Genomic DNA, 288,358 nt, shown 5'->3' with positions numbered 1-288,358 from the left:
AGCCCTTCCCTCGTATGGGTAATCATTGTTTGGTCCACGAGTATCACAAAATACGCTAAAAACTACACTAACACTAACTTAAATTAATGATCAAATGTGTTTAAAAGATTAAAGGCACCTTCCAGCGAATACCAGAAAGATGGAACGTTGAAATAATAGTAGCAATTAGAAGAAAAAAAAAAGTAGGAACTAAAAGAGCTACTGCAACAGGCAGCCTCCCTTGACGGCGCCATGGCAACCAATTGCCACTCTTACCGAATTAATCAAATAAAGATCTCAATGTCAGGGTTGTTCAACAATAAAGAACTGTGGTTGATAAAAAACACGGCCTAATATTGGGGCTAATAGGTTGAGAAGGACTAGGGTTAAATGATCAAGGCTTTATTGTCGCTGCACAGAGCATTCCTGAGTTGGTTTGCAAAGAACTCGCGAACAGTCTTCAGGGCCAGAGTTATATCCCCCATTGTGTTGCACTCCCAACATGCACTTCAGCCAATCATAATGCTCTGAACTTCTCCTGTATTCCTGTTCTCCGTTAACATTTATCTTCCCGCCCACGATGCCCATAATACATTCTATACAGTAATTCAGGCATTACGTACAAAAGGGTTACATATTAAACAGTATAGTTACATTTACATTTAGGGCATTTCTATCCACAGCGACTTGCAATAAGTACATTTGTCATAAGAAGTGAAACAATATATCGCTGTCAGTACAGAAAAGATGTTCATAGAGCCAAGTGCAAGTACTAACAATCGCTAGGCTAACCCATTCCCCGTGTACAGCAATGCTAACGTAGAACATACAATGGTGGCTGGAAGGGGCTGGGTAGTCAAGGTGAACTCTGAAAAGGTGAGTTTTGAGTCTTATGCGAAAGCTGGTGAGCGACTGCGATCCTGACATCAGCAGGGAGCTCGTTCCACCACTGAGGTCCCAAAACCGAGAAAAGTTGTGACTTTGTTGATCGACCTTTGCTTGCTCTTAGCGATGGCGGTACCAGACGTCGAGCTGAGGTAGTTTAGCGGAGGGATCGAGTTGGGGTGTGTGACTTTACCGATGCTTTGGGCAGGGGCAGTTCCATCGACTGCCTTGTATGCCAGTATCATCATCTTGAATCTGATGCGAGCTATTACAGGGAGCCAGTGGAGGTCCCGGAAGAGGGTCACATGGGAGAACTTCGGTAGGTTGTACATAAGGCGCGCTGCCGCATTCTGGATGCGCTGCAAAGGTTTAATGGCAGAGGCAGGAAGTCCAGCCAGGAGCGAGTTGCAGTAGTCGAGGCGGGAGATGACCGGCAATTGGACTAGAAGCTGAGCTGCTTCCCTTGTGAGGAAAGACCGGATCCTGCGGATGTTGTAAAGTGCAAATCTGCAGGATCGGGCCACTGCAGTGATGTTTGTGGTGCAGCATAACTGATTTTCCAGTACCACACCAAGGTTTCTGGCAGTTGGAGAAGGAGATACAGTGATGTTCTCAACAGTGACCAGTAAGTCCATGTGTAGGCAATCTTTCCCTGGCATTAGGAGGAGCTCAGTTTTGTTTTGGTTACGCCTCAGATGATGGGCAGTTGTCCAAGTGCTGACGTCTGCAGACATTCAGATATGCGTGTTCCTATCAGGGCTTTGTCAGATGAGGGGGAAGAGAGTGAGCATAGCATTGATAGGAAAAGCTGTGTGATGTAATTACAGAGCCCAGGGATCTGGTATAGAGGGATAACAGATGAGGCCCAAGTATCGAGCCTTGAGGGACACCAGTTTCAAGCATGCAAGGTTTGGACAAGGAGCCATTCCATGTTACCTGATAAGTGTGATTCGTCAGGTAGGATGTGAACCAGGAAAGGGCAGATTCAGCAGTGCCAAGTTCAGCGAGAGTGGCAAGGAGGATCTGGTGGTAACCGTGTCAAATGCTGCGGACAGGTCGAGGAGAATGAGAACCGATGAGAGGGACGAGGCTCTGACAGCATGGAGGGACTCAGTCACCGCGAGGAGAGCCGTCTCAGTGGAGTATGCCTTCTTGAAGCCTGACTGCTAAGGGTCAAGGAGGTTGTTAGATGAGAGATAGGAGGACAGTTGGTTAGCGATGGCACATTCCAGTGAGGAATGAAAGAAGAGATACCGGTCTGTAGTTCTGGATGTCGGTGGTATCAAGGGCCAGTTTTTTGAGGAGAGGCTTTATTCGGGCAGTCTTGAAAGACGCTGGAAGTGAGGGAGGAGTTGAAAAGTGCAGTGAGAAGTGCAGGATGTCGCTTGAGACAGCCTGGAGGAGAGACGAAGGGATAGTGTCATGGGGGCAGGTGGCGGCATGGTTAGATGTTATTATTCTGTTGACCTCGTCTGAGGTGAGAGGGATAAATTGGGTAAAGACAGAGGTGGGGATGGGAGAAGGGAGGCTGGAGGCAGGGATAAAAGAGGAGCTAATGTCCTTTACCTTCTGGGTAAAGTAGGTAACGAAGTCATCAGCAGTGAGGCAGGAAGGATGTGGAGGGGAGGGTTGAGGAGGGAAGAGAACAAGGAAAACAGTTTCCTGGGGTTTGAGGTGGAGTTGATTTTGATGCGGTAGAAGGCAGATTTGGCTGTTGACACAGTCGAGGTGAAATCAGAGTGAAGGAAAAGAAAGTGAGATAGATCATTAGGACAGGCTGATCTCTTCCATTTCCTCTCAGCTGCCCGCAACTCTGCTCTATAAGTCTGCAGATATTCAGACAGCCAAGGAGGGGGGGGGGGGTGAGGATCACGCAGGTCTGGAGTGAAAGGGACAGAGGGAGTCCAAAGAGGAGGAGAGGGAGGATAGCAGAGTGTCGGAGGATACCTCTGTGGATAGTTGAGAGAGTCGTTCGACAGAAGGTAGTGAAGACAGAACAGTTGAGGCAAACGTAGAGAGAGAGAGATATTTGAGGTTACGGCGGGTGGTGACAATGTGGGGACGAGAGAGGAGGGGGAGAGGACTTCAAGGGGAGAGAAAAAGCAGCAAACTGATGGTCAGACACGGGGAGTGGGGTAACAGAGAGAGCAGAGGTGCCGCAGGACCTTGTGTCAAGTTGATTCTTCCCCCTGTGTGTGGGGGGAGAAGGGGAGAGTTTTGGCGAAAAAGTTGGTTAATTCAGGTGAGTGCAACTTCTCTGGCAGGATGTTGAAGTCTCCAAGGATAACGAGTGGTGTGCCATTTTCAGAAAAGCAGGTGAGAAGGGCATCCATCTCGCCGTTGAAGTCATGAAGGGGACCTGGAGGACGGTAGATCACCACAATGGAAAGCTTGGTTGGAAGGGTGACAGTGACAGCGTGGAGTTCAAAAGCAGATCTGGCCAAGTGTTCTAGTGGAAGGACCCGGTAGGACCACATCGGCGAGATGAGGAGTCCGGTCCCTCCTCCTCGCCCTGATGATCTTGAGGTGTGTGAGAACGAGTAGACGGTGGGGAGGGCAGCAGGAGTAGCAGAGATCTCTGGAGTGATCCAAGTCTCTGTCAGGTCCAGGAAGTGGAGGGTCATGAGGGATGCAAAAATGTAGTCTGCCTTCTTGACCGCTGATTGGCAGTTCCAGAGTCCTCCCATCACTTCAAGATCAGTGTAGGAAAGGGTCGGTGGATGGCACTGATTGGATCGGTTGCTGCGCCGAGCAGAGGATCTATGTTGGCATCGTCTATGAATGGAAGTCCTGACGATGATTGAAGTACGACACATAGCTACAATAGGGTGGCTTCCCTGGTCTTCCTCGAGGGACTCCCACAGAGAGACTCCCTTAGTCTTCGTTTCCCGGGTCTTCGTTTGCAGGGTCCTGACGCTAGTAATAGCTATTCTTTAAATGCACAAGGTAGCTCAGGGAGCCGTAGCTCCGCCCACCAATCAAGCCTATTGTTGGCACCTTGTGACTGAAACTAGTCTCAACGACCTATTACTAAAGAGACAACGACGGCAGCCAAAACTAACACAGCGGAAATAGGGTTAAAGTTAGGACAACCAATTGTAATGCTAAACACCAGGGTTCTTAGTTTCAAGACTCACCTACAGGCAGATATGGGACAACCTTCTCAAAGACAAATATAAATGTAACATGAAGTTACATATTATACATTACAGTTATATGAAGTGAGGTCTTTGATAAAAGGCCATCCATTCATCGCCTTGTTTAATAACTTCATTTTAAATCACCATGACTTACCACATGTGTTTAAGAGATGACCCCTGTGAAAGCAATATTAATTTGTAATAGTTAACAATACCACTTTATTTGTCTGTGGCATAAGCCATAATCATAAAGCTGGTAGTCATTTATTTTAAACGGGGTATGGATTATTAACTTAAACGTATAAGTTGAAGCCTACAGAAGAACATTCTAAAACATAAGGAGAGGGAACCACAGTGGTGGGCCAGATGTCTCTGTAATGGCGGGTTTCCACCAGAGGCTGCGGGTTGGTTCAGTTCAAAGGTTTTTGAACTGAACCGAAGGTGCGGCGCGGATTGCGTCTCCACTGCCAAAAGTGGGCGTGACCCGGATTGAGCTGTATTAAGCCGTACCTGTCACGCAGTTCTCCGTTGGGGTACTGAGACTCCTGGAAGGGTGCCAGCAAGTTCAAGCTACACACGCCGTCCCTTGATTGGTTGACAGAATCGCACTTCCGTGCGACCGGGGATAATAACAAACAAACACATTATACGCAAGGTATTTCTGGACAACGGCGAAAGCTTCGTTTATTGAAGAAAATGTTGCGCAAAAGTTGACAGTCTTTCTTGGACGTCCTACATTGTTGCTCTTTGTCCTTTGGGCACATTCTTCTTTTTCCTTGGATTTATTAGCAGGCTACACTGTGTTGGGCTACTATGAGGTCCCGATGCTAACATAGCTGCCGCTTCTATCGCCATCCGGCTTAAACCACCCCCCTACAATAAGGGTACTGTCGGCCGTGGAAAGGGGAGCCGTAACTGAGCTGCGCCGAAACGCACCTTCACTACTCCACCAAGCCGCACCAAACCAACCCGCACCCACTGGTGGAAATATGCCATTAGGGGCCATTTATACGTAAATGAGGCGTTGGGGGTTCATTGGAACGCAGGCATTTGTTTGACAAAGGAAGGCCAGGTAATATCAATACAGTGTTTGACATTTGGCTTCATTTTAACAATATTTACCTTATATTCTTGTATAATTTATACTCAAAATGAACCGTACTTATAATTTTAATCTAAGTGAACTGAGAAATAGACTGCTGTCATTGACTACAGAGGGATGTCTGATGATTGTTCGCTGGTCAACCCAGGACCCTCTGAGGTGTTGGGTTAGAGTTAGGTTTAGCCCTAGCCCTAACCAGAACAAAGGGACAGGGCCCAGAGCATGCCCCTCTCCCCCTGCTGACGCTTTTCTCTTTCTACCAATATTCAAACAATTTGGATTAGAAGCCTCCAATATTTTCTGCCATAGAACCCACCAGGAAGAGAGAGCATACATAGAGACCTCCTAGTCTTATTGTTTCCCTGTGGCTGACCAGCGCGAGTGGTCTTGCACTGGACTATCCGAATCTCTGCAGTTTTGTAGAGCAGAGTTGCGAGCAAGTGAGAGGAAATGGAAGAGCTCAGACTGTTCGGATGATCTCTCTTTCCACCTTCACCTCCACTATGTCAACAAAAATAATCTGCCTTCTATCGGACCAAAATCAACTCTGCCTCCAACTCCAGGAAGGTTTTTCCATGTTCTATTCCCTCCTCGCCCCTCCCTCCCCTTCCTTCCTTCCTCACTGCTGATGACTTTGTTACCTACTTTACCCAGAAGGTGATGGACATCAGCTCCTCTTTTACTCCTGTAACCATCCTCCCCCCCATCCCCACCTCTGTTTTTACACACTTAATTCCTCTCTATTCTGAAGTTGTCAACAGAAAGTTAAGTCTAACCAAGCCACAACCTGCCCCCTTGACCCGCACCCCTCCTCCAGGCCGTCTTGAGCGCCATCCTGCCATTTCTCATCCCTCTTATCAACTCCTCACTCACTTCAGGCCTTGTTCAAGAGTCCTTCAAGAATGCTGGAATCAAACAGCTGCTTAAGAAACCGACCCTTGATACCAATGCCATCAGGAACTACAGACCGATATCTGGACCATGCCATCTCTAACCAACTATGCTCCTATCTCACACAAAACAATCTTCACGTGGTGCACCAGAGAACACTGTCCACCACTGTGAACCACCAGATCCTCCTCGCCACTCTCGCCAAACTCGGCATTGCTGACTCAGTGCTATCCTGGTTCACATCCTACCTCGCGAATTGCACCATCAGGTCACATAGAATGGCACCTTGTCCAAACCCTGCACGCTCAAGTGTCCCTCAAGGCTCTGTACTGGGGCCCCTTCTGTTCTTCCGTTATACTAGATTATTGGGCTCTGTAATCACATCACACGATTTTTCCTATCACTTCTACACTGACGACCCTCAGTTATTCCTCTCTTTCCCCTCCTCTGACAGCACCCTGATTGCAACACAGATCTCAGAATGTCTGGCAGACATCAGCACTTGGACAACTGCCCATCACCTGAAGCTTACCCTCGACAAGACTCCTCCTTGTGTCAGCCAAAGACTGCCCTCACTTGGACTTATTGGTCACTGTAGAGGACATTGCGGTATTTCCATCAACCTGAAAAACCTTGGTGTGGTACTGGATAATAATTTATGCTGCACCGAAAACATTGCATTGGCCCGAAGGGTTACGGCTCGTTCTCACTGTCTTGGGACCTATACTCTACAGCCTCTATATCAATGATTTACCAGATGTATGCCCCGATATATAGACGATGTATGCCCCGACATATAGACGAGTAGTACTACAGATGCAGATGACACAGTTGTATATGCATCTGGTAAAACATGTATTTTTGTGACTGAGAAAATCAGTTGAACTTTAAAAGTCATATTAAGAAAATTTGTAAAACCATTAAGGCAAACTTGGGCTGTTTTATGATTATAAGCTTCATAGAAAACATCTTGTGATGCACCTGGACACATTTTCAGTTTTGTATCCCGGGTCCAACAGGTGTTTCTGGTTTTGCAACAGACACCATTGGCCAGGCGACACAGCCGGGATTGATCAAGTCCCGGATTGTCTCCAGATAGCACTACCTCACCCACGACTCCCCTCTCCTGATCCACATCCACCTTGAGGCAACAGCTGCTCTGTGACCATTGTTGTGGCCCTTCGTTTGCTTGCTCCTGTAATGCCCAGCATGTAGTAGACTCTACAGAGGGCTCACACCTCACTCGCCACCCGTTGGAGCGGCACTGCTCCACCAGCTCGGCGTACTTCGATCTCTTCCGCTCGCTGGCTTTCTAGATGCGCTCTTCCCAAGGGACGGTGAGTTCCAAGAGGATGACCTGCTTTGAGGCTTCGGAGAGCAGCACCATGTCCGGCCTCAGTGTTGTGACAGCAACTTTTCCTGGGAACTTAAGTTGCTTCCCCAGGTCAACCTTCAGCCCCCAGTCTTGTGCTGTTTTTGAGCAGGCCGCTGGAAGTTGCTGTTGGCTTCTGACCAGCTCTGATGAAAGCGATGGTTTTCTTGGCTGGGCGGATACGCTTGCAGTGGTTGATTCCGCTGCAGATGGTGTCGGCAATGACCTTGAGGACTTGGTCATGACGCCAACAGTAGCGCCCATCCCCCAGGGCTTTCGAGCAGAAGCTGAGAATATGCTCCAGGGTCCCTCTCCTCTGGCACAGAGGGCATGCTGGTGACTCGACCATCCCCCAGATGTGCAAGTTGGACGGGCTCGGTAGAACGTCATACACAGCCTAGATCAAGAACTTGATGCGATGGGTCTCCGCTTTCCAAAGCTCGGCCCAAGACACCTTTCTCTCCACCGCTTGCTCCCATCTTGTCCAGGCTCCCTGCTGCCGCATTCCAACTATCCGGCTGGCTCGCACCTCCTCGACTGACGCTCGCACCTCCTCCTGGATCATAGCCCTCCTGTCCTTCCCCTCCGCCTTGTCGAAAGTGCTACTACCAAGGCCAGCCCTCCCTCAGCCCTGCCTCCCTCCCTCAGAAGAAACTGTTTGACTTTTAACTGAGCTTTTATTTTTATGAATTCTATGATTCTCTCCCATATAGCTTGTGGCTTAACCACATTGTCCCAGGCTCACCAGTCATCAATTAAGGAATAACGAGAATAAGGTATCATCGCCAAATTCTAAGCAAATATAAGATACGTTTTGCAATCTTTATTTCCTTACGCTAAGTTAAATAGGTTTACATATGCCTAAATAACGCTGCTCCCCAACTGCTCTGCAAGACAATAACAAGACTACAAAGTGGTACAAGTTCCACCACCCAAGCAGCATCAAAAGGCAATTGTAGTATCCCTTCCGCAGAACATCTTTTGCTCAAACTGCCTTTTCATTAAAAGGGACAGAGTAATGGAACTTTTCACATTCAAAAGAAACACAAAATTGTGGCTAATTCAGCAACAATCTTGCTCTCATTTTTAGTTTTGTACACTGTGGTCTCTCTGTGTGTCTTATTTGGTCTTCCATTTATCTCACTTCCATTTTCCTTTTCCTATTTTTAATAACGTTAATCTGTATTATTAATTTCAACCAAAAGCCCTACTAGGGACAAGTGGCGTGAATTAGCTTTGGCTAAAAACACTATGATGCATCCATCAGATGACTGTTTCACACTTATCTATGTTTTTGTATCCGTCCCTATTCAAATAAAACCTAACATAATTGCAGAACATAGGCGCTTCATAAAGCAATAACAAAGGACGCAGTTGGATGATGTTGTTAGGTAACCTGGGATCATGGGAGTTGTTGTCCTCGTCACCATTGACGGGGAAAATCAATCTGACTCTAATCACGCAGAAATCATGTTCACGGACGAGTTCATGTATCACAGTTTTATTCACCTAACGCAGGGATCGGCAACCTGTTGAATGTCTGTGCCTGATGATTTTGTCTGCACATTCAAACACACACAGACAGACGGACAGACAGACAGACAGACAGACAGACAGACAGACAGACAGACAGACAGACAGACACGCAGATACACAGACACACAGACACACAGACAAACAGAAACACACACAGACATACACACACACAAAGACCACAAAGACAAACACCACACACAAACACACACACACATACACACACAAGTTGATGCAAGAGACGACATACACTGGAAGTTCGACAGAAAACAATTTCACAGCAAAGCACACACAGCTCAGTCCTTTTGCTAACTAAAACATAATTAGTTCGTCCAAAAGAGGCGACTAGTACACAGCCTACTATTTTAGCTACTGCCATTATCAACTTTGATGTACTAAAACAACAAAGATAGCTCGCTAGCTAGCAGTATCCGCTCCTGCTTGTCTGCTGGTCAAATGAAGGGGTGAGGGCGATGAAGTGGTGAGGGTGTTGAAGGGGTGAGGTTGATGAAGGGGTGAGGGGGATGAAGGGGGAAGGGAGATGAAGGGGTGAGGGTGATGAAGGAGTGAGGGGGGTGAAGGGTTGAAGGTGGTGAAGGGGTGAGGGTGATGAAGGGGTGAGGATGGTGAAGGGGTGAGGTGCCCATCGGAGGACTGTAGAGGTAGGTTTTCAGCTCCTCTGGTTCCAGGTGCAGACCGTTCCCCAGAGAGGGCGCTCCATACGCTCTGTTTCCTGCCTTTCTTTTCAGCCGTTGTCATTGAGAGAAGGCCAGCTCCCCAACACTTGGTTTTTTATTTCCAGTCAGTTCTAGAAAGATGATCAGAAGTAAATGCTTAATCCCTAGTCATGAGCGTGGGGGGGTAAGTGATGGAGCTGAGGGTGAGTCAGGGAGACCAGGGGTGAGTCACGCTGCCAGGCTGCTGTGACCTCTGAGACAATTCACTGGAAATGTCACTGATGGATGAATATAGATTCAAAAAGAAACAATCCCAGTTTAGTGGTTTTCTGTTCTTCCTAAGGGGGTTAAAGCATTTCAATATTCAGTCATAGATTTGTAAAGACTGAAAGCATGAGTCTGCTTGAGGAGGGATATGGAGCTGTGTGTTAATGTATCGGCTGAGATACTACATAAACACATTGCCCATGCTGGAGAACAGTACTGGAAATACCCAGCAAAGGTTTATTACTCTTACAAAAAAGATTACATTTTCTGTTGATCCACAGACATCGGAAAATGCTTTGGGCATTTAAAGGTGCCATGACATGCTTTTTTATGGATGCTTTAATATAGGTATTAGTGGGCCACTTAGACAGTATTCAAAGACGTTCCCGAAATTCTGCCGTTGGTGCAGAGTTACAGCATCTCCGAGGCAGTCGCACGTTGAGCTTCCCCCAAATGCGACGTTTTGGTGTCTGTAGCTATAATGCAAATGAGGAGGAGCGCGGCGAGTCAAGGAGGAGGGTGGGGGTGTGGCCCTGAGCAGCTTGCATGTGGATGTATCGCAATGGCGAGGCGCACACAGCCCTTAGCCGTGTTCTGTAAATATTCTAGAACACACGGGAGTCCTGGAGCTCTATATCTACATAATAATATCATATACATATATATCTATATCATATAATATATATTATCACGGCCAAAAGCTGTGTGAGCCGATATTATGAATCTTAAACGACCGCGGGGTTCTCCGACGTTCCTGGTTCTTCCACGCCCAGTTCAATCTGAAGTAGACTGAACCGAGACATGGAGGAGAAAAGGATTGTTGCCAGGCAGCGCTTATGGCGCGTTTCCACTGCAGTGTGCGGTACGGTTCGGTTCGCAAAGGTGCGGTACGGATTGCGTTTCCACCGCCAAAAGTGGGCGTGACCCGGACTGAGCCGTACTCGTTTTGCCCTCGTCTTCAGAACTCCTCCGTTGGGGTACTGAGACGCCTGAAAGGGTGCCGGAAAATTCGAGCCAGACACCCCCTCCGTTGATTGTCGACAGAATCGTCACTTCCGGGCGACGTGGGGATAAAAACAAACAAACAGTAGCCTTGAGGTATTATTCTTTGCAATGAACATGTCGCGTAAAACGCTTGCTTGGGCGAACAAGGAGGTGGAGACCAAGAGAGCATTCTTGGGGAGGAAGACGTTGTTTACGATGTTTACGTAGCTGCCGCGGCGAACGACATCCGGCCTCCCATAAAGGGTACTGTCGGTGGTGGAAACGCGACCTCGAAACTGAGCTGGGCTATACCGCCCCCTCCCTACCGGACTGAGGCGAACCGAACCGTACCGCACCCTGCAGTGGGAACGCGGCATTAGGCACCTCCGCTTCCTGCAGAGCCGACGTGGTGGTCCCTCGACAGCGGGAAACGGGGCTTAAGCCGGAGTCATTCGTGGGCAACAATCCCTTTCTCCTTCATGTCATGGTTCATGCTCTTGAGGGACTCAAAGCCAAAGTTCCTTTCCCCCAATTCATTCTCAACCATGGCTGAGATAACCCCCACTACGAGTCTCGTTTTAAAAATACCAGAGACCAGAGTCCCACGTGTTATGCGCCATAACACCAAAAGCAGAATGGTTAACCAAATAAAAAGAAAGTGTACAACACTTGCGTTACAGTCCTGGAGCTCTATATCTAAATAATATCATATAATACATAGATATCTATATCATATATAATGCATATTATCACGGCCAAAATTTGCGTGCGCCTCCAAGTCTTGTCTCATTGGCGGGCCAAATTCTCTGGGCGGGCCAGGCAGAGTAAGGGGAGGAGCTTAGATGCTATGTGACGACATATGAAACCACATTCCAAATCAGCGCGCTTGAGCATCCGTTTTTTCAAAGTCGAGCAGAACACCTGGTGCTCGTTTTACACCAAACGCAAGTTTTAGCCACTGGGGGACCATAGGCAGGCTAGGGGAACTCATATTTATGTTAGAAAACCTCATAAAGTGAGATTTGGCACCTGTAACAGATCCACGTGTCCATGGGGCCTTTGTCAAGTAGCCTGTTAATATGGTATAGGAGTATTGTGGTCGGATAGTGAATAAAATTACTCAAGGTTAGTAAATTACTTTCCTAACTAAAAGATGGACAACTAAAAGATGGACGACGAAAAGATGGGTTACCAAAAGATGAAGACTAAAAATGGGTTACCAAAGGATGGGTTACCAAAATATGGGTTACCAAAAGATGAAGACTAAAAGACTGGTTACCAAAAGATGGGTTACCAAAAGATGGGTTGCCAAAAGATGGGTTGCCAAAAGATGAAGACTAACAGATGGGTTGCCAAAAGATGGACAGCTAAGAGATGGAAGGCTTAAAGATGGACGACTAAAAGCATCTCCGTTGCTTTGCTCCCTGCTTCCTAAGCATGCTGTTTTTTACGCAGGCTTTACAAACGTTGACAACCCGGTGAAAAATTATACGTTATTACCAATGTTGGAATTGCAATAAAAAAAGGAATATAGGCGACCAGTCAAAGAAGGGGAAATTAAATAGTTTTCACGTTGACAATGCTCCTGCTCACACTTCTGTCCCCTCATATTTATGGACATAGATCCCAAATAGTATGATTGGATGAAAGTCCTTGTCTGTCATGTTACAAATAGTGCGTAATTTTAAATATTCCTGGAGCAGGGAATTGCTGGATGGCATTATCTCCTTTCCTAAAAGAACGGTCCAGTGTAACCTATGCTAAAGGAGATAAGTAAGGAAGCATTGAAGCAACTTTCCTCAGCATTAAGAGAATTCGTGAAGCTCTTATCATTGCTGCCAATTAGATACTTCTGGGTCACTCAGTAAGGATCCTTCCTAGCAGAAAGGATTATCCCACAGCAGACATCGACACTTTCTGGGTTTGCTGATTTCTAACTCTTGGTGAACCTGAAAAATGTGAATTCATGACGGGCTTCAAAAGGCATAATCTATCGCGCTCTGACAATGTGAGCCATTCGGGAATAAGCCAAGCCAACACTATTATTTACTTTTATTGGGCCTAGCCGGTTCAATTGCACATTGACTTTGACAGACTATTGAAGCCAGTGTTTGCCGGACAGGTTATTTTAACAGGTGATATTATAAGTACATGTTTTGTAATAGTAACCTGCATTAATCTATTTGATTTGGACAATAAGGGAAGCTGTAGTTTACTATACAGTCGCTACTATTTCAATCATCGATCAATTCACATTACAAAACATACGTACTTTTTTATTGGACTATATATATATTATAAGGTCATATGGACTATATTTTTTTTTTTTCAATATATTGAAACAAAATAAGTTTTTATTTTAAAAATTATGTTTTTCAAATAAATAATATCTTGGACCTCCTCCAGATAGAAATGTGGCATTAAGGAAATAAATGTGCTGTGAGAGAACAATGTGGTCACCTCGAGTATTAGGATACAGACTCACTGGACTGGAGAGTATGGAAAAAAACGAGGGTCAAATCAGTTTGGAAAAAAGAGTGTTGTTTAATTTATTTCAAACAAAAGTCCAAAAGTCCTAGTACTGGCCTCGCATCAAGGCAGCACCTACCTTCAGCTACCCCAACACAGAATGAGCCACCCTTTAAATAAGGCAAATCAAGGCCAGTCAGGCTATACTATTTACATGGGGAACATTTCCTGGCCAAGGCTAGATGAACTAACCTACTGCCCCCTACTGCGACTTAAGTACAAATACAACAATCCTTTTGCTGGAATTGGAGGGACAGTGAGAAGGGGCTTTCTCACACGTGCCATGATGAATTAAAATTTGTTTAAATTAAACTGAAATAAATAAGTTATTTTGAAAAACTGATTATAATAAAAAACATCTCTAATTCAATATATAGATTTATTTATATAATGATATTTATTTATATATTTAATGCCTCATTGTTCTATTTCATAGATATTTATTTATTTAATATTGACTCAACGGCATTCCATATACCTGTGGTTTGCAATATGAAATCTGCAGAACATTTCACGATCCACAAACACAAATTGTTACCAAAGTTAAGGGTCAAGAGGTCAAGCCAATGCTAGGGTAATGCTAGAACCAACCAATGGGCTCTTCACTGAGCTGCCTCTCCATCTTTTAATTTAAGGGAATAATTAATTATGTGTAATTGTGTTTTTCAGGCTAAGTGAAGCCAAGTAACAAAAAGGATATCCTGGCAATGTTGCTTCGTACAATCGGCCCCAGGCTTCATTTTAGGCTCAGAGAAAGAGGCAACTCATTCTCTGCTTTTCCTGATTTCTTACTTAACATATCTGGTTAACCTGGAAATTCTGTGAAATAGTGCCCTGAATGTTACACAGAAATGTTTTGTTGTTTAAAAGGGAAAGTTATGTCCTTCACTATAAAACAACTCATGATTCATGATACGTTTCTTGGTAGTCCTTAATGTGTCCAGTTTTCTGGGTACTTTTAGGTGAGGTCTTCCCTACATGTTATCCAGAAAGGGGCTGAATGAGAGACAAAAGGATTTGCTTACAGATGATGGCTTACAGATGCCGGCATAGAATGAAATTCACAAATGGCACATAGTTTCCATGTCTGGCTTGAGCTAGGCCCATCCTGAAGAGAGTGACAGTATACATCAATGTACAAGCTGCACTATGATCCCTCATGGAAGGACTAGATGTAGATGAATTGTGACTTGTTTTGTCACGGACAAGATCCATAGCAAGAAACATGAATTATTAATTAAACCAATGCTGCAGGAGAGGGGGTGGGGGTAGGACAGATGTCCAGATTGCAAGCAGAGTGAGAATTCCGGCTCATGCCAAAAGCTCCATTAATACTCAATACTCCCATGAAATTCAGCCGTGGTGCACTTGAACACTTTTAGAGCTGTGGATGTTTTTTCTTGTGTCCCTCCAAAGCTGTCTCGCTTTCTTTACGAAATCAAATTTACATTACTGGCATGTTGATGTTGGTTTGGAAGCGAATGCACTAAAGGGAAAGTTGGGGTTGCAATCAATTTCTGAGCTAGAATGGGGTCAGGGGCCGAAACTGTTAGAGAAACACTGGGCTCAGTATCCATCCTGTATCCTCCCATGCATGTCCGGCCACCCATTCTCCAGGACCGTAGACGGATGACAGCCTGACATTAAGAGGCTTTTCTTTTCTTGGACTGGGGGAGTTTGTGTGTGTGTGTGTGTGTGTGTGTGTGTGGTGGTCATTTTTCTCTCCTTAAACATGGCGTTCTATGGCACGTCCAGCGGTCACACACTCACAGAGCCTTCCTTTCCAGCTCTCCTCCTCCACAGATAACTTAATATTATGATGGCAACTGGCGGCTCCATCACTCAGGTCCGTAACGGTGCGCCCAGGCAGGAGGAGCACACCAACACCTAACACATCTGGGCAACAAGTGAGGGAAATAAGAAAGAAAAAAAAACAGCCCAGCTGTAATCCCTTTGCTGCAGAGATGAAGGGTGCAGGATGAGATAACAGAAGTTAAATCACCTTTGGTTCGTCAGTGTTTGCTCACCTTGCTCCCCCACCTTGCCCCCCCCAACATTCTCAGACAGAAATCACTTGACCTTTATCTGTCCCGTCTGCTAGGTCAAAAAACAATATCTTTTTGACAAGGAAAGCAAGATAGATATGAGGTTTTTTTTTTTGCATAGGTGTTACCGTCATTACATTTATTTTGAAACAGGTTATAAATAAAGCTATGTTGACCATACATTTGTTATGTGGTGTAATTAAGGAAATATTTTCTTCCCTATTCTTTTTTCTGTATTAGAATTGTTCATGAGGAACACATTAATTTAGGTTGAAGTCCTAAACTATCGCCCTCTAGAGGCGGCCATCCACTAGAGGGTGGTGTTACGGGAGCTGTTTGTTCCGGTAGTTTGATTAAATAACAGGATCAGAATAGTCACTAAATAATATTTACCAATATGCTTTATTATAATGGTTTAAAAGAAATACATGAATAAAATAAATAATACAAAAGCAAAGTCCTTTGCTTAAGTAATCATTTTATAGGATGAAGCCATCCAACTAATGAAATAATCCTAAATAAAATAAACATTAAACCCTCTAGCCCAACCCTTGTCCTTTGTTGACTTTGTAGTCAAGTCAATTACAGTTCCGGAACAACACCAAAATAAGCTGAATATGGTCCTTTAGCTTTTTAAACAGAGGCTTTGTGTCCAACTGCTTTGTGGAATGTGTCTCTCCCATCTCCCCGTCCCGGACCCGGGCCCGAGACAGTCTTCAAGTAACATCTCCGTAGCAACTGGGATTCACTCTATCTTCTTCCTTCCTTCTCTGAGGGCTCTTCTCTTGAGCTGCAGGGTCTTCAGTTCAGTCATGGTGGAGAATGTCCGGTACACCCACACGATCTATAAAGACACAAATACAGATATTAACATACATCAACAATTTGGGACATCATTAGTGGTGAGATAAGAATCAAAATACTTACCACAATAATGATGGTGTTAAACAAGAGGGGGATTGAATACACCAGGGATATGAACATGCCCGTGGAGTCGAAGTACTGGAAGTTTGAAAATGACCTGGGAAGAATAAATGATCTGTCAATAATTATGGCATTACATTTTCTTTAAAAAAAAAGGCTGCCTTACTTATATAAGGAGGATTATGATTGTTTGATATAAATTTCTCTTTGACATCTCCAAAATGTATAATGAAGCATTAGTAATGTGTCTGGACTGCTGTTCTGAAATCAAATAGATGAGTTGGAGCTCCGCGTTTGTAATAGCTTACCTCCAGTAATTGGCTGCTAACTCGTTCAGATATTCAGCGCTATAAACCATTGCAACTATGAAGAGAGACAAGACAAAATTTAGGCATAGTCGTTAAAGGTTTGTAATAACACTTTTTTCATCCTAATGGTAAAATCCCATTTTAAGGGATTAGGAATAATCTTGGCTCATGTAACATTACAAATCTTGTGTCGACATGTTTAACTGTAAAACTATACAACTATTTGGGAACAACCTACTCAGGTCAACTGGGTGTTCGCCAACCAACTATTTTAGTATCAGAAGCAATATTCAACAGGAAAGACTTTATTCTGGGCTACTCAAATTATATATCCTGATTTAAAAAAAACATATACACATAATACAAATACACACAGTATTAAGATATGAACTATGATTGAATAATCATAAAGAATGCCGACTTCCTCATCCCTTGCCCCAGTGGCGCAAAAAGTGGGTATGCACTATATGCGGCGCATAGGGGCACCAGAGGGGGCGCCAAAGCGATGGAAGTAAAATTATTTGAGTCGGCATTTTCTGTATTTAACAGCGTTTGTGTCCATGATATGATGATCATTAACAGAGGAACGTCAATGATAAGGCGCCCCCCCGCTCCTTCGCCTCCCTCCCCCCCTCCTCCTCTCCACACGGCGCTCCAGTGGCCGCCCCCTCGACTACGCCCTGGAGGCGAGCGCCAGTGTCTTCATTTGAACCGTATTGTCATCTGATGACACGTACTTCAATATGAAGTACGAGAGGCAGAGAAGAAAGCCATCGGGGTCACAACATAGAAAAATAAAGATTGGGAAGGTCGTTTTTATGGCAGTGTATAAAGAGGAGGCTTGTAAATATACAGGTAAATCTACTACTATTAAAACAACAGGTTACTGTTGTCTTTTAACAGTGTAGGCCTACTGATCAGAATGGAGCCTACAATATAACGGATCATAACAAGAAAAATAAAGGAACTTGTTTGTGGCTATTTTGTTTTACTTCAATCTCTATGTAAGTCTTTGTTTTATGTCAATAGACCCAGTAAAAATGGAGTTATAAAGTTGATACTTGATAACTCCGTTAATAATCCAAAAGTGAATAAATTAATAATCAAAACAAAATAATAATATTATTATCGTATCTGAATCGAGACTGAATCGTTCTACACAGTATTACGATGCATCGAAGAATCGATTATCAACAGCTCTAACAGAGTCTAATGTTTTGCATGTAAGCTTTTTGGTGAAACTAGAGTGGTGGGGTATAATAACTGGCAGTGTCTTTCAAAGATACTGAAGCACCATGAAACAAGTGGTTACCACATAAACGCTTATCTGATGTGGAAAGAATTGGCACCCCGCTTATGCCTAGGTAAAACTATTGATAGCGAATTGCAGAAAGCCTGTGTTGACTCGAGTGATCGACTACATACTCTTCCTTGCAGAAAGAAACCTGCCACTGAGGGGGACTGTGAAGATGTGAATGGCATCTTCACTGTGTTAACATGTTTTAAAAGATTCACGTGTTCCTGTCTGGCTGTTAGCCCTGTAATAGTCTGCAGCTGTGGCTCATAGATTAATTGAGCCACACCCATTCTGGTGCTCCTTAAAGGAGCATTTCACCGGTGGAGGCATGAATATGTATTGCAATTGGGTCCTATATGTAGTCGAATAATAAAATAAAATTCTACTTTGGTGAAGTCTTGACCGAGAAAAGGCAGAAAGTGACTTTTTGGCGCTTGTGGATTGAAGACAACAACTCCCACCATGCACAGCTTCGCTGGCGGCCACTCCCGCTGATCATCTCCGCCTATCGGACACCTCCTTGTTCCATCTACTAATGGAACAAATCAGCGTGGAGCTTGAACCGACGTCACTAGAGTAGTGACGCTTGCACAGAAGCATACGGCCGACATCTTCCTTTATTCTGGGTGGAAATAGTAACATAGTTACGCAATTAATTGCGTTTATGTAAAAAATTTTAGCGAGAAATGTGCATTTTAATTTCATAATGTTCGCTCGTTGAATGTGAAGGATGTTTGGTTTGATAGTTATGACGAAGAGGGAACGCTCCATTCACTTGCATGGACAGCGTCTCTGGTTGCTAAGCAACCTCAACGTCTTGGCCGACTATCTGCTGATCAACACTACGAATGCTGGAAACACACCAGACACACCATGTGAAGTTATTTAACCCGATTATTGTTATTTATATCCGACATTATTTAATCTAACCCGATCTAAACTCTATCATGCACCCAAACACGGCGGCATTTGGGTTTCCTACCTCGGACTCCTAAATCCAGCGCAGCCACAGGCGCGTTGGCGCGTTGAACCATTTTTGTGACACAAAATAATCAAGCTTCAAGTTAAGCACGTTACACGTGTTTGGTGTGGCCGTAGCCCGTGTCCACCAAAAGCGTCTTTTTATGCGGTTTCACCCAAAAAATCGGCTTCGTGTAGACGGGGCCAAGAAGGCGAACACACGTCACCAAGACGGGGAGACAGCGCCAGGCGACTTACGCCACTATCTGCCAATGGATCGTGGATGCCTGGGCTGATATAACAGTCTCAACTGTGGTCTAAGCTTTCACGAAGGCAGGAATAATCACTGAACTGCCAGTCAACAGCAGCGACACTGACTCGGATAATGACGAGAGGGATCCGGGCATGTTGGATGCCGTACTCGCCCAACTGTTTAATTCGGACACACAAGAATTCGAGGGATTCGTAGACGGGGAATGAACTGAAAAAGTGAGCTTATTGTTGAGAGATATTGATATTGATGAGATATTGTTAATATGCACATTAACGTTTGAACATCGTTACCATGGGAGTGACCGGAGTTGTCAGAACGTTTAATAAAGTTTGACTTTATCTGACTGTTTTGTTGACATTCCCTTTAGCACAGCTCGGTCTGGTCGATGCATAACGCAACCCCAGTCAAACGTTTGACTGCAGTATCTTCTATTCTATGCGCCTTATAATCCGGTGCGCCCTATACATGAAAACAGTTCTAAAATAGGCCATTCATTGAAGGTGCGCTTGATAATCCGGTGTGCCGTATAGTGCGGAAAATACGGCAGCCCTCGTCTATTTCTTTCGAAATGGTGAACTTTTGCATGGAGCCATCTTCTATGTCAGATCGAGTAATCTCCGCTAATGTAGGCCTACTTCAGTTTTATCAACAGCCTCTGTTATCTTAGCTTCAGACGCTGTGGATGTTAGTTTCTGCTGGTGAAGTCCCAACCACTGGCACTGCTCTAATAGGTCTGTAGCGTCAGTGGGTCCCACCCCCTAGAGGGGGGTGGGACTAGTGGTTGTAGTCGTACGAGAATCATCCCCTCTTACACTTCCTATTTTCTTGTACGCAAAAATCGTCATATTGCGTCATAAAAAACAGGAAGTGTTGGAGATCGATACGGATCTCTCCAGTCTCTCCAGAAAATAAGGAAATGATGCTAGACCATTCAAAAATATGCGGGGGGTTCTAAAAATACAAAGCTTATGTGAAATGGGTGAAGTTGCCCTTTAAGAGGGCCAGAGTTCTAGACTGGAGGGCGGCTTGAGTTGTGCAAGTGACTGGACTGTTGTGGTATTGTTTTTAAGTAAAAATATGTTTTTACCAACAACATTGTGCGTCGAGGAAACTCTTTTTCACAGGGACAAAATGCACAGATAGGAAATCCTAGAAATGGAAATGTTCTGGGTATCCTTGATCTCTTATAGCACGGTATGATGTTACACTGGCAGAGCATCTTAGAAAGGCTGCCTCTAAAAAAAACACCGGATATCTGTCCTGGTGCACTCAAAATGAGTTTTTTGATTCAATATCAGAGTGTGTTTTAGGTCAAATTTGTGCCCAGATCAAAGAGGGGGGAGGGGGGAGGGTGGGCGCCTGCTATGTGTCTGCATACCCCCCAGAAAGTAGGCAGTTGCGCCCCTGCCTTGCCCACTCACCCATAAGCAGGAACTGACAGATCTGCACTCGGTAGAACCGACACGTTAACAGAGTCGATCCGAGACAGATCGTATGGAAGGTCAGCAGCCCGATCAGCCATGGCTCCGACCACTGGACCTATACAACAAATGCCAATGATGAAAGAGAAAACCAGACATATGTTGGCATAAAACCAATGTGTCAATACAGCGTTGACAGCTCATTTAACTAGAGAACTACAAGGAAGCACTAATGGCAGTGATATTCTGAACAAACCCACCCTTAAAACAAGACTTACCGACATAAGGAATGTCCATATCGACGTTATCCTCACATTACTGAAACCATCTATAGGAATTGAGCTGGCATTGTGTACTTTCTGGTGTGTCATTTTTATGAAGTAACAATTGCTTGTGTTTTATGCCTGGGGTAAACAAGAGTGCGGAAATAAAAACTATACGGGCGCACAGGATGACGTCACCCGAAACCTCCCCTGTTGGTCTGCAGCCTCACTGCATCGGGGAGAAGCCCATACTGGACCGGGGTGGATGGACTAGTTACATGGGACCACTTCTAAACAACTTTGTATATAAATACCTATTTCATAAAACACATTCACATTTTAAAACCATTATATTAACACAGATTAATACATTTTATTGTAACAATAGTATATTCAAGAGGTACGACATCAAAACAGTGTACAACAACAAACTTAATCCAAACGTTCAATTCAATCGCAAGAGGACACTCCGGTTCTCACTGATAACTCATTCTGTCAACTGTCATTACCTTTCCAAAATGTAAAAACAAAGAACAAAAAACATTCCATGCAGCCACTGACCGTTGTTAAATCAATTATAAACAAGTGTTATTTGATGTTAGTTATAAGCTGCCCATTTTATGATAGGGGCGGGTCTTTCACATTACAACTAACCTTTATTAATATAGTCATATACACTTATATACACAATTATCCATCCCTGTTACATTACATGACAAATACAAATGAAATAATATTAAGATGTAAAAACTCATTCAGTAACAATGGTCCACACAGCATTGACATCATGGTGAGAGCGTTCCTATGACGGTGTTTCTCATCCTCTGCCCGGTTGAAACTCTGGTATAAAGCAGGTAGCAGCCGCTGTGAGGGGGGTGGTGTAGGCCAGGGCAAAGTTGTGAAGACCCAGCATGAGACACTTCCAGCTGCCCCGCCACGCCCTACCAGCCCTCTGTGATGCACACACCGTTACACAATCAGTGCAACACAAAACAAATCACCTTCAAATCAATCATTTACTTTTGTTTGGTAGACAATCTTACTTTTCCTTAACCAGTGTGTAAGTTAAGAAGGATTGGGAGGGCGGTTCCCTGGAGGGCAAGTTCCCTCTGAGCACTGTCTGTACAGCACAAAGCCTCATCAAGTCTGCACACCCTTCATTGTGAAAGTGGTGGGGGCTTAGAGCGGGGGACTGGGTTTCACTTTTATTTCCTCACATAAACAAGAACCTGGTCAACACAATAGCCGCTCCGGATGTTTACTGGAAGGCTTTTTTCCATGGAGAGGAAGTCTCCTCTGAAAGCATGGAAATAAACCGTTCCAAACATAACCTGTGCTCTTGATTTTTTTTTTTTTCAATCAGGGATCTTATGTTGTTTGAAAGTGGTCATTTGTTAACGACAATATATCAACATTTGATTATGTCCTCACTGTTTCTGCTCCTCGTGTTTGTCAACTGCTACTCAAACATTTCAGTGAACTGGCGGGCATCAAATGTGCTCTGTTGCCACATTGAGCAAATTATTCAACTTTTTTAACCAAATTCCCAGCATTTTCTCACCAACACCATGTTGTTCTAATGCAATGGAACTTAATCATTGGTATTAATTGGTGTTGCCGATTCAATTTGGGCTTATGAACAGATGAAACAATTTAAGTTAAAGGTGGTGATCTGAAATTTGCTGTAAAAAACACGGCCACTACGAAATTTCACTAAGGAGAAAATGATTGAATAACAAACTAAATGAATAAGTAAATTGTAAATGCATTGTGAATCTTTTCATTTTTGATTATAGTAATTGATTTTCAATGGTATTTCAATCCGATTTGATTTAATTTGCAATACACTTATTTAATGGAAGCCTAAAATAAGATGTCCCAATAAGCCACAATCACAGCAGTAGACAAGATGTGATACATTGACACTGCTACTCGATAGTTGACAATGCAATACTTCATTTCAGAAAAACAACTCATATCCGCACATTGGTGCAATCGGTCCCCCTTTGATCCAACTACATTTCTCACCTTCTTTACTTTCTTGTATTTCTCTTTTTTCTTTAGCTTCCTCGCTTCTTTAGCTTCTTGCTCTGCTTCTTTATCCACCAAAGGCTGGTACCTCTCTGGGAGGAAGGCCAAGTGAACGTCTCTGAGGCCCCTGTCAGGCTGCCTGGAGGTCTCCTTCTGCAGGCTGTCGGGGGGTGCGTGGCTCCCCTGGAGGTTTGCTCCATCTACCTGTCGCTCGTAGCTGGCTGCCCTCACACCCAATGACTCTACATTCCTGTGAAACAACCGTGTGGCAAAAGACGTCGGCTTCATCTAGAACCTGGTGACTTGGGAGAGGGGAATGGATGGATGGAGCTGAGATGTGCCAAAGGGTTCGGTATTGAGGTACTTTATCAGGCAAACTTATGGGCCCCTGAATGGGTGTGTCGAGAAATTCAGGGCACATTTCAGACCTCAAAGGCGCAGCCCTCTTTCATACAAACTTGGACAAATGCCAGCATGAAAGATAACCTATTGGTCATTGTGTATTCATGGACATTTATTATCATCTCTGGTAGGATGTTAAAATCAGAACAAAAACAATGCAGAACAATAAGAGTGAGGGGCCATATTTTGCAATTGTAAATTTAACTTTCCTGCTAACTTTTAACATGCAAAACAGAATACACAACTTTCAAATCTAAAGCAACTTGTAACGACAAACTGAGGAACATTTAACAGTGCTCAACATCAAAGTGATCGCCCCCATGGGCCTCTTCCTCAGGCTGGGTCTTCCCGGCTGGACGCCTGGTCCTGGGAGCCTCGCTCCGGGTCCTTCATCCGCAGGATACGGATGAATTTACTCTCAGGAAGCGAGCTGAAAACAACAAAGAACACAAATAAAGAAGAGCCGGTATGGACCATTGATCACATGACCGGAAGGGAACTTCACCCAGCACTCTTTGAAGGGGTGGAAGTTAATAATTGCAAATTTAGTAAGTAACACTTGTAAGTAGCCTTTGAGTACGCTGGAATACAACCATCAAAAACTAATTGATAATATATGTAATAATATATAATAATAATACTTGACATCATCCACAATGATGGTTTAAGCACTAATTATGGCAAGAAGAAGAGAAACAATATATCGCTGTCAGTACAGTAAGGATGTTCATAGAACCAAGTGCCAAGCACTAACTAACGTGAGGTAAACCCATTCCCTGTATACAACAAAGATAGCTAGGATAAGGCACCATTACCAATTTTTTTTTTTAAAGTGCAATAACGTACAACATACGTAAATAAGTGCGTACATTAAGTACCAGGACGTGTGACACACAATAAGTGCATAAGAGGGGTGTCGGGAGGCTATGCAGAGTCTAGGTGAACCCTGGTAAAGCGGAGGCCTTGGTCACCTCATGCTCTGTGGGGTGAGGAAGACGAACTGCCTGTAGCGCTGGCTGTCCGCTATCTTCAGCATCATGTCCATGGAAATCCTGCGGTTCACCATATCCTACAAACAAGTTAACACAGGTTTATAAAGAAATTAATATTTTGCTGCCTGTACTTTCCCATGATCATTCTCCAATATTAAATCAAATATTTTGCTGGCCGACGTGTCCTAAAAATAAGTTTTTCTTTATCAGTACCATACAACTTCATTGAGATTTAGAGAGAAACATGCTGAATATTAACATCAACAATGAGTGCGTACATACACCACAGTGTATTGTATTTCTATAGAACTTTCTTCAGGGCTCAAAGCAGCCTGCTCTAAGGTCGGTCGCTTTAGCCCGCTGTCAGAGATGAACCGCGGGACGGTAACCTTTGACCCTTACCATGTAGACATCAAACTCATCCAGGCAGCGGAATGGGGCCTCGGTGATGGCCCAGAGGGAGAGCACGAAGCACACGGTGGAGAAGGAGCGCTCCCCGCCGGACAGCGACCGCATGTCACTCAGCTCCGCCTTGTCTCCCTCCCCCGGCTGCACCTGGACACGTTGAAGGGAGGGAGGGAGGGAGGGAGGGAGAGAACAAGGGGATGGTATTAAAGATACTATCCTCTAGGTTCCATCGCTTCGTTTACCAGTAATGTTTTAAAGGAATGGAGAGAAAAAAGCTAGCTTTCTCACGGAGATGAAGAGGGTCTCGTCGTTGTGATTAAAGGTCATGCTGCCTGTGTAGCCTCTCTGGAACAGCAGACTGTCAAAGTAGTATTTACAGCGAGCAGACAGCATACTGGAGGAGGGTTGGAGGGAGAGCAAGAGATTTAGGCAGAGCGCAGGGTGCATAATTTCTTCAGGTGTTTGTGTAAGGTTGCAAGCCAAGCAAAGTGTTATCTTCATCTGATTATCATGCTGCCTTGTTTTACAGTTGTAGGACTCGGCATCGGACCAATGCCGACCGGTCCGGCCCAATATCACATAATATCACATTCAAGAACAAGAGATGAGTCTATAGGCGCTACGGGTCTGCTGGACTTGGGCCCGCTACCAATAGACAATATACTCTCACTAAAGTGTGAGTGTGAAATCTCCAAATGAAACATGAATCCAATGCAAAATTACAATACAAAATTGATTAGACACAAACAGGTGGATATCTAGTGAACCCATTGTACAATTTGGACATTTGAAACCTATATTGAAAGATATGGGGTACATGATTGAATGACACCAAGCCAACCAATCGCAATTGCACCATACAGCCACCAGATAGCGATGAAAGACATGTATTCTGATTGAAGGCAATAGACCTTTCGCCTCCGGTACCCTCTCTTGGCTACTAAAAATGGATTTGATAAAACCTTTCAAATTGGGGGGTAGGGGCTAAAACCAGTAACGGTCATTTGGGGTTGAAGAGGTTGACGACCTTCGCCTGGCCAACGACATGAACGATGACCCTCGTCGATTTACAAGACGGTCCTCAGCCCCTCTCCCCCAAAAGACAGGATTCACCAGCAACAGGAGAAGACCACATCTCTGGGTGAGTGGGGGAGCTGACCTCCTCAGGGAGTTGTAGGCCTTCAGGCGGTCTGTGATGATCTGGTTGAGGGTCCTGATGAAGCTCTTAAGGCACTTCATCTGCTGGGCCGTGTCCTTATACTTCTCATAGGCCTCCTTGTACTGCCTAATGCCAGGGGAAAAGAAACACACGGTTGGTTACCGTAAACAAGTTTTTTTTACCCAAATGTGAAAAACTGATAATAATGCCATAGCTGTCTAACGAGGCAAACAGAAATAATCAAATAATAACTTAAAGACAAAGACAAAGTCAAATCCATTGCCAATGGTTACTCTGAAAGTCATAAATGTAAGGTTCTCTACCAATGATGACAAAAAATGTAAATACATTATTTAGTTATCTTTGGTAATTAATTCATATTCCAAACTATAGGACAGCCTTTTCTGATAACAAAGGCATAAGAGGTTGAGTACATGGCTGTGAGGTTGGCTGTACACATAGTTAGGCAAAAGACAAACAATTTCCCCCCGGGGATCAATAAAGTATTTCTGATTCTGATTCTGATTAGTAAGGTGAGGATCACTTCTGTCAATCCATTCCAGTGTAAGGATTAGTGTCAGAGCCACGTACTTAACAATCTCTTCCCGGTTGCCCTGCTGGGCTTGCTGGGTAGTGATTTTAGTCTTGACAAGGTTGATCTCGTTGTCCAGATTCCTGGCAGTCCGGCGTACCTCAAGGCGCTCTGGACAGATCTCTGTTGCCTTGGTAACTGACGCCTGACCAACCATGTGACACGTAACGTTAAGACTTTGAGACAATAAAACAAGATGCCACATACTAGGTCTAGTAACACCTTCGTATTAACTTGCATCAACATTTATAACGCTTGTCATCGTACCGCCAGCTCATACTCCTGGCCCTCCAGGCTGGCCTGGAGGGCCAGGATGTTGTCCAAGTGGGTCTTGCGCTTCTCCTCATAGTGCTTACTGTGGTGCTTGCATTTCATCACCTCCTGGTCGCTATTAGTCAGGTCCTCCTACAGGGCCACAACAGAGAGGAGTTCAATAGAAGATCAGATAATACACTTGGGCACAATAGAGACTATTGAATTTCATTGGATAGATTCAAGGTCTTATTGAGATTTAGGCTCTAAAAATTGATGTCAAGTTTAAAACATTTGCTGCCATCAGATAAAATAATATGCAAGAGTTTACTGGCTTAATTCAATAAAGGTTCATAAAAATAAAATGTAATGTCTTCTGGCTTCATGACAGGTACTTTCTACCATGTTACCTTCATGGAGTCGGCCTCCTCCGCCATGGCACTGATCTGATCCTTGAGCTTCCTGTCCTGCTGCTCCGCCTCCTCAAAGTTGGCCTTGAGCTGGGCCATTTGGGCCCGCGCCTCCTCACACTGGGCCTGCTGGGAGGCGATCTTACCGACGACCTCCTCCAGATCCTCCTCCTGGGAGAGGGAGAAGAAGAGAGAGAACAACATGATGCAATGATCTTCATATCTCTGAAGATCAACAGCCCTAATGATACCCCCTATGGTTGACCCCTCCTAGATTGGTTCAGAGAGTTCTCCATGTAGGACACCTCACCAGGGGCTGGAGGTCCTCTGACTGCAGCTCCTCCATATTCTGAAGCTCGGTCAGCTCCAGCTGCAGCTTCCTTTCCTTCCCCTGAAACACCACAGAAGAAGAAGATGGAGAAGGAGGACTCGTTTCAAACTGAATGAGTTATTTATGAAGTCATTAATGGTGGCAGAAAGCAGTGCTGCATGATTAACCGAATCGCAATCGCGATATCAGCCTTTGCGATTGCGTTCGCAAAAGGCTGCGATTTAATTATTTCATGTATTTTCTTACTTATTATATTTAGTTGTACTATTGGAGAAACCTAACAGTTTGCACAGCAGAAATGCTGTGAAAAGATTTATTTTTTGAATTTATTTAATTCTGTAAAATATTGTTACTTTGAAAACAGTATTTTTTATGCTAGTTTAAGTTTGTATGCTTTGAGTTAGGGCTGGGCGATATGGACCAAAAGTCATATCTCGATATCTTCAAGCAGAATATCGATATAAGATAAATATCGATATTTGTCGAGGGGGGGGGGGGGGGGGGGGGGGGGGGGGGGGGGTGGGGGGGGGGGGGGGGGGGGGGGGGGGGGGGGGTGGGGGGGGGGGGGGGGGGGGGAGGGGGGGGGGGGGGGGGGGGGGGGGGGGGAGGGTGGGAGGGGGGGGGGGGGGGGGGGGGGGGGGGGGGGGGGGGGGGGGGGGGGGGGGGTGGGGGGGGGTTGGGGGGGGGGGGGGGGGGGGGGGGGGGGGGGGGGGGCTCGGCGCGCAGATTGATATTACTATTTCTACCGTTCCGAACTTGAAGTACAGTTTGATGGTTGAATAAACCGTGGACTAGACACTGCCTCCGCCTCGTATTGAGAACATTATAATATATAACATCACGGCCAAAAGCTCTGTGCGCCTCCGAAATATTATGAACCGTAAACGACTGCGGGGGGGGCGTTGCACATGTATTTTATGTATTCTTTAATATAGGTATTAGTGGGCAAACTACCACAGTATTCAAAGACGTTCCCGAAATTCTGCCGTGGTGCAGAGTTACAGCCAACTCCGAGCCAGTCGCACATTGAGCTTCCCCCCAAATGCGCTGTTTTGGTGTCTGTAGCTATAATGCAAATGAGGAGGAGCGAGTCGGGTCAAGGAGGAGGGTGGGGATGTGGCCCTGAGCAGCTTGCAGCCACGGTACCATGCGCTCTGTTTACAGTGGATGTATCGCAATGGCGAGGCGCACATAGCCTTTAGCCGTGTTCTGTAAATATTCTAGAACACACGGGAGGCATGTCGCAGTTCATGTACTTCAGCGAGTCAAAGCCAAAGTTCCTTTCCCCCAATTCCTTCTCAAACCATGGCTCAGATAACCCCCGACAGTCTCGTTGAGGACATACAAGACACGTCAAAGAACCGACAAGAAAACACTTGTCACACACACACATGTGGCGCTCGCACGGTCGTGTCTCATTGGCGGGCCAACGTCTCTGGGCGGGCCAGGCAGAGTAAGGGGAGGAGCTTAGATGCTTTGTGACAGACCTAAAGACATTCCAAATCAGCGCGCTTGAGCCTCCGTTTTTGCAAAGGCGAGCAGAGCAGCTAGTGCTCGTTTTACACCAAACGCAGGACCATAGGCAGGCTAGGGGAACTCATATTTATGTTAGAAAACCTCATAAAGTGAGATTTTCATGTCATGGGACCTTTAATGTTTTATGTTTGGGTCTCGCGGAGTGAGAAACCTTGAAGTTACCGTTATTACTATACCTACCTACCGTTTCGATTTACAATTACTATTCCTACCGTTCAGAATTGATTACAGTTTGATGGTTGAATAAACCGTGGACTAGACACTGCCTCCGCCTCGTATTTGAGAACATTATAATATAGAGCTGTCAGTTAAACGCGTTATTAACGGCGTTAACGCAAACCAATTTTAACAGCGTTAAATTCTTTATCGCGCGATTAACGCAATTATTGTATTAAAAAAAAAAAAAAAAAATGTCGTTTTTTTTTCAAAACAAAGAAGCAGTAGCCTGACTGCTATGTTCAAATTACATTTGTTCAAAGCAGTCGTTTAATTGCACTATAGGCTCTTTTTTTGTATCGTCCTGTTTTGATCAGTATATGCCAATGTTATCAATAAAAAATCATTTGCACAAGGCAAGCCGATGCACTTCACCATGTTGATAAGAGAATTAAAATGAGAAGAATTATGGAACAAAAAAATCAAGGGATATTTAGCATAGAAAAAGTATTTGCGATTAATCGCGAGTTAACTATGACATTAATGCGATTAATCACGATTAAATATTTTAATCGCTTGACAGCTCTATATCACGGCCAAAAGCTGTGTGCACCTCCGGAATATTATGCACAGAATTGCAACCCGTTGGTTGCGACAGTTTTTAAGCACTCTCTACAAATTACGTAATTTTGTAATTCGTCAGACACCTTATATCCAAACCATTTCCATACTATGGAGCCGTTAGATAGAGGTAGATTTGTGTCTTTATTATGCAATCAAAAATAATAGGTTTGAGAGCAAAACTTTCCACACTGCAATCAAAAAATAGATTTGAGAGCAAAACTATCGACACTGCAATCAAAAAATGTTTTATTGCAAGATAAATTAATGTGATAAAAAAAATATCAATGGGAATCCAAAAGTTTTGTTTGCAAACCCAAAAGTTTTGTTTGCAAATCCAAAAGTTTTGTTTGCGAATCCAAAAGTTTTGTTTGCGAATCAAAAAGCTTTGTTTGCGAATCCTAAAGTTTTGCTTGCGAATCCAAAAGCTTTGCTTGCTGTTGAGCTGAATCTCGTGGGCGGGACCTACGCCGAAAGATGTAAGACACGTCTCTATTGGCCAGTCTCGATCGGAGTGACAGCTTGGCAACATCCGAAAAGCCGCTGCCCCCGACCGCCTCCAGAAGCAGATTGTCGTGCCTGACGGACAGGGTGTTCGTTTGTGCCTCTCAATCCGCGGCGGGCGGTCAACAACATCGCCCTGCTCTCCTCTGGCCATGGTCTCCTTGTCGGCTGACAGGGAGGCCTACGGGATTTTTCAGGGCGCGCAAGCGCGCGCACGGGACAAGCCCATAAGACGAAGCCTAGACGGCGTAGCCTACATGAAATAGAACTCCCTCTCTCTTTACTAACTGTGGATGTTGCCAAGCTGTCACTCGGATCGAGACTGGCCAATAGAGGACGTGTCTTACATCTTTCGGCGTAGGTCCCGCCCACGAGATTCAGCTCAACAGCAAGCAAAGCTTTTGGATTCGCAAGCAAAACTTTAGGATTCGCAAACAAAGCTTTTTGATTCGCAAACAAAACTTTTGGATTCGCAAACAAAACTTTTGGGTTTGCAAACAAAACTTTTGGATTCCCATTAATATTTTTTTTATCACATTAATTTATCTTGCAATAAAACATTTTTTGATTACAGTGTCGATAGTTTTGCTCTCAAATCTATTTTTTGATTGCAGTGTGGAAAGTTTTGCTGTCAAACCTATTATTTTTGATTGCATAATAAAGACACAAATCTACCTCCATAAGACTGTTTTTGAGCCGGAGGCAGAGCGCGAGAGGACATAAGCAGAGTTACGAAATAGCAGGCGGCAGGCGCGGTTCGAAACTGGTGTTATTTGGAACAAAATGTACTGTAATTTCAATGCAAATTAAATTATATCGATATTGACGATATGGTCTCGTTTCATATTGCGTTTGAAAAAATATCGATATATTTTAAATATCGAAATATCGTCCCAGCCCTACTTTGAGTTGAAAAATAAACATTTTAAAATTATCAGTAATCTGTGTGCATTTTCCTTTATAACCAAGCAAGTTTCCTCATGACACCATTTGTTTAATATATCGCAAATCACAATTTTGTCCACAATAATCGCAATATGACCTTTTCACCAAATCGTGCAGCACTAGCAGAGACTGGTTCGTTTTACCTGGGTTTTCTTCTGCTCCACGTGGGCTTTCTTCAGCAGGTCCTCGTTCTTCCCGATGTCCTCCTCCACCTTCTGCTTCCTCTGCTGGTAGCACCCCACCTGCGCCGTCTGGTTCTCCATCTCCCGCTGCAGGTGTCTAGAGCGGGAGGTACAGGACATGAAGGAGGACATGAAGGAAAGACATGAGTGTGCATTGAACGCAGCCTTCTAAAATGCAAGGTTAGCATTTAGCAGTTAAAACAAAGCATAGAATACAACAATAAATATTGTCAGCGAGTTGAAATCTCTTTCATACACTGGCAAAAGCATTGCAGCATAATCTGACAAAAAAAAGGCTGCGGGGGGTTAGGTTGTGGAGTAGAGATCCCACCTGATCTCCTCCTCCACATCCCCGAAGAGGAAGTTGGGTCTAGATTGTTCAGCCGACCACGACCGGTTTTCAAAGATCTGGTCTCCCTCCACGGAGAAGGCTTGAGTGCAGTTCCTCGGGGGTTTGGCCATCACTGCACGAGCCTCAGCGGCATTCTAGTAGAACAAAAAACAACACGCTGGAAAGGTTAGCGTGACGAAAATAGTAATTAACAGGTCTGTGATTGTGATGGACAGAGCACAACAGGAGGTTACCTGATCAACAATATCCTCTCGATTCCCCTCTGGTCAATAAGGCAGTTTGCCACAACAGGATCCTCGACCTCTAGAGACTGTAGTACTGATGGATAGGTAGGGTGGTCTACACCCCTGGAGGAAAAAAAAAAAACAAGACCAATGACATGTTTGTCAATATCTAGGGTTGAGCACCGAAACTCGGTTCCATTAGGGAACCGGTTCCGACGTAAATGGTTGCAACGAGATCGAATAAGAACGCACATTTCGGTGCCTCATAACGGTGCCTGACGTTTTTTTAACGCCCCCTGCCCCGCCCCAATGGTGTTGCGGCGTCAACTTGCGTTAGTGCAGGGCGCTATACCGGTTCACACTGAATAACGGTGTGTATTATTGTTAGGATATGCAGGGTTTTTTTCTAAACAAGGGAACAGGGGCGCTGCGCCCCGATACTCCCGGCGTGCGCCATCCTACCAAAATGCCGACTGAACCTGTCAGACTTGGATCTGTACTTACATGCTGCTGTACAACATACACTATTTCTCAAAACGATCTTTTATCCGCGAAAATATCCCAACACCACCACCTGACAATGTGTCTGATCCTCAAATAACTTATAATTACTCCAAAAATATTCCGATCCGAATTGGAGTTTCCCAAGGACCGAGTCGACATGCTAACGTTAAAGTTATTAGCAGCAAGCTAGCTACTATGTATTTGAATGGGTTTTTGTTCTAGGCGCTAAGATGCTAAGCAAGTATACAAGACCATTCCAGTTCCTCTCTGCACAAAGCGGTTTCAATGAACGACAGAAATAAACAAATGCTGAGTGTTGATCAAGAGTTTTGCGAGAGCAAACGAACAGTCGAACAGGGTTCCCTGTTACCAGGGAAACCCGTAGCAGGGAACTAAATGGCAGCTGCACGGCCGAATTCGCCCAATAAAAGTGTAGTAACCCAGAGAACCAGCTACAACATAGTTTTCATCCAAACGAGCCGTCTTTAGCGAACGGTGAATTTGCGTTGGCTTCTACGAGCAGTCGGCTTTCAGCCGCGAGCTTAGGGACCGTCTGCAAAGTGCAAAAACTGAATTGCATTGGCTTCTACGAGCAGTCGGCTTTCAGCCGCGAGCTTAGGGACCGTCTGCAAAGTGCAAAACTGAAACGACAACAATAGTAACATTTCTATAGCGTCGCCATTATTGGACTCTAGAGCCCCAAACTTGTTCCATCGAGGCATGGCACAGGAGGTCTACCATGACTAACGCTACCCTGAACCACCTCCTCAGGATCAGTATTGAGGGGCCTGCAATTGCTCAATTTGATTTTGACAAGGCAGTGAGCCGTTGGGGCAGTCTCAGGAATAGACGGCTGCTGTTGTGATTTGTCCTACTTAATAAAAGTTTAGCCAATATTTTTTGTAATTTGTCGTGTTTATTTACAGGGTAAAGTTGTACAAGTCTACCAAAAGTTGATAGTATTTTAGTTTTTCAGGATGACCACAAGAGCTAGAATTTCTCTCTAAGATAGCCTCAGAATGTACCATTTAATCATTATTTTTTCAAAGGCTTCGCGCCGTGGAAGGGGGAGACCCCCCTTCCACACCATCCCCCGCCTCGGTCGCGTTGCTCCCTCGGCTTTGTGCAGGGGTCTGCTCCCTGCTACTTTTTTTTTCTAGAAAAACCCCTGATATGATTATATCCATACCGGTGTATTTGATTAAACAATGTTCGGAATGCAGCACTGCGCAACACTGTTTCAGACGAGACCCTTTTCAATGTTGCGCTAAGCACGCATGGTACGACTACGACTTTCTTTATAGGTCCATGACTGCGAGGCGTGGTATTTCAGGCCAACTGGTAAAAGAGTGTGTCACGGCTTTCAAACATATAAACCATAAAGCCTATGGGCGCCTTGAGACTCGGGACGGACTTGTCAACGCGCTGTGGCATCGCTTACTTGATGTTTTGATTGAAGATCGGCAGGTTGTAGTGGGTGAACGTGTGCGTGTGTTGCGAGCGAATTTAATTTGAAAGTAACAAACAAACAAACAAACTCAAAGCCGATGCATACATCCAAAACTTTCTGTTCAAAAACCAAATAAACAAATCAAAAACAGAGTCGTTATTCGCTTCAAATACTTTTTCTTTTCAAAACTTCGGAATTAATACAGTGCGGTACCGAGCGGTTGAAAACAAAGTTGGCGTATCCTGTGGCTGCCTTGCGCACATGAGTTATATTACTTAATACGACTTTGGCAGTAATGTTGCGCCATGATGCGTGCCTGCCTGCTTTCAGTGAGTAATTAAAATTATTTGTCATTTCAAAAAGATATTTATCAGTCACAGCACTCACTGTGACTGATAAATCACAGTGTAAGTCGAGTAATTGAATGCCAACCGTAAATCTTGCATATCAAGTAGGCTAGCAAACACCGTTTGCCATTCAACTCAGTGTCCGCTTGACTTTCTGCTTAAAGGCCATGGTGCAGGTTTTATTTTTTTCGGATTTGCGCCGTTTGCTTGTTGGTAATAAACATTTTTAATGGTTACCTATTGTACTTAATGTTGTTGGGTATCACAAAACGGAATTTAATACGAAAAAGTGGGTCATATTGGAGTGGTTTGCAATAGCTTCTCATTTCTCCCGGAAGGCGTTGCATGACGTCACGGTAGGGAGACGACAGACGTAGACCTTCGAGACCCATTGAGAGTACGAGAGAGATAAGAGATAGATAAGTAAGAGATAAACTCATAGATACATATATAGATAGACATATAGATAGAGATAGACAGCATAGATAGATATATAGGCCGATATAGATATAGACCGAGAGATAGGGAGACAGACAGACAGATAGCATAGCGAGTTAGGTAGGTAGGTGTAGCTTTAGAATGGTGTACAACTGTGTTTGTGCTGGGTGTAATAACTCCAGCAAAACAGGACACAGGGTCCATGCCTTCCGAAGGACAAGGCAACCCTCAGACAGTGGGTACAGTTTGTCCGCGTTAGACGGGCAGATTTTTCTATTCCCTCGGTCACAAAGAACTCCAAGGTCTGCAGCGCTCATTTCACGGCGGAGGATTACGACCAAGGGGATGTCAGTATGGTATCTCTCGGGTTAAAGAGGCTGGCACAGCTTATTCCGAACACCGTGCCTTCTGTGCACACGCATCTCTCTGACTGCCCTGCACCGAGACCGAGAGGCACCAAGATCAGTGCCGCCAGCCGCAAGCGAGAGCTGGCTATGGTAAGCCTCATGCTAATGTTTACAAGCTGTGCGTTAGCTAGTCCTGTGTATACTACATACCATATTCCCTTTGACACCGCCTCCACTACAGTCATGACTCATGATCAGTCTGACATTAGAAAAGAACATTTCGTGATTCATGAATATGAACCAAAACAAAATTAAAAAAGTAAATGTCCAAAAGCTTGTCATATCTAACTAGAAAGCGCCATGGCTAGTGTTTGGATCACTGGCGCTCATCAAGCGGCTTTCACAACAGTGTGTTTGTGTTTGATTTAGTTGATGGATTTAATTGCCCTTTTCCTAATGGAAAGTGACTATTACGGTCCTCTTTCATATGCATTTAGACGTGACCGTGTCGCTGACGCTAATTTATTTACGCAAGATGTTGACAGATGCCTCACCGTGTGAGACCACGGACAGTGTCAATGCTGCTACGGTAGAGGACCCCTTGCCCTACTCCACTTGTGACACTGGGACACAGTGTATTTGAAGCCCCTTGGAAGGTCTCACGGTAAATCTTGTTATTTTTTTTTAGTGGTTGATATATGCTGTCTAAAACATACGTTGCCAAATGATATGCATGCAGGACATTTCCAAACACATTGCTAAAATTAAGACATAACCTAGATCAAAACATAACCGCTTAGATTTGCCATGATTGTCATATGTTTGGGTATGTTTATTGACTGCCACAGCTGTGCAAGTGAACCTGAAGCCCAAGATGGTCAGCATGGGGACACAAACTTTCACCCCCCTCACTAGTCCTGACCCAACGGATGGAGAAGATGATCTCTCTGTCATCAGTGATGCATCATGGGTACCAGGAGACCAGATGTCTGAGGAGGATGAGGAGGTGTTGTGTTAGGAGCCATCTCAAACTTGTGACCCCCACCAAAAGTGAGATAATTTTAAAGCCAACATAGACCCAACTTTGAAGTAGTTTGACTGACACCCCCCCCCCCCCCCCCCCCCCCCCCCTCTTTTTTTTTGTTGTAGTGGCATTGACAAATTCATTGTTTGCCAAGAGGAAGCTCATGGCCCTGTTTTGCCATCTGTCCGGCCTGTTGTGAGAAGTCGGATAGTAGAATCGTGCAGCAGGAAGGAACATTTGTTAAAATAGAGCAGGTAGGGTTTTGTTTACACTGCAGGCCATATCTGATTAGAAAATCTGAATATCTTATTAAAATCGAATAGCCCTGACTGTCTGCCCACATTGCTCATTGCAAGTGATCAGTGCATCCTCCAATCCACATTAGTTGCTATAAACAGTCTAATATCTTGTGGATTTATAATGGCTAGCTTGGTTGGTGCTGACGTGGCTTCTTTTTCAAATTTGTCTTTTCAGTTAATTTACAATGTATGTACCAGGCTTGCTTTAGTCTGTGGGTTTATGATGCCATCATATTTGAGTGTTATACACTACTGGTCATGTTTTTTTTTTTCTAAATATCTAGGTCTGTGCAACCAGCGTTTTCTGGCAAAACCAGCGATCCTAAACAGGAATATGCCAACCTGTAACCTCCTTTTAAGCGGGGCCATCCATTTCTCTGGATGTTTGGCCACCCAGACATTACTGATGATGACCCTGTTTGGCCTTCAGTGCATCAGCGCAAGCACTTTCTTTCGCCATCAGCGCCGTTACACAATCCCCGTCATCATTCAGGCCTGGCAGAACGAGCAGGCCAAGAATTTTAGTGACCTCAAGGCAATGGATGGAGGCCTAGTAGTTGCTGGTGACTGCAGGTAAAGCAGAATTTGTTGATTCTATGCTAGCTGCCACTAAGGGGTATGAACTTTAATAATCTCATGTCATTGTTCATTTTGTATCCTAATACTGTTCTCCACACTTTGTTTGTGCGAGAACTCGTACACATTTTTATTTTTATTTGTTATCATGTAGGGCGGCTTTAGTTTACATTTGCAGATGTCATGGTGGATTGTCTTTACAGACACTGGTTATTTAAAACTTGAAACATAATTTTAATTTCTAATTATCCCCAGGTCAGATTCTCCAGGGCACTGTGCAAAGTACGGCTCCTACACGTTGATAGAGGACAGAGTAAACAAGGTGGTTGATGTTCAGCTTTTTCAGGTAAGCCTGATGTTAGACAGAAAGAAATGAACTCTCTGCAATTTGTTAAATGGACTGCATCTTAATATAGCACTTTTCCCACGTGTACAACCATGCATAGGGCTTTATTATGCATCACACCACCTTCACCTCCACCACCATTCTACACTTACACTTATATTATGTTGCAGAGCTCAGAGGTCCCCAACAGCTCTTGGTGTGAGATAGAGGGGCTTGAGCCCCTCTATCTCACACCGGCTTGCTGAGGCGGCACGACCTGCATTTGTCAACCCTCATCACAGACAGACATCGCCAGGTATTTACAAAAAAAAAAGAATGTAGATTTATGAATTTCACTGAGGCTGGACGTTTGTGCTTTGCTGATGCACTGAGGGCCAGACAGTACAAGCATCCACAAAAGTTCGCTCTTTACTCCTTAGGTTGCCAAATGGGTGAGAGAAGAGCTGTGCCCTGAAGGGACACAGGATTATTTTGATGCCTGGCACATTGGGAAAAGTATGTATCCATTGTTGGAACATTTAAGCAGTTTTTGTTATTGCATTTCGATTAATAACATTTGTTCTAAACCAGGTCTGGGGAAGGCCTTGGATACAGCCTCAAAAGACAGACAGTGTGAACAACTACAGTTGTGGAGGCCAGCCATAGTGAACCACCTGTACTGGACTGCAGCCTCAACCCCTGATGGCAATCCAGCTGTGATGGAGGCCAAATGGAGAAGCTTGGTGAATCACATTCAGGACATCCACGACCATGACACCCCTGCCTTCTCCAGTTGCACTCATGCCCCTCTGGAGGGGATCAACGAGATAAAGAGTGGCTGGAACCAGGTACAGTACACAGTATGTGTCATTATGCATGCTCTACAGGGTTTCCATTTAAATCATTATTTCATACTCTGGGGATCTCATAACATTCTGTTTACTTAAAATATGTTTGCTATAATTCATATGCAGGACAATTTCATGTGTGTTTCCACTGGAGAAAAAAATCAGTCTATTTGTATGTCTGCTGTGTGTGTGCCTACCTATCTTGGCCTCTTGCAGGCTCAATGGCAGCAGTAAAACTGGAGGGTATCATCACAAGGACATCCTTACTGAAGGATGTTCGACAGCTGTCCCGCAGCACCAGACTTACTCCCTTGAAGCCTTCCACTCCCTGATCCTGCACTTCGCGCCCAAGCACACTGGGTTTTCATACCCATGGCATGTATAGCAGGTCAGTGCTGTCCAATGGAATAACAATGCCGTTATTTTATCATACATACACCAGGTTTCGAAAGTGTTCTCAAATGTGTTATTCTGTAGGCTTCTCTTAGCGGCGCTGCATTATAACTGTAATGCGAACAGAGAGACCGCACGAAGAAGCGATGGTTTGGAGAGGTATAGCGTGCGATATCCACGTTTCAGAAAAGGTGCCTGGGTAGTTGTTCCCATCAAAGCGAAGGCCTCTACGGTAGGCAGTGTCATGCAGTTCTATCATATTTTGACATTTGCGCACAAGACATTCTGTGACATCGATCTTTATACAGTATTTTATCATTATGTCTGCAGGTTATGCAACGTCATTAATCGAGGCCCTTCGGGGAGAGCTACATAGATTCACAAGGCTCTTCAAGAGGTTAGCGCCAATTTGTCAGCCTGTGCACCCGCCCCCGTATCCCTTCCAACAAATTCCCAAGGAGGAGGCCGTCAGCCTCTATCTAGCCCAGCAGTCACGCTACAAAAATTGAATTAGAATTTTTTTTTTCCCAGACAGGTCCAATCATTTAGTTGCGAGTATGTATATATGTATATAGTAAGTATGTTATTTTTATTTGGTGGTGGTTTTCTGTATGCCGCATGTTTTGTTTTCTCTTTGTGTGCCGTTTATTGCTTGGGTTTTTTGATTGTTCCAGGAAGTTTATTATAACTTTACATTTTAACCCCTTGCGCTGACCCTAACATCTCTGTCGACTAACATTATCTCTTGGTTTATTTTATGGCTGTAACCCATTCATTCCTTATCAGCATCACCATGGTTACCGCCTCACTGCATGTCGCATGTTTTTGTTTTTATTGCTTGGGTTTTTTACTTAGTTGTGTGCACAAATCATTCCTTTACAGCTCCATTTGCCCCATATTTCATAAAAAAATGTAAGAATCCGAAAGGGACCTCTGTGTGCGCTTTTCTCTTGGATCACTATGCGTCTGCTCTATGTGATATCATTGCATGTATGTGTCCGTGAGTGAGTGAGAGAATGTTGCTGTGTGAGTGCTGACCCTCAGGTAAGACCAGAACTATTGCAAGATTATTTTATGTTGGTTTCTTTGTGCCTAACCCTTTTTTTCTTGAGATTTGGGTAACCCTTCCTTTTACAGTCCCCTAATTACTAGGTATTTACCCGGTACATACATGGTAAATTATAGTGTATTACTGGGTAATTACCACTGGTAATAAGAAGGTAAATACAGAGGTAGTTACCCGGTAAATACATGGTAAATCATAGTGTATTACTGGGTAATTACCACTGGTAATAAGAAGGTAAATACAGAGGAATTATCCGGTAAATTATAGTGTATTACTGTGTAATTACCACTGGTAATAAGAGGGTAAATACAGAGGAATTACAGCTGATGTACCAAGTAAAACCTTCACTATTACCCATCGACTCAACTAAGTAGCGTGTAGTTGTAACTGTTTTAGGTTGGTAATAACTCCGATATTGTGTACTTCCTACGAAATTAGGCAACCAATTCTTAGAAACACCTATTATCCAAGGTTTATGATGGCAACAGCCCAAATTTAATGATGTACAATCTAGAAATTAGCATAGTACTTTACAATAAAATACTTTTTCTTAGTTATTATTCAAAGCTACACCCATCTAGAAAGGGTTTATTCGATTTACCACTATGGAATTACTTACCTGGTAACAACCTCTGCAGGAATCTGTTTTCCTCTAGTGTCATGGTACATCTTCTTAAATACTGGGTACGAAGCCGTTTGTTTCCATGGTATTACCAGGTTCTTACCATATAATTTATAACAGATACATTCCATTATCCATGCAGTCAACACAAACTTGTACCATGTACGTTCTGCGACGTTACCAAGTAAAACACGACAATTTACCCAGTAATTAAGCTGAAACTGTACTGTAAAAGGAAGCCTCGTTTGTTTCCATGGTATTACCATGTTCTTACCATATAATTTGTAATACATTATTCCCTTTTCCATCTAGTCAACACAAACTTTTACCATGTACGTTCTGCGACGTTACCAAGTAAAACACGACAATTTACCCAGTAATTAAGCTGAAACTGTACTGTAAAAGGAAGCCTCGTTTGTTTCCATGGTATTACCATGTTCTTACCATATAATTTGTAATACATTATTCCCTTTTCCATCTAGTCAACACAAACTTTTACCATGTACGTTCTGCGACGTTACCAAGTAAAACACGACAATTTACCCAGTAATTAAGCTGAAACTGTACTGTAAAAGGAAGCCTCGTTTGTTTCCATGGTATTACCAGGTTCTTACCATATAATGTGTAACACATTATTCCCTTTTCCATGCAGTCAACACAAACTTGTACCATGTACGTTCTGCGACGTTACCAAGTAAAACACGTCAATTTACCCAGTAATTAAGCTGAAACTGTACTGTAAAAGGAAGCCTCGTTTGTTTCCATGGTATTACCAGGTTCTTACCATATAATTTGTAATACATTATTCCCTTTTCTATGCAGTCAACACAAACTTGTACCATGTACGTTCTGCGACGTTACCAAGTAAAACACGACAATTTACCCAGTAATTAAGCTGAAACTGTACTGTAAAAGGAAGCCTCGTTTATTTCCTTGGTATTACCAGGTTCTTACCATATAATTTGTAATACATTATTCCCTTTTACATGCAGTCAACAGACTTGTACCATGTACGTTCTGCGACGTTACCAAGTAAAACACGACAATTTACCCAGTAAGTAAGCTGAAACTGTACTGTAAAAGGAAGCCTAGTTTGTTTCCATGGTATTACCAGGCTCTTACCATATAAGTTGTAACTGGTTATTCCCTTTTCCATGAAATCAACACAAACCATATATGTTCTGCAACATCGTTCACCAGTAGTTAAGCACTTTAATTGTTGTAATAAAACCCCAAACCACTGTTCATGAAAGGCATATTAAAATTAAACAAAATCAAAGGCTTATCTTTCAAACAATGCATATCTCACAAACAGGCACTGAACACTGAAGAAATCGGACAAAAGAAAGAGCCGTCCACATTAACTCAATTTAAAGGCCCACTATGCAACTTTTTTTAGCCAAAATTACATTAAGTATGCAGGTTGAGAGTTATGCTGATGGTTCTGCATCCATTTCTGGGTCGATCGGTGGGGTGTGTCATTTACCCATGTCGCCTCTCCAGTGAAAAAACGCAATATGCAACTTGATCTGTTCGGACCGACACAATCCGGATGTGACGCAGCGGAAGTATCCTCGAAAATGTAGTCAGATTGTAGTTTCGAAAGTGCTTTACGGCACAGACACACACCCAAACATGGCACCGGCTAGATATAAACAGCCAGGTTGCGAGGCAATTGTTGCATTCATCATGATCAATCGACTAATGGTACGGGCCACACCAACCGCGTGACTCGCGTTGGATAACGCGAGTAACGCGCCTAACCTGACGCTTGATCATTGTGTGTCACAAAAATGGTTCAACGCGCCTGGGCTGCGCTAGAGTACGAGGTAGGAAACCCAAACGCCGCCGTGTTGGGTGCATGATAGAGTTTAGATCGGGTTAGATTAAATAATCTCGGATATAAATAACGGATCTCATCTCATCTCATCGTCATCCGTTTATCCGGGGTCGGGTCGCGGGGGGAGCAGCTCAAGCAGGGGGCTCCAGACTTCCCTTTCCCGGGCCACATTGACCAGCTCTGACGGGGGGATCCCGGGGCGTTCCCCAGGCCAGAGTTGAGATACTAATCTCTCCACCTAGTCCTGGGTCTTCCCCGAGGTCTCCTCCCCAATGGACGTGCCTGAAACACCTCCAAAGGGAGGCGCCCAGTGGGCATCCTTGCCAGATGCCCGAACCACCTCAGCTGAACTCCTTTCTAAGTAAAGGAAGCAGCGGCTCTAATCCGAGTTCCTCACGGATGACTGAGCTTCTCACCCTATCCCGCGACGCCAGGCCACCCTTCTGAGAAAACATCTCGGCCGCCTTTTACCCGCGATCTCGTCCTTTCGGTCATCACCCAACCCTCATGACCATAGGTGAGGATAGGAACGAAGATCGACCGGTAGATCGAGAGCTTTGCCCTTTGCGGCTCAGCTCTCTTTTCGTAACAACGGTGCGGTAAAGCGAACGCCAATACCGCCCCCGCTGCTCGATCTCCGGCCAATCTCACGCTCCATAGTACCCTCACTCTCGAACAGGACCCCGAGGTACTTGAACTCCTTCACTTGGGCTAAGGACTCATAAATAACGATAATCGGGTTAAATAACTTCACATGGTGTGTCTGGGTGTTTTTCAGCATTCGTTAGTGTGATCAGGAGAGAAATAGTCCGCCAAGACGTTGAGGTTGCTTAGCAACCAGAGACTCTGTCCATGCAAGTGAACGGAGCGTTCACCTCTTCGTCTTAACTATCAAACCGAACATCCTTCACATTCACCGACGCGAACATTATGAAAGTAAAATGCACATTTCTCGCTAAAAATGTTTCCATATAACGCATTTAATGGCGTAACTATGTTACTATTTCCACCCAGAATAAAGAAAGATGTCGGGCCGTATGCTTCTGTGCAAGGGTCACTACAGTAACGAATTGCTTTACGGCACAGGACCCCCAAACACGGAACCGGCTCGATATAAACACAAGTAACTAAGGGATTGTTATATTCATATTGATCAGCCGACTAAAAAGAGACAGAGAAACCCAATGTCGGAGGAATAGAAGAAGAGAAAAGGGAGACTGACCGACAGAGAGGCCAGACACGAGTAAACGTTGGGCAAGCTTTTCAGGAATAGCGTTGAACTGAAAGAAAAAGAAGACTGCAAATCAGACGCCGACTCGGCCGTGTTGCTTTTGAAATTGAAAGTACCCTTCGGGTGAACTTTGTCTTCGTGGTATTCTTGATTCTGATAGTCTCTGTACAAATGTGTTTCCTCAACCATTTAGCTGTGAGCCCTGCAAAAATTGTTTTCTCGACCGTTTTGTTGTGAGCCCTGTATGTTTCTAGCTTGCTTGCAGCCATATAAACACCTTTGTTTCCATGGGTGTTTTGCTGTTCGTCTGTCCCCCAGATACAGACTGAATCCCCGAATCCAGGTTCTTGTTTATTTCGATTATTATGTTGGCCAAACCTCTTACACTGATTGTTCTGTTCAACCTAAGATAAAACAATTATAACTAGGGTATAAATTCTCCCGGTGAACTATAAAAAAGGATGGATTTATGTTTATTGCAATGCAAATACACCCTTTTAAAAATGTATAACCTTGCCTACACTTTATGAACATCTACTTCGGACATGGCTCCACGCATTCGCCGGCTTCTTTGAAAACAAATGCACATGGCTCGCGTAGAGAAGTGCATGGGGAAGGGACGTCAACGAGTTGTTACGGACAGTGTTGTGAAATATCTACTACGAAGCTGTAGGGGGGCGCTGTGTAGAGTAATGTGCGTGCCAAACCAAGAAAACATCGAAGATATTCCGAAGTTGCATAGTGGGCCTTTAAATGTTACTGATGGTGTTTTCATAAAACACATGACATTGTTATGGCAAGTGACCACAAGGAAGACTGCTTCAACCTCTTCAATTTGAATAAGCGGTGCATGCCATGCAGCAATCTGCCTATGGGAGCATCTTTGTGGTAATTCGCAAACCAATGAGTCCACTCGATGAATGAGAGATGACTCTTTAGTGTCTTCTCTGTGAGGTATCCCTGCAGGTCTCCACATCTGGATTTGAAGGCTGACCAAGACCTGACCAGGTACCTCCAAATCTCCCCTTCCATACTGCAATAAAGAATCAGAAGACAAGAAAATAAACATTAGGACTGTCAATTAATGAACATTTCTAGAACATGTAGAACTCAAAGATTATTTTGTTTATTAGTTAAAAAAGGATGCTGGTCCTCTGGCCATTGTGTTTGGTCATATTGAAAAGAGAAAAAGCATAGCCATGAATACAGTTAATAGGACGGGAGGGGACAGGCTGTTAGCTCCGGTTAGCACTTTAGCATCGAGCTAGCGGAGCTTCTGTCATTCAAATAACTCGGGACATGTTGTTTAAAACCTATAACACCAAATTTATCAAAATATCCGGATTTAATCGGGCTCTCTCCATAAGTACAGTTAATAGGACGGGAAGAGACTTGTTAGCCCCGGTTTAGCGCGATGCTAAGAGCAGGCTCTACCGGAGCATGCCACCTCAACAGGTGCAAGTTAGCCTCCGGTTTGATATTCGCCAGATATTCGGTTTACCACCCAATCGGATTCATCAACATAAGTGCAATACATTACGGGCTTAGTATTTTGAGGACGGTGCATCGCGAAAATCACAAACACATGTTGTCGCCATCGATGTCTGTGCAACAACGTCATTTACGTTCTGGCTGCTACCTGTTTTAGGGAACGTCAACAAGTTACACATACCGACTGGTGGCAGAGACGTTACCATGGAATTGTTTCTGGAAATAAATCATATAAAATAATATAAAAATCACTAAAAAATACATTTTGTCACCTGATTGTAGTAGTAGTTGCCAATGGTGGTCTGCTACTTACTGCAGGTAACTTTGCTAATATATTGCATTATTGTTAAACGGAATGCAATTAATAATTTCAAATATAGTTTAGTCGATTTTTTTTCGAATATTAAACTATTAACTGCATTATGATTAACTATATTGCAATATATTTGTGTGATTAATTTCCTGAAACAATTCCATGGTAACGTCTCTGCCACCTATCGGTGAGTGTAATTTGTTGACGGTCCCTAAAACAGGTAGCAGCCAGAACGTAAATGACGTTGTTGCACAGACATTGATGGCGGCCAACATGTGTAGTGATTTTTTCGCGATACGGTGTCCTAAACCGTCCTCAACATACTAAGCCCCGTAATGTATTGCACTTATGTTTGATGAATCCGATTGGGTGGTAAACCGAATATCAAACCGGAGGCTAACTTGCACCTGTTGAGGTGGCATGATCCTGTAGAGCTGCTCTTTAGCATCGCGCTAACCGGGGCTAACAGGAGCCTGTCTCTTCCCGTCCTATTAACTGTACTTATGGGAGAGAGCCCGATTAAATCCGGATATTTTAATAAATTCGATGTTATAGTTTTTAAACAAACATGTCCGAGTTATTTGAATGACAGAAGCTCCGCTAGCTCGGATGCTAAATGGCTAACCGGAGCTAACAGCCTGTCCCCTCCCGTCCTCTTAACTGTATTTATGGCTATGCCTTTTCTCTTTTCAATATGACCAAACACAATGGCCAGAGGACCAGCATCCTTTCTTAACTGATAAACAAATAATCTTTGAGTTCTACATGTTCTAGAAATGTTCATTAATTGACAGTCCTAATGTTTATTTTCTTGTCTTCTGATTCTTTATTACAGTATGGAAGGGAGATTTGGAGGTACTGGTCAGGTCTTGGTCAGCCTTCAAATCCCAGATGTGGAGACTGCCAGGGATTACCTCACAGAGAAGACACTAAAGAGTCATCTCTCATTCATCGAGTGGACTCATTGGTTTGCGAATTACCACCAAGATGCTCCATAGGCAGATTGCTGCATGGCATTCACCACTTATTCAAATTGTAGAGGTTGAAGCAGTCTTCCTTGTGGTCACTTGCCATAACATGTCATGTGTTTTATGAAAACACCATCAGTAACATTTAAATTGAGTTGATGCAGACGGCTTTTTTTTTTGTCTGATTTCTTCAGTGTTCAGTGCTTGTTTGTGAGATATGCATTGTTTGAAAGATAAGCCTTTGATTTTGTTTAATTTTAATATGCCTTTCATCAACAGTGGATTGGGGTTTTATAACAACAATTAAAGTGCTTAACTACTGGTGAACGATGTTGCAGAACATATATGGTTTGTGTTGATTGCATGGAGAAGGGAATAACCAGTTACAACTTGTATGGTAAGAGCCTGGTAATACCATGGAAACAAACAAGGCTTCCTTTTACAGTACAGTTTCAGCTTAATTACTGGGTAAATTGTCGTGTTTTACTTGGTAACGTCGCAGAACGTACATGGTACAAATTTGTGTTGACTGCATGGAAAAGGGAATAATATATTACAAATTATATGGTAAGAACCTGGTAATACCATGGAAACAAACAAGGCTTCCTTTTACAGTACAGTTTCAGCTTAATTACTGGGTAAATTGTCGTGTTTTACTTGGTAACGTCGCAGAACGTACATGGTACAAGTTTGTGTTGACTAGATGGAAAAGGGAATAATGTATTACAAATTATATGGTAAGAACATGGTAATACCATGGAAACAAACAAGGCTTCCTTTTACAGTACAGTTTCAGCTTAATTACTGGGTAAATTGTCGTGTTTTTACTTGGTAACGTCGCAGAAGTACATGGTACAAGTTTGTGTTGACTGCATGGAAAAGGGAATAATGTATTACAAATTATATGGTAAGAACCTGGTAATACCATGGAAACAAACGAGGCTTTCTTTTACAGTACAGTTTCAGCTTAATTACTGGGTAAATTGTCGTGTTTTACTTGGTAATGTCGCAGAACGTACATGGTACAAGTTTGTGTTGATTGCATGGAAAAGGGAATAATGTATTACAAATTATATGGTAAGAAACCTGGTAACTACCATGGAAACAAACAAGGCTTCCTTTTACAGTACAGTTTCAGCTTAATTACTGGGTAAATTGTCGTGTTTTACTTGGTAACGTCGCAGAACGTACATGGTACAAGTTTGTGTGTGACTGCATGGATAATGGAATGTATCTATTATGAATATATGGTAAGAACCTGGTAATACCATGGAAACAAACGGCTTCGTACCCAGTATTTAAGAAGATGTACCATGACACTAGAGGAAAACAGATTCCTGCAGAGGTTGTTACCAGGTAAGTAATTCCATAGTGTGGTAAATCGAATAAACCCTTTCCTTAAATGGGTGTAGCTATGAATAATAACCAAGAAAAAGTATTTTATTTTAAAGTACTATGCTAATTTCTAGATAGTACATCATTAAATTTGGGCTGTTACCAACATAAACCTTGGATAATGGGTGTTTCTAAGAATTGGTTTGCCTAATTTTCCTAGGAAGTTACACAATATCGGAAGTTATTACCAACCTAAAACAGTTACAACTACACGCTACTTAGTTGAGTTGATGGGTAATAGTGAAGGTTTTACTTGGTACATCAGCTGTAATTCCTCTGTATTTACCCTCTTATTACCAGTGGTAATTACACAGTAATACACTATAATTTACCGGATAATTCCTCTGTATTTACCTTCTTATTACCAGTGGTAATTACCCAGTAATACACTATGATTTACCATGTATTTACCGGGTAACTACCTCTGTATTTACCTTCTTATTATCAGTGGTAATTACCCAGTAATACACTATAATTTACCATGTATGTACCGGGTAAATACCTAGTAATTAGCGGACTGTAAAAGGAAGGGTTACCGAGATGTGTTTACTTTATCAGGCCTTTCAACCTGTCCCTTTTTTCAGTAATCGATCCCCATTACTTGGGATGACCTAATAAACTGCTTTTATATGAATTCACATGTTCTGTGTATTTTATAACATTTTAAGGGCGGTTGAGCGATCACAACACAACAAGCATGAGTTAATTCTTGAACTGAAAAATAATTGTATTCATGTTGTACGTGCCAATATGGTTTTTATTCTTCATCCAAACGAGGCCATTGAAAGCCATGATAGGTCTGGTCACCACTCTGAAATTGTTGCCTGATGGCTGAAACCAGACAGGAGGGTAGCGGCTTCCTTATATGCAGGCCAAGAACTCCATAAGCCCAGCGTATAGCCTGCCTGTATGCAGTGTACCGGTATTGCCTGGGGAATTAGGTTGGAAAAAAAAAAATGTTCATGCATGTTTATTGTCTATGCAACATATCTCTAGTCGCCTATTACTGTTTAAGTTGGTTCATAGGACTATATAAAAAGAATGCTAAAGTAAACAAACAATTAACATACTCGTGCGTGCTGGCTTGAAGGGGACCATGATCCTGCTTGAAATGTGTGTACGCTATCTTCAGCACAAACGGATTCAGGCAGCATGCATCAAATCCTGGATGCTGAGTGAGGCATGTCACATCTGCTGGTCTTGGGCTGAGCTTCTCGACCAGCGACCAAAACGCACTCACTTCCCTACAGCACAAGCTCTCCACCACAGATTCCATGGGACGGCACCGCCCACACAAACACCTGCCAAACACAGCGACACAGACATGCTTACTACTCTCCCTCTCTCGGTAAGCGGTACCCTGACGGTGTCAATGACAATCAATCACGAGGAGTAGAATTGAAAATAATCACGCTGAATTCATGACCAGCCTACGTGACCGGCGGCTACCGGGTACGTTTGCAACAACACTTTCACCGGAGGAGTAGGTAAAAGCTTAGAAATAAAGACTAGGCAAAATATGTATCGGTAGTTACTGGAGCTATTAGGCAACCATCAAAACGTGGGATAACTAATCGTAGGGTTTATCTGGGGGGGGGGCTAGCTCAAGCGCTCGTTGCTGCATTGCTAAATGATAGCAACTCACCAGGACACCTCACCAACTCTCCACCCATTCTCCTCTGACCATGAATTTAATTGGCTTTGACGGCCATCAATCCTCGGCAATTCCTCATTCGCCCCCTCATGTCTAACAGGCTCGAAATTATACGGCTGTGGGCCATCATAAATGTAATTTGTGGTTCTTGCCACCTCTTCCTCATCCCAGTTAGACGCCATAGTTCTAGTACTAGGCTGAGGCTACCTTCCACCACGACTCCCTACCGTGACGTCACCACCGAACGACGTTAGAAAACACCCGTTACTACAAAAAACAACAAAAACTGGACTTTAACACCATTTTGGAGACATTTGATGAATTCTATATATATTTTGAGTACTTTATGTATCCATTAATCGAAACTTCCGGTTAACCTGCACCATGGGCTTTAATGAGATGCTCATAATAAGTCGTGCATGTATGCAAGTGTGTGCCGTTCTGTTTTTTTAAGTACCAGTTTGAGAACCGTTTTAGCACCGGAACCGTTTGAAAAGTACAGAGTAGGCACCGGTATCGGATAAAACCCAAACGATACCCAAACCAATATCTACCTATATAAAATTAGGGCAGGCGATTTATTTGACTACTTTCCCACTCTGTGTGAAATTTCAGGACCGAAAAAACGGCATTGATAAAAGCATGAGACTCTGCAGAGTTGTCTTGCCGTGGCGAGCACGCAAACCCGCCGTTTCAGCTGGCATCCAACACTGTTTAAAAAATACTGTATGGGGGGGGGGGTGGGGGGGGAGCCGCTCTGTTTGTAATGTAAAGGTATTTTTGTGACGATGAAGACAGCTGAAGGCAGCTCCCGAGAGAGGGTTATGCTTCTCTGACACCCACAGTAATGCCACACTATGTATGATGTGCCAATATGTGGACCTCTGGGGCCGGATTCACAAAGCATTCTTAGGAAGAATAAAGTTCTTAAGTAGCACTTTTTTTCTTAGCTATGTTCTTAAGACAAAATTTAAGAAGATTTGATATTCTTGAATAATTTTCTTCTTTTTTTCTTAATTTTTCTCAACTTTCTTAACTTTTTTCCTAAGTTCCTACGTTTTTTCCTAAGAAAGTATTTAAGAACAAATGAGATTCTTGAAGACATAGTTCTTGAATTTCTTCTCAAATTTCTTCACAACTTTAAGATAACACTTCACCAGTCTTAATCCAGCTGCAGTGAAAAGGTAAGTCTTTCTTTAAACATATCTATGACATTTATATGAATTCATTAATATATTGCTTAACCCAAGACTATATGTTGAACAATGTTGTGAATTTAAGCTTGTCATACTAGTTTTATTATATCAAAAAAGCCTATTTTGACAATATTGAATGAAATGGGCCCAAACTCTGTCAGTTACTATTGATAAAACCAGACAGTGTTAAGTAATAGTTATCAAGGACGTTTGATTATACTTCAATTTTCTCTTAAGTATATCAAGGAGGCAGTTGTATTTATTTAGATTATTAGATCATTTTAGTAGGCCAAGTCACTGAAAACATATTCCTCTTTTATTTTAGATGGAAGTTCTTTGGGTGGCAGTTAGGGAGGAAAATCCACCAAGGCCATTTAGAGACAGAATGGATCCGCTTATACTCCCTGATCACATGTTGATTCGACAATATAGGCTCCCTAGGCCTGCAATTATTTATTTAGCAGAGATGCTATCAAATGACCTTAAAAGGTAAACAAGGCGATCGTCACCCCTTCCAGTTGTAACCCAAATGATGGCTGCCCTGAGATTTTTTGCCTCTGGGTCTTTTCAAATGGTGGTGGGGGGCACCTGGGTGTGGAGCCAATCATCCGTTAGTCGAGTGGTCAGAGATGTTACAAATGCACTCTGTAGAAGAGCACGGCAGTTCATCAAGTTTCCAGCAACAGACGCAGAATGCATTCGAACCAAACAGCAATTTTTTGAAATAGCATGGTTTCCAAACGTATTGGGAGCAGTTGACGCGACACATATTGCAATCAAAGTATGATAATGTACAAATATCCTATTCTTGTTATTTTGGATCCATTATGCTTTGTTATATGTTGTTTAGAAAAATATTGACTTGAATATATATATGTGTGTGTGTGTTACGTGGGATTAATGTGCTAACTAACTTATATTCATTTCATAGGCACCAAGTGATGAGGGAGGATGGCTTTGTCAATAGAAAGAACTTCCACTCCATTAACACTCAGGTGATCTGTGATGCAACACTAATGGTTACTGACCTTGTGGCCAAGGTGGCCAGGTAGTACCCACGACTCCTTCATATTGATGAATTCGGGAACAGGCATAAATTTAATGAAGGAGAAATGCCAGATGGATGGTTGTTAGGTGAGTAACTAGTGATGAATTTTAATTTAGACTACACAAAATCATTCACTGTATAATACTTCAATAATTGACCTAACTACTTTCCTAACCAATAAAAGGTGATAGTGGCTACGCTCTATGACCATGGCTGATGACTCCAATCCTCCAATCAGCAACCGAGCCTGAACAGCGCTACAGCCGTGCACAACACAAAACAAGAAGTGTTGTGGAGAGGTACATTGGGGTTGTCAAATCCAGATTTCGATGCATTGACTGCTCTGGTGGAGTGCTCCAATACACCCCTGAAAAGGGGTGTAAAATCATCACCTGTGCCTTCATCCTGCACAACATCTGCATGATGTACCGGCTGCCTCTTCTGGATGTTCCAGACAACCATGAACCAGGGGGAGATGGCCCCGTCCCCGCCCCATGTAATACCGGCATTCAAGTGAGACATACATTACTGAATAGCGTTTAAGAAGATTCTTAGGAACTTCTTATATTTTTTCTTAAGAATCTTAAGTTTTATCTTAAGAACACTTTTGTGAATCCGGGCCCTGATGACTAGGGATGGGGACCGAAACCGGTTCTATCAAGGACCCACTCCACTTTTTACAAAAACCCGAAAATCATTAACGTTTGGGCTTATCGATTCCACTATCGCGTCCCGTCCCTCTTTTTTTTTTGGGCCCGTAGGTCCAACGTAATGTTGTGTCCCTTGAGTCGCTTCACAGCATTCAAATAAATTAATCCAATCACTGCAGCGTGTCCAAGTCTGGCAGTTAACTTTGCTCACGAGGATCGCTGAGCGGGGCGAAAATCCTTTCTTGTAAATGGGGGAACACAACCTCAATGGCCAAGCACATTAGCATTTTGCATCAAATAAAGGTCAAATGCTGTACCTTTGACTGTCGCCTCCTCATCCTGCCGCACCACAGACCGGCCGTCTTCATCATCCACTCAAAGTACTAGCGGTAATTGCACACTGACTTTGTCTCTAGTAGGGATCGACCAATTATCGGCGCCGATATTCGGCTATTTTTCATCAGACGGCCGATAAGAGATCAATTTAAAACGGGGTTATTTTGGCTCTGATGCAGCCGCGCCTCTCTGTCTGCCGTCACTACGCTGTCTCCAGCATTGTCCAATCCACAGCACCATCTGATTGGTTACACGCTCTGGTTACACGCAGAGCCACGACGGACAAAAAAAAGCTCAAACAAAGTGTTTTGGCTATTATTTTTACTTAAAAAGTGAAAACTGCAATGGTATAGACACCAAAACTGAAATAGTAAATATTAGTGCTGTCAAGCGATTAAAATATTTAATCACAATTAATGTCATAGTTAACTCACGATTAATCGCGAGTAATCGCTTTTTTTTTTTCTATGCTAAATATCCCTTGATTTCTTTGCCCCATTAATTTTTCTCATTTTAATGTTCTCATCAACATGGAGAAGTGCATCGGCTTGCCTTGTGCAAATGTTTTTTTATTGATAACAACATTGGCATATACTCAGTGATGTTGCTAGGTACGCGTCCTGCGTCCCTGACGCATTAAAATCTGAAAGGACGCACTAAACTCACTATCCATGCGTCCCGGGGACGCATCTCATTTTCCCCATGAAAAACGATACATTGTGAACATTAAACAACTCGTGTTTAATCACAGTAACTGGCCAAAGAAACCTTCTTGTGAGCAGATCGGACAAGCGCTGTTTCAACCCTCTGCGCATCTACTTGGCGCAGACGTGATCCCCTGTACAAAGTATCGCGACATGCTAATTTAGCCGCTACCAAAACAACTAGCTCGTCACCGCTGATTTCATTTCAACAATTAAAAATACGAACTTCATAGTAAATAAACCCACGTTTCCTTCTGATTGAATATATGTACATTTATGACAAAATCGTGAGGACTAGGCTTGTGACACACACACACACACACACACACACAAATGTGGCGCTCGCGCGGTAATAGCTCATTGGCGCCACCTAGTGATCATTATGTGCAAATGCACAGCCTCTTATTAAAATGACTTGGGGGTCATTTCACCCCTCTTGCGGCGCTAGGAGTAAGTAAAAATGGCCCGGCGTTTCTAGTGTTAAACATGAACGGTTGAGTTCTCCAGCTCTAACCATATCATACCACGATCAAGGAGTTTAACACTATTAATTTAATTTAAGAAATAGAATAATAATAAAAAAGAAACACATTTTTTAAACTGGGGAGTCGACTCGGGACCCATTGAATTTCTCAGGGACCCACCCAACTCGCCACCTGTGGGTCCCGGGGACTCACTACATTGAAAACCTATCAACATCACTGTATACTGATCAAACGGTGTATGACATGAATATATCACTCCACTGAATGATGCCGAAAATTGATCCAGCATGTTGGGGGGAAGGGGTGGTGTAACTAAAACTTGCCCGCCGGCACGTTTTGGCGATTAGGTGGTTAAAAGCATTTAAATGAAGTTAAGTGTTGGAGTTTGTATTATTCAAAATTTTGACGCCAATATTTTCCCTTTTTCTGTAAATTAATATCGGCTCCAAATATCGGTTATCGGCCCCCTTGACTACTAATAATCGGTATCGGTATCGGCCCTGAAAAAAACATATCGGTCTATCTCTAGTCTCTAGTCCCGTCAGTAAAAAATAATCGTGTTGTTAATCGTCAGCATTCACTCGCGTGATGATGCATTCAGGTTGGCTCAGTAAAACGACTATTAGGTTATCATAGTGCACTAAAATGCAACAAAAAAACAGGAAATCAATTTTTTTATGAGAAACATGATTAATAGTGTATTACCAGTAGCGTACCGTGGGGTTTAAGTCAGGGCCTTCAGTAACGAACTCCACCAACGGCCAACACCCAAACACTCAGACATGCACACAAATTTCACATTAGTTGCCGATACAGCCAACACAGCCACAATATGCGCTATTGAATAATAGGGTTGCCGCGGTATACTGTATTACCGGTGTTACTGGTGTTGAGGCCAACACCGAGTTTTTTCTTTTTTTTCTTTCAGTAATAAAAAACAAATTCAGTAAAAATTAATAATATAATTATAATTAAGAAAATTAATGTGTGTAGAATAGGTCACAGTTCTACTCTGTGCGGGAGAATTGGCGCGCCGAGAATTGGCGCGCATCCTTACAAGACCGGTAACCATAGGAACGCCGGTAAACAAACCCCGCGAAGCCCAATCCCTACGTGAGCTCCCCGCGCTACGGCCATCCGGAGGCGCGCAGAGCTTTTGGCCTTGATATTATGATATATAAAACGTTATAAGACGCCGAGAATTGGCGCGCTGCCAGCCGCTGTCACCGAGTGTGAGAGGAGAGTTGACGGAGAAGATGGCAGTTGACCTAGTTTCAAAGTTAATACCGTTTATACCGGTAATACCGGTGTTGACACGAGCGTATTACACGGTGTGAAAATGTCCACACCGCGGCAACCCTACTGCATAACAGGGATTAAAATTAACGACGTCCCGTCGTCCCGGGGACGTAATTAATTGTCATCGGGAGGATTTTTATTCTCTCTTGGGTCGACCTCGGGATAGTCTCGCAAAGCCAGACCAAACTACAGCAAGTAGAATGGTCTGGAGCCACGCTACCTCGAGCCGTCTATCCGTTGGGAAACTGGGCGGGCCTGTTTTTATTTCTTTAAACCAATCACAATCGTCTAGGGCGGGGCTAAGCCCGGGAAGCAGCAGCGGTGTCCATGCAAAATAGTGCCGGGGGGAAATTATTTTGACGGAACTTCTTGACGTTCAGAGGCTGTCAGAAATGGCTCAATCCCAAACACCACAAAAAACTATTGTATGTCGCCTATGTGGAGATAATTTTATAGATAAAAAGAACAAACGTCGTTCATTTGATTCTTTGTCACGATGATTTCAAGCCACCATACACTTTGGCCCTTGAGGAGCTCACGGGACCTATAAAAACGACCAACGTTTTAACATTTATATGTGGTTCTTGTAGAACACTACTAAAGAAATACCGTAGGAGCTATTGTGAAGTGGAACGGATCGGTTCATTGGTTAAATCCATGTCAACCGCTCATGCCGCTGTCAGAGTGAAACGATGCGCCAAATCCACACCAACCCGCGATGGTCGTGACAACAAACGCATCGTCCCCGGGGAGAATCCTGCCAGACGGAGTCTGGGCTTTTCCAAGGTAATGTCAAACTAGCCTTTGTTGTGGTCCTGCCATTGTAATGAAATGAGATACTCAGTAATTACATTACATTTAAATTAAACAAGATTGGATGTCTAGTTCCACAAACAATTTCGACAACTTGTCTGTAGGCCTATAGCCATTTACCACCAACTGCCATTCATGTGTCTCTTTGGAAAACAATTTTATACTGTCCAGAGATGTGTTAATGTTACTCTATTTAACCTGCATGTACACGTAGATATGAGTCCAAATACTATTATGTTTTTATAATAAGGTTTAGCTTATAGCTTCAAATCAGTTTTTATTTATTTGTCATAAATAAATAAACAATCATTTTTATTTTCTCCCCAAGTCCTACAAACCTCAATGTTTGGGGTATTCCTCGTCCTGACGTACCTCACCTCAAATGGCGTGCCTTTTGGAACTATAAGGGAGAATCTCAACTTTTTTGTATCATACCTTTTAAAAAACACATACTACTTAATCAAAATCACCATGTACTAACCCCATCTCAAGCTTCTTCGTGGCATACATATTTTTTCACTTGCCTTAGACTATTTTCCCCTTATGTGTTCAAATTTAACAACTTTGTAGCGTTTTTTTTGTGTTAATACATCTCACCTCTTGCCTTTCACTAAATCATGTAATTAGTCCTTAATTAAAGCCGTAACTAGGTAACTTGACTATCTTATCATTAATAAAGTTTCTATATGTTATGCTTCTATGTCCTTCAGTATTTTGTCACTTACCATCTTTGCTTTTTCATTTCCATAACAGCATCACCCCCTAAATTTTTACACTTTGATTTCATTCATCCTCTTTTATAATAAGTTAAACAAATACAGATAATAACTGTCACCAACATAATTATGCCTATAATGAAGTTCTCTTTTTCCCCCAGTCCCAACATGTAACTCAGCCAGCTACTGAAGGAGCAGAGAGAAGGAAAGTTGAAACTGTGGTGCCAGTGGTTTGGTCTGCACACTCAGTTCAGGTTAGCATTTCACAACATATGTACACATAAATCTTGTAGAGAAATAAGCTAGTGGTAAATTTACTCTTAAATTTCGACCAGATAATCTTGATATCAAATGTCATGGAAATAGGAAATGTGGTATTGGAAGCAAGGCTTAGTTAAAACATGTTACAGTTACATGTTGTTCTTCTCCATTTTAGGCTGCTGTCTCTAGTCTGGAGGATAGGCCTCAGCCACAGCTTCAAACACTGCCACTGCCACCAGATGTGGCAGTGGCAGTGAATAAAATGTGTGTGTCACATACATGACAGATATGTCCCTTACGTACCTACTGATGTCAATGGAAATGTTATGAAACCAGCTGTAAAAATAATCATTACTGGAGATCAGCTAACTAAACAAAATGCTGATGCTGCCCTCCGATCAGTGGAGAATGCAACTCCACCTCAGGTGCCACTGCCACCTCCACCTCAGATGCCACTGCCACCACTTCAGCCACAACTACATCCTGTAGTTGGTCATGGTGCATCAACTACTGGAAGCAAAAGAGTGCCTAAAATAGCAAAGGTTTGTTGTGAAACGCATCCCAGAAACACTTCGTTAAACTGAACATCACATTTAAATATGTAATGCTCAGTAATTAAGGAATCATAAAGAAAATTATTATGAAATGATATAGAAGGTGGTTACAGTTGTTAAGACCACTCATTGACACATGTATTCCTTTGTTTTTAAAAGGTCATCATAACAACGGCACACAGCAGGAGAAGTCGGATTGTAAAGGATCCTTGGAGCTTGTTCTGGAACATATTGTTCAAGGACGTCTCAACAGACTTCCACATGCCTTTATGTCTGTCCCGGGCATGTCTGATGCAGTGGTGCGAGAAGTGCTTAATGTTGTGAAAAAGGAGTGCAAGAAGCTAACAAGCCTGAAATTCAAGTCAGTTCTCCGAAAGAATAGGGCGGCCCTTTTCAGAATAGCAACGATCTAAAGGACTTTAAAATGATGGATGATGTTGTTGAAGAGTGGAGGAGGAACGCACCAACCTTTCTTAAGTTTTTAGAGTCTGCAAGTTCAGTCTCCACGGAGGTCACTGATTCAGGAACACGGCCTCTGTCTCACAGCAAGACAAATAAATTAAAATTACCAATGGCTGGGTCGATGCTCCTACAAGCACGCTGCCAGTCAATGACGGCACATATGTATCGGAATGCTCTGGTTATGTGTCGTGGAGGGGCCAAAAGACGTTGTTTTCAACGGTTAAATCGATTGGGTATCTGTATATCTGATGGAAGGGCTCTTGCAAAGCTGAAAGAAATTGCACAAGCATGGGACAGCAAGTTCCTCAAATGGAAAGATGATGTATGCAAACAGTATACATCATCAAGCCCTGCCTCTGGAGGAGCAGATGGAGAACTCGGATGAATGCCAGGCAACACTGAAAGCAGCATGACACCTCCAGAGCATGATCCATCCATTTGGATAGAATCTGATGTCAAGACACCATGCGAGCTGTTGTGTTCAGAGGAAGAAGAAGAGGTATTCACACAAAACTACAAATAGCTAAAAATCTATAAATAGATCACATAAAAGAGTGACGTGATGGCTCTAAAGTAGCCGATTCATCCTGCTATGCTTATACAGAGTGGATTTTGATATTTACATACGGTTCACTCTGTTTCTTTGTTGTGCCAGCCCAGTGAGGAAAATAATGCAGCAGGTACCTCCACACCTCTTCTGCTCAGTGGAAAAGATCTACCTCAGACCGCCGTGCATCCTCATGTTACAAATCAGGTTGGTAAAGTCTGTGAGTGTTGAGTGTGCATGTCAAACCTTTTTATTTTTTGTCAAAATTTGTAGTAGTTTTTTTTACTGTCACATCCCATCAACTCTTCTGTAAATTCAGATAAGTGTCAAATTTTGTTCTTTGTTTACAGATCAATTCGATTCAATTTCCACTCCAGATTACAATTGATAACTTGGATCGCAGTGTGACCCCTCATACAATAACAATGATCAACCAAAAAAAAATGTACCATTGGATGATAATGGTTGGTAATGAGGAGAGAGTCAGTGCAACTCATCTGCCACAAGAAAACAGAAGGTCTGTGCTAGAAGTCCCACTAACAGACATACTACCCAATCAGAATGACAAAGAGCATCTCAGGAAAGAATTTGCTGAACTGATAGGAAGAGTGTTGGTATCCCACCTTCAATGCCTCAGCCCATTCAGAGACCTCCTTCAGTGGCACATACCACATGCATTCTCGTCTGAAATGACCAAAAAAACAGATCTAACACCCCTTGGACTCTTTGATGCGGATGAAAAAAAACATAGCAGATATGATAAAAGTCCTTGGTTACATACATGACAGATATGTCCCTTACGTACCTACTGATGTCAATGGAAATGTTATGAAACCAGCTGTAAAAATCATCATTACTGGAGATCAGCTAACTGAACAAAAGGCTGATGCTGCCCTCCGATCAGTGGCGAATGCAAACACACTACACGGTAGACTAAACGGCATTGTCACTGCGATCGCAGATTTTCATTGCAGTATGAATTTCACAGATCTTATTCTCAAAGAATATTATAAGACCACATCTAATGCAGACATGGGTACACTGCACCAACTACGGAACATTATTAACAGAAGAGATGTTTCAGCAACTGCTCTAGGGGATAAGTACAGAGCAAGCAACACATTCATCAGAGATGTGACCAATGCTTCCATCATAGCTGCTGCTATGCACTACTTTTCAATGGAGAATACAAAAGACACACCGAAGACTCACCCTCCACCTGCAACCTTCCAGTCTGACTTGGAGAAGGGTAACTGGACTCCATTAAAGAAGGTGACGGACAAAGGACTGTCCGCCTCTGGAAATACAAAATGCTACACTTCAAACAAGCAGGTAGGAACAAATACAGCCTAGAGGCACTCAAACTGCAGCTCGACGTCCATGCCCTTCTGAGTCCAAGTGTAGCACATCGGCTCACATGGAACAGGACCATAAATGTTTGTGGTGGGGCTGGTAACAACATTGCCTTAGATCTGAACTGTGAACATTTTGTGCGGCTCACAAAAGATCTGATGGCCAAACAAGGGGCAAATATGCAGTTCAACATAGCCAAAGAAATAAGTCGGACCATTGGTGAGCTAACAGAGTTGATGACCAACTTTGATCAGGACTGTGAAATCAAGCCAGAGTCAGGACTGCATGCAGAACCGAACAAAGAGGCTGACATCTCGGAAATGGTGGCAGTTCTTCAAAACAACAAGTGTTCAGATTTACACCAGGAAGAACATACACCACATTCAAAAATACCACCCCCAATCCGTTGCAACAGCTTAACGTTGCTGGGGTGCTGCAATGGATAAATGAGCACAAAAAGAAATTACATTTGAAACAGGTAAATGGCTGCTTTTAATGAGACAAATTAAACAGTACACATAAAACACATCTTAAAAGCTTTGTGCACCCTGTCACCAAAAGCTCATTTTTCCCGACCTGATTAAGGTCTAAACCCCACACCTAAGGACTGCACCTATTGTTAACCTTGTTATTTGTTATTTATTTAATTAATCTTTCGATTACTTCAGGGACCCTGCACATTTATATTTATACTATATTTATATATATTTATATTATACCTCATATTTCATCATACTTATTTATTTATTTACTTAACACACAGGTCACCTACAAACGGACAGTTACATGTATATAGTACGTTTGTTTTATCTTATCTTTATTTTATCTTATTCAAATAGTTTTGTACTATAATTTTATTTTAAATTTGTATATGTATTGTATATATATGCTATATCTTATCTTACATATCTTCTTTACTGTAGGCTGTTGTCTGTAGTTTTCATCCACTACATAGCATTGACAAGCCTTATTAAAACAATGTCATGTTTCCAAATTCATCTTCGACATTTATGCTTTCTTCATCCTCATAGCATTCCTCTATATCACAAAAAACCTCTGACACTATGTTCAGTATTGCCTGGGCCTCATCAACCTTAAAAACTTGTACATTGCAAAAAATGTCAACCAATGTGAAAAGTCTACCACTTGAATCAATCACTTCCTTGATAACAATTTCTCCTGTGTTCTTTTCTGTTTGTTGTGTGGAATAAACTGAGAGTGTCCCACAAACTCCTTGATGTGTCATGTCATGTGTTATACTCAGTAAGCGTTCACGAAGAATGGTTCTCTGTTCATCTGTGACAGTACTATCTTTATGGACCAAACCTTCCCCTGCATGTTTCTCCAGTGGACTTGCATGTACATCACAGGTGTCTTGACAATCACAAGATAATGCACAAAAGCTACAACATGCATGTTTGAGTGCAAGAGGCTTTGTATTCTCACCATCGAACAGCTGCAGAAGTTTAACTCTCATACACTGTTTTGCCTCCGATACATACATGAGCATTTCATCGGATAGGCATCGTAGTTGTCTGCCGTGGTTTAAAATAATTGAAGGTGCCTGAGAACCATCTCGCCCTGCTCTTCCAAAGGCTTGCATGTAGGCCTCAATGTTTCTTGGGGGCCCATTGTGAACTACATTGTTGACAGCCTTGAAATCAACACCCATTCCAAGTGCTGAAGTGGCGATTACAACTCTGAGAAGTGACATTGGGTCTTTGAGCGAGTTCATAATATGTAGTTTGACATCCTCTGGTGTTGCAGAATGATACATATCGACCAGTCTATTTGCAGACACATCTTTGGCACCTACTGGGTAATATTCACGCTTGCCCAATGTAAGTTTGAAAACATCAGAGTAAAGCATTGAGCACTCTGCTATACTCTTACAGTATAATACCACCTTTTCTGTCCTTGGGCCTTTACTTTCCAGCTCCCCACAAAGCCATGCAAAGGTGATAGCTGGATCTGAGGAGACCTTTTTGGTTGCAAGCCGGATGTTGTCACGGCTTGGGCTTTTAACAAGCTCTATACATTGTTGCATACCAAGATTGTTCCTCAACTTCTGTCTCATTGCTTTGGAGGCTGTGGCAGTCATTGCCAGGAGTGGAACTGAAGTGGGTAGAAGAGACCTTAGTTCTCCAACTTTCCCGCACCACTCTCTGAAGGGAGCCTCATTCCCCTGTCTTTCTCCCCTTTAAGTAAAAAACATACAAGACAGCGTGAAATCATAACATTGTTCTATTTCATGTAGGCTACGCCATCTAGGCTTCACCTTATGGGCTTGTCCCGTGCGCGCTGAAAATTCAAACTATGCACCTATCAGCGTGGGCACCGCCCACATTTCCCACGGTATCGTGTCTATATAACGCGGTCAGTGTTGGGCAAGTTACTTCCAAAATGTAATATATTTCATATTACTAGTTACTTGCATTTGAAAGTAATACGTTTCTTTACAATATTACCTTCTGTGTAGAGTAATAAGTAATAAGTTACTTATTACTTTCACCAAAACAAACATTCAGGACAAGGCGGATGGGGGGGCAAACATTAAAGTCTAATGAGGTCTATATTGCATCTGCATGTAGTGTACCATGAATAGCTGAATTACAATAATGTTATGATATAGAATAATTAAACAACCAAAACCTTTACACGACAAGACACAAACTATTTTTCTATGCCTCATTTATTAGCTCCTGAGTTACAAAGTGCAGCCACACAAACATTTAACAAAAAGTTGCATTTCCATGAAATCAAACATGTTAATAGTTTATACTATTTCAATAATAAAATAAAAGTGCACTTCTAGAATGACGTCTAACAGCCACCAGACAGGGCATGTTTTGTAAGTATTTTAGAACCTGAGCATATATCCTGCGCTTAAATAGCAGTAATAAAAAAGAGCTTGAGAACAGCATAAATAATGAAACACATTCAACATTTCAGTCCCACAGAGACTTTACAAGGAACTTATGCTTAGAGCCTATTAATGTTTTGGTTAGGACCAAACAACAAAGTCTTAATAGACAAAATATACAGCCAAACAAGGGCTGGAGTTTGTGTGGCTCGGATTGTAACCAAGCCCCCATGAACACTGCATACTTCCGCAATCCACCAGTGCTCAGCGGCCAAGCCTGGTATTGCAGCTGTTTAAGCGGGCTGTGGACGGGTCCCTCAAATCATGGGACCCAGAAGTAGATATCTACGTTCACTCCAATACAAGTGGGGAACAGGAATGTGTCTCCGCAAAAAATGTCTGGATATCAATCAAAGGCTCATAATTACGTTAAATGCCATGTCCTCAAAACGCCACCTCAAGCGTTTTATTAGCCGTTATCTCGCTGGGGAAGAGGGGTGTGCAGCTGAAAGGAGTCGTAGTGAAACAAATGGCATCTGAGAGGGCCTAGTTCAGTGCTCCGTTAACGTGTCCGATTTTTGGACTGGTTCATCTGCTGCTCAATAACTCGCACGGTCCTCTGCTTGCGATCATTGTGATTCATCATGTATTGATCCATTTATTCAAAAGATCCAAAGACAAAGAACAGGTGCATTACGGTATCATTTTATATTGTTGTTGGACCGGACTGGGAGGATGGGCACGCATGCGTTCTATATTTCTGCATCCGGTATGTCACGGACAAGGCCACGTGTCTTGGCCCCATAGCGCGGAAGCAAATCGCTCCTGTATGTTACCCATGATGTTACCCTGCGCCACTGAGCAGTTTGTATATGAATGAATGGGCGGACACTTTCCAGTCCGTGGTCCATCCTTTATTATGTCCATGATTGTAACGCGTTACCGGACTCAGTAACTGTAATAATATTACCGAAATATAGTTAGTAACGCTTTATATTGCTCCGTTACTGCCTAAATGTAATATATTACGGTAAAGCGTTACTTTTGTAACGCGTTACGCCCAACACTGAACGCGGTGTATACCGTCGCTCATCCTCCCTTTTCTTTCAGCACTTGTGCTTATCAGCGAGAAATTGAGAAATACTATTAAGAAGATGAGAACTTCAACACGGATCTCCCAAGCCGGTGGCAGCGGCTCGGGCGAGGCCGCGGACAAACGGCCCTTTTCAGGGCCACCTGAGAGCGCTCCTGGAGCTAGGTCCTTTTCAGGACCCCTATGCGCCTCCTGTCCCGCCTCCCTGGCACCGGGTGACGGGCACTTGGCGTGCTTTCGGTGCCTTGGCGCCGACCACGCCGCGGCTGCTATGGCGGCCCCCGTCTCCTGTGTCGCCTGCCGGGAGCTGCCTGAAGAGGGGATCCTCTCCAGGCATCTCTTCTTTTCCCCTGCGGTGGAACTGGCTGACGCCATCGACCTGTTCGGACCTGACGTCGACGATGGCATCATCGACGCCTCCCTGGACGACGTCTTCGGCGACTCGGCGTCCGGTTTTTCCCGCTCTCGGGTTACAACCGCCACCGTCATACAACACGAGGGTCCGCGCCGGATGACCGATCTCTTTCGGGAGATCATGGGTGAGGCGGCGGCCATCAAAGGGATTCCCATGCCGGCCCCGCCTCTTGCCCCCGTATCTGACGATATGCAGGGCGAGTGCTTTCGCACCCCATCTTTTTCCCGGCGGGTTACCCAGTGCCCCTTGTTCCCGCCTTTGCAGCACTTGTTTATTGCTGCAGGTGAGGACCCTTCGACCCTGAAGGCTCCGGTAAGATCCTACACGGATTTCACCAACGTGGAGGGGTGGGGCGATACTGTGGAGCCTCCCCTGGCAGCGCTTCTCTCTCCGGGCGCCGGATGGCTCCCTAACGAAAAGCCGCTGCCCCCCGACCGCCTCCAGAAGCAGATTGTCGGCCTAACGGACAGGGTGTTCGTTTGTGCCTCTCAATCCGCGGCGGCGGTCAACAACATCGCCCTGCTCTCCTCGGCCATGGTCTCCTTGTCGGCTGACAGGGAGGCCTACGGCCCGGAGGAAGCCGCGAGATGGCTGGCGGTTTCCCGCTTTTCCAGCGCCATCCTCCAGCTATGCCAGCCGATAGCCGTTTCGGCCGGCCGGCATATGGCGTGGGCTACCATGATTCAAAGGGTCATATGGCTCTCCCACACTGCGGTGCCGGAACGAGAGCGGGCCAGCCTCGTCCAGGGTCCACTAGCGCCGGATGGCCTATTTGGTCCCAGGTTCTCCGAGGTGCTCGCGCACCAGCAGTCAGTCCGTAAGAATCGTTCCCGGTTCGGGGCGATTCTCACGGGCTCCTCCCGCCAGCAGACTGGGAGGAAGCGGGGTCTAGCTCCGACTCCAGCCCCGGTGCAGCCGCAGCCGCCGCGCACGGGGAGAGCAGCAGCGCCACGGACCGGGAAGTTCCGGACGCTTGCTCCTACTTTTTCTTTCCCTATTAAAGAAAAAAGTAAAGACCGTTCGGCCGAACGGCAGTACATGGTACCTAAAGAGCGATATTCCTCAGGCCACCTGCGTCCTACGCTTGTGGTGCGCTCCTCCATGTTGCCTCTTTCCCCCCCCCTCAGCCCGGTGGCTGTAGGGTGGCGGTCGGAGGGCATGTTCACATGGCCTCTGGTTCACCTGCTTCTAAGAAGCGGCGTCCCTTGGAGCCTCGTGGACGGATCAGAGACTCGTTGCACGAGCCCGTGGATACGGCCGCTTGTACCGGTCTCCTGGTTCCCCACATCATAGGTGAGGAGACTGGTCCGCACGCTGTGGCTACAGCCTGCGGACAGCGCACGCGTGCTGCGGCCGGACGGCTCGCTCCCTGTTCAGCTGGCACGAGCGCGACGTCTAGACAGCTCGTTGTTTTTAGTTCTGTTACATCTCCTACGCTCGCTGAGCCTCCTCCCTTTCATGGGAAGCCCCCCTTGGTTCACACGCAGTGTGGAGGCGGTAGGGGCAGAGGAATACGGGTTATTCCTGGACAGTCTTCCTCAGCTGTCGGCTCGCCCTCTCTCCGACCGCTATGCGTGTTGGCAAGAGCGGTGCGTTCTGCCATCATGGTTGGACACCACGTTGAGATGGGGCCATCCCATACAGTTCAAGCGTCGTCCCCCACCCTTTATGGGGTTGGTGGAGACCACGCTACGGGACCCGGCTGCGAGCACGGCTCTAGCAGCAGAGGTGGCACGTCTCTTGGTAAAGGGGGCCATCACTGTCGTTCCCCCCTACGAGTCTCACCTAGGGTTTTATTCCCGCTACTTCCTGGTTTCCAAGAAGTCAGGGGAAAAGAGACCTATTCTGGATCTTCGCGTGTTCAACAGATTCGTTGCCACGAGGAAGTTCAGAATGCTCACTGTCGGAGCGTTGTTCCGGTGTGTGAGAGAGGGCGATTGGTTCACATCCCTGGACCTCAAGGATGCTTTCTTCCACGTCCCTGTTCGGCAGGCGCACAGGAAGTTTCTCCGCTTTGCCTTTATGGGGATGGCGTACGAGTACCAGTGTCTGCCGTTCGGCTATTCCCTGGCTCCGCGCACCTTCTCGAAGTGTGTGGAGACGTTGGAACCGCTCAGGCGTCAGGGAAAGAGGATTCTCTTCTACCTAGACGACCTGCTTATTCTGAGCAACTCAGAAGAGACCGCGAGAAGGGACACCATGTTGGTGATAAACCATCTCTCCTTCCTGGGTTTTGCCATCAACTGGGAGAAGAGCTCACCGCTCCCCAGCCGGCAGACAGTCTACTTGGGGCTTTGCCTAGACTCAGCCACCATGACTGCGATGCTTTCGCCTCCTCGGCGAGACGCCATCCTGTCGGCGCTCTCCCATTTTCACGTTCGGAGAAACGTGACCGCACTGTCCACCATGCGCCTGTTAGGGCTGATGGCATCTGCCCACCCCGTGGTCCCCCTGGGTCTGCTTTTTATGCGCAGACTCCAGCGGTGGTTTGCTCGCCAACGGTTGGACCCCAGGCGACACAAGCTCAGGGTGCTCCTCGTTCCCCGTTCAGTGTCGCCAGACCTGGAATATTGGAAAGGACCCTCCGCCCTTCTCAGGGGTGTTCCCCTGGGCAGGGTGGCGTCCTACGTAGTGGTCTTCACGGACGCCTCGTTGACGGGTTGGGGAGGAACGTGCCTCTCTCACTCGGTCGGAGACGAGTGGCGCATGCCCCCTACAGCACACATAAATGTGTTGGAGCTCGACGCTGTGAGGCAAGTGCTGTTGCATTTCTTTCACCAGGTGCGCGGCCGCCACGTTCTGATCAGGACAGACAGCGTGTCGGCGGCGGCGTACATCAACAGACAGGGGGGAGTGCGCTCCCCTGCTCTCCACCGAAAGGCGGTTGAGCTCTGGCTTTGGGCTCATCAGTATCTCCTCAGTCTGAGAGCCCTGCATATCTCGGGCGCCCAGAACTTTGGGGTGGACCTCATGTCTCGAGGCGGTCCCCGCCGAGACGAGTGGCGGTTACATCCCGACATTGTCAGACTGATCTGGCAGAGGTTCGGGACAGCGCAGGTGGACCTCTTCGCGTCCAGGGAGGACACACACTGCAGGTGGTGGTTCTCCCTCAGCCCTCGGGATCTTCCCCCGTTGGGGGTAGATGCGTTGGCTCACACACCTTGGCCGCGGGCTCTCTTGTATGCGTTTCCCCCGCTCCAGCTGATCCTTCCTCTTCTGGAACGGGTCAGACAGGAGAGACTGTCCCTGATATTAGTGGCCCCGGAGAACCGTTCAGCTCTGTGGTTTCCAGAGCTGCCCGCGCTCTCGCAGTCGGCGCTCTTGGCCAGTACCGTTCAGGCCGGATGCGCTTTCACAGGCCCACGGGACGGTGCACCACCGCCCGATGTCTCGGGACGGCAGTTGGTTTGGCTCCTGAGAGGTTGATCCTGCAGGGCAAAGGTTTGCCTGAGACGGTTATCAACACTATCCAGAGTGCTCGTGCGCCTTCTACTTCTTCCCTCTATGCGGCGAAGTGGTGCGCCTTCTCTAATTGGTGTGAGATTAACCACGCTGTCCCATCTCAATGCGAGGTGGGAAGCGTGCTTTCGTTTCTGCAAAACTTATTGGAAAAAGGTTTGGCCTTCTCCACTATCAAGGTCTATGCGGCAGCCGTTTCGGCTGGCCATGCAGGCTGTGATGGTGGACCGATCTTCAGCCATCCACTGGTCAAGAGATTCTTGCGTGGGGCTAGACGGGTTAGGCCTGTTTCACGCGTGCTTACACCACGCTGGGATCTCCCCACCGTGTTGCGCGGATTGTCCAGGGATCCTTTCGAGCCTCTTTCTCAGGCCCCTTTGGATGCCCTGTCATTTAAGACGGCGCTCTTGTTGGCCTTGGTTTCTGCCAAGCGGGCCGGTGAGTTAACTGCGCTGTCTGTCAGCCCGAGCTGCTTGTTGCTAAACGAGGACAGCTCCTTCGCGTTGCTCAGACCTAATCCTGCGTTCCTCCCGAAGAACATTAATAGTTATTTTCGGTCGAGGGATATTGTGCTTAAGAATTTTTCACCCCCCGCCTCATTCTAGTGAGGCGGAGGCGGAGTTGCATCTCCTGTGCCCGGTTCGGGCGTTGGCTATGTACGTAAATCGCTCGGCCGCGTTCTGCTCCACACAACAGTTGTTTGTGTGTTATAGCGACGCTAGCAGGGGCCGCGCTCTCTCTAAGCAGCGGTTTTCTCGCTGGGTATGTGAGGGTGTTTGCTTAGCCTACTCTCGGCAGGGCTTGGCGCCACCGTTGGGCGTTAAAGCTCACTCCACACGGAGCGTGGCCGCTTCAACGGCTCTACTCAAGGGTGTTTCGGTGGAAGACATCTGCGCGGCTGCGTCATGGTCTTCCCCCGGCCCCTTTGTCCGTTTTTACATGTTAGACATGTCCAGGGGCTCACTCGGCAACTCTGTGCTGGAGTCCGGGACCCCTTTTACGGCTTAAAAATATAGACATGTTCTTTAAAGCGGCGTGGTTGGATTTCCTCTCGCCGGCTGGCGAGTTGGACTTGATTACCAGTCTTACTCTTCCACCTTTTTTCAAATGAAAAACAGGCTAGGGGGTTTTCTATTGGCTCGCCAATTGTCTGGTGGTTTTGTTTACCAGTGTGGCACTCCCGCCGTTTTCTTCAAATAAGAAACGGCCGAGAGAGTCTCATTATTGGAGAGCCGGATTCCGTAGCTCCGCCCCCGGTGGTAGCGGACCTAATGGAAACCGTGTTGCTCTGGTTTTTCTTTTCCTTTTCATGGGTTCCATGAAGCACGGATTAGAGCCGGAGTCTTTACAGACTCACTTTTTTCTCCCTTGATCATTGCCTTGCTTGATCTAGGAGGAATTAGTTTTTTATCAAGCTGTTGTGTTTTACACTTCCTTGGCTTTTTGAGTCTTAATGTGCTCTGGTGACTTAGGTCGTTTTGACTGGGGTCCAGCAGGAGTACATTGATCGGGCTCCGCACGCAGCTTCACCTTAGCCCATACGGCGAAGCCTAGACGGCGTAGCCTACATGAAATAGAACGATAGTTATGTTATTATAACTCTAGTTTTATGATTGTAGGCGTAGCCGTCTAGTTTCCCACCTGCTGTACCCTCCAAATGCTGAAAGAAAAGCGTGGAGGATGAGCGACGGTATACACTGCGTTATATAGACACGATACCGTGGGAAATGTGGGCGGTGCCCACGCTGATAGGTGCATAGTTTGAATTTTCAGCGCGCGCACGGGACAAGCCCATAAGGCGAAGCCTAGACGGCTACGCCTACAATCATAGAACTAAAGTTATAATAACATAACTATCGTTTTGTTTAATCATTGATCAGCTGTGTTTGTTCCTCTTCTTTTGAAAACCCACACGTCAATTCTAGTAGCCAAAACATCGAATATGAATCCGTTAACTTAAATGGATATTGTAGCGACCCTGGGACAGTAAATAGTTTGTGTGTTATGTGTTGCATTATATTTCGTTGTCCGTTATGCCAGTTGTTCTATGTGCATGTATTGTAATGTTCTTCTTGTCAATCAGTGTGGGGGCGAATCATTAGGTCAGCTGGGGGAGGGCCTTGGAAGAACAGGAGGGTCGGTTTTCTGCCGTTGGTTACGATGTTACGGGTTTCAGTGACCTGGTTTTTGGTTCATTAAAACTACCTTCAACTACTAATGACTCGACATCATTATGTCACCGGCGAGGTCATTACAATATGTTTAATCATTATTTGATTTTACCAGTGGATGGTGATGTGCACTTCGTCCACGGCAATCCCCACCAATCGCTCTCGGAAAACGTCCTTCTGTAAAATGGCTCTCCATTTGTCATCTCCAAAGAGTGTTTCAGCTGATCCATACACGATTGAGTAGTGGCCGGCGGCTATTTTCTCGTCAGTTTCTGGATCTTTACCACACACAGCAGCAGCTATACCCTTGGACTGCAGGGTTCACACCTGATCTTCCATAATTGCGACCAATGGGCAAACTACCAACACAATACTGTGTTTACAAGTCTCCGAGGTCGGATTGAACATTACCCCTGCCATAGCCTGGGGAAAACAGGCTAGAACATCCTTCTTCCTCAGCAAATGCTGTAAGCAAATATTTTGCAGTTCTTTACAATTTTCCACGGAAAGAGCCAAACATGCCAACTTTACAGCGCCGTCAAGGTCCTCTCGACTCGCCTTACTGCATACTGCATAGTTTCCGAGTTTTGAGGGGGAGCACAATACGGTAACGCCAGCAACCGGAAGGGGAGGAGTCGCGGCCAAACCAGCCGCTAGGCAATAGACGCTGTCCACTTCCGTTCAGCCAGACTAACCTCGGGACGAAGAGAATTTTGCGGGCACTGACTTCATTTTTCAGAGTTTAACACTTTCTGCGATGTTCGCGATCGGTGGAAAGATAGGCTATTTAATGGAAAGGCCTTCGTTCAATTGGCTGGCGCGCTCGTGTTTGTGTTGTTCAGTGAGACAGCGGGGGTAAAATCCCCCGTTCGACAGGCTTTCTTGGTTCAATGGAGAAGGCGGGGCTGCGCACGGAGTCAAAAAAAAAAGTGGGCCGGCCCACCGGGAGACTTCCCGATCTCCAGCCTATACTGCAGAGCGAATTTAAATCGCCGGCAGAACGGCCTGGGGGTCTAACACCGTCATTTATCTAAATTTCATATATATATATATATATATATATATATATATAGCATTTCACATTAATCGCAATTATTACATGGGTCTTCTCAATGCCATGGAACGCTCCGTTCACTTGCATAGGACCTTCACAACTTACGGCGGTGAATAATATTTGATAATTCACCGTTACTAAGTATAATCATGAGTATAATTGACCGCTGTCAAGGAAAACAACAGATTTTTCGCCTCTAATGAAGTCTTTGGTTTCACGCAAGTACCGGTATCTTTTCAACCCCAGCGTCTTCGGTTGCTAAGCAACGTCAACGTCTTTGGCGGACTATTTCTCTGCTGATCAACACTACGAATGCAGGTGGTATCAAATAAATTGTAAAAAGACACACAATGTGAAGTTATTGTTTCGTTTTGGCAAGTAGCCGTGTAATAAGCGGGATATGTAGAGAACATCGCCGGTCTCGATCGAAGATAAGCCCCTTCAGGGCGAAGGCAGTCTCGCGCTGCTCGAGCGGCAAGCAGTGCGAGGTTTCTGGGACGGTGGTGAAAAAAAGTTCATTTTAACCCCTGCTGCATAACATCCACAACAAGACAGTTGATGATTCAGCAACAACAACAGCGCACACGCACACCATTTTGCATTACCGCAGAGCTAGAGTAAGGCAGCATCACCATCAGATCTTTCCTTATGGCACACAGATCTTTCCTTATGGCACAATAACTGTGAACAAGTGTTCAGTTATTGTTATTTTCACCGGATGCTTTCGCAACTTCAACGGATTCAATAAAATAGCCTATAGCAACAATATTACAAGTGCAACGCCAGTTTATTAACAAAAATGAAACATACAAATGGGCCTCTATGCCACATACAGGTCCTTCTCCAAAAATTAGCATATTGTGATAAAGTTCATTCTTTTCAATAATGTAATGATAAAAATTAAACTTTATATTTTAGATTCATTGCACACCAACTGAAATATTTCAGGTCTTTTATTGTTTTAATACTGATGATTTTGGCATACAGCTCATGAAAACCCAAAATTCCTATCTCAAAAAATTAGCATATCATGAAAAGGTTCTCTAAACGAGCTATTAACCTAATCATCTGAATCAACGAATTAACACTAAACACCTGCAAAAGATTCCTGAGGCTTTTAAAAACTCCCAGCCTGGTTCATTACTCAAAACCGCAATCATGGGTAAGATTGCCGACCTGACTGCTGTCCAGAAGGCCATCATTGACACCCTCAAGCAAGAGGGTAAGACACAGAAAGAAATTTCTGAACGAATAGGCTGTTCCCAGAGTGCCGTATCAAGGCACCTCAGTGGGAAGTCTGTGGGAAGGAAAAAGTGTGGCAGAAAACGCTGCACGACGAGAAGAGGTGACCGGACCCTGAGGAAGATTGTGGAGAAGGGCCGATTCCAGACCTTGGGGGACCTGCGGAAGCAGCGGACTGAGTCTCGAGTAGAAACATCCAGAGCCACCGTGCAGAGGCGTGTGCAGGAAATGGGCTACAGGTGCCGCATTCCCCAGGTCAAGCTACTTTTGAACCAGAAACAGCGGCAGAAGCGCCTGACCTGGGCTACAGAGAAGCAGCACTGGACTGTTGCTCAGTGGTCCAACGTACTTTTTTCGGATGAAGCAAATTTTGCATGTCATTCGGAAATCAAGGTGCCAGAGTCTGGAGGAAGACTGGGGAGAAGGAAAGGCCAAAATGCCTGAAGTCCAGTGTCAAGTACCCACAGTCAGTGATGGTCTGGGGTGCCATGTCAGCTGCTGGTGTTGGTCCACTGTGTTTTATCAAGGGCAGGGTCAATGCAGCTAGCTACCAGGAGATTTTGGAGCACTTCATGCTTCCATCTGCTGAAAAGCTTTATGGAGATGAAGATTTCATTTTTCAGCACGACCTGGCACCTGCTCACAGTGCCAAAACCACTGGTAAATGGTTTACTGACCATGGTATTACTGTTGGCCTGCCAACTCTCCTGACCTAAACCCCATAGAGAACCTGTGGGATATTGTGAAGAGAAAGTTGAGAGACGCAAGACCCAACACTCAGGGGTCTTGCGGTCTAGCTTAAGGCCGCTATCGAAGCATCCTGGGCCTCCATAAGACCTCAGCAGTGCCACAGGCTGATTGCCTCCATGCCACGCCGCATTGAAGCAGTCATTTCTGCAAAAGGATTCCCGACCAAGTATTGAGTGCATAACTGAACGTAATTATTTGAAGGTTGACTTTTTTTGTATTAAAAACACTTTTCTTTTATTGGTCGGATGAAATATGCCAATTTTTTTAGATAGGGATTTTTGGTTTTTCTTGACTTTTTTGCCAAAATCATCAATATTAAAACAATTAAGGGCTTGAACTACTTCAGTTGTGTGTAATGAATCTAAAATAGATGAAAGTCTAATGTTTATCAGTACATTACAGAAAATAATGAACTTTATCACAATATGCTAATTTTTTGAGAAGGACCTGTATTTTACAACGGCTATTCCAGCCAGAATTTATGCCCACAGGGGTAGCAGTGAACAGATTTATTTAATATGCTTATTAAACGGCATCCACACTCAACATTACCATTAAGCCTACTGCCCAAATTCCAGCAATGTATTCGCGTTTCCAACCATTACAAAAAATGTGGAATTAAGATGCGTTCAGACACAAATAAATGTTATTTTGAAAAAAAGAATATCTATTATTTAGATTTTGACCAGGGGCCAGCAGAGAAGGCCCTGCTGGCCCACCACTGTGTATTACTCATGTTTCTGTATTACTAATACAGTTGTATAGCGCGCTAATCATTTTAGAATATATAATTGAAACTACTGAATCCAATATTTATTAAGAACTACATATTTCATTTAAAACACAATTATTTATTTCCTAAATATTTTCCTCATCAATAAAATGTGTAGTATTTCCACCAAATAATAGAAAAGTATCAATAGTGGTATCGATAAAGACTCGGATCGTTGGAGTATCGAAAATGGTGTCGGTATCAATAAATATTAACGATCCCCATCGCTACTGGCGACATTTTTTCTCCTGTTTTCACAAAATGAAGGTCTTATTTCTGTTGCAGTGTTAAAATGTCATAGATTACTTTGTTGACGAATATATATTAACAAGTTTATGGGGAACACAACTTACAGTGTTTCCCACGGACCAGGTAGCAATGTGTGGCGGGGGGGACCTCCCGATCTCCAGCCTTTGCTGCAGAGCGAATTAAAATTGCCGGCAGAACGGCCTGGGGGTCTAACACCGTCATATATATATATAAACTATAACCGCATTTAACATTAAACGCAATTACACAGGTGTCCTAAATGCCATGGAACGCTCCGTTCACTTGCATGGGCCCTTCACAACTTCCGGCGGTGAATTATATTTGATAATTCACCGTTGCCAAGTATAACCATGAGTATAATTGCCCGCCGTCAAGGAAAACAAAAGGATTTTTTGCCTCTAATGACGTCTTAAGTATCACTGCGCAAGTACCGGTAACTTTTTAACCCCAGCGTCTTCGGTTGCTAAGCGACGTCAACGTCTATGGAGGACCATTTCTCTGCTGATCAACACTACGAATGCTGGTAACAAATAAATTGTAAAAAGACACAGCATGTGAAGTTATCTTTTCATTTTGGCAAGCAGCCGTGTAATAAGCGGGATGATATAATAATAATAATAATAATAATACTACATTTAATTTAGAGGCGCCTTTCAAGACACCCAAGGTCACCTTACAGAGCATATAGTCATCATTCAAAAATATGTAAAACAGACTAGGAATAAAAGGAAAACAGAGGTTAAACATGAAGAATAATAATAATTAATAACACTCAAAGACGCCTAAAGTGAAGGGGGGACCTCACTAACCACCACCAATATGTAGCACCCACTTGGGTGATGCACGGCAGCCAATCGGTGCCAGAACGCTCACTACACACCAGCTTGAGGTGGAGAGTTAGGGATGAGGTGGAGAGTGAGGGAAAAGAACATTTAAACACTATCGACCATATTTAAACACTATCGATCACATTTAAACAATATCGACCACATGTAAACACTATCGACCATATTTAAACACTATGGACCACACGTAAACCCTATCGCCCACATTTAAACTCTATCGCCCACATTTAAACACTATGGACCACATTTAAACACTATGGACCACATGTAAACCCTATCGACCACATGTAAACCCTATCGACCATATATAAACACTATCGACCACATTTAAACATGTAAACCCTATTGACCACATTTAAACCCTATCGACCACAATTAAACACTATCGACCACATTTAACCATGTAAACCCTATCGACCACATTTAAACACTATCGACCACATTTAAACACTATCGACCACAAGTAAACACTAGCGACCATATTTATACACTATCGACCACATTTAAACATGTAAACCCTATCAACCACATTTCATATGTATACATAGACCCTGCATTGGCCTTCCGGATTGCTAGGTTGTTGTTTACAGGCCAGTCCTCGCCTCTCCAATATGGCGAAATAATATGACATAATCGCAGCAACCGAAGCACTCGAAGCAGTCACGGCAGCATCTGTATATATATTCCCATGAGCATGCCTACAGACCCATCATTAACTAAATGAGCAGCACCTGCTTTTGCTACCATTCCCCTTCTATTACACCTCTTTGATAAGTAAGGGATAAGGAACAGCGCGCCGGTCATTATTGCAAAATACACCCAGACAGACAAAGCATCCATAACGTCTTTTCTTCATTGCAAATGACTGCTTAACAGAAATAATTGACCAATCGAAATCGAGTATTCAACTAAGCTGTGTAATAAGGCCAATATGCATTCCAAGGTACATTTTAAAGCACGGATGGAGAATGGCATAACCCCAGCAAAGAGGCATTTGTGCCACAATGGCACTTGGGTGGCACAATGGCGCTTTTTCCCCGAGCAGCCATATTGGTTCTATCTGAATGTGCAAACTGGGAACTCCCTGTTGAAGGTGTGCTGGCTGCGATGTTTAAGTATCGTGTCTAACAGCAGGGTTTTTTTTTCTTCTCCAGGCCCTATACAACGCCATCAAGAATCAGAAGCTACAATGGACACTGAGTATTCTCCCTAGTGTCTACTGTCCCTACCTGTTCTCTTACCAACTCCTCCAATCCCACACATATAGGACATATAGGATATAGGATATAGGACATTGCCGGTCATTGTCGAAAATAAGCCCCTTCAGGGCGAAGCAAGACACGTCCTGTTCGCCCTCTCGGGGCTTAATTTCCCGATAATGACCGGCGTTCTATACATTATCCCTTACGCGCTGCTTCGGGTTTGCCTTTGAAGGCGGCGAGCGAATCCGCTGTCAGTGCGTGCATGATACGCAGGTTTATCCAATAAGTGGTAATGTACCCGCGAACCATTGGTATGTATGTGCGCTTGTCTCGGTGTGCATTTGTGAACGAGAATGACAGGGAGAAAGAGTGCTATGCGGAGATGAATGAACGGAACGATATTTATATTTCAAAAATCGCTTAAAAGAAAAAAAAAAGCTGAATCAATTTGTGGCGCTCGGTGTTGATTCTGTGGCACTGCGTGACACATTGGTCTATGTATGGGAAACACTGAATTATTCCAGCACCTTCAAACGAGTCATGCAGTGGAATGGCCGGCGTGTTGATCAGCAAGAAATGATGCCAGCCAAGCCACAAAGCGCCTACAATAGAGCAGGTAACCATAGCCGCAGCATTTCCAATGTCTGCACAGCTCCTCATCATCAAAGTGGGCTCTATAGTGACATCAAATGTCACGTCCATGACATTTACACTTAGGGGATTTTGCTTTTATCCAAAGCGACTTATTCATTCACACATTCAAACACCGACGGCGAAGTCAACCACGCAGGGCGTCAGACATCTCGTCAGGAGCAATTAGGGTGAGGCGTCTTGCTCAGGGGCACCTCGACACTCGAGGTGCCCAACCCACTCAACCTCCTGAGCTACTGCTGCCCTTCAACAAGCTCTCACCTCCTGCTGGTGTCATGGACACGATCCAGGAAACGGCTGGTGATGATGCCGGGCCGCTGGCCGGAGGGGAAGACCCGAGCCATCAAGCCCTGCAGCACGTTCTCGTCCTTGTGGTTGTCGCAGGCGAAGGCCTGCAGCTGACCCTTCAGGCAGACCTCCACCGCCAGGGCCATCTGGGGGTCCTTCAGGCTAATGCAGTATCCTGCATACAGAGCCACAAGACAATCCTTTTCAACCTCTACACTGCAGACTTCACATAAAACTTCTCACACTGCTCCAGAAATTCTCTGACAACTCTGCAGTCGTCGGTCTTATCAGGGACGTGGACGACACTGAGTACAGGGGATTAAACCGGGAATTTGTGGACTGGTACCAATGGAACCACCACCAGATCAACGCAGGGAAAACTAAGGAGCTGGTGGTGGACTTTCCGCAGGCGTAAACATCCCCCACCCACACCGGGGAACATCCAGGGGTTCGACATTGAGTCTGTGGACTCATACAGGGCCTATACAGTAACAATAAAATGGACTGTAGCGAGATGATCAACGCCCGCTGCAAAAAAAGGGACAGAGCAGACTCTTTCTGCTGAAGAAACTCAGGACCTTTTATGACTCTGTGGTGGCGTCAGCCATCTTTTTTGGTGTGGTGTGCTGGAACAGCAGCATCACTGCTGCTGACAGGAAGAGACTGAACAAACTCATTAAGAGAGCCAGCTCCGTCCTGGGGTGCTCGCTCGACACAGTGGAGGTGGTTGGTGACTGAAGGGTGATAGCAAAACTATCATCCATGTTGGAGAATGCAAGGTTAGCATTTGGCAGTTAAAACAAAGCGTACAGTACAGAATAACCCCGATATTAACTGAACAATAAACATTGACACACACACACACACACACACACACACACACACACACACACACACACACACACACACGTTTGACGTGCTAGTTTGTATGAGGTCCTTTTTGGCAGTGCAGAGACTTCATTGAGACATCATTACCAAGTCCAAAAAGGGCCAATTACAGAAACCGCCACTGCATCGTCCAATAACCACCTTCATGCTTGAAGGTTTCAAAGTGAAGCTGCATGCGAGACGGCCACTGAGCGAGTGATCCTTTACAAAGGTAACGGGGGACATCTGGGGCCAAACTAACAACACATGATGAACACACTCCCCCAGTCAATATGAACCTCTTACCCAGGGGGCCCCGGGGCCTCTCTTTTAGCTGGCCGGCCCGGTGGGCATCCTGGATGGCTTTGAGCAGCCCGGGCATGTGCTCGCCAAAGCGCCTCAGCCGGTTGGAGCTGCTGGCTTTCAGCGTCAGCAGGTTCCTGCTGTTGGCGTCGATGGACTTCTGGAGGCCGCTCTGCTCGTTCCTTTAGATGCAGAGAAAAAAACATTAGCTTGGAGCATCAATGATTCCTCTTCCTGATTCACTGCCGTGTATCTCCTTCAAACCCCCAGTTGATATATACCTTTATTGTATTGAAATGGCATCAGACTAAAACTGTGTCAAAATGAAGATCACAATTCAGACAGCTAGAAAGGGTAACCACTATCTTCAATAACAACACCCATGAACTGCTGAGCGTCTGGTGGGCTACCTGAGCTTTCCGAGCTCCTCCTTGGCCCGGTGGGTGGCCTGCTGGTACTGTTCGATCTGCTGGCCCAGGGTGGAGTCCTGATGGCTGAGATCCTGCAGCTCCGCCTGCAGCTCCTGCATGCGTCGGTCCTTCAGCTGGCTCTCTGCTCCGGTGGCCTGACTGATGCTGAACCAAACCACAAAGACATCAGGGGTTATGAATTTCACCGATGAGGAACTGCCAAAAAAAACGTTTGAGTTTCACGCAACATCGGGAAAAGAAAACCTACCTGAGCTTGAGCTCCTTGATCCGTGAGCACAGCTGGCCCCTGTCCGACTCCAGGATCTTCAAGCTTTTCTTGCATAGATGAAAGGTCACCTTACACACACACACACACACACATACACACACACACACGTTGAAAACTCGGGCGGCTAAACTGTTGATGGCTGATTCCTGGTTCCACGTTCACGCAACACAATGACCACATAGACGCTTCAACGCAGTCCTGAACCTCTTATGGTTCTGCGTTGGGTTTTAGTAATCAGACCAATCATAGCCCTTGCTGCTGCGTCGCCTCGACGGAAGGTTACAATCTTTGGGAGGCGGACATCAGGCCCTTGTGGTGGATGTAAGGAGGGTCCGCAAGGACGTAAAGGGGTCCGTAACCGCCTTGTGTTGCATGAACGTGGGACCATAATCAGCCCATAATCTGCAGCTGGATGCTACTGTGTTTGACAGATAAACATGCGTCACAAATTTGGAAAAGTCTGACTAAGTCAGAAAAACACGGATCCCAGTTTGGTGAGCCCAGCCTTAGCAGGTGTGGTTCAGTACTGACCTCTCCAGCCTTGAGCAGGCTGTCCTGTCTCTGGGCCACCGCCTTCAGCTGAGTGGACTGGGGCTGCAGCTCCTGGACGCGCTCTGTTAGGCCGTTCAGCTGGTCGTGAATCTGCTTGTATTTCCGCTCCCCCTCAGTGACCTTGTTCTGTGCGCGCGCGCGCACACACACACACACACACACACACACACACACACACACACACACACACACACACACACACACACACACACACACACACACACACACACACACACACACACACACACACACACACACACACACACACGTCGGGCTAAACATGGCAGAATCTTCCCAGCAGAAACAGTACGAGATATTCAAAGGCAATAGGGTTAATAAATAAATAGCTTTTATTTATTGAATAGTGCCATGAGAGCTATTGTCGAACCTTCCATTCTTCAACTTTGTCATCGAATTTCTGTGTGGAGAGCTGGTCTGACTTCAGCTTCTGCCGCACGGGCAGCAGCTCTGCCTCCATCTCAGCCACCTGCCACACAACAGCACCTGCACTTTACACACGCTAGTGGCCCTCTTTCTACTGCAAGGTATCCATCTACTGACCAGCAGGATGACAGAGCATCACATGGGACCAGAGAGGAGACAGGGTGGTCTTACCAGGCACCAGGCCATCTGCTTCTGCAGCTCCTCAAGCTTGGCCTGCATGTCGTCCAGCGAAGACAAGCTCTTGTAGTTGTCCTCCTTCTCCAGGTATGTCTTCTTCAGATCCCGCAGACACTGTAATGCAGTTATACACAACTGAGCACCGGGTGGATGTGCCTGGACTGGCCGTCCTGGCTTCATGGGTTACACAGAGTCCAACGGGACAAAGGTACCTCCTACGCGGCCATGAAGAAATGGATCCGGTTGTTTGTTCTGATTAAATGGTTAGGTGCTCACCTCCCCATTCTGCGACACTTTTTCCTCAGTATACTGCTTGGCTGTTTTAATGGATATAAAGTCTAATTTCATCTGCTCCAGCTGAGTTGCCTTCATGAAAAACTGAAATGGTGGAAAAGGAAAATTGTACAAGCAATTAAATCCTATATTCGTAATAAAAATATTAAGTCTGAAACACTTACATGGTCAACGCCGAGCAATGATATGCGTGACCTAATTTATATGAAATATGTCACTCTACCTTGTACTTGTCCCCCTCGCTTTTAGAGTGTAGGAAGTGTTTGCTCATCTCTTGAGTGAGGATGGACACAGGGTTATTGACCTAAAAAATCAATTGCCAAAAACAAACGAGTCAATCTGGATTCAGAAATTAACGTGCCTTGAGATAAAAAGTATGAAAACAGTATTGTACCTGAATATTAAAATTGTCCAGAATTGACATGAGGTCTTCTTTTTTGGTCGACACTATTTGGCCTATATGAGGGGAGAATTTAAAATATTAAATATTTTGGTGCAAAACTGCCACGATCAGGAAGTTACACACACTGATTGGTTTTGACTTCTTAGTATTACTACACTAAAACAGTGATGATCAGAATCTGGTATTAGCTGTGGAAATTGTAGTGCATGCTTTATACAGATGTGTATGGCAAATATAAACATACATCTCTAAGCCTATATTTTTTATAGTTGAGTCGTTACCCGATTTGCTCTTCAGTTTGAAGGTCCTCATTCCATCTCGTGTGAGTTTCAGGTCTATGATGACGGCTTGCCCGTAATCCTCCAGCTTGTAGGCGTCTCGGCCTGTGTTCCGCAGAGTGACCGACACCTCGGCAGAACTGGGAGAACAATGAACATTAAGCTGGGTACACACTACAGGATCATTTGCCCCATTTTCTTCCGACTGTTCAGCAAAGCCCTGATTTTTTAATGGTTCTCAATTTATTTATTTATTTTCAAATACTAAAACCTATACGAAAAGAAAAAATCAGTTGTCCTTATTTTTTGGAACAACAACATTTCTCGAGACAAATAAGGTATATCTTATCTTATATTATGTGGAGACATTGTCATCATTGAACAGCGTTTGTCATGCGAGACAGAAAAAGGTTTGGATTAGCCTAGGTTACGCTATTTTTACGTTTCATTGAGGAGTTTACATTAAAGCATCTTTCCCGAGGCATCAAAGTGGGGAATTGGCAATGAAAAAAAATCCCAAGATTCCCATTATTTGGAGAGCTGCGGCACTTTCTTTACCTCTCTCCTTCCTTAACAAAACCCTTGAGAGAAGCGCCTCTGTTGGTGGCCTGGGCAGTCCCGCCAAGGGCTACGATCAACGCCGTGAGGACAGCACTCTTCCCACCTGACGCACAAGAACACATCCGTTTAGTTGAAGATAACGTAAATCCTTCGCTACGAGTCATACACATATTGTAAACAGTGGTTGCACTCACTTCCATTGTTGCCAACGACAAAGTTGACATTGGAGCCGAAGGTGAATGGGCCCAAGAGAGTGTGACACATGAAGTTCTTGAGGGTGATGCTCTCCACGATGCCTGCTTCTCCCTCCTCAGCCGTGCTCTGGAGTTGAGCACAGAAAGCACATTTACCTTTAAAATGTCTTACAGGACAGATACAGATGATCGCAAATGAAACAAAGGATCACGACCAAGACGTTCTATTACCATCTTTTTTATTTGGTGGCCCCTAACAATTTGCTCTCACCCCATTCTGCCACAGTCATCATGGCGTTTGGTCACGTAGCATTCATGAGTGCAAAATTATTTGAAAGGATGAACTCACTAGAAATAATTTGTAAAATGTTTTGATTGGTCTTTTTCTTTTGCACTTTTATCAAAAAAAGTTTTGGCCGGTAATTAGGTTAAGAGATTTGTTCTTAAAGGGGTGATTCGTCATCCAGACTAGTGTGTTTTGTTTGTATGCTCTAATCTCGATCAGCATTAGTGCAACAGTGCAATTTCATTGAAACTTGAACAGTGTACAAATCACCTTTATAGATACGCGTCTTATCTGGAACATTATTATGGATTCTGGTTCCAATGAGAGCACTCAAATAACGTCATTACACCACCATATTAGACACAGAACAAGTCTTAGTCAGAACAAGTCACACGCTCCCGTGGCTCCGGCTCGTCCTGTGTGCATCCACTTTACATTATTGCATTGTTGGGGAGAACCCTTTTATATAATTTTTGTTTTGTTTTTGCAAGCTCTGATAATCCCACAAAATTATCCTACATCGACATAATAAATGGTCTTGAGCCCTTTAAACAGATATTAACTGATAAAATGATTCAATTAATGCCTTCTCCTTGTGGAAAAGCCAACAATCCTTCCTCCCGTGCACAGAAAGGAGGGGCTCTTCACAGAGACAGGTCTGTTGTCAATGTGTTGGTGAGCAAGAGAAACTATTTCATGCCGCAGCTGAACAATGAAATAAGAATTTAACCATTTAAGACTTTTTTTTTATGCATTGAAAAAACTAAATCGCAGATGGCTTTGTTTTCTGGAACGGAAACAAATAAATAATAATGACCAGCCCAAGTGTGAACTAAACGTGGTGAAATACAGAATTGGCTCGATAGCTGGCATGAGCTGCTTGTCAAAGTAGCACATAGTGGTAAACGAGATTGATATTGAAATATCCTATCCTACCCTACAGGTTTCTCATTTTTCCCAGGAAGTTAGGGGGTAATGAGTTAATGGTGTGCTCGAGATGCATCGTACACCAACCGCACGAGTTGCTCGTGACATAATTTCCTGGCTTGTAGCACTTAGGGGTGTGCCAAAATATCGATACTGCGACATATCGCGATATTTCGTCTTGCGGGACGTTATCGATGTGCTGACGCCAAATATCGATATTTAAAAGGTCCCATGACATGAAAATCTCACTTTATGAGGTTTTCTAACATAAATATGAGTTCCCCTAGCCTGCCTATGGTCCCCCAATTGCTAAAACTTGTGTTTGGTGTAAAACGAGCACTAGCTGTTCTGCTCGCCTTCGAAAAAAACGGAGGCTCAAGTGCGCTGATTTGGAATGTCTGTATTCTTGACGTCATCAGGAATCTCAGCTCCTCCCCTTACTCTGCCTGGCCCGCCCAGAGACGTTGGCCCGCCAATGAGACTCGACCATGCGAGCGCCACATGTGTGTGTGTTTGTGTGAATACACACACTGTAACGCAAGTGTTTCTTGTCGGTTCTTTGACGTGTCTTGTATTTCCACAACGAGACTGTTGTGGGGGTTATGTTATCTCAGCCATGGTTGGGAAGGAATTGGGAGAAAGGAACTTTGGCTTTGACTGGCTGAAGTACATGAACTGCGTCATGCCGCCGGTTGCCGCGAGGCACCATCGCCCGGCAGCAGGCAGCCGGCAGCAGGCAGCGCGCGGTTCAGTCGACTTCAGGTTGATGTGAAAGTGGAAGAACCAGAGACGTCGCAGAACCCGACAAAGTAGTTTGTGATTCATTATATCGTCTGGAGGCGCACACCGCTTTTGGCCGTGATAATATGTATTAAATGATATAGATTTCTATGTATTATATGATATTTAGATATAGAGCTCCAGGACTGTATCGCAAGTGTTGTACACTTCCTTGTTGTTATTTCGATAACCGTTCTGTCGGACTCTCGTCTCAGGTATTTCTACAACGAGACTCGTATTGGGGGTAATCTCAGCCAAGGTTGAGAATGAATTGGGGGGAAGGAACTTTGGCTTTGACTCCCTCAAGAACATGAACCACGACATGGAGGAGAAAGGGATTGTTGGCGGCGAATGTCTTCAGCTTGAGACCCGCTGAGGGACCACCGCCGGAGGCGGAGGTGCCTAAGCACTGCCCGGGAACAATCCCTTTCTCCTCCTTGTCGCGGTTCAGTCTACTTCACATTGATGAGGACGTTGAAGAACCGGGAACGTCGGAGAACCCAACGCGGTCGTTTGAGATTCATAATATCGGCTCACACATCTTTTGGCGGTTATAATATATATTATATGATATAGATATCTATGTAGGCTATATGATAATATTTTGATATAGAGCTCCAGGACTCCCGTGTGTTCTAGAATATTTACAGAACACGGCTAAAGGCTGTGTGCGCCTCGCCATTGCGATACATCCACTGTAAACAGAGCGAATGAAACTAAGCAATGAAATATTTTCTGCATTTATTTTGTTTTCTAATTTTCTGTTACTTTGCATAAAATGTTTTTGTAATAAATTCTGAATTTCTTCAGTGACACAGCTATCGTGATGTATCGTGGGTGAAATTTCTTGCAATATATCGATAATCGCAGAATCGCTGTATCGTGATATTATCGTTATCGTGGGTAAAATATCGTGATAGTATCGTATCGTGGGGTACCTAGTGATACCCAGCCCTAGTAGCACTTATAGCGATCCCTTTTGTCTTTGTGGCCATTGCTACACGATGAGTCGGTCATTAGCTAGTCATTGTGGTTTTTAGCTATATTAGCCTCTTTAGCAAACCAGTTCGAAAAAACCACAAAACTTTACAACGTATTGCTCGCACAGCAAGGCCGTGCAATGCAGAAATTGGTGACCGCATTGCGGTCACCAATTTTAAAATAAAATCAAAAAGAACGACGTTGCACAAATACAAAGAAAATACATCTAATTACGTGCAAAGCCATCATCATTTGAAGAGTTGTATGGTTTTCTTCGCTGAACTCGGTTGACTCTCAGACTCCCTAGTGGATTTGACCAAAAAGGGGAGTGCCTCGTGAAATTTCGCAAAGAAAGCTGGGAAATTTTCCACTTTTCCACTTGTGCGGGTGGTGTACGACACCGATTACGAGTTTTTATTTAATTTTTTCTGTCATAATAAAAAAAATAAAGGAAAAATTACCGTATTTTCCGCACTATAAGGCGCACCGGAGTATAAGCCGAAGCAGCTAAATTGAATGATGTGTACATATACAAGCCGCACTGGACTATAAGCCACAGGTGTTTTAATGTTTAATTACCATTAGGGTTGGCCCGAATGCCATTTTTCGAATACTCGTTGGTTTTTCCGAGCGAATATTCGAATACTCGTTCCAGAAAAAAACACCATCAAAAACACCATTAATAATCCCTATATACTCATTATATTGACCGGGTATTCCCAAGACGCTCTGCAGCAAGCCAGTCACAGTTGATTGGCGCGGCGCTGTACAGCGACCATAAACAAACAACTAAGCTAAGGTTTTAAGTATTACTTTTCCTCCAGAGATCCCGCTAATGTTGTGTTATAAAGTAAAGGGAAACAAGATATCCATTCTTCCTCCACCTCTCTCGCTTCTCTGCTTGGTGTCGCTGACGCTTATAGTTTGCCTCCCTCGCTCTGGTAACGTCACGTAGGCTACGTGAAAAAAAAAAAAAAAAAACGAAGCCCCGAATACTGATTTAAGCTTCGAATACTAATTTTCCGAACGAGTATTCGAATAATTCGGGCCAGCCCTAGACGAAGGTAGGCCAAAAAAGCAAGGTTTGTGAAAAATTTGGAAGTTTTGTCTTGTCCGATGACACCGTTACAGACTACGTTGTCTGCTTTGAGTGTGAGATGCTGTACAAATACGACGGGCATAAAACAGGTACATCGAACCTACTTCGGCATTCATGCCGTGGGTCGGCTCCACAGCCTAACAAGCCTTCCTCCAGACAAGCTCATTCAGAACAACCCTTAATGCCTGCATTCATGAAAAACAAGTTTCCCCTCACAGCAAATCTAAACTTGTGGATGACTTTGTAGCATTCTGCTGCTCGGACCTACGTCCGTTTGATGTCGTCTCTGGAAAGGGATTTACTCGTGTGGCACAAGGGCATAAAATGTCGGTGCACAGTTAGGATCAGTGGACGTAGACTCTGTCCTCCCCTTTGGCGACGGGGCCAAAAAGCGGGCCAGGAAAGAAAAGGAGAGCCTAATCGAGCTGATTAAAAAGGCCATGAAAAATGGAATAGGCATCACAACAGACATGTGGAATAGGGCTGTAACGATACGCGTATCGAAACCGAAATCGCGACACTCAAAGCCACAAACCTGTCTCGCGGTGTGAGAAGGCAAAAGCGCGATATGCCCTTTCCAACTCTCCGGTCAAATTGTCCAATTGAAATTTGCTAATAATTGTCTAAATAATAGTCTGCTGACAGCGTCCCCTCCTATGCGACGAGATGCCCTCTGTGATGACAGCTCTCCGTGGCTACGGAGGATTGCATTTCTCCACAGCCGTCGAAGTCCTCATATGCGATATGAACGACATTTATCCTGAGTGGGCCAAGCGCGAAAAAAATTGCCTCTGTGATCCTGTCTATTGTTTTGTGTGATTTGACTGGCAGTCTGTCTGCTTATAGGTCGGAATGAAGCGGCCACCGATTATTGACAGGATGGGTACTTTATTCTACCGGACTCGTTCGCTTCTTCACTAGACACACGCGCTACCGCTCGCTCTCCTCGCTCGTGCACTCGCTCGCTGACGTCACTCACACACGCATACGCACACTGCCAATCTCGCGCACACACATATGCTACTCGTAACACTATGCTTTGTTATTGCGACGTTCATGTTAGACGTTCATGTTTTCCCCCCATCTATTGAAAGTTAGGCTATTAAACATATTGCATTCTATACGGCCTGATTATGTCATTATTTAAGCTACATAGACTAATAAGCGCTAATAAGGATATTTGACTAAACCAGCCAAACAGCTGAGGGTTTTTGCCTACCAGCAAAAGGCATCCTCCAACTGCAATCTGTTTCTGTATCGTTACAACCCTGATGTGGACTGACAGCTTTCATACGAGATCGTACACAGTACTAACATGTCACTTTGTTACTGAAGATTGGAAAAATTTCAGTCGAGTGATTTCCACCTCAGAAAAACGGCCCCCAACATACAAGAACAGATTACTAAAGAACTTCTTGAAGTTGGCGTTTCCCATGACAACATGTCAAAGGTTGTCTTTGTAAGTGACCAGGGCCCTGCAACATTAAGGCCGCACTCAAGAATTGTAATTGGATACCCTAGGCAGCGCACGTACTCAACGCTGTTCTAAAGCACACATTCGAAGAAAGGGACGCAACAGATTGTATGGCCGAAGTGACTGACCAGATTATTCAGTGCAAGCATCTGGTTGCTTACCTTAAAAAGTCTGGCAGTACAATTGCCTTCCGCATGCTGCGGTTCAGGAGAGTGAAACAAGGTGGAATAGTAAGGCAGAGATGATGAACTCAATCGCGAGGCAACACAGTGAGATTCGACGACTGCTCGAAGAAAAGGGTCAAGAACACCGCTTCGACGGCATACAGGTGGAGGTCCTCAATGCAGTTGGCGAATTCTTGTGTTGCAGAATTCTCTGCAACACATCCGCAGACGTGCCGGAGAGCTCTTGAGCGAGAAGATGATCTTCTCCCCTATCCATAAAATTGCCGCTTTCCTCTCCCCACGTTTTAAGACCCTAAAGATGCTCTCGCCAGATGAGAGCTTGGCAGTCCAAGTGGAAGCAAGGAGACTGACAACAGCCCCCATTCCAATTCTGCAGGTTCAGTCTGCGCAAAGTACAAGTCAAGGTAAATTGAAGCCTTATTCTTACTTATAGCCTGTATTGTGATATGGTTTATTGTGATATGGTATCTGTGACATGCACATGCATTTATATTTTGTTCTAAAATAAGTAAACGTTCAACTACTTACCTATTTGTTGCCTGCTTACTAATTCAGTGTTGATATTGTGTATGTTTAATATTTATTAAGGATGCTCTTGTTATATGGTTACCAAATATAGGAAATCAAAACGAGTCTCGTTAAGATTGATAGAAGAACCTATTTGGATTATAGGAGTAAAGGCCAAGGGCTACATATAAAACTAGAACTGCAAGCAGTTATGCAGGGGTCCAAGAAGTGTGCATTTCGCCGGCACAACGCGACAAGAAATGTGCGTTTCGCCGGCACAACGCAAAGCATGTGTTCAAAACGCTACCCTGAACCTGTGGATACAAAGGATTTGACTGTGGTAGGAGTAGCGAGAAGTCAGTGTAGCGTTTTCGCGGCGAAATCTCGCAGAAGATATACAATTTCCTCGTTTATTGCGCCCCCTAATGGCGAAATTTTCCGAATTTTTTATCGAACGACATTAAGGTTAGCACCAACATGTGTGTAAAATTTGGACTCGATCCGATGTCTAATTTTGGATTTCTTTGGATTTTTGATATTCCACGTCTAATTTAGCTAATAAACCAATATTCAAAACGCTACCGTTTCGTCGTCGAGGGTCGGATCAAAAAAGTGTTCCATGCATTCTTTGCGTGTGCGTCTGAAGATGTCGTGTGCAAAGTTTGGTGTTGATTGGTCAAGAAATGTGGGAGGAGTAGTGAAAAAACAGTTTAGCGGTTTTCGCGATTTTGCGAAAAAAAATTATCGACGCAAATGGGCGTGGCCTATGCCAAAAGATGCAGCAGACTCCAGTGAATCTGTGTGTATAAGGTTTTGAATGTGGGAGGTTCGGTGTGGGAGTTATAGCCCCAAACGCGTTTTCCTTGGTATAGCGCCACCTAGTGGCCGGCATGTCTGGATTTGGTCGTCTGCCGTCATCTCACGTACCTGGATCTAGTCATGCAATTGGTGTGTGTGCACCATTTACGGTTTGGGCTGTGGTCCCACTTCTACGGGGGAATAATAACAAACACTACAAAAACAATAGGGATCCAACCTGTTGGCTTGGACCCCTAATAAAAAAGGGACTCCATAAACACGAACTAAATAAAACATGACTTCTGTGGCATTGAGTGTACCTGTTGAGAGTGATGATAGTTCGGTCTGACATTGTTCTCTTGCTCTGCGTCTTCCTGCTGACGACTGACTCGTTTATGAGGGGGTTCTCCTTCCGACGGAGCTCTCTTGTGAGCCATCCTAACGTGCAACTGTTGCCAGAAACAAGGAAGTAAATTATCTTTAATTAGAAACGTCTTTTAACGACCCCTGGTCGTTTCAAAATACAACAAATTGGACAAAAGAGTAGTAAAATAAGCCATCGTTTCCTAATATTGTAGAATGTAACTGTCATGGACTGTACGACTTAAGACTATCGCAATGTAGAACCAATAAGTTATCAACGTGTTCGAATACAAGTAAACCTACTTTCTGAATCAAAACGAATGTCCCCAATTCAGTTTGACCGTTTAATGCTCCTTTGGAAGTCCACCGTTTTATCCATGGCACAATTTGCACACACACAAAACCGAACTGACGGTAGACATGACACCATCGCAACAACGAATTCGCGCGCAATGTAATACAGCGAGACCTGACAACAGTTCGTAGCATAGGTACATTTGGTACCAGTAAAGATGTTCTTGGGGCCTATAACATGCCACCGGAGTGCCTACCTCACCTGAGTCAGCCTCCACTTTCAAAACACGGACTGAATAAAAGTACACCACGGAATGTGTATTTATGTGCCTGCTTTTTATGTGCTTCTTCTTCTTCTCTTTTATTTTCCGGCAGCCTGTATGCCCTTGCGGCACATTGCTGTCACCCACAGGACAAAACATACTCAGAAGACTTTATTTGCCATGACATGTAAACATGTTTGGAATTTGTTTTGGTACAGTGGAGTTTACAAGAGGACAGGACAAGACAGTGCAAAACCAACATAAATAGTGCAAAATGAGTGAGTAAATAAATAATATAATAAATATAGAGTGCCAAAGTGCAGAGAGCTCACGTGATTGGGTACAACAGACCATTAGATCACTGAGTGGGGAGACTGGTCAGTATATTTAGTAATATTCATGCAATTGTGTATTATGCCTTGTTAACTACTTAAGCGTCAAATCCCGCCGGCGAGAAAGTTGTAGTTACACCTAGCATGTTCCCCCCAACATGCTAGGTCAATTTTCAGCATCATAGGGTTGAGTGATATAGTCATGTCATACACCGTCTGAAAGCTTAGAATCTCAGGAATGTCAACCAATGTCAACCATTCGGTGGAATAAATATGTTTAATGAATATAGATCAAATATATCCTAGTGTCTTAGGTCAAAATAGCCCCCCCCACCCTCCCCCACCCTTGGTGCATTCTTACTTTATCGTCGTTGTGGATATCCTTAGCAATGAGTTGATACTTCATGTTGGGTCTTGAAATGTTCATAAGAGTCCACAGAAATCGAATATCAATATAATTTTTTGTTCTAATTACATTGTGTATATGCACAAGCCATCTTATACAAAGCAGCCGAAAAATAGGAAACCGAAACGCTGCAATGTTTTTTTGTAGAAAACTGCTTTTATGTTTATACTGGTTTTCTTTGACTTTTAGAGACACCATCAATATACAAGTTATAGCCTACTCCATGGCTGATCTATTGCACTACTAGGGCCTACTTTTATTATTCCATTGTATTAGCCTACTCAACATTACAGACAACAATCTGTTTTATTTCCAGACAAAACTGAAGACCAGGAACTGTAACCTGGGAACCTGGTATGTGTGTAATGCTGGAGGTTGTATGTATAGCCAGATGAAATAGTCTGATGACTAGTTGAATAGTGTTTTTTATCACTGAAAACTCATCAGTAGTAGTAGCCTTTGTTTGCATACCATTTTGTGGTTTTGGGAGAGTAGGGTGTCAAGTACAGACACAAATAATTGTTCTTTCTTCTTCAAGGAAGATGATGTTGTCCTGAAGGACACAATTCAGGCAGCAGCATGGTGCCAGTTACAGTCTTTCAAGGACAGCGTTTCTCTCCCAGAGGTCATTGGGATGGAAGGTTGGGAGCAGATGGCAGCATCAACACAGCGCAAATCCCATGACGGCGGGATGAGGAAGAAACGTGGAAACCATTCCAATTCTCATTCAGATTACATACTGACTATGAACTGTTCTGTGTGGAGGTGATGGACAGGAGAAAGCTGAAGGTGTTTGCCTCTTTTGAGTCAAACACCTCTCCCCCTCCCCGTGACGCCTGCGCCACACGACTCCAATGTAGTCTGATGATGCAGCATAATGGCGGCGCTTGGCAGCTATGGCGGCGGTGACGGCGATGTCGGGCGACAGAGCGTGAAGCGAGAGTGGCGTCCACCTCACTGAGGAAGGCGTCAGTGTGTTCCCCCCCCCCCCCACCCCCCCCCCCCCCCCCGTTGAGACTTTGTTTGTTCTACTCTTTATTGATTTATCTTTTATGTTAATAGTTTACAATCTATTTTTTGTAGTTGTTATTTTTTAATTGTTTTGTTGAATAAAAAGACTGTTGTTAGTGCTCCTGTGATTGGTGTAACTTAATGTGCTTCACACATGTAGCTTTTCATTATGTCTATTGAGGTAAATTTTTTGCCCTTAGATGTGGTCACTTCGTTATTCCTCACATTACATCTGTTAAGGTCATACCTTTGGGTCCCAGTCTTCATAGTTCCCCAAATCTTATTTTGGCTCTTACTGGGCCTGTAACTCTCACAGACAGACGGGTACAGGAGTTCGCACACGTTGCATTGTTTACAGGCAAGGGTGGATTACCGCAAGGGCACACCGGGCACATGCCCAGGAGCCCAAGGGCGGTGGGGGGCCCTAAGCCAGAGCTTCTGTGTGAAGTCGCTGTTAGTAACTTTGAATGTTGCATTGTCGAAGCAATCAGTAGAGAAATACAAAAATTCAAGCGAAAACAGCAATAGTAGGCCTATTAATACTGAGTAAAAAAAAAAAAAGATCACTAGGGGGCACTATTTCAGATAGTGAATTTGAGACTGGTCACGAACAAGGCACTGTGATTTAAACATGGAGCAACGGCGAACGGTTGTAACGTGAACTCTTAAGTGGAACCTAAATAGGTCCATGAGAGGAACAGCTAAGCGAAAAAAAAATAACCAAGAGAAAATGTATTTGCAAGTCGTTTAGGCTATGCTTAACTTTATAATAGTTCCATGGTACGCAGCAAGAAAGATACCCAGTCACAATACTCCCGTACCATCTGTTTGTATAATTTAATTAACAGCATGGGCTCCCGCTAGCTTAACATAGTATTACCGTTTACTCTTGCATTAACAAGAGCAGCGGAAATCTGCTGGGCCTATCTCACAAAAATCGGAAATGACGTCACACCGGGTAAACATTCTTCCGGCGTAGTCAATTTTGTATTGCCGTCAATGCAAAAATGGATCGTTTCTTCGCTACTTCCCTGGTGGGTTTTCCCAAATTGCGATTCGAAGATGTGCAGAAGATTGTGGAGACACACTCAGCAACACCACAGCCCAGCCTGACAATGGGGTACAAGTTTTTTGTGGAGGAGTTTGTACGCAATTATCAAGGTAAGTTGTCTTAAGGTGTTTTGTTGTTGTCAGTAGGCTACTCAATGGCACGACGCTGAAGTTGGCATCCGATTCGCAGCATCCGATTCAGCAGCTGGTCCACTTTAAATCGGTCCTGATTGAAAACCACTACACCTAGACTCTTCAAATCTGGACTAAATTATCACAGTGAGGCTATACATTATAATAAACATAGTTATAGATTTGTGAAACCTTTTTTCTATTTGTGAAAATGCAATACAGGCTAATTTTAATGCTTTTTAGGGGTCCAGACTGCATTAGAACGGGTCCTGATTGAAAACCACTACACCTAGACTCTTCAAATCTAGACTAAATTATCACAGTGAGGCTATACATTATGTAAAACATAGTTTCAGATTTGTGAAACCTTTACCCTATTTGTGAAAATGCAATAAAGGCACATTTTAATGCTTTTTAGGGGTCCAGACCGCATTAGAACTGATCCTGATTAAAAACCACTACACCTAGACTCTTCAAATCTGGACTCAATTATCACAGTGAGGCTATACATTATGTAAAACATAGTTTCAGATTTGTGAAACCTTTAACCTATTTGTGAAAATGCAATGCGGTCTGGACCCCTAAAAAACATTCAAATAAGCCTGTATTGCATTTTCACAAATAGGGTAAAGGTTTCACAAATCTGAAACTATGTTTTACATAATGTATAGCCTCACTGTGATAATGTAGTCCAGATTTGAAGAGTCTAGGTGTATTGGTTTTCAATCAGGACCGATTTGAAGATTCTAAGTGGTTTTCAAGCCGAATCGGATGCTGCGAATCGGATGCCAACTTCAGCGTCGTCTCAATGGCCGCCTTGCTCATTCATGTTTTGTGATGACAAGCAAACCATATACGATCCATATAAATCGTCAGAAATATTGTCTGTGTGTGAAATGTGTGTAAAATGATCATATTTGTTACGTGTAGACTAATATTATGAATATAATTAGCCCTGGTGGCTATGAAGTCTCCGTGTGTAGCGTTAGCATTTTAGCATTAGTTTAGCCATGGATAGGTTCAGCTAGTTATTTGCTGACCAGTTTTCTTCCGATCAGCGACATATTAACATTATGTATATGCTAAGTGTCAAATATAGTTGATGGAAAGGTGGTACTGAGAGGTAGATGCAACCGCTCGATGAGGAGGAATGAGGAGCCCCACATAGTACTACAGGTTTCTGCTGAGTTAGGGCCCGTTGGCCTAAGTCTGTTAGTTTTGATAGTCTGTCTGGACTAACAACTGTAGTTGCAGTTTTCCTCTTCTTCTGAAGTTGAGATCATTTTCATTGTTCTTTCTTACAAACAGTAGCGTGCTTAAGACTTGGCCCACCTAGCTTGCTGCAATGTTGTGGCTGTACAGACCTATTTATTTTTCTTCCTCTTCATTAAGGCACAAGCCGTAAATAAAGAAATTTGTTGAGTGCATTAAAAGGACAAACATCAGATGTAATGGTGGCCCAAGAGTTTTGCACGGAACTGTACATGGCTTTTCTGCGGTTGCAGGCTCCTTGCCAGTTTCCAATGGCCTTATATCAAGGTCCTACCTACTAAGTTCAGTAACTCAATTCTTATGGTGTTCACGGATCACCCTGGAGGCTGTTGGACAACAGGGTCTCTCAGAACACAGCTGTAGCTGTGCTGCGGGCAAAGGCTTCTGTAGCCATATAACCGCTCTGCTGTTCCAGACAGCGCATTATGTGCAGCTGGGCCTTGATGTGGTTCCACCTTCCATGGCCTGTACCAGTCAACCACAGATGTGGCATCGACCTCGAACACACGTGTGCTGTTGTGTCCTCTGTTCAAATCATACACTTCAGTATTTGTCTAGAGCATATGAGCATTTCCTGTATGACTACATTTTTGTTTTTCGCCTCAGGGAATCCATCCAGAGGCTGTGAGTGACCTGGTGGTGAAGAAACCCAAGTCGGTGGGGAAGACTGGAGTCAAGTCCACACTCACTGAGCGTATGCTGGTAAGACATTTGTTTTGCAATTTGCACTCTGTTAAACTTGCTCATTATGAAAAGATGCATATTAGAATACATCTGTTATCACTACAATATAAAAAAAAACAGTCACATTTTTATTTGACGTTTCGCCCTTTGATGTCCCACATCCTAGAGGGAATATCCAGCTTGGAGTTGGTACCATCTCAGCTGTGCTGACCTGGAAGATGTCAGCAATGACCTGTTCTTTAAGGCCAGTTGCTACTCTACAACAGTAGATGAAAAACTCATCAATGACTGGAATCTTCCTTGAAGGGCTTGGTGTTGGAATCGCCTCTTGTCCAATCCTCTGTGCTTTGCTCCAATAAAGAATATATTGTGTTGAGGGGCAAAACACTTGAAACACTTCTTGAGATGGAAACCGAGTGTAATATTTCATGTGTGTCTGATCAGACACACATAATCTGTTGAGGACAGTTTGTGGCCCCATGGACATTTCTTGCAGCCTTGCCTCCAGCTCAGCAATATACTCCAGGGCATGATCCAGTGCACCTACAAAAAAAGAAGACAAATCAGTCTTCATTACCATTCATTCGTATTCACCCTTTCTTTTTATTGTATTGTTATTCTGTATACTTAACAGTTTATTTATATTTATTATTATTAAATTTATTTGTACTGTTTTATGTTTTTCTTTTTTATGTATTAACTATAGGTTGAGTGTTGTACATAGAGTAAAAACCAAAGTCAAATTCCTCGTTTGTTCGCAAACCTGGCCAATAAAGCTGAATCTGAATTAATATGCAACCCCAGTTTAACAGTACGTCTGATGTTGATTGAATGTTTTAACGTTAACCATGCCATGTTTGGCAAAATTATACAATAGCCCAACAAGTGTTGAACACAAATAACAGACATAACAGCTAGTTAGCACACATCTACTTACCGGCAGGGGGGCGTGTCGCGTAGTCATGTTCCCCGGTACCTCTCCGGTCCGTTTGTGTTTTGTCCTCTTCTTCAGCTTTTAGAGCTGACACCCGTTTATACACGGGTGTTTTTTTCGGGGCTGTGGTGTAGCTGTTCCAGGCAAAACGACTAGGAACAGCTCCAGTATTCAGCGTAGCACTCCCGTCGTCATAATCAGCCGCTGAGAAATGCCGACTACAGACCAGTGTACTCCCCTTCTGAATTACGACATTAACTCCTTCATTCCGTCTGATCGGTACTGCTGTATTTGGTATTATTTGGGAAGTCGTGGAAATGTAAATACGGTTGTTTTTGTTTTGAATTGGCGCATAGAGGTACACAACAGAAGCTTTTGTTTTTTGACTGCGCCATTGTCAAATATCATGGACTACGCGACCGGAAGTCACTTTACCCGGTGAAGGCAAAATCGAACGCCGAACCAGGAAGTTGTTAGATAGGCCCGATGTGGACTGAGTGCCCGCCCCCTCCATGTGGACTGAGTGCCCGCCCCCTCCATGTGGGCGGAGTGCCAGCCCCCTCCATGTGGACTGAGTGCCCGCCCCCTCCATGTGGGCTCCGTCTGCGGGCTGCAGTCAGGGGTAGGCTACTTGGTGCATTGATTTAGGAGTCGGATGGCTGTGGGGAAGAATCTGTGCGAATGTCTAGTTTTTGAGTCTTTAGTGACCGCAACCTCCTGCCTGAATGGAGGTTGTATGTATGTATTTATATATATATATATGTATGTATATATATATATATATATATATATATATATATATATATATATATATATATATATATATATATATATATATGTGTATATATATGTGTATATATATGTGTATATATATATGTGTATATATATATATATATATTTATGTGTATATATATATATATATATATATATATATGTGTATATATATGTGTATATGTGTATATATATGTGTATATATATATATATATGTGTATATATATATGTGTATATATATATATATATATATATACAGGTGCTGGTCAAATTATTAGAATATCATGAAAAAGTTGATTTATTTCAGTAATTATATTCAGAACGTGAAACTTACATATTATATCAATTCATTACACACAGAGTGATATATTTGAAATGTTTATTTCTTTTAATTTGGATGATTAGTACTGACAATTACTGAAAATCCCAAATTCAGTATCTCAGAAAATTAGAATATTAGTTACGACTAGTACAAAAAATGATTTTTTAGAAATGTGGGCCAACTGAAAAGTATGAACATGGAAAGTTTCAGCATGTATGGCAATCAATACTTAGTTGCAGCTCCTTTTGCCTGAATTGCTGCAGCAATACGGCGTGGCATGGAGTCGACCAGTCTGTTGCACTCCTCAGGTGTTATGAGAGCCCAGGTTGCTTTAATAGTGGCCTTCAGCTCTTCAGCATTGTTGGGTCTGGCATCTCGCATCTTCCGCTTCACAATACCCCATAGGTTTTCTATGGGGTTAAGGTCAGGTGAGTTTGCAGGCCAATCAAGAAGAGGGATACCATGGTCCTTAAACCAGGTACTGGTAGATTTGGCACTGTGTGCAGGTGCCAAGTCATGTTGGAAAATGAAATCGTCACCTCCATAAAGTTGGTCCGTGGCAGGCAGCATAAAGTGTTCTAAAACTTCCTGGTAGACTGCTGCATTGACCCTGGACCTCAGGAAACACAGTGGACCAACAGCAGCAGATGACATGGCACCCCAGACCATTACTGACTGTGGAAATTTTACACTGGACTTCAGGCAACGTGGATTCTGTGCCTCTCCTGTCTTCCTCCAGACTCTGGGACCTTGATTTCCAAAGGAGATACAAAATTTACTTTCATCTGAAAACATAACTTTGGACCACTCAGCAGCAGTCCAGTCCTTTTTGTCTTGAGCCCAGGCGAGACGCTTTTGACGTTGTCTCTTATTCAAGAGTGGCTTTACACGAGGAATGCGACAGCTGAAGCCCATATCTTGCATACGTCGGTGTGTGGTGCTTCTTGAAGCACTGACTCCAGCTACAGTCCACTCTTTGTGGATCTCCCCCACATTTTTGAATCGGTTTTGTTTGACAATCCTCTCCAGGGCGCGTTTATCCCTCTTGCTTGTACACTCTTTTCTACCACATCTTTTTCTTCCCTTCGCCTCTCTATTAATGTGCTTGGACACAGAGCTCTGGGAACATCCAACCTCTTTGGCAATGACCTTTTGTGTCTTGCCCTCCTTCTTTAAAGTATCAATGGTCATCTTTTGGACAGTTGTCAAGTCAGCAGTCTTCCCCATGATTGTGTGTCATACAGAATCAAAATGAGAGACCATTTAAAGGCTTTTCCAGGTGTTTTGAGTTAGTTAGCTAATTAGAGTGTGGCACCAGGTGTCTTCAATATCTGACCTTTTCACCATATTCTAATTTTCTGAGATGTTGAATTTAGGGTTTTCATTGGTTGTCAGCTATAATCATCTTCTTTTTGGCAAAAAACACTTATAATGTATCAGTCTGTTTGGAATGAATGTATACATTCTACAGGTTTGACTTTCTGAATGGAATTAATGAAATAAATCAACTTTTTCATGATATTCTAATAATATGACCAGCACCTGTATATATGTGTATATATATATTTGTATATATATATATATATATATATATATATATATATATATATATATACGACACCACACTGGTAGGGCTATATACAGTATATTGTGGGGGTGGACGTGCGACGTCTGGCCTGCAGGGAGAGGTAGGGGACGGTTGGGAACACACCGGATCGGCTGGGGGGGTTGGACCTGGTTGCGAGCAGGTGCCCGCGATCAGGTCCAATCAGGGAATGTGTATTTATGTGCCTGCTTTGTGTTGCAGTAGGGGAGAGGTGTTACCTGTGAGAGGTGTTACCTGTGAGAGGTGTTACCTGTGAGAGAGATCCAGAGACTGTGCTCAACATCAACGGAACCAGGAAGTGCATGGATCGAGTGTTATGATTTAGTTTGGAGCATGGCTTATGTTTGCTTTACAAAATAAACGAGTTCCCAACCAAGGGACGAAGGAAACTAGTCTCCCCGCGCTCATTAACCTGCTACATATATATATATATATATATATATATATATATATATATATATATATATATATATATATTTCAAACGCAATCAGTCCATCCTATTTCCGTAGGAATAATCCAGTGGCCGTTATGAAATCCAGGACATTTTTTATAGTCCCAGGCTGATTCTCTATGGGATTTGGAAGGCTCTTTAGTGTAACCGGTGTTGTGCCCAGGCTTTCCACTGCTGCATACAGATGTTCCCTCTGTCGAGTGAGTCCAGTACATTCTATCAGGATATGTTTTACTGTTTTCTGTTTTTTACACACTCCACATAGTCCATTTTCATGTTTCCCAAGTTGTTGTAAGTCCTATGCGAGTCCGCAATGCCCCAGCCTCAGTCTAGTCATCATGACTGTATGCCTCCTTTCCTTTCCCAAAAAACACTGGCTCTTTGTGACTCTATTCTGCAAGCTGTTTGCCTCCCCTTCTTTTCCTTATCCAACTCCTCCTGCCAGACAGCCATGATGTTCTTTTTGATGATTGACCTACACTCAGATAACCCCAGCCTCACTTTTACATCCACATCTTCCCTTCGTAAAGCCCTTTTAGATGCCCCATCAGCTAGCTCATTCCCATCTATCCCCACATGAGCTGGGACCCACATGAACCCCACTGACTCTCCCGCCTGCTCAATCCTGTACATCAGGGTAAGAAGCTCCACCATGAGGTCCGACCTGGCTCCAAGCCTCCCTCAATGTCATCAGCACTGAAGCAGAGTCAGAGCATATCACAACTGGCCCTGGCCTGATCTCCTCCACGCAGCAAGCAGCTCCAAACCCAGACTTCCCAGTCCTTGGGTCTTGAGCCCCATCAGTGTATATTTGTATGCCCAGGTGAAAAAGTAGTATACTTTAGTATATTACAAGTATAATTCAATTATACAAAAGTTAGTATAAGTATACTTTTACTTTTTGTGCTTAATTTAAAGTATACTTAACATATACTTTTAAAAAGTGTACTTCGCAATAGATGTCATTAAATTCAACTTTAACGTACTTAAAAATAAGTATACTAATTCTGCAATACTTAAAGTGGTATTGCTTTGTACTTTTAAAAAGTATACTTTATTTTAAGTTTATTTAAATTGTATCTAAGTGTACTTAGAAAAAGTATACTAAATTGCAAATACTTATAGTGGTAATTTAGTGTACTTAGAAAAAGTGTACTTTATTGTAAGTGTATTGTAATTTGTACCTAAGTGTACTTCTGAAAAGTACACTCATTTTCAAGTATTTTGGAATTCACTATTAAAATACTTTTTTAAAGTGTCATTTAATTTCACTTCATTAGAAGTGTATTGAAGTATACTTCCGTAAAATTCACTTTAATTTAAGGTAATTTTAAGCTGTATTTCAGTATACTTAGCAAAAGTATACTAAGTTTCAAATACTTAAAGTGGTATTTTAGTGTACCTCTGAAAAGTACACTTTGTTTCAAGTCCTTTGTAATACACTATTAAAATGCTTTTTTAAAGTGTAATTTAATTTCACTTCATTAGAAGTGTATTTAAGTATACTTCCTTACAGTTCACTTTAATGCAAGTTAATTTTAAGCTGTATTTCAGTGTACTTAGAAAAAGTATACTAAATTGCCATTTTTGCAAAATTACTTGAAATCCTTATCATAACCCGCTTACAGCCACTGAGTTAGAAGTACTGACATGAAAATTAAACAAGTCAATCATCTTTGGAACGGGCAGGGCTCGAAAAACTCCAGCCAATCATTTGGATTGCCACCTCGTTGCATTGGACAGTAAGTACGTCAATCAACGGTCGTACTGCACTCCCCCTCCCCCGCGCCCCGCGCGCGACCCCTTCGTGCAGTACTCGTGACCCAGAGCTCGTGACCCAGAGCAAGCTCCTGTTTGTTGTTATCCTGTGGTAGCTACTGGAACTAGTTAATCCACATTTGGACCTAGCAGTAGAAGACAATTTCCATGGCAGACAAGACGCCACCATCCCCACCACCACCACCACCACCAGCAAAGAGAAGGAAAACTCTTTTTCAGAGAGTAATTGATAATAAAAACGCTGAAAGAGAAAAACTGAAATCAAGAATAATCCTAGGCGCTGCTTTCGAACGTTGGTGGCCACTGAAGGACGAGAAGGGTCTAAAAACCGATGCTTGTGTGGCGGTTGACCTAGTTTCAAAGTTTATACCGTTTATACTCGGTAATACCGGTGTTGAGACGAGTGTATTACTTGTTGTGAAAATGTCCACACCGCAGCAACCCTATTGAAAACCAGGACTTCCAATACAATTATATGAAACAAACATACATTTTCTAAAAATAGTAATGATTTATGTGACCGTTTAATGTTTATAACATCTGGTGCAACCATAGCCGCGAGAACGTATTCTCAGCAGGGGGTGCTGGAAAAAAAAAACTCAGCCTGCACTAGACTCGCAACTCGTTACATTGATAAAAAAGATAGCAGCGCAGCTCAATTACACCAGTGCGTGCGCGCACAGTTGAAAATCGATCGTTGTGTTCACTTCCTTCACACCATGGTTCACATCCAGCTGCTCACAGAACAAGTTTAGCGCACCACCGCTACCCTCACACTTTTTCATATAACCCTTTTTCAGCACTAGGTAATATGAGCATTAAATAAATGCTGCGTCTCAAAATGCCTTGGACAGCAGCGAGGATGACTCGCTTTGCCACGGGCCGAAACAGTTCGGAGCGACCACAGCCAGAGCGAACACAGCGGGGCAGAGGAGTGTCAGGAATAGTCTTTGGTGTACACATCAGTACGGCCTATTTTCACTACTGTTTAGTGGCAATGCAGTGTTTTATTCTATGCCTTTTTATTTTCGTATATTATTTCAATGAATACAATTTATTTATTCATAAAAACAAGATCTGGTCTTCAAATCTTTTTTCCAAACATAGGTCGTCTTACAATCGGGTTTGTGTTTATATTCGGACCAATACGGTACAGCGGGCGCTCACATGACGTTAAGCATTTCCTGGTGCATAATGTGACGCTTCAGAACCTAAAATCCCGTTTCTCCCCGTTGACACGACAACACATAACCGGCGTTTTCAGAAATCTCCACTTTGGCCGGAGTTTTTAGAAATGATCGTTTTCTGTGATAAGACAGGGCCTCGGACAGGGGGTGTTGCAGCACCCCCAGCACCCCTACTACCCGCGGTACTGGGTGCAATTTACAGCTGAATGTAGTGCCATGTTGTTAAACGAAAACCTACGCTAGCCTGGCTCGCTCTCGCGCATCTCTGTTCGCGCTCGTGCATGATTGCGCGTCCAGGTACTCGGAATGGGTGGAGTCAGAGTCAGCGTTGAAGGAGAGGGGGTAGGACCATTTGAGTTGTGTATTTTCAAAATCTGCTGGCGTTTCGCAAATCGCGTACCCAACCTTTAAAGAAAATCCAAGGCTAACCACAATTTGAAAATAGCAAGTTTATAACGGCCATCCAATCAGTGTGCGGCTGCAAATCGACGTCCAATGAGAATGTAGTATTTAGGTCGCCAATTGGTGGTTTACTCAAATACACTAGGCGCGGACGGTTAGGGGGGCCGATTTATGCTGAGTTACGTAAGCGTAGGCGCAAGCGCAAGAGGCCCTTGCGCACCCCTTGCGCGACTTCTCACGTCTTGCGTGCGTCGGGCGATTTTTCTAGACTTGCGTCATTTTTTACGTAAGCTTTTACGCGAGCCGCGCAGCCTGCAAGGCCATAGACGTGCAAGGCTGTGATTGGTCTGCTGGTCTGGTTACTACATCCTGTCTGGAGTATCACATTTCCTGTTTTCATACCGCCATTTTTAAAAGCCAGAAGGCAAGGACGACCCGGCAGGCTCATATACAAAAGCATTAACGTGAAGTGAAGTTGACTTTGCTGCCAACACATTATGTCGTTTTAAAATGTAGAGAGATATGCACATTTATACAACCCCAATGATCAACAACTTCATCACCCCTGTTCCTTTGTCTGTTGCCATCATTCACTGTGTATGGGGAGAACACGATCTGGCACATAAACAAACCAACGACTCCCACAGACAAAGACGTCATTCTCGAGGTCGTCTTCAACGAAAAACTTTACTCCACATATTACTCCACCTACTGTTCTGGCGGTAAATTGCTTGGCAACACGCAATGCATGCAGCCGCCTGCGCCGAAGCGTAGCAAGACGCGTCCTCCAAATTTTTGATACGCGACGCGCCGATCCATGCAATACCATGCGTTGTCGGTGGGGGCGATACTGCAAATATTGTACATTATCCCCACTATAGGTTATATTTACAGAAGAACATATGAGAGGATGCGGGAACGTGATAAGAATGACTTGACGTCACTTTTACTATTATCTGTGCCAATTTATGCGAACCCTAGGGGCAAAGTGCTATTTTGATGCGCAACATCAAACAGCTGATGCGGGATTGTGAGCCATTTTAATGATCTTCTTGTCACCCGATATTTGTTCTATTACTGGCCTTATTTGTTTTAGTGTTGCCTATTTGAATTAATTACGTAATGTTTTGTGTTCACGTTCTATGTGAAACATAAGTGTTCATGTTCTGTGTGAAACATAAGTTCAGTAGCCTCTTTGAGTGAATGAAATTTGAAAGCGTGAGTGTGTGGTGAATGAAAAATGTGTGCGTGTTTGGTGGGACTATTTTCTGTGTTTGATAAATAAACCCCTTTTCATTAATAATGTTTCCTACCATATCATTTCTGTGGACATTATGCGCTATAGCTTTGGCTATAGGCCTACACTTAAATAATTCATTTAGCCTATCTGTCAAGGCCGTAGCTCGTTGTATAAACATTTTATATGGATATGAATGAATGAGTTTGACGTAAACCAAATGAGTTAACTTGTGTAATGTGATAACTAATGAATCAAAAGTCAGGCTTCCAAGTGACCAATGTATATGCATTTATTGGCCAGTGCGCATACCCAATCGTAGCACATTGTACTGGTGGGGAAACACGCCAGCATCTGACAAAAAATAATCTGTCAGCTGCTCCCTGACAAGGGCCGGTTTTGGTGAGAGTCGGGAAGATATCGGATGACTCGCGTAAGGAGATCATTAAACTTTGGCGCCGACATCCGAAAATACTGGAAATGCCTCTCCTCGTCCAGGCTTCGCATTGGAAGCACCAGAGAAACAAATTCCCCATCCTGATCTCGTGTGGTATTTAAAGGGCGCGCCGCGCACATACGACCGCCTATCTCTGTGCTTCATCACTCTTCTTCCGTAGCCACTTTGATCGGAATGTCACCTGGAATGTCACCCGCGAAAAGACCGGTGACTCTGCTGCCACCCATGGCGTGAGTGGTGTATTGCATGTCATGCATTGCCCGCGACGTTCACGTATGCTTTGTAGACTAAGAAAGGAAGCGCGTCGCTCGAGTCAAGCCCCGTGCCCACTACCTCCGTCCGTTGCGTGATCCCCATTGACGCCCCGTGCCCACTACCTCCGTCCGTTGCGTGATCCCCATTGACTTTAATGGGGACGGACGCGCAATGCATTGTGGATCCGTCTAAGTTGAAAAATGTTCAACTTTTTCAGCAGCGACAGAACCGTCATCCAATCAGATCGCGTCTGCAAATTTAAGCATTGTGACGCGACTCGGGCTCTGACGATACTGGAAAGCGGGAAAGCGGGTCACCTTGCATCGCAACAAGCAGGAAGTAGCGGGAAGAACCCTGCGAAGCGATTTGATTGGCTGACGGACGCCTCTGCAAAGACTACTCCCCCATCAGTCAGCAACGCCTTCCCACCTCCGTTGACTGAAGGAGGTAGTGGGCACGGGGCGTGACGCCCCGTGCCCACTACATGCGTCCGTTGCGTGATCCCCATTGACTTTAATGGGGACGGACGCGCAATGCATTGTGGATCCGTCCGTTCCGTTGGAGCCTTCGGCTCCGTCAGAAAGTTGAAAAATGTTCAACTTTTTGGCAGAGACGGATCCGTCATCCAATCAGATCGCTGTACGGTTGCTGATTGACACCCCGCCCTCATGGGTAAAATCCTCAGTTTGTCGATGCTCATGCTAATGATCATGTGTTTTTCCCCGCGTGTGATTTGTTGACCATTATGTTAATTTTGATGTGCCTGTCCCCGGACGTGATTGGCTGCTGCATCGGAGGGCCGAGGATCCGGGAGGATAAAGCAGGGCGAGCTCAACATCCACGGCAGCTGGCCTTGGATATGAAGCTTGCCATATTGGGTCTTCGAATGGTTATTTGTTGGTTGATCGAGGTTCTTGTTAATTGCTACACGGGAACTTATCCCATGCTCTGGGCTAAATACACAAATAAACAACTTCCAGTTAACCAAAGACATCTGGTTTTATGTTGCCACCCCTTCCCCCAGCGGGGGACGTTACAATCGCGTATGCAAATTTAAGCACTGTGACGAGACTTGGCCTCTGACGATACTGCATGGAAAGCGGGTCATCTTGCATCGCAACAAGCAGGAAGTAGCGGGAAGAACCCGGCGAAGCGATTTGATTGGCTGACGGATGCATCTGCAAAGACTACTCCCCCATCAGTCAGCCACGCCTTCCCACATCAGTCTACGGACGCATGTAGTGGGCACGGGGCGTGACTTTAATGGGGACGGACGCGCAATGCATTGTGGATCCGTCCGTTCCGTTGGAGCCTTCGGCGCCGTCAGAAAGTTGAAATATGTTCAACTTTTTCAGCAGCGACGGATCCGTCATCGAATCAGATCGCGTATGCAAATTTAAGTGGGCACGAGGCGTAACGCCTCGTGCCCACTACCTCCTTCAGTCAACGGACGTGGGAAGGCGTGGCTGACTGATGGGGGAGTAGTCTTTGCAGAGGCATCCGTCAGCCAATCAAATCGCTTCGCCGGGTTCTTCCCGCTACTTCCTGCTTGTTTCGATGCAAGATGACCCGCTTTCCTGCTTTCCAGTATCGTCAGAGCCCGAGTCGCGTCACAGTGCTTAAATTTGCATACGCGATCTGATTGGATATCCGTCGCTGCTGAAAAAGTTGAACATATTTCAACTTTCTGACGGCGCCGAAGGCTCCAACGGAACGGACGGATCCACAATGCATTGCGCGTCCGTCCCTATTAAAGTCAATGGGGATCACGCAACGAACGGAGGTAGTGGGCACGGAGCGTTCTTAGGTGTTGTTGAATGTATGTTTGTATTAATATTTCAATTAAAGTTATGGTTTGTACAATTTAAGTGTATTTCGTCATGGAACAAAATAGCACCCATGGAGTGTACTAAAATGGTACCAGAAAGAAGTGCATGTGTAGTATAATAGTGATGTATTGTAAGTATATTTCTGTAGTATTTATAAAGTACTTAGCAGTATGACAGTATTGTACTTAAAATACCCTTAATATACGCTTCCACTTTACATTATAGTATAATAACTATACTTTAAGTACATGCCTTTGATGCTTAAATTGTGATACAAATGTACTATAAATCAATATTAAATACTTGTATTAACATAATGGCACACTTAAAAAGTACTAAATATAGTCAGAAAGTGTATTTGAATTTAATTTGAAATATGACAGAGGTATGATAATAGTGTGTTCAAAATAGACTTATATACTACTATCAATTTAACCATAATGCCTTTTTAAGTATATTTCAAACACTGGTAATATAATGCTATTGTACTGCAAGTGTGTTTCAAATGCTAGAAATCATACTTTTCACTAGTGTACTTCAGTACACTTAAAGGTTGTCAAAGGGGGTCAGATGATCCAAATTTGAATAAAAATGTTACGATGAAGAGAAACTGTTTGAAAATGTTGTTTAAGATGTTGTTAAAGATGTATTTAAATGTACTTTATTATGCACATTTTCCCTGTCATGCCGTGCATGTTAAAAATAAACTTTTTTTCTACCTCAAGTATGTTCTAAATATTTTTTATGTTTACTTAAAAGTAATTTGAAATTCAAATTAATTATAGAAAAAATATACTTTCTGTGTACTGTTGAAGTGTACTTTAAATGTGCCAACAATATACTTTAGTATACTAATGATATATCATGAGTGCTACTTTAGACATACTAAAGTACAACTTAGTGTACTTATCTGTACTATTTTGAGACAACATTAAGATGAACTATAGTATGCTTTAGTACAACTTTTTAATTTTTATTTGTTTTTTGTAAATATATTTATAATGCAATGGCAATACATTATGATTAAATTAGAAATATACTTCCAGTATATTCTAAATGTATTAATAGTAATCTTAAAAGTGGATTTAAGTATACTTTAAATCGAACTAAAGAACATCATAAATAAGTACAGTATTAGTAGAGAAAAGTGTACTTAAGTATATTTAAGTTAATCTTAATGGTGTCTCAAAATAGTACAGTCAAGTACACTAAGATGTATTTTAGTATATCTTAAGTAGCAATAATGATATATCATTAGTATACTAAGTACGTTTTTAGTACTCGAAAATAACACACTTTGAGCACAATAATTTTGTGCTTATGAAGTACACTAAGTGTGCTTAAATTTAGTATGTTAAAGTATACTTTTTTTTGCCTGTGCCCTACAAAGGCAAAGTGCAGTAACTACGTCAACATTGAAACTGAGAAAAATGCCTTCAAAGTTTTCATACTGGCCGGCCAAACCTGTTGCAGGTACAATAGTGGTGATACTTTCAATCAATACCTTTATAGGAAGGAAAATTGTATAGAAAAAGAAAAGACCAACGATATGACCTTTGACCTCAAAATTGTAGATACTGCACTCTGCCTTTGTATTACCTCGAACAACTAGAGTACTATTACAAAGGCAAAGTGCAGTATCTACAATTTAAATGTGTTCTGAAAGTAACTTTTTTGCATTACCTATGCCTTTTTATTTAATTTAATTGGCTTGTGCTTCGTTTATGAAGGTTTTTGAGAGTATTGAAATTGCTTGTAACCTTCAACAATCTATTTTGTCCTTATATCCGTGTCACATCGCAGCCCTAAAACAATTGAAGAGTTTGGTTCCAACACGCTATATCCACAATTTTAATGAATTTTCATGAATCATTTTTTTATATAAAAAGGTTTTAGGTTATATCAGTGAACCTGCAGTTGGGATAGTGTTCTGTGATGTATCTTAACTTTAACAAAACAACAAAAATACTATTTTGTTGATATCACTGGCGATGCACACTATAAATATAGATAGCGTTTTGAAATCAAACCCTTCAATTGCATTTTTTTGTCATCAACATTGCCATTATCTTCCCAAATATCCTTAACATTTTACACACAATCAATAGTATTTTGGTTTGTGGATTTTCATTTTAATTAGAAAATGAAGGGGGAGGGGGGGGGGGGGCTACTGCATGGTGGCAGCCAGTGGGAAGCTTAGATAAGTGATTCACTGGAACTCTTGGATGCATACATGTGTGTATTAAAGTAAGTATTATACAAGATTGGATATTACTGTTTTGGCAAGAAGTGGCAAAAGACTATCAACAATTCATAGAGGTCACTCAGTTACATTAGTTTGAAATATAATAACCATAAGAACTACAGATAAGGTATATATAATAAATAATTACTTGCCAATTATATCCCAAACTACATCTAACGTCAAAATGAGTGACTGCCATTTTATACAATAGAAGAAATGAACTGAAGACGTCAACTGATCTCGATGGTGGTTTTGCAACCTTTGGAGTTTCTGCTTGAACTTCATTGGCTATCCTTTAGACAATGCGATACTTTACCTAAACCATGTGATGTAGCGTGTGGAATGAGAAGTAAACAACCAATCTAAATGGACATTTCATTTTCATTCAATATCGTATTTGCGGCTGCAGGCGCTGCACGGCTCTCCTCAGGAGATCAGCTAACTCTAGAATGCTAAAGTAACAGTGACTTAAATGGAGTCGACTAACTAAATGAGTAGGCTGATTTTGTTAACTTCACATCAGTTGGATTAGCTGCCCCGAAACGAAAATAGTTTCAGAAATGAAGACAAGAAAAAAAAAAGCGACGTGATCGTAATTGGACTATGACAGCGGTTCCAGAGTGGAAAGATGCTACAGGCTTCAAGGGAGCAGGTTGGCTAAAATGGCTTAATAGATTTAGGTCAGTTGTTGATATTTTTCCATCGTCCTTACCATTGTCTGGATCCTTGCGTTTCAAAGCAAGTTCCACCATGAGTTTCTCAGTAGATTCGGATGGGGCTACTAAGGCAGACCGCAGTATCTACTGTGTCAAAGCCGGGTGAACAAAGGCAGAACGCAGTAACTTCACTTACTGCGTTTAGCCTTGGTATTAGGTTGGATTTTGTAGTTACTGCAAATTTGACTTAGGGATATCTCTGAAACGGGACACAGTTGGACCAAGATTTTTTGTCTCAAGACAAAGAAGGTGTTATAAAACCCATTTTCATTCTGAACTCAATTTTGACAAAATACGTAGTTACTGCACTTTGCCTTTGTAGGGCAACTGTCCCCATTTGTTATTTAGCCTTTCCTTTACAATGCCCCCAAATGTTGCAGTTCTCTCATGAGCTAACACACTTATATCTATCTCTGGCACTGGTAGAATCCATGGTGGTATAGTTGGCCAGTGCACTACAGGGGCCACCCCCTCCTCCCCTAACTCCATCCTTCCCATTTCCTCATTGACTTTAATTTACAGATATACTGCATTGCCAGCTTAGACCTTCTGATTCCCAATGGGGTCTCCCCCATTTCCACAAGTAAGGCTGCAATTGGGGTGGAATGGAAGGCCCCACAGACGACTCTCAGTGCCTTTGCCTGCACTACATCTAATCTCTTGAGAATTGTTTTTGCTGCCGTCCCGTAACACAAATACCCATAATCTATCCTCGATCTGACCATTGCCCTGTAAATCATCATCTGTGTATCCTGGCCAGCACCCCACAAACTTCCTGATAGGGACCGCATGACATTTATAACTTTTCCACACTTGCTCACAATACTGTCTACCTGCTTTTTATAAGTCAGTCTTTCATCACACACTACTCCTAATGATTTAAACTATGTTACCCACTCTACTGCTTGCCCATACATTTGCAAACCTTGACACTCAGTTTTCCTATGGCCAAATACAACATATTTAGTTTTTTCTGTTGAAATTTTAAATCCCCACATGCTTCCCCATTCCATTATTTTATTTAATGCCTCCTGGATTTTCTCTGTTATGTGTGTGATGTTCCTGCCTCTTTTCCACACTGTTCCGTCGTCGGTCAACAATGAGAGGCCCACTATGCAACTTCGGGCATGTCTTCGCTGTTTTCTTGGTTTTGGCACGCACATTTCTCTACACAGCGCACCTTACAGCTTCGTAGTAGATATTTTACAACACTGTCGTAACAACTCGTTGACGACCCTTCCCCATGCATTCTACGCGAGCCATGTCACGTGCATTTGTTTTCAAAGAAGCCGGCGAATGCGTGGAGCCATGTCCGAAGTAGATGTTCAAAAAGTGTAGGCAAGGTTATACATTTTTAAAATTGTGTATTTGTATTGCAATAAACATAAATCCATAATTTTTTATAGTTGACGGGGAGAATTTATATCCTAGATTATAATTGTTTCTTCTTAGGTATCTTAGGTTGAACAGGGCCCCGTTTCCCGATATCGATGGATCTTCGCTCGTAAGATGGTTCGAAAGATGGATCTTTCGAACCATCGATAATTTCTTTGGAGCGTTTCCCGAAACTCCTCTTAACGTGAACGCGCATTCGCTGCAATTACGACGATAGTAGGATTGTACCTGTCCACTGACATGGTGCTGAAACGGGCTATGACGCAGGGGGAGACGCAGGAATGTCGGAGGAAAATGGGGTTAAAAAGGGTTAAAATATCTCCCCATCAAGGCCAACCGCAGAGTAGCCTACGAAAATAATAGATTGCAATAATATGAATGCTAAAGATATTAAAACACAATTGATTAAGCCTAGGCCGACATTTATATCAGTCCTAATCCTGAGCGCACGATCGGGAGGTGGAAGTTGCGCTTTAGATGCCTTCACAAGTCCAGCGGAGGGCTCCAGTTTTCGCCGGCCAAGTCATGCGCTGTGATATGTGTGACAGCTATGTTGCACAAAATTGCAGCTAAGGCTGGGGTAGATTTGGTTGAACCGGAGGACATTGAGGACGATGACGACGAGGAAGATCGGTGTGAGGACGGCCTCCCTCATAACTACGCGGCTGGTTTTCATGCACGTCGAAGAGTGATTGAGACTTTTCTTTAACCCCCTCCACCCTCGCACATGTCACTAAACATTCCCGTCAACGTGACCAATCCCCACCATATCCCAGCCTTTTGCCTGCTCCTTTGCATTTTTTTTAATATTATTATAATTAATATTTTTATTTTTATAATTGTTTTATTTTTTATTTGTTTTACATTATTTTATGCTACGTTTTATGAGTAGCCTGTGTCAGTCTGCACAAATCCCCCCCACTTTCTCTCACACATTTTAAGTGCCCTGCCTGCTCAAACATTTCCTGGACTGTCTCTCTTAAACTAAGAACATAATGGCCCACATTAGGCTCAGACGCACGTGATACACCATTACCAATGTGTTATAATAAAACGCATCCAATACTAGGAATGTCCGCTGGTTACGCCACTGAGGCTATGGTAGGCTAACGAGGCTCTTAGCGTCCTACGAGTACCCTGGAGCACTCGTTAGCTACTCGTGACTCGTGAGCGTTTTCAAGACGTTCGTTACCAAAGATGCTTTCGGGAAACGGTGCGAAAACTGTACGTATGCTCGTACGACCCACTCTGTGCTCCACTTAGGCTAAAGATGCTTTCGGGAAACGGGGCCCAGAACAATCAGTGTAAGAGTGTTGGCCAACATAATAATCTAAATAAACAAGAACCTGGATTCGGGGATTCAGTCTGTATCTGGGGGACGAGACAGACGAACAGCAAAACACCCATGGAAACAAAGGTGTTTATATGGTTGCAACTGTTGCATATTCTCGAAGAAAGTTGTCCAATCCCGGGTTGCTTTAACTCACTTCATTTATTATAAAGTCGTCGGCATGTTTCGGTATGGTAACTGAAGCTATACGGAGGGAATTGTTTCTAACGCGAGTGAGAGGAAAATACCGTGATCTACTTCAAGCCCCCCGGGCTAAGGCCCGGGTGGCTTGCTGCGCCGTCTACCTATTGAACTCTGGGCTGTTCACTCGACGTCCTCCGTACAGGACGTCAAGTGGGTGTGGCCTATGAAGTGGGCGTTGCCTAGTGGGCGTGGCCGGGGTGACGTTATGGCTTCGGCTTCTTCACTTAATTAAAGGTGAAGAGGGAGCAGCCTTCAATAACATCATGCTCCCCTTGTGGCTATGTGAGAGTAACGCAGCTTATATGTTTGGTCCTGCATCATTGGGTCTATGTGTGGGTGGCTTAGATTCTTAAAATACGTAACAGTCCCTCCTTGGTCATCTTAGATGACCATACAATAATATTTTAAATCATAAACACCATTTACCACACCGAAAACATAGTCAAAGTAGGATCAATCATCAACACCATCAACCGTCGCGGAAAGACCTCTTGAAGAGAGGGGAAAAACCACTACGCGTCCCCATAATACTGAGACGGCATTCACGTTGTGGGTCTTATTGGAAATACAGGTCATTATTTAACAATACAACAATGAACACAAATCTTCTTAACATACAATCACATGGCCAAACAGCACACAAACAAAACTATCCATAGAAATCCTGAGCTAATACTTTTTGGTCATGTGCTACAAGGTCATACAATTTTCATCATGTACAAAAGTAAAGTAAAAATTGGTAGTCATAATACAATTTTAAAAAATTCAAGATTATTGATAGCCTAGCATGGATTCGGGTGGTTCAGGTGATCTTCGTGCATTGGTTCGCTGTTACATGTGGGTGGTTTGGGCATGGATTCTGTCGCCGTCGGGCCTGTAGTTCATGAACCCAAGACTCGTCCCTCCTTGTCAAGGGCTCAACTCAGAGAGGTTACTCCTACATCATGGGAGCCTCCAAACAGGTTCTCCGTCGTCGTCGTGTCAGCAACAGGTGGCCTGTAAACAACCGTCTCAAAGATCAACAGTACCATTATCAATGCAGCGATTCAGAAATAACGGGTTGCACTCGCAACCAAGCAATACTACCAAATAATAAACATAGTCTGGTATGGTTGTTTTAAAATGTGTTATTCAAGTAAATCCGGGATATTGATTATCTTAAATACAGTCGATTCTACTAGAATAGTATAGGTGTTGACTATTCTACATATTGCAGCTGGATAGGGTCGGGCCCCTCAGGTAATGTAAGCCTGAATGGCACTTGGCACTTCTGTAGCGCCCACTGCTGTGGTGATCAGCAGATGCAGTAGCCCTCGTGCGCAGGGAATACAACGGCAGCCGGTGACAATTAACACGGTCTCTGCATTTATTCCCGCGACGGGCACTTACTGGATTCTGCCTTTCCACCTCCCAGACATATTCTCCATCCATCCTGTGAAAGGGTCATTAATGCCGGAGTTCTCTGCCAATTCTAACCTGAGGGATTGTAATCATACCAGTGCCCTGGCCACCAACCCATCCGGTGCGATTCAAATCCTGCTGTTATTTGATCTCCTCATGTGACTGTTAGTCCTTGCTCGGCGGTGGTAGTTTGTAGGCTCCGGGTGTGTCTGCATCTGGTTCTGGAACTTTTTGCTTCTATTGCAGAAATACAAACTCATGTACAGCAGTTAGTTGTTCAAAAACATATTTCCATGAATTCTAATTTTAATTGTTTTACAGTATCTACTTTGGTTTAATTTCACACTACATCCCTCCTTGCGCATTGCTTCAGCCATGTGCATTGAATGACAACCAAAGATAACAACACCGTAGTTCAACCAAGTTGCTATAACCAAAAAGATGTAAAAGGGAATTAACAATGTTAAAATTTGCATGTTCAATATCACTTCTGTGTTAACCGTATTTCATAATAACAGTTACCTTCATCATACTACCCGATTGTCCTACACTAACTATGCATATTGGATGACCTAATCTTCATTTATTCTACCTATTGCTCGCATTTGATGTTGTCCACACTTTGATTCACTCCTATGTACATCGCATACCACATCAAACGTGAATACGCCTTATTCTCTGCACAATATCCTATTGCGCCACTTTCTGCATACCACATCAAACGTGAATATGTCTTAGTAAAGTGAAGTAAAGTAAAACTCAGTTTTATCTTTACTTATTTTATAGCTACACATGTCCCGGACACGTTCATTACTATTTCCAAAACAGTTTTTTTAGCTACGCAGGTCCCAGACCTAACTATACCATTACATGAACAGTATTTATTATTATAATTATCTAGTTTTTTGTTGGTCAACATCAAATCGATACATTAATTCAACCTTCTGACTTACTGACCCACCCGATTTCTCCCCGTGTGAGCCCGCGAATGACAACTCTCCCGGGGCCTCCCCATGAGCCCCACCGCCACCACTCCCCGTGTGAGCCCGCGATTGTACTCTCCCGGAGCCTCCCATTGAGCTCCACCGTTACCACCTCAGAACTCTGCAGGAACGATTAGTCGATTAACGCGTGGCTCGGAGGCTCGGAGTGCAACAATCCTACGTCTTGACACCTGGTGCAGTCGACGTGTGGCTCGGGGGCTCCCAGGAAGTGTCACAATCCTACGTCTGACACCTGGTGAATCTTGAGCTAGGTCAATCAAAACCGTCTAAACTAGGTAGAATAAAGAGTCATCCAAACTTACAACAATTATGCACATCTTGGTATTAAATATATGGTGATATTCTATAAACAAAACAAAAACTGAACCTAAAAGAAAAATTCAGAAGTTATCGGTTGAAACAAATGTTATTGTAATTGAACTACAGCAGTTGAGCTAACTCCCGCCTTGTGCACCGGTTAAAACAATGTGCATCATTTATTAATTAAACATATTATTTTAGCAGTTGAACCCTGTGTCTATTTGAACCATCCTGGTTCTCTAATATCATTGTGCATGACAAAATCCGTGTCTATTGCACTCCTGTTTTGATACACAAAACGCATGAAAACAGACAGAAGGGCCCAGCAACCTTGAAAAACATAATGTCTGAGTGTTAGGCATTCGTTACTGCATATACTGCTATTTCCTGAAGAGAGAGAGAGAGAATATTAAGATCAATGCACACAAACACAGGTTGCAAAGGCTAAATTTACATCCTGGTTCCAACACATGGCTAGGTGTGAGGGTGGGAGGCCTCTCTATTGTTAGTTAAATCGAAGCCCCCGTCCCACCGTTCCCGATCTTCTTTAAGCCATATGAATAAGGAAGGGTAGGGGAAGAGAATGTTTGCAGGGACAAAGGGTGGGGAGGGGGGGATCCGACGACTGGACCTGTGGACAGGGGGATGGGGGGTCTGACTACTGGACCTGTGAAGACTGGGACAAAGGGAGTGGGGGGGTTTCACGATAGGATCTTCTAGAGGGAAGGGGGGGGGGGGGGGGGGGGTGGAGGGGAGAGAGGGGGGGGGGGGGGGAGAAGAGAGAGAGAGGGGGGAAGGAGAGAGGGAGAGGGTGGGGGGGGAAGAGGAGGGAGAGAGAGGGGGGGGGGGGGGCTCCCCGCTGCTCTTGGTCTCTGCAAGACCCAAGATGGCGGACGTCTGGACAAAGGAAACCCACGTCACGAAGACGCGCTGTCTCTTTAACACCCCGTGGTTACACTCTACGGCTGCGTTGTATACTAATCAAAATTGCACATTAGATTTGAAATGAACCGGGAGGAATCAATCCAATTTGAACTCCTTGGCCAAGCCTCCGTTTTAATATGCAACTAAGCTAGATTAACGTTAAAAACCTGACCTTTCCTCACCCCACCGTAAAGAGTTTGGAAGTTTGTGGCCGGTAATAAATAAACCTTATAGTGGCCCGGCTTAACTTCGGCGCTTTCACTATTTACCTTAGATGGTCTCGGCCTAACTTCGAGACATTCATCAATTACCTTATGATTACCTTATCTCGGCTTAACTTCGAGACATTCATCATATAAATCAAAAAAACACAGGTACTACGTCTCCCACGTGGTACAGACAGACACAGAGACAGAGACAGACAGACATAACACACCGGGGGTCCCTTTGTGCAGGCTACCATTGCCTTATCAAACAGCCAGGAGCGCCCAGGTAAACAAAGGGATGGGGGGATGGGGGGGGGGGGTCTTCACAGTTCCTTGCAACCGTTGATCTACACGTGTTGTTATGCTAGGCCTCTGCAGCAGCACAATCGGACGGTGGCTAAAACAAGCTTACACCTGAGTGTTCTTATAACCAATCCTATTTCAGATTTAATCTTTAAAACAATGATTTATACTTACCTCAGACGTGTGTGGCCTGTTGAAGTTGTTTTAGCGTCGCGCCCCCCGGGATTTTCGGGACTTTCTTCCAAACGTCAGGGTCACCAAATTGTTGCATATTCTCGAAGAAAGTTGTCCAATCCCGGGTTGCTTTAACTCACTTCATTTATTATAAAGTCGTCGGCATGTTTCGGTATGGTAACTGAAGCTATACGGAGGGAATTGTTTCTAACGCGAGTGAGAGGAAAATACCGTGATCTACTTCAAGCCCCCCGGGCTAAGGCCCGGGTGGCTTGCTGCGCCGTCTACCTATTGAACTCTGGGCTGTTCACTCGACGTCCTCCGTACAGGACGTCAAGTGGGTGTGGCCTATGAAGTGGGCGTTGCCTAGTGGGCGTGGCCGGGGTGACGTTATGGCTTCGGCTTCTTCACTTAATTAAAGGTGAAGAGGGAGCAGCCTTCAATAACATCATGCTCCCCTTGTGGCTATGTGAGAGTAACGCAGCTTATATGTTTGGTCCTGCATCATTGGGTCTATGTGTGGGTGGCTTAGATTCTTAAAATACGTAACACAACCAAGCAAGCTAGAAACATACAGGGCACACAACAAAACGGTCGAGAAAACACATTTGTACAGAGACTATCAACATCAAGAATACCACGAAGACAAAGTTCACCCAAGGGTACTTTCAATTATAAAAGCAACACGGCCAAGTCGGCGTCTGATTTGCAGTCTTCTTTTTCTTTCAATTCACGCTATTCCTGAAAAGCTTGCCCAACGTTTACTCGTGTCTGGGCCCCGTTTCCCGATATCGATGGATCTTCGCTCGTAAGATGGTTCGAACGATGGATTTTTCGAACCATCGATAATTTCTTTTGAGCGTTTCCCGAAACTCCTCTTAACGTGAACGCGCATTCGCTGCACTTACGACGATAGTAGGATTGTACCTGTCCACTGACATGGTGCTGAAACGGGCTATGACGCAGGGGGAGACGCAGGAATGTCGGAGGAAAATGGGGTTAAAAAGGGTTAAAATATCTCCCCATCAAGGCCAACCGCAGAGTAGCCTACGAAAAGAATAGATTGCAATAATATGAATGCTAAAGATATTAAAACACAATTGATTAAGCCTAGGCCGACATATATATCAGTCCTAATCCTGAGCGCACGATCGGGAGGTGGAAGTTGCGCTTTAGATGCCTTCACAAGTCCAGCGGAGGGTTCCAGTTTTCGCCGGCCAAGTCATGCGCTGTGATATGTGTGACAGCTATGTTGCACACAATTGCAGCTAAGGCTGGGGTAGCTTTGGATGAACCGGAGGACATTGAGGACGATGACGACGAGGAAGATCGGTGTGAGGACGGCCTCCCTCATAACTACGCGGCTGGTTTTCATGCGGGATTGGGGGGTGACCAAGGGCTGGTGGTCAGTCTCAATCACATCCGGCTTGCCGTAGATGTGGTCATAGAACTTGTAGCAGGCGAAGACCACTGCCAGAAGTTATTTTTCGATTGGCGCATCTCGTCTCCGTCTGGGTCAGTGTGCGAGACGCGTATGCCACGGGATTCTCCTCTTGGAGTCAAACGGTCCCTAAACCATATTGTAATGCATCGCAGGTGAGTGTCACCGGTTGCCTCACATCATAGTAATGGAGTACAGGCAGGGCCGTGTCTAACGAATGGGCTGACCGGGCTGTAGCCCCAGGCCTCGCCGCTAGGGGGGCCTCCGGTCGCTGAAGGTCAAATGACAAAAATCCTTTAAAAAAAAAAAAAAAAAACGAGCGAAAATGCCGGGCCAAAGGAAACACGAGAGCGGAGCAAAAAAACGAAAATTAGATGAAATAAAAAAGGAAAGAGCGAAAGAATTATTACAGAAAACACCCAAATTAACCAACATGTGGAGGAGTAATCAGACCGCTGTAGCAGCTACCACCAACAAAGATACAACTGTCAGTGACGGAGAGCAGCCAACCACCGCTAGCCAACTAACCAGCCCAACTAGCCAGTCTGCTAGCAATAGTGCTACAATCTCTGAGGAAACAAGTGATGGAGAAGAAGCAGTGGGTAATGTAGCAGATGAGCCTGTTGATTCTGAGGCTGGGGCGAAAACAGATATATCAACAGACATTGCCTGCTGGGGAGAAGTTAATGAGGAGACGCGAAGCTATTGGGTCGGAAAGGGAATTGAAGCACCCACACAATGTCAACATAAAGATGTCGATTTTTCGGCTTCTGAAAGGAGCTATAAAAATCAGAAGCGATGTCTGAGCAAAACATTGTTCTTTCGCTCGCTCAGAAATGGAGAGAAGGTGGCAAGAGAAGGGTTGTCTTACTCCCCATCTACTGGAAATTTGTTTTGTTTTTTTTGCAAACTATTCAGTAACGATTCGTCCGCTTTCACGCACGGATTCTCTGATTGGAAACACTCAGTTGACCGAGTCGAGATGCACGAAGCGGGTCAGCCCCACAGAAAGGCTGTGCTTACTTGGCTTGCGCGCACCCAGGTGCGTGGGATCGACGCGGGCCTGCAGGATCAACTGAAAGATGAGGCGAATTACTGGAAGGAGGTATTGAGGAGAGTTGTGGCCGTGATAAAATTTCTGTCAGAGCGTGGGCTCGCTTTCAGGGGAGAAAATGAAACACTGGGCTCAGTGCACAACGGCAATTATTTGGGCATCTTAGAGTTGCTGGCCAAGTTTGACCCTTTTTTGGATGAACACTTAAAACGTTTTGGAAACAAGGGGCGGGGGACACCCTCATATTTGTCATCGACTGTATGCACTGAGTTTATTGCACTCATGGGCCAGCGAGTACAATCAGAGATAATAATGCAGCTTCAAAACGCAAAGTATTTTTCACTTATTGTGGATTCTACACCGGATTTGAGTCACACTGACCAACTAAGATTTGTGGAGCGTTATGTGTCTCAGGAGGGCAAGATCTTTGAGAGATTTTTGAAATTTCTGCCCATTTTTAGCAATACAGGCGAGTCCCTTTTTGACTCAGTCACAGGTGTGCTGCAGGACATGCACATAGACATTAAAAATTGCAGGGGACAGTGCTATGACAACGCGTCTAACATGGCAGGTGCATACAAGGGATTGCGTGCCCGAATTCAGGAAATAAACCCACTTGCTGATTGGATTCCATGCGCGGCCAACTCCCTGAACCTTGTTGGGGTCTGTAGTGTGGATTGTTGCCGTGACGCCAGCTCTTTTTTTAGGCTAGTTCAATCCATCTTCACTTTTTTCTCAGCTTCGCCTAGCCGCTGGAAAATATTAATAGATGGACTGGAGTCTAACGAGAACAAGCGCATGGAGATGGTCAAGGGACTTTCATTGACGCGATGGGCAGCACACGCCCAGGCTACAAAAGCTCTCCGTTTAAATTTCAAAAATATCCACGACACTTTAAACGAGATAGCAGAAGACGACCATCAGAAATCAGCCGCACGAGATGAGGCGAAGTCTCGAGCAAAAAAATTGAATAGATTCGAGACAGCGTTCCTCGCCATCATATGGGATACCGTGCTGCAAAGATTTGACACCACAAGCAGGGCCCTGCAGACGGTGGAGTTGAACCTAGTTACTGCTGTGGAATTGCTCCAGTCACTCATAGACTTTGTGTCCAATTTACGCTCCCAGTACAAACACTTGGAATCCAAGGCCAAATCGCTATCACTGTCACAGCAGTACACTGTGACTCGACAGGTGAAGCGCACCACCCCGGCCGATGACACAGACGAACCAACCCTTGTGTCCAATGCGGGAGAAAATCGCTTTCGGGAGACATTCTTTGTCATCATAGACAAACTGATCAGTGCATTACAACAGAGACACGCAGTGTACAAAGAAACATCCACCTACTTCGGATTTCTAACGCAACTGAACACATTTCGCAAAAGTCTCCACTGTAAACAGGCAGCCGATGAACCTACTGTCATTCATTCGAGAAAGGAATCTACAACAAGTTTTTCCAAATGTCGACATAGCACTGCGGATCTACCTTACATTGCCTGTCAGCAATGCCAGCGGGGAGAGGTCATTTTCCAAACTTGGAATTATCAAGAACAGGCTGAGAACGACAATGTTGGAGGAGAAACTTAACAATCTGACTTTAATGTCAATTGAGCACGACATGCTGGCCCAAATGGACTTTGAGGAGCTCATTAATGATTTCGCACGAAAGAAGAGCAGAAGACGGGCCTTCTGAAGTCCCTTGGTGAGTCATGTTTGCCGCGGCGGCCTCCTCTATATGACCCAGCCCCATTAATGTGTAAAATAGTTTTAGCTTGTTTGTGTGCACATTTCAAACAGTTCACCCCAAATATGTTGCATCGTACATTCCTGCCTGTCTTCTTGCTTGGGGTTTGTTGTGCGTAACCGGACATGTACCAGGGCGTTACTCCCGGAGTAAATTAACCATTCAATGCCCAAACCGTTTGAGCCATAGCCGGGGCCTTCATTGACCTTTGTTTAATAGCCTACAATAGGCCCTACATTGTTTTATAGTTTTTGATGAGTTTACAAAAACAGGATGCATTTCTATAAATTAAGTAACTTTCAAAAAACAGTTCATTTATTTTGTCTGGGCCTAACTTGCTGTACTTGATAGCAAATGCATTGTAGGGCCTATTATTTTTTCTGTAATGATTTGCCAAAGTCACCAAATCACCAATTTCATACTTTCTTTTTTCCTACATTTTCAAGTAGGCCAATTCAGATGCATTTTGTTTCCCCATCCTCATTCTGTCAGCTTTGTCAACACTACTGCAATTATAATAAAGCTACCCTTGAATTGAAATTAATTTAATTGAATTGAAATCATATTACCAGTTCACTTTAAATAGTCTGTCATAGATTGGTAGGCCTACTGTGTACGCTGATGTGTCAGTGGGTTTGTGTGAGGTCATGCGTCAGAACATCATGATATGAAGGGCCTCACCCGGGTAATTAGCCCCGGGCCTCAGAAAGTGTTAATCCGGCCCTGAGTACAGGTGGGCTGCTGATCCAGGTCTTGAGCCTGTCCATGATTATAGCACATGGATATCCTGCAAAGATTTGTTCCATGGCTCTTTGAAACACTTGTGAGGCTGTGCAAATTCCGAACGGCATCTTTAAGAATTTGAATCGTCCATAAGGAGTTGTGAATGTCGTGTGGAGGGATGAGGCATCATCCAGTCTGACTTGCCAGAAGGAGCTTTTAGCATCAAGGACGGAGAAGATAGCGGCACCTGACATCTGTGCGGCAACTTCCTCCACCGTGCACATGGGATGGGGAGGGCGCATGAGGGCCTTGTTTAGGTTTCTGGGGTCTATGCAGATGTGCACGTCACCCGTCTCTTTCTTGTGTGTGGCCACTAAATTTGGAACCCATTCCGTGGGCTCATCCACAGGTTCAATTACTCCCAGGGTTTGCATTCTTTGGAGCTCTTGTTCCACTTTTCTTTGCATTGCAGCTGGGATACGACGTGGAGGGCTGACAACCGATGTTATCCCTGGAACTACCTTCATCGAGTATGTTACAGGTAAGTCACCGACCTCATCTTTGAATAGGTCTGCATATGCTTGAAACATTTTCTGCGACAGGGTGTGATCCTTAACACAGTCCAGGTTGAACACCTCCCTGCTGAAGGCGACTAGCTTCATATGTAGGCTGTCCTGCATGGTAATGTCACTGTGCCAATTGGTGTGACCATAGATCCGCCAAATGCTACAAGATTGACCTGCTTATTTGGCATTAATTGTCCACGCCTGCCCAGTAGATAAGTCACAACACATTGCCCAGGGGGCGAGCCTAGAACGCTCCAGGTAACGCATCCTCCAGATGCCCTACTAAGTCTATCTCCACGCGTGCTCATACAATTCCCCTCCTTTTGCTTCATAGAGACTAGTCCAAAACTTTACCAAATAAAGTGAGCTAAAGCGATCCTGACTCAGCAGACTTTTTCCAAAAAGAACACGGCATTATTCAAACCTCTTCAAAAGCCAGATGAACATTGGACACACTATTGACTACAACACTGATTTGCTTCCATATAGCGTTTCTTTGCTTGCCTTTCATGCCAGATTTTAGGCTACCAGCAAAATCTGACGGTTTGAATCAACTAGTGACACGAGTGTCTCCATTTCGGTCTCGGAAAAATTCCTCTTTTTTTTTACCGTTGGGCGTTTCTCCATGTCGTAAAAGTTTGGGGCGAGACTTCTGAACAGAGATACTATAGTCATAGACTATAGTATCTCTGTTCAGCAATACTATAGTCTATGATACCTTCATAATGGTTATGCCATTGTTCATTTACCTGTATCTTAATAGGGATGACCATTGTGCGACTTTGTGTTTGCAAGAAAGTATTTTCCACGTATGTTTTTTTGAACGTGCTTTAGTTATAGTGCCACTCCTTCTGTATGTTATGAAACTATGTTTGTAACAAAAGAAAAAGATGAAATAAGGTATTTTATGAGTCACTTCCATACACCAATAGCATTGTATTCATAGCCAAGTAACTCAGACACCCAGTAGGCCTAGGCCAAAGTAATTAAAACCATACTAAAGGAATACAAATATCAATAGAGAGCAAATACATATGAATATGCATACATTTTTGGTTGAGAGTCTGGTGAGAAAAAAAATACAATTATTAAATTGAATGATTTTGAATAATGAATGGCAATAATTGTACCTAATGTGCCTTATTTTATCAGGCACAAAACCATAAATGAATCCAGGAAATATATAGAAACTTCACACAATCCAATTGATATCATCCTTAACACCCCTCAATACTGACTCATACATACTCATACATGCTACACCAAACTAGCAGTGCCTGGGTGGTCTTTTAAGGCCAGGAACCTGTGCAGTTTAAACTCAAAGTCAACAGGTTTTGTACTGGGAGGTCTGCATGTCTTCCCCATGATGGAGTCCAGGTAGGGGATGAGCTCACAGCTCTCCTCAAACGAAGCCAGTTTCTTCCGGTACTTCTGGCGGACGTAGACTGAACTACGGGGGTTAAAGGCTGCGGGAAGAAGTTATTATTTATTATTATCATTATGATTTATTTTTATTTATTTATACTTGATTACTTGATGCCTGATCAGGGCTCATTTTTTCAGTGGACTTGTTTACCTTTCAAGTAGAAGGGGATGTAGAGGAGGGCGGAGGTTTTCAAACTCAGGAAGGGATACTTTGGTTTGAGACACCCAACAGCTGTCATGGCCTTGATGATGGCTTCAGCCACCCCCTGACCAAGGAGAAGAAGAGCAGACTTGAGTCAAAGCCCATATCAGCTGGACATTTTATTAACCACCATTTTTCAACATTTACACCCAATAGGCATCCGCAATCTGTTCTAGCAAACCTTTTCTGACCTGCCTGCCACTCAAGGTATGGTAACATCAATATTTTGAATGTCGAATGTTGAATGTTGAATATAGATAAAGTTGGAGCATAATGAAAGCAGTGATTTGTAGCATGTTTTAGAAAATGTTGTTACTGACAACAAAAAGCCATGAGTGAAATGTGAGTGTGATACAATGAAACAGACCTTCATATCTATCTTTGATTATTGTGGCCATCCTATGACTGACTTGGTCCGCGACTGCGTCCAACGCATTGAAAACCGCTGTTCATGAGTGTTTGAGTTTGGTTCTTACCTGTTCCAAGTAACCCAACATTGGCAGTGAGGTGAGTCTGAAAGGCTCACAGATAGGAGGCACCCTTTGGGGAAGCTTCTGGTCCCAATAGGTTTCAGGCAGCCTTAATCCATAACAGATAAATGTATGGTGATCGTTCACCTTCAAAACCATTTAATTAAAACAGTTACATTACAACATTACAACGATGAATAGGCCTACCGTAAAAACATCTCCTGCTTTTGCTTTGTCTCAAAAATGTAGATACGTTCCCGATATTCCACAGCAAATGCCATATTTCCTCGGATCAGAGCCTCGTACCTAAGGTAAGGATCAACGGATTGAATAAGAATTCTACCTCACAATATCATTTTTGTGAAACCTGTTGACCCCTTTTAGACATACACGGCTGTGTTCTACCGGGGGTCTTACCTTTGCTTCCCATCCAGATAAGTGACTGGACAGTAGCCCCTCATCATCAGCTGGAGGGGGAACCTGTCCTTCACCTGACTCTCTGTCAGCGCCTGGGGCAGTAGGTGGGGGGGTGGAAGGGGGTGTGGACACCCAGGGGTAACAAACGCACCTGGAGTGGTCAGAAACCTCTACAGCCACCAGGGATCAATCACATCAGGGTTATTCAATGGTGGAACTTTTGAATGGGAAATAACATGCTGCTAAATAGCAAGCAAGAGTTGGGCATTTTGCATTTTTGCAATATTGCCATAATCAACTGAATGAATTGCGATATGTACCTCTAGGTGATCAGCGCAACACATCTTGTAGAAGTGTGCCCTGTATTCAGCTGCCAATGCCAGCAAAGTATTGCCTGAAGTGTCCACCAAGTGGCAGAACAGGGCAAGACAGACCGGGCAATACAGACCAAACTCCCCCAGACGAGACTGGAGCTCCTTGGGGGTGATACATAGTCTGTTGATGCAGGCTGCCTGCCCTACATGATACATCAGGTTAAGAGCAATACAAAAGGATAAGACAGAACAGAAGTATAGATTAGGGGTGTGAACGGTTAACAAAAAAAAAAAATTAAACGGTTACACACCCCCTTCTTTTCGTGTACACGGTTAACCGTTTTTTAATTAATTAATCATTTTTATTTTATTTTTTAAAGTGGACCGCAGTCGCGCAAAAGGGGGATTATTTGTTTATCAACACGGCGGATGCGCGAGCAGAATGATCGCAAAAAGAAAATTTGTTTGACCGGTTGCCATGGTTATCTCCGTGTGGTTAACTTGCAGTTGCGGTGTTAATTAGGATGTTGTCAGCTTACTGTTACATTAAACTGTATTCAGAAAACGTGGTTATATGCTATAGACCCTAGAGTATCTGTGGTATTAAGGCTGGGACGAATTTCTAATTATAAATATGTACATTTCCTGTCGCGATTCCGAATGAAACAATGGCGCTGTGTTTTTTTTTTTTTTTTGGTTATCGTTTACTTATTTTTCCAGTAACGGTTATGATTTACTAATCGGTTACACGTGTACCCGTGCACATCCCTAGTATAGATAGATTATCGCTCCAGTCTTACCTTTACTGCTCCTGTCCAAGTAGCTGTGGATGTGATTCATGCCCAGGCGGATCTCCTCCAGAGCCTGGGTCCAGAGCCACCATGTGCTCCTGGATCCCTGCAGCAGGGTCCAGTTCCCGTACTGTTGCTGGAAGTGACGCCTCACTGCCACTGCCTCCTGCTTGTAGTGAGCGTTCCGGATGTGGAGGATCTCAGAGCTGTCGGGCATCGGGTGAGGCCTAGGATGCAGGGTTAGAGGGAGAGTCAGGTTGCCAGAGCAGCTCAGAAATCCTCCTCTGTACATCCTGTTCCAGTAACATCCATGACAAAATGTTATTAGCAGCTCAAGACTTCAGATGCGTGGCTGTGGTGGCTGATGCTGTTGTTGAGGTTCGCGCTATACTTGTTGGGTTGGCTCTTGTCCAGCAGGCCCCTCTTGAGCACCTCTGCAGTGTCCAGCGCCAGCTCCAGTACCGCCATGGGGATGATGCTGCGAGCCTCCATCAGCTCTGCCTGCCTCAGGGTCACAGGGAAGCCATCCAGGATGTAGCTGGCAAGGTAAGAAACACAGCTTAGCTTTTCTTATTTTTTGACCCATGTTACCCATATTAGTGACCACACACACACACACACACACACACACACACACACACACACACACACACACACACACACACACACACACACACACACACACACACACAGTAACATTGTTGTTTTTCCATTTCTTTCAAATTCAAGAATTCCATTTTTTTTGAAGAATTACTTTGTAATGTTATGGCAGACTTAAAGCCAACATATCTCAACAACCCCGCTCCCTGCATCTCCTACATCTCACCCTCGTGTGCTGCACACCTGGCTCATCAGCGCCACCTCCAGGCACTGGACAGCCAGTTCGTCTGGCACCGTGAGGCCCGAGGAGATGTGCCTTTTCATCTGTGCAGCCAGCTCCGTGTGGCCCTGAGCACTCAGCACCATGCGCATGACCCCGCCGATGGAGATCCGTGCAAGGCCGTGCTCCTTGACAAACATCTGGCTCACTGACAGGAAGAGAGAAAGTACGGTGTTGGTATAAGAATAAAGAAAGAAGGCAAGAGAAAGAAAGAACGGAAAAAAGAAGGGCTAAATTGCCCGTTGGCTTCTGACACACTTGACTCTAACCTGTGGTTTTCCCAGATTTGGGTGGACCGATCACAGCCACTCTAATGGGTATTGAGGGGTTGGGCTTGTTCTGCCTAAGGAACTTGATGGGGTTGAGCATGAAGGAGTTGCGGGTCGCCTTGGAGGCAAATAAATATATGTAGTGGTGGAAGAGCAGCGCGTATGGGGTGTGGACTGGCTGGATCAGGTCTCCTTCTACATACTGGAGGGAGAGAGAGAGAGAGAGAGAGAGAGAGAGAGAGAGAGAGAGAGAGAGAGAGAGAGAGAGAGAGAGAGAGAGAGAGAGAGAGGGATAAAGATAGACAGAGAGACAGACAGACACAAACAGAGAGAGCTTATAGTAATAATGTACATATATTTTTGTATTGGATTGTTATTGTATTGAGTGATTCTTTTGACTTCACAAAGTGCTCCTACAAGTTATATGTCTGTTGGTAAAGAAATAACTCTTACAAAACTATAAAGGAAACAACTTTGCCTGTATCTCACAACACAAGGCTCCAGTAGTCATGAACGTCAAGAAGATTGTAAAAGAGAATTCTGTCGGCTACTGCGCTTGTAAGTGTATCTTATAGTACATTTTTGGTGTCTTTGTATACTTTACATATCAGGTCAAATGTCTGCTGATGCCTGAATGAATCAGGCAGTGTTGGACGCACCTTGACAGGGTCCCAGCAGCGGTAGGCACTGTGGGACTTGTAGGAGGCTCGCAGCAGCTTGCGGGCCAGGCTGTAGCTGAGGGGCTGGCATCTCTGGAAGAGGGACTCCCTGTTAGCCAGCAGGGGCTGGATCACCTGGAGCATCTGGGAGCGAACACTCTGCAATGTCCGGGCTACTTTCACAGACACGTTGGGGATGCTTTGTTCAACCAGGATTTCCTAGTAGGACATTTGAAAAACATTTAGAGCTCTTTGGTGTTTCTTAGTCATTTGGAAGCACTGCTTTGATTACTTTCAAACAACACTGATGTGCAGTGAACACATTTCCATTAGGAATCAAAATCAGAAGTCACAATTCCATTAAGAATCGATCTTTCACTATACAGGAAATCATCATAAACCATTTACTGACAGCAGAAACAAGTCGGTATTATTTTCTCTATTTTCTCTTTAAAGATGACATAAACGGATGTTTATGAGGTCTGTACCGTTACGACGGAGAGGCCGTTGTCGTCCATGTCTAAGCACAGTCCTATCTTCATTTCCAGCCTCTCAGCGGCCGCCTCCTCGCTCTCTTCACCCCCACTGTCATCGTCCTCGTCCTCCTCTGGAGGGAACTCATCACGCAGTATGGCCTCCATTTCCTCCTCTACGTTGTCACCAGACTTTTCGTCTTCATCGTCATCCTCCTCCTCATCACTGCCTCTTTTCTGCTGAGTGAAGGTCATGAGGGTTAGAAGGTGGTGGAAATGGATTGGTCTGTTTAGATGTTGGTTGTGCTGTATTTAATTTTATAGTGTTTTTGTGTATGTGTGATTGTGTGTGTGTTTCTGTGTTTGCGCTTGTGTGTGTGTGTGTGTGTGCGTGCAAATGTTTTATATGTGTGTGTGAGTGTATGTGCGTGCGTTCCTGCATGCGTTTTTGTCAGTGGTGTGTGTTTGTGTTTCTGTGTGTGTTTCTGTGTCTGTGTGTGCGTGCACATGTTTTATATGTGTGTGTGTGTGTGTGTGTGTGTGTGTTTGTGTGTGCATGGTTGGGTGCGTTTTATGCTCACTGATTGTCCTCTCGCCAGCTCCAAGGCTATCTTCTCGAGTAGTTCAGCTCTTCTCTTGATGATGGCCTCCTCCTGTAGCAGAGACAGATGCTATATCCACGCTACTCCAGCTAGATCTAAGAATGCTGCTGTTATGTATGAGCTCCTTATCGCAGCATTTTCAAAAAGCACCATTAATCCACACAGTCAAACTGTGTATGTCCGTACAAAAAGCCTTTTTCCCCTTTCCGGTTCGTCTCTGATGTGCACACCCAGAACACAAGTCTGGATTACCTCACATCCATACAACAGTGTTTTCTTATAACGCTCCATTTACATAAGCATTAATTCCCTGCCTACACTAGGAGACACACAGGTGACCAAATGGATCCACTTAGGAAAGTCGAACGTTGTCAAATGTCTTTGAAAACGTCAGTTGTTGGTGGATCAAAACAGTTTCAGTGTGGATGGACCATCAACTATGTGCATTTTCAAATGCATCCGCATTAGTGTGGACATGGCCACAGAAATATGTCCTTCACTCCTCATTCAATGAACATCCCACCCTCCCCAGGTACACACTGAACTCCCACTGGCTCACCTGAAGCTTATGCTTCAGGTCCCTTGCGAGCTGCAGCTGGGTTCTGCGCCGCTCGCGCCGCTCCCTCCAGGCCTTGAGACGAGGTGGCAGCAGATGCTTCACCACGTGACTGAGGTCGGCCGCCATGACCAACGCCAGGTCAGGGAAGAGCTGCTGCTCCACCATGTAGGTCACCTCCTCCGGGCTCTGGGGGAAGCCCTCCAGGATGAAGCCTGTGGACCTGAGAGGGTAACAGGAAACACATCACAGAGTTCTGTGTAAATCATATAAACATAACATCATCAGTATGACTTAAAGTAAAATGGTGAAACACATATGGTGATGAGAATGAGGAGTCCAAGAGAGGAGGGGGGGGGGGGTTGAGGAGGGGACATTACCTGTAGGGCTCTTGCTCCCAGTACTGGGCCAGCAAGGTGTCCAGTATCTCTGAAGGCAGTGGGTCCCCATCCGAGAGGTAAGCTTTGATGGCCGCCTCGTCCTCGCTCAGCGTCACCTGTTCCTGTTGGAGCACATTCACAACCACTGCAGTGACTGGACAGCCATAGGGAGACCTCCACAGGACACCTAAAGGAGGAGTAGTTCTGCACTATACAGTACTCCATGATCTGTGAAGGCTGACCTCAGGCTCCTCCTCGTGCGGCGCCTCTGTTCCTCCGGACTCTTCCGTCAGGTCCTCCTTCTCAGGGCGCTCGGCCTCGTCGGCACGGACCACCCGGCTCTGGGTCTTGGCGAGAATCAGCTCCTGAAGGCGCTCTCTGAACTGGATGTGGAAGACGCCTAGCTGACGGGCCAGCCAGCTGCCGTGGAAGGTTTTCCCCGACCCCCGGGCACCGAGCATCAGGATCCTCAGTGCAGGGGGCTGAGGGGAAACCAAGAACAAGAGTTAGGCCCCTTTGTCTGGGTCTTTCCTTTCTTTGTTTCTTAATTTCCATTCTTTCGTTCATTCTTTCTTTCTCTCCTTCTATCTTTTCTTATTTTCTTTCTTTCTTTCTTTCTTTCTTTCTTTCTTTCTTTCTTTCTTTCTTTCTTTCTTTCTTTCTTTCTTTCTTTCCCTGACATGTTACAGTACCTTCAGAGGCCCAGTCTTTGCCAAAAACTCCTTGGGCTGGAGGAGAAAGCGGTCCCGGGCCTTGATGCTAGAGAAGGTGTAGATCTTCTCGCGGTACTTAGCAGCAATGTCGTCCATCCCGGGTACCAGGACGTGGCGGTCTTTCAGAGCCACGGGGCAGAAATGAAGGGTGTCCCCAAACAATCTCTTGGATGCTGTATCGTCCTGAAGTGGTGAGGGGATCACAAAGGGGGAATGAAGGATCAAAGGTCATAGTCACTTATATGTATTCAAGTCAATAATGTCTGTTTCCTTTTTTCATTGTGGATGGACCAGGGTTAGGGTTAAAAGCCCTCCACAGTGTCTGGGGAGAGACTTCTAAAACTGAGGACACCGACAGAGGCTGGGTGAGTTCATTCAATGATTCCTTTTACTATGAACAGCTGCTGCAGGCTTACCTGCATTACCTCCTTAACCTTCCCCCAACATAAACATTAGTCTCTCATCAGCCACAGAGGAGAGAGGTTGCACACCAGTATCGCAAGCAGAACCAGGGCGCAGCAAGCGGACTAACTCCTTCCTTTTGTTTGTACTGAATTCAGTTAAAAATGTGTTCTTTTTTTAATTTCTACTATTGTTCTGGACGTTCTGCCTTGCCCCCCGAATATCCTTAATATATGTTATCAGGGATATTTTTTATTAACTGCATCTTAATATTTCTTCTTGTAAGTGTATGACCTGGCTCTCTCTTGTTGCTGGGTCCTCCTCCTCTTCCTCTTCTTTCATAACCTCCTCCAGTGCCTGAGAGTCGTCCTCCTCTTCCTGGAGGTCCACCTCTGTCACCTCCCACCCAACGTACTGGAACGGCTCTGAGGAGGGTGTTTCATAACCATAGCTACAATGTATACATACCATGGGATATTTAAATAGAAAATGTCCAACTTTTATTGTAGATTGTCCCAAGTTGTTTTTTTTATTTCCAAAACTTTTAATGCTGTTAACACTGAACACAGAGCACATATCACACAAAGTCCAAAGTCCATTTTACCAGTTTTAAATTACAACTAAAATCACGGCTACCATCAAATCTATCATGTGACCATTAGCTCTCTTGTTTTGTGTTGTATTTTATAATGTTAAAAAATATAATATAATATATATATGATATCATTTAGACTTTTTCTGTCAACTATTTCCTAAAACTTGTGCCTGTTTTTCTCCTCCTGTCTATTTTCCAGTCCCCCTTCTTTTTCTCAACAGGAGCTGCAGTGGTTTTCCCTCAACCACTGTTGTGGCCAATCAGAATAGAGGCTCATCCATACATGGAAGACACCTGTCGAAGGCTCTCTCAGGCTCTCTCTCTGATCTCCGCTTGCATAATGGTTGCTGTCGCAGCCCTTCCGTTGTGTTTTGTTTGAGCCTTAGTTCAACTTGTAAAAGGTATGTGGTGGGAAGTAGGTGTCTAGGTAAGTTGGGTACCCTACACATGCATTCAAGTAGGGTACTTCTTTGTTTAACACACTAGGTCAGTTGGTTGTTGCCACCCTTACATTTTTTGTAAATCTCTCTTTTTTGGATTGGTTTTTGAGGCCTTTTGTTGTTTGGTTTTGGTTGCAGTTAGTGAATAGTAAGACCTAGTTTTGTTGTACTTTCATCACGTTTAATTTGTTTGGCAAATACCGTTTGGTCCCTTCTTCCCCCACAGGTTTGTTTTGAAGGCTGTTATACTTTTGTCTTAAATTGTGAAACTAAATCCCTTTACTTTTGCCACCTTTACCTTGACTCCATTAATTTTATTTGGTTGTTGTGTTTGGTCCTTACTTTTTCCCCTGGTTCCACCAAAGGGGACGGTACACCGTTGCTAATATTAAAGAGATGAATAATACATCTTTATCATTTTAGTTTTCTATTTGCGATGGATTTAAACAAGGATACTGTGTCAAACTCTGACACACAGCACGCCCAGACAGACAGACAAAGACACAGACACACTATCAACACTTACTCTCCATCTGGTGGACCACCTCATTCAGGAGGTCCCCGGGGCTCTTACTGCTGATGTCCAGCAAGACCAAGCTGCTGGTTATAGCGGGCGCCATGCTGTCCCACTCCCCCAAAAACTCCTTGATCCGCAGTCTATGGCCATCCATCTCTGGAACGTCTGGGTAGCCCATCCCCCACTGCTCAGGGGGGACCATATCTTTAAGGATGGAGAGGTGAACAAGGGAGCAAGGTGGAGGACCATATCTTTAGTAGGGGACAGGAGAACAAGGGAGTCAAGCTGGAGGATCATGTCTTTAATAGGGGACAGGTGAACAGGTAAACCTGGGGAAAACTGCTGAGAGAAAGTATATATATATATTGTATTAGTTTATTTACAGGGGAAGGTTGGATGTAAAACAGGCAACTGGGTCTCATGTTGTTCAGTCTTTACATTTATAAATGACTTGTCAGTCAGATGAAGAAGGGGGGGATTGGCTCAGACAAAAAACAGATAAATGATGTATAGATAAAAAATAAGAGAATTCACCATCAGCTTCTTCCTCTACGGTCTTCAATTGAGGCTGCAATTCATCCCCCACTTCAGCCTCCTGCCCTGGCTCCCTTTGAGTTTTAGAGTCAGAAGGATGGCACCTAATGAAACTGTTTCAATAACCCCGCTGTAATAGGATCTGACAGCAAGTTTTACCGTTCCTCCTCCAGCCTCCTCCTCAGGGCTTTGTCCACCGACCCCCGGTCCATCTCATACATCCTCTTCAACAGAGTGCTCCCTAGAAGCAGAGCAAGGGACCAAGTGATGGTGTGTGTCCCTAACCCTGCCCAGAGTGCATGCATGTTTGTGTGTTTGATTTGAGTCTTGAGTTTCTCTCCTACCTCTGTCAGTGGCGTCTATGAGGCAAACGAATAAGTCTGGCAACACCCCAGCATGGGCCTTCTGTAGGCTGGCGAGCTGGGAGAAGTTATTAGGAAAGTTGTCCAAGACCCAGCCAGCCTTTATTGTTGCGTCTACATCTGCCTCTTCAATCTGCAATACGACAACAACTTGAGCAAGAGCTTCACGGAGCTTAGAGGTGCCTAATTTTACCACAATGTGGGATGTTGTTCAGCCATTGCATTTACATTGAGGGAATTTAGCAGACACTTTTATCCAATGCGAATTACTTACATTTGTCAGAAGAAGGTGAAACAATATAGGGCTGTCAGTACAGTAAGGATGCTCATAGAACCAAGTGCTTTGTGCAAAGCACTAACAATCTAAACATTGCAAGCCATTTGACAAACTACTCAAGTGACATCAAAAGAAGGAGCAACTGGTATGCTGGTCTATCAGCCCAAATATATGATGGACAGTCCAGCATACCAGTTGGTTCAGTCCTATCAGTAGGCTGGTAGCTTGATCTACCCTTTGCCCATCTTGTTGGACAAACTCATGTGTACTGTCACTAAAAGGTAGACTGTGAAACAGCTTGTAATGGCTTATCAACATCACACCCGCAGGTAAAAAAGGGATCTTTAAAGACTTGTGTTTAAGTTGATTAAGATCCCGATTGATATTAATGATCAAGGCACCTCCAGCTACCAATGTGAGTTTTCTTAATGTAATGGGCACCTGCAGCTACCAAATGGGAACCGTACCTCTTTAATGCGCTTCTCCAACATTTCATAAATCAATGTTGGAGGAGGAGAATCTGAGCCCATTGGTTGGTCTGTGGACGGTTCGCTAAAGGATGGTTCAGTTAACACAAACTCCTTAACCACTGGGTGATCATCTTTCACTGTAAAAAGCAGATGACAGGCATTACGAGGTCAGAAAAGATAGCTCAGATAAGATGCCAGAAGATATCCTTAAATTAAAGCAGACAGGAAAACCCGCTGAAAGTGCTGGACATAATATTAGGAGGATGGAGGAGGAATATTATTGGATTAAAGATAGATTCAAACAAGTTTCAAGTGGAATAAAGGCTAACAACAGTTTATTATAGCTTACCCTCATCCTGTTGGTCATCTTGATCCATTTCCATCTCTATTTCCTCCACACCTGTATGGATGGCGTCCTCTGTGGTTTTGTCCTGCTCCAGTGCGGCCAGGAGCATTAGTGCCTCAACGTCCACCACTGTGGCTCCATAGTGCCGGGCCAAAAGGCCACACAGAGTGCTCTTCCCCGACAGCGGAGGCCCCACCACGGACACCTTACAGGGTGGGGAGGGCATCGGAGGACGCAGGTACCGTTGAGGGCTCTCTAGAAACTTCTGGTAGGCCTCCTTGGATGACAGGAAGTAAGCCTTGGCCTGGAATCTATTAAGCGGATGCATGTGGGACGTAATCAGGTGAATGTCTTTTCATTGTTTTTTTGAGTTTTGGTTCGGCCCCACACTCACCCCACACAGAACTTAGACGTGCCCTGAATGATGCTGCCCTCTTGTAGAGCTACAGGACAGGTCCGGCCCCAGCGACTCCTCCTCCACCGGAAACCAGGAGCCACGTTATCAGAGGAGGACATGACTCTGTGCAGGTCCTCCTGTAAAGTGTCCTTTTAAGAGCACATACTTCAGCGTACATCGTATGGAGTCAGGAGAGAATCCTTGATTGCATTATTTGCTTGTTGAGCTGTTTTACTTGAAATCCAACAGAAAAGCAAGTGTGAAAGCCGTTTGACATTAGGGTACACAGGAGTTAGAGAAGTCTCCAGCTGATAATCTTTCATTTAAATGACAATCCATCACATTTGTCTGTGTATCAAGTTCTCTGACCAAGTTACCAAGTTAAAACAAGTAAACTCCAAATTACACTTCTTCATAGACCCACGGCATCGGTTAACAGAGTATTCTCGAATGCAAGAGCTTACCATTTCAGTAGGAAGAAGCTCGTCGGATTGACTCAATAGGACGGGTACTGAAGCGCGTTTCAATGCCAACGCTTCCAGACGAGACATAACAGACTGGAGACACAAAGCCATCCACAAAATGGCATTGATGCAAGAAGAACAGTGTGTATAATGATTTAAACAAAATTATTTGAATAGCCTGATTGCGAAAAGGGCCTTGCCATGTAAAGCTCATCGTGTCTGTTGTTTCCATCCAGTTCAAAAAGGTAGAGAGGATTGTGGTCCGCCATGTAGTCCTAAGAGATCACCAGTAAAGATGTTTACCAATACTGAATAAAAAAACGTATCAACGTTTTCAAGCCATAACACAAGACTTACCTCCAGGGGTTTCAGAATGGTGTCTTTGTACAATTTGATCCTTAGAGAACATTGTTCTGCAAAGTTGTCTTGTATCCGCACCATCTGGTCGACATCATCCTTCTGAAGCTCCTTCTCCTTCTGCTCTCACACAATATAGATAGATAATGTGTTGACTCAATTCTTTTTAACATGTATAAGTTACCAGTCTTTGTTTTAAAGGGTTTCTCTCATGATTCAGACCTGCTCTTCTTCACCCTCTTCCCCTTCCTCAAGCAAACTCTGCGCTCTGCTCTCTGGCTCTTTGTTTGAATGTTCTGGTCTGGGATACATCTGGCCGGTTGCTGGGTGCTGCCTCACACCAGACAGCCTCTTGATCAAGTCCTCGTCTGGACACTAAGTACAGACAGTCAATGCATCAGCAGTACCAACGTGGGAACATTCAACTTGCAGGAACGTCAAGCTTTGCAACTAAATTGCATTGTATGAATTATGAAAGTAAAATTAAGCTTGCTTTGGAAATTAATTCCTAAAACTAGGAAATAAATGAATTTCTCATCTTCCAAATTGAATAAATTCAATTTTCTCATTGAATTTATTTCTCAATTTAATTGATTGATGAAATATTTACCATACATGAATATAAGGAAAGTGTGTGTGTCTTGTCTATGTAGATCTTGAATGTATAATTGAGTCAGTTAGGCTGACACAGACCCTGGGGCTCTGTAACATCAGGTAATATATTTGTTTATACCATCTGTAGGTTGTAATTGCCAAGTCTAACATGAAGTGGGTACAAGTACACTGTGACCAACTAAAATGGGTAGGAGAGGGAGACCTTTATGTTGATGATGACGTCCGGTTTGAGCTTGAGGTGTCTGATCAGCTCTATCTGGTCGTGTATCTTCAGACACTCCTCTGACATGGTGGGAAGGCAGCTCAATACATACCCTACACCATCAAATGATAAACCATTCATTATCAAGGCAAGGCAATGCAAGGGTATTTAAACAGCACTATCACATTTTTACTGTTGTAGGCCTACTATTGTTTATTTGGATATGCTTCCGTGGAGGTACCATAATGTTGGACATCTGGTGACTGGAGCCTTTCTATAATGAGCTGGCGCACCAGAGCTTCAGGAATACATCGTCCTTCACCTAAGATCTGCATGAGCTGGATTCGGGCCGACCATGGAAACAACAAATTAGCAGGGTAGTAACATTAAAAGGCTCAATAGCAGAGGGAGAAGGATGTTTACCTCCACACCCACTTTTGTTTGACGTTTCAATTGTTTGTAAATCAATTCTGTATCTGTAACAAAACAGAATGTTAAAGAAATTCGTACAATTTTGTTCTTTTTTATGTGCAAACATATACAAAATACTTGCCATCAATCCAGATACACTTCCACGACTCAGATAACCTTTTGGCCAGGCTGGATTTACCTACCCCCTGATACAAAACAAAAAGTTATAGCTTTCTACAGTACTCTGTATCAACGAAGTATACAATTATTGTCAAAGAGTAGCAAAATGCCGAGAATAAAATAAAGAGAGTTTGTTTGTGTGTGTGTGTGTGTGTGTGTGTGTGTGTGTGTGTGTGTGTGTGTGTGTTCGTGTGTGTGTGCGCGCGCGCGCGTATGTGCGTGCACGCGTCTGTGCGTGTGTGTGATTACCGGCTTTCCAACAATAATAAAGCAAGTGGGTTTAGCCAGGAGTAACTCTGTCTCAGCTTCATCTTCACATAAATTGTCCACCAGTCGGTCCATATCAGCCGGCTTAAGAAAGATACTGCATTTAAATTAGACACGGAGAAGAGTGGTCATTAAAGTAATTGTTTCTATAATTATGAATAATGTGTGAACATATCAATAGCTTTGTGTCTTTATACAACTACTCACCGTTATTTATCGTAGTTAAGTTAAGAAATACTCGGGGACCATTTAACGGTACAGTGTGAACCTGTTGCCGACGCAATGCATACGGTAACCATAGTAACCAGAATATGTAGCAGGAATTTGCATTTACCCTTTTGGAACGAAATTGTACAAAATAATAACAACATCAAATTAAAAAAATTTGGAAAACTATTTTGGGTACAATAAAAACATTCAAAATGTAAATGCAACGCTTACGTTTTTGTGCTAATACAAAAGCGTATGATTTCGCTTTTATCCACTCGGGATGTTTGGACTGCGCGGCTGCCCGTCAGTGTTGCCAGATTTCCTGCCCAATCTGGCCCAATCTGGCAACGCTGCTGCTGTTAGCAGCGTCATAAGATAAGGAGGAAGTCACCTGACACAAACAACGCAACACAGGCGTCTCTTCAGCTAGGAACGTTGATCATGCTGCTGACTTGCCAGCCAAACTATTACCCATTATAACATCGTGAAGTTCAACGTTGTACTTTGTTTCAGAGGAAAGGCATGTGTACATTTGTATAGATAACTTATAGTGCTAATTATCTGCACACCAGTCTTTGCAGAGTAAACACGCCTTGCTCTTACTGACTCAGAACCATTTGATTGATTTCCCTAGTTCTCTAAAAGAGTCAACATGCCTCAGTCGTCGGCCCTCATCAGTGGGGTTCAGAGCCTGGTGGTGTACGAGACAAGAGCCGTGAGTTTTACAGTCTGATGATAATGAAACTACAGCAAAGCAACTGAATGTGTTGTATCATTGAATGAACAATGAAACAATTAGACCGATTTTCTCTTTTCTATGATATTCCATCGTTATACTTTTTTTGAAATAAGTGCAGGTAGGTATGGATTATATCAGCAGGTGGCAGCACAATGACATTATCTGGTTCTTTGGGATCCTGATATTCTTTAACATTGGGTTTAATCCCATAATATGCATGATGGCAATAACTAACACAACCCTGGTCATGTGCTTACACTCGTGTGAGCAGAGGGCACATTTAAGTTTCAATTCAGTTTAGCTATGCTTTAAAGTACTGCACCCCCCCCCCCTTCTAGATGTACTTTCATGATTGATTTTAATAAGATAATATTTGGCTTTGAAAAAAAAAAAGAGGGAAATTGCTTATTGACAATCATCAAAAAAACAACTAGGAAGACAAACAACTATTCTAATGTTTAAGAATAGCTATATTTATTGATTCATATTCATATACATATAATGTTGACGTTCAAATGACATGTGGATAATTGGATATGTGTTGATATCTCTGGCCCCAGGTTAGGGGCCCGGACCCCAACTGAGCTTAATGACGGACATTATCGTTACATGATGTCTTCGTTGTCCAGGATTGTTGAAAACCTTTTTGAGCTCCATTTTTATTAGAACTATTGTTATAATTTGATGACCATTTTCTATGTTTTCAGCGGTATTTCATAGTGGGAAGTAATCAGGCTCAAACCAAACATCGCGTGCTGAAGATCGACCGCACCGAACCAAAGGATCTGGTCATCATCGACGACAAGGTACCGGGCGCTGAGACTAGTGGTGGATTTATTGATTTGTTTCCATGATTCAGTTCGCGTCGGTCAGTTCGCCAAGATGAGTCGTTCGCGAATCGTTCGTTCGTTCGTTCAGTCGGGTTTCCGGTAGCGGTGAATCGAATCATGGAATGAACGCTCCTTCCTCGTTCTTATTCTCAAACGTCAACAATACAACTTTAACTAAACGCAGCGGGATGGGGAGTGTAGTTGATTATTGGATGTTTAACATATCAGCAAGATAAAATACTTGATTTAGCAATGATGGTGGGGGTCCCGGATGATTTAAGCTCTCATAAACAGACCCTACCCAACCCTGTGCAGCCCAAGACTAAATCTAAAATAGCTGCCAAAATTAACACTGCCTTCAAAACTAGTGCTGGTAAATTGTGAAAAATGCATTAAACTGTAATCAGAAAACGCGGTTATAGACCCTATAGTATTTGTGGTATAAAGGCTGGTATGAATTAAAATTACAAATATGTACACTGTATGTTGAAAGTATAGACCGTCACGATTCCCTTTGAAAATAATTTTGTGGTGACTAGTCTTCACAACGAGAGCTGGTAGGTTCTGAAGAATGAACTGTAAAAAAAAAAAAGATATGTAATGAGACAACAAGGTTATATGCTATAGACCCTAGAATATCTGTGTTATAAAGGCTGGGACGAATTTCGAATTATAAATATGTACAATGTATCCTTTAAATTCGTCCATGCAACAGATGGCCAATGTGAATAATATATAGCCTACTTGTGGACCGATGAAAAGGTAAAACCTTTCCTTGCTCTCATCGAAGAAAAAACATTAGCTATTTTAGATGGAAAACAACAACGCAATTCCACTATATATCAGGACCTAAGAGAGGGCATATTATCGAAAGGATACAAGCCCTGGAATGTGTGTACGGGTCGCATGCGGCAGAACGAACCATGAAAGAATGAGACAGTTTGACGAGGCATTCAAATATTTGCATTTACCATTTCAATGATATCTAATCATATTATCATACACTCGCTCACTAAGCGTCCTAGACTCAGTCCTAGAACAGCATACGATTGGCTGGCTCTCGTGAGTCGAGACGTCTCTCAGTTGGTCCCTCTTCACCACTCACACAGTGAGTGAACGAACTGTCAGCAAGTCAGCGATTAGTGGGTCGAGTCTGAGAACGAACGAGAGAGAAGAACCAGTATGGGGAGGAAACGGTGAACAACCGTTTCCTCCCCCATGCGACTCAGCTCATGCGACCCTTGTACAACGCCTTGCGGGGCAGGAGGCCGGCAGACGTGTTGGATTGGTCCACAGAGATGACGGCTGCCTTCGATTCTGCCAAAACCGCGTTGGCCAAGGCTGCTCTGCTGGGGCACCCGTCTCCGACCGCCCCTGTCGCTCTTACTACGGATGCCTCTGATTACGCCGTGGGGGCTGTGTGTGAGCAGCGGGTGGGCGGAGCCTGGCAGCCGTTGGCCTTTTTCAGCAGGAAGCTCCGTGACAACGAGCGGAAATACAGCGCCTTCGACAGGGAGCTCCTGGATCTTTTCCTCGCCACCCGTCATTTCCGTTTCCTGTTGTAGGGCCGTCGGTTCATGGCTTTTGTTGACCACAAGCCGCTGACGTTCGCCATGGCCAAGTCTTCGGAGCCATGGTCTGGTCGACAGCAGCGTCAGCTCTCCGCCATCTCTGAGTACAACACTGACATTCAGCATGTGGCCGGCAAAGACAATTTTGTAGCCGACTGCCTCTCTCGGGTGGTTATTGGTTCCGTCCACTTGGGCCTCGATTACGCAGCTATGGCTGGGGATCAGGCTACGGACTCTGAGGTACAGGCCTACAGGACGGCCCCCACAGCGCTCCTCATGGAGGATGTGGTATTTGGCACGGCCAACACTACGCTCCTCTGCGACGTCTCCACTGGCCAACCGCGCCCCATGGTGCCTGCTGGCTGGAGGCGTAAGGCCGATCCACGGCCTTTCCCTCCCGGGGTTGAAGGCCTCTGCCAAGCTGGTGGGGGTCAAGTTCGTCTGGCCTGGCCTGCGGAAGGACGTCAGTGCCTGGGCCGCTGTCTGTGTGGCATGCCAGCGTGCAAAGTTGACTCGTCATACCAAAGCCCCCTTGGCACTCTTCAAAGTGCCGGAGAGGCGTTTCGACCATGTGAATGTGGACCTGGTGGGCCCGCTTTCACCCTCCCGTGGTTACACCTACCTCCTCACCATGGTGGACAGGACCACCAGTTGGCCAGAAGTGGTTCCCCTGTCCTCCACTACAGCAGGGGGCCGCAGTTCAACGTCGGAGCTGGACTGCGGTCGCCGGGGTCCTGGGGGTGAAGGTCCACTGTACCACAGCCTCTAACCCACAGAGCAACGGGCTTTGCGAGCGGTTTCATCGGGACATGAAGGCCCCGCTCAGGGCCAGCCTTACGCGACTGGGCTGACCGCCTCCCAGGGGTTATGCTGGGCCTTCGCTCCGCCCCCAAGGACGATCTTCAGGCCTCGTCGGCAGAGCTGGTGTACGGCCAGCCCCTGCGCCTCCCTTGGGAGTTTCTTCCGGACGCCACGGCCCCGTGGTCGGTTGCCTCCCATCGGGCTGCGTCCCGGGACATTGCGGACGCTTTCGTTCCCATTCCGACATCTCACCATGGCCTCCCCCGGTCCTACATTCCCAGGGATTTACCGTCAGCCAAGTACGTTTTCATCCGCCACGATGGCCACCGTATCCCGCTGCGGCCCCCCTACGATGGGCCCTTCCACGTCTTGGAGGGTGGGCCTAAGAACTTTGTTGGGGATATTGGGGGCAGGCCTGAGCGGTAGGCTATAGATCGGCACAAGCCTGCTCATGTGGATATTGGCGAACCGCTCCAGCTGGCTCACCCCTCGCGGCGGGGGTGCCCGCCTGCGGCAGCCTCGACACCTGCCCCTGCGGCAGCCTCGACACCTGCTCCTGCCTTTTGCCCTTCTCCTGTTAAGCGCAGCCATTCTGGCCGCCTGGTCCGCCCCCCTAGACGTTGATTTTTCTAGGGACTGTTTTGTGCTAGTATGTTCTGTTTAATACTTGTGGGTGTCCGATGTTCTCTGTAGGTTACCTGTTCGGTCTGGACCTGTTAGTTTGGGTGAATTCTGGGGGGGCCTGTGTGGTGACCCACAACTATAATGATAAGACATTCACCAAGGGACTGTACCTTTTAAGGAAAAGGGTTTTGGGATAACAGTTCCGGTTTACGACAGTTCCGGTTTACGGCAGTTACGTTTTGAACTCATGCTGGAGTAACACTTGTTTAATTGAAGTGGAGAGTAAAGCCGACTCCACACAGTAGTTGTTATATCTGCTCAATGCAGCAACTCCTCACAGTAGTTGCATTGCGCGATACAAAGTACCCGCATCAACAACGTAGCCTAGCGACAGAGTGTCAACAATGGATCCAGAGTACCTAGCACAAGGCATTATGCTGGCAGTTTGAAGTTTATGATAGGTTTTGATAGCTATTGGCACGTCAACAGCTGTTGCCTCCAAACTTACCGGGTAGGGCATCTAAGGGCGTCGGCTATTTTTCGCCAGGCTGTATCCCTTCACCCTATCGTGGAACTCCTTTGTGGACACGTTGAAAATACAGGGACGTTGCTGCCACATTTCAACCGAAGTTGTCTCCATTATGTTGTTCCATTTTCTCTCGTTTTCTTTTTTAGCATTCTTCTTCTTGCAATTGATCGTAATCATTTTTGTAGTAGTTACTGTGTACTCAGCGTAGTGCAGTGAAGTCAGTTGGTTAACACTGCGCGTGAGCTCCAGCTGTTCCTGGGGTTCCTTCACGCAACTGGGGGTCGGGGTTCCCTAATGTCAACAATGGATATGCCATGCGATTTCCCCAAAAAATTCTGATATGCCAAACTTTTTGTCGTGGGGTTTAAGAACGTCACAGACGAAAACATCGCAGATCGCAAGCATGTCACATTACAAGACCTCGTCTCGTTGCCAACCTTTAAAAATCGTGCACGACTCTCAAATTTGTCTGCGAAGAACGAATCGGGGCAAAATCGGGCTGAAATCGTGTAGTCTGACCAGCCATAAAAGATTTGGCTGGTTCAGACTACCCGCCAGCCATAAAAGATCAAACTGATCAGTTCGCGAACGACTCAACACTAGCTGACACGCCCCAACTGGGATCTTTGGAAAGTTTGTTTGAAAATATACTTAAAATTGAAATGTGTACGAGTCTGCCCCTACCAATTAGTAGGCGGGGACTTTTCAGAGCTAGTGTACCTTGGCTGGTCCGTTGGTAGGAGTGGGAGGGGTTATTTTTGAGTGGGAGGGGTTGTGAGTGGGAGGGTTTTTTTGGTGAGTGGGAGGGTTTTCTTGGTGGGTGGGAGGGGTTTTTGGTGAGTTGGAAGGGTTTTGGCCGAGTGGGAGGGGTTTAGGGAGTGTTTAGTGAATTTATTGTATACAAAGAGAGAGGTAGGATCTGTCCAGCCTTTTCTATCTGCAGAATATCAGTTATACGATGTGATACTATGGATGATCGTTCAGCATGGATTACTGGATTATTTTAGAGCAAGTAGAAATGCTGCACTTTACGACTTACATTTATTCAAAATCACTAGCACAATTTCTTATCATGATGGATTGTTTTTTAGGACTTTCCAAGGAAGTACAGGCCATTACAAAATCTGCCATGCCTTTTTGGCATGGTGAAATCACAAGTGGTAGTGTTGTCGTGACAATTTATGAGATAATGCGTCTGACAGATAAGACTTCAAGATCCAAAATATCACACAATAGTTGTAGAACATTTACTTATTTTAATGCACGCATACATCAGTATCCCCTCTAGCAGAGTGAGCCCACAATACAGTTAAACAAAGCCTTTTAACGGTTTCACCCCCTCCCTGAAATGTACTTGTCCATACATCACATGGGGGGGGAAATGTTGGCATGCAGGATTCTTTCTGGTATAGATAAGGAGTCCTGGGGACCGGTTCAGCCAAGGGAACAGGTTAACAAAGGGCCACAAGCTAACACCAGTCAACAGATGGGCTGGAAAAAAGAGAAAACAAATCTTAACTTATTAAAACTAAACAACATATGGATTTTCCATCAGTGTCCTACCAGGTATTTGATGGATAAGCCTACCAGTTGATATAGTCCAGCTGGGAGGGGGCGGAATGAAATTCTCAGACCGATCCCTTAAAGATCCCATGCCACTCTATTTTATGATGCTTTAATATAGGTATTAGTGGGCCACAAACACAGTATTCAAAGACGTCCCCGAAATTCAGCCGTGGTGCAGAGTTACAGTCACTCCGAAACAGTCGCACATTGAGCTTCCCCCAAACGCGCTGTTTCGGTGGGCGTGTCAAGGCAGGTCAAGGAGGGGGGTGGGGGTGTGGCCCTGAGCAGCTTGTAGCCACTACCATGCGCTCTGTATACGGTGGGCGTGTCAAGGCAGGTCAAGGAGGGGGGTGGGGGTGTGGCCCTGAGCAGCTTGTAGCCACTGACAGTACCATGCGCTCTGTTTACGGTGGATGTATCGCAATGGCTCTTAGAAACCCATATTATACATAGATATCTATATCATATAATATATAATATATATTATCACGGCCAAAAGCTGTGTGAGCCTCCAGACGATAGGTTATTATGAATCTCAAACGACCGCGTCTACTTCAGATTGATGTGGAAGTGGAAGAACCAGAGACGTCGGAGAACCCGACGAAGTCCTTTATGATTCATTATATCGTCTGGACGCGCACACAGCTTTTGGCCGTGATAATATGTATTATTTGATATAGATATCTATGTATTATATGATATTATTTAGATATAGAGCAGAGCTCCAGGACTGTAATGCAAGTGTTGTACACGTCCTTGTTATTTGGATAACCGTTCTGCTGTTGTTGGTGTGATGGCGCATAACACGTAGGACTCTCGTCTCTGGTATTTCTACAACGAGACTCGTAGTGGGGGTTATCTCAGCCATGGTTGAGAATGAATTGGGGGAAAGGAACTTTGGCTTTGACTCCCTGAAGTAGGCTACATGAACCACGACATGGAGAAGAAAGGGATTGTTGGCCGCGAATGTATCCCGCTTGAGCCCTGCTTCCCGCCGCCTCGGCAGCGGTCAGCGCTAATCACCGCCTCGGCAGCGGTCAGCGCTAATCACCGCATCCTGAAGCCGAGGCGGTGGTCCATCGGCAGCGAGGCTCCGGCGGGAGACGACCGCGGTCAACAATCCCTTTCTCCTCCATGTCGTGGTTCATGACTTCAGGGAGTCAAAGCCAAAGTTCCTTTCCCCCAATTCATTCTCAACCATGGCTGAGATAACCCCCACTACGGGTCTAGTTGTAGAAATACCATAGATGAGAGTCCGACGTGTTATGCGCCATCACACCAACAGCAGAACGGTTATCCAAATAACAAGGAAGTGTACAACACCTGCGTTACAGTCCTGGAGCTCTATATCTAAATAATATCATATAATACATAGATATCTATATCAAATAATACATATTATCACAGCCAAAAGCTGTGTGCACGTCCAGACGATATAATGAATCACAAATGACTTCGTCGGGTTCTCCGACTTCTCTGGTTCTTCCACTTCCACATCAATCTGTAGTAGACAGAACCCTGCGCTGCCTGCTGCCCGCTGCCGGCGCGAGGCACCACCGCCCGGCTGCCCGCTGCCGGGCGGTGGTGCTTCGCGGCGGTGGTGCCTCGCGGCAACCTGCGGCAGGCAGCATGTCATGTAGTTCGCCGTCGTTCTGCCATTGCATTCAAAATTCTGTAACTAGCCTGTTACTACGAACTAAGCAACTACCGTACACGTATTAGCATTTAGCACTAGCTCAATCACGACTCCTTCAGAATTCTTGTGGGTGGTTACGAACCAACCAAGTGGGCAGGGCCATGAATAATAATTTGACAACGCTACGTCACAGTGTCACCTTATCCAGATCGGCTCATTTCTTCTGCCTTTTTCCTTTCATTGCCTATTGCATTCAGCAGACAAACTGCATAGATTTCAAACTTACCACAGCTCACAAACTTATTCAGACCTATGTTATTTAACAAACAATAGGAAAAATGTGATTTTAATGGCATGGGTTCTTTAAAGTTCTGACACGTAATATACCTTTTTGACCTTTGACACAGATATTTGGTAGGTGTGTAGTGGATACAGACCTCGTGGTTTTAATTGTAAAAGTCCTGTTGTCCACCCCTATAACTAGGATTCAAAACATCATCATCTATTACAGTGTTGAATAATAAATGTGTATTCTTTTTGAGCTCCTACTAATCGATCATGATCCAATGTTCTCTCTTTGGTTACAGCATGTGTACAGCCAGCAGGAGGTCAGGGAACTGCTTGGACGCTTGGATCTGGGAAACCGGACTAAGATTGGGCAAAAGGGATCCTCTGGGCTGTCCCGGGCGGTCTCTGCCTACGGCATTGTGGGTAAGATGGCCAATATCCAACTATGGAAAATTATGCAGTCAGGTATTCATGTGTATAGGAAATGAAGGATTGAGGTATGATATGTCTAACAATGTTTAAAAGGGATTTTAGCAAGAAAAAACGTTGGTGAAATTAATACAAATATAATCCAATAGAAAACCTGAATTTAAAACCAGAATTGGAACAACTGATGTGATTTTGTTATTGTTGATTAAGATGTTTTGTGAATGTTTACCAAGTTAAACTAAATTTGAAAAGGAATTTACCTTTTTATAGTTGTGACCTGTTTTTATCAATGAATAAACAAAGTGGATAGTCTTTGCAAATTTAAGATGGCCAATAGCTGCATGTAGCCTTTGAACTCAATGGCTTGAATTGATGTTAGAATGACATTTGCCAAAATGTGAAAGGAAGCGTTGGGCTGTATTCAAGGGCCAAATCATTGAGGGGTTCATTTTTGTGTTGGATTCAATAATCAAGCTGAGGAATATGTGTATTGGTCACAGTAACATAACCAGAGTCTGATTTGACATAATCAATTAAATGTAAAATGGTAGAATTATGTCATATCTATTACATTCCTTACTTTTTGAACCACTTTCTTATACTTCAATTGATGACTTGGATATCTCCTTGTTATCGAGTTTCACAAGTAGTTGAATTCTGGGTGTTTAGAGGAGAAAAGGGGGATAGGCTAATGTGAATCCTACTATAATTGTGTGCTGATCTTCCTTGATTTACCTATCTTCATAGCTGGATACCAATGCCCCCCCCTAGTTCAAGGCTAGTTCAAAAAGATTATGAACTAGCCTTATTTATCCTTACTAGATTGACCTGGACTCAAAATTCTTTCATCATATTAATCTCTAAAATCAGATGCATCTTTTTCACCCTGGTCTTCTGCTCTAAAAATGTTTACTTTTCCCACTATCATTAGGTGGATACCATTAACAGTGCAAATTTATCAAATCTGTACTCTTTTAAGAAAACCCTTAATTCTCTTGGGAAATGTGTGCTTGGAGTTTTCTTGAGGTTGTGTGATATCAATCGACAGTTTCACCGTGTGAATGAGGCTTCATGCAGTTCAGGAATGTCAGAGGCTCAACGGGATAATGCCCTGTACTGGTGATCCTTAGGTTGAGAGTTTGAATCCTGATTAGAGCATTATGAACAAGCTGAACATGACATTCTGTCATTGCCACTCATTTAAGAAAACACAACATTGAACAGCACCTGAAATTCCTCAGGTAATCAACATTTCGGCTCATTAGTTTCCAAGAATCGGACTGCCAAAACACAGTATGGCAGGGGGAACTTCTTTATTAACCATTTTTCTTTCATAATGAACTCTGTCATATTTATATTTTTTCCGTTAGTGTTCTTGACTACAAGTGTTTAATTTCCCCAGAATTTAAAAGATTTTTCAGGTATATCCTTTGAAGAAAGCCCTTAATTCACTTGAGAAATGTGTGCTTTGAGTTTTCTGGATGTTGTGTGCTTAACAATAGACATTTTGACCATGTGAATGAGGCTGCAGTTCATTTTTTTAAGTGGAACATCTTTCCTTAAATATAACAATTATATGTTATATTTTTACATCTTCCATTAGTTTGTTCTTGACTTTTAATTAATCGCCGCTTGCGGTTATATTTTATTATTATGTAATTGTAATATGTCTTGCAATTAGTACTGTGTTAATACCAGGCCTATGACTTTCCACTAGCCAAATCAAGGGTGACTAATATAATGCAGGCCTTGTTTTCGTCTGGTTAAAACTATGTTTGAGGCCATTGTGTTAAACATATTAATAGTGAGTAGGAATACATTGAAAGCGACATGCCTACAAGGTGTATCTATGCAAGGGACTCACCCTGATTAAATAACTGCTGATCACAGTTGAATGACGGTTTTTGTGTGTTCCCGTCAGGGTTTGTGCGTTTCCTGGAGGGCTACTACATTGTGTTGATCACCAAGCGCAGAAAGATGGCCGACATTGGCGGTCACTCCATTTACAAAGTAGAAGACACCAGCATGATCTACATCCCAATTGACTCTGTCAGGGTCACACACCCCGATGAGGCCAGGTACTGCACTACTTAATGACTCAGGGGCACACCCGACGAGGCCACTTGGTGTACTCCCACTGAAACCCACTGGTCTTCTTTGCTTGCCTTTCTCTCTGTAATTCTTTATTATTCTTTCTTTAATTATTTTTCTCTTTTTCTGTTAATTCTTTCTTTTAATTATTATTATTTTTCTTTCCTTACTTCTTTATCCTATGATTTGTTTGTTTCCATATGCTCTGTGCTCATCCTAGGTATGTGAGGATCTTTCAGAATGTTGACCTGTCCAGCAACTTCTACTTCAGGTAAGATGGGTTCAGAGTCCCCCATTATTATACATGGTCCATTATTATACATGGTCCTTTATAATACATGGTCCATTATAATGTATGGGTCCATGGTAATAAATGGGTCCATTATACATGGGTCAGTTATAATACATTGGTCCATTATAATGCATGGGTCCCCATTATAATGCATGGTATATTACATGGGTCCCCATTATGGTACATGGGTCTCCATTATATTACATGGGTCCCAATTATGATACATGGGGTTCCATTATAATGCATCAACGTTTGCTGCTCAGATCAGTATGTTCTAGCTTGTGAACCAGAGCAATGAATGGATTTGGGAGCGGGATTTGTACAGGATCTCATGAAGAGATTTATTGCCGGTCACTTGCTTAATTGCCCCCATCAGTATAATTGTAATCCGAGGAAGAGGATGTTTCTTCTGCATGTAGATATAAAAGAAAATCTGTCAGATGTGCCTGGCCAACATGGCAGGGCGATCAATAAAAAAGGAAATCCAATTAAAGCTGTATAAAACATTGTCAGAAACTCCAAAGGGATCACTATGTAACTCCTCTCTGACAGCACTCAACCACACACTGCCCCTGTTCTCCATGAAGGACTCGCTCATCTGTTTCTACAGTTTAGCCAAATGTTCATTTTCATTTGATCGGCCATATTAAGATTTATGTTTTGCAGGCCAATTCGATACATTTTGCCTCAATTCATTCATGATATTACATAGTATAAGTTTGTCCAACTTAGCAATGTCGTTACTACCCACTGGTACTGCTTGTTTGCATGGCAAAACATAAACATTTTCAACATTGTTTTTTGGCTAAATATAGAATATAAGTTGATGGTTTAAAAAGCTCAAATATGTATATTACCATATTTCTACATGATTTATTATTGTTGGTGTATTTTGCTGTCCTCCAGCTATAGCTACGACCTGAGCCACTCGCTGCAGTACAACCTGACCATGCTGCTGAGGCCCTGGGAGCTGAGTTCCACGGTGGAGCCCTCGGTCGACGAGGAGCACTCCTCACAGAGCCGCCAGGACAGCTTCGACATCTTCGAGGACGAGGGACTTCCCATGCAAGGTCACTTTCCATCCCCCCGTTAAATGAATCATTTGTAGTGATTAAGTAGACAATTTAATGTTTTTGTCTGTAACTGAGACCATGCCAATCCATGCCATTCTGTCCTGGCAGACTTTAGCCGTGGCCAATCCACACCTCTCCACTATGGACCCTCCTTGGTTTTTACTGCCCTCGAAGTGTGCCCCCATTAAGTGTGCCCCCATTAAGAATCATGTTGGTCAATCGTTATCTGTGTCTTCCCATGATTATGAGGAGGACACAGTTCAATGAAATACTTGCTCTCAAGAAGTTTCCTGAAATGTTGACCATTTCCCCATTGTCTCTAGCTGTGTTCAGTGTTGGCACATGTTCCCCGACCAAGCTGGCCTTTTCATAGTTTGACCCAACCGGGGAAAATGTGTTTGTGACCATGGTTCTGTGCTGTGTCCAGTGGTGAACGGGCTGAAGAGTGAACCCTACCTTAAGTATGTCTGGAACGGGAAGCTCCTGGAGCGGGTCAAGGACATCGTGCATCACGATTGGCTGATGTACATCATCCACGGCTTCTGCGGCCAATCCAGTATCCTTCTTCAAAGCGCGCTGCTGCTTTCTCTGGTCGTGTGTTTGGTGTATTCAACAATAGTGCATTGGGTTTGTAATGCTATGGACATTAAATATGGAGATAAAACAATATTTGATTCATATTCTACATTAGTTCAATATTTACAATAATTCAATTTTACTTGTATAGCCCTTAATCACCATTACAGTCTCAAAGGGCTTAACAGGCCAAATATTTATTTTGTTACATTTAAGTGAACTGTGTTTCTTAATTATTTAATTGTTAGCTTTTAATTGTTGAGTGCATCAAATGTATAATCCAATTTTTAGGTAAGTTTTTGGACATATCTTTGCCAGAACTTGTGCAGAACCAACTATGAGATAGAAATAAAATAAAACATACAAAATGGCAATTAAAAAATGGTGGTCTGCTGACTAAACAGGGGCCAGGAATGATGCCTCCAATCTGGTAAGTGAATAGTCGTTTAGAAGGTTGGACTGGTAGCACAAGGTGAGTGCATGTGGGTTTTCTTCTTACATAATGCATTGCTTTTTCTTATTTTTCCAATGACTCTGTAGCATTGATTCATTACTTTCTGGTGCATGGGCAGAACATAATCAACAGGCTTATTTATTATTCTACAGCACAGTCCTGAACCCATATTATGACGCTTTCCATCTTGAGACGTAAAGCTTCACATTCCCTTCAGAAAAGGAGAAAAAAAACAACACATTCAAGTCATATTTCAAGTGGAAGATAATGTTGCCGTCTGCTAGCTCTGTGATCCAGTGTTGGGCTCAATTTGCTGTGCCGCTTCCCTTCCATCATGGCCTAGTTTTGTGGTTGAAGACTAATTTGTAATGCTTACATCATAATCAATGTCTCTGTTGTCTGCAACATAAATTGAGTCATTTCTTGGAAAATGTACTGGCGCACCTTCCCAGGGAGAACTGGTGCCCTCGCTCACTGCACAAAAGGAAAGTGGAGGAGAAAGAGGCCAATGAAATCAGCCAGAAGAAACTGATTTCAAGTGTCCAGTGCACACCATCATCAGCATTATGATACTAATCGATTAGATAGATAGATAGATAGATAGATAGATCCTTTAATAATCCTTTACAGGAAATAACAGTGTCACAACAGCGTTTGGACAGACATAACAATCACACACATTCCCTCATATAGCTAAAATACTTAAATACTTAAACAATAAATACAATAATAAATACTACAAAGTGCAGTTATTTTTGTGCATTATAAAACCGTATGACAGCTGGTACACAGGACTTCCTGTACCGCTCCGTTTTGCACATTGGTGCAATTAGTCTCCGACTGAAGGTGCTGTTCTTGATCACCTTCAGGGCGTGGAGTGGGTGAGTGGGGTTAGACATTATTGAGGCCAGTTTGTTGAGGATTCTGGCCTCTGCCACCTGCTGGACCTTTAGCTGCTCAGCCCCGACCAATGATCTGGCCTTCCTGATCAGCTTGTCCAGTCCGTTTTTGTCTGCTGTGCAGGCGCCTTCTCCCCAACATGCCACAGCGAAAAACAGAGCACTGGCCACAGTAGGGGTTGGCAGATGTTAAATGACCTTAGTCTCCTCAAGAAAGTGTCGACTTTGTCCCTTCTTGTACACCGCTTCCATATGACTTTTCCAGTCCAGCTCACTGTCGAGCTGCACACCAAGGTACCTGTGGTTGGTGACCATCTCCCCCACAGTGCCCTCGATGCTGATTGGTGTTGGTTGAGTCCTCTTCCTCCCCCTCCTGTAATCCACAACTATCTCCTTTGTCTTCGTGGTGTTGAGATGGAGATTTTTGTGTGTACTCCACTCCACAAAGTTGTCTATGGTGTCTCTGTTCTCCTCCTCATTTCCCCCTTTAATGAGGCCAACAACAGCTGTGTCGCCTGAATATTTTTGCAAGAAGCAGCTGTTAGTGTTGTGTTTGTAATCCGCTGTGTACAGGAATGGTGAACAGGAATGGAGCCAGCACAGTTCCTTGTGGAGCCCCTGTGCTGCTGAGGATGGTGCATGAAATATTGTTCTGTAGGCGCACATACTGAGGTCTGGGATAAAGGTAGTCCAAACACCACAGTACCAGTAATGGATCCACCTTCATCATCTCCATCTTCTCCCCTAGCAGACGTGGCTGGATGGTATTAAAGGCAGATGAGAAGTCAAAGAATGTTATCCTTACAGATGCATCAGGGGTGTCCAGATGTGTGTATGCCCTCTGCAGCATGTAAATGAGGGCATCATCGACACTGATGTTAGGCTGATATGCAAACTGTAAAGGGTCCATTTGAGTAGATACACTAGTGCAGAGGGAGGAGAGGACAAGTCTCTCAAATGTCTTCATTATATGTGAAGTGAGCGCTACTGTAGTCATTGTGGTGCGTGGGATGGGTCTTCTTTGGGACAGGGACTTGGGGAGTGCTTTGCTCCTCTCTGGTGGTTGATGGTTTAAGTCATGCTCCCTAACCCCGGCAATGCAGAGCTGGTCATCTACGGCCGGCCCGTCCACGTCACCCTCATCGCCAGGCGCTCCAGCAGGTTTGCTGGCACTCGCTTCCTCAAAAGAGGTGCCAACTGTGAGGTAAAAGGCTTTCCAAGACAACGTGTGTGTGTGTGTGTGTGTGTGTGTGTGTGTGTGTGTGTGTGTGTGTGTGTGTGTGTGTGTGTGTGTGTGTGTGTGTGTGTGTGTGTGTGTGTGTGTGTGTGTGTGTGTGTGTGTGTGTGTGTGAGAACCTGACCTGCCGTTGTACAGTAGATGTGTGTGTATTGTGGTTCTAGGAAAAACATGGATGTCAGACTCCTTGATAGTTAGCTTGTAATTAGCCCTCGCTAATCATGTAATTGGAGCAGATTAATTTTTTCTCCTCCTATTGTTCACTAGAATAACAAAAGCACTCTAAAGGGTTGCCCACGCCCTTTACGTTAAGGCTTGTTGATTTGCTTGTTTTCTCACATCTGCACCCAGGGCGACGTGGCCAACGAGGTCGAGACGGAGCAGATAATCCACGACGCCTCCGTCATGTCCTTCACAGCGGGAAGCTACTCCTCCTACGTCCAGGTGCGAGGCTCCGTGCCCCTCTACTGGTCCCAGGACATCTCCACCATGATGCCCAAGCCCCCCATACGATGTGAGTCCAGTTCCCAAGCCACGCATGTCACTCACTTTGTAAAAGCTGATCTAGGGTGTAATGGATAGGCTGTCTGTTGGAGGATGTCCGGTGAGAACTGAATCAGGATGCTGAGCTTTATTACAACCAAGGGTGGAGTTATGACCTGATGGAACGAGTGGTTCTGGAAACACAGGCAGAATGAATAAGTATTCTACTTGATAAATAAATGACAGTTATACATCTGACACGTGCACAGATAAACTATATTTACATCCCTAATTAACTTTACCCTGTTCCTATTACTGGTAATAACAATCTCTAATTCTTATCTAACTAGCATTATTATACAATAAAACATACAATTAAACATGCAGAGGTGTTCACATGGATGGCTACACACGTTCGCATGCAAATCTATATCCACCCCCCCTGAACATGTTATCTCCCCTAGGTAGGGAGTTATATCGTCTTCAACCAGACTGATGTTGTGTATGCCCACGGAAGTATATACATATCATTTACCCCGAACACAGTGGGTTCATTACTCTTTAGCAGGCGCGTCGTTAGACCTGGGCATTCGGGGCTTTAGCCCCAGATCTTTCGGGATCAGCCCCGGATCTCTGCAGTATAAAAACGTGTGTGTGTGTATATATATATTTATATATATATATATATAAAAAATAAATAATAATAATAGCTGCTTTCATACATGTAAGTACTGGCTGCTCTTCTGAATGAATGCTGCATCGTTGCAGCAACATTGAAGACGATCGCGTTGAGTTCTGCGGTCTGTTCTGCCTCCGTGCTGTCTGCGTCAAACCAAAACAAACCTGAGTGACAGCGGCCGCACTTATCCCGCCTCCTGCGAATTTACGTAATATCCCTTCCCCTTGCAATGCCGGCGCTTGCACTGGTCGTGGGAGCAAGATGTTATTCAAACAAAAATGCATCAATCATTGTTTTATTCTTTCATTACACAATTTCTTTCATTCTTATAAATAAAAAAATATATATAAATACATAATATATAAATCTAGCCAACTTGGTGTCGCTAAACAAATTCTGGTGTTTCTATGGCAACACCCTCGCGCCCGCCACTTCTCAGAGGTCTTCACAGGTCAAGTACAGTTATAAAATATCGTTGATAAGAGATGGATATAAGAAAATTCTTTGGGAAGAACAGGGCAGAGCAAGAACAAGCGGTGGAGAGTGTGGCATCATCTCCCGCAACCCCTGATGAGAACACTTCGATCAGCTCAGGTTTGTGAAAAGCAGCCAGTCGATAGCTTATTTTGATTGATTAATGCTGGTCTGGTGTTACTACCTAGTAGCTAGCATAGTAGCGGCGCCTGTCTTGTCTCTCTAGTGGTCATTCATTCTAAAACACGACAATCTTTTGAGAAGCAAATGGTTGCAGCCTCTATAGGCTAACTGTGGCGCTGATGTGAGAACTGTATGCATGCAATACTACTGCTCATAGTAATAATCGGAGAGGGTTGAGAAACAGTGGGTTGACAATCCATTCTAGCTTGGTACCTCATTTTGAAAATCCCCAAAAAAGAAACTACGCATAGGACTGTTCTTTCAATTTTTAATACATTGCTTTGGAGGTTTTCAATCTAACATCCCACTGGTTTGATTTTACCTAAGAGAAAAATGTTTATTTTTTAAAGCATCCACAGCAGCCTTAATAATGAGATTATGAGACAATGAGAATGAAGCGGCAACAGTGTGACTGTGCAAAGTGAGAGAGATGGCTTCAATGGATGACCAGGGGCCGGATTCACAAAGCATTCTTAAGAAGAAAAAAGTTCTTAAGTAGCACTTTTTTCTTAACTATGTTCTTAAGACAACATTTAAGAAGATTTGATATTCTTGAAGAATTTCTTGGTTTCTTCTTAACTTTTTTCTCAACTTTCTTCTTAAGTTTTTTCCTAAGTTCCTAAGTATTTTCCTAAGAAAGTATTTAAGAACAAATGAGATTCTTGAAGACAAAGTTCTTGAATTTCTTCTCAAATTTCTTCACAACTTTAAGATAACCCTTCACCAGTCTTAAACCAGCTGCAGTTAAAAGGTAAGTCTTTCTTTAAACATATCTATATGACATTTATGTGAATTCATTAATATATTGCTTAACCCAAGACTATGGGCCCTATTTTAACGGTCTGAAACGTAAGTGGGAAGCGCAAAGCGCAAGTAGCTTTGTGGGCGGTTCTACGGCGCTATCGCTATTTTACAGGCGGATAAATGACACTTGCGTTGCGGCGCAAGTGTCAAAAGGGTTGGTCTGAAGCAGCCTAGTTATCCGTAGGTGTTGTTTGGGCGTAACGTCCAACAAACCAATGAGAGTGCCAGCTCCCATCCCCTTTAAGAGCCATGAGCGCATTTGAATCGGACGAGTTGATATTTTGACAGCGCGTCTGCAGTCTCCGATGAGACAGATGCACATGAATTTCAAACTGCAAATGTCTCAGTTTATTGCCAAATAATATGGCCTAATTCACACATGGAATAAGGGGTTTTCTTCCACAACTTCAGTAATACTGAGTCCTCAAATAAATTTCGGCAAAGAAAACGTGTATGATATAACATATGATATGCGGCAACTGTGGTTCTATTTAATGATATATGCAATACATTATAAACATTGTTTCTTATCAGTATTGTATGCTATCCTAATATGCATGTGTCCCCGCGGTAATAGAAATTGCCATTGATTGTATTATGCGTTACGTGTTTAGTTTGCGTGTGTTTAAACAGAGCACACACGCGCGCCCGCATTCATTCATTCTTTTTAACACTCACTCGCGGTAAAACAATGTTTTTCACGATCAAATACTCATCAATCCTAAAAGTTATGGGCATGTAGGCCTACACGATGTCTCTGTCAAGAAAATATGTGTTTGCTGTACGGTGTTTGCAGATGCATTGATTTAAAAGTACAACTTACTACCGCTGCATCAGCTGTTCTTTACCAAATAATTTACCAAGAATGTGCGGCTAGGTAGATGGGAGAAACAAAGTGTATGCGCGAGGTGCACAAGCAATCCGTATGCATCGCATGCGCATGTATGCATGCGCCCTTAAAATAGCATCTGAACAACGCGCCACTGACTTTAAACCAGGTATTTCCTGGTCAGTAGCGCAATGGTATTCAGAAACGGCAAAATACCGTTTGCACCAGAACACGCATCCTCCTTCCGCCGAACCGCCCCTTGGGGCGCATGATCAATCCCTAATTTACCGGCGAGTGGCGGTGGTGGGAAAAGAACGCTCTGTGCCAGTTGTAAACTAGCAACGACACATGCGCCAGTGACTAAGTCACTTGCGCCGGATGCAAGATAGGGCCCTGAATGTTAAACAATGTTGTGAATTTAAGCTTGTCATACTATTATATATATATTATATAATATAATATTAAATGAAATGGGCCTAAACTGTCATTTACTATTGATAATACCAGACAGTAGGGCTGTAACGATACGCGTATCAAACCGAAAATCGCGATACTCAAAGCCACGAACCTGTCTCGCGGTGTGAGAAGGCAGAAGCGCGATATGCCCTTTCTAACTCTTCGGTCAAATTGTCCGATAGAAATTTGCTAATAATCTGTCTAAATATTAGTCTGCTGACAGCGCCCCCTCCTATTGATGCCGTAAATATGTGACGAGATGCCCTCTCTGTGATCACAGCTCTCCGTGGCTACGGAGGATTGCATTTCTCCACAGCCGTTGAAGTCCTCATATGCGATATGAACGACATTTATCCAGAGTGGGCCAAGCGCGAAATGTCTGTGATCCTGTCGCTATTGTTTTGTGTGATTTGACTGGCAGTTTGTCTGCTTATAGGTCGGAATGAAGCGGCCACCGATTATTGATGGGTACTTTATTCTACCGGACTCGTTCGCTTCTTCACTAGACACACGCGCTACCGCTCGCTCTCCTCGCTCGTCCACTCACTCGCTGACGTCACTCACACACGCACACTGCCATTCTCGCGCACACACATATGCTACTCGTAACACTATGCCTCGTTATTGCGACGTTCATGTTTTTCCTCATCTATTGAAAGTTAGGCTATTAAACATGTTGCATTCTATACGGCCTGGTTATGTCATTATTTAAGCTACATAGCCTAATAAGAAGCGCTAATAAGGATATTTGAATAAACCAACCAAACAGTTAAAGGGGCCCTATTATGCCTACCAGCAAAAAGCATCCTCCAACTGCAATCTTTGGTTATTTCTTTATTAATTTAGCTATACTTTAATAGTATTCTTTCGGTTCAAATCTGTTCAGTGTTCCAAATGTTACATTAAGATAATTGGTATTTAAGTGTTGTTTAAATAAAATGCTTTTTAAATTTAAAAGAATCGTGGGATGTATCGAACCGTGGGTCAAAAATCGTGATACAAACCGAATCGTGAATTTGTGTATCGTTACAGCCCTACCAGACAGTGTTGAGAAGTAATAGTTATCAAGGATGTTTGATTATACTTAAATTTTCTCTTAAGTATATCAAGAAGGCAGTTGTATTTATTTAGATTATTAGATCATTTCAGTAGGCCAAGTCACTGAAATCATATTACTCTTTTTTTTTTAGATGGAAGTTCTTTGGGTGGCAGTTAGGGAGGAAAATCCACCAAGGCCATTGAGAGACAGAATGGATCCGCTTATACTCCCTGATCACATGTTGATTAGACAATATAGGCTCCCTAGGCCTGCAATTATTTATTTAGCAGATATGCTATCAAATGACCTGAAAAGGAAAACAAGGCGATCGTCACCCCTTCCAGTTGTAACGCAAATTATGGCTGCCCTGAGATTTTTTGCCTCTGGGTCTTTTCAAATGGTGGTGGGGGGCACCCTGGGTGTGAGCCAATCATCCGTTAGCCGAGTGGTCAGAGATGTTACAAATGCACTCTGTAGAAGAGCACGGCAGTTCATCAAGTTTCCAGCAACAGACGCAGAATGCATTCGAACCAAACAGCAATTTTTTGAAATAGCCGGATTTCCAAATGTGCTGGGGGCAGTTGATGGGACACATATTGCAATCAAAGTAAGATAATGTTATTTATTTGAATTTTTTTGCAAATCTGTTTATGCTGTTTATGAACGTATCAGCTTGAATCAAAAAACATTTCACGTGGTGCTTGAAGCGTTACCTTAAGTATGAATTATTCCATACATTTTAATTCCATAGGCACCAAATGATGAGGAGGAGGCCTTCGTGAACAGGAAAAATGTCCACTCGATTAACCCACAGGTCATATGTGATGCAACGCTCCGAGTGACAGACCTTGTTGCGAAGTGGCCGGGTAGCATCCACGACTCCTTTGTTCTTATGAATTCAGGAACGGGCATTAAATTTAATGACTGTATCCGCCACTGCAGATACAGTCTGGGCAACTTTGGCCCACGCCCTCTTTTTGTTTTCCGACGTTATCATACTGTCTAGCTTGCCAAACAATAATCTTTTTCGGATGATGATCTCATCGACCATCACCTCCAACTCCTGTTTGGAGAAGTTAAAGCTTCGTTTACAGGCGATGTCCTCCATTTTTCACAAATCAATTTCTCTCAACTGTCGGTCAACTGTTGGTTCAAAAACCTTGCGAGCGTTCTTAAGATAAAAATCTAAGAACATCCTAAGTGAGAAAACTAAGAAGTTTGTAAGACAATCGACAATTCTTAAGAAAGAAATGGTGAATAGCGTTTAAGAAGATTCTTAGGAACTTCTTATATTTTTTCTTAAGAATCTTCTTAAGTTTTATCTTAAGAACACTTTTGTGAATCCAGGCCCAGGGATTGGTGGCGGCGTTACCCAGGAAGGGCGGCTGTAGTTAACTGCAAGCATCAGAACATGAATAGTGAAGTGGAGGAAGGAGTCGAAATGAGACTTCATTAACAGATTCATGTACAGCTCAGATTTATATGGAGATAAGCTTCTTACACAACTTGCATTCAGCATAAGCAAGTAACAGAAACAGGCTGGGAAGATTATTTTTTCATTATTTAAATTAAGCTTCAGTGATCTAAAGCATCACAACGTATTGTAACATTCACAATCACATTCATTGTATCATTCAACACACGCCTGCTTGAGATCAAGAGGCAGAGTTTTAAGAATCAGAAAGAAGAAAAAGAAAGACCTGCACACATTCTTAAAGCTCCCACAAATCCTAACATTTCAATCACTCAACACTTAACTTAACATTTCAATCATTTCGATCTTCCTTAGAATCACAGAGCAAAGGAGATCCTGATGGAAATATTGAGAAATTAAGATTTGTGGGAGGTTTTTAGAATGTGTGTAGGTCTTTCTTTTGTTTCCCTCTGATTCGTTTTTTTTTACCAGGCAAGCATATAATTTCATGCAAGCGAGTGTTTACTCCCTGGTTACTGGTCGCGCAATAGCACATATCATCTCATGCAAGCGAGTGTTTACTTCCTGGTTACAGGTCGCGCGATAGTACATATCATCTCATGCGATCTTAAAGAGATCGCATTTAGTCAGCACTGAAATGCTGACTAAATATAAAGCATGTTTTTATCTGTAACATTAAACCTACACTGACAACAAGTATAACTTAAAGGTCCCATGACATGAAAATCTCACTTTGTGAGGTTTTCTAACATAAATATGAGTTCCCCTAGCCTGCCTATGGTCCCCCAGTGGCTAAAACTTATGTTTGGTGTAAAACGAGCACTAGCTGTTCTGCTCGCCTTTGAAAAAACGGAGGCTCAAGCGCGCTGATTTGGAATGTCTTTATTTATGTCGTCATAAAGCATCTAAGCTCCTCCTCTTACTCTACCTGGCCCGCCCAGAGACGTTGGCCCGCCAATGAGACACGACCGTGCGAGCGCCACGTGTGTGTGTGAGTGTGAATACACACACTGTAATGCAAGTGTTTCTTGTCGGTTCTTTGACGTCTCTTGTATTTCCACAACGAGACAGTGGGGGTTATCTGAGCCATGGTTGAGAAGGAATTGGGGGAAAGGAACTTTGGCTTTGACTCGCTGAAGTACATGAACTGCGACATGCCGCCGGTTGCCGCGAGGCACCATCGCCCGGCAGCGGGCAGCCGGCAGCAGGCAGAAAGTGGAAGAACCAGAGACGTCGCAGAACCCGACAAAGTCGTTTGTGATTCATAATATCGTCTGGAGGCGCACACAGCTTTTGGCCGTGATAATATGTATTATATGATATAGATATCTATGTATTATATGATATTATTTAGATATAGAGCTCCAGGACTGTATCGCAAGTGTTGTACACTTCCTTGTTATTTGGATAACTGTTCTGCTTTTGGTGTTATGGCGCATAACACGTCGGACTCTCGTCTCTGGTATTTCTACAACAAGACTCATAGTGGGGGTTATCTCAGCCAAGGTTGAGAATGAATTGGGGGGAAGGAACTTTGGCTTTGACTCCCTCAAGAACATGAACCACGACATGGAGGAGAAAGGGATTGTTGGCGGCGAATGTCTCCCGCTTGAGCCCCGCTGAGGGACCTTCGCCGGAGGCGGAGGTGCCTAAGCGCTGCCCGGCAACAATCCCTTTCTCCTCCTTGTCGCGGTTCAGTCTACTTCACATTGATGTGGACGTGGAATAACCAGGAACGTCTGAGAACCCAACGCGGTCGTTTGAGATTCATAATATCGGCTCACACAGCCTTTGGCCGTGATGATATATATTATATGATATAGATATCTATGTAGGCTATATGATAATATTTAGGTATAGAGCTCCAGGACTCCGTGTGTTCTAGAATATTTACAGAACACGGCTAAAGGCTGTGTGCGCCTCGCCATTGCAATACATCCACTGTAAACAGAGCGCATGGTACCGTGGCTGCAAGCTGCTCAGGGCCACACCCCCATCCTCCTCCTTGACCCGCCTCACTCCTCCACATTTGCATTATAGCTACAGACACCAAAACAGCGCATTTGGGGGAAGCTCAATGTGCGACTGGCTCGGAGTGGCTGTAACTCTGCACCACGGCTGAATTTCGGGAACGTCTTTGAATACTGTGTTAGGCCCCGTCCACACGAAGCCAAAACAGTTACGGTTTCGATCTATCCGGTTTCGGAGTATCTCCGTAAAGACGGAGTCAAGCGAAACCGGGTAGATCTGTAGAAACGCTGTAGTACACATTCCAGGCCCATAAGGGGCGCTGCTTCTGCTACAGCAATCCAGAAGGAAAATAAATAATAAGAAGAGGCGAGCATGCGCATAAAGGGTGAGACTCCGCGGGCTTAACAGTCATTGGCTAGAGGGTCGAGGGGTGGGGCGATGACGTCATGGTTTACGGTTTCAGGCGTCGGTCGGTTTCGGTCAGCGGATTCGCCGGCTTCGTGTGGACGGAAGGCCGAACCGTACAAGACCTTTGCGGTTTCGCCATGAAATCGGCTTTGTGTGGACGGGGCCTTAGTTGCCCACTAATGCCTATATTAAAGAATACATAAAATAGCAAGTCATGGGACCTTTAAAAATGAAACATAAAAGCATACTACTACTTACTTGCCGTTGCCTGGCTGGGGGAGAAAGGTCCGTCGGAGCAGCGATGGCTTCTTGACATCGGGTAGGTGCATGCAGGCTATATAGGCTATTCTAATGTCTCATTTTTGCTGCTGGCGATCGGCATAGGCGACCTATGTGTTGGGGGCGCCCTTAATTAATTAATTAAGATACCGTAGCACGCAGGAGTCAGGACGGTGCTCCCCCCCGGGCTAAAGCCCCGGATGTTTTCAATTGCTAACGACGCGCCTGCTCTTAAGTTATATAAATCGATATAAACAACTACCATACCTCTCACTCATGTGAATAGGCATTCAACACTGTGATGGAAATTATTGATAATGCATGAACATAAGCTCATCTCTTTGAGGGGGCAGCTCGTCTGATACCCTGTGTTTAACAAAACAAAGATGCAGCTATTGAAGTTGATGTCCATGGCTTGTCAACAGCCCATTTTCCATAAACCAATTCTGGTTATCGAGTTGCAATAGGATACTATCTATGATGCATGTTAACTAGCCTAATGAGCTTGCAAATACACATAGACATAATATTAACAAATTCATTGACACGTTTGTAAGTGCTTGGCTCGGTCGAGATGCGTTTCTTGGTCAGCCAGTGGTCTTTAGACGCCCCATCCCCTCATGAAAGGGGATTGACCTGTGAGGTCGATTGCTGCAGGCAGCTCGCACTATTTATTACTAAACATTAAAATACGCACACCTGTTGTTATTATGAGGATGAAGCCGTTGTGTATTCAGGCCAGATTATCCAGGCAGTAGAGAGGGGAGGAGCTTGCCGCACCTTATCCTTTCATATTTACCACAGCCTTTTGAGGTCAAGATGAATAAAGTTGAAGCCAGGACTCCGAAGTATTTTACCTACACTACCGTGTAAAAGTTTGAGGTTACTGTTTATTTCAATGAAGATAACATTAAATTAATCAGAAATACAGTCTAGACATTGTTAATGTGGTAAATTACTATTCTAGCCTGAAACTGCAGATTTTATGGAATATTTTATGGAACATGTAACGACTAGTTGGACTGTATGTGATGCACAATCCCTTACTAAAAATATATTCTCTACGTTGAACGGGTTTTGTCTTTACTTTGACTACAGACACTTTGAAGGGCACAAGTTTGGATGCTATAATTCCATTTGAAATTGCATATCACACAGTCTTCTGTTTCATGTTCATTATATAATTTGTTTTTCATTGTAATTTTCATACACGAGTTTGCATGGGTGGTAACCCTGATGATAACACGCCCACCTCCTTCCCAGAACTCTCAGCCCAAAGCAAACTCCAGCTGGCAGACAATCCAACAGTGGCTTTGAAAACACTCAATAAATATGCAGACTTTTTGAGATCTAGGTATTTTTGTCTGGGCAAAATTAAAGCCCCCATGAATATATGAAATGTGATCATGGCAACTATTTGCTCTTTTCAAAGTCAAGTTGGCTGCAAGCCGCCACATGAAGCCACTCGCACGGCTTCCTGTTTGATTACGAGGACATTATCCGAGACCAATAATCTGGTTATTCCATTCAAGGAAAATATGGGCCTACAGATTGGTCTAAAGTAAACTAAATGATGCGGAAAGAATGCCAAAACGCCCCCGTGTTTCGGGATATGAGCTTCCCTGATCTGTGAGGCCGCATGTCAAACAGGAGCAGGGATATGAGCTGATCTGTGAGACTGTATGTCAGACAGGGGCAGGGATATGAGCTGATCTGTGAGACCAGCCGTATGACCTGCAGGAGTAGGGATATGAGCTGATCTGTGAGACCAGCCGTATGTAACCGGGCATGTTCAGCTACTAGGCCCTGCCATTTTTCAATCCAAAAAAATTATCAATATGCATTAATCCCATCAACCCCTTAAGATTTCAGCTTTCCTTTGACACAGACTATGTATATAAGTATGGTTGCACTCATCTTGACAGACTATTTGCGCTGATGTCTAAAGCCTTGAAAGTCCAATGTTGGGCTCGAATTCACGACCCTCAGATTACGTCCCAATCCCGTTTCTTTGCTCACTGTCTCAACCCTACATCTCAACCCTAACCCTCATTGCTCATGCTCATTGCTACCCCTCATTGCTACCCCTAACCGACCCTACCAAATGGGACAACCCTACCCTGTGACGTCATCATGGCCTCCCCGTGCCCCCTAGCAGATAACCAGACCCCTGGTAATGTTACAAGAGACAGACTGGCTGCCATTGTCTCGGGCAACGAGCAAGACCCATTGTAAAGATGTTTAACCTGAAATGGTATTTATATTTTGGCCTAGTGTGAGTGCACCCTTAGATAATAATCGGTTATGAACAAGAACACTTTTGAAGAAACACTTTATTTAAATAAGAAACACATCACAACACATCACAACACATCACAACACAGTGTTTAAATGTGGTCGATAGGGTTTACATGTGGTCCACAGTGTTTAAATGTGGGCGATAGTGTTTACATGTGGTCGATATTGTTTAAATGTGATGGATAGTGTTTACATATGGTCGATAGTGTTTGAATGTTCTTTTCCCTCACTCTTACATATGGTCGATAGTGTTTAAATGTTCTTTTCCCTCACTCTCCACCTCATCCCTAACTCTCCACCTCAAGCTGGTGTGTAGTGAGCGTTCTGGCACCGATTGGCTGCCGTGCATCACCCAAGTGGGTGCTACATATTGGTGGTGGTTAGTGAGGTCCCCCCTTCACTGTAGGCGTCTTTGAGTGTTATTAATTATTATTACTCTTCATGTTTAACCTCTGTTTTTCTTCTATTCCTAGTCTGTTTTGCATAGTTTTGAATGATGACTATATGCTCTGTAAGGTGACCTTGGGTGTCTTGAAAGGCGCCTCTAAATTAAATGTATTATTATTATTATTACATCTAAAAATACACACACAAGCATCTAAAAATACACACACACGCACACCTAAAAATACACACACACACACACACACACTCTCTCTCAGCTTTTGAGAGAATGGTGGAGAATCAAATCTTCTCCACCATTCCGCCAACTTTGCCTCGCTCTCCTCATGCCTCGCCTGCTCCCTGGCACTCTCCTCTTGGAAGGGGTGTCTGGGGTGGTGGAAGAGGTGTCTGGGGTGGTGGAAGAGGTGCCTGGGGTGGAGGAGCATGAGGGAGAGGTGGGGGGGCTGGTGGCAGTGGACTCAACGATGTCCTGAAAGAAAACGAATAAGTAGGAATTAGGAATTATATGCCAGAACTGGGTGATATGGCCATATGTTACGTACAATATATAATAGCTATGTACACAATATATTACTGCCAAAAATTACATTGATTAACCATGTAATATTACTAATATAATACAATATATTAGTATATATAATATTACTTATAGAATGTTACTAATATAATATAATATATTAGTATAAGGCTTATTTTTAACCTGGATTCCCTAGAACATGGAAGATCTGGATATCATACGACATGATATCCAGCCCGGTCTTGCAGCCCGGCCGTCGGACTTTCGCAGGCCGCCCGACCCCGGTTCTCGGCCGGGCTGCAGCCCGTGATCGTGCTCTGCAGCCCGGCCGAGAACCGGGGTTGGGCGGCCCGCGAAAGTCCGACGGCCGGGCTGCAGAGTGGGCCGCCCGACCCCGGTTCTCGGCCGGGCTGCAGAGCACGATCACGGGCTGCAGCCCGGCCGAGAACCGGGGTCGGGAGGCCTGCGAAAGTCCGACGGCCGGGCTGCAGAGCCCGTGATCGGACTTTCGCGATCTTCCGAGAGTCCACGGCCGGGCTTCGAAGACCGGGGCCGGGTTGCAGAGTATAATCAATAAAATAATGAATAGTTAATTACAGAGAAAACACTTACATTTGTGTTTTCCAATCCTGTCGCATCTTTTCGCCCTCCATCTTGTCTAGGATATTTCTGGATTTTCCGTTTTCTCGCAAGGTATTGTGGGAGCAAGTCAGAACTGAAGCGCTTTGAGGGTGCCCATCGAAAATCTCAATTTTGAGGGGATGTTAGCCCTCCCCCTTACCCCTTAAGCTACATTTAAACAGTATTGGGACATGACTCCACTGCGCGTGAACGCGCAACAGCGAGGGCTAGGGTTGAGATTTTCTATGTAGCAAAGGAATGAGATTCGGCCTAAGACTCTCATGCTCTACCGACTGAACTAACCGGACATAAATAACACACACTAAGTAATAAGTGTGTGTGTGTGTGTGTGTGTGTGTGTGTGTGTGTGTGTGTGTGTGTGTGTGTGTGTGTGTGTGTGTGTGTGTGTGTGTGTGTGTGTGTGTGTGTGTGTGTGTGTGTGTGTGTGTGTGTGATATCATTTAGAAAAGCGCTGTATAAATGCAGTCCATTAACCCTTTTCCCAGTGGATCAGGCAGACCCGTACGCCTACGTCGCCGCTCTCCACTTTGACCAGATGCTGCAGCGCTTTGGATCACCCATCATCATCCTCAACCTGGTCAAGGTAACACACACACACACACACACACACACACACACACACACACACACACACACACACACACACACACACACACACACACACACACACACACACACACACACACACACACACACACACACACACACACACAGAGAGTGTTCCACCGTAATTGAAAGTCCTCAGTCCCGGAGGAGGTGTAGTCGATGTCCCGGCAGGACTTGAGGCAGGACACTTTTTTACAAACTTTCATTGGATGGCACCCTAACAAGTTTGGTTGCATCCCCCGTTTTCAGGAAGTATCATTATGAAGAAGAACCCCAGTCTCAGTTTGAGGAAGGAGATTAATCTTTTTATTGATGATGATTGGTTGTCTTTTTTAAGAAGGTCAGGGAAATAAAGCTGAGTGAGATTGCTTTAGTAATTTGTAATAACATGGAGCTCGCTAGCGAGCATACGCATTGTAGTACAATTGGAGGTACAGTGAAATTTCTAATATATCTTAATATTATTTTGGTAGATTTAATAAAGTCAAACCTCAGAGCCACTGATTCATTTGTTTATTTGATACTCTTTGTAGAGCAATTCCTGGTACCACTATAAAAAGGGGATGACAAATTGAAAGTAATAAGTGGGACTTGACATTAAAATGAAAACAAGTGCTATCAAGACAGGTCAGTAAAGGTAATTGGTAGTAACAAAAAATGATTTGTCATCCCTTTATAACCATCAACCATAAATTGAAACCATTCTTTTTTTTTTCTATCTCAAATAGTGATACTTAAGGCACTCATAATGCATTGAAGAAATCACAAAGCAAGCCTTTGGCTTTGGTCAGTATTACAGTCCACGCTGTGGAGAGTCCTCCGAATCAAATGTGACCACACCAAACAAACACAGCTCACATTCTGCTGACTGATGAGGGCCGCTGAGCTGTGTTTTTAAACGTGTTTACTGGCAACAGACTATCTACTGAACAGATGGTGCAGTTGGGTGTCTCACTGCTGCAAGGGAGACACGCTGCTGTCCTGCGTCCGAGGACAGACTTAGTTAGATGCCCGTAAACTGTTGGTGATTTAAAACCATATCCTTTGCTGTGGAATAGGGCAGGTACAGAGATCGTGGACAAGTGTGAATGGAGCGCCGCTCAATGTTGTTGAACATGCATGTAGGCATCTTCTGTGGTGTGTGTGTGTGTGTGTGTGTCTGTTTGTGTGTTTGGTGTTAGTGAGCGTTTGACCCATTCAGCATGTCCATCGAGGTTGGTACAAGTTCTCCCTGCACTCCTCACTGAAGAGGAGGCTAAAGTGGACTTGAAGGGGCTTGGAGTGGAGGACAGCGGAGGGAGTTGTGCACCTGTCTCCATGTTTCTACTGGGCAGTCTCGTACTCAGAATGAACACATGGCGTCCCTCACTATCCCGTCTCCTGTTGGAGTCCTGCCTCAACCCCTGGGAGCTGATACATTGCATGGGAAACATGTGTGTCACTGATGCATGCGTCCCTGGAAGTACCAGCTAGCGTCTTTGCGTATAAATGAAACAACTGTGGCCCGGCATATTACAAGAGGTAACGCTGTCTCCCCTCTCTTTTGTGATGTTTTTTATGACGTTTTTTAAGAAACGCGAAAAGAGGAAACACGAGAAGATCCTGAGTGAGGAGCTGTACCCGGCAGTGATCAACCTAAACCAGTTCCTACCGCCCGAGCACTGCATCGACTACATTGCCTGGGACATGGCCCGCTACACCAAGAGGTACACCCAGAGCAGCCTTTTTTTTAATGTTTTGGCATTTTTATGCTTTATGATAGAGTGAGATCAACAGGAAGGTATGGGAGAGAGAGGGAAGGACATGCAGGTGCCCCCAGGAACACTATTCAGCCCTTTAGCAGAAATCTTTTTGGTCAAAATGAACTTTTGTTGTCGTTGATGTCATTAATGAGGCAGTAGGGGTTTGTCTGCATTGAAGGTCTGCAGATTATCTGTAGACCACAAGATGCTTATCCTGCCTCCCTGCTCCTTATTAACATGAATCTGGATTATGGAACCACAGGTAGAATTGGGATGTTGTGCAACAGTTGAGTCATGGTGCTGATAAGTGTGGGTGACTGTTTTGGAGCTCTGGTCTCCTTGGGGATTGGCTGAGTGGGTGGACAGCCTTTTACTGAGTCCCCATTGCGGCTGGTTCCCTCTCACCCCAGGCTCTATGCTGTGCTCTCCTCACCATTATGCTAGCCAGACAGGGTCAGCTGCTCTTGTGCAGCCCACACATCAGTTGGTGGCCCCATTTTGAAAATGTCAACCACTGCATAACTGTGCCAACATAATGGAACACAATTATTTCAAGGTACACACTTGCACTTTATTGATGGAAAATCTGTAGCTGTATGTCTAGTTAATTTGGACAGCTTTCCCCTGATGCTGGTGAATGATTCAGTCGTGATCAGTTTTCCATACACATTAATTATAACATAATGAATTCCAGTAACAGATTTGCAGAGGGGGTTATGATCATGATTTAAAGGTAAAGAATAAGACGATTATTGAAGTTAAACTCAAGTTTTCTCTTCCCTGGCACCCTGTGGCCTCCTCTGTTTCTCTCCTTGCAGTAAACTCTGCAACGTGTTGGACCGCCTCAGCATGATCGCAGAGAACGTGGTCAAAAGAACGGGATTCTACATCAACCGCTCTGACTTCTACTGTCACACCCTGAGACCCGACGAGAGGTATGGCCCCGCCTCTCTCTCCCTGTTGTTGTGACGTTCTGAAGAGAATAAATCAGATCCGATTATATACAGACCATTACACACATGTCTATCACTGTTTTAACATAAATGTGATTAAAACAAGGGAATGCAAACAGTAAAAGAAAAGCTGTATCCATTTATTACCAGAGAGCTTTACATGATCAGATTCTCCCTTATTCTTTCTTCATCTCTGTCTCTCTCATCGTGCCTCACTGCCCAGGGTGTGGGTTGGTACCCATAGGCACTATCTTTCTCATGCTGATTCTTTGCACAATGCTTTGGGGCAGATTATTTGCACATTTATATTGGTGTTAGTTTGCATGCACATGCCTGGCTCATCCTGCTTCTAGTTGGAGCTTTGGGAGGCCCTTCCTCACAAGCTAAAGCTACGAGTCCTCAGAATACATTATGCCCGTGAAGGGTATGTCGGGGATGTTGAGTTGGCACTTAATCTGTGTCAACAACGTGGGAAATAAGCCGCTGCTGTCCCTGTGTCTACAATGATCTGAACGAGATGTCACCTTGTCAAGTGTCGCCCGGTTATTGTTGACATCGTTCAAATCCAGTTATTCACGTCAGTGTTCTGTGGTTTTCCCTCTGAATCCTCCAGCAACATGCAGAGTACTGTCGTGGCAATTTCTCTATCAGAGTTTGCGTCTAAGACAGATGAGGTACTTAGATGCAAAAAGCACACAATACTGTAGACAATTGGTGGTCATATATATTTGTAATAAAAGTACGAACAAAGATACATCACAACATGCATCAACAAACAATAAAACAGGCAAACATTACAATAATCTGAGGCCTCAGATGGGAGCTTCTCGTTGCGTGTTACTACATGCTCTAAAGGTACGCTCGGGAGAAGTCCACCGATTGTTCCGAGTCGTGAGTTCTTATTCACTTGGGTTGGGTTCTGGAGGGGGTGTGTCCCCCAATAAACCAAAAGCCTTTGTTTACCAGATGGTAATCTTTACAACTGAAGCTCCCCTTGATGCCATTGGAGGGGGTGGCGGCCGTGCCATGTAACCCTATGGCTTTGTTGACGCTAGCCAGGGGGTCGAGGAACAGGCCCATACATCAAAGGATTGCATGGAAGATGATTTACAACACACAAAAACATAGGAACAGGCAGGCAATAAAATGCATCATACGACCCTCGAAGGTTCACACTTTAAATGACCCACAAGGAGAGTAGAAGGCAGGCAATATATGCATCACAGTGATGTTGCTAGGTACGCGTCCTGCGTCCCTGACGCATTAAAATCTGAAAGGACGCACTAAACTCACTATCCATGCGTCCCGGGGACGCATCTCATTTTCCCCATGAAAAACGATACATTGTGAACATTAAACAACTCGTGTTTAATCATAGTAACTGGCCAAAGAAACCTTCTTGTGAGCAGATCGGACAAGCGCTGTTTCAACCCTCTGCGCATCTACTTGGCGCAGACGTGATCCCCTGTACAAAGTATCGCGACATGCTAATTTAGCCGCTACCAAAACAACTAGCTCGTCACCGCTGATTTCATTTCAACAATTAAAAATACGAACTTCATAGTAAATAAACCCACGTTTCCACTGCTCGATGCTGTGCTCATTCGTGTCGAATGAGCAAATCAAACAGGATTTTTTTGCAATCCTTCTGATTGAATATATGTACATTTATGACAAAATCGTGAGGACTAGGCTTGTGACACACACACACACACACACACACACACACACACACACACACAAATGTGGCGCTCGCGCGGTAATAGCTCATTGGCGCCACCTAGTGATCATTATGTGCAAATGCACAGCCTCATTAAAATGACTTAGGGGTCATTTGACCCCTCTTGCGGCGCTAGGAGTAAGTAAAAATGGCCCGGCGTTTCTAGTGTTAAACATGAACGGTTGAGTACTCCAGCTCTAACCATATCATACCACCATCAAGGAGTTTAACACTATTAATTTAGAATAATAATAAAAAAGAAACACATTTTTTAAACTGGGGAGTCGACTCGGGACCCATTGAATTTCTCAGGGACCCACCCAACTCGCCACCTGTGGGTCCCGGGGACTCACTACATTGAAAACCTATCAACATCACTGCATCACATAAAATAGTAACAAAACTTAAGTTCATAGATAGACAAAAAACGTAACAACATGTAGATTTTCCATCACAGTACACAGGCACGTCTGTCAACAAGGCTGTTTAAAGCACAGCTGCTTGTCTGCGTGCTGGTGTAAAAATAAAGTATAGCTCAGGCTTTATAATCCACATACTTTATTCCACCAGCCGACAACATAGGGAAGTGAAACAAAGTCATCATTGGCTCCTGTTTTAAAGTTGCTAAATATTCTTTCAAAGCTCTATCCCAGTACCCCACTAGGAGCACCACTGTGTTGAACTGGTGGAGAGCACCTTTAGACTCTTCTTAACCGTCCTCACCAACTCTTTTGGAAACCTGTCCAGCTTATGTGGTGAATGATTGAATTATGACCAGGGTTCTCTCTGTCTGTGTGTGTGGTAACAGGTGGGGAGACGTTGGCGGTCACATCACACCCACAGGACGTCTTCAGGTATGGAGTGGAGCCCAACGCCTCCATATGAAGTGAAATAAAGTGAAACAGCTCCTTCACTCTGATCGGCGCTAGTCTGCCGTCAGAGTTTACACTCTAAAATCTGATCTGTGAGACTAGGCTGTGTATCTGACCTTAGTAACTCTCCCTTTTGTGCAGCTAAAACATGATGCACTACATTAGGCACTCCCACACATCATCAATGTTGCGTATACTGGTGTGGGCGAATTGATCTAAAGCTCAAATATAAGGAATATAATGTAAGGAAATATACATGGTACTTAGTCTTGCCTTTTTAAGACTAATATGAATTTACAAATCTATAACGAAAAAACGGTTACCAAATGTAAATGTTTTTTAACACAAACATTATTATTTACCGACCAGTTCCTAAACTAAGCCATGACATTTAAATTACTTCGACAAAATACCGGAGCCAGTACAATAATATCTTCCAGAGGATGAGAGCTCTTGGACATTTCAGACACTTTTTATCAACCTCACATTTCTCAGCTCAATAGGTATTTTGCTAAGCTGCTTGACAAACCTTTGGTTGTTGCTCCTGCTTTCGCTGTAGACTGGGGTACTGCGGACCAACTGTGTGGACTGTCTGGACCGGACCAACACGGCCCAGTTCATGGTGGGGAAGTGTGCTCTGGCCTATCAGCTGTACGCGCTCGGCATGATTGACAAGCCCAAGCTTCAGTTCGATACGGACTGCGTCAGGTAAACCGAGACTCTACCAGGACCCCACAGTGGGCATCTGGGCATGGGCTTTATTTTGTAATAATGTAAACAATTATAATCTATATTTAAGGGTACAATATGTAGGAAATTGACTGTACTTAATCAAACAATTATCTGCATGACCGTTATGTTTCACTATTTTCCGTGTACCCGGGTTGCCCGATACGAAAAAAGCAATGGAAGCAAAAAAACTAACGTGTTCCTTTTGAGAATGCACTTGATTCTACCCAACGCAAAGGAGTCCATGAGTAGACCCAAGCTCAAATACAGGTCCAGCTTGGGATTGCATTTGGAAGATGGAGGTCGCCGAGAGCCCCGAAGGGTTTCAGGACAGATGGTTTACTTTCCACTGTGTGTCCCAGGTTGTTTGAGGAGCTGTACGAGGACCACGGAGACACTCTCTCCTTGCAGTACGGTGGCTCCCAACTGGTCCACAGGGTCAAGACCTACCGCAAAATCGCCCCCTGGACCCAACACTCCAAGGACATCATGCAGACGCTGTCCCGCTACTACAGCAACGCCTTCTCAGGTAGCACACAGCCTTCTCTCCTCTGCACACAAACAAACTCTGACTGACACAGCCTCTTAATAGCACACACCAAACTCCTGCAATGGTTTTAGCTGCTTCCTTTCATTACACCCTCAAGTGGGATCCTAAAATAACCAGCATGAACCCATGCTTTGCTTCCAAATGTCCTCTCCTCTTCCATGCCCCTCCCCAACCAGGAGACCCACCTGACCCGCTAGTCACCTGTTACTATGGAGACACTGGGGCCGGTGGGGGGCCATGCAAAAAAATTCTCTGCTCATTGACCCCCCCTCACACAGGCACAAACACGCATGCTTAGCTCAGTTGGCACAACTGTTGCTCCCGTGGTGTACTCGCAGGGCGCGGCAAAGTACCCTTCCCACCCAACCATACGCTCTGCAGTCCCACCGCCAGTCCCCCACCTCCCACCAGCTTTCTCCGTAGTACCATCAGTCTCCTCTCCTTCCTACGAGTTAGCTCCAGATTTCATCATCACAAGTCAATACAGTGTCTCCTCTTGTGTATGGAGTACAGCTTTCATGTTATCGCTACACAAACACAAACACATACACATACGCATACACATACTCACACAGACTATCTGATGAGCATGTTACCGAAACAACATTTGACAACCAGCCAGCCTCTGGGTCTTTACTACATCTTTGTTTTACATCTCTACTGTAAAAGCAGAGCTATTATAAAGTACACATTGGCTTTTCACTACAGGACTATACCGCTTTTTATACAGGAGTTGAAACAAGGCACGTGTCAGGAGTTAACACATAGGTTTTAGTGTACCTTGTAAATCATCATCTCCCTGACCCTAACTCCGTTGTAAGAGTCCTATCGGAGTCGTCTAACGCGCCTCGTGTGCATGGACTTGTTGATGCGTGAACAGGGTGGTTTTAAATCATCGCTTTGAAAAAATGTAAATGGACAGCTGTGCTTCATCAAGTCTTCTCTTGGTCATTGTCACAGAGTTGAGATATTAGCAGGGGTCCCTGAAGGCATTCTTATTTCCCGGCGCCCGTTCAGCCTTGGAGGGCCCGGCCGTTCACTGGTGCATTAGCTTTGGATCGCACATTTATCTTTGCTCACAAGTCCAAGTAAATTCTCAAATCTCTTGCAAAACAGTTACACTTATCCAACTCTTTCATTCCTGATACCGATTGGGAGCAACACATCTCTGAATAGCACCTGTCCTCCCAGACCAGTCCCTTGTGTTTTGCTTTCATTTAAAAGCTGAATATTGGTCTAACCCACTTCCAAACTTTGTCAAATATGAATAAAGCTAACGGAAACATACAACACGATTGTATGCAATTTAAGTAACATATTATTTTATTATAGAATAAAAAAAAAATATATATATATATACCTACACACAAAAATACAATAAAGGAGCAAAATTAAGTTTTTAGTATTGGTTTGTTTCTGTATAACACTGAAGTTTCTTATTTAATCATTGTGAGCTTATTCTATCCGAGTTCTTGTTGTGCGTATCATTTGAGAGACGCAAATGCGTTGTATACCTTTTTAGAAAAGACGTGAAGGCATGTACACATGCACAAAGTACTACGCAGAATAGTTTGGACTAATTAAGGAGAACAGCTATAACGGACAATAGTAGCCTTAAACCTATTCCTCATTTCTCTTAATACTATATTTGCAGAGGGCATTTTTGATGGCCTGTCATAATAGTTGCTTTTTGATCCCGACTATAAGGTGAACAGTGGTTGGAACAAGTGTGCTGTCAACGGCTGAAATGTGGAACGTGTGATGCGTCTTTTTAGGATTGCAAAAGTTGTATTTTTAGGGACTTTAGCAGATGCTTTTATCCAAAGAGACTTTGTCAGAAGAATGAGAAACAATGTACGTATCTCTGTCAGTACAGTAATGATGTTCATAGAACCAAATGCCAAGCACCAGTAATTGCTAGGTTAACCCATTCCCTGTATTCAACAAAGATAGCTTTTAGCTAGGATAAGATGCTACACAACTAAGAACTATTATTAAGTGCCAGGACGTACACCATACAATTGTGTAGGAGGGGTGGGAGGGGGTGGCTATGCATAGTCTAGGTAAACTCTGAACAGGTGAGTCTTGAGTATTTTGCGGAAGTTGCTGAGCAACTCTGCGGTCCTGACATCGGCAGTGAGCTCAACATTGCGGTACCAAAAAAAAGAAGAGAGTTGTGACTTTGATTGACTTTTAGTTGCTCTTAGCGACACCAGACGTCGAGCTGAAGTAATTGAGCTAGGGTGTGTGATTTGACCAACGCTTGGAGGTAGGCAGGGGCAGTTCCATTGACTGCCTTGTATGCGAGTAACATCATCTTTAATCTGATGCAAGCTACTACTACAGGGAGCCAGTGGAGGTCCCGGAAGAGGCGGGTCACATGGGAGAATTTAGGCAGGTTGAACACAAGGCGCGCTGCAGCGTTCTGGATGCGCTGCAAAGGTTTGAACACAGAGGCAGGGAGTCCAGCCAGGAGCGAGTTGCAGTGGTCGAGGCGGGAGATGACCAGCACTTGGACTAGGAGCGGAGCTGCTTCCCTCGGGGGGAAGTGCCGGATCCTGCGGATGTTGTAGAGGGTAAATCTGCAGGATCGGGCCACCGAGCTGATGTTTGTGGTGCAGCATAACTCATTGTCCAGTACCACATCAAGGTGTCCTCAACACTACAGTGACCAATTCAATTAAATTCAAAGTGTTTATTGTCATATGCATGAATGAGACGTTCTCAGTTGTGCAATGAAATTCTTCCTTTGTTACCACAGACTGAATGCCAAGATTTGCAGACCAGTAAGTCTATGTGAGGGCAATCTTTCCCTGATATAAGGAAGAGCTCAGTAACAACTTTTCTTGTGTGTTAAGTCGTAGACATAAGTAATGGCAAGGTTAAAATTAACCAAAAGATTAGTGTCAAAATGACCAGGGTTTTGTAATCAAACCACCTTTGTTTCCATCAAGTGTTCATTTGGGGACCTATTTGTAACCAGCATCAGCTCTAACTGTCGATGGTGAAGACTGGGAGATACAGATGTAATTATCAGTGCACTAATTAACTCGTGGGCCAGAAAATCAGAAGTCTAGTTCGCTATAGGAGAAAGGGGTATTAGCAATATGAATTGATTGACAGAGTAAAGGACGCACACAATCAACAAGTACGTTTTGAGAGCTATATTGTGTAGATTTAAAGAAGTAAAATAAAATAATAATAAATTAAAAAAACATGAGGTATCAACCAGTTTCTCAATATATCCAGCCACTGGGAAAATCAGAATCTTGGTAACAAAATAACAGTCCTTGGTTTGGGTAGCTCCCCACTACCTCTACAGAGATGGGAGAAATCCCAGCGGGAGAAGAATCTTCATCCAGATCTCACCAGGAATCCATACAAGCAAAAAGACCCGGCCTATAAAGGCCAGAAAAAGGGTCACTATAACATTCATATAAATAAACTATACTTACTACTTAAGTAAGCATAGTACATACTACATTTAAAGCTATACTGTACGATGTGAGAGAGCTAGCATGATTTGAAATTAGCTTCTCTTTGGAGTTCCGTTTAACTCCTCCCCCACCCTTCAGGACTCCCTGCCCCCACCCCTCGACACAGAGCCGTGCACGAGCGCTGCTGCTGCTTACGGCTTACTTCAACGGCAACCATTGCGTCACTTTTCAGGCCATTCAACTCCCTCAGCTGTCGCCATCGCTGAAAAGCTAATCCAATATTTATTCTCGTTTTTCCTCGAGCAGTCTCCAACTTCTTTTTTGTTGCTGCCTTTTCAGTTTCTGTCTTTCTTTTTCTTGCCTTTTTAAAAGGATGAACCGGGGCAAGTAACGGTGGCAGTGGTAACTTCAGTTGTTTCTCATCCATTGTGTAAACGTCGTAGGCTCACTAGGTCTAGTCCACTGTCATGAACTACTATGACAACAACGCTTTCTTTGCCCTCCGTGAACGCGCTCAGGCCGGCTCAGGCTCGTACACAGAGGGGAGAGAACGCGCAGGCTTGTGATTGGTTCTTTAGATCCGGGCACAGTGTCTCCGATTGGTAAGCATTTTAACAGGTTTATAGCAGCTACAGAATTCGTTTTTTTTTCGCTTCTTTTTCATTGCCCATAAGTTATTTATTGCTGTCAGGATGTAAAAACCAATTTCAACAACATATTAAAAAGTGCATATTACTGGATCCCGTACAATATGCGTTTAATACTAAATGTAAATAAATGCATATTAACACACATATTTATACATATACATAGTTTTCTAATAATCATGTTAACTACTTTTTAACACATTCTCAACATTAACATGAGACAAATGGCTGAACATTTCTTTCCGTTCATCTCCTTTACTTTTAACTAAAACAACGTAATGTAAAACATTTTTAAAACATACATGAAATTAATGCCCCGTTAATCCACATTAACATTAACAGATGCACACTTCAACTCTGTTCATCAGACGAACATCAATAAAGATTACTCACCAGAGGCTCAAACATCACATATACACACACACTCATACACACACACGTACAAGGCAGAATACACTGCTCTCATCAGTCCAGGTTCCGCTTTTGAAGAGACAGGGACACGGGAGTTCAGTAATATGCAACGAAGTATAACGAATATGCAACGAAGTATTACAGTGGCTAATGGCATGAGCTAGTGCTATAGTTGTTAATAACCAACTCACGTTCTCCTTCGTTTCCGTCACAAACACGGTCCACTAATCAACCCACAGCAACAACAAAAAAAACTTCGTTCTCTGCGCTGCCGATAATTATTCAAAATGTTGGGATATATCTGGCTCTCTCACGCAAACAATAATTTCCTTCAAGAGAAAGTTTGCATGCCGCCACCTCGACAACGGTCCGGCATAGAGAGAGAGAGAGAGAGAGAGAAACGGCAGGTACACCTTGACGGTGTCTGATTGGCTACGCTATGTTGTCTTACGTGAACTCCTCATGTCACCCGAATCTTGTACACTTTGAGAAAGGCACATTCGCCACATTTGAAATAAACCAAATATTATTTTTAAACAGATATAAATAACCTTGTGTACATTAATCTTTTTAATCTATTTATTGACATATTTAGGATTTCAATCATAAATCCTTGACTGTGTCTGATTGGCTACGCTACGTTGCCTTACGTGAACTCCTCAGGTCACCCGAATCTTGTACACTTTAAGAAAGGCACATTCGCCACATTTGAAATAACCAAAATATTATTTTTAAACATATAAATAACCTTGTGTACATTAATCTTTTTAATCTATTTATTGACATATTTAGGATTTCAATCATAAATACTTATTTATTTATTTATCTTATTAATTTATTGATCTAATCAATTAACTGAAACTGGACTTCTGATAAGGCCTAGTAACCTGGGTTACATATTCGTTAGTATTGTATCGTTTTTTAACTACATGGATAAACATTTCCTAAATTACCATGCTTCTAGAACATAAAATGAGTAAGGGATGCAAAAGATAGTCCAGATACTCACATAGGTGGCGCTATATTCAGTACTTGAATGTACAAATGTCAACAGGCTGCCATTTCCACTAGGAATTGCAATATCCATGAAACTTTGGGGAGACGCACCATTCGTCATGATGAACAGCTTTCGTGCTGAGTGGTCAGATAATTTTGAATTATTCCAATGACCACAACTTGACCAAATGCCCGCACATTCCCTGATTCTGATCCCCAGATTGTTGAGGCAACAAAGTGGACCCACATGTACCAGGTGGGACTATACGAGAGCCTAAGTTTGCGGAGATATAACATTTTTATGTTGAATATATGCATATTTGTTACCTTTAAGCAGCTATATCTGTCACAATGATGTATGTTTGGCAGTCTAAGATGGCTAAAAGGGGCAGATGCCATATGCATGCCTAATTGAAAGTCTTTCTAAAAAAGCCAAAGTGATTCGACTTGTTTGAAGTTTGCATATGTAAACTCTCTGGCCGATGCTAGCTGGGCCTTAAAGGGATGCACACATCGTTTCTCTAAAGCCTGTTTTGACGGTGGATTTTGCCACAGTGTACTTTAGTATCATGGACAGGGATTTTGATATGTTTACTTCTGGTAAACCTGTTTTCATAGCCTACCAAGGCCTTTTGACCATACTAAACGGGAGCACCATTTGCTCACCAACTTATGGAAGACAGCTCTTCCTCAAAATCTAGTCTGATTGCTCTTGGGGATTGATTTGTCCATGTGGCGAAGTGGTAGAGCTGTGGGAAGATGAGTAGAAGGTTGATGGTTTGTCAGTGCAGTCAGTAAATGTAAATTTGAAAATACTGGGTGTTGAAATTGTTGTGGTCAGAATTGAGAAGCCCAGAGAGGGTATTATCCTTAAATATTCCTACTTGATCTAGCAATGGAGGACTCATGTTCTCCTCACATCTTCTCAATGAATCATCATCATGAGTCTCACAGTTTAACCGTGTTTCTGTATATACTTAAACAAATGGTGGTTATTGACCACACTTGTTTCCAACTTACCTGTCATCTTTTTGGATGCTGAGGAACTCTCAGGCCGACGCTGATCCCCAATGTCTGAGTCTCACCTGGATGCCTCTGTGAGCAAGGTGCTATAGAAGTCAGCTCTTGATGTGGTCCTCCTGTTGAACTCCTGGCTAGCTCATCACATGTATAAGTTGGCTCTGAATGTAGTCCTCCTGTTTAACTCCTGGCTGGCTCGCCAAATTATGAAGTATAGAGATGGTTCGAAGCAGGGTGCAGTTTCCAGGTCCTAAATAGATCATAGAGCCAAGTTGCAATGTTCAATCATTTATTGGCAGGCTCCTGCAGGAAACCCCAACAACCAACCTACCATCCTGCTACGTGGTGGAATCTCTTCTATGTTACACTCTGTTACTCCGTGTGGCTCTGTCCCATTATTATCTGTTGCTCTCCCATAGGGCTGAACGATTTTGGGAAATAATGTAATTGCGATTATTTCTACCAACATTGCTGTCACAATTTACTGTGTTTTTCCTTTTTAAAGTTCCTTACGGTCTTTATTATTCATTAAACAAGCAATAAATCATTCTATAGCATGACCAACACAACATTGGAAGCAGTCGACATATAATCTGTTATTTACTTTAGGCCAGGTCTATGTGTTAAGATTAATTTGTGCATGAATTGTTATTATAACTTTATTTAACTATTGAATTGTAAAAGAAAAATAAATATGAATCTTACTGATCTCCAGGCAGGAAGAAATCCCAAAAAAATATTAGCGCAACCATTGCCTTTTTTCCAAGTCGCGTTCTATTACATCACAATGTTGGTTTGAATTTGATATATCGTTCAGCCCTACTCTCCCATTATGTGTCCCATGATAGTGTGTCATCTCCCCTTATTATCTGTTGCTCTCTCATTCAGTCTCACCGTCCTATTACCATCTCTCTGTTACCCTTTACTATGTTCTTATTTCATCACACAACTGAACACATGACAATGCTGTCAGATACCTTCCCATCATTACCTGGTCACTAGGGCTGTAACGATACACAAACTCACGATTCGGTTTGTATCACGATTTTTGACCCACGGTTCGATACATCCCACGATTTTTTTAAATTTAAAAAGCATTTTATTTAAACAACACTTATATACCAATTAACTTAATGTAACATTTAATAACAAATAATTTGGAACACTGAACAGATTTGAACAGAAAGAATTCTATTATACTATTAGCTATACTATTAAAGTATAGCTAAATTAATAAAGAAATAACCAAAGATTGCAGTTGGAGGATGCTTTTTGTTGGTAGGCAAAAACCCTCAACTGTTTGGTTGGTTTAGTCAAATATCCTTATTAGCGCTTCTTATTAGGCTATGTAGCTTAAATAATGACATAATCAGGCCGTATAGAATGCAACATGTTTAATAGCCTAACTTTCAATAGATGGGGAAAAACATGAACGTCTAACATGAACGTCGCAACAACGAGGCATAGTGTTACGAGTAGCATATGTGTGTGCGCGAGAATGGCAGTGTGCGTATGCGTGTGTGAGTGACGTCAGCGAGTGAGTGGACGAGCGAGGAGAGCGGGCGGTAGCGCGTGTGTCTTGTGAGGAAGCGAACGAGTCCGGTAGAATAAAGTACCCATCCTGTCAATAATCGGTGGCCACTTTATCCCGACCTATAAGCAGACAAACTGCCAGTCAAATCACACAAAACAATAGAGACAGGATCACTCAGGCAATTTTTTTCGCGCTTGGCCCACTCTGGATAAATGTCGTTCATATCGCATATGAGGACCTCGACGGCTGTGGAGAAATGCAATCCTCCGTAGCCACGGAGAACTGTCATCACAGAGAGGGCATCTCGTCGCATACTTACGGCATCGATAGGAAGGGGCGCTGTCAGCAGACTATTATTTAGACAAATTATTAGCAAATTTCAATCGGACAATTTGACCGGAGAGTTAGAAAGGGCGTATCGCGCTTCTGCCTTCTCACACCGCGAGACAGGTCCGTGGCTTTGAGTGTCGCGATTTTGGTTTCGATACGCGTATCGTTACAGCCCTACTGGTCACATACAAAAAGATGCAACTTCCTGATACCTATTGGCCTACTTGCATTGGGGGGGTAACCCTCCCCCCAATGCTCCAGTCAACTCCTCCAGTACGGTAGGAGACTGAGGTCTAGGAGGAAGGGGGATGGGAACAGGATGAAGGGGAATTCACATGAGTGGTTAGATGACCTTCTCATAGTAGTGGGGGGGATCAACACGGATGTTTGGTCCGTTCAACTCACAGTGGGGGTCAGAGACAGGGCTCCGGCAGGAAGAACAGAACAAGTCAACACATAACTGTTCACCCATTGATGCATCTCTTTTCACTGCCCTGCCTGCTTCTTAAAGTTATAATCTCAAAGATGACATGTCAATCATGTCAATAAATGTTTGTTTAATCAGTATTTGTACTATTTGCGACTATGGTAACCCAATTGTGATTAGTCTATGGCCCACTGATGAAGGCCCTTGCATTTGCAGTATTGTGAATCTTACCATCTGGGTGTCAATGGCATCAGGTTAGTGTTAGTGAGGCTTCCTACGTCCCCAGGTCCTGGCTGTTCAACCCGAGCGGCTAGGCGGAGCTGTCGAAACCGTTTTCTTCTTCAACCAACTCACTTGGTCGGTGGCTCTGGGTCTCTCCTCCAGACGCAGACCGGCAGGACGCCATCAACCTGTTCCTCCAGGTGTACCAGCCCTCTGAGCAGCGGCCCCACCTGTGGGAGCTGCCCACAGACTTCTACCTGCACCATAAGAGCAGCATGGCCCTGGCCCAGGAGAGACGCAGGTCAGCTGGCACATGGCTCACAGAGCATGCATACACATTGCCAAGTTTGTACACAACTTATTTTCTATCAATGTAATACAAGTCTGGCCTTTTGGAGTAGATGTGTGTATCTGGACTCCATAGCACAAGGGGAAGGTTCAGCCATTCATGCGCTACACATTAATTAACTTCCCTTTTCTTTTTAATTTTAGGGCATTTAGCAGACGCTTTTATCCAAAGCGACTTACAATAATTACATTTGTCATAAGAAGTGCAACAATATATCGCTGTCGAACCAAGTGCAAGTACAAGAATCGCTAGGCTAACCAATTCCCCGTGTTAAAGCAATGATAGCAGCTACTGCTGTTGCTACACAGTTAAGTACTATAATACAATACAATACAATACAATGTACAATGGTGGCCAGAAGGGGGAGGGTGGCTATGCAGAGTCGAGGTGGACTCTGAACAGGCGAGTCTTGAGTCTTTTTCGGAAGATGGTGAGCGACTGCGGTCCTGAGATCGGCAGGGAGCTCGTTCCACCACTGAGGTCCCAAAACCGAGAAAAGTTGTGACTTTGCTGATCGACCTTTGCTAGCTCTTAGCGATGGCAGCACCAGACGTCCAGCTGAGGTAGTTGAGCGGGGGGATCGAGCTGGGGTGAGTGGCTTTAACAATGCTTGGAGGTAGGCAGGGGCACTTCCATCGACTGCCTTGTATGCCAGTACCATCATCTTTAATTTGATGCGAGCTACTACAGGGAGCCAGTGGAGGTCCCGGAAGAGGGGGGTCACATGGGAGAACTTTGGTAGGTTGAACACGAGGCGCGCTGCTGCATTCTGGATGCGCTGCAAAGGTTTAATCGCAGAGGCAGGAAGTCCAGCCAGGAGTGAGTTGCAGTAGTCGAGGCGGGAGAAGACCAGTGATTGGACTAGAAGCTGAGCTACTTCCCTTGTGAAGAAGGGCCGGATTCTGCGGATGTTGTAAATTGCAAATCTGCAGGATCAGGCCACCGCAGTGATGTTTGCGGTGCAGCATAACTGATTGTCCAATGCCACACCGAGGTTTCTGGCAGTTGGAGAAGGAGATACAGTGATGTTCTCAACGGTGACCAGTAAGTCCATGTGTGGGCAATCTTTCCCTGGGATTAGGAGGAGCTCGGTTTTGTTGAGGTTAAGGCTCAGGATATGGGCAGTTGTCCAGGTGCTGACGTCTGCCAGACATTCCGATATGCATGTTGCAATCAGGGCTTTATCAGATGAGGGGAAAGAGAGAAATAGCGTGTTGTCAGCATAGCAGTGATAGGAAAAGCCGTGTGATGTAATTACAGAGCCCAGAGATCTGGTATAGAGGGAGAACAGAAGAGGCCCCAGTACAGAGCCTTGAGGGACACCAGTTGCAAGCGTGCAAGGTTTGGACAAGGAGCCATTCCATGTTACTTGAAAGGTGTGGTTCATCAGGTAGGATGTGAACCAGGAAAGAGCAGATTCAGCAATGCCAAGTTCGGCAAGAGTGGCAAGGAGGATCTGGTGGTTCACCGTGTCAAATGCTGCATACAGGTCGAGGAGAATGAGAACTGATGAAAGGGACGAGGCTCTGGCAGCACGGACGGACTCAGTCACCACGAGGAGAGCCGTCTCAGTGGAGTGTGCCTTCTTGAAGCCTGACTGGTGAGGGTCAAGCAGGTTGTTGGATGAGAGATAGGACAGTTGGTTAGCAATGGCACGTTCCAGTGTTTTAGAGAGGAATGAAAGAAGAGATACCGGTCTGTAGTTCTGGATGTCGATGGTATTAAGAGTTGTTTTTTTGTGGAGAGGCTTTATTCTGGCAGTCTTGAAAGACGCTGGAACAATGCCTGAAGTGAGGGAGGAGTTGATAAGTGAGGTGAGAAATGGCAGGATGTCGCTTGAGACATCCTGGAGGAGAGAGGACGGGATAGTGTCAACGGGGCAGGTGGTGGCATGGTTAGATGTTATTATTCTGTTGACCTCGTCAGAGGTGAGAGGGATAAATTGGGTAAAGACAGAGGAGGGGATGGGAGGATGGAGGCAGGGGTAAAGTAGGTAACAAAGTCATCAGCAGTGAGGCAGGAAGGAGGTGGGGGTGAGGGGGGGTTGAGGAGGGACGAGAACAGGGAAAACAGTTTCCTGGGATTTGAGGCGGAGGAGTTGATTTTGGTCCGGTAGAAGGCAGATTTGGTTGTTGACACAGTGGAGGTGAAATCAGAAAGAAGGAAAAGATAGTGAGGTAGATCATTAGGACAGTCTGATCTCTCCCATTTCCTCTCAGCTGCCCGCAACTTTGTTCTACAAGTCCGCAGAGGTTCGGACAGCCAAGGTGGGGGGGGTGAGGATCGCGCTGGTCTGGAGGGGAAGGGACAGAGGGAATCCAAGGAGGAGGAGAGGGAGGATAGCAGAGTGTCTGAAGATTCCTCTGTAGATAGTTGAGAGAAGCGTTCAATAGAAGGTAGTGAAGACAGAACAGTAGAGGGAGAGAGGGATTTGAGGTTACGGCAGGTGGTGACAATGTGGAGACTAGAGAGGAGGGGGGGAGAGGATTTCAAGGGGAGAGAAAAATCTCCCCTTGAAATGATGTCAGATACGGGGAGCGGGGTAACGAAGAGAGAAGAGGTGCCGCAGGACCTAGTGAATATTAGGTCAAGTTGGTTCCCGGCCCTGTGTTTGGGAGGAGAAGGGGATAGTGTTAAGTCAAAGGTGGCGAAAAAGTTGGTTAGTTCAGGTGAGTGTAACTTCTCTGGCAGGATGTTGAAGTCGCCAAGGATAACGAGTGGTGTGCCATCCTCAGGAAAGCAGCTGAGGAGGGCATCCATTTCGTCGTAGAAGTCACGCAGGGGACCTGGAGGACGGTAGATCACCACAATGGAGAGCTTGATAGGAAGGGTGACAGTTACAGCGTGGAGTTCAAACGCAGATCTGGCCAAGTGTTCTAGTGGCAAGACCTGGTAGGACCACATGGGCGAGATGAGGAGTCTGGTCACTCCTCCTCGCCCAGATGGTCTAGGGGTGTGCGAGAATGAGTAGACGGTGTAGAGGGTAGCAGACTTCTCTGGAGTGATCCAAGTCTCTTGTCATGGCCAGGAAGTGAAGGGTCATGAGGGACGTGTAGGCTGAAATCGAGTCCGCCTTCTTCACCGCCGATTGGCAGTTCCAGAGTCCTCCCATCACCTCAAGAACACTGTAAGCAAGGGTAGGTGGATGGCACAGATTAGGCGGGTTACTGCGCCGAGCAGAGGAGCTATGGTAACGCCGTCTATTGGTGGAAATCCTGACAATGAGTGAGGTACGACACATAGCTGCAATTGGGCAGGTGGCCTCCCCGGGCTTCCTCGAGGGACTCCCACAGAGAGACTCCCTTAGTCTTTGTTTCCCGGGTCTTCGTTTGCAGGGTCCTGACGCTAATAATAGCTAGCCTTTAAATGCACAAGGTAGCTCAGGCAGCCGTAGCTCCGCCCACCAATCAAGCCTATTGTTGTCACCTTGTGACTGAAACTAGTCTCAACGACCTATTACTAAAAAACAGCGACGGCAGCCAAAACTAACACAGCGGCAATAGGGTTAAAGTTAGTACAAGCAATCGTAATTCAACACTTGGAATCTTAGTTTCCAAACTCACCTACCGCCAGATATGAGAAAACTTTCTTGTAAAACAAAATGTATTATACTGAGTTTAGTCAGCTTCCTGACTCTGCTAAGTACTAGGCTGACTTAGCTCCGCCCAGCTATCAAGCCTCATGTTCTCGCCTTAAGTGAAAGAAACTAGCCTCAACGACCTCTTAACTGCTCACAACAGCACAAGCCTAAATCACACAGCAGTAACAGATGGAAAGTTAGTACAAGCAATCGTAATTCTAAACACTAGGAATCCTAGTTTCCAAACTCACCTACAGCCAGATATGAGACAACCTTCTTGTAAGACAAAATGTATTATACTGCTGAATGGCTGTGCTCACTTCATAGATCAGGCTCTCTGTGCTCGTCCTTCAAATCAGCCAAAGGAGACCATCGCCATGGCAACTTCCATTCACACAAATGGGTTGTATTGAGTTGGTAAAAGTCAATGTATCCCGACGTTCCGCAGCTGTTTTCATAACAAGGTTAAGTCCGGCCTCACCATTCTGAGCTGCTGAGGGGATTCAAGCTTTCCTCCCCAGGCGTAAAATTCCTGTTTTCTCTCGTTCTCTCCGTCTCAAGCTACACATACTGGTGGTCTGAAGGAGTGTTGGCCTTCCTGCCTGTGGCCTACGACGAAGGTAACCAGCAGATACTTTTATAGCACGTGACCATGGAGAGGGACCATGATGATATTATTATTCCGTGTGTGTGTGTGTGTGTGTGTGTGTGAGTGTGAGAGAGTAGTGCAGGTTGGCTGGTAATTAGTCGCAGGTTGTTAGTCGCTTTGGATAAAAGATTCAGCAAAATCCGCTAAATGTAAAATGTGTGTAGTGGCTTGCAAGGACAACATGAGGAAGGTGAAGGTGAAGCGTGTAAACCGCTACGACGAGGCCATCGACATCTACACCGAGTTCTTCAAGCCGTACGAGCTCACGTCCTTCGACGACACCTTCTGCATCGCCATGACCAACTCCGCAAGGTGTCCACACTAACACTCCTACACATGCCTCACACACCACTGGCACAGGCTCTGGCTCTCCTTCAACATGCAGAGGGTAGAACCGACTGCGCACCTTAGAATAAGTCCTTCATATTTACACAGGGACTGGGTCCTCTTCCCCATAATACATGGCCTGATGATCCATGTTGCCACGCAGGAGATCTCCCTAAAGGCCTGATTCCACCAGAAGCGTTACGGCAGCGTTACGGCTGCGGCACGTCTTGGGCGCGGTCACCGCAGCAGATAGGTTCCACTCTAATCAATGAGACCGTTTCCACCGGGCGCGGCTGCGGAACGTCTCAGCAGCTCATGTAGCCCATCACCACTTCACATCAACATTATTACGTCATGACCGGTGGCACCAGGTCAGCAGTCAATCAATCAAAGGGTCTCAGAGGATCGGCAACATGGACGACGAGAGACTCATTGTCGAAGTTCAGCAACATGAAGTCATTTATGTACCAAATCATCCTTTTTATAAGGGCAATGGCCGGAAGGACAAAGCGTGGCATTTAATTGCAGTCGTTTTGGGACTGGAAGTTGAGTACATTAGGTTTAGGATTATCGCGTGATCTCGTGATCTCGCTTGAATACTACTGGCTCGCAAGGCAGCGTTGCGCTGCCGTATCGCGCCCGGTGGAAATGCAAGTAGGGCAGAGTCGCAGCCGTTCCGTGCAGCTGCTGTAACGCAGCCGTAACGCGTGCGGTGGAATCCCGGTGTAAGTGTGGATGGTGATGGCTGTTTTAACCTGTGCACACTGATTGCTTAATGTGAAAAAGGTGTGCAGCCTCACTCAGTCTTTGTCAGTTTTCTATGTGATGTTTCATATGGTAAGTGAATTGCCTAACTAACTATCAGCTGCATATCTTTGACTATGGATGTTCCCAATGCTTCCCTTTCTTTGTTTTCTGAATTTTACACCATTTGTTGTTGGGCGATTTCAATGAGACACCATGTTAGGAGCGTTTCCTCTCCCGTAGCCCTCTTGCCCTCGTATCCGTGCTGAATCCGCAACAAGCAAAGCACCGTGGAAAACTATTTGTATTCAGCTGATCTAAAAGTAAAGTAAAGTGGATAAAACAACAATAACGTTATAGTCATAACTCGTTTTAATTGTTGCTCACTGTATCATAAGTAGGATTATTGTCTCCTTTATTGGCAAACCATATTTGACGGGTAGGGATGCGGAGCAGGTGAAGTTCGGGTTGATTAACCCCTGCCTAAGTAGAAGCGGGCGACGGGATGAAGACGTGATGACCTAACCTGGTGTTTTCCCTCCAGGGAGTTCATGCCCAAGACGGTGGGAGTGGACCCCAGCCCATTCACTGTGCGCAAGCCTGAGGAGACCGGGAAGTCCGTGCTGGGGTGTGTGTGTGTGTGTGTCAGCCTGTCTCTTTTTTTTTTTATTGTTGTTTTTAATGGAGGAGGGGATTGTGTAATGACACCCGATGTTCTTGTGTCACTGTGCCCTGATATGTGAAAAACAACAAACCTTGCCAGCTCTTGTCATGCATCATCACCATCACTGGGCACGACCACCCTGCTTATTTACATCTGTATAAAGACCCACTCAGATTCTCACGAACCTGAACAAAAAATATTGTACTTTCACACATCTATGCTAAATAATTGAATACAGGGAATTACCCTGGGACATTTAACGTCAAACCAAAAATATAATTTTTGTTTGTTTTCTATTCATGCTCAATCCTAATCAAGGTAACCTGGCAAGAGCAAGGAAATGGGGATGTCTTTGTCTGGGGTTCGTACCAGCTGGTGTATGAAGTTATTATTGTAGCAAAATTATTGTAGCATAAGTAAGTATGCTTACACTAAAGTCACAAATGTGTAACAGTAAATTGAAGTCGTAAATATCTATTCTTTTATAATTTGGGGGGTATGGGGGGAGGGGGGGGGGGGGCAACTTCACACAGCCAGTGCAGTATCCGAGACATATCTGAACTTATTATTATATATTATGGCGACCATTAAAATGCATTGAAGGACACTTGTGGCATGTTCATGCACTAACTATCTCATCTCATCTCATTTTCGTCCGCTTATCCGGGGTCGGGTCGCGGGGGGAGCAGCTCAAGCAGGGGGCCCCAGACTTCCCTTTCCCGGGCCACATTAACCAACTCTGACGGGGGGATCCCGAGGCGTTCCCAGGCCAGTGTTGAGATATAATCTCTCCACCTAGTCCTGGGTCTTCCCCGAGGCCTCCTCCCCACTGGACGTGCCTGAAACACCTCCCAAGGAAGGCGCCCAGTGGGCATCCTTACCAGATGCCCGAACCACCTCAGCTGACTCCTTTCTAAGTAAAGGAGCAGCGGCTCTAATCCGAGTTCCTCACGGATGGCTGAGCTTCTCACCCTATCCCTAAGGGAGACGCCAGCCACCCTTCTGAGAAAACTCATCTCGGCCGCTTGTACCCGCGATCTCGTCCTTTCGGTCATCACCCAGCCCTCATGACCATAGGTGAGGATAGGAACGAAGATCGACCGGTAGATCGAGAGCTTTGCCTTGCGGCTCAGCTCTCTTTTCGTTACAACGGTGCGGTAAAGCGAACGCAATACCGCCCCCGCTGCTCCGATTCTCCGGCCAATCTCACGCTCCATAGTACCCTCACTCGCGAACAAGACCCCGAGGTACTTGAACCCCTTCACTTGGGCTAAGGACTCATTTCCTACCCGGAGTAAGCAATCCATCGGTTTCCTGCTAAGAGTCATGGCCTCAGATTTAGCGGTGCTGATCCTCATCCCAGCCGCTTCACACTCGGCCGCCAGCCGATCCAGTGAGTGCTGAAGGTCACAGGCCGATGATCCCATGAGGACCACATCATCTGCAAAAAGCAGTGACGAGATCCTCAGACCACCGAACTGCAACCCCTCCCCACCACGACTACGCCTCGATATCCTGTCCATGTATATCACAAACAGGATTGGTGACAAGGTGCAGCCCTGGCGGAGACCAGCCCCCACTGAGAACGAAACTGACTGGCTGCCGAGGACACGAACACAGCTCTCACTTTGGAAGTACAGGGATTGGATGGCCCTGAGGATAGACCCCCTTACCCCATACTCCCGCAGCACCTCCCACAGTTTCTCCCGGGGGACCCGGTCATACGCCTTCTCCAGATCCACAAAACACATGTAGACCGGATGGGCATACTCCCAGGCCCCCTCCAGGATCCTTGCGAGAGTGAAGAGCTGGTCCGTAGTTCCACGTCCGGGGCGAAAACCGCATTGTTCCTCTTCAATCTGAGGTTCGACGATCGGCCGAACCCTCCTTTCCAGCACCTTGGAGTAGACTTTACCAGGGAGGCTGAGAAGTGTGATACCCCGGTAATTGGCACACACTCTCTGGTCCCCCTTTTTGAACAGGGGAACCACCACCCCGGTTTGCCACTCCTTTGGCACTGTACCCGACTCCCACGCGATGTTGAATAGGCGTGTCAACCATGACAGCCCCTCAACACCCAGAGCCTTTAGCATTTCTGGCTGGATCTCATCAATCCCTGGGGCTTTGCCACTGCGGAGATGTTTAACTACCTCAGTGACCTCCACCTGGGAAATTGACGACGAAACACCATCAACCTCGAGCTCTGCCTCCAACATAGAGGGCGTGTTATTCGGATTCAGGAGTTCCTCAAAGTGTTCCTTCCAACGTCCGACGACCTCCTCAGTTGAGGTCAACAGAGTCCCATCCTTACTGTACACAGCTTGGATGGTTCCCCGTTTCCCCCTCCTGAGGTGCCGGATAGTCTTCCAGAAACACTTTGGTGCCGACCGAAAGTCCTTCTCCATGGCCTCTCCGAACTTCTCCCACACCCGCTGCTTAGCCTCCGACACAGCAGCAGCTGCAGCCCTTCGGGCCTGTCGGTACCCTGCAACCGAGTCAGGAGTCCTCCAGGATATCATATCCCGGAAGGCCTCCTTCTTCAATCGGACGGCTTCCCTGACCACCGGTGTCCACCACGGTGTCCGAGGGTTACCGCCCCTTGAGGAGCCTAAGACCCTGAGGCCACAGCTAGCCGCCGCAGCTTCAGCAATGGAGGCTTTGAACACCGCCCACTCCGGCTCAATGCCCCCAACCTCCACAGGAATGCCAGAAAAACTACGTAATTCATTTTTCATTTAACATTATGTAAGATACCCTCTTCTCTTCTGTCAAGGCTCCAGAAAGGAAGAGTAGTATGCTTGAATGTGTCCCAGTGTAGTTTGTAAAATGGTGTCCCCCGCCGGCAACTTTAATTGGTTCAGGAAGCTTTTTTTTCCCTCCCACTTTTGCTACACTTGTACCACATAGACGTGTTGCAAGTGTATCTGCAAGAAAAACAACAGCTGAGACTCGTAGCAGCAGATTCTAGCAGTTGTATCGATGGACTTGTGCTCGCTCATTAAAATGCTCAATGAATTTAGTGATCTATATAATTTTTTTGTGAGGAAATATTTCACCGATTTGTGACTCTCGATGCTTATCTTACTGCCCCTTATGCCTACTGGTATGTAGGGTAGCAACAAAGGATCTCCACTCCTGTCTGTTTTGGGCGAGCTTTTGGATAGAACTCCAGGTCTACTTCATGGATTTCAGTTCTTTCTCCACTGTTCGTCGCCAGGTTTCTTTGGGTCGTCCTCTCTTTCGCTTGGCTGAAACTATTACTTTTTCTTCTGGTGGTGTAGTGTTAACATCAAGGACAGTCTCAGGTTCCTGTATCTCTGCTTCTGCTGTTGGTGGGGGTCTGTTTAGGACCTTGCTGAAGTGTTCAGCCCACCTTGCCTCTACTTCTGCCTCTGATGTAAGAGTTCGCCCTTGTTTGTCAGTGATCGGCGTATCTATAGCTCTATGGTACCTACCGCAGACTATTCTGGTGATTTTGTACCTTACCTTACCTTGCTCTCCCTTGTTTGCTGCTTCTTCTACCTGGTCTGCAAAACTGTTTATATCATTTCTCTTGTTTTCTCTTGCCATCCTCTTAACTGATCTGTCGGTTTCCCTATATTGTTGCTTGTATTTATCTTTAATCCTTTCTGACCTGGCTTCCATTAATTTATTTTTAAGGGCTCTTCTATCTGCTAAGACTTTACAGGTGTCTGCTGTAATCCACTCTTTTCTTTTCTTTTGCTTTATTCCCAGGCAGACTTCACTGCTATTGGAGTAAGCGGTTTTGATCTGTTCCCATTAAATGTTGTCATCATCAGGACCTTTTTGCGTGTTGTCACTCATGTCTGCCAGAGCTTGGAATCTGTTTGTCAGCTGTAGTATGAAAGCGGCCTTCACTTTGGGGTCATGTAATTTCTCCACGTCAAAATGTTGCTGTCCTGTTATCTTCTTCCCAGCTCTCCTTAATTTTAACTTAAGCACTAGTGTGACTAGTTGATGGTCGCTGCCGACATCAGCTCCTCTCCTGACTCTAACGTCCAAGAGTAATCGTCTCCAGGTACCGTTGATCATTAGACGGTCTATCTGGTTCCTGTCTCTTCCATTGGGGGAACACCAGGTGAGTTTGTGGATGTTGCAATGTGGGAATAGGGTACCTCCGATGACAAGGTTGTAAGCGGTACATAACTCTAACAGCCTCTCTCCATTTTCATTCATGATGCCGCAGCCCTCCCTCCCCATGGCCTTTTTCATAGTTTTTGTTATTGCTGCCTTCTTTTGCATTTAAATCGCCCATTATTATCTTCATATCATGTTGTGGAGCTTCTTCTAATTCTGCTTGGAGCTGATCATAGAATATGTCCTTAGTTATTTCATCAGTCATTTGTTGGTGCATAACATTGGATGATTGTGTGTTTCCTCCACAATCTGACTTTCTTGAGTCTGCTGTTTACAGGTTTCCATTCCATCAGACATTTCTCCATTCCTTTTTTAAGGATGATGTCTGCCCCTTCATGATGTTGGTTGTCATCCCTTCCGGAGTACTGTGTTGGTTTTGTGTCTGCCTGTTCCTGTCCACCTACTCTCACTTATTCTGAGAATATGCAGGTTGTAATTTCTCATTTCTGCTGTTACTTGAGCGAGTTTACTTGTTTGGTACAAGGTTTGCACATTCCAGAATCGAATCCTGGTCTTCATTTTGTGTTGAGGGCACCCACCTTCTTGTCAGTAGCTTCCTTACGGCTTTCACTTCTGACATTCATGCTATTATCTTTCGATAACTCCGGAGACCCATTGTACACAGTAGTGTTTTTTTCCTTTGTTGCTGTTTCCGTAACAATACTTTTTCTACGGGACTGGGTTGTTGGCCCTGTGCCCAACCACCAACCTCGAGGACCAGTGGATTGCACTTTGTCAGACCTCTATCCCTCGACCTGATCGACCTGGGTGACCCTACCAGGAGCCTAAGCTCCTGTTGGTATAGCCCTTGGGGTCATTGAGGCACGCAAGCCCCCAGACCACAACAAGGTGGCAATCCTTCCGGGGGGACTTCGGATGCATTGGTTCACATTTGGGTTTACGAAGGCAAAAAATTTGTGCATGTTCTCAGATAATGAAACACGGGTGTGCGAATGTGTTTTGCACCAACTGTGCTGCATGATTGTAGCAAAAGTGTCAAGTGCATGACCCTTAGAAGTTGTGATGCAAAGGATAGGATTTGTGCACCTGTAACAAAGGACTTGTGAAATCATAGCCCCTATTCTGTATTTACTTCAAATGTACTGTTACACATTTGTGACTTTAGTGTACGCATGCTAAAGACTTGCTACAATAATACCTTCATACTTGTGGCTCTAATAACATCCAGCTGACAGTTTTTTGGAGGCTGGCGTTTTTGTAGGAGGCGGGTCATGAGGCTCAGGCATTGTTCTCAAAGTTAATCCAGACTTATCCAACCAACTGCTTGTCCAAAATGTCTGTTTGAAATTCTAAGGTGTAATATTAGAAAATACAAAGTCACAACAAAACGGCAAAAGTCACAACACTAATGCAAAGGCTGCAACACAACTGCAAAAGTCAAACCAAGACAACAAAGGCCGCAACATGACCTCAGAAGCCACAGCACAAATGCAAAAGCTGCAACATAAGGGAAGTATGAGTATTGTAGCGGGCCAGTGGGTGTGGGGTTTCCACGCCACCAAGTCAAATGATACACACAACACAGAGCAGTTCAATAAGGTGATTTATTCAAAATAGACGAATAATTGTCACCAGGGTGGGGAAAAGGGTAATCCAGAGTCCGCAGTCCGTAGTCCAGGGGTCGTCACCGGGAGGGTTCTCACGCAAAGCGGTCGGTACACAAATAATCTGTCAATGTTCAGGTTTCCTGCACTCTTTGGCCACACACAGTTCACAGAGGCTCACACAGAGGCACTCCGTAGTAGGCTTCCCTCCATGTGGTTGCATGCTCCCTTTTATCCCCAAGCACTCCTGCCTAATGCACCTCAGGCTTGCATCGTTAAGGGAGGCAGTCCCTGTAAAGCTTGGGGGTGGAGCCAGCATGCTGCCACATACCTCCCCTCAATCACCACCCCTCCCTGGCGTCTGCCACAGTATATAATAAAAGACCGCCCACAATAATAGTTTCATTGTCAACATCTGTTGACACTGCTCCCGTTATGTTGTGGCTTTGCTTCAGTGTTTTATTGGAAAAGTCTGTCAGCAAAAATTGAGCCTTCCCAGTCCTTTCATCGCTCTGCTCTCCGTTGTGTAGACCTGTGTACACTGTACGATGCACTTTCCATGTTCATTAAACTTTGCTCTGGCCCTTGAGGAGCCGCCACAATCCCTATGTCCTCTCCGGAATGTCTTCACTTGTAGAAAGGTCAGGTCTGGGAGACAGTAGCTCAGGAGGTAGAGTGGGTTGAATGAGCGGAGAAAGGTTGCTAGTTCGTTCCCGGGCTCCAGTGTCAAGGTGTCCCTCACCCTGACTGCTCCTGATGAGCTGGCTGCTGTCGCCGTCGGTGTATGAATGTGTGTATTAATGGTTGCAAGTCGCTTTGGATATGGGTTGATTGCGCCGTACTTTAATACCTTTATGTTCTGGTTGTCCTGTTGGATTGATTTGAGTTTGTGTGTGCATGTTTGTGTACCTCCTTGTGTGCCTGTTGGTGAACCTTTGTGCGCACACGTCCAGGAACAAGAGCAGCAAGGAGGAGGCGGTGGTGCAGAGGAAGACGGCGGCCAGTGCCCCCCCGCCCCCCAGCGAGGAGGCCATCTCCAGCACGTCGGAGGACGACTCGGAGGAAGACCGCGAGGATGACGGCTCCGTCTCTCAGCGCTCCACCCCCATCAAGCTGCTCACCGAGTCGGGGGACAGCACACGGACACACGAGGTAGAGACACACACCCTCGCGCTCCAAATAGTCACACCAATGAAGGGTTGGTCTGGTTCCATTCCGTTGGAGCAGAATCTGGTTTCAGGACAGCAGCCTTTGACCCCTGAAGTTCTCTCCTGACCTTTAGTCTGACATGGCACACCGAAGGAGGAGGTCTAGCCTAGAGTTTATCTTCTTTTGATTATCTTCGCCCAATCAGAAGAAGATAAACTCTCTCAATCAGTGTTCCTGTCTTGTGTTCCTGTCTTCCTTTCTTGGTAAGAAAAGAAGGGTTTAAATAAAATGCATTCTAGCAACGGCTATTTTAAATGCGTCTATCATGGATTCATTTTTCAAAATATGAGAAAGATATGAGAAAACACGGTGTATGTTGAGTGTTTTAGTTTATCGAGTAGTTGTAATAGTATTATTTGTCGTAAAGGCTCCAAACTATTGAGAGAATCAATAGCAAGACTCCGCTGAGGAAGAGTTTGGATCAGTGGTGCTTTATCTGAACGCCCCAATGCGTTCAAAGTGATCCGCTCACTATATAAATTCAGGTTCTTTGGTTTGCAAACAAGCTCCTGTTTCAAAGAATGCCTGGAAACCGGACAAGTTCCGACATACGGGAGCTCTGCTCAGTCTACAGGTTTTATGGTGAATAGCGTCCATAGGTTTTGCACGGCAGCCTTCTGCTTGTCTGTCCCTCGGCCCATCCACTGCTACATCTTCTAAATCCTCTACATCTACAACATCTACATCTATAGCCCTTGCTGTTTTAGTGAAAATTGCTAGCCATCCCTGGTGTGTGTGTGTGTGTGTGTGTGTGTGGGGGGGGGGGGGGGTCGCAGTATGATATACCCTACCCCCACGCCACTGACCCAGGTTGGCACCATGTTGCCATGAGAACAGATATGTTTGACTCATTCCCTCCTGGCCAGTGGCAGGGTGTCTAGGCATGGGGAGATGTATCGGGGTTTAGTGGGTGAGGGGGAAGATGTATGGGGGTTTAGTGGGTGAGGGGGGAGATGTATGGGGGTTTAGTGGGTGAGGGGGGAGATGTTTCGAGTTTAGTGGGTGGGGGGAGATGTATTGGGGTTCAGTGGGTGAGGGGGGAGATGTTTCGAGTTTAGTGGGTGGGGGGGAGATGTATCGGGGTTCAGTGGGTGAGGGGGGAGATGGATCGGGGTTCAGTGGGTGAGGGGGGAGATGTATCGGGGGGTTAGTGGGTGAGGGGTCGCTTCAGGAAAGCATGTCGCTATAAACCCTGATGTGGTTCTCAACTTTCTGTTCAATTCAAACGTTTTGTTTGAGTAGAAAATCGATCTTCATAAAGGACAGGAAAAGCGTAGAAACATTTTTTTTACTTATCAAATTTGTTAAAGTAGAATCACTTGCCCAAGTGAGTCCCCAAGTGTCAATGAAGCAAACCTAAAACTGATCAATAAGAAGACTTTTTATTCCCTTAATTTATATAAGAGAAATTTGTTGTACATTTTATAATGTAAGCTAATGTAAAAAGTCCTAAAGCCGATAATAAATACCGTTATTGTTATAAATATATATAATAATAACACATAATAACAAAAATGATTTTATATAGCGGCTTTCAGGATACTCAAGGTTGTTTCACAAGAGTGGGAGGTGAGGGTGTGTGTGTAGGCAAGTGAGTGAGAGTGCAAAATGGGTGGGGTCGTGAGTTAGAGGCCATAGGCCTCCGAGAAAAGGTGTGCTTTTTGAAAGTCTCCACGGAAGGGGCACAGCGGATGTTGGGGGGGGGGGAGCTGATTCCACAGAGTGGGGGCGGACACGCAAAAGGCCCTATCCCCAAAGGTGTTGAGTCTCGTGCGGGGAATTGCCAGCTGGTCCTTGTCAGAGGACCTGAGGGACCGCAGGGGGGTGTAGGGGTGGAGGAGGTCGGAGAGATAGCGGGGGGCCAGAGTGTAAAGGGACTTGTATGTGAGGAGTAGAATTTTGAATTGAATGCAGAACTTGACTGGTAACCAGTGGAACTGCATCAGGGTGGGTGTGATATGCTGCCAGGGCCTAATGCCAGTTAAGACCCTGGCAGCTGATCTGCACATATTGCAGCCTATGCGGCATGATTATATTTTCAGCATTTAGTGGTGATTACAATTTTACCATGACATATCTGAGATGCAAGGAGAGGCTGCTATGTACAGTACTACAGATTTCTTATGGATATAAATCCATTTCCTCATATTGCCCATTTCGTGTCTTAAATCTCCGATATATGCACTGAGAACAAGGCGCTCTGAGAACAACGCGCTCACTGTGCGAGCCTTGCTCCTTTAAATCACTTCGTTAAGGGTGGGGGTTGGGTTTCTCTCCGCCCCCCCGGCCGGGGGCTGCTCATGAGGGTTGAGGGCCGGGGTTCCGGCTCAGGCTGTCACGTTACGGGACTCTCTAAATCGACGCCACTTCGACCTGGGAGGGACTTTACGTCCTACGTCACTCGCTATGGGTGTGCATGTGTGCGCGTAGCCGTTTGTCTCAGGAATCTGTGCACGAACTCCGTTGCACTACAGGATTACGAGCGTCGGTGTCGTACGCGATGGAGGGTGGGTGACATTCCTACAGTCTGTGATGATAGGCTATATTTCTACAAATGACTTACTATTACTAGCGATTAACATGACGAAACAACACGAACTAAGCTAACATTAGACTATTGCCATAACAGATAACGCCATACCAGCTAACCCTAACTATTTATATTAAACTCTGAACCATTTTGCAACAGGCAACTGTGTGTTGGTGTGTCTTATTGCTTCCCACGTCTGCGTCTGCATCTTTCCCACCGCTGGCTAATAGTTTCAGCTTTTGTACTGTATATAAGAAATGATCACCCTGTACCACACTGCTGACTTGTTGATGTTTTGTGAGCACTCACGCATTTCTCTAGGTATCTTAAGTTTCCTACTGGAGTCATCAAAACTTTGGACTTTGTTATTGTAAGAAACATTGTGTTGCAAAAACACTTTGTGTCTTACCCTTAGCGTTACCCTAACCTTAACCCCAGTAACATTTCTTCATCATAAACTACAAGTTACGCAAAATGGCATACAAACATCCAGTCCAATATGAAAGAAAAAAACTAGCTTCATTAAGGAATCGAACCCCTTATCCCGGCGTTAATGAGTTGTTCTCTGACCACTAACCCATCAGGTCTTAGTACATGCGATTCAAGAGTTAACCACTTGACAATCTTTAAACTTCGGTTGCCTAGAAATTGTAAAGACAGTGATGTGTGTACATTGTGCGAGTATCCGTCACTCGCGATGTGTGTGCAGTCCAAAATGAAAGAAAAAAACCTTGCATCACTAGGGAATCGAACCCCCAATCATCAGTTGGTCGTTGGTAACTGTAAACAAAGAGATCGCATTTTGTTTAACTGCTAACTAACAAACGGGTTTATGTGTTCACTGAACAAAGATTATGGAAATAAAAGACCACTTTTCCATCAGAAAAATCATCAGAAACGTTATTACCAACCCATAGACACTAAAAGCCAAAACCATTCTCACATGCACACCCATCGCGAGTGACGTCTACGCGCACACATGCACACCCATAGCGAGTGACGTAGGACGTAAAGTCCCGCCCAGGTCGAAGTGGCGTCGATTTAGAGAGTCCCGTCACGGTACACCCATGGGTTGGCCTCGTGCCTCTGAGACACGCACACGCTCACGCACACACACTAGAGATGCGCGGATGGGCTATTATTTCATCCTCAAACGCAAATGCATCCGCCATCCATCCGCAGCAACGTTTTTTTACCAATTTTAAAAGCTGCATCCGCCCGCCATCCGCCGGTTGCTTTTATACTGCGATGCAAGGCGCTGCTGACGCGAGGCTAGAAAGCTCTTGCGTGTTCTTGAAAGGACACTGATCCAATGAAGCAAATATATTGCACGGCTAAAGTCCTAGGATAGCCTATTGCCTGCGCTGCCATCTCCGAAGCGTTGATCAATAGTCCGCTCCCAAAGACGTTGACGTTGCTTAGCAAGTTGACAAGGGGTTGATTAGGGGCTTTAGTCAACATGGACAAGTTTCTCATTTTATTTAAAATGATTCATTGGTTTTGTATTAACACTCAAGTGCCTTAAACAGATGGATCCCTTTTGCAGTTTAACTTTCTGTATTCACTTGTCAACCCCAGGGGCTGGGGTTGACAAGTTACCACAAAAAAAAGATCCACATTCCTTGACAGCGATCTGCTTAGCAACAGTGAATTATCAAATATAATTCACCGCTGTTATATATAAGAATAAAAAGAAGAATAAATATTTTGATTTTGATTGGTTTAACCGCCACCCGCCCAAATTTAATCGTGTGTGTGTTGCTGATTGGCTGTCATCACGCGTTTGCTGCCGAAAAGTTGAAATATTTCAACTCGAGCAGCATTTGACGCGCCGCAAAATCGGCAGCAAGTGCTGCGGCAGCAAAGCAGCAACGCGTCTCTACATTCACTTTGAATGGGATCGTGCTGCGCGGCAACTTTTTGCATCTTTTGGTGTGAACGCAGGGTTGCAATATATAGTATATAGAGTATAGATGACTAGAGGTCCCCTCACCAAGTCCTCCTCAATCTATATGGAGGCATCCTGGAGAAACATGCCTTACCCGTTCTTGTACCTGAAATGAAATGTTATGAATACACTGCAAGTCCCTTAAGCTTAAAGTGAATTCTAGTTTCTTTAAGATGACTTGTTATGATTGGAAGTCTTAATGGGTCAAATATTTTTTTTTGGTGTTTTGACATTTTTCCTGTCCGCAGAGTTTGTGTTACAGTAAAAGCTATCCGCATTTGACCGTATTAATGTTTAGCCGCCTAAAGGATGACCTTTGACCTGTGCCCTAGGAGTGCCAGCAGCAGCAGCTGCCTGTGAGGGCGCCGTACGGGATAAACCTTGACGAGCTCCCTGCTGACGAGGACCTGCTGATCTACCAGCGGTAAAGTAGACCCAATTCTTCACCATTATCCAATACAAACTTATAAGAAAGTGAAACCTATTCTCACTAATCAGCGAACAGATTGTTGGAATTTTACTTCCGCCGCAGCCAGGAAATGTTCCCCATGTTAGTGGTAAAGCAACCCGAGTCCTTGGAGATCACGTCATAACAATGGCTGCCCATTTCAGTGATAGACTAAAGTGAACTTGCAGCAAGCACAAAGAGGCGAACTTAACACCCATTATAACATTTGCATTATGTTCATTAGTTCTGGTACACATCTGATCCATCTGATTCAGCAAAGAAGCGCAAAGAGGTCCCTTCAGGCATTCATACTTGTTGATGATATGAAGTAAAGTCTCACAAACTATCTGTTTTTCCGGTTTTATGTCATAGCCTACGAACTTCTGAGGGGCGTTTCCTAAACACTCTTGTTTCAGAAGAAGGGAAGGTTTGCCTAAAGACAGTTTTGAAGGCGGCATCATTCTGTGTTGTCGTGAGTGAGGGTAGGTGCTGACTTGTTGGGAGGCCAGTATTAATAATGTCATTTTATGCTAAGCTGTGCTAAGTTGCTAAAAGCTCTTTTTTGTTAAGCATTCATTTATATTTGGAATCCTGGATTTATGTTTGTTAATTTAGGTTTAGAATTTTTTGAAGATAATTAAACACTCTTTTTTTTAAAAACGGAATTGCCCCTCGTTTTTGTCCATACTCTCCAGTACAGTGTGTCCGTTTCCCAATACTCGGGGTGAACACGTCGCTCCCTCACACATCTTTTGACCTTTCTGTGATTTACTCGGGCTTCTTCCTGCCTTAATATCACCGCGTACCACCGGGGTAGTCAAAGTGATTTTTTCATTGATAATGCAAACCCATTACCCCGTGCCCTCACTCTATCCTGACCCCTACTGAGCCTCTTCTGCTCCTGCTGTGGACTTTGCTGATTCTATTTAACAGCATTTGTTTTGTTCTTTGTCTATAATATTGACTGAGGTCCCCTGACCGCTCTTGACTGGCTCTGAAGTGTTGTCATGGTGTCCATTATAGAGGCTTTACTGGTCTCTCTCTGGTTCTTGTTGCGGTGTCCCCAATTTAGCCTTTACTGGTCTCTCTGGTTCTGAAGTGTTGTCGCCATGTCCCCAATAGAGCCTTTACTGGTCTCTCTCTAATTCTTGTAGCGGTGACCCCAATAGAGCCTTTACTGGTCTCTCTCTGGATCTTGACGCGATGTACCCAATAAAGCCTTTACCTTACCTGCGTGACCCAGCTGTTGATGGATATGCTTCAAGAGGAATTTGAACACTTTTCTCTTTGGAAAGAATGGTAGGATGTTTTTCCACTTCAGGCATGGCAGCCCTAGTGAACCTTCCTCCCACCCGCAGCAATTAATCCTGCAACACTGGGTCAAGCTAGTAGAGGTTGCTGTTTTGCTTTACAGATCCTCCATCTCTCAAAACAGCAAACTCATCAGGAAACCTCTCTTGCTGGGTAAAGCAGATGATGGCACCTTCTGCCCTCTCAAGGTCAGCTGGTGTCAGTAACTGTTCACGGAGCGCCTATTTTGCCATTTGCATCTCGGCATGAGGGCGGTCATTTCCTCAGCCTACATTGTCATAGCAAATGCTTTCAGAGGCTTCAAGAGCCTTTCTCCTTTGGGACAAGGTTAGAAGCACGTCTCTGAGTCTGAGCATCCATGCCACAGATGTTTTCAGCTTATTAAAATCTGAAGAGTTTTCGAAAACACCAGCGGATCTTTCTTCACCTCATGGTTATCCACAGGGATCAAAGGTTGGTCAATGATAGTCTTAGGCCATTCCTCCAGTTTGTCATTGAAATCCTGATTGTATTGGGCAACCAATAAGTCCTGTAGCTTGGCCACTGAGATCCTATTGGCAGTGACAGCAGGACGGAAAAACTTGCCTTTGCGCGGCTCACCATCTCTCAGTGGACCATTCACGACCCACCCCAGAGTTCTGACAGCATATGGTTCTTCACCTTGGCTATTTATTATTTCCCATGGTTCAATGAGCTTCAACGTATTGATGCCTATCAGCAACTCCACCTCTGCCTCAAGACTGGGAACTTTAATGCCTTTGAGGTATTTCCATCCCTCTAGGTCCTGTTGAGTGAGAATGTTATTTCTGCTCACAGGCATGGTCCTCTGAGTATAGACTTCAGCTAAGTCCAGAAAGTTTTCTTTGTTCAAGCCAGAAACCTCGAAACCACTAAGCAAGAATGTTTCTACAGACCTATCATGGCAAAGAGTACAAAGAAAAATGTGAGTCTTGACTCCTGAAAGATTCCGTTTTCTCATGAGATGTTGAGTATAGAAAGAAGCGGAACTCCCAGGCTCTAGAAAGGCATAGGTGTTCACAATCGTGCTCCATGACTTAGCCCTCATCTGTACAGGCACAATAGAGAGAATATAGTTACTACTTCCGGCCCCTACTTTCAGAGCATACAATTTCTCCCTGTGTGTCATCTCATCAAGCTGTGAACATTTCTCCACAGAATTTTGGCTCTTACACGCACCACATGACTCTTCGTTGTTGCTCTGTGAAGCGGTCCATCTGCGCTGTTGGTGCCGAGCTGCTGATGTGGTTGGTCCGGAGGCAGTATTGATGGCATTAACAGTAGCTTGGCCCCTTCGAGTAAATCGGCTCTTTGGATTAGAGGAAGGGTCTGGTGGCAGACCTCCATTTTTCCCTCAGTTTATATTGCAACTTCATCATTATCTGGCGATCTAAGATTGGATGGAACATTCATGTCCTCCATATGCTGTAAATCTTCCATGACATTGCAACAGTCCCTTAAAAAGATGGAAAGAATGTAGAGCATCAGTGTCATCAGCCTTCATTGTTGGCCAGCAATTGTTCTTCCAATTGATTCTTTACTCTCTCATAGCCCTGCCCAGGAGCCATGTTATAGCAACTCTGAACCAGTTCTCTTGGCTGCCTCAGGTGTCTTGCTCGAGGTAATAAAGACATTCTTGTTTATCTGTAGTTTTCTTTTCAATAGCTTGCGCGAAGGCTCTAATAAGGGCAGCGTATTTCAGTGGATTACCATCAAACTCTGGGATAGCTGGTGGAGGAAGAGATGGTAAGGCCTGGTTCTGAACTAGCTGAGCAGTGATATTGTTTTGCTGTTGCATAAGGTCATGCAGAGTAAAATGCTGAATATTGTCAAGAGGGGAATGATGGGACTGTGATTGCATGCGTGTACTCCCTTGTGAGGTGACTGGCTGAAATCCTGCTGTTGAAGCGTTGGTGAGTCTATATCCAGGGCCATTTCCAGTTGCTTCATTGTTCCTCATTGTATGTAGGCTCACTCAGTTGGGAGGGCGCTGACTAAAATCCTGCTGATGTAGGGAATGCCGAATCTGGATCCAGGGCCATTTCTAGGTGCTTCATTGTTACTCATGTTCAGGTTCACTCAGTTGGGAGGTCGATGACTGAAATCCTGCTGATGTAGGGATTCCGAATCTGGAAGCTGGGACGTTTCCCTGCACCTCAGACTCGTGCATGTGGGTAGGCCGCCTCCCTTGTGAGATCGACTGCTGAAGTCCTGCTGGTGCAGCATTGGTGGGTCTGAGGGCGTTGCCCGGCACTTCAGAGCCATATGAAACTGAAGGCAATGGGTTACTAGACCTTACTGAAGACTGGGCTTCTGGAATGTGCAGCCTTCTTTTAGTACAGCCAATGGCAGATGATGGTCCGTTGGACCGAGACAATTTTAGGAAGTTGCAAGACTGGAGCTGTGCTCAAATAACGTGATGTTTGTGATTCCAAATGAGCATGAAGATAGGCTTTCATGTCATCCTCTTCATACTCATCAACAACTTCACCACCTTCATTTTCAAATAGACAATTTAGCTGTAGCAGGAACCAACTTGGCCTCAACCACTAGCTGTTCCTTTCAGCTCCTTTTAACTAGCTCTTTCGACTTGAAGGGCATCTTCCTTGGCGTCAAGGTCATGCATTTTTCTCAAAACAGCTGCAGATTCTAAAAGTGCGGCCTTTATGTTTTGACCCATTTATTGAAACATTGGATATACTATCTTCAGGCCTTATGTCGGAATTTGTTATCGACAGCATATCAAGTTTCTCATAGTCCACAGAAGCATCAGGCAACTTTTTCTTCACATCATTCTCAAATGTATTAATTTCCTTTGTATTCTGTGAAAGCCAATTTTGTTGCTTGTCATGTTCAGGATCATAGGCATTTCATAGGCAAGTAGTTTGAGTTTCTAAAGACTCTTTGCACAACGTGGAATATGGAGTATTCCTTCACATCAGACCCAGGAAGAAGCTCATTAATCCTTTGCTTAATTTTATTAGCTCGCATAAGTTGGGATTTTTTGCAGATAACAGCATTGTAAATCGCTTAGCTGCTAATTTTATTGTGCGTTTCCCCGAATCATCAATGACGAGGCTTATCTTATTATAATTTTCGTCAGTAGCCTCAGAAGCGGTCTTTGCCTTCTCTGGCATTTTATTATCCTCTACACTCATCTTTGTGCATTAAGCGAGTCAAAGTGCTCAACAAAACGGCACAATTACCTTTAAATTTCTTTCAATTAACAGAACAACATGTAGCCCTTATTTAGGAAGCTGCAGCACTGAAAGTCATTCATTTAAATTCGGTCACAAGTTTTTCCAATTCCAACGGCAAAGAAATATATATAAGTGTACCCACCATGGATGCGGTCTGCACTGGATAACAGCGTGATGACTTACAGGTGTTTCAATTAAATCTTCAGCGACAGGCAAGCAATTCAATGAGACGCTTCTGTCCAATTCAGAAGCTTATCCAAACAAGTCAAAAAGTCGAAATTCAGATGATTTTTCAATTAAGACTTCCAAGCTCCACCACAGGCGAGCAATCCAATGAGACTGGCAATTCTTTGGATATCCAAACCCCGTCGGGAATAGGAAAAGGTTTTTACAATCCTATCCAATTCAGTATCCAAACGATGTGGACACTCCTGTCCAATTCAGAAGCGTATCTAAATGAAAAGGAATCGGTTCTTACTGTGTGGAGGCCATCCTATATGCCTCGGTATGGATGACGTAGCAGAAATAATCCAAGGTCAAATAGGTCAGCTCTATTTGGGAGGTGTTCCCGTTTATTATAAAAGTAGAAAGGCTGATATAAAATGGTACTTCACCAGTGTTGGTACTAAAGTCCTTTTGTGCTAATAAATATATTGCTGTGGCATGCTGTCGGTGGAGTGGGTGCTCACGGCTACAGTAACAACCGTGTGTTCCCCTCCATCCACCCCTTTGCCGAACTAATTAGCACACCTGTAAATATACCCAATTCCCAGTGACGTTCCACACCCGGTGCAATACTCCCCCATGTGGCGAAAATAAGTATTGCTAAATGGTGGCTATAAATGGCTCCCACAGAGCCTTTACTGGTCTCTCTCTGGTTCTTGTAATGGTGTCCCCAATATAGCTTTTACTGGTCTCTCTCTGGTTCTGAAGTGTTGTCACGGTGACCCCAATTGAGTCTTGACTGATCTCTCTCTGGTTCTGAAGTGTTGTCATGCTGTCCCCAATAGAGCCTTTACTGGTATCTCTCTGGTTCTGAAGTGTTTTCATGGTGTCCCCAATAGAGCCTTTACTGGTCTCTCTCTGGTTCTGAAGTGTTGTCATGGTGTCCCCAATAGAGCCTTCACTGGTATCTCTCTGGTTCTGAAGTGTTTTCATGGTGTCCCCAATAGAGCCTTTACTGGTCTCTCTGGTTCTGAAGTGTTGTCGTGGTGTCATGTTCGGACCGAGATGGATGATTTGTGTCATGGGTTAGCTAGTAGGGACTCTGACCCAGGTGGAAAATGAAGCACCAAACATTTGGGTAACGCTGAATTCCAGGGAGAAAAACGCCATGATGGAATCTGTGCAAAAGTGCTCTTGATCAAAGTTTTGTCTGGCTGTGGTTCAAAGAAAAGTGACACACATTATCATCAGATATAGTGAGGATCTAGGTCAATGAGTCCCTTGATTTTTGCTGTTCTCATGTATTACAATAATGATTCATCATTCATGCTCCTCTACATAGAGGAGTTCCTTTTGCCACAACAATAAACAACTATTACTAAGTGCCCTCAGATAATCGGGACCATTTTGAACTGAGAGCTTTTGTTTATTAGTGCAGTTGAGCTGCCATTAGAGATTGGAGCAGAATATATACTATGGAGAAAGTCGAGAATGTAAGATGTCCTTTGCACCAACCTACCAATGAGAATGTGAGTCCTTCACGCCCTTCGCAGTTCATAAACCTTGGGTGTCTTGAAAGGCGCCTCTAAATTAAATGTAAATGTATTATTAAACCTTCAGCTCCAGTGCTTGGTGTGACTTTGTAAATAAAAGCAAGCTGTAAGGTAACAAATTTTGATGTTAAAGGCGTATATGTGTGTTTGGCGAGCACTGCAAAATGTATAGAATAGTATCTTCTTAATCCTTGGAATAAGACCTAAATGCATCACAGTAAATGAATAAATTGCTGTTATAAAACTGTGTGTGTGTGTGTCTGCACATTGATTTACAGGTTTGCACATCTGGGCAAGAGCCAACACAAAGTGGAGAGGAATGAAGCTGTACATCTAGCAGACTTCATCTGCCTGTGAGTAGAGCCTTGTTATGGCAAGGCACGTGCACACTCACAAATACATCCCTCGCACTCACACACCCGTCCCTCAAACACACACAACCCTCAAACACAGAACCCTGTCCCTCACACACACAACCCCGGCCTGTGGTCCGCTGTGTTGTTCTGCTGGTCTAGACCTCCAGAGCCGGTTGGGGTTGAGATGGCAGGGTGCACTAACCTTGACCTTGGGTGTCTTGAAAGGCGCCTCTAAATTAAATGTATTATTATTATTATTACTAAGTGAGAGTGGTGTCTCTGTGGGAGCGCCAGGTGTCTGGCTGTGCGGGCCTCTGGTCGATAGCCCTCGGCCCATGCTTTCTGTTCTCTTTTGTTGTTCTCAGAAGCGTATGCTTATGCTTACACATATGATGCAGCAACGTGAAGTCCCACCGGCTTACTGGCGATTGGCCAATATGCCCCCCCAACTCCACCCTGCTGGCACCATCACGCCTTACATCGCTTATTTTAACACACATGCTGACCACAAGCACCCATGCACTACTGTAGAGAATAGAATAGAATATCTTTATTGTCATTGTAACAAGTACAACGAAATTAAGTGCAGTCCTTGTTCAGTGCAAAAACATCACATTGAGGTAGTGTGTATAAATAAATAAATAAAAACTATCATCAACTAAGTACACTAAAAAACACATAAGACACACCCCTACAAACATTCACAATTATAAATGTGCCTATACAAATGGGATACACAACACAACTATGCCCTGGTAGCAACATTTAGTGAGGTTATGGCTGTTGGATAAAAAATGTTTTGTAGTCTGTTTGTTCTTGATTTCATGGACCTGTATCTCCTGCCTGATGGCAGTAGTTCAAACAGTTTGTGACCGGGGTGTGATGTGTCCTGCAGGACAGATTTGGCCTTTTTAAGGCAGCGGGAGCTGTGCAGTTCGTCCAGAGAGGGAAGAGGGCAGCCGGTGATTTTCTGCACTGCCTTTATGACCCCCTGGAGCCTTTTCCTCTGTGCCACAGTGCAGTTTGAGAACCAGACACACAGACAGTAGGTCAATATGCTCTCTATTGAACAGCGGTAGAAGGACACCAGCAGTTCCTGGGGGATGTTGTTCCTCCTGAGAACTCTCAGGAAGTATAGTATCTGCTGGGCCTTCTTCACTAGCCCAGTGGTGTTGTCGCCCCAGGTCAGGTCCTCCATGATGTTCACTCCCAAGAAGCGGAAGTCAGAGACCCTCTCCAAACAGACCCCGCCTATCATCAGCGGCTGGATGACCGTCTTCTTCCTCCTATAATCCACAACAAGCTCCTTGGTCTTTGTTGTATTGAGGAGCAAGTTGTTAGTAGGGCTGGCCCGAATGCCATTTTTCAGGCTTCGAATACTCGTTGGTTTTTCCGAGCGAATATTTGATTACTCGTTCCAGAAAAAAACACCATCAAAAACAACATTAATAATCCCTATATACTCCCTGGAACCGATTTTGACAGTATCTGCATATTTTGTTGAAGATTTAATAGCTTTTGAACGTTAATTAGTAGGCCTAAGTAGATTGAAGTTCCTTAGTTTTTCCCCGTGAAAGCAAACAGTTGTTGCTCCGTTCCAAATCAGCTGCCATCTCAGCCCTTACGGGAGCTTTTCAATTCATCCTGGAACGTGCATCTTTTCAGGGAATTTGTACAATAAATCCATAACAAATACTGAATATTGATTGTCTTATGTGTCCATATTATATCCATTATATTGACTGGATATTCCTAAGACGCTCACGCTCTGCAGCAAGCCAGTCACAGTTGATTGGCGCGGTGCTGTACAGCGAACGTAAACAAACAACTAAGCTAAGGTTTTAAGTATTACTTTTCCTCCAGAGATCCCGCTAATGTTGCGTTATAAAGTAAAGGGAAACAAGATATCTATTCTTCCTCCACCTTTCTCGCTTCTCTGCTCTGTGTCGCTGACGCTTTGCCTCCCTCGCTCTGGTAGCGTCACGTACGGGAAAAAAACAAAAAACGAAGCTCCGAATACTGATTTAAGCTTTGAATACTAATTTTCCGAACGAGTATTCGAATATTCGAATAATTCGGGCCAGCCCTAGTTGTTAGCACTGCACCACCCCACCAAACGCTCCACCTCGTCTCTGTAGGCGGTCTCATCCCCCCTTGAGATGAGCCCCACTACTGTGGTGTCATCTGCAAATTTGACGAAGGTGTTGCTGTGGTGGGCGGGAGTGCAGTCGTGGGTATAGAGCAGTGGTACTCAAGTAGAAATGATGAGGGGCCACAAAAATCTTTTTCAGTGACTCAAGGGGCCGGTCGGTATACGTGTGACTGAGGCCGATATATGCTCTGTTTTAGACGTAACGCGTAAGCACGTAAGATACATAACCCCCCCTTGCGCGGTAAAATATCCCCCCTTACGTGCTTAAGTGCGTCGGCCAAAATTCCTGACTATGCGACTGAAACACTACGGCCCTACGCAGCTCGCAAAGACTGTGATTGGCCAGCTAACCACATCCTTTCAGGAGTCTCACATTTCCGGTTTTACAGCATAATAGCGCCATTTTTAAAAGGCCGTGACAGAAGCGAATGAAGAATTTTGAAGAAGGAGAAGAAGAAAACACAAGAACGAATTATGATAATTATAAATATAAACAAGCCAGCGATTTCCACTTCCACGCCCACAGATTCGTTCGTTGCTCCCCCTACTGTTCTGGCGGAGAATCCCCTTGCAACACGCGCAATCCTTAAGGAACCTTAAAGGAACCGTAAATCAAAACTTGTCTAAACCAAGTCCCTTGTGTAAATTACGTGCTTACGTCTCTGCGTCTAAAACGACCCTAAATCGTCCTTGACTGCTGCTGAGATGGACTGTCTGCCTCGAGTCTGGGAGGGCTGGAGCGGTCTGTGGGCTGGAGTGCTATGTTTATCGTTGCAACCCCCAGCCTCGTATTGAGATCGCGGCGCGGTTTCAAAATAAGAGCGCCCAGCACGATTTCTTATTTTTATTTATTTATTTATTTTTTTTTTTTAATAATTAAAAAAACTTTTCAAAACAGCTCGAGGGCCATTAATAGACACCCGTGGCCCGCGGGCCGCTACTTGAGTATGACTGGTATAGAGGGTATAGAGCAGGGGACTCAGCACACAGCCCTGTGGGGAGCCAGTGCTGAGGCGGTGGAGGTCCAAACTTACCCTCTGAGTGCGGTCCGTTAAGTCCTTAATCCAAAGGCAGGTTGAGTGTGGTATTCCAATTTGAGCACCAGTCTGTGGGGGAGGATTGTATTAAAAGCAGAGCAGCATGGAGGGCTGTGGCCACAGCGTCCTCAGTAGATCTATTAGCCCTGTAAGCGAACTGATGTGGATCAAAGGTGGCGGGGATGAATGACATGATGTGACTACGAACCAGTTTTTCAAAGCGGCTGCCCGCAGTGTATGCCTCACCTCGTGCTCCTCTACCGTGAGGATGATGTCGCTGTTGGCTGCTGGATGTGGCGTTGCTGCATCTGGTGGTTTTGCCTCGAAACGGGCGAAGAAGTGGTTCAGCTCCTCCGCCAGCGAGACATCACCTTCAGCAGCCCCTGGGTTGGTCTTGTAGTTGGTAATGTTCTGGATTCCCTGCTATACCTGCCTGGTGTTGTTGCTGTCCAGGTGGTCCTCGATCCTCCTCCTGTAATCCGACTTCGTCCTCCGGATGCCCCTCTTGAGACTGGAGCGTGCTGCGCTGTACAGAGCCCCCTCACCTGATCTGAAGGCGGTGTTCCTCTCCTTTAGCAGCTGCTGGACCTCCCTAGTCATCCAGGGCTTCTGGTTGGGATAGACACAAATGCGTTTGTCCACTGTGACAATGTCTATGCAGTTCTTAATATAACATAATACATTGTCTGTAAACACCTTCAGGTCTGGATCTTTGAATATCTCCCAGCAGGTCCTTTCAAAGCAGTCCTGCAACTGCTGAGAGGCTCCATCGGGCCATGTTTTAACAGTCCTTTTAGTAGTTTTTCTGAGGGGGGTGTATGCAGGAACAGAAAGCAGTGACAGGTGGTCGGACTGAGCTAGGTGTGGTAGTGGCCTGACCCTGTAGCCACCCTTGATGTTTGAGTAGACCTTGTCCAATGTGTTAGCTCCTCTGGTCGCACACTTAACGTGCTGGTGGAATTTTGGGAACACTGCTTTTAGGTCAGCGTGATTGTATCCTGATGCAATGATAAGTATCCTGATGCAATGATAAACATTGCATCAGGATACTTGCTCTACTGACTGCTAATTCTGCTATGTAAAAGTCTGAGAGCTATGTTAGCGTTAGCATCCGGTGGGATGTAAACAGCAGTGATCAAGACGACAGTAAACTCTCTAGGGAGATAAATGGGCCGACATTTGATAGTCACATACATAAGTCTGGGGAGCAGTGACGGTCTATAGCCACTGTGTGAGTGCACCAGATGTTGTTGACATAAACACACAGTCCCCCTCCACTGCTTTTACCGGAGTTACTCGTCCTGTCCTGGCGTTTTGATGTGTAGCCTGCTAGCTGTATAGCTGAGTCCGCGATTATTGAGTGAAGCCAAGTTTCTGTGATCAACAGGATGCAACTGTCCTTGATGGTAGTGTTGGTTGCAACCTATAGCCTAAGTTCGTCCATTTTGTTAGCGAGGGATCTGGCGTTGGTAAGGAAGATGCTGGGAAGCGGTGGTTTGTGGGGTTGCCTCCGTAGCCTTGCTAGCGCGCTGGCCCTGCAGCCCCGCTTCTGTTTCCTCTCCCTGCGCCTTCTTCGCCTGCCCGCTGGGATGGTAATCCATGAAGAGCCGGGGCACCTCGCGATGTCCGGAGGAATGTTGTGTGAGTGGAGAAAGTCAGATGAGACACTCTGCTCCCAGCAAACTCCAAGCTTCAGGTGATCCTGCCGGCTGTAGTTGTTTTCCGCACAGAATGTCGACCGGATACAAAACAACATGTACACACACATACATAAGAAGTACCGACAGGGAAAGCACTGAGCCGCTGCAACTACGTGCGCCGCCATTTTGGAACTCGTCAGATACTGTATGTGTCACTGCCTACACACTCGCCAGCACAGACCCGCCATCTCTATAGAACTCAGTTTCTGAGTCACGTGGTCCCCCCCGAGGGCCACTCAAAAGTAGCGGGGCTCGGCCAAGTCCTAGCATCTCTCAGCGAAATATGATACCATGATTTCATTTCCAGAAAAGTCACCATTTTACTCGTAACCCATCTGAAAAAACACAAACAAAGAAAACGTCTGCCAAGGTGGCGACTGGCGCTAAGGAACGTCCCCTGAAGCTGATGGGAGGTGGTACGCTCCTGATGGGAGTGGTACGCTTCTGAAACTGATGGGAGTGGTACGCTCCTGATGGGAGTGGTACGCTCCTGAAGCTGATCGGAGTGGTGCACTTCTGGTGTTGATGGGAATGGTACGCTCCTGATGGGAATGGTACGCTCCTGATGGGAATGTTACGCTCCTGATGGGAATGGTACGCTCCTGATGGGAATGGTAAGCTCACGATGGGAGTAGTACACTCCTGATGCGAGTGGTACGCTACTGAGTCCTGATGCGAGTGGTACGCTCCTGATGCGAGTGGTACGCTCCTGATGCGAGTGGTATGCTCCTGATGGCAGTGGTACGCTCCTGATGGCAGTGGTACACTCCTGAAGCGGATGGGAGTGGTACGCCCCTGATGGGAATGGTATGCCCCTGGAGCTGATGGGAGTTGGTATGCTCCTGGTGGGAATGGTACGCCCCTGAAGTTTCAGGTCTGCAGTCCGAGGCCCTCATATCTCGGACCCTGATCTTTTTGACTGCCTTTGAGATGCAAGTTTAGAAAAGTAATCTGCTTCCTCTTCTTCCAAAGAATGGAAGTAAATGATGTGTAAAACAGTCACCTATGAACGGATCCCATGCAAAGTGGAAGGTCAAGAGGACATGTTTAATAGAGTCTGGGACTTATTCCTCACTGAAATCAATCTGATGCCAAGTTTTGAAGAAAGTGACAGGGGCAATACTTTGGAACTGATGATATGTCGTAAGTGGTGCACATGTTATTAGTGATTGCACTGAAATGTCTTGCCAAATATACAATAACGTTTCAAAAGTCATCAGCAGATTGTCTCTTGTGCCCTTTGTGTGCAGAACAGATAATAGGTATGCTCCTCCTCATGAGAGCTTCACAAGAGAGCTTCAGTCATCGTGTGTGTGTGTGTGTGCGTGTGTGTGTGCGCGCGCGCCCTAATATTGGCGGGCTCCAGCAAAAGGCTTCCTGTAGCCTCTGCTGTTTCCTTCTTTCCTTCTGTATCCAGTTTCTCCAGGGGATTGCCGATCAGAGTGAGCCTCACAACTGTTCCTGGAAAGCACTGCCATTCCTATTGAAGACCAATTGTTATTATATTGTCCCTAAACCGCTCTCAGACATCAAGGACTCAAGGAAGCGTCTGGGGGGGGGTGTGCACGGCTCATGCACCGTCCACCCGCGACAGAGGTTTTAAAAACGAAGAGGTTTTGCTGTGGTGTTGCCTTGCTGAGGTTTTGTTTTATTATTTAAACATAGCCCTGTACGGCGGGACAGGGCAATGTGGACACTGACAGGTGTCACCTTAGCTTTATGAAACCATAGAAAGACATTTCCACAGGCTTGTGGTTATCTTCAGTTTCTTTGCATATTTCAACAGAAATATTTCGCTACTGGCCTTGCATACTTATGGTGTGTTCGAGATGCATCTTACTCCAGCCGCATGAGTTCCATAGTCACCCCCTTTCGGTCGTATCCACTTTGGATACTGAGAGTCAACCGAGTTCAGTGAGGTTAACCGTACTACTCTACAAACAAAGGTTGCTGCGCCCATAAGGAGATGTATTTTCTTAGCATTTGTACCACGTTGGTCGTTTTAATTCTCTTAGACACTACATTGCTGCTTTATTCCGGTCACCAATTTATGCATTGCCGTCTTTCTATGCCAGCATTACAATGTAATTTTTTGTGTCGTTTGTTTTCAAGCTAGTATGCTAAAGAGGCTAATGTAGCTAATGACTGTTCTTCCCCAACTTGTCGTGTAGCGATGCCCACAAAGACAAACGGGAATGCTATAAGTGCTACAAGCCAGGAAATTACGTCACAAGAGCAACTTGTGTGGGAGGTGTACGATGCATCTCAAACACACCATTACACCAACGAAAAAACTTGGGACCGACCTCCAGTGTTTTGTGTAGGGGGCCAAGGCCCGACCCGGACTAACTCTGTACAGTAATAGGGTAATACTAGGGTCTAGGCCTGGCTCATGACTAACCTTGTGCAATAGTAGGGTTTATAGTGGGGTAATAGTAGGGTCTAGGCCTGGCTCATGACTAACCCTGTACAATAGTAGGGTTTAACTAGGCAATATTTATTTAAAAACAAGGTTGTGCTTTTACTTAAATTATGCTGGCTGAACTCGTTTCTAACTGTACATTTTCACATACATTTTAGGCTAGTAGTGCCGCGATATGGCTCGACTCAATGGCGGACTATTATCATAGTGATGAGACATTGTTCAGTTTAGCATCATGGCTAGGAGAGCCGTGGTGCTCATTTGATCTCATTCTGATAGCTGACTGACTGTTGACTGACTTGAGGGCAAACTGCTGCTGTAATTGTTTGATTTTGTTCATCAGTTAGACAGCATCTCACAACATTAATCATGGTCTCCACTCAGCTTCCCTGCGCGCTGATTCTCTAGAATACGATTATTCAGCATTCCCACTTTCCAATTGTCATCCTGTATTTTGATTTGCTTCTACTGTCTCTTTAATTTAGCCTTTCCGTTCCTCTCCATCATTTCCTCCAAGGGATCCGGTGTCTCTCTTCCAGGAGGACAGCGTCTACGCCACGGCCCCCCCCAAGGTTGACCCTGACAGCCGCGAGGTGTTCGAGGGCCATGTGATGACGGGCCAGGGCCAGGTGAGGTCCCTGTGCAGGGAGGACGTGCTGATGTACCGGGAGTACATCAAGAACAGATACATGTGAGGCTGCCAGTGACCATGAGGCCTCCAGCCAGTTCTCTGAACGTACGGCAACAGCCTGGTCTGCAGGGGATAAGGATAGGCATCCCTGCCTGGAAAGTGTATATTGCTGAATCATCAATTTATTTTGTATTTATTTATTTTAAGTGGATAGCAGAAACACTTTGCTGGCATCTGGATAATTGATCCTGATAAGTAAATGTTTTTTCATTCTTTGTAAATACTCCAAAGCTGTCAATTATTATGAAATATGTTTTATTTAAAAGTGATACTTGAGCATATAAAGTGACTGTTTTTAAATGTGTATATTACAATCATTTTTTAATTTAATTTTAAATCAGTGAAATTTAATTGTATTTATTTTTAAAATAAAGTATTTGAAATGAATATGTACTATTTTTAAATGTTCAATTAAAGTCTAGTCCTTCATACTTCCTCTTTACAAGCACGCACAAACACACGCATGAACAAAACCCAATGTTTCCATGTCTGGCTACCCTGCTCCACTGGTTGAATACAGCAGAGTTTGTAGAGCGGTTCAAAGGTCACAATGGGCATGTCCTCCGTTGTATATGAGCATGTGTGGTGATGCCCGCCAGCGATGGGGAGTATCACCACACTGAAAGGTGTAAGATTAAATCCTTAAACTAGTTTTGATGAGCCCCCTGGGTTTCCTTCGTAGTACTACTATTTTGTACACATCCAGTATGAGTTATATTATTATGATTGCTTCTTTATAGTTTGTTTTTTTGCAAAGGTCTAATACTTGTGAAGACTCAATCCTAGACTCTATGGTCTACTTCTAAGCATTGGTGAACTACTTCCAACAGAAGAGGCCCTTGCCCTGGAAGGTCCTGTTGTGTTTTGAATAGAGCTGTCAAGCGATTTAAATATTTAATCGTGATCAATCGCATTAATGTCATAGTTAACTCACGATTAATCGCAAATTATTTTTCTATGCTAAATATCCCTTGATTTTTTTGTCCCATAATTCTTCTCATTTTAATTCTCTTATCAACATGGTGAAGTGCATCGGCTTGCCTTGTGCAAATGATTTTTTATTGATAACAACATTGGCATATACTGATCAAAACAGGACGATACAAAAAAAGAGCCTATAGTGCAATTAAACGACTGCTTTGAACAAATGTCATTTGAACATAGCAGTCAGGCTACTGCTTCTTTGTTTTGAGCCAAAACGCCGCGTTATTAACGGCGTTAACGCCGTTAATAACGCGTTTAACTGACAGCTCTAGTTTTGAAATGAGGCCACTTTGGGGCGGTTGTCTCTAATGGCTTGTCTATGCTGAAGACCTCCAGCAGTCTGCAGAGGAACTCGAAATTAAACCCCTTTCAATGGTTGACCACTTCTAGCAGTGGGGCGGCTTTGGTTTAATAGGGTGCACCACCTCACACTGGGGGGAGGTTAGCACCAGGGTTAGACTACAGCTCTATATCGTCAGCTGTCCTACTGTTGTCTGACTGAATTCAGCATTTCCCTAATTTTTCCAAATTCAGTCCAGGCTGCTTGACCGGTTAATTTATCTTTTTTTGTTACAATGTATTGTTTTATATCATTAATTAAACAATGCAAACAAAAGGTAGTACAATTGTTTTATATAATATACATTCTTTTTATTGGAGGCATGTGTCAATCTAACATTAGATAATGGTTTGACAAGGGGGTGTGGAGTGTGTGAGGTAATCATTATGGTATGGGTCTGAAGAGCAGATCACATCAGAACAGTCAGTACCTTCTGGGTATTACAAGGTCTTTGTGTCCCAGGGAGCACAATTCACATGATTCATTGAACTAGGTGTTGCAACCCAACATCTGGAACTTGGGAGAGACAGAGAAATACTGTGAGAGAGAGAAGAGGGAGATACTGCGAGAGAGCCAGAGACAGAAAGATACTGCGAGAGAGAGAGAGATGGAGATACTGCGAGAGAGCCAGAGACAGAAAGATACTGCGAGAGAGAGAGAGATGGAGATACTGCGAGAGAGCAATATATACTCAGAGTGAGAGAGAGATGGCAGTGGCATGGTGACTTCCTGGTGTTTCTTTGTGTGTGTGTGTGTGTGTGTGTGTGTGTGTGTGTGTGTGTGTGTGTGTGTGTGTGTGTGTGTGTGTGTGTGTGTGTGTGTGTGTGTGTGTGTGTGTGTGTGTGTGTGTGTGTGTGTGTGTGTGTGTGTGTGTGTGTGTGTGTGTGCTGTAACTAATGCCATGGTGACATAGAGCCGGATCCTGGCTCAGCCTGAAACCAATGGCAGCCACCCATTGCTGGATTAGAAGGATTTCTTATTACTTTATATAGTTCCACTTCATCACTGCATGGACATATTTACAAACCACATCTTAATGCATGCATTGGCTTTGACAGTTTGATATTTGACAGACCGAAAAGTGGATTGCACCGTGAACCCCATAACTAACATAACTGTTAAAAAGTTAGTATTTTTCAGTATTGTGGGTCATTTTTTATTTTGTATTGTTCTATCTATGATATTTTTTAAAAGGAATATATTAATTAAAAAAATGTAAAAAAAAGATTATGCTTACGGCATGATCAATTTTTCTCACGTGTTTGAATACTGCAGGCACATTTAAAAAATCTCTCTCTCTCTCTCTCTCGCTCTCTCGCTCTCTCTCTCTCTCTCTCTCTCTAAGCAACAACAACAAAAAAACATCCTGACGTCACTTGGCTTTATAGCAGTCCACGCGCCTCCCGCCGACTCTGACTTTGTTGCTCTTGAATCCCCCGGTCCTCACCCCGGTAGACCCTCTGCTCACCAGTCCTCTCCCTCGGTAGACCACCGACCCTCTCCGGTCCTTTCCCCCGGTAGACCACCGACCCTCCCCGGTCCTATCTCCCGGTAGACCACCTGTGGTACGTGCGAAACGGAACAAATCTCGGGAGTTGATTTAGATTTTGGCCGCTGAAATATCATCTTTCTACGATCATTAAGAAGGTATGTTTGGTGAAATTTATTATTATAAAAAAACCATCGCTATGTTTGTCTGATGTCGTTTTCCAAAAACGAAACAGATTTAAGTTGCGATCTTAGTTCCAGGAGCGGCGTTTGGAACAGCTGGTTATATATATAATTTTTTTTAACTGATTATCTTTGATTTTAGATTCCCCCAGAGTTCGAGTATAATATAGTCTCCATGGTAAAGCGCTGAGGTGGACCATATGGATGGAGCTGGGATGGTGAACTCCTCGGCGGCGGTGCCCTGGCCGGCAGAGTCCTCGGAGCCAAACGGCAGCCTCCAGTACTCCTCCGCCCCGCTGCTGTTCCCCGTCAACCCCTGGGACATCATGCTCTGCATGTCGGGAACTGTCATCACCTGTGAGAACGCCATCGTGGTGGCCATCATCTTCTACACACCCACCCTCCGAACCCCCATGTTCATTTTGATCGGGAGCCTGGCCACTGCGGACCTCCTGGCCGGGGTGGGCCTCATCCTCAACTTTGTGTTCCAGTACGTGGTCTCCTCGGAGGCCATCAGCCTGATCACGGTCGGCTTCCTGGTGGCCTCCTTCACGGCCTCCATCAGCAGCCTGCTCGCCATCACGGTGGACCGCTACCTCTCTCTATACAACGCCCTCACCTACTTCTCCGACCGGACCCTGCGCTACGTGCACAGCATGCTGCTCTTCACGTGGGGGGCGTCGCTGGTCCTAGGCCTGATGCCTGTGCTCGGCTGGAACTGTCTGGGCGCGCCGGAAACTTGCAGCATCGTGCGGCCGCTGACCCGCGCCAACCTGACGATGCTCGCCGCCTCCTTCTTCCTCATCTTCGTGCTCATGCTGGCGCTCTACATCCGGATCTGTAAGATCGTGTGCCGCCACACGCAGCAGATTGCCCTGCAGCAGCACTTCTTCAGCGCCACGCACTACGTGGCCACCAAGAAGGGCGTGTCCACGCTGGCCATCATCCTTGGCACCTTCGGCGCCAGCTGGCTGCCCTTCGCCACCTACTGCCTGGTGGGCCAGAGGGCGTACCCGGCGGTGTATACATACGCCACGCTGCTGCCCGCCACCTACAACTCCATGATCAACCCCATCATTTATGCCTACCGCAACCAAGAGATCCAGCGGGCCCTCTATCTGCTGCTCTGCGGCTGCTTCAGGGACGCAGCCTACCGCTCCAGGTCGCCCAGTGACGTCTGAGCTTGAGAGGGTGTGTGTGTGTGTGTGTGTGTGTGTATGCGTCTGTCTGTCTGTGCGTCTGTCTGTCCGTCAATGTGTGCGTCTGTCTGTCTGTCTTGTGTGCGTATGTCTGTCTGTCTGTCAGTGTGTGCGTCTGTCTGTTTTTTTATGGGTGCATATGTGTGTGTGTGTGTGTTTCTGGGGAGAGAACCCATTGTGCATCCATTGACATTCTGTTACTTGACGCACCAATGAATGTGTGACGCTACAAATTTTGATCTCACGCATATATGCACTTTATCACGTCTTTAAAACAAAATAAGATGACGTTTAAATGCTGTGAACAAGGTCTGATTTTGGAAATAGGCAAATAAAGCTGTAATCTTGCACTTTATTAAATGTAAAAATGCCAATGCATCGGCCTATTGTGTGTTAAAAAGTTTGTCAGTATTGTGGGTCATTTTCTATTTTGTATTGTTCCATCTATGATTATTTTTAAAAGGAATATATTAATAAAACTGATCATTCATACGACATGATCAATTTCTCTCACGTGTTTCAATGCTGCACGCACAAAAAACTCTGTCTGTCTGTCTGTCTGTCTGTCTCTCTCTCTCTCTCTCTCTCTCTCTCTCTCGCTCTCGCTCTCGCTCTCGCTCTCTCTCTCTCTCTCTCTCCTGTTTGAAGAGACTAATGACACACGGTACAAGCGCTCCCAGCACGGGTTCAGAAAGATGTGCATGAGCATGTAACAAACAAGCGGTGACAGGGAAGGTGCTGCCTAGCCTGGTCCTACCAGACCATCGTACTTCATTTCATTTGTACAGAAGGTCTGGAACTGCTCAATTGACAAACGTTCATTCACTTGGAGGCGGGTGTCTGTAGAAGTTTTAAAATGATTGGATCTGCCCAGTGCCACCCTGGATCTGCCATAACCAATCGCATAGCGTTTGGTCGTGACGTATGTCATGCGACGGGACCGGCTCCTTCACCACTAAAGGAGCCAGCTGGAAAATCAATCTTTTCCCGAACCCGGTGGGGAGAAGCGCCACAACATCATTGCCACCAACAATCTCTGCAAAGCTTGTTCTTGCTCTTGCAACAGACCGAATAGCTTCTCTCGTATCCTTCTCCATTGTCTTCCTCTGACTACAACTGAAACTGGCGCGCGACCTAGACGTCATCGTTCTCAGCCACTCCCTCTGTTCGCTGATTGGACCGCCAGAAATCTGGTTTACATGGAACGCATTTACATTAAGCAGACCCAGACCTAGTACTGAAGTGAAATGAAAATTGAGCGGAAGTAGGTAGGTGGGCGGTGCCAGGCTAGGTGCTGCCGGCATCCAGCCAAGATTCCTCATGACAATTATTGAGATTCTATCCAATTCGTCAAGCTTACACAAAACAAGGACAGATTATGCCACGCGTAGGTTTACATGCATTTGTTAGAACTGGGCAATTGTACGATATTGGCAAGCTTTTTAATAGAACTATATTGTATTATAGTACTTAACTGTGTAGCAACTGCAGTAGCTTCTATCATTGCTGTAACACCGGGAATTGGTTAGCCTAGCGATTGTTGTACTTGCACTTGGTTCTATGAACATCCTTACTGTACCGACAGCGATATATTGTTGCACTTCTTATGACAAATGTACTTATTGTAATTCGCTTTGGATAAAAGCGTCTGCTAAATGCCCTAAATGTAAATGTAAAACCGGTTAATTTCAGACGATAAAAAAGTCAGCATTCATGGTGGACATCTGGCCATGCATAGAGGACATCTCTCATGGATAGATGTTTGGCTCTAACCCGAGGAGCTGCAGTTACCTGGGCCCCCTGTTTCTCTAGACCAGGGGTCACCAACACAGTGCCCGCGGGCACCATGGCGCCCGCAAGGACCACATGAGGCGCCCGCAGGCCTGTTCAAAAAATAGCACTACTCATTCTTGAACAACTCTTTCCCACCTTTTTTAAGTTGATAATTATTGTGAGAAATCATTAACATGACTTAATTAATTAACATGACTTCACATAGATGAGTATCATTAATCATTAATAGTAATATATAACTAAAGGCAAACTGAGAACATTTGTTATTTCAGAAGAGTCTATAGAACTGGGTGCCCTTCGTATGACTCAGCGCCCAGGAAGTAGCTCTCAGGTTCAAAAAGGTTGGTGACCCCTGCTCTAGACACAATGGGTTTATCTGCAAGCGTGTTCCAACAGGCGTCAGCGGATAGGGAGACGTGTGTAGGGAACCAGGAATACAATCGATGGGATGTTATACCTTGTACCTTGCTTTGACGATGGCACAGTGGTGCTGTTGTGCATGTCTTGTTTTCCTCTGTCTTCCCACAGGTACCTCCCTGTGGGAGGTGTTCCTGATTGAAACCAGGCGGTGTAAATGGCCCCAGTAGGTGTGTCCCTTTCTTTGGATCATGCTGCCAAGTGCTCCATTTTGAGCCGTTCCTCATTTGTTTGTCTAGCTGGGGCTCCCTGTACATAGATCAATGTAGATCACCATGTCTAGAGACACTAGGTTAGCTGGTGCCCCCTGTACATAGCTCACGTAGATCACCTTGTCTAGAGATACTAGGTTAGCAGGGGTACCCTGCACACAGCCCAACTTAGATCAGCTTGACACACTAGGTTAGCTGTGGATGCCATCCATGTTTGTTTTGTTTCACTGTCGCTAGGCTAGTCAGGGTTTTGGTTCTTCTCTTTCTGTGGAGCTCAGCTCTATAGTCATTGTTTTTTTCTGCTCAGTTGCTTTCGATTGTCTCCGCCATTGGTCCCCTTACCCCTACTTTGTGCTAACACCCACAATATAGCATATATTTCTACTTTTCATGTGTGTCTTTTCAATATTTACACCTCTGGTTGTTTGTTCCTTTATCCCTTACCTTAAAGGAACCTAACATGGACACTCAGAAACTATTGGCCTAGGAATCTCTCTAAGTGTTACTTAAGCAGCTGGAACTCTCTTGCATATTGTTCAAAGGGCCAAATTATTTATTGTTAATGCCTAAAACAACCAGTGCGACGCCTCAAAGACATCCACTAAGATAAATGTTGTTGAGCTTGGTCTTGGTTAAAGGTTGAAGACATTAGGCCCTCAGCTGGCAACTTGAGAGTGCTCTGGAACTGGAGGCTGCTCCAGACAGCTAATGGACGCTGTGTTCAGACTGGGATGTTTGTTCACATCTTTGCTGATCCACCAGGTACCAACAGATGTTTTTTGTATTTTTTCAGAGTCATTATTATGAAGTATGCAATCGACGAAGAAGCCACTGGATGTAAGGCTGACCCATACTATGATAGCCAACCCTAGCATACAGAGGAAACTGAATTGTATTCATAATAATCAGATCCAAAAGTTATTCATTAACGTGACCTGCATCATCTGGAGGCATATTCTGCATGAATGGATACAGCCAGAGTGAGGGAGGAGGGGGAGGGGGAAATGGACAGCGCCGCAGTGCTGAACTGATAGCCTCTGTGGAAAAAGCATAAGTTAGTCTAAGTCTCAGCCATAGAGCATTAAATAATGCTTGCAAGTTGAAGACGAGAGTGGCCCTCCTATCACTATCACAATTACAGAGTGGAATTATTTCAGGAATGTCAATTGATAGTTTCTCCTTCTCTCCTTCGCTCACACACCTAGCACACACACACCCAGACACACAAATATACACACATACACTCAAACAAATTGCCTGTGTCTCACTAACAAAATCAACATAAACCATGCACCATTTGTTTTTGCCATATGACATCATGCAGCATTGGTTAGGGTTAGCTATCTAGCAACAGTGAAACACGCACACAACCAGAATATGCAGCCCGTCATTATGTTTGAACTTGTGTGGTTAGTTGCAAAGTTATGCATTGTATGTGGGTGCATGTGTGTGTGTGTGTGTGCATGCATGCGTGCGTGCGTGCGTGCGTGTGTGTTTGTGCGTGCGTGAGAGGGTATGAGAGAGAATTGCCCAGGCTGGCTCCCTGGTCAGTATTCTGGCTGAATCCAGAAAGCTTTATAGAGGTGTGTGTGTGTGTGTGTGTGTGTGTGTGTGTGTGTGTGTGTGTGTGTGTGTGTGTGTGTGTGTGTGGCTGTAGCAGACCTGCTTAAGGTCCAGAGCCCCTCACTGAAGACCCAGGAAGGAGTTGAACTGGTTCAGTGGGTTCCCTGGTCTAAGGAGTTCAGCTCTGCTGTATGGCCTTTAATTGAGCTAAAAAGATCGCTTGGCCTCCCATTTTGCTGCTGGGAGCTTTCTCAAAGAGCCGCTCATTCTCATACTTCCCCGTCGACACTCCCTTCCAGAGGCTCCCAGCCACTCCAAGGAAGTCCACCAAATGAACAGTTGCGGAGAAAACTGAAGTAGTATGTACATATAAACATACATACTGCTGAAAATTCCGTCCTTGTCCGCAAATCTAAACCATCCACTTGCCAACTTGATCCTCTCCCTACAATACTGGTTAAAGGTTGCATTCAATCCCTGACCCCTCTTATAACTGCAATTATCCATTCCTCTCTCATCTCTGGTACTGTTCCGTCACCCCTCAAATCAGCTGCAATAACCCCTATTCTCAAGAAACCCAGTGCTGACCCCAGCAACTTCAACAACCTCCGCCCAATCTCCAACCTCCCCTTCCTCTTAAAAATTCTGGAAAAAACAGTTGCCTCTCAGATTCATGATCACCTCTCTCACAATACTCTTTACGAACAGTTCTAATCAGGCTTTCGCCCACTTCATAGCACCAAAACAGCTCCTGTTAAAATAACCAATGACCTCCTCATGGCTGCGGACGCTGGACAACTCACCATCCTGATCCTCCTGGACCTGAGTGCAGCTTTTGACAGCATTTCCGAGACCATCCTCATCGACCGATTAGCCTCTCGTGGAATATCTGACACACCTCTGGACTGGTTTAAATCATATCTATCTGGACGTACTCAGTATGTCCAACTCAAAAAATGTAGATCCCATTCTTCCACCCTCTCCTCCTCTCCAAGACCCTCCCTCCCACCTCCCTCTCCGATTGCCTCCAGGAAATCAGATCCCGGTTCTCCCAAAACTTTCTCAAACTGAACTGCGACAAAACTGAAATCTTCCTTATTGGCACCAGATCCACCCTCTCTAAAATAAATAACTTCTCCATCTGCATTGACATTTCATCAATTTCCCCCTCTCCCCAGGTCAAGAGTCTGGGTGTCATCCTGGATAGCACCCTATCATCTCAGTCCCATATCAATAATGTCACTCGGTCAGCAGCATACTTTCATCTACGTAACATCTCTCGCCTGAGCCCATCTCTCTCCCCCAACAGTGCTGAAATTCTGGTTCACACCCTGGTCGCATCGCGTCTGGACTGCAGCAACTCTCTCCTCTTTGGTTTACCTGCTAAGTCCATACATAAATTACAATTGGTACAAAACTCTGCAGCCTGTATCACTACTAAAACCCACTTCATCGGTCACATAACACCTGTCCTGCAGCAACTTTATTGGCCCCCCATCAAATATCGTATCATCTACAGGATCCTGCTTCTCACTTTCAAGTCCATCAACAATCTTGCCCCTCAGTATCTTACCGAGCTTCTCCATATCAAGACACCCGCCCGTTCTCTCAGATCATCTCCCTCCATCCAGCTCACCCTCCCACCAGCTCGCCTGGGCCCAGTTTCCCGAAAGCATCGTTAGCCTAAGTGGATCGCAGAGTGGGTCGTACGAGCATCGTACGTGTTTTCACACAGTTTCCCGAAAGCATCGTTGGTAACGAACGTCTTGAAAACGCTCGTAGCTAACGAGTGTTCCAGGGTACTCGTAGGACGCTAAGAGCATCGTTAGCCTACTATAGATTAAACTCATTATTGCATGCGGGTGTCTTCATTCATAAAAAATGAAAACATTCGGGAGTATGCAATAATACAAATTATTCTAAAGAGGTCAGAGACTCCGTGCACAGCCCCGCCTTCCCCACTGAACCAAGAAACCCCGCCCCGTGACGAACGGGGGATTTGACCCCCTCGGTTTTACACAGGAAACTTGAGATAAGAAGGTGAAATCGCCAGGCGTGCCAAGCTGCGACTGAACCGGCTCTGCAGTGTAGAAAGACCTATAGCCAGGGTTCGAGTTAGGTGGGAGCCAGTGGGAGCTGAGCTCCGAGAGAGGTCTGGCTCTACATAGCCGTTTCAGTACCGTGTCAGTGGACTGTTACAATCCCACGATCATCGTGAGTGCAGTGACAGCGCGTTCATGTTAAGAGGAGTTTCGGGAAACGCTCCAAAGAAATTATCGTTGGTTCGAAAGATCCATCGGGAGAATGATCTTAAGAGCCAAGATCCATCGTTACAAAATAGGGTCTCAGAGTTCACAAGTCTGTGCATCACAACTTCAAAGAGTCATGCAATTTATACTTTTGCTACAATCGTTGCAGCGCAGTTGGTGCAAAACACATTGGCACACCCGTATTTCATAATCTGAGAACATGCCCAAAATGTGTGCATCGTAAACCCAAATGTGAACTAATGCATCAGAAGTTGAATCTGTCAAAAATTTCCTCACCAATAAAATTATATAGAACGCTATGTTGATTCAGCATTTTAATGAGCAAGCACAAGTCCATCGTTACAACTGCTCGAATCTGCTCCTGCAAGTCTCAGCTGTGGGTTTTTTTGCAGGTAGTTTTGCAACATGTCTAGGTGGTCCATGTCAGAGGCATAGAGAGAGGAGTTGCGACACTCTCTGATCTCGCCGGCAGGGTGGTCACGTGTATATAGTTCCTGCATAGTTCCAAAACAGGCCGCGCTGCCGTGTTCTTCAATGGGACTGACAGCAGCGATTTCAATATTGAATGGTAAATATAAATTGAAAAGCACATATATAGTACTTTTTTTTTTTTGTTGCATATTTGTAAATGTCCGTTTTACATTTGGAGTGGTAAGGTGACAACTGCAGGCTACTTAGATACGTCTTTGAGTTTGAGGGAAAGCTTCACGTTCATGTTAGCATGGGTAGCACTAGGCTACTGACTTTAGTGGCTTAACCTTACTACATCTGTTCTGAAATCATAGACGATTCTAGATGTTCATTTTTGCGCAACTGGACTATTGAATCTTCTTGATTTCGCTTGTAATTCCGATTCACTTACCCGTGGTCAGAGAGCGATTGAGAAAGCAGAGTAGCAACAGTCCATTTAGCATTTAGTTTCCAGGCAACTTCTTCTGATGAGGCATGAGCTGACCACATGACCATGATACTTTTAAGACTAAGCCATACACAAAGTATCACATATATTAAAGAATAAAAAATGTATGTTGGATGAATGAATAGTATTTGTTTTATTAAACAATGAGTGAGACAACAAGAATGTGTGTGTGTGTATCCAACTTGAAAAACAAGAACAAAGTGAAGGAACAGGGATGAATATTGTATATATAAGTGTTAACAGGAGAGGAATACGTTGAGAAAAAGGAGACAATTAAAAAAGCAATACAAGTAAAATGGACCACTGGTTATAAAGCCCTCCAGCAAATGCAGATTCCACTGCCTATCATCTGCACGCTGCAAAGGCGGATGCACCATGTAAAGCTGGACCCAGTGTTTGAGATGTTGAGTGTTTAGAAAAAAATCTTCTCCACATATATCAGGCTGAGGTTTGTGGAACCAAAAACAAGTGGGAACAAGGAATAAGTACAACGAAGCAAAGATAAAGTAAGTGAACAAGAACAGCAAAGTAGAGCCAGGGGGAATCAATAAATAAAACAATGTAAGTCATCTGTGGAACAAGAACAACAAAAGTGTGAACAGGTGTGTGTGTATATCTAACTTGTAAAACAAGAACACAGTGAAGGCACAGGGAGGAATATTATAAGTTATTAATAGAAAATACTCCTGTCGTGGCAATTTCTTTATCAGATATTGTGTCTAAGCAGATGAGATATTTAGATGCAAAAAGCACACAATACTTGCAGGCAATTGCTGGTTATATATATTTGTAATAAAAGCACGAACAAAGATACATCACAACATGCATCAACAAACAACATAACAGGCATACATTACAATAATCTGAGGCCTCAGATGGGAGCTTCTCGTTGCGTCTTACTTCATACTCTGAACGTACGCTCAGACAAGTCCATTGAGTGTTTGAATCGATGAGTTCTTATTCCCTTGGGTTGGGTTCTGGAGGAGGTGTGTCCCCCAATAAACCAACAGCCTTTGTTTACCAGATGGTAATCTTTACAATTGAAGCTCACCCCGATGCCATTTGAGGGGTCGGCGGCCGTGCAATGTAACCCTCTGGCTTCGTTGACGCTAGCCAGAGGGTCGAGGAACAGGCCCATACATCAAAGCATTGCTTGGAAGCTGATTTACAACACACGAAAAACAACAGAAAGGGCAGGCAATAAAAATGCATCACACGACCCTTGAAGGTTTACACTTTAGATGACCCACAAGGAGTAGAACTTAGGCACTATATAAAATTACACAGAATAGCAACAAAACTTAAATTCATACATAGACCAAAACAGGTCTTAGCGTCTTAGCGTCTTAGAGTACCATATTAAGCGCTATATACATTTCATTTATTATTATTATTATTAAAACAATACAACATGTGGATTTTCCATCACACTCCACAAACATCAGGCTGAGGTTAAGGATAGTAAAGTGCATCAGGACGAAAGGAAGGACAACAATCGCAGCAGTCGCAGCCGCCACCACCACCACCAACACCACCAGCCACCAGCAGTCGCCACCACCAACTGCCTTCGCCGGCACAAGCCGCCACCACTAGCTACAGAAGTCGACACCACCATCCTTCGCCACCACCAGCCAGCTCAAGCAGCCTTCGCCTCAAGGTCTACATCTCCACCAAACCCACCGCTGCCATCCCCCCCACCTCCCTCATCACGTGCCTGGAAGACATCCAGAGCTGGTTGAGCAGGAACTTCCTGAAACTCAATGGAAACAAGACCGAGGCCCTGCTCATCGGCTCCAAATCCACCCTCACCAAATCACAACACACCCCAGCTCCACTCATAATCATCGATGGATTCCCAGTACCCTTCTCCTCCAAAGTCAAGCGCCTCGGCGTCATCCTGGACAACACCCTCTCATTCGCACCCCATATTCACAACATCACCCGGACTGCATTCTTCCAACTCTGCAACATCGCCAGACTCCGCCCATCACTGACCCAATCCAGCACTGAAATCCTAGTTCACTCATTTGTCACATCACGCATAGACTACTGCAACGCCCTCCTCACCGGACTCCCCACCAAACTCATCAACAGACTGCAGATCATTCAGAACTCAGCCGCCCGGATCATCACCCGCACCAAATCATCTGACCACATCACCCCTGTCCTGATCCAACTTCACTGGCTCCCAGTACACTATCGCATCCAATACAAAACCCTACTCCTCACCTACAAAGCTCTCAACAATCTAGCTCCCAGTTACCTCTGCGACCTCCTCCAAGAATACACTCCCTCCCGCTCCCTCCGCTCAACCTCTGCTGGACTACTATGTATCCCTACATCACGACTCATTACAATGGGTGCCCGGTCATTCAGCTGTTCAGCACCCAGGCTCTGGAACTCCCTCCCCCCACACATAAAACAGTCAGACACCATTACAACCTTCAAGTCAAAACTCAGAACTCACCTGTTCAAACTCGCACACAACGTCTAACTGATCACTGTCTTGATTGTTTGTTTGTTTTGTCTTGTTTTTGTTTTTTTGTTTTTCCACAATGTCTTGTTTTTAAACGATTTATGATGACTTTATGCTCTGTAAGGTGACCTTGGGTGCCTTGAAAGGCGCCTCTAAATTAAATATATTATTATTATTATTATTATTGATCCTAGTAATCCTACATCAATAACTAACTAAATAGAAGTTGTCAGAGATTCACTACTTAAAGGTTGGGTATGGAATTCTCTTTTTTGGCCATTTTTGCAAAATTACTTGAAATCCTTATCATAAGCCACTTACAGCCACTGAGTTAGAAGTACTGACATGAAAATTAAACAAGTCAATCATCTGTGGAACGGGCAGGGTTCGAAAATTCCAGCCAATGATTTCCAGAACCACCGAGTGGCATTGGACGGTAAGTATGTCAATCAAACGGTCGTACTGCACTCCCCCTCCCCCGCTCCCCGCGTGACCCCTTCGTGCACGTACTCAATAGGGCTTAGACTTTTGCCCAAAAAATCATATTCAAAGTTTGTTTGTTTATTAATATTAATATTCAAATATATTCGAACATTTATGAATAATATTTTGACCATTAAATGCCTTCAGTAAGACCTTGATTGGGCTTCGCAAGGTTTGTTTACCGGCGTTGCTATGCTTACCGGTCTTGCGCGTTCCAACGGTTTATTAGGTTTCTAATAAATCGCTGTCTAATCAATACTTCATTCACTGCCTCTTCCGTGGTCATTACAATATTATGATGTCTCCTACTCTTGGCCTGCCCATAATAGGTTCGAATATTAAGGGCTGCCTAATATTTGTTCGAATTTTGATTTATTTTTTGATATTCAAATTATATTCGAATAACGAAGTTCAGAGTCAAAGCCCTAGTACTCAAAGCTCGTGACCCTGAGCAAGCTTCTGTTTGTTGTTATCCTGCAGTAGCTACTGGAGCTAGCTAACTAGCTCCAGATGCTCGCTCTCGCGCATCTTTGTTCGCTCGTGCATGATTGCGCGTCCATGTACTTGGAATGGGTGGAGTCAGAGTCAGCGTTGAAGGAGAGGGGGTAGGACCATTTCAGTTGTCTCATCTCTTCATCTCATCTCATCTTCATCCGCTTATCCGGGGTCGGGTCGCGGGGGGAGCAGCTCAAGCAGGGGGGCCCAGACTTCCCTTTCCCGGGCCACATTGACCTGCTCTGACGGGGGGATCCCGAGGCATTCCCAGGCCAGCGTTGAGATATAATCTCTCCACCTAGTCCTGGGTCTTCCCCGAGGTCTCCTCCCCACTGGACATGCCTGAAACACCTCCCAAGGGAGGCGCCCAGTGGGCAACCTTACCAGATGCTCGAACCACCTCAGCTGACTCCTTTCTAAGTAAAGGAGCAGCGGCTCTAATCCGAGTTCCTCACGGATGGCTGAGCTTCTCACCCTATCCCTAAGGGAGACGCCAGCCACCCTTCTGAGAAAACTCATCTCGGCCGCTTGTACCCGTGATCTCGTCCTTTCGGTCATCACCCAACCCTCATGACCATAGGTGAGGATAGGAACGAAGATCGACCTGTAGATCGAGAGCTTTGCCTTGCGGCTCAGCTCTCTTTTCGTAACAACGGTGCGGTAAAGCGAACGCAATACCGCCCCCGCTGCTCCGATTCTCCGGCCAATCTCACGTTCCATCGTACCCTCACTAGCGAACAAGACCACGAGGTACTTCAACTCCTTCACTTGGGCTAAGGACTCATTTCCTACCCGGAGTAAGCAATCCACCCATTTCCTGCTAAGAGTCATGGCCTCAGATTTAGCGGTGCTGATCCTCATCCCAGCCGCTTCACACTCGGCCGCCAGCCGATCCAGTGAGTGCTGAAGGTCACAGGCCGATGATCCAATGAGGACCACATCATCTGCAAAAAGCAGTGACGAGATCCTCAGACCACCGAACTGCAACCCCTCCCCACCACGACTACGCCTCGATATCCTGTCCATGTATATCACAAACAGGATTGGTGAAAAGGCGCAGCCCTGGCGGAGACCAACACCCACTGAGAATGAAGCTGCCGAGGACGCGAACACAGCTCTCGCTTCGGGAGTACAGAGATTGGATGGCCCTGAGGAGACACCCCCTTACCCCATAATAATGCATTGAATTTATATAGCGCTTTTTCCTAGACACTCAAAGACGCTTTACATTGAAGGGGGGGACCTCACTCACCACCACCAGTGTGTAGCACCCACTAGGGGTGATGCACGGCAGCCAATCTGCACCAGAACGCTCACCACACACACTCAAAAAAACCACTCATTGGATGAACTCAATTAAATTGTGGGCAGGATTTCCATCCAATAAATATATGCTACCCCAACCGAAAACAAGTCCATCGATTCAATACAACGTATTTGAGTTCATCTACCAATTTTTTTCTAAGTTGGTCCAGCTGAAACTAAATTCATCTATCTAATGAAATTAGATTGAGTTACCACTACATATTTGTAACAAAGAGAGGTAAACAAAAGTTATTATATTAAAGTAGTTAAAATAAATTGTGTTTGTTGAACCTAAAAATATATGGTTCATTGGAAATGAATTATTCAAAAATCCCCCCCTCCCATTCTACCCCCTACCCCAATATAACATACATGAGACATTAGCTGTTTGAGGTTATTTTATTACAGGGTTCCTACAGGTTTTTTCAAGTCAAATTCAAGTCTTTTTAAGTCCCTTTTAAGACCACTTATATAAAAATTAATACCTATTTCACGGCCTATTTCACAGACCTACCGACAGCGTTTGTTCAAAATGTGTTCATTTATTTCAACAAATGTGAAAATGTGGACTGTAAAGCATTATGGAATGATGGAACATTGCAGCATAGTGGTGAGTACTTACGCCAACAGCACAGACTCCTGAGCAATAAACAATGAAAATCAACTCAACAATAAATAAAATTATGATCACACAGTCAACTCCTAAGCTCTGCACTCTTAGCAGCGATCTCTTTATCAAGGAGAGCCAGTTCTGCCAACTTCTCCTTATGGCCTCTCCGCAGAATGTTTGACCTGGTGATCAGGCCAGCCATCTTGCTCCCTGCCTTCGCTTCAGCCTCCTCAGCCATCTTGTCTGCATCCCTAGCCAGACCCTCAGATACCTCCTGTACACGTCTCCTCTTAACCTTCAGCTCCTCAAGACAGTCCTCTGCTTCCCTCCTCTTGAGAGCCTGGTCTTTTGCCTCCCTGTTCCTTCTTTTGGTCTCCAGATGGGTACGATACCTTGTCCTTGCCCTTGCTACACTTTCCAGTAGCGGTTTACTGAGTGGAACCTGGGTATCGGGTTGGGGAAAGAGAACCAGATTCAGTGACAAACTCAAGAGACCAACTATGTTGATTCTATCAACTTTTAAGTCAACAGCATATTACTACTCCAGACAGGAGTCATCTTACCTTGGTAACACCTCCATGTTGTATGATGTAGTCACACACCAGTCTCCGTGTGACCACTGTATCCTCCGCCAAGTTATCAGACTCCACCTCTTTATTGATTGAGAATCCACGCTCAACTGTAGCTTGACCGTGGATGAGGATGAGCAGCTTCTTGCAGAAGGCCCACAGCTCGGGATAAGGCTCCATGGCGCTGCTCAGGAAGATGTCCAGCCTCGTCTGCATGGTTTGAAAGGAGAGGAAGTCCTCACTCCGGCTCTCCAAGGAAAGGAGACTGTCAAACTGCTGCAGTATGACATCCCCTACGACAAAACAAATGAGAAAATAGAGAAAAACATTGATAAATCTTTGGGCATTACCAGCTAATTAGATTGAGGATAAATTCATGTGTAGCCTATAATTTGCCTTATTCTTACCCGAAGAAGTATCAGTAAGCTGTTTGTCCTGGAGAAACCTTTGAACCAGCCCTTTCATGTGATTCCTGCCTCTTTCTGGTTCTCTATACATTACTGACGGATTCAGGCACACCATCTGCCTAACAGTCAGATACTTGAGGGGGCTCTTGTCCTGCACTTTCTTGATCATGTTACTCAGTCCCTGCATGCACTCTCTCTTGAACTCGAGCACCCTGAGCTCTGCACCTTTGATTCTCTAGAGAGAGAAATTAGCCATGAATATAGAACATGTCTTCAATGACACCTGGTTCACCCTAACCATTTGTAAAATTATCTTTTGAAAACACCACACTACCTTAAGGACTGACTCTGCACCTAGACCAATGCTGATGTCTTGTGGGCTGAGCCAGATGGTCTTGTCTGTGACATCCAGTTTGGTCAGCTGCAGGGCAGTGATATCGTGTAGTACTTCTCTCTTTATGAAGCGTCTGGGTAGACTGTCAACAGACAAACACAAAAATGTCTGGTGCGGCACATTAATCACCAACATCAAATTATCTTATGATGATGCACAATGTAGCCACTATTTTTTACACATCCTAACCACAAACCCCATTTTGTCATAATGGATCAATTGAGCCCAATCAGTGGTTATAACGTTAAGTAAATTGTTATCATCAACTCGGTCAGGTCCTTTGGGGAGGAATGGGAGCACAGGCTCATCCGTCTGATATTTTTTCAGGAAGGGATTGAAGGTCCTGGCAATTGCTGCGTAGAACTGCAATTTGGCCAAGACGAGTGGATCCTTTATGGCTGCTGCAACTGTGTCATATGATGCTGAGAAAAAGACATACAGACAGTCAGACATTTCAACTTAGCCATATATTACAAAAACGATGACAAGGCCACACCACCACCAGGGTTAGGACACAGTCACAGACCTATTCACATCATTTAAGAAGGGCCTACCTGTTCCAGGGTTCGGGAGTCTCTTTGTTTTCACAGCTTCCATGTACAGGAGAAATGATGGCCAGACTGCCAGGGCTCTCTCCACAACCGGAAGGTTTTCTACCCAACGATGGGCACAGAAAGATAGAGGGAACACACTGGACTTGGTTACGGTGATGTAATCCTCTCTCCTGGCAGGCGTATTGTGAAACAATGTGTGTATTGCTCTCAGCAATTTGTCCAGCTGCCATACAGTGAACCCACACTTGAAGGAGTTGTGTAGTGTGTGTAGGCCACAGCTCCCCACACAAACGAGCTGAAGACCTAAAGGTTTCAATGCAAACTTGATATTAGAAACCAAATTAGAACTTTGAAATTGTTTATTCAATGTTAAGTGCACTACAAATAAAATACATTTTTAGAATTACTAATGGATCAGAAACACACTCACCCACACACACAGTAATAGCATTATAAACTCCTCACCTCCGTACTGCTCAGCTTGATCTTTCTGGAAAAGGTCGAAGAGTTTCCAATTCACATTGGGCCCATCCATTGAAATAGACACCAAGTTCCTGAGGTTCAGTTTGTCCATACATTCCTGAAAAAAGGGCTGCATTTCATTACTCAAAATAAGAGGACTAGGTGAGCATCACATATTGTTACACACACACACACACACACACACACACACACACACACACACACACACACACACACACACACACACACACACACACACACACACACACACACACACACACACACACACAATTGTTGACTATTGGTCCTTTCTCGGGTATTGGCTAACACAATGGCTGGCTACGTGCATGCACAAACCTGTCCTTAAAACAACCCTGAACGTTTGTTTTCAGAAATGTGCAACTCACCGAGTTGTTGTGTACGTTGATGTTCCAAATGAAGTATCGTAGCGAAATACAGTTTCTGTCATGTTTTATTGCACATGTATCGCATTTTATAAATCCCATTGATTCCTGTTGGAAGAATCATTGCCCGGTAGAAACTGTATTTCGCTACGATACTTGATTTGGAACAACGAACGAACACCACTAACCACTCGGTGAGTTGCACATTTCTGAAAACTTCGGTGTCAACTGAGCCCAACCAGAAATGGGGCTCGAGCCTCAATGTTCAAAATACCGGAATTGTAATAAAATTGCTCTGCAGTGAAAAAACGAGCAGATTCTCACCTAGCCTAACGGAAAGTAGACTATACGTTAAACCGTTATATTCCTGCAGAGGTAACTCGATTTATTTTCCCTCTGAGCCATGTGCTGACTGACACTGAGCATGTCCGGCATGTCTGCGGACTCCGCGACGTTCGCGCCCATTATTCAGGATACATAAATTGGCCTTAAAGCTTTAAATCAATGAGAGCCCCTTATAAACAAGTAAATCTATCACAAAAAAAAAAATCATCATTACAAGACAGTGTGCTTATGTCGATTCCCGCGTGATTGAACGCTTCTTTACTACTATATTAAGCTAGCTCAAAACTGAAATGAGGCCTCACACAGCCACAGCCTGCCAACTCAACCTTTAAAAAAACATGAGAAATTCTTCTGTTCTTTACATTATCACGGCAACTTTACAGATGCTAATTTATAAAACAGCATGCAATAACTCCCACTTTGGGACTACTGAAAAAAATGCAAACTTACCGAGAGTAAGTGGAAGCCGCTCGCTGCAGCCAGAAGATGAACAAAATGGCGCGCTGCTTCAGGGCATGGAAAGAGGGGCGTGGTCAACTCACGTGCGCATGCTTCCGTCATTGACCTCAATCTTTTTGGGTTGAACGGATAGGTCAGCAGCGTCAGCGGAGACGATGAATACATTTTAAGTTGTACGAGTTAAACTATTTTGGTTTTTATTTGAATTAATATATATTTCATTAGACAAATAGAATATTAATTTGTCATATCTAAGAAGTGCTTGAATCATTTTTATGAGTGCACCAGCCCATACTCCCGCAGTACCTCCCACAGTTTATCCTTGGGGACCCGGTCAAACGCCTTCTCCAGATCCACAAAACACATGTAGACCGGATGGGCATACTCCCAGGCCCCCTCCAGGATCCTTGCGAGAGTGAAGAGCTGGTCCGTAGTTCCGCGTCCGGGGCGAAAACCGCATTGTTCCTCTTCAATCTGAGGTTCGACGATCGGCCGAACCCTCCTTTCCAGCATCTTGGAGTAGACTTTACCAGGGAGGCTGAGAACTGTGATACCCCGGTAATTGGCACACACTCTCTGGTCCCCCTTTTTGAACAGGGGAACCACCACCCCGGTTTGCCACTCCTTTGGCACTGTAACAGACTCCCACGCAATGTTGAATAGGTGCGTCAACCATGACAGCCCCTCAACACCCAGAGCCTTTAGCATTTCTGGCTGGATCTCATCAATCCCTGGGGCTTTGCCAATGCGAAGATGTTTGACTACCTCAGTGACCTCCACCACTGAAATTGACGACGAAACACCATTAACCTCGAGCTCTGCCTCCAACATAGAGGGCGTGTTATTCGGATTCAGGCGTTCCTCAAAGTGTTCCTTCCAACGTCCGACGACCTCCTCAGTTGAGGTCAACAGAGTCCCATCCTTACTGTACACAGCTTGGATGGTTCCCTTTTCCCCCTCCTGAGGTGCCGGATAGTCTTCCAGAAACACTTTGGTGCCGACCGAAAGTCCTTCTCCATGGCATCTCCAAACTTCTCCCACACCCGCTGCTTAGCCTCCGACACGTCAGCAGCTGCAGCCCGTCGAGCCTGTCGGTACCCTGCAACCGAGTCAGGAGTCCTCCAGGATATCATATCCCGGAAGGCCTCCTTCAATCGGACGGCATCCCTGACCACCGGTGTCCACCACGGTGTCCGAGGGTTACCGCCCCTTGAGGAGCCTAAGACCCTGAGGCCACAGCTAGCCGCCGCAGCTTCAGCAATAGAGGCTTTGAACACCGCCCACTCCGGCTCAATGCCCCCTACCTCTACAGGAATGCCAGAAAAACTCAGCCGGAGGTGTGAGTTGAAGATACCTAGAACGGGGGCCTCCTCCAGACGTTCCCAATTCACCCGCACTACTCGTTTGGGCTTACCAGGTCTATCCGGAAATTGCCCCCATTCCCTGATCCAACTCACCACCAGGTGGTGGTCGGTTGACAGTTCCGCCCCTCTCTTAACCCGAGTGTCCAAAACATGCGGCCTCAGATCAGATGACACGATCACGAAATCGATCATTGATCTTCGGCCTAGGGTACTCTGGTACCAGGTAAACTTATGAGCACCCTTATGTTCGAACATGGTGTTCGTTATGGATAATCCATGCACAGAAGTCCAATAACAAACGACCGCTCGGGTTTAGATCAGGGAGGCTGTTCCTCCCCACCACGCCTCTCCAGGTGTCTCCATCGTTGCCCACGTGGGCGTTGAAGTCCCCAGCAGAACTACGGAGTCCCCTACAGGAGCCCCATACAGGACTCCATTCAGGGTCTCCAAGAAGGCAGAGTACTCTGAACTGCTGTTTGCATACGCACAAACAGTCAGAGTTTTCCCCCCTACAACCCTTAGGCGTAGGGAGGCGACCCTCTCGTCTACCGGGGTAAACTCCAACACCGCGGCGCTCAGCCGGGGATTTATGAGTATCCCCACACCTGCCCGGCGCCTCACGCCCTCGGCAACTCCAGAGAAGAATAGAGTCCAACCCATATCCAGGAGTACGGTACCAGAGCTGAGACTGTGCGTGGAGGTAAGCCCCACCAGATCTAACTGATAGCGCTCCACCTCCCTCACAATGTCCGGTTCGTGACGTTGCGAGGTGACGTTCCACGTCCCCAGAGCCAGCTTCTGCCACCCGGGTCTGGTCCGTCAAGACCCCTGACCTTCGCTGCCACCCATTTGGCTGCGCACCTGACCCCAACGGGTCTTCCCACAGGTGGTGGGCCCATGGGATGAAGAGAGGGGGGGTGCCACGTAGTTTGTTCGGGCTTTGCCCGACCGGGCTCCATGGCAAACCCGGCCACCAGGCGCTCGCCATTGAGCCCTCCGTCTGGGCCTGGCTCCAGATGGGGGCCCCGGGCTTCCTCCGGGCCGGGTCACATCTCCTCTTCTTCCATTATTCATTGAGGTTTTTGAACCATTCTTAGTCTGGCCCCTCACCTGAGACCACTCTGCCATGGGAGACCCAACCAGGAGCACAAGGCTCCAGACAACATTTCAGTTGTGTAATTTCAAAATCTGCTGGCGTTTCGCAAATCCCATACCCAACCTTTAACTTCTGGTGCAGTGATACCTTCACAGCTGGCGAAATCGAGCTGACTAACTAGCAGTCAATGACTGAAATCGGTTGTCTACCAAGATAAAAAATATATACAATTACGCTGTGCACACACAAATAAAGATCAGTATATGCATCATGAAGGCCCTCTGATATAATATAGAGAGTTGACAATTCAAAAGAGGTAGCAATTTAATCAATTTACCCCAGAGATACCTTCACAGATGGCGAAGTTGAGCTAGCAAACTAGCAGGCAATCAATTCAAAAGAGATAGCTATTTAATGCACTACACACCTCAGAAGTTACTCGACGGCCAGCAATGGAAATGAATGACCTAAATATACATAATCACGCTGTGCATACACAAATAAATATCAGTATATGCATCATAAAGGGCCTCTGATACAATATAGACAGTTGACAATTCAAAAGAGATAGCTATTTAATGGACTTACCTCAGAAGTTACTCGACGGCCAGTAATGGAAATTAATGACCTCCTAAGCCGTAAATTCATGTTTTGGAACTATGCGAGGCTCCATACCCCGGAAGTAGGCGGCAAAAAACACTACAACGGAGTCATGTGGACATAACGGAGTCCAATGGAAGTGTCGCCATACAAGTCCACAGGAACAGTGCATACTTCCGCAATCCACCAGTGCTCAGCGGTGGGGAACAGGAATGTGTCTCCGCAAAAAAAATCTGGATATCAATTAAAGGCTCATAATTATCTTTATGGCATGTACTAAAAAACTGCATGTTTTTTCTTTTCAAAACGCCACCTCAAGCGTTTTATTAGCCGTTTTCTCTAATTATCTTTTTCTGGAGAAGGAGGGGTGGGCAGATGAAAGGAGTCGTAGTGAAACAAATGTTTCAACCTGGCATCCGAGAGGGCCTAGTTCAGTGCTCCGTTGACGTGTCCGATTTTTAGACTGGTTCAGCTGCTGCTAAATAACTCCCACGTTCAGGGCTGGACTGGCCATCGGACGAACCGGGCAATGCCCGGTGGGCTGGCAGGCCTTTTTGGGCCGACGAGGTTTACTTGAGGTTTACTTTATTTATATATTTTTTTTAATGGATCCGGCCCGGGCCAGCCATGTCACACAGCCGAGGGCCGAGGTCCGTTCCTTCCCTCTCGGTCACGCGGGCTGTCAACTTAACCTGAAAGTTCAATAAAACTTTGGCCCAGGCCATAACTCATTATGATTGGTTCTGGGCTGGCCCTGGCCCTATCACACACACACAGCAGAGGGCCCGCCCCTTGGGCCTCGGCTGTCAATCAGTCACGTCACTAACTGACAGAAAAATGGAGAAGAAACGTAAAGGAGGCGCGGAGACTCTCTCTGGCTGTTTCCCAAAGTGAAGGCTGCAGCCTTGCTAGGACGCGTCCTTGCTAGTCGCGTCCTATGGAGATGAGACTAGTGTGCTAGCTCGAGTGCTTCCTAGCGTTTGTAACGTCGGACTTTGGGAACGACTTGGTAGTGTGGAAGCGCTTCCGCTTCCGCTTTTTAATACTGCGTGTCCGCTTGTAAACACATGTGCGCTTATGAATAAAACATGGCAGCAATCAAGCTGATCGATATTTATTTGACTTTTGTCTGTTATGAATGCGGTCATGTCTCCTTCGCATGGAGCCTCTTTGGGGAAGTCACAAAAGCTTTGTTGTGGTTGATCGAATTGTCTTTATTAAAAGGAAAATCCATTCCATTTTTATAAAACTAAGTGAAATTGTCTGAGAACTTAATTCATGCATCACATTTACAGTACGGTTGATTACTATTATGCAGGGGGAAAAAGACAAAGAAAGAGATGATAAACGTGTATTTATTTGGATATATTATTTAACTGATCTGATTCATTCATTCATATCTACCAGTGCTTTGAACACATAAGTATATCATATAAAATACAATTATATACGTTCATTAAAAATTACAAACATTGCAAATGATCGGTTGTGCATTAATTTTACAACATTGGATAGTGGCACTATCCCTTCCACCGGTAAACAAATGTTTGTGCGCCACCCTAAGGCGCACAAAAGCCTCCGTTTGCTGGGCTGACCCTAAAAAAAACGATTCAACAAACATAAATAGTTAGCCTATACATAAATAATGTAATCTTGTGAGCGAGTAAATTGACATTGGTGACAGTGGTGTTTAACACCAGCTACGTCCATGCAAAATATAGCAACGTATCATTAAGTTGCAAAAACGTTTGAAAAGTGGCACAGGTCTTTAGGCTTGAATATTTGCATTAACATGATGAATCTATAAAAAGCAATACGGCACAAAATATTTCTGAAAACTAATATAACATGCTTCCTTGACATTGGGTCTCACTCTCACCCTCTCTCTCACTCTCTCACTCACTCTCTCTCTCACTCACTCCGTTATAATTTCTTGTGTTTTAGTTAGTGTAGGCCTTAAAGGCCCACTATGCAACTTCGGGCATTTCTTGGCTGTTTTCTTGGTTTTGGCACGCACATTTCTCTGGCACGCACATTTCTGCGCCCCCTACAGCTTCGTAGTAGATATTTCACAACACTGTCGTAACAACTCGTTGACGACCCTTCCCCATGCACTTCTACGCGAGCCATGTGCATTTGTTTTCAAAGAAGCCGGCGAATGCGTGGAGCCATGTCCGAAGTAGATGTTCATAAAGTGTAGGCAAGGTTATATATTTTTAAAATGGTGTATTTGTATTGCAATAAACATAAATCCATCCTTTTTTATAGTTGACGGGGAGAATTTATATCCTAGATTATAATTGTTATATCTTAGGTTGAACAGAACAATCAGTGTAAGAGGTTTGGCCAACATAATAATCTAAATAAACAAGAACCTGGATTCGGGGATTCAGTCTGTATCTGGGGGACGAGACGGACGAACAGCAAAACACCCATGGAAACAAAGGTGTTTATATGGTTGCAACCAAGCAAGCTAGAAACATACAGGGCTCACAACAAAACGGTCGAGAAAACAATTTTTACAGGGCTCACAACAAAATGGTTGAGCAAACACATTCGTACAGAGACTATCAACATCAAGAATACCACGAAGACAAAGTTCACCCAAGGGTACTTTCAATTTCAAAAGCAACACGGCCGAGTCGGCGTCTGATTTGCAGTCTTCTTTTTCTTTCAGTTCACGCTATTCCTGAAAAGCTTGCCCAAAGTTTACTCGTGTCTGGCCTCTCTGTCGGTCAGTCTCCCTTTTCTCTTCTTCTGTTCCTCCGACATTGGGTTTCTCTGTCTCTTTTTAGGCGGCTGATCTATGATGAATATAACAATCCCTTAGTTGTTTGTGTTTATATCGAGCCGGTTCCGTGTTTGGGGGTCTGTGCCGTAAAGCACCAACGCCCGGAGTTCAGAACTTTCAACGCGCGACGCTTAGCGACGATAGCCAATCAGCGTGGAGCTTGACCCGACGTCACTGACAGAGAGTAGTGACCCTTGCACAGAAGGATACGGCCGACATCTTTCTTTATTCTGGGTGGAAATAGTAACATAGTTACGCCATTAAATGCGTTTATGGAAACATTTTTAGCGAGAAATGTGCATTTTACTTTCATAATGTTCGCTCGGTGAATGTGAAGGATGTTTGGTTTGATAGTTATGACGAAGAGTGAACGCTCCGTTCACTCGCATGGAAAGAGTCTCTGGTTGCTAAGCAACCTCAACGTCTTGGCGGACTATTTCTCTGCTGATCAACACTACGAATGCTGGAAACACACCAGACACACCATGTGAAGTTATTTAACCCGATTATCGTTATTTATGAGTCTTTAGCCCAAGTGAAGGAGTTCAAGTACCTCGGGGTCTTGTTCGCGAGCAGAGGTGGGTAGGAACGCGCTACATTTACTGCGTTACAAATACTTGAGTAACTTTTTGGATAAATTGTAATTTTAGGAGTAGTTTGATTGCAACATACTTTTACTTTTACTTGAGTAAATATTTGAAGAAAGAACGGTACTTTTACGCCGTTCCATTTGGCTACGTGACGGTCGTTACTTTGTTTTTTTAGATATTTTCTTTTATTACATGCGAGATCTATTTCTATCACGTGAATATTCCTTAGCCCAAGTGAAGGAGTTCAAGTACCTCGGGGTCTCGTTCGCGAGTGAGGGTACTATGGAGCGTGAGATTGGCCGGAGAATCGGAGCAGCGGGGGCGGTATTGCGTTCGCTTTACCGCACCGTTGTTACGAAAAGAGAGCTGAGTCGCAAGGCAAAGCTCTCGATCTACCGGTCGATCTTCGTTCCTAACCTCACCTATGGTCATGAGGGTTGGGAGATGGCCGAAAGGACGAGATCGCGGGTACAAGCGGCCGAGAGGCAATTGAATAACGCCTGCACACACACACACAGGCACGCACGCACGCACAACGCAGAGTGGTAATCGGGAGAGTTGGGAAAATTCCCTGTGGCCCGTTAACGGGGGGCGCCGGGTCAACGTCGACTCGCAACCAATTCGGTTTTGTCTAGAGGAGTAACTGAGCGCCCCCTCCCGAAGTGGCACAGCCCAGGTCGGCATTGAACTGCGATTGGTCAGAAAGACGTTACAGCTGATGACAACATTGAACTCTCATGCAGGCTCGAACAGAGTGACACACAAACACACACACACACACACACACACACACACACACACACACACACACACACACACACACACACACACACACACACACACACACACACACACACACACACACGTTGATGTATTTAATTTTGCAAAGATTTAATTTGTTATTGTTTTAGTTCAAGGGTTATACATTTTAAAAGACCTTATTTATTTTATTTAAAAGGATGTTATTTACATTATCTTTATTTGAACATTGCTGTTTTATATTTTGTTGGTGTCTATTTTGTACCGTTTGTGTTGCTCTGTTTATTTAAAAAATAAATCGGAGAAACTCAGTACTTGTACTCTTGAGTACTTGAATAGTCTTTTCACTGCATACTTTTTTACTCTTACTTGAGTAATTATTTTTACGAGTACTTTTACTTCTACTTGAGTAATACTAATCTTAAAGTAACAGTACTTTTACTTGAGTACATTTTTTAGCTACTCTGCCCACCACTGTTCGCGAGTGAGGGTACTATGGAGCGTGAGATTGGCCGGAGAATCGGAGCAGCGGGGGCAGTATTGCGTTCGCTTTACCGCACCGTTGTTACGAAAAGAGAGCTGAGCCGCAAGGCAAAGCTCTCGATCTACCGGTCGATCTTCGTTCCTATCCTCACCTATGGTCATGAGGGTTGGGTGATGGCCGAAAGGACGAGATCGCGGGTACAAGCGGCCGAGATGAGTTTTCTCAGAAGGGTGGCTGGCGTCTCGGGATAAGGTGAGAAGCTCAGTCATCCGTGAAAAACTCGGATTAGAGCCGCTGCTCCTTTACTTAGAAAGGAGTCAGCTGAGGTGGTTCGGGCATCTGGCAAGGATGCCCACTGGGCGCCTCCATTGCGATGTGTTTCAGGCACGTCCAGTGGGGAGGAGACCTCGGGGAAGACCCTGGACTAGGTGGAGACCTCGGGAAGACCCTGGACTAGGTGGATAGATTATATCTCAACACTGGCCTAGGAATGCCTCGGGATCCCCACGTCAGAGCTGGTCAATGTGGCCCGGGAAAGGGAAGTCTGGAGCCCCCTGCTTGAGCTGCTCCCCCCGCGACCCGACCCCGGATAAACAGATGACGATGAGATGAGATCGTTATTTATATCCGAGATTATTTAATCTAACCCGATCTAAACTCTATCATGCACCCAAACACGGCGGCGTTTGGGTTTCCTACCTCGGACTCTAGCGCAGCCACAGGCGCGTTGGGCGCGTTGAACCATTTTTGTGACACACAATGATCAAGCGTCAGGTTAGGCGCGTTTGCGTTATCCAACGCGAGTAACGCGGTTGGTGTGGCCGTACCATTAGTCGATTGATCCATGATGAATGCAACAATTGCCTCGCAACTGGCTGTTTATATCTAGCCGGTGCCATGTTTGGGTGTGTGTCTGTGCCGTAAAGCATTTTCGAAACTACAATCTGACTACATTTTCGAGGATACTTCCGTTGCGTCGCATCCGAATTGTGTCGGTCCGAACAGAGCAAGTTGCATATGCGCTTTTTCACTGGAGAGGCGACATGGGTAAATGACACACCCACCAATCGACCCAGAAATGGATGCAGAACCATCAGCATAACTCTCAACCTGCATACTTAATGTAATTTTGGCTAAAAAAGTTGCATAGTGGGCCTTTAATAAAATACATATATTTTGTATTCTTCCTGTGTTCTTGCATTTTTCGCTGATTGTGAGACGGTTCAAACTCCACATATTATAAGTGTGGCATTACGGGAAAAACAAGCTAGCCGACAACGCCACCCTAGGAATTGCACCCAGGGATATACTAATCGATTAAATCAAAACAATTATCTAGCACACACGTTCGTTGACTGACGGCACCAGATACGAGGTTCCAAAAATAGGTTGTTTTTATTAACTAAAACATATGGGTTCCACATGTAACAAACAGGATAAATGAAATCAATTGGTATGTAGGGGATAGACAGGATGTTTAGGGCTGAGGCTTACCAGCAGGGGGCAAGATACCAGGAGACGGAGAGGGAGATACATAAACACCAACCAGTCACTCGTGCTCGCACATCCACACAGCAACACAGGATCAAAATGATAAAATAAGAGGAATTCCAAGAGGACACACGTGAAACCACACTCGGGAATGGGGGCACCACCACCTAAAGGATCTAGTTGCCTCCCTGCGGTGGGCACTCAGCGCCTGGAAACGAAGGAACAAAAGATAGATGAGGGCAGATACAAACGACTGAACAAAACAATAAACACACAACTACACAAAATGTAATTCACAAAAGGAAATCAGTAAGAAACAAACAAAATATAACACAAATACACAAACCAGGCCATAAAGGATCTTAAACATGCACTGTAAAAAATGATCTGATCAATAAGTTATGATAACTTATTTATTTCAACAACTCTAACTTAAAATAATGTTTTATGACCTTTCAATTCAAATGTATGAGTTTTCAATCTTCCAATTTAGGTTCATAAGTTACTTCAATGAATCACAAATTCCTGGTGCTTGAATGAACTTGCCATTTTAAATTGAGTGCAGTGCAACTGGCGTGTGCGTAGGACAGCTCTTTGCGCATGTGCGAGTCCAGCCTCGAGACGTTGAGATTGAATTTGGAGTTGGCGCCTCTCGCCAGCCACCTGCAAGCAGTCGAGACGGCTTTTGGTAAGTGTTCGTGTTTTTCTTTTTATATTTAGAATGTGCGTCGATGAAGCAAATAACTTGATTAACGTTAGCTATCGTTCGATATGTGCAATACTTGTGATATCATTTTAGCGAGGTACATTCCGAGTTGGCTGGCTAACGTTACCTTGTTAGCTAACGTAGCCAACGCTAGCAAGGCAGACATGTGCACTTGCCCTTCTACTGTCTATGCACTTGCCCTTCGGCCCTGAGTAATGTTAGCTGCCTGTCGATCATGGCGGCGTGGCCGCTAGCTAACGTTAGCAGGCGGCGTGGCCGCTAGCTAACGTTAGCAGTCCATTGTTCGTAGCTTGGTTGTGCAAGTTCATTACTGTTTGTTTTACTGAACATCGATCGCATTAGCTACACGGATAGCCAGATAGACCCACTTGTCGTGTGTGATTATTTTAAAATGAATGAATTAAATGAGAACTGACTTATTTTAAATTGTCTAAACAAGATAAACTACTTTAAAGACATTCTTTGATGAAAATAACTGCTGAAACCACTAACAAGGACTGGTGAATAGTACTGCGGCCACTATCGACTCATCTTAACGCCTAATTATAGTGTATATATACGTATATATAGTATATTTTTAAATACGTAATATAACGCAGGTGCGCAAGGCAGCCACATGAGACGCCAACATTGTTTTCAACCGCTCGGTACCGTGCCGTATTAATTCCCAAGTTTTGAAAATAAGTATTTTAAGCGATGCGGTTTTTGATTTGTTTATTTGGTTTTGAACGAATAGTTTTTGGATGCATGCATCGGCTTTGAGTTGGTTTGTTTCTTTGAAATCGCATACGCTCGCCACACACGCACGCGCGTCATATCAAAGCAGTGAAGGCGGGGGGAGGGGGAAGAAAGAGGATAGCCGATTAACCAGAAGGGTGTGCAGAGGCACATATTTGTATGGAGGTGAATTACAGTGAGCCGTTTGAGACGGGAGAACAAAAATAAATAGGCGGTCAATAGTAAAAACGATTCGTTGACAAAAAAAATTGACGTCAACTAATCGCGGCAGCACTAGTGAACAGAACACATGTTAATAAGTTCACTGTATTTTGAACTTGCATAGCAATGAATCATGTCATGGTGACACTACATTACAAAGAACAATCCAAAGCTTAATTAGTCAAAATAATGAAGTGAAGCAATTCATAAATCCAATTTGTTAGTTAGACTTAACTAGAAATGTGCTCTTGTTCACTTTTGCAATTCACATCACTTAAAGCGTTTCTTCTGTTTTGTGTATTTCAGGTGCTTTGTGAATTACCAGGCTTGGCTACACGTTAGATGAAGTGGACTTGTAAGTTTTGCAATTTTGCCTCATGCAAGCAAAAGGCTATAGTAAATCATTACAAGGACAAGCATGGACGTGGAATAACTGGTTTTAGTTGTATTTACCCTAATTGTTTTACTGTCTTTCAATCCCATGTGGAACTTGTACAACATTTGAAGTGCCACAAACAAGGAACGAGTCCCATTGCTAAACTTCGATGTGAACTTTGTAGTTTTTCAGCGCCAAGCAACATCAAACATTATTTTCTTCATTTAAAGAGACATTTGATAAATAGAGAGACTGTGAATTGCCCGTTTGTGGGGTGCTCTTTTAAATCTAGAGTAGCCTCAACTTTTACTGCTCACAGAAGCCGGCATCATCAGGCTTCTACATTCAATCATTTCAAACCTGAACTTATTCTTCATTGTCCCAGTCAAGATTCTGTCAATGATGAAGAGGATAACTTTGATTTAGAGTCACCAGATGTTTCAGTGACTGAACCTGACTCTCAGCCTACACAGAAGTCAGTTGAGCGCCGAATTGCATCCCTTTTCCTTCGACTGCAAGCCGTCCTTCATGTGTCAAAGTCTGCGATTCAAGAACTTGTGGATGATTTGTTCGATATTGGAGAACGTGCTGGACAAATAACTAGGGAGTCAATTGAGAATGTTTTGAAGGAGCATAATTACTCATCTGAGGAATGTTTGACATCGTTGACTGAAGCATTTCAAAGTGCTAACCCACTTAATTTGCTTTCAAGGGAAGGATCTTTAGGCACCGACTACAAAAGACAGTCATATTACAAAAAGAACTTTAGTGTCATTGAGCATGTCGAATATCTTTTGAACAGACAAGAAAAGTCTCATACTGTTGTCTATATCCCTATTCTAAAGTTACTTTCCAATCTTCTTAAAAGAGAAGAGGTACTGCAAGCATTAGCGAAAAACAAACCAGTTGAACAGTCTGGCCACTACAAGTCTTTTCTGGATGGTGACTTCTATAAATCGAATGGAATTCTCTCAGGTCAAGAACTAAGTGTAGCTATTACTTTGTATATTGACGACTTTGAAATCTGCAATCCGTTGGGCACATCAAAAAAGAAACATAAAGTCTGTGGTGTGTATTGGGCTATTGGGAATTTACCCTCTAGGTACAAGTCAGCATTGTCATCAATCTACCTTGCTTTACTGTGCAAGGTTGAGCATGTCAGGATTTATGGTTATGATAGTGTTTTGAAGCCACTGATTGACGATATTAAATGTCTTGAAACAGTTGGTGTGTTTGTAGACAAACTAGGGTGTAATGTTAAAGGCACCATCTTGTTTGTTGCTGCTGACAACTTAGCTGCACATTCCTTAGGTGGTTTCCAAGAGTCGTTCAATGTTGAGAAGTTTTGTAGGTTTTGTCTAGTTAGTCGTAAAGACATACAGACGTGTGATGTTAGAACTGGGAACTTTGTTTTAAGGTCACCAGAGTCATTTGATGAAGCTGTAAATGTGTTGAAGCAGAGTGACGTTGCATCTGTTGATGGTGTGAAACGAGACTGCCCTCTCAACAGCCTGACAGGATTTCACACATGCACAGGCTTTCCACCTGATTTCTTGCATGATGTGTTGGAAGGGATTGTACCTGTAGAACTAAGTCTGTGCCTTGCAGATTTGATTTCAAAGAAGTATTTCAAATTAGAAGAGCTCAATAGTGAAATACAGAGCTTTCCTTTTAAATTCTCTGATAAGACAAACTGTCCCCAGAAAATTCCTTCAACTTTTCGAAAGACTGGAACTGTAGGTGGTAATGGCCACGAAAATTGGAGTCTTGTGCGTTTCCTTCCCCTTATCATCGGCCACCGTGTTCCAGAAGGAGATCAAACATGGGAAATAGTCCTTGAACTGAAAGACTTGGTTGAGCTCTTGGCAACTCCATCTTACACTTTAGACTCACTTTGTTATTTGCAGTCCAAAATATCGGATCATAGACAGTTACTACTGACAGTTTTCCCAGATTACAAGTTACGCCCCAAACATCACTTCATTGAGCATTATCCATGCCTAATTCAAAGGTTTGGACCCTTAATAGAGTGTTGGACAATCAGGTTTGAGGCTAAACATTCTTTCTTTAAAAAGGTAGTGCGTGATGCCAATAACTTTAAAAACATTCTGCTTACCCTAGCCTCAAGACACCAACTTATGCTTGCATATTATCTTGAAATGCCTAGCATTTTCAAGCCTGAGACTGAGACGGCAAAAGTGACTGATGTCTGCCTGGAATTCTTAGATGGTGGTGTTAGACTAGCAATCTTGAATAGATTCAGTGATGTTGACACAGTTGGACTGACCCCTAGTATCTTCTTAAATGGAACGCAGTATTCAAAGGGAATAATACTCTCTGTTGGAAGTACAAGTGGACTACCAGACTTCGGAAGGATTTTGGAAATATGCATTGTGCTGGCTGGTCATGTTTGTTTCTTCATTGAGCGTTTTACGACTTTCTACGTGGAGCATTTGAGGAGTTACCATCTCGTGATAAAAAGCCCTGCTGAGTGTCTCTTGGTGAAACCAGAGGATCTCAATGACTACATGCCACTTGTGTCCTACTTCATCCAGGGGCGCCTGTTAGCCACTCCCAGAACCTTCTTGCTTTAAGGCTGCGGTAAGTTTGAGTGTGGGGGTATCTGGGTATAAGTCGTCACTGTTATCCTGCATAATTAACCCTCTTGCAATGTTTCCAAATCTCTCTAGCAGCAATCCAGGTGTTGGATGTCCTGCAAAATAACATTTAACAGCCTGATCCAAAATAATTAACCCTCTTGTGTTTTACAAATCTTTCTAGGAGTAACCATTATTTTTGTATGTATACAGGGGATGAAACCTTTTTCCTTCTCCAATTTCAGGTTGAAGTGATCCACGATGCTGCTGCGAGTTGTCCTCTGTGAAACGGATATCAGACGCCTTTCCATCGAAAACACCCCCCAGAGTGTTGAGGAACTGTGCGAGGTGTTGCGTGCAAACCTTTCCCTGAGAGGTGGGTTTATTTTACAATTTGAGGACCCTGCGTTCAAGGATCAGCTGACCAACCTGACCGACATTCGAGACCTTCCTGAGGAACGAGCAACATTGAAAGTGTTGTTCACAGCTGATGCAGCTCTCTCAGTTTCCACATTGGATACAGCCAGCCTTCCATCTCTCAGTAGTGGGGAATCTGACTCCCAGCAATGGCCTGATCCCTTCCCGATTCCACAGTTCTCACATGACGTTGAACTCACGCTGCAAGAAGCAAATAGAAGATATGCAAAAGATGGATCTGTGATGGTGATTCCTAAAGGTATGAAAACCGATATCCTGGACACACTTGCAGACAGCATGTCAAAGATTAGTCCTTATCCTGAGAGGCAACACTACGAGAATGTTGCAAAGGCGCTTGTGGAGAAGCATCCCAGTCTCAAAGAGCCAGGTTCTGGAAAGGGTTGGTACGGCTGGTTCCACAGCCTGAAGTTTAAGCTCGGAAACTATCGGCAGAAGTTAAGTGCAGCTGGATGCCCAGAGGTGAGAGTCAACAAAAGAATAGGAGAAGAAGCCAAGGGATCACGTGTGAAGAAGTCAAAGAAGGGCGAGGTCCACTACTGTCCAGATCCCCCTGAAGGACTGAGTGCTGAAGACATGGAAGGGAAGCGGAGGATGATTGAGGTACATCATATACACGCATACACATCATACCTACACTTTGGTTTTGTGTTTGTGAAGCCTACTATTTTGTCTTAGTATGTGTCCTTGTGCTTGTGCAATCCAATCCAGGTGGAAATGCTGAAAAAGGACCTGGATCATCAACGGATAGAGGAGCTGATGTCTGCCACATTCTCCAAGCGCAGAAAGGAGATCGTAGGGGATCAACCTCTCATCGGGGATGTCATGACCAGATGGCCGGCCATGTTCTGTGAGAGACAGGTATCACAATAAACAACTCGCCTGAGATTAGTCACTTAATCCATGTTTGACCGGAAATCAATGTGTGAGCTTCCCTCCAGGAAGAGCTGGATTACATTTTTGCATTGAGTCTTGCAGTTAGTATAACTGAGTGGATGAAAGCCTTTGACAAGACAACCTTAGCTTACCAAACGGTGAAGCTCTTAACCTTTTTGTCTTTTTCTCAGGTTCGGGCGGAGTTCAAAAGAATCGTAAGCACAGACCTTCTTGAGTCATTCCTCAACGGACTTGATGACCTGGTACCAAGACTGCTTGAAGTGTACGAAGCTGTGACCAAGTCGGGGAAGAAGCCTGCACTGAAAGCCATTTTAGACTGTGTGAAGAAAGATGTGAGTAGACGAGCTGAGAATTCTAAAATTGGGCACCAGGTGTTATGTTTGCAATAAAATCTAATCACTGCTTATATTTGTCTTGTAGAACACAAACGAAAGGAGAAGGACTGCTGCTCTACTGGGTCTGCCACACTACCTATCCGAAGACCCATCCGACATCATTAGGATGTGTGATGTAAGATCTTTTTCTGTCATGCATAATAGCACACATACACACAATCTTTAACACGGATTGTATTAGATCCACTCATGGGGGGTGATAAAGTCCGTGGCAGCCGAATAGTGGTGATGTGGGGAAGAGTGAGGGGCAGAATGGTAGTGATGGGGAGGAGGAGGGATGGGTAGAATAGTGGTGATTAGAAGATTAGCAGTAACCTCTCAGCATTGCACATAGAATGCACTTGCACACTCACAACGGAAATCCCAAGGAGACTCTTATTAGCCCGAAAGCATGTCAAGGTTTATGATGACAGACTTAAGTAGCTTTGCAGCGCATGTACTTCTAGACCCAAACATTACCACCATTTTTTTCTGTTTTTCAAGGCCCATGGTGAGAGTCTGGCTGCAGCCATGAAGGGGATGCAACTTGGCCTACTGATAGGCTATGAAGGTGACAACCAGGATGCCTTTCCAGAGGTCTTCGATGTGGCAGTTGTGGTTGAAGAAAACATTGTGCTACACAACTTCAAGGATGTGCCATCCAGCTTCACCATGCTTCTGGGGATCATCTACTGCGTTAACCTTGAGTATCCACGAGCCATGAAGTATTCCTTTGAGTTCCTGCAGAAGGTAGTGATGAAGATCAAACCAGATGAGGCCTCTGCCAGAGTCCACGGTGTCCGAAACAAGCTCCTGAGGTATAAACTGTAAAGCATGCCCCACTCGGGAATGGAATGGTAATGCAAAAAAAATGACGTGATTTTGTGTTTTTGTTGTTTTACTGTTGTAGTGTACGTTCATGCACGCAAATGCCCAGAGTGGGAAACTATTGTTGTAGTGTACGTTCATGTTGTTTTACTGTTGTAGTGTACGTTCATGCACGCAAATGCCCAGAGTGGGAAACTACTGTTGTACTGTACATTCACAAGCTTGTGTAGCTTTTATTGGCTTAACATTGGTTTTAATAAAAAAAAAAAATTGTACTCAAATTTGTGTTTTTGTAGCTAATTGTTAAGTGAAAACAAGACATTATTTTAGATAATCTTAACTTGATAAGCTGATTCAAAGAAATTACTTAATTTAAATTACAAGGTTGAACCCACTAAAGAGGATAAGTGTACGGAATGCATATTGATGAATAAAACACATTCTTAAATTTAAATTACAAGTTGAAGCCACTAATGGGGTTAAGTAAACAGAATACACATAAGTTAGTTCACTTTATTTTGAACTTGCATAGCAAAGTTGAAACGACAATAACTGTTCAGTCATGTTGACTCACAGAAGGTAATTCAAAGCTTAACTAGACTCAAAATAATGAGTTGTTTTTACTTGAAATTTTAAGGCAGCTGGGAAACTTATAATTTTAAGTAGAACCAAGTAGATCTTTTTTACAGTGTGCGTGATAGCCCACTGGTTATCCGCAGCTATAAAAAGGCCTCCTGCCAGTGGCTTAACAGAAGCAGGGCTCAAAACAAACCATAAACAGAATCCCGCAAATTAAACCAAACACTTCCCCAGGACAAACACGCACGCACTCACAAACACTCTACACACACACACACTAGTTGCGACACGGACAGGTAGAAACACACAAGGACAAGTCAACAGACAGATCACGTTTAAAAGGAGTGGTCGTTAGCGTCTTCGCCGCTATCCTCCAGGCTAGCCCAGGACAGTTGGGCAGCTTTGGTGGTAAACAACGGGTGGCAAAAACAGCAGTCGGCAACGACACAATCGGCAGTACCTAGAAGGCATACAGGTCACCCCGTTAGTGCCAAACATAATTCTAAAACAATAGCGATATAAAATAAGGGATACCAACCAGGAAGTTGGCAACTTCCTACTTAAGCGAGCGGGCTCACAGCGCACCGCTGAATGTTAGAGCAGGGCCGAGCTCTCTGAGTGGCCAACGACGTGCGTCGCGACCTAGCTCGCATTGGTCGCGACGTAGGTCGCATTGGTCGCGACGTTGGTCGCTTTGGTCGCTGTGTTGGTCGCACGTCTGGCTGCCGTTTTCTCGTCTGGCTGCCGTTTTGGTCGCTGGCTGGCTCGGTCGCTCAAAGTCTATGGGCGGTCCTTAATCAGTTAATTTGCATGTTATTAACGGGTTTTTTGCGACAGTTGAAGTACCAGAAAGGTACTTCAACTACGAAAAGCTACCTACAGCTCTTTATTGCTAATATTGTTTTAATATTTCGATATTGAAGTACAGTTTAAAATGATAAAATCGTTGGTCTATCAGTCTATCAGTCAAATAATGAATTTTATATCTTATATATAGCCTATATATTTGTTTTGTTAAATGTCATTAAGCCTAATAAGGTATATTATGCACAAAGCACTTCGTTATAGAGTGATATATTAGTTGTAATTTGGGGCATATTGAAATAATGTGTTTTCGAAATTATACATAGCCTATTTGTTTTGTTAAATATCATTAAGCCTGATAAAGTAGAGGTACAAAGTTATTCGTTATAGAGTTATATTGTTTAATAAAAGTTCAACGACAAAACGTCAATGGCACAGTGTTACAAGTGGTAGTGTCCCTAGGTTGGTAATCATCACAATGGCTGTTCGATACGATCAGGTATATATTTGCCATTTTACTCAAACTCGTAATCGTAATCGGTCTCTTTCATTTGAACATTCTTGTATGATTTAGTACGATGGTATGATAATCATACGACGTAATGACGGGCAGCAACGCCTGGCTGGTATCGGCTGGCTAGCTGCGAAGACAGGCCAGCCGCGCTGGCTGCCACTGGCCGCGCTGGCTGCCACTGGCCGCGCTGGCTGCCACTGGCCGCGCTGGCTGCCACTGGCCGCGCTGGCTGCCACTGGCCGCGCTGGCTGCCACTGGCTCTGGCAGGCTGACCGACTAGGTCGCGACCATAAAAGCGTCGCGACCCTTTTGGCGGCAAATAGGTCGCAACCAACCAGAGGTATGGCTGAATGAGCGACCTGTGGCAGCCAGCCATTGTCACCATGGCTGCTACCACAACCAAAAGCCTATGTTATCAGTTAACATCTCATTGAACAGAATAAATATAGGCTACGTGCGTCAGTGTAATAAAAACGTACATGCAATAATATATAGCTTAGATATTGATAGACCAATATGCCTTTTTATAATATAAAAATAAATAGGCCTTTTGGTCTATCCATCTATAATTAATTTTAAATTAACTTTGAAATACAGTGATGCGTATGAATTTGTATTGATTATATTGTAGCCTATAGCCTTTTCTTTTTTAAATGTCAAAGACTAATGAAATATCCCATGAAGCAAATTAGTGTAATATAGTTCTATAAAAAGTGTAACGTGTCTATCATAAAAGCCACAGTGGTGTGATTGATTCTAAGTGCAACGATGTTTCCCTTGTTAGCCACAGTGGTGTAAGTGGTAGCGATGCTAGGTTAGTAATCAAGGGTTCGTGGGTTCGAATTTATTCACAATAGGATAGATTTTTGCTCTTTTAGTCAAACTTATTGACGCTGGCTATGGCTGGCTGCCACAGGTCGCTCATTCAGCCATACCTCTGGTTGGTTGCGACCTATTTGACGCCAAAAGGGTCGCGACGCTTTTATGGTCGCGACCTGGTCGGTCAGCCTGCCAGAGCTAGTGCCAGCGACCAGCGGCAGTTGCCAGCGGCAGCCAGCGGCTGGCCTGTCGTCGCAGCCAGCCAACCGACCCAGCCAGCGTCGCAGCCCGTCATTACGTCGTATAATTATCATAACATTGTACTAAATCCTGCTAAAATGTTAAAATGAAAGAGGCCGATTGCGTCAATAAGTTTGACTAAAAGAGCAAAAATCTATCTGACTGTGAATAAATTCGTACCGACATCCCCTTGATTAATAACCTAGCATCGCTACCACTTACACCACTGTGGCTAACATGATGAACATCGTTACACTTATCAAGAGATACACCACTGTGACTTCTATGATAGACACGTTACACTTTTTATAGAACTATATTACACTATAATTTGCTTCATAGGATATTTTATTAGTCTTTGACATTTAAAAAAGAAGCGGCTATGCAATATAATCAATACAAATTCATACGCATCACTGTATTAAAGTTAATTTAAAATTAATTATAGATGGATAGACCAAAAGGCCTATTTATTTTTATATTATAAAAAGGCATATTGGTCTATCAATATCTAAGCTAGGCTATATATTATTGCATGTACGTTTTTATTTCACTGACGCACGTAGCCCATATTTATTCTGTTCAATGAGATGTTAACTGATAACATAGGCTTTTGGTTGTGGTAGCAGCCATGGTGACAATGGCTGGCTGCCACAGGTCGCTCATTCAGCCATACCTCTGGTTGGTTGCGACCTATTTGCCGCCAAAAGGGTCGCGACGCTTTTATGGTCGCGACCTAGTCGGTCAGCCTGCCAGAGCCAGTGGCAGCCAGCGCGGCCGGCAAGTGGCAGCCAGCGCGGCCGGCAAGTGGCAGCCAGCGCGACCAGTGGCAGCCAGCGCGGACAGTGGCAGCCAGCGCGGACAGTGGCAGCCAGCGCGGCTGGCCTGTCGTCGCAGCTAGCCAGCCGATACCAGCCAGCGTCGCAGCCCGTCATATAATTATCATACCATCGTACTAAATCATACAAAAATGTTAAATGAAAGAGGCCGATTGCGTCAATAAGTTTGACTAAAAGAGCAAAAATGAATCAGTCCGTGGAGAGAATAGAACACCGGCCTTCAGGATCAATAACTTAGCGTCACTACCACTTGTACCACAGCTTGCGCCACTGTAGCATTGATTTCAAACTATTCCTCTTATATTAAAGTATAGCCTATCGCTCTATAACGAAGAACTTTGTGCATAATATACCTTATTAGGCTCAATGACATTTAACAAAACAAATATATAGGCTATATAAGATATAAAATACAATTAAATAAATTATTTGAATACACCCCAAATTACAACTTATGTATTTTATTGATACTGATAGACCAACGATTTCATCATTTTAAACTGTACTTCAATATAAAAATATTAAAACAATATTAGCAATAAAGAGCTGTAGGTAGCTTTCGCCAGAGAGCATGGCTTTCTGGTACTTCAACTGTCGCAAAAAACCCGTTAATAACATGCAAATTGACTGATAAGGACCGCCCATAGACTTTGAGCGACCGAGCCAGACGAGAAAACGGCAGCCAGACGAGCGACCAACACAGCGACCAATGCGACCTACGTCGCGACCAATGCGACCTAGGTCGCGACGCACGTCGTTGGCCACTCGAAGAGCTCGGCCTTACTGGAGCGTTACCATTCGGTTGGAATCCACACCGAGACTGTTACGCGATCAAACAATCCTGCACGCATCACCAACCAAGGCAGGGCACCAGCAGGCACCAGCAAGCAACAGGCACAAGCGCTGCAAAGCGACCAGTGTGAAAAAGTAAATCACCATGCTACAAACAAATCAGAGCCAGAGCGTCCATAGGAAAAGCATGCGTACATACCGGTAGCAAGTTACCTGGAGGGGCGTAGCAGGAAGTAACGAGGAGACAAATTGTGGCACCTCACGACACAAAAAGCTACCTCAGAATATATAAGGTGGAGACGCAAGTCATTGGCTGTGACGGCCCTGATCATTACAAAGGGCTCTGCCCCTGCGTCTCACCACATAAGCATTAGTATTTTCAGAGGGGATTTGACCTAGCTGCAAAAGTCTCTGCAAGTATAGTCTCGCAAAGCCAGACCAAACTACTGCAAGTATAGTGAAAGAGCGTATCAATTTTTTTTCGCTTTATTTTAATTGTTGAAACAGCACAATATCCGGATATATCCTCTGGTATGTTGTGTGCTACCGCATGTCGTATAAATAATCATAGTGGGCTGCCATGGCCAAAAATGCCAGGGCCATTTTTTGGTCCCAGTCCAGCCCTGCTCACGTTCCTCTGCTTGCGATCATTGCGATTCACCATACATTGATCCATTATTTCAAAAGATCCAAAGACAAAGAACAGGTGCATTACGGTATTATTTTATATTATTGTTAATAGTCTAATTAACATTTCAGTAGCGTTGGTATTACATTTTTCATTTGCTTGTTTAGCTATGTATGACAGTTAACAATGTTGGTGTATTACAATTATTTATGTGTGTAGGCCACTCCAACTTTGTGGCTGGTTGATATGTAACCATTTATTTGTACATTAGTTATTGATTGCATTTTTCGTAAAGTTAGTTGGAAGGAATCTGTTTCTTAAGCAATAACATTGAACTGTATTTTTTCTAGGCCTACATACATTTACTATGTTGTTGGTGTTATATTATATTAGATTGTTGTATTATATTATATTGTTAGTGTTATATGGAGCAATCTTTTATATTTATAAAGTTCAAAGATCAATAAAGTTATATCTCTTTTTATTTGAACTGCCTACGTCCTCTTGATTATAGTATTACAGTGTGCACCTTGGTTATCAGCTATCATAAAATGGTGTCCAAATGGCTGCATGTGTAAGAAATAGGGCTGGAACAAAAAGTGTTACAATAAGAAAGCTTTTATTGCAAATATCCTCCCACCCCCAATTTTAACAGAACACTTTCTATTTTTTTTTTGGGGGGGGGGGGGAAGCTACATGCAACGTGGAGAGGAGAGTAAGTCAGTTTGGCTGGGGCAGAAGAGTGGAAGGGGGAACAAAGAAAGGTAGGGAAATGAATGAACAGTGTGATAAACACAAATGATTGCCAAAAAAGGTTTTAATTACTGATTTATCAAATATCATCATTCATCATCAATAGCATCATTGAATAAAGGTTAAGGACCTGGATTATATTTTACAGTATTCAACTCAGTTGAAATTACAATTCAGAGTGGGAGAAGGCTGAACATATTGGCCCTGAAAGTGTCAGTTTCACCCACTCTGGATAATCGCTTCAAGAGACTGAAATGCTTTTAAAAAAAAAAAAAAAATTGAAATTAACCTTGTCTTTTAGGTATAAACCACAGCAGTTGTCCCGTATCCCAGGATGCTCTACGCTGTTGCCTCCTAGCTGTACACTAACAAATGTGTTCATCACACCGGCGTCTCTCGTTGAGGTTGGGAGTACACGATCAGCATCACTGGGAACTGCCGGTGGAGGTACTGAAGGTCCTGCTTCATGACGGCAACAACCTCAACTAGGGAGTTGAGGTCGTTGCCGCCACAGTGGATGAGCAGGACATCCGGGGCTGTTCTTCCTCTCAGGGCCTGTAGGAAGAAAGGGATGAGGTTCTTCCATCTCAGTCCGCCCCAGCCAAACCAACTGGCCCTGGCCTCCAGGCCATGGTGGGGGCCACAGGTTTCCCTGGCTCTCTTCTCTCCATGGCGGACGTAGCTGTCCCCGATAATCCACACTTCTGGCCCTAAAGATTACAAAACACAGGTTACTATACATGTAAATACAGAGTGAGAGGAAAATGTAGCACAAATTGTTTGTTATTGATTGTTTTCCAATGGACTGTTAACATATAGACAAATACAGCTTAATATATCCTATGCATTCAGTAGTTAGCTTATGTCATATGCAGTATTTGAATGAATTCAGTAATCATGTAATTCTAATAATTTGTCCTATTAGGGAACACACAGACAATACAAGATGTGATTCTGTGAAAATAAAAAGTATTTAGCTGGTGAATATATTCACCAGCTAAATACTTACCTTGAATAGAGGGTTGCCCTGGCACTCCTGCCACTGTAAGAAACTTTACAATGTACCTTTTGGATTTCGAATAAGCCGACGCTGCGCATATTGAATGATAGTTATGATATTTTAACTCTAGTTCTATGGTTGTAGGCATAGCCGTCGAGGCTTCGCCTTATGGGCTTGTCCTGTGCGAGTGCTCGCGCGCACTGAAAATTTCAACTATGCACCTATCAACGTGGGCACCGCCCACATTTCACACGGTACCGTGTATATTAGGCGGTGCATACCGCCGCTCATCCTCCACGCTATTCTTTCAGCATTTGGAGGGTACAGCAGGTGGGAAACTAGATGGCTACGCCTACAATCATAGAACTAGGGTTATAATATCATAACTATCGTTCTATTTCATGTAGGCTACGCCGTCTAGGCTTCGTCTTATGGGCTAAGGAGAATCTGCGAGTGGAGCCCAATCAATGTACTCCTGCTGGACCCCAGTCAAAAAAACTTAAGTCACCAGGGCACATAAGACTCAAAAAAGCAGAGGATGTGCAAAACACAACAGCTTAATAAAAAACGAATTCCTCCTAGATCAACCAAGGCGATGATCAAGTAATACGGTTTCCATTAGGTCCGCTACCACCGGGGGCGGAGCTATGGAGTTCGACTCTCCACTAACGGGCTTCTCTCGTCCGTTTCTTATTTGAACAAAAAACGGCGGGAGTGCTATACTGGCAGACAAAACCAACTCGTCAATTGGCGGGCCAATAGGAACCCCTCTAGTCCGTTTTTCATTTGAAAAACGGCAGGAGAGAAATACTGGCAGTCAAGTCCAACTCGCCAGCCGGCGAGAGGAATTTTAACGATGCCGCTTAAAAGAACATGCCTTCATTCTTAAGCCGTAGAAGGGGCCCCGGACTCCAACACAGAGTTGCCGAGTGAGCCCCTGGACATGTCTAACATGTAAAAATGGACAAATGGGCCGGGGGAAGACCAAGACGCAGCCGCGCAGAGGTCTTCCACCGAAACGCCTCTGAGTAGAGCCGTTGAAACGGCCACGCCACGTGTCGAGTGAGCTTTAATGCCCAATGGTGGCGCTAAGCCCTGCCGAGAGTAGGCTAAGCAAACACCCTCACATATCCAGAAATGGCGAAAACCGCTGTTTAGAGAGAGCGAGGCCCCTGCTACAACTGTTGTGTGGAGCAGAACGTGGCCGAGCGTTTCACGTACATAGCCAGCGCCCGCACCGGGCACAGGTTAGCAACTCCACCTCCGCCTCACTAGAATGAGGTGGGGGGTGAAAAGCCTTAAGCACAATATCTCTCGACCGGAAAGAACTATTAATCTTCTTTGGGAGGAACGCAGGATTATGTCTGAGCAGCGCAAAGGAGCTGTCCTCGTTTAGCAACAAGCAGCTCGGGCTGACAGACAGAGCAGTCAACTCACAGGCCCGCTTGGCAGTAACCAAAGCGAATAAGAGCGCCGTTTTAAAGGACAGGGCATCCAAAGTGGCCTGAGACAGAGGCTCGAAAGGGTCCCTGGACAACCCGCGCAACACGGTGGGGAGATCCCAGCGTGGTGTAAGCAATCGCGAAACAGACCTAACCCGTTTAGCCCCACGCAAGAATCTCTTGACCAGTGGATGGCTGAAGATCAGTCCACCATCACAGCCTGCATGGCCAGCCGAAACGGCTGCCGCATAGACCTTGATAGTGGAAAAGGCCAAACCTTTTTCAAATAAGTATTGTACAAACGCAAGCACCTCGCATTGAGATGGGACAGCGTGGTTCCTGTCACACCAATCAGAGAAAGCACACCACTTCGCCGCATAGAGGGAAGAAGTAGAAGGTGCACGAGCACCCTGGATAGTGTTGATAACCGCTTCAGGCAAACCTTTGCCCTGCAGGATCAACCACTCAGGAGCCAAACCAACAGCCGTCCCGATACATCAGGTGGGTGGTGCACTGTCCCGTGGGCCTGTGAAAGCGCATCCGATCTGAACGGTACCGGCCACGGCGCCGTCCGTGAGAGCGCCGCTAGCTCTGGAAACCACAGAGCTGAGCGGTTCTCCGGAGCCAATATAATCAGGGACAATCTCTCCTGCCTGACCTGTTCCAGAAGAGGAAGGATCAGCTGGAGCGGAGGAAACGCATGCAAGAGAACCCGCGGCCAAGGTGCGTGCGCCAACGCATCCACCCATAACGGGGGAAGATCCCGAGGGTTGAGAGAGAACCACCACCTGCAGTGTGTGTTCTCCCTGCACGCGCACAGGTCCACCTGAGCCGTCCCGAACCACTGCCAAATCAGTTTGACAATGTCGGGATGTAACCGCCATTCGTCTCGGCGGGGACCGCCGCGAGACATGAGGTCCGCCCCGAAGTTTTGGGCGCCTGCGATATGCAGGGCTCTCAGACTGAGGAGATACTGATGAGCCCAAAGCCAGAGCAGAGGAGCGCACTCCCCCCTGTCTGTTTATGTACGCCGCCGCCGACAGGCTGTCTGTCCTGATCAGAACGTGGCGGCCACGCACCAGGTGAAAGAAGTGCAACAGCCCTTTCCTCACAGCGACGAGTTCCAGCGCATTTATGTGGACTGTAGGGGGCATGCGCCACTCGCCTCCCACCGAGTGAGAGAGGCAGGTTCCTCCCCAACCCGTCAACGAGGCGTCCGTGAAGACCACTATGTAGGACGTCACTCTGCCCAGGGGAACACCCCTGAGAAGGGCGGGGGGGTTTCCCCAATATTCCAGCTTGTGTCGCATGGGGTCCAACGGTTGGCGAGCAAACCATCGCTGGAGTCTGCGCATAAAGAGACACAGCTCGCGAAGATCCAGAATAGGCCTCTTCTCCCCTGACTTCTTGGAAACCAGGAAGTAGCAGGAGTGAAACCCTAGGTGTGACTTGTGGGGGGGAACGGCAGTGATGGCCCCCTTCTCCAAGAGACGGGCCACCTCTGCTTTCAGAGCCGTGCTTGCCGCTGGGTCCCGTAGCCTGGTCTCCACCAAACCCATAAAGGTTGGGGGACGGCGCTTGAACTGTATGGGATGGCCCCATCTCAACGTGTTGTCCAACCACGATGGTAGAACGCACCGCTCTTGCAAACACGCATAGCGTTCGGAGAGAGGGAGAGCTGACAGCTGAGGAACGCTGTCCAGGAATAACCCGTATTCCTCGGCCCCTACCGCCTCCACACTGTGTGTGAACCAAGCAGTGTTGGTTATAACGCTGTTTAAAAGAACGGCGTTACGTAACGCCGTTATTTTTTCAGTAACGGGGTAATCTAATTAATTACTATTTCCATCAACGTCGTTACCGTTACTGTACGAAAAATGCAGTGCGTTATTATGAATTGATTGAATAAACTGCGTAATCCGAACCCCTGGCTCCAAACACAAACTGCTAGTGAGGAGAACGGGTGGGTTAACAACGAGATAAGCGATTATAATAATAATAATAATAATAATTCATTTTATTTGAGGGCGCCTTTCAAAGCACCCAAGGTCACCTTACAGGGTAGTTTAAAAACAAAAAAACAAAATCAACAATCATAAAAAACACAAGAACAAGATACATTGAACAATTTACATAAGTGGGGTGAAATGGGTTAGATGGAATATGTCAGTTTAAAAAGATGTGTTTTGAGACGAGACTTAAAAGTGGAAAGAGTGTCGGAATTACGGATGTCAGGTGGGAGGGTGTTCCAGAGGTGGGGGGCAGATCTGCTGAAGGCTCTGGACCCCATGGTAACCAGGCGGGCGGGAGGCACAGTGAATTGAATGGAAGAGGAGGACCGGAGAGTGCGGGTGGGTGTATTGGTGTGTAGAAGTTCACAGATGTATGGAGGGGCGAGGTTGTGGAGAGCCTTGAAGGTGAGGAGCAGAATCTTGAAGTGGATGCGGGTTTTGACCGGGAGCCAGTGAAGCTGCTGGAGGACAGGGGTGATGTGATTAATGGAGGGGGTTCTGGTGATGATGCGTGCGGCAGAGTTCTGGACCAGTTGGAGTTTGCGGATGGACTTGAGGGGGAGACCGAAGAGGAGGGAGTTACAGTAATCTATGCGGGAAGTGACCACGGTGGGAAAAAGGATGGCTGTGCTATGGGGTGTGAGGGATGGGCGGAGGTGGTTGATATTGCGTAGATGGTAGTAGGCAGACCAGGTGATGTTATTGATGTGTGCTTGGAATGATGCATGATGCTTGGAAGGCATATATATTGGCTTCATGGTAGCCAATCGGAGCCAGTGTTTTTACACACAAGCCAGGACACGTGCGCCACCTACACGCAAACGCAAACACCAAACCGATTTGGACCCGCTCTCGTTCCGGCACCGCAGTGTGAGAGAGCCATATGGCCCTCTGAATCATGGTGGCCCATGCCATATGCCGGCCGGCCGAAACGGCTATCGGCTGGCATAGCTGGAGGATGCCGCTGGAGAAGCGGGAAACCGTCAGCCATCTTGTGGCCTCCTCCGGGCCGTAAGCCTCCCTGCCAGCCGACAAGGAGACCAGGGCAGAGGAGAGCAGGTCGAGGTTGTTGACTGCCGCCGCAGATTGTGAGGCACAAACGAAATAATAATCTGCTTCTGGAGGCGGTCGGGGGGCAGCGGCTTCTCGTGATGCCATCCGGCGCTCGGACAGAGAAGCGCTGCCAGGGAAGGCTCCAGGCTCCCCCCTCGCCTGAGTATCAGCCCACCCCTCCACGTTAGTGAAGTCAGTGATGGCCTTCACCGGGGCCTTCAGAGTAGAAGGGTCCCCAACAGCAGCGGTGAAAAGGTGCTGAACCGGTGGGAACAGGGGGCACTGGGTAGCCCGCCGGGAGGAATATAGGGTGCGAAAGCACTCGCCCTGCATGTCATCCGACATGGGGATGAGAGGCGGGCTGGCATAGGGATGCCCTTGATGGCCGCCGCCTCGCCCATGATCTCCCCGAAAAGATCGGCCATCCGGCGTGGTTTCTCCTTGGGGACGACCGTGGCTTCGGTGGAAGCCCTAGAGTTGGAGAATCCGGACGCAAAGTCCGCAAAGACGTCGTCCAAAGAGGCGATGTCGTCCGCCTTGATGTGCTCGTCGTCGACGTCCTCGATGTCCGGAACTCCGGCCCTAAAGATGTCGATGGCCTCAGAGAGGTCCACCGACGGGGAGAAGAAGAGGTGCCTGGAGAGGTGCCCCTCTTCAGGCAGCGCGCGGCAGGCGGCGCAGGAGGCGGGAGCACCCATGGCAGCCGCGGCGTGTTCAGTGCCGAGGCACCTAAAACACGTGTGCCCGTCACCCAGCGCCAGGGAAGCGGGACAGGAGGCGCACTGAGGCCCTGAAAAGGGCCCCCTAGCTCTTATTGGTTCGCTCTCCAGTGGCCCTGAAAAGGGCCGTTGGTCCGTCGCCTCGCCCAGGCCGCTGCCACCAGTTTGAAGGTTGGAAGTCATTCTTCTTTTTCGTAGATCAGTACAATTGCTGAAAGAAAAGGGAGGATGAGCGGCGGTATGCGCCGCCTTATATACACGGTACCGTGGGAATGTGGGCGGTGCCCACGTTGATCAGAATCAGAATCAGAAAGGATTTAATTGCCAAGAAGGGTTTTACTCCAACCAGGAATTTGGCTTGGTGAATAAGGTGCATACATTAAGACAATAACAATGAACAATGAACAAACAGTGATATGTATATAACACAATATAAACAAGCAGGGACATAAGTGATAAATTAAAAATAGGATAAAATAGAATAAATAAAAAAATTATAATAAAGTAAAAGATACTTAAAAATTTATAAGAATTTACAAATTGGTGATTGGTGATTGGGTATGAGTGCCAGAGTCAGTGTCAGTCAGTGGGGGTGGTGGTCCTGGGACCTGTTAAGGAACCCAACTGAAGAGGGGAAGAAACTGTTCAAGTGGCGGGAGGTTTTGGTCCTGATGGACCGCAGCCTCCTGCCAGGGGGGAGAGTTCCAAATAGACTGTGACCAGGATGGGAGGTGTCGGCCATAATCCTGCCTGCCCGCCTCAGAGCCCTGGAGCTGTGCAGGTCCTGGAGGGATGGAACGTTGCAGCCAATCACCTTCTCCGCAGAGCGTATGATACGCTGCAGTCTGCTCTTGTCCTTAGCCGTAGCAGCATAGACTCAATGATGGCAGTGTAGAAGTGCATCAACATAATCTTTCGTAGGTTGAACTTCTTCAGCTGGCGCAGGAAGAAAATCCTCTGCTGGCCTTTTTTGGTGAGGGACCTGATGTTGAGCTCCCATTTTAGGTCCTGGGTGATGATTTGTGCCCAGGAAGGCTCCACAGAGTCGACTGGGGAGCCACACAGGATGATGGGGGTGGATGGGGCTGGGTTATTCCTGTAATCCACAATAATCTCCACTGTTTTTAAAGCGTTAAGCTCCAGGTTGTTCTGGCTGCACCAGGTCACCAGATGGTCAATCTCCCACCTGTAGGCGGACTCTTCCCCGCCAGAGATGAGCCCGATGAGCGTTATGTCGTCCGCGAACTTCAGGAGCTTGACAGACTGGTGACTGGAGGTGCAGCTGTTTGTGTACAGGGAGAAGAGCAGAGGGGAAAGAACACAGCCTTTGGGGGATCCGGTGCTGATGGTCTGGGATTCAGATAAATGTTTCCCCAGCTTCACACGCTGCTTCCTGTCAGACAGGAAGTCTGTGATCCACCTGCAGGTGGAATCGGCAGGGGCGGCCCCAGCACATTTAGCGCTCTAGGCGAGATTGTTGACGGGGGGGGGGGGGGGGGATATGGACCGATTGTTGACGGGGGGAGGGGGGGGGGGGGGGGGGGGGGATGGATGTAGCCGATAAGATTTTTTTTTTTTTTTTTTGGACGCACTATTTTGCGCTCCCCCTCTAGATGCCGCTCTAGGCGGCCGCCTAACCCGCCTGTAGGGAAGGCCGCCCCTGGGAATCGGGCACGTGGAGCTGGGAGAGCCTGTCCTGAAGCAGAGCTTGGAGGATAGTATTAAAGGCAGAGCTGAAGTCCACAAACAGGATTCTGGCATATGTTCCTGGGGAGTCCAGATGCTGGAGGGTGTAGTGCAGAGCCATGTTTACTGCATCGTCTACAGACCTGTTGGCTCTGTAGGCGAACTGCAGGGGGTCCAGGAGTGGGACGGTTATGGCTTTCAGGTCGGGCAGCACAAGGCGCTCAAATGACTTCAGGTCAGGGCGACAGGTCTGTAGTCATTGAGTCCTGTGGTCCTTGGTTTTTTGGGTACGGGGATGATGGTGGAGGCTTTGAAGCAGGCTGGCATGTGACAGGTCTCCAGCGAGGAGTTGAAGATGTCCGTGAACACTGGAGACAGCTGGTCGGCGTAGTGCTTAAGGCTGGATGGAGAGACAGAGTCTGGGCCGGCTGCTTTTCTGACTCTTAAAGAGCCTGTGGACGTCCCACTCCTGCAGGCAGAGAGTCGTCACTGTGGTGGGGGAGGTGGGGGACACAGAGGTATGAAGGTGTGGAGGTCCTGTAGAGCTGGTGGTCGGGGAGTCAGTGGGATGAGGCTGGAAGAAGGTGTCGTGGGGGATGGTGTCAGGTCTGTCCCTTTGTCTATCAAAAGCGACAGTAGAACACATTTAGCTCATATGCAAGGCGCAGGTTGTTGATGTAGCGAGGGGGGTTTGGTTTGAAGTTGGTGATTTGCTTGAGCCCCTTCCAAACAGATCTAGAGTCTTTGGCTGAGAACTGATGCTGGAGCTTCTCAGAGTACTGACGCTTAGCTTTACGCACCGCCTTGCTAAACGTGTACTTCAACTCTATAAACCTGTCTCTGCCCCCACTCCTAAACGCCTCCTCCTTTTGCAGCCGTAGCTGCCTGAGTTTTGCTGTGAACCAGGGTTTGTCGTTGTTATAACTCACCCTGGTGCGTGATGGAATACAACAGCCTTCACAGAAGCTGATGTATGACGTCACAGCCTCTGCGTACTCGTCCAGACAGTTGGTGGCAGACCTGAACACATCCGAGTCGGTGCAGCCAAACACGCCTGAAGGTTCTCCACCGCTTCACTGGTCCACTGCTTGGATGTCCTCACAACAGGTTTACAGAGCTTGAGTTTCTGCCTGTATGTGGGGATCAGGTGGACCATGACGTGGTCAGAGAGGCCCAGTGCAGCGCGGGGGAAGGCGAGATATGCACTGCTTATTGTGGTGTAGCAGTGATCCAGAATATTCTCCTCTCTGGTCTGGCATTTAATAAACTGTTTATATTTGGGGAGTTCGTGGGTGAGGTTGCCTTTGTTAAAGTCCCCAAGAACAATAACTAAGGAGTCCGGGTTTGTAAACTCAGGATCTGGTCGGCTAACGGGCACTGTGCCTCCTGCACGTTTACCTGCAGTGGGATGTAAACACTGACCAGAATGAATGAAGCAAACTCACGGGGGGAGTAGAAGGGTTTGCAGTTTATGATCAAAGTTTCCAGATGAGAACAGTGCTGCAGAATCACTGTCACGTCATTGCACCAGCCACTGTTAGTGAAGAAACAGATACCGCCACCCTTTGATTTGCCGGAAAGTTGTGCGTCTCGGTCCGCTCTCAGCAGATGGAAGCTTGCCAGCTGCAGCGCAGAGTCCGGTATCGATCCACAAAGCCATGTCTCTGTGAAACACAAAACAGAAGATGAAGAAAAGTCTCTGTTTTTCCCCATCAGGAGCTGCAATTCATCCATTTTATTACACAGTGAGCGCACGTTGGAAAGAAATAATCCAGGTAACGGCGTACGATGTCCGTGCTGACGGAGACGCACTAGCGCTCCAGCCCGTTTCCCTCTCCTCCTGCGCTTCACTGCGTGGACAAGAATGTCCAATAATCCAATGTAAGGGAGCAGAAAAGTTGGGAATAAATCCTCTGGAGTTGTTCCTCTAATGTCCAAAAGCTCTTGACTGGTGTAAAAGCACCGGGTGTTAAGAGCCGTCCGTGGCGCCATGGTTACCGTAACCGTTAACCGTTAAGCAAGCGCTGCGGACAAGAAAGACCAATAATCCAATGTAAGGGAGCAGAAAAGTTCGAAATAAATCCGCCGCACAACGCGAAGCATGTATTCAAAACGCTACCGTGAACCTGTGGATATAAAGGTTTTGACTGTGAGAGGTTCGGTGTGGGAGTTACATCCCCAAACACGTTTTCAGAACATTCCTTTGGCCAGTTAGGAGATGAACAATTCCCTCGTTTATGGCGGCCCCTAATGGCAAAATTTTGTAGAAGATATACAATTTCCTCGTTTATTGCGCCCCCTAAAGGCGAAATTTCCCGATTTTTTTATTGAACGACATTAAGGTTAGCACCAACATGTGTGTAAAATTTGGATGATGTCTAATTTTGGATTTTTTTGGACTTTTGATTTTCCACGTCTAATTTAGCTAATAAACCAATATTCAAAACGCTACCGTTTCGTCGTCGAAGGTCGGATCCAAAAAGTTTTTGTATTTATTTTTTCGTGTGCGTCCGAAAATGTCGTGTGCAAGGTTTGGTGTTGATTGGTCAAGAAATGTGGGAGGAGTAGCGAAAATGCAGTTTAGCGGTTTTCGCGATTTTGCGAAAAAAAATTATCGACGCATAGCACCCCCAAGAAAATAATGGTTTATTAGGGGTCCAAGCCAACAGGTTGGATCCCTATTGTTTTTGTAAGGATTTTTATACTTCACGCCTTGAAAGTGGAACCACAGCCCAAACCGTAAATGGTGCACACGCGCCAATTACATGACTAGAACCAGGTCCGGCACCGCTACTCAGATAACAAAGTCCAGACACGCCGGTCCCTAGGTGGCGCTATACCAAGGAATACGCGTTTGGGGCGATAACTCCCACACCGAACCTCCCACAGTCCAAAACGTTAGACACACGGATGCACTGGAGTCTGCTGCATCTTTTGGCCTAGGCCACGCCCATTTGCGTCGATGAATATTTTTCGCTAAATTGCGAAAACCGCAAAACTGTTTTTTCCCTACTCCTCCCACATTTCTTGACCAATCAACACCAAATTTCACTTTTTTGATCCGACCTTCGACGACGAAACGGTAGCGTTTTGAATATTGGTTTATTAGCTAAATTAGACGTGGAAAATGAAAAATCCAAAAAAATCCAAAATTAGACATCGGATGGAGTCCAAGTTTTACACACATGTCGGTGCTACCCTAAATGTCGTTTGATAAAAAATTCGGAAAAATTCGGCATTAGGGGGCGCAATAAACGAGGAAATTGTATATCTTCTACAAAATTTCGCCGCGAAAACGCTACACTGACCTCTCGCTACTCCTACCACAGTCAAATCCTTTGTATCCACAGGTTCAGGGTAGCGTTTTGAACACATGCTTCGCGTCCACAGGTTCAGGGTAGCGTTTTGAACACATGCTTCGCGTTGTGCCGGCGAAATGCACATTTCTTGTCGCGTTGTGCTGGCGAAATGCACACTTCTTGGACCCCTGCATAACTGCTTGCAGTTCTAGTTTATTATTGTTATTGAATTTCATTCTGAGTTCTTAATAAAATGTATTGTTTGATAATAATATTTTAATCACGAAAGAAAATAACAGATTGAAATAAACAGATTGTTCACGTAGCACGACACAGACACGTTGCGTGCGTGAACGTGATTGTTCAATGAGTAGTAGGCTAAGTAACAGTAATCCTGGCGATCGGTCAATTTAAATTTTTTTGCGTTCACAAAATCACGAAAATGGATCGGTATTTGATCTGAAAAATTCCTCGAGTTGAAGAAGACGTTCAAGAGGAAGAAAAAATGCAAGAGGTAGTGGATTCTGATTCTGATGTAGAAGAAGAGGAACGTCCTGGTCCAAGTCAACCCTTCACCTCTACTGAGGGCGCTGCTAGCCATGATGCTAGCACCCTGGGTGACTTAAGCATGAACGCCCAGGATGGTCCGAAATGACCAATATTACAAAAATATCCAACTCGGATGTTTGGAGTCCAGCAAAGAAGTTTCTGTAAGAGCTGGATGGAACCATATCCGTGGTTGGAATACAGTGTATCTCAGGATGCCGTCTTTTGCTTTGCCTGCAGGCATTTTCTCGGTGGAGGAGGGCACGGGTTTCATCGGGAGCCAACGTATACAACCAGTGGCTTTCATAACTGGCGGAAAGCAACAGCATCTTTTAAGGTCCATCACGAAAGTATGGGACACAAATTTGCCATGGAGGCATGGACTGAGTTTAAGCTAAAAGCAAAAAGCGGTTCAAAAATAACAAATATGCTGGATAAAGGACATTCGGTATTGATCCAGGAGAATAGAAGGTACATGATGGGCGTTGTGGAAAGCTTGCGCTATACTGCCTGTCAGGGGATCGCACAGCGAGGCCACATTGAAGATGAGGATTCAGCAAACAGGGGTAATTTCCACGAGTTGCTATCTGTAATTGGAAAATTTGACAAAACCGTTCAGAAAAAGTTAGATAACAACCCGTCAAATGCAAAGTATGTGCACCATGACGTGCAGAATGAGATCATCAATGTAATGGCAGAAATAATTAGGAAACAATTAAGGGATGAGGTTAAGGACGCTGAACATTTTGCCATTTTGGTGGATGAAAGCAAAGACATCAGCAAAAAAGAGCAAATTTCAGTGATCGTGCGTTATTTGAACACGGAATCAGAGAGAGTGATGGAGGAATTCTTGCATTTCACCCCAGCAGATGGACTAGACGCAAACTCGCTCTTTGCAAGCATCAAGCAGACGCTCAGTCGGTGCGGTATTGACCTGAATTGTTGTGTTGGCCAGTGCTATGATGGTGCCTCAGTCATGTCTGGATGTAACAACGGAGTCCAAGAACTTTTCAGAAGAGAGGTGCCGCAAGCAGTTTATATACACTGCCATGCTCATAGGCTTAACCTGGTGTTGGTGGACTGTGTGCATAATGTAGATGCTGCCGCTGAGTTTTTTGAGACGTTGCAAACACTGTACAAGTTTTTTTCGGGGTCAGTGGTGCACGATCTCTTTCTGAAGAAACAAAGGGAACTTTCAACGGCACAGCTCATAGAGCTGAAGAGACTGAGTGACACTCGCTGCCATCGCTGGGCATGCCAGTATGATGCTATCTGTGCAGTCAAGAGAACTCTCCCGGCTATCATCGCTACCCTGCGTGACACTGTTCGCGACAAGAATGCGAAACGGAGGACAGAGGCTAAATCTGTCAGTTCCCTTATGGATGAGCAGTTTGTTCTGCATTTAATTCTTTTTGAGGATGTTTTCAGAACTACCAAATTCATGTCCGATGCGCTACAGTCTCCCAATTTCGATCTCTTGACAGCAGATGACCTGGCCCAATCTGTGATCACTGCCATATCGGAGAAACGTACAGAGGACAACTGGGCAGCAATCCGTAAGCAGGCAGGAGACATGTGCGTTAATACCGGGATAGCTACTGTACATCGTGAGAAAAGGCAGACCCAAGGGTACGTATCGTGAACCTACGGGCTTCAGTGGGGGTCTCATTCCGTCTGTGCACGGCACCTTCTCAACGAGCAGGTGTGCGCCTGCAGCCAGAGGGGGCGCCAAAATACCTATTCCCAACACAATGTTATGTAGTACTTCATTGATACGATTTATTTTTTACTGCTCGTGGCGCCCCCCATGTGACTTGGCGCCCCCCACAAATATGCCGCCCCGGGCGGCTGCCTGGTTCGCCCGTACCTAAAACCGCCACTGCCTATCCCTTATGCGGCCTTACAAAGACGCCTTCGTGGACCTCTACAAATTGATCTCCAGATCTCTGACCTTGCCTGTAACATCTGCGAGCTGCGAGCGCAGTTTTTCTTGTCTGCGTCGCTTGAAGAGCTACCTGAGGAATAGCAGTGGGGATGGCCGAACCAGTGACCTTGCACTTCTGGCGATTAACTCTCTGCGAGCACGGGCCTTGGACATCGACAGGATCATAGATGCCTTCGCTCTCAACCACAACAACAGGCGCATTGTCCTGTTATGAAGACGTAGGTAAGTGAAAGATTTTCCCGTGTTGTCTGTTGCATTCTGCTGGGTTTTTGCAATTGGGTTTACAATGTGTTTTTCTGTCACATTGTTCTTGTTTAGGTGGAAACTGACACCTGATCTGCTGGCTTGCCTGGATTTTGGTTTTTCTCAAGGATTTTTAAGCATAGTTTTGTGTGCAATTTTTGATACACTTTGTGATCACTTATTATTGTGGTTTTGAGTGCCTACTGTTTGGTTTCATTCATGTTTTGATTGTGACCTAAAATAATATACTCTTTTTTAAAGCATTTCTGACTCTTTGCCTGTTTAAGTTAATTCTATCTGACATTCTAATCTGCCGTCTTTAGTTAGAAGTGTATTGAACTTGGCATGTTTAGTTTAATTTGTCGCTCATGGTAGTGGTGACCTGGTAGTCATCTGGCGCAAACTTTAATCCACACACTGAATCCCCAAAGACCTGTTAGAGAGCAAACGTGTAAACATATGTGACGATATGGTGGGGAGGTGTTGTAGTAGAGAAAAATGAGACTCATATGCTATCACCCTAATTTCATAGCACCCTCAGTAAAATGCAGAGCACCCCCATAGCACCACCAGAAAAAAATCTCTGGCGCCGCCACTGGGTCCAAGAAATGTGCATTTCGCCGGTACAACGCGAAGCATGTGTTCAAAACGCTACCGTGAACCTGTGGATATAAAGGTTTTGACTGTGGGTTCAGTGTGGGAGTTCGGTGTGGGAGTTATATCCCCAAACGTGTTTTCAGAACATTCCTTTGGCCAGTTAGGAGATGAACAATTCCCTCGTTTATGGCGGCCCCTAATGGCGAAATTTTGTAGAAGATATACAATTTCCTCGTTTATTGCGCCCCCTAATGGCGAAGTTTTCCGAATTTTTTAACGAACGACATTAAGGTTAGCACCAACATGCGTGTTAAATTTGGACTCGATCCGATGTGTAATTTGGGGTTTTTGGTGATTTTTGATTTTCCAAGTGTAACGTAGCTAATAAACAAATATTCAAAACGCTACCGTTTCTCTGTGCGTATAACATTTTGGACTGCGGGAGGTTCAGTGTGGGAGTTATAGCCCAAAACGCGTATTCCTCGGTATAGCGCCACCTATGGACCGGCGTGTCTGGATTTTGTTATCTGAGTAGCGGTGCCCGACCTGGTTCTAGTCATGCAATTGGCGCGTGTGCACCATTTACGGTTTGGGCTGTAGTCCCACTTTCACGGGGAGAATAATAAGAAAAATCGCTACAAAAACAATAGGGATCCAACCTGTTGGCTTGGACCCCTAATAATAAGAACAATCGCTACAAAAACAATAGGGATCCAACATATTGGCTTGGACCCCTAATAATAATAATCCTTACAAAAACAATAGGGATCCAACCTGTTGGCTTGGACCCCTAACAATACAAAACAATGCGCACCGAAACACAGAGGCTGCCGCCCGTGGCGCCATGGTTACCTAATCGTAAACAATCAATCAACAATCGATTGGTGCATAGTTGAAATTTTCAGTGCGCGCGAGCACGTGCACGGGACAAGCCCATAAGGCGAAGCCTACATGAAATAGAACTACGGTGAGGGATCGGAGTGGGGGATGGGCAATGCGTTCTCTATAAATTGATCATGCAAACGTGCTTCCTGTTCCACCAAATTCAGTCGAGAAGATAGTCATCAATCAAGACGAAAATGACTGGTTGTGTTGCTATCAAGGTATATACAAGGTGCTTTTCTTAAGTCAAAAAGGGGCAAACTAATCGAAAATAATAATTGTTAAACATAGAAAATCATTGGGGGATTAGTAACTTATACTTCCACGGTCGGTAAACAATGCGACTGCGATCGCTCAGACCTCTCGCTTATGATGCTACAATGCTAAAAATGCTAAAAAAAACCATTAATATTCCTGCATCCGGTACGTCATGAAGTAGGGCTTGGCTATGCTCCCGTGATGCGGAAGCATATCTCTCCTTGATGTTGCCTTGCGCCAATGAGCAGTTTACATAGGAATGAATGGGCGTGTGTGGTGTTCCCAACACAGAACGTTATACAGTAGTTGTATCCGTTTGCAGGTTCCCCATTGTGATTGGTTGGCATAAGGTGGCGGGCATCTATTGGTTGTTCATATAGGTAGGCAGAATCGCCACCAGAGTGCTCTCTTGGTACTCTGCTCGACCTAGATAACACGCGCTGGTTGTTACCGTGGATTTCAAATAAAAGATTGGATTAAGTCATCAGTCTGCCGTGTGCCCGTCAACTTCTTCTTAAACTGTTTTAGAACTATATAGTGACAGAAACACTACAGGGCGCCATTTTGGAATCCTGCGTCCATTCTATGATATGTCCATGGACTTGTACCACATTGACGTGTTGCAAAAATATCTGCAAGAAAAACAGCTGAGGCTCGTAGCAGCAGATTCGAGCAGTTGTATCGATGGACTTGTGCTCGCTCATTGAACATAGCGATCTATATAATTTCATTTGTGAGGAAATATTTCACAGATGTGCAACTTCCGTTTGGGTTTACAAATGCACAACTTTTGTGCATGTTCTCAGATCATGAAACACGGGTGTGTGAATGTGTTTTTGCACCAACTGCGCTGCAATGATAGTAGCAAATGTGTCAAGTACATGTCTCTTTGAAGTTGTGATGCACAGGATAGGATTTGTGCACCTGTAACAGACTTCTGAACTCGTAGACCCTATTTAGTGTTTATAATGGTATAAAAAATATTTACATCAAATGTAGTTACACATTTGTGACTTTAGAGTAGGCCTAGACATGCAAAATAAATATTTAGGAGTTCAAATTTATTGTTACACATTTTTGACTTTAGTGCACGCATACAAAATCTGCAGTTACAGGTGCTAAAGACTTTTTCTACAATAATACCTTAAAGGAGAAATACGGTTTAAAATGGATCTGGGATATGTTTAAGATGATAACGAGATGGGATGTTCGTTTGGGAGCACAAAAGCGCATTCTTAAATAGGCTGTTTTTAGCCGATTCTACCAAAACGCTATAAAGTGGGAACCATGGGGGCATTTTGTCATGGTAAAAACGAAATCGTTATTTTGAACAACTTAAAAGGCTCGTTTTATATTTTAAGACCCATATTATACTATCAAAGAAGTGTCAGGCTACTTTTAGCCTTTTAAGTTGTTTAAAATAACGATTTCGTTTTTACCATGACAAGATGCCCCCATGGTTCCCAGTTTATAGCGTTTTGGTAGAATTGGCTAAAAACAGCCTATTTAAGAATGCGTTTACATGCGCTTGTGTGCTCCCAAACAAACATCCCATCTCGTTATCATCTTAAACATATCCCAGATCCATTTTAAACCGGATTTCTCCTTTAAGGAGTAACCTATGCTAAAGGACGTTGCATCGAGGCACCTTCCTAAACATTTTTAGATTTTTAACAACCTTTCCTCCACGTACTTCCGGGTCATCTCGTTAGGAAAGGACATTTCCTAAGCAAAAAACTGAATACTTAAGAGGCCCCTGCTTTGCCTCTTTCAAATAGTTTCCACGGCCGACTTCCAAGTTGGTCCATTTTAACAAACCGACATAGGGTATAACAGATCAAAATATAATTTGGCTAATCAAGTCAGAACTAAAGTAATTCAACCAATATCCTAATCATGGTAAGGAAAAAGTATTAAAGCCTTTATTGTATTGTGTACAAACAACGTAAACAAAACATAAATGAATATCCTTTGAGATATATTCGTTAAACAAACTCATGAAAATGGAAATACAAACGTTGGCATGTTTTAATAGCTTAGTCCAAATTATGCCCGCAACAAGGAAAGCTTTTGGCAATGTGTGACTTCAACCAAATCCAACTACTATCCTTAAAATGCATTTGCCATTCAAGCATTTAAGACAGCTTCAATTAAGGAATGTAAAGAAATAAGTAATGTTAGGCAATAAAGTAAAGTAATGAATGAAATGGGGCAGCTCTGTTTGAGCTTAACAGGAATGTGCTTTTATATAAATTGAAAATTCAATGTACACATGTGGTGGTCAGGCTATTGCCGTTTACCACTGAGCTGAACAGCTACAAAATAGAAATCCATTACAATATTTCAGTTCGCAAGCACAAGACAAAACTCGGATATCGAAAATATAATTTAAAAACATTTTAAGATGTGATAAAGATATATGAATGTGTCCTCCCAGTCGAAAGAGGCCATATCGTACAATATCGTACAAAACGAGCTGACTTGAAGTCGAGTTCTGTTCTGAGATCAGAGATCTTCATCTCCATAGATGAAGGCGTAGTAGAAGAAAGCACTGAGAGCCAGAAGAGCCACGGACAGCATCATGTTCCGGCGGTTCTCACCTCGTAGAGTAATAAGGTCCTTGTCTGGGGAATAGATTAAACAACATTAAGTCTTTAAACAAAGCATTACAGGATTACCGCAACGATCACAATTAAGTTCTTTGAGATCCTACCTAACCTTTGCACCCTCTCGCGCATGATGGTCATTTCATCTTCCAAATCTTGTCTGTGGAAAAATAAATAGAAATGGGCTCAAATGAATCATTGATGTGATGATCAAAGTGAGTGATGATTCATGATTGTTGTCCTCGTCATACCTTTCTCTGTCCGACAGCACCTCGCGTCTGGTCCTGAACTCTGCCTTCTCAATGTTGTCCTGGAACCGAATCCGTCGTTCTTCCACACGATCAATCTATTAGACAAGATTTGTAAATGGACTGCATTTATACAGTGCTTTTCTCACCAATGGCCACTCAAAGCCCTTTACAATATTGCTTAAACTTCATCCGTTCATACATACGTTCACCTAATCATACAGACATTCACACACCAACGGCGTGTCCTTGCAATGAGACATCCAGATCGTCGGGAGCAGTTAGGGTGAGCTATCTTGCTCAGGGACACCTCGACACTCATTCAACAGTGTTCACAAACTAAAGAGACAGTAAAGTTGACCCTACTCGGGTCATGGTAACAAGATCCTGTTCTGCACCATATAATAACGGACCGTAAGTGGTGCAGAGTACAGGTAATGTCTTACTTCAGTGGCAACACTAATTTTCTCTCGTTTTTTGTCCTTTGATTTTGTCATTTTGTCACGACACTGTTGATCTGGTATTGAGGTATAATTTGTTGAGGTCGAGGTCTGACGTCCTGCAGACCTCTGTCGTCATTCCGGTGCTAGTCTGGCTGGTCTACACAGGTCTACACGGAAGTCTCATCCTCCCTTCTTCGTGTGTTCCTCATCGCTGTATGGATGAACATGTTGCCCATTGCTGCTCCCAAGCGGATAACCACTATATTGCAGTATTAACAAACTACTGGGGCGATTCCCCAATCGTGTTTTTTTTTAATTGAAATTAGAAATAGCTCATGACTAGCCATTTCAAATGTTTAACCATGGAGAAAAGTGTTGTGCCGTGTGTCTCTGCACGAGAGTAGTGGACTTTCTGATTCAGAACTGATCCAGCGGTTCTCCCCTGAAGACCCCGCCCTGGGTGGGAGGCCCACTGATGACCCTGCCCTGGACGGGGTGAGGCCCACTGATGACCCCACTCTGGGACTAGGCCCACTAAGAGAGATGCTGGAGTTTGGTTGCTGTATTTTTTATTTATCTTCCTCAACTACACTTTATCTTCTGGTTTCTGCAGAGTTGGTTTGGATGCCGTGATTTGCGGCAGTTTAATAGCGCTGTGGTTCACATTTTTAAATGCGTCACATTGATAATAAAGATAAACGCAAACACACATTATAATCAGGCTTGAATAACATTATTATTGTATCAATAAAGAGATACTGTATGAAATAATAACATTCACAAATCCTGTTTCCTCAACCTGACCACAGACACCACGTTGTGTCTATTGCAATAGAAGGTAAACCTTGGTACCACTGCGTCCTAATCCCATAAGCCTTGCTGACAGAAAACAGTGGTGCCGGATCGACACAGGAGAAGACCGAGGGAGGCCTTTGAAGTTGTTTCTCTTGTATTGTTAAATTCTTCGTCAAAATGTCACTCTTTATTAACCAAGACCAAAACTTTGCACATCAAGTTCATCTTTTAGAGCACAAACTAAGGGTAAGTAGGCCTTATTAGATTTGAATGTGTAAATGAGTTACTTATTAACATTATAGACCTAATCTATTCCATTTTTTTGTAGCTTTCATTGAACAACATTCCATAGCATTTCAACCCTCTTCCTCTATCAGTTGATAACCTTAAGCGGTGAGAAGCTAATGTCACCTTGTTTTTGTCAGAGTAAAGAGGAGCGTATTCTGGAGCTGGAGACAGAAAAGGCAATTCTTCATTTGAGGCTTGCTGAGGTAAGATCAAAAAGTATTCTATCCTATTCTATGATATACCTTTTCTATTATATGGCCTATTCTATTCTAGTATATGAATATTCTAATGTAATGTCATTCTATATGGTTGCATCATATTATAAGCCTGGTCTATTCCATCCAATCCTAAAATTGTCATGTGGGAATGAGTTTTCTGTGAGAAATATATGATAGATGGAAGTACATAGTCTACTTTCAGTACATCTTTAATTTAGTTTAGAGTCCTTAACTTTAATGTGCAGTCATATTTTTTTGTTGGGTGCAATCATCCATGAATTATAAGGTAGTGATGTCTAGTAAGAATCAACAGTCTAAAGAGGGAGGGCACTATGGCAACTGAGTAGCAAGACTTTTATTTTATGCACATCAAATTTTCCCATCGAAACCTTACAATTTTGAAAAACATTCTCTCTCTCTCTCTCTCTCTCTCTCTCTCTCTCTCTCTCTCTCTCTCTCTCTCTCTCTCTCTCTCTCTCTCTCTCTCTCTCTCTCTCTCTCTCTCTCTCTCTCCGTCTCTCTCTCTCTCTCTCTCTCTCTCTCTCTCTCTCTCTCTCTCTCTCTCTCTCTCTCTCTCTCTCTCTCTCTCTCTCTCTCTCTCTCTCCTTCTCTAGTGTCTGGGCAGACTGCGGCGGGGCCATGAGGGGGAGGCCAAGGCCAAAACACTACTTCATCACCAGAGGGAAGCCCAGAGCATCACCCAGTTGACTCTGGGGAAGCTCCTTGCTGAAGTCCAGGTACACAATTAACTGGAATATATGCTGTTATTCCACCTGTCCACCTAAAATCACGTTGGGGCAAGACTCATCCTCTGTAAATGTGGGTGTGTGGGTGTGTCCATGCTCCCATTTATAAGGCCTCTGTATAAACCAGATGAACACACAGCCACCGCAGCCCTATATCTTATCTCCGTGTGTACTCCATGCAGAATTTGAAGCAGGTCTTGAGTGAGATCTTTGCAGTGTATGCAAACGGCGTGGCCGAGCTGGAGGGCCAGAGCAAGCAGATCCTGGAGAAGCTGGACGGGGCCAGGGCAACACTGAACAGTTGCCATGGAGATGACCTGCAGAGTGAGTAACCCTAACCTCACAGACTCGGTGGACAGAAGTGCTGATTCACTCAGGAGCTCTTGGTTTCCCATCCTATTGTGTTTTTTCCTGTTTGTGGCAGTTGTTGTTGTCTAAGTATTTTAACTAAAACAGGTGAGGTGTTCTCCTCACAAGGCAGTGGTTCTTGCACTTCATATGTTGTTCATTATTCTGGGATTGTGTCAAAGTATATTACTGTTTCTTTAGCGGGCCAATCATAAACATTTCACATCACTTATCATGATCAAATGTCAACATTATCCACTATTTCCCCCTATCAACCTTTATCTTGCTTTGTTTGACCTCTCCTGTCTCTCATTCCCTCTATCACTCCCCCTCAGCCTGTCCGTCTGTCTTTGTCCCTCTAATCTAAAGTTACCTAATGTATAGGCCATGCACTGCTGCGGCTTAGGCTGCCGTGGTGATTAGCCCCCCAATTACCCTTAGCCGTACCTTACTGGCTTCCTCAAGGTTGACGTTTCTACCGTTTGGAGTTGTATGCTGCTCCCACAGTAGCTGGTGGTCAGGGTGAAAGGGGGGCTCTGTGGATTCACAATGCCTAGGCACAAACATCTGGAGTTTCCTCTGGGTTATTCATGCTCGGTTCTGATGCTGAGCATAGCTCTCGCTATGAGATCATTCAGATCAGGATAAGACAATGGGTCAAATAGGGGGCAGGATAGGGATGTTGACTCCCAGCTGGGGGGTTCTGGATTCAGTCCTCACTGTGTCAACTGTAGGCATCCCTCAGCCAGCTTGGATGAAAGGCTGTGGTCAATAATACTAACGTCACTATTGTGTCTAATTAATCCATTTCAGAAATGAAGGACAGTTTCAGTCTCCTACTTGTGTCTATGTGCTAAAAGGTTCAACAGGGAAGGACTAGACGCAGTGCTATGGTATAGCTTTGTATTTGCCTTCTTAATGAGTCCGGCAACGTGCTGGTACTCTTCTCTTACCTTGGATTAGAAGTGTTATGTCTTGAATATGTTGGCCTTTTTTTAAGGACACCGTCCGCCCCGTTTGTCCCGCCAGGTTTGCAATCCCACATGGCGGCTCTGGAGCGCGACCTGGTGGAGGAGAAGGAGAGGTGCAGGGCCGAGAAGCAGAGGAGGAGAGAGATCCACAACACCCTGGTGGTGAGAGCTGAGATCACTCTTTGGTTCTCCACGATGTGTTCCAACTGTCTTCTAAACAAAGGCTTGGGAGGAGCTGTGTTACGTTTACATTAACATTCAGGGCATTCCGCAGGCGCTTTTATCCAAAGCGACTTACAATACATACATTTATCAGAAGATAGATAAGCAACAATATATTGCTTCCTTACGGGGCAGTAAGGATGTTCATAGAACCAAGTGCCAAGCACCAACAATCCCTAGGTTAACCCATTCCCTGTATACAACAAAGATAGGTAGGATAAGAAACGATACGACTACACGAGTACTGTAACCAAGTAGGAAATACAGTAAGTGTGTACATTAAGTGCCAGGACGTACAACATACGATAAGTGCGTAAAGGGAGGTGGTGAGGTACGGGGGTTGGCTATGCACAAGTGAGTCTTGAGTCTTTTCCGTGTGTGTGTGTCTAACTGTCTGTTCTTCAACCTCCAGGAGCTGAGGGGGAACATCAGGGTTCACTGTAGGGTGCGCCCTGTGCTTCCATTGGACCAGGTCCAGTCCTGCTCATCCCAATCAAGGTGAGGTCTCCCCTCAAAGCAAAACAAGCATGTTATTGGCCAACTGAGGACAACAAAAGCTTTTTTCATCCTCACGTTTTTTTATTTCTCTCAGGGTGATCTCGTCAGAGGAGGTCATTCATGTCAGCGAGGTGAGTTTTAAAGCAGATGAACGGATTTTCAGATTGTTTCAATTTTGCAATTTCATTGTCCAGTCTCATGTAATATTCTTCAGCTGATTATTTTTTCATTTGACATTTATCAAGGACACCGTGTTGGTGAACTGCATTCAAAATGGAAATCCAGCCATCAACAAGGTGTTTGAATTTGAGAGGTAAAGCACAAAATGGAACTGCCTGTTGTCTTTACATTTCTGTATATATATTCATGTTTCTGGATACCTCTTGTTCTCTCTGGACAGAGTGCATGGACCGGAGGACTCCCAGAACGTAGTGTTTGAAGAGGTGAAGCCTCTCCTCACATCCCTGCTGGATGGGTGAGGCGTGTTTCCATATGTGTGTGTCTGTGTGTGTGCATCTGTGTGTGCGCCTGCTCATGTGCGTTTGTGTGTGTGTGTGGGGGTATGTGTGTGCCTGCTCGCATGCGGTTGTGTGTGTGATAGATTCAGGTCCTTATTTAATCCATAGTCGTCCTGCAGGTATAATGTGTGTATAATGGCGTACGGGCAAACGGGTAGTGGAAAAACCCACACCATGATGGGCTCCCAGGGGCCCCCCGGGTCCCCTCAGCCAGGCACCCCCCAGGGTGTCTCCTCCCCCGGGGACCAGCAGGGCATCATCCCCCAAGCTGCTGTGGAGCTCTTCAGGTGAGACACTCAGGCCTCAGCTCTCTGTCTCCAGCTTGTTTCCTACAACACATTTCCATCATATGTACGCCTCCTTTTTGCATCACTATTGGACAGACAATACCATATCTTTGGGGTGATCTTATTATTAAAAAATACATTATATTATGCTAGAGAAGCTGCTCCCGTGACCTGACCCCGGTTTTGAAGATGAGCATGACGACATTTTATTATTTGAAAATATATATTTAATCAGTTTTTAATATATATTGTACATTTGGGTTAAACTTTTTTTATATCTATTGTTCAGGATTAATGTGTGTGTGTCTCTGTCGCTTCAGGCTGATCTCAGGGAAGCCGTCCGAGAGCCATGTGGTGGAGGTGTCCGTGGTGGAGGTCTACAACAACGAGGTGTTTGACCTCCTGTCCCTCGACGGGGAGGGCGGAGCTCCGGGCCAGCGCCGGGACGTCATCACCACCGCGTCGGGCCCCAGCGAGGTCCCCTTCCTCACTTATGAGTGGGTAGAGCAGGGGAGGGGTAGTTCAGTGTGGAGATCAACTGGCCGCAGGGCTTCTTCAGGTCCTTTAGTTTACACTACATGGAACTTTGTGAGTTTAATGCCATCGACGGGCTGAATCCTGCGGGGCTTCTGGTCTGATCTTATGCAACTTTTCTTATATCCTACAGTTCTAAGATTAGACTATAGTGAATAAATCTTTTTTTATTGATGTTGAAAGGGTAACCAGATTTTTCTTATTTTTCGATTTTATTTCCACAAAAGCTAGTTGTTAATCTTATAAAGTAAACTGTGTTTGGCTTGCTAGCAGATGCAGAAATTCTAGGTACCTTTAATGCCAAAAGTATTTTGCATGTGTGTGCGTGTGCGTGCGTGTGTGCAGGTGTGTGAAGAGCGCCCCCGAGGTCATGCAGCTGGTCTGGGCAGTGGTAAAGCTGAGGGCCCGCTGCCCCACCCTGGTGCACGCCCACTCCTCCCGCTCCCACCTGGTGGTCACGCTCACCGTCTCCTCCAACAGCCCCCACGCCCTGGCCTTGGGTGGGTGGGGGCCCCACACTGACTGACTGTTCACACTCACCGCCTCAGGATCGGGATGCTTGTATTATCCTCCCATGATCTGTCCGAAGTCAAGTTAGAAAGTTAACAGATATTAATAACAAGTGATTGTCTGTTCATTGAGACGCTAAGACGTGATGAGGCGATTCCTCACTGAGGTTCCTAATTATGCTCCGTGAATGACTTGAATGCATATCAGTCCATTTTTCTTACGTGAATATACTGTATGTTCCAAAAAATAATAAAGAAAAAATATTTCAGATATTTAGGAAATTTACTTATATCTTTACATAACTAGTTAATTCAAATGTAATGTGGATTCATTTAGTTCAACGGATCATTATTGTTTTTGTGTTGTCTCCTTTCCGCAGCCCACCGTCTGAAGAAATGAGCTAAATGGATCCTTATTGTTGTTGTTGTTGTTTTTGTTGTGTTGTCTCCTCTCTGCAGCCCGCCGTCTGAAGAGCGCCAAGCAAGAGCTGCAGCGCTGCCCGAGGACCGACTTCTGGAGCCCGCGCTGTCGCCGGGCCAATGGCGCCCCCCGCCACGCCTCTGCCGACCACTCTGCTGCCACCGCCTCCCCTTCATCCTCCTTCTCCTTCCCCGGCCACTCCCAATGCCCCTCCCCCCGGCCGAGCAGAGCCCAGGGCCTCTTTCGGACCCGCCTCCAGCTGGTGGACCTGGCCGGCAGCGAGTGTGTCGGTGAGGAGATGTCTGTGACGTCGCCCCTGCTGCTTTCTTATTGGCCCCACAAAATACTTTTCAGAGAGATGTCGCAAACCGATGTCGCAAAATCTGTTTGCGTTTCGCAAACCGAAACGCGAACAGAATTTGGTTGTTGACTACTGTTCTGATTGGTCCACAGAAGTTATCAGTGACATCACCTTTATGAACTTTTTGTGTGTGTGTGTGTGTGTGTGTGTGTTTGTTTGTGGTCAGGCATGTCGGGGGTGACGGGCGCGGCGCTGTGGGAGACCTCCTGTATAAACCGCAGCCTGTGCGCTCTGTCGGACGTCCTGGGTGCGCTGGCGGAGCAGAGACCTCACGTCCCGTACCGCAACAGCAAGCTCACACACCTGCTGCAGGACGCTATCGGTGTGTTACTGGCCGTTATGTGGTTGTGCTAGTGATGCCCAGGGGTTAAAATTGGTTTTCATCGGACGGACATAGGGCCCTATTTTAACAGTCTGAAATGCAAGTGAGAAGCACGAAACGCAAGTAGCTTTGTGGGCGGAACTCTGGCACTGTTGCTATTATATCGGCGTATAAATTAATCTTGCGCCCGACGCAAATCTAAAATGGGATGGTCTGAAACCCGTAGGTGGGTTTTGGACGTAACATGCAATTCGTGCATGAGAGTGCCATTTCCCATCCCCTTTAAGAGCCATGAGCGCATTTGAACTTGACGAGGTGATATTTTGAAAGCGTGTTTGCAGTCTCCGCTTAAGACAGATGCAGGACCACATGAATTTCAAACTTCAAATGGCTCAGTCTATGGTGAAAAAATAGGCCTAATTCACACATGGATTAGTGTTTCTTCTACAACTTCAGAGTCGTCATGTAAATTTTGGCTAAGAGAACTTAACCAATATATGATATGCAGTCCTGTGGCCGCTACTGTTGGAGTATTTAATGAAATGCTGCAATACATTAACAAACATAGTTTCTTACCAGTGTTGTTTACATTATCGTTATCGACTTTTGTTTGTAATATGCATGTGTCCCCCTGTTAATATACATTGCCATTGACTGTATTATGCGTAACGTGTTTAATTTGCGTGTGTTTAAACAGTAAAACACGGTAAAACCATGTTTTCTCGCGATCAAATACTTATCAAACCTAAAAGTTATGGGCTTGTACACGATGTCTGTGTTAAGAAAATATGGGTTTGCTGTAGCCTACGGTGTTTGCAGATGCATTGTTTTAAAAGTTCAACTTCTTACCACTGTATCAGCTGTTCTTTCCCAAATAATTTAACCAACCTTATATTTTTTGTTTTGGAAGGCTGGGATATAGCCTACTTTGCTCGAGTTTATTATTGTTATTGTTATTGTTATCATTCATGCAGCCCCTATGGATTTTTTTTTCTCCACAATCCATATCATCGTTATAATATTTCAATAAGGCTAATCGTTTGCATGTTTGTGACCTGCCATGGTGCTTCAAAATAGCAACACCAACTGGGCTAACAATGCTTTTTCGACCCGTAAATTAGCACCATGTATTAATTGCGCCGGAACAGGCCTCTGCTTTTCACCGACACGCCTCTCAGGGCGCAAGTGTAGTGGCGCGAGTTTGCTGCGGGGGGAAATCTATGGAGGTATTATTGTATGAAGGTATTATCGTAGCAAAAGTTTTAGCACCTGTAACTGCAGATGTTGTATGCGTACACTAAAGTCACCAATGTGTAACCGTAAATTTGAAGTCGTAAATATTGCAGCGTTTGCGGCCCGACACTGCGGGGCTGATGATGACGTTTAACCGTAGAACCAGGCTTTATAACCCTTTCCGTGCAACTAACTACGGGGTTGGAGGAGTGCCCAAAACCATATGGCGAACCCGAACACTGGCTAGCTGGAACTAACGATGGGGGGGCTACACCCGTCAAGCCTCCCCCTAGGGAAAGTAGCTGCCTCCGTACCCACCCCAGACTGGTGGATAGACTTGGAATATGGTACGTTGAGGGGAACCTTAGCATTTCTGTCAAGAGCAACTGCTGCATAAGCGTCGTTAGCTGTGGCTGTGTAGGTGCCAGTATAGTTGTTGCTCACATTTGCATAGTCATTGTTGGCTTTTTTAGCATCAGCATGGCTCCCCGCTTCATGTGGTTTTATAACGCATCCTTGTGATTCCCCCATCATGGACATTATGCTGCCTCTAGAGCTATTAAGGAAATGTCCAAAATCACGCACCATTGCAATGCTCATTCTCTGCATGAAGTCATCTTCCATTTGAGCTGTAATGTATTTTTGTAACTCTGGAGGCTAGCTGTTCCCGCCCCCTATCCCAACTGGCCTATCAGGCTGAACTAGGGCAACTCCATCCCCCCACAAACACCCCCCCCCCCCCCCCCCCCCCCACCACAATCCACTGATGGCTTTAAAAAAGGTCTTAAAACATTTATTGTTAAGAAAACCTTTGGCTCCCACTCTTAGATGTTTTTAAACCCCCTTTTTATTTTTTAACCTGTAGCCCTTTGAGATCTTCGGATGAAAAGGGCACTATAAATGAAATGTATTATTATTATTATATTAGTCCTGCTGGGTCGCTACAATATTTATTTTGCATGTGTACCTAAAGTCAAAAATGTGTAACAGTACATTTGAAGTCCTAAATATTTTTTCTACCATTGTAAACACAAAATAGGGTCTATGAGTTCACAAGTCTGTTTGCAGGTGCACAAATCCTATCCTGTGCATCTCAACTTCAAAGAGTCATGCAATTGACACTTTTGCTACAATCATTGCTGCGCAGTTGGTGCAAAACACATTCGCACACCCGTGTTTTATAATCTGAGAACATGCCCAAAATGTGTGCATTCTTAAACCCAAATGTGAACTAATGCATCAGAAGTTGCACATCTGTGAAAGATTTCCTCACAAATAAAATTATATAGAACGCTATGTTGATTCAGCATTTTAATGAGCGAGCACAAGTCCATCGTTACAACTGCTCCAATATGCTCCTGCAAGTCTCAGCTGTGGGTTTTTTTGCAGGTAGTTTTACAACACGTCTAGGTGGTAGGCTACATGTGTACTTTTGCAAGACGTGTTGCAAAAGTATCCGCAAGAAAAACAACGGCCGAGACTCGTAGCAGCAGATTCGAGCCGCTGTATAACCGATGGACTTGTGTTCGATAATTAAATTCCTCATTGAACATAGCGATCTATATAATTTCATTTGTGAGGAAATATTTCACAGATGTCTAATTTCTGATGCAGTAGTTCACATTTGGGTTTACAAATGCAAACTGCGCTGTAATGATGTAGCAAAAGTGTCAAGTGTATCACTCTTTGAAGTTGTGATGCACAGGATAAGATTTGTGCACCTGTAACACAGACTTGTGAACTCGTAAACCCTATTTAGTGTTTACAATGGTAGAAAAAATATTTACGACATCAAATGTACTGTAACACATTTATGACTTTAGAGTACACATGCAAAATAAATATTTAGGACTTCATATTTACTGTTACACATTTGTGACTTTAGTGTACGCATACAAAATCTGCAGTTACAGGTGCTAAAGGCTTTCAATACAATAATGCCTTCATAGTAGAAAGTCAATAGAGCTCGTAAGTCGCCATTGCTCATGGGACCTATGAGACCAAAAAAATTAATGGGGGTCAATGGAGAGAAAGTAATTATTTTCTGATCCTGATCCAATGCCTTGGATTACACATATGTTTTCACGTACATATGAATGTACGTGAATGTACGCAAAAAATTCACGTAAAGAGTTTGACAGTATATTGTATGATTATTCAGCTAAAGGCTGTGGAAAAGACCCAACGAGAAAGACTACACGTCGCATATGTGACGTCACATCAATACACATTCCCTCCACTTCTCAACTCACAGTGCTAAAACTAAAACTCTCCACATGTTCAGATTTGTAGTGGTTTTCACCTCGATCAAGGCTTTTGTGCTCTCCTTGAAAGAAGGTGGTAAAGTGCACCAAAGACACAGCCATGTTCCAACTGCGGGATCTGTTTGCGAGTGGTGGTGACGTATATCATACGCGTCGAGAGCAGCGGGAGTTGTAGTCCACAAAGTGCCGCACACAAAAACTAACCGTATCAAACTCCTACCCGCTAAATTATAGTTTTCTTTGCATGAAAAATTATCATTTAAATCCACAAACAACATGTAATATGTGTAATCCGGGGCATATAAAGACTGGGATCAGAAAATAATTACTTTCTCTCCATTGACTTTTTTCGGTCTCATAGGTCCCATGAGCAATGGCGACTTACGAGCTCTATTGCGCTGGGTGCAAGATAGGGCCCAAAACACAGGAATAGCTTTCCAGCTTTAGCGGCAGGGCTGCCAGGCCATGTGGACTCAGGCAGGGTGCACTCACACTAGGCTGAGTGCAGATAGGTAGGGAGGTAGTCAGACAGGTATGCAATCTAATCACTTCCTTTCGGGTCAAATATAATGATTGAGAAGAAGAGCTCAATACAGGCCTGCGACAGCCACAGATGATAACTATGACAAAATGCTTCTAAAGTAAATTGCCTATCTAGGCCTTAACCCTCAAGTTCCTCTTCTCGCCCACTAGGTGGAGATGCTAAGCTGCTTGTGATGCTTTGCATCTCTCCCGCCCAGCGGTTCATCTCGGAGTCGCTCCAGTCCCTGGGTTTTGGCTCAAGGGCTCGGCAGTTTCACAAGCAAGTGTCGCACAGGAAGAATAACAACCTCAAGCAAAAGTGAGAGACTGAGAATGTTATAACGGTGAGATATTGGTAGAAATAAAAAAATATTATTATTAAAATTCATGCCAGCACAGAACATTATCATGTGTTTTTTGTATTCATAGTATTCATATTCATAGTAAGAAAGGATCGACCCAAACAGTTTTCTAGTGTTCAAATGCAGAGACAAGCTTATTGTCATAGAATAGAGTATCAAATGTTCAAAATGAGTGTTTAATATGAATTATTTTGTGACTTTATAGTATTTTATCCAATTCTCTTATTTGTTCTGCAAAAAAGATGCATTTGATCAATAGTAAAGACCATAAGTGAAAGATGCTGCACTAACTAGATATTTTTATTTCTTTAATTATATGGACTTATGACTTCTTTATCACATTTATTTTCAAGGTATTATCAACACATAAGAGGAGGGATTCCTTACCCTTTATTGTCATGAAAGTCATTGAAAGGTATTTTGTTCAAATTAATTTGTAGTGCGACTTAGCAATATGTGGCATTAGTTTAGTGAAGAGGCTTACTATGACAACCTTTATTATGTAGGTAAACACGCTGTGAAGCACCACCTCTCACTGTACACTGTTGTGTCCCTGAAACGTCAAAGGAACCATGAATGGAGATAACTTTTGCATCTTAAGTTGCTTTGTGTCAAATTCTTCAAAATGCTTCAAAAGCACGCTATATGCAACCATTCGTATAGACCAGGGATGGGCAACTTATATGATAGAGGGCCACAATTTTTCGGCATGGACTGGGAGTCCTCCCGAAGAACATTTTGATTTTGGTAGATGTGATTTCCTGTATTCTGGTGCATAGGGGAAGGCCGCTACCTAAAAATTCATTCAGATTCATAGCCTATTTATTTATTAAGCCTATATATTGAACCAACATACATTAATTCCATCTTTTCCATGCTCAAATGCATTTTTAACATATCTATATGACTAATACAAGTTTTTTTTAATAGAAACAACAGTATTGTTTTCAGTGCAAAGGGCTTACGTACATCATCATTCAATGATGGCACAAAACTGAAAAACCATGGCCCAACATTAAGTGCAACAAGTAGCATTATTTTCAGTGCAGTTGTAGTAGTTGTAGTGGCGACTCAAGCTGAAATCTTTCATGATTGACATAGTTTCTAAGCAAACTAGACACTATGTCAATCATGAAAGGTTTGCCTTTGAATTCTATGAACAGATACTCTGATTCTCATCTTGACTGAAAGGTACGGTTATCGTGATCAAGTTTTCAGTTCTTTTGTAAATTACAATCTAAATTATCCGCGTTATGTATAAACCTGCATGTCAAATAAATCTTTGATATATTCAAAGAGCAGTGTTGGAGACGAGTGGTCACAAAATCTGAGTTGTGTCGCAGTACTGAGTGATCTATAAACATGTCCAAGTCACCAGAATCCAGGGACTGTGGGAAGGCTCGCATGCAGGTGGGGGAGGAAGCATGTTTAAGGCGTGGACTCATTTC

General features: G+C 44.6%; 10 protein-coding genes and 3 long non-coding RNA genes across 19 annotated transcripts; 5 read left to right on the top strand and 8 right to left on the bottom strand.

Annotated features, from left to right (window-relative positions):
* Window positions 1–15,787: 15,787 nt before the first annotated feature.
* tmem18 (transmembrane protein 18) lies at window positions 15,788–21,081 on the bottom strand. Its single transcript, XM_030344829.1, has 5 exons — window positions 20,867–21,081; window positions 20,589–20,706; window positions 16,637–16,691; window positions 16,332–16,425; window positions 15,788–16,248 (listed from the first exon to the last, which is right to left on the bottom strand). The coding sequence occupies exons 1-5, from the start codon at window positions 20,957–20,959 to the stop codon at window positions 16,150–16,152; spliced, it is 459 nt and encodes a 152-aa protein (XP_030200689.1). The 5' UTR covers window positions 20,960–21,081; the 3' UTR covers window positions 15,788–16,149.
* A 123-nt stretch (window positions 21,082–21,204) lies between these two features.
* On the bottom strand, window positions 21,205–23,233 carry LOC115534142 (uncharacterized protein C1orf115-like). Its single transcript, XM_030344830.1, has 2 exons — window positions 22,880–23,233; window positions 21,205–21,803 (listed from the first exon to the last, which is right to left on the bottom strand). Exons 1-2 carry the CDS (start codon window positions 23,168–23,170, stop codon window positions 21,669–21,671), a joined length of 426 nt encoding a protein of 141 aa, XP_030200690.1. The 5' UTR covers window positions 23,171–23,233; the 3' UTR covers window positions 21,205–21,668.
* Window positions 23,234–23,375: 142 nt separating this feature from the next.
* On the bottom strand, window positions 23,376–89,449 carry si:dkey-119f1.1 (Structural maintenance of chromosomes protein 6-like). 3 transcript variants are annotated; one of them, XM_030344828.1, is made up of 27 exons: window positions 89,307–89,449; window positions 88,708–88,836; window positions 81,351–81,477; window positions 81,154–81,259; window positions 80,599–80,735; window positions 80,309–80,370; window positions 80,138–80,218; window positions 79,897–79,998; window positions 79,615–79,734; window positions 79,388–79,486; window positions 78,979–79,125; window positions 78,427–78,515; window positions 78,159–78,323; window positions 77,752–77,930; window positions 76,552–76,753; window positions 31,959–32,071; window positions 31,704–31,860; window positions 31,334–31,469; window positions 27,408–27,488; window positions 27,098–27,268; window positions 26,703–26,840; window positions 26,435–26,580; window positions 25,844–25,969; window positions 24,973–25,078; window positions 24,679–24,831; window positions 24,256–24,353; window positions 23,376–23,714 (listed from the first exon to the last, which is right to left on the bottom strand). In XM_030344828.1, exons 2-27 carry the CDS (start codon window positions 88,822–88,824, stop codon window positions 23,618–23,620), a joined length of 3,255 nt encoding a protein of 1,084 aa, XP_030200688.1. In that variant the 5' UTR covers window positions 88,825–88,836; window positions 89,307–89,449; the 3' UTR covers window positions 23,376–23,617. The 3 variants fall into 3 exon arrangements, with proteins under 3 accessions (XP_030200688.1, XP_030200687.1, XP_030200686.1); XM_030344827.1 differs by having other exon boundaries at window positions 89,302–89,385; XM_030344826.1 differs by having other exon boundaries at window positions 89,054–89,310.
* Window positions 89,414–90,692, top strand: LOC115534143 (uncharacterized). Its single transcript, XR_003974291.1, has 3 exons — window positions 89,414–89,585; window positions 90,362–90,399; window positions 90,584–90,692. It is a non-coding gene; the product is annotated as an uncharacterized LOC115534143 (long non-coding RNA).
* Window positions 90,693–122,045: 31,353 nt separating this feature from the next.
* ak9 (adenylate kinase 9) lies at window positions 122,046–136,431 on the bottom strand. Of its 2 annotated transcripts, none has more exons than XM_030345991.1 (35): window positions 136,353–136,431; window positions 136,128–136,242; window positions 135,841–135,904; window positions 135,711–135,763; window positions 135,529–135,625; window positions 135,288–135,400; window positions 134,693–134,845; window positions 134,471–134,590; window positions 134,314–134,388; window positions 134,114–134,206; window positions 133,647–133,798; window positions 133,256–133,563; window positions 132,904–133,043; window positions 132,142–132,292; window positions 131,957–132,038; window positions 131,798–131,871; window positions 131,273–131,467; window positions 130,006–130,136; window positions 129,289–129,492; window positions 128,839–129,078; window positions 128,597–128,718; window positions 128,220–128,439; window positions 127,640–127,711; window positions 127,074–127,298; window positions 126,586–126,804; window positions 125,927–126,128; window positions 125,604–125,805; window positions 125,169–125,315; window positions 124,787–125,004; window positions 123,993–124,189; window positions 123,673–123,842; window positions 123,463–123,561; window positions 123,262–123,364; window positions 122,735–122,849; window positions 122,046–122,624 (listed from the first exon to the last, which is right to left on the bottom strand). In XM_030345991.1, exons 2-35 carry the CDS (start codon window positions 136,218–136,220, stop codon window positions 122,416–122,418), a joined length of 5,058 nt encoding a protein of 1,685 aa, XP_030201851.1. In that variant the 5' UTR covers window positions 136,221–136,242; window positions 136,353–136,431; the 3' UTR covers window positions 122,046–122,415. The 2 variants fall into 2 exon arrangements, with proteins under 2 accessions (XP_030201851.1, XP_030201853.1); XM_030345993.1 differs by having other exon boundaries at window positions 127,074–127,295.
* Window positions 136,432–136,740: 309 nt separating this feature from the next.
* On the top strand, window positions 136,741–214,251 carry fig4a (FIG4 phosphoinositide 5-phosphatase a). Of its 2 annotated transcripts, none has more exons than XM_030344815.1 (24): window positions 136,741–136,875; window positions 136,990–137,070; window positions 137,802–137,900; window positions 145,239–145,362; window positions 147,290–147,446; window positions 147,680–147,730; window positions 148,658–148,821; window positions 149,252–149,380; window positions 151,857–151,957; window positions 152,342–152,504; window positions 165,378–165,475; window positions 167,071–167,204; window positions 168,059–168,175; window positions 170,722–170,767; window positions 171,345–171,493; window positions 171,877–172,043; window positions 181,251–181,389; window positions 185,579–185,637; window positions 185,831–185,978; window positions 187,282–187,365; window positions 194,078–194,276; window positions 199,144–199,235; window positions 205,785–205,859; window positions 213,691–214,251. In XM_030344815.1, the coding sequence occupies exons 2-24, from the start codon at window positions 137,008–137,010 to the stop codon at window positions 213,866–213,868; spliced, it is 2,736 nt and encodes a 911-aa protein (XP_030200675.1). In that variant the 5' UTR covers window positions 136,741–136,875; window positions 136,990–137,007; the 3' UTR covers window positions 213,869–214,251. The 2 variants fall into 2 exon arrangements, with proteins under 2 accessions (XP_030200675.1, XP_030200676.1); XM_030344816.1 differs by lacking the exon at window positions 213,691–214,251 and adding an exon at window positions 206,758–207,250.
* On the bottom strand, window positions 208,888–209,533 carry LOC115534131 (uncharacterized). The gene is made up of 2 exons (XR_003974290.1): window positions 209,298–209,533; window positions 208,888–209,120 (listed from the first exon to the last, which is right to left on the bottom strand). It is a non-coding gene; the product is annotated as an uncharacterized LOC115534131 (long non-coding RNA).
* A 752-nt stretch (window positions 214,252–215,003) lies between the features above and the next one.
* gpr6 (G protein-coupled receptor 6) lies at window positions 215,004–218,606 on the top strand. The gene has a single exon (XM_030344401.1). It carries the CDS (start codon window positions 217,060–217,062, stop codon window positions 218,038–218,040), a length of 981 nt encoding a protein of 326 aa, XP_030200261.1. The 5' UTR covers window positions 215,004–217,059; the 3' UTR covers window positions 218,041–218,606.
* An 11,876-nt stretch (window positions 218,607–230,482) lies between these two features.
* LOC115534503 (uncharacterized) lies at window positions 230,483–232,182 on the bottom strand. Its single transcript, XM_030345518.1, has 4 exons — window positions 231,913–232,182; window positions 231,579–231,813; window positions 231,166–231,464; window positions 230,483–231,044 (listed from the first exon to the last, which is right to left on the bottom strand). The coding sequence occupies exons 1-4, from the start codon at window positions 232,105–232,107 to the stop codon at window positions 230,688–230,690; spliced, it is 1,086 nt and encodes a 361-aa protein (XP_030201378.1). The 5' UTR covers window positions 232,108–232,182; the 3' UTR covers window positions 230,483–230,687.
* A 54-nt stretch (window positions 232,183–232,236) lies between these two features.
* LOC115534591 (uncharacterized) lies at window positions 232,237–234,635 on the bottom strand. The gene is made up of 4 exons (XR_003974340.1): window positions 234,188–234,635; window positions 232,992–233,106; window positions 232,527–232,829; window positions 232,237–232,394 (listed from the first exon to the last, which is right to left on the bottom strand). It is a non-coding gene; the product is annotated as an uncharacterized LOC115534591 (long non-coding RNA).
* A 12,951-nt stretch (window positions 234,636–247,586) lies between these two features.
* On the top strand, window positions 247,587–250,784 carry LOC115534642 (uncharacterized). Its single transcript, XM_030345761.1, has 5 exons — window positions 247,587–249,048; window positions 249,157–249,306; window positions 249,513–249,674; window positions 249,763–249,852; window positions 250,221–250,784. Exons 1-5 carry the CDS (start codon window positions 248,272–248,274, stop codon window positions 250,545–250,547), a joined length of 1,506 nt encoding a protein of 501 aa, XP_030201621.1. The 5' UTR covers window positions 247,587–248,271; the 3' UTR covers window positions 250,548–250,784.
* A 23,304-nt stretch (window positions 250,785–274,088) lies between these two features.
* ccdc167 (coiled-coil domain containing 167) lies at window positions 274,089–275,703 on the bottom strand. Its single transcript, XM_030345861.1, has 4 exons — window positions 275,495–275,703; window positions 275,052–275,146; window positions 274,908–274,960; window positions 274,089–274,818 (listed from the first exon to the last, which is right to left on the bottom strand). The coding sequence occupies exons 1-4, from the start codon at window positions 275,543–275,545 to the stop codon at window positions 274,700–274,702; spliced, it is 318 nt and encodes a 105-aa protein (XP_030201721.1). The 5' UTR covers window positions 275,546–275,703; the 3' UTR covers window positions 274,089–274,699.
* A 114-nt stretch (window positions 275,704–275,817) lies between these two features.
* On the top strand, window positions 275,818–288,303 carry kif25 (kinesin family member 25). 3 transcript variants are annotated; one of them, XM_030345858.1, is made up of 15 exons: window positions 275,818–276,532; window positions 276,712–276,777; window positions 277,407–277,529; window positions 277,721–277,862; window positions 278,916–279,019; window positions 279,492–279,577; window positions 279,672–279,708; window positions 279,823–279,890; window positions 279,978–280,052; window positions 280,215–280,382; window positions 280,703–280,879; window positions 281,262–281,416; window positions 281,885–282,136; window positions 282,374–282,529; window positions 286,720–288,303. In XM_030345858.1, exons 1-15 carry the CDS (start codon window positions 276,464–276,466, stop codon window positions 286,869–286,871), a joined length of 1,830 nt encoding a protein of 609 aa, XP_030201718.1. In that variant the 5' UTR covers window positions 275,818–276,463; the 3' UTR covers window positions 286,872–288,303. The 3 variants fall into 3 exon arrangements, with proteins under 3 accessions (XP_030201718.1, XP_030201720.1, XP_030201719.1); XM_030345860.1 differs by having other exon boundaries at window positions 280,703–280,859; window positions 286,720–286,838; XM_030345859.1 differs by lacking the exon at window positions 286,720–288,303 and having other exon boundaries at window positions 280,703–280,859; window positions 282,374–283,188.
* Window positions 288,304–288,358: the final 55 nt, after the last annotated feature.

The sequence above is a fragment of the Gadus morhua genome, chromosome 21, assembly GCF_902167405.1.
Source record: "Gadus morhua chromosome 21, gadMor3.0, whole genome shotgun sequence".
Lineage (NCBI taxonomy): Eukaryota > Metazoa > Chordata > Actinopteri > Gadiformes > Gadidae > Gadus > Gadus morhua.
The sequence above is the reverse complement of the archived record's forward strand: the minus strand, read 5'-3'. Positions and strand labels throughout refer to the sequence as shown.

What these genes read in the sequence shown, in the direction of transcription:
- gpr6 (XM_030344401.1), top strand. Translation starts at nt 217,060, where the DNA reads ATGGATGGAGCTGGGATGGTGAACTCCTCGGCGGCGGTGCCCTGGCCG.
- LOC115534142 (XM_030344830.1), bottom strand. Translation starts at nt 23,170, where the DNA reads ATGAAGCCGACGTCTTTTGCCACACGGTTGTTTCACAGGAATGTAGAG. An exon ending in AATACAAGAAAGTAAAGAAG is followed by an intron (nt 21,804 to 22,879) that starts GTGAGAAATGTA and finishes TGTGCATCACAG; the next exon opens with AGGGCTGGTAGGGCGTGGCG.
- ccdc167 (XM_030345861.1), bottom strand. Translation starts at nt 275,545, where the DNA reads ATGACAAAATCAAAGGACAAAAAACGAGAGAAAATTAGTGTTGCCACT. An exon ending in GTGCTGTCGGACAGAGAAAG is followed by an intron (nt 274,961 to 275,051) that starts GTATGACGAGGA and finishes ATTTTTCCACAG; the next exon opens with ACAAGATTTGGAAGATGAAA. An exon ending in CGAGAGGGTGCAAAGGTTAG is followed by an intron (nt 274,819 to 274,907) that starts GTAGGATCTCAA and finishes TCTATTCCCCAG; the next exon opens with ACAAGGACCTTATTACTCTA.
- ak9 (XM_030345991.1), bottom strand. Translation starts at nt 136,220, where the DNA reads ATGGACCGACTGGTGGACAATTTATGTGAAGATGAAGCTGAGACAGAG. An exon ending in TGGAGAAGCGCATTAAAGAG is followed by an intron (nt 132,293 to 132,903) that starts GTACGGTTCCCA and finishes GTCGTATTGCAG; the next exon opens with ATTGAAGAGGCAGATGTAGA. An exon ending in TATCTGGATGGGAAGCAAAG is followed by an intron (nt 123,562 to 123,672) that starts GTAAGACCCCCG and finishes TCCTTACCTTAG; the next exon opens with GTACGAGGCTCTGATCCGAG.
- LOC115534642 (XM_030345761.1), top strand. Translation starts at nt 248,272, where the DNA reads ATGCTGCTGCGAGTTGTCCTCTGTGAAACGGATATCAGACGCCTTTCC. An exon ending in GGAAGCGGAGGATGATTGAG is followed by an intron (nt 249,049 to 249,156) that starts GTACATCATATA and finishes AATCCAATCCAG; the next exon opens with GTGGAAATGCTGAAAAAGGA. An exon ending in CCATGTTCTGTGAGAGACAG is followed by an intron (nt 249,307 to 249,512) that starts GTATCACAATAA and finishes TCTTTTTCTCAG; the next exon opens with GTTCGGGCGGAGTTCAAAAG.
- kif25 (XM_030345858.1), top strand. Translation starts at nt 276,464, where the DNA reads ATGTCACTCTTTATTAACCAAGACCAAAACTTTGCACATCAAGTTCAT. An exon ending in GCTGCTGTGGAGCTCTTCAG is followed by an intron (nt 280,383 to 280,702) that starts GTGAGACACTCA and finishes CTGTCGCTTCAG; the next exon opens with GCTGATCTCAGGGAAGCCGT. An exon ending in GTCCCCTTCCTCACTTATGA is followed by an intron (nt 280,880 to 281,261) that starts GTGGGTAGAGCA and finishes GCGTGTGTGCAG; the next exon opens with GTGTGTGAAGAGCGCCCCCG.
- LOC115534503 (XM_030345518.1), bottom strand. Translation starts at nt 232,107, where the DNA reads ATGTTGGTGATTAATGTGCCGCACCAGACATTTTTGTGTTTGTCTGTT. An exon ending in GCTTACTGATACTTCTTCGG is followed by an intron (nt 231,465 to 231,578) that starts GTAAGAATAAGG and finishes GTTTTGTCGTAG; the next exon opens with GGGATGTCATACTGCAGCAG. An exon ending in AACATGGAGGTGTTACCAAG is followed by an intron (nt 231,045 to 231,165) that starts GTAAGATGACTC and finishes CCCGATACCCAG; the next exon opens with GTTCCACTCAGTAAACCGCT.
- si:dkey-119f1.1 (XM_030344826.1), bottom strand. Translation starts at nt 89,239, where the DNA reads ATGCTACGAACTGTTGTCAGGTCTCGCTGTATTACATTGCGCGCGAAT. An exon ending in TGTCGTTGGCAACAATGGAA is followed by an intron (nt 81,260 to 81,350) that starts GTGAGTGCAACC and finishes CTTGTGCGTCAG; the next exon opens with GTGGGAAGAGTGCTGTCCTC. An exon ending in CGAGAGGATATTGTTGATCA is followed by an intron (nt 31,861 to 31,958) that starts GGTAACCTCCTG and finishes TTTTGTTCTACT; the next exon opens with AGAATGCCGCTGAGGCTCGT.
- tmem18 (XM_030344829.1), bottom strand. Translation starts at nt 20,959, where the DNA reads ATGACACACCAGAAAGTACACAATGCCAGCTCAATTCCTATAGATGGT. An exon ending in TATGGACATTCCTTATGTCG is followed by an intron (nt 20,707 to 20,866) that starts GTAAGTCTTGTT and finishes TTTGTTGTATAG; the next exon opens with GTCCAGTGGTCGGAGCCATG. An exon ending in CTGTCAGTTCCTGCTTATGG is followed by an intron (nt 16,692 to 20,588) that starts GTGAGTGGGCAA and finishes CTCTCTTCATAG; the next exon opens with TTGCAATGGTTTATAGCGCT.
- fig4a (XM_030344815.1), top strand. Translation starts at nt 137,008, where the DNA reads ATGCCTCAGTCGTCGGCCCTCATCAGTGGGGTTCAGAGCCTGGTGGTG. An exon ending in TCATCCTCAACCTGGTCAAG is followed by an intron (nt 165,476 to 167,070) that starts GTAACACACACA and finishes ACGTTTTTTAAG; the next exon opens with AAACGCGAAAAGAGGAAACA. An exon ending in ACCGGGAAGTCCGTGCTGGG is followed by an intron (nt 187,366 to 194,077) that starts GTGTGTGTGTGT and finishes GCACACGTCCAG; the next exon opens with GAACAAGAGCAGCAAGGAGG.